Source organism: Ursus arctos, unplaced genomic scaffold, assembly GCF_023065955.2.
Source record: "Ursus arctos isolate Adak ecotype North America unplaced genomic scaffold, UrsArc2.0 scaffold_11, whole genome shotgun sequence".
In the NCBI taxonomy this organism is placed as follows: Eukaryota; Metazoa; Chordata; class Mammalia; order Carnivora; family Ursidae; genus Ursus; species Ursus arctos.
The window spans coordinates 44,541,784-44,830,141 of record NW_026622775.1 but is presented as its reverse complement, the minus strand read 5'-3'; the positions used below and the strand labels follow the sequence as shown (position 1 = coordinate 44,830,141).

General features: G+C 37.3%; 1 protein-coding gene, 1 long non-coding RNA gene and 1 other non-coding gene across 8 annotated transcripts; 2 read left to right on the top strand and 1 right to left on the bottom strand.

The window, feature by feature from the left end:
- The first annotated feature begins 22,205 nt into the window (after positions 1–22,205).
- TRNAN-GUU (transfer RNA asparagine (anticodon GUU)) lies at positions 22,206–22,278 on the top strand. The gene has a single exon. It is a non-coding gene; the product is annotated as a tRNA-Asn (tRNA).
- A 41,578-nt stretch (positions 22,279–63,856) lies between these two features.
- On the top strand, positions 63,857–263,935 carry PDGFC (platelet derived growth factor C). 6 transcript variants are annotated; one of them, XM_057310144.1, is made up of 7 exons: positions 63,857–63,979; positions 64,749–64,982; positions 178,768–178,963; positions 212,117–212,297; positions 251,408–251,615; positions 256,379–256,596; positions 262,380–263,935. In XM_057310144.1, exons 2-7 carry the CDS (start codon positions 64,865–64,867, stop codon positions 262,494–262,496), a joined length of 1,038 nt encoding a protein of 345 aa, XP_057166127.1. In that variant the 5' UTR covers positions 63,857–63,979; positions 64,749–64,864; the 3' UTR covers positions 262,497–263,935. The 6 variants fall into 6 exon arrangements, with proteins under 6 accessions (XP_057166127.1, XP_057166128.1, XP_057166125.1 ...); XM_057310145.1 differs by having other exon boundaries at positions 63,906–63,979; positions 64,754–64,982; XM_057310142.1 differs by having other exon boundaries at positions 63,917–64,096.
- LOC125280998 (uncharacterized) lies at positions 204,303–227,851 on the bottom strand. The gene is made up of 3 exons (XR_007187953.2): positions 227,658–227,851; positions 225,035–225,214; positions 204,303–208,982 (listed from the first exon to the last, which is right to left on the bottom strand). It is a non-coding gene; the product is annotated as an uncharacterized LOC125280998 (long non-coding RNA).
- Positions 263,936–288,358: the final 24,423 nt, after the last annotated feature.

Sequence of the window (288,358 nt, the reverse complement as noted above, 5' to 3'; positions counted from 1 at the left end):
ATCTTATACAAAACCCAAATTCTTTGCCCCTGCAATAGTAGATAATGACTACTTATAAGGCTGTAGTAAATAACTCAACTAATTTCGGGGGGGGGGGAGTCTATACAGCCTTCATTTTCAAGCTACAATGCAATAAACTAGAAATTAACTATAAATGACTAGAAACATACATACACATAAAGCCCTTCATTTCCAAAATTAAAAACACATTTCAAAATACAACTTGAGTAAAAGAGAAAATCAAAACTAAAAATATAACCTTTCAAAATTAATCATGAATCTCTGTATTTCAGAAGTAATGGATGTAGACCAAAGCAGTACCAAGAAGAAAATTTATAAGTATTTATTAGAACACAAGAATACTTTAAATAAATGAATTGGACATTCAATCCAAGAAGTCACATAAAAAGAACAAGGTTATTTCCTTTTAAATATAAAAGAAAACATAAAAGCAAAAGCAAAAATTAATTAAAATAAACAACAAATTTTACCAACTAAATGAAATAACTTCTGGCAAAATCTTATTTTGTCCCAAAACAAAAGATATCAGAAACATATTACATATTACTAGTAATGAGAAAAGAGACGTAAAGGAAAAAAGATAAGGGATAAATTTAGATGCCATAGATGATATTTAAGGAGATATATAACCAAAACTGACTCAAGAAGACATAGAAAACACAAAAGACCAATACCCATAGAATATATTGAAAAGCATATTGAATTTTCTATTTCAAGAGTTGACAAACTTTTTCCTCTGCAGGGTCAGATAATTAATGTTTGAGACTTTTCCAGCAATATTTCCTGTTGCAAATATTCAAATCTGCCATTGCAGTCGTAGAAAATTCCTGGGAGTGGCTGTATTTGAAAAAAACATGTGGCAAGATGGAATTGCCCCTAGGGCCCCTGTCGTATGTCAACTCAAATCATTGCTACTCTTTCCTTAGGTCCCCTCTATATTTCAGAGGAGAAGCCTGGAATTATATTTTCCAAAATCCACTTACGGCATGGTTCTGGGTTAGTCTACAAACAACAGAAACTCATGCGATATAAACAGGGGAGGGGTAGGAGAAAGCCATCGTTGTTCAGAATCAATTGCACACGGTCTGTCAGGGTTTGTTACTAGGTGGATTACATTTGCCAAATTTGGGGACTCAGTTGGCAGGCCTGTTTGGTTTTCCCATCAAGTTACATTCTATAGCTTAGACATTTCAATTTTGGCCTCCATTTTCCATCCCTTTAGTTTCTTTATTTATGTAGAACCTGGGGAAAGAAGAATGGTAACATTTGGGGAGAGAACATTATACCAACAAGTTTTTTTAAAAAAACTTATAGTGACAACACATATTGTAAATACAACATACAAAAATATTCTAAAAGACAGAAAGTTTTCAGTGCATATAAAATGAGAAAAATGCAATTTAAAAAATATTTAATTTATAAGAGTAATAAGAAAAGCAAAAAGCTTAGGAATAAAATCTAAAAAACAAGTAAGTAACACGTATATCAAGAAAACTTTAAAACCCTACCGAAGAACGTAAAGAAAGGCCAAAATAAATGAAGGACCAGACCATACTCCTAAATGGGAATTATTCAATACTATAAAGATGATGACACTTTCCAAATTAATCTGTAAAGTCAATGAAATCCTCAAGAAAACCCAAACAAGTTTGGAGGCCCGAAGGTTGTTATCCTAACACTTAGGCTCCAATCCTAAGTTTACTTTGGTGCTAGTGTGAAAAGATGGTTGAACTTAATTTTTTTTTTTTTACCCCAACATGTAGTTCATTATTCAAAGCTCACGTATTGATTAGTCCATCTTTTCCATGCTAATTTGGATCAGTGGAAATGTTTCTGGACACTTTATCCTGTTTCATTAATCTTTTATCTATAATTCAGTGGTTTCGACCAGGAGGCTGCTTTTCAAAAAGCATGTAATTACCCACTAAAGAGGACATGGTCTTGCTAGAAACCCTAAGGGTCTGTTATAATTCTTTCATTGAGACTTTCCAAAAATTCCTCATAGCACCTTTTACTACTGATATATTAAATACTGTAAGGTCTGTCAGTTTTAATACTCTAGAGTTTGTCTAGAGACCAGACGCTAGAGCGTTTTTCTGCTCAGTGCCCTACTCAAAGGTGGCCAACTCTTGTGTTACTTGATACAGAAATCAGAGCAATATTCCTAGATATGCCACGTGGTGACTCCATAACACAAATGAGCCTACATACTACAGTCCTTTCTATTTAGTGGTACAAAACACAATAATCTACCCTTTACACTGGAAAGTAAAAGATCGCTAGGCCCCTCAAAGTTATACTGATGCAGTGGGTCCCTGAATCTTTGAGGGTTTTATTTCCCACCCTTTGGAACACATAGGTCTTCTTCTTTTTATATATATTTATTTTATTTTATTTTATTTTATTTTATTTTATTTTATTTATTATTAACACATAATGTATTATTTGTTTCAGGGGTACAGGTCTGTGATTCATCAGTCTTACATAATACACAGCACTCACCACAACACATACCCTCCCCAGTGTCCAGCACCCAGCCACCCCACCCTCCTACCCTCCTTCCTTCCAGCAACCCTTGGTTTGTTTCCTGAGATTAAGAGTCTCTTATGGTTTGCCTCCCTCTCCGGTTTCATCTTGTTTCATTTTTTCTACATGGGTCTTCTTAAGGCCTCTGATCCACTAGCCACCTGTGGCTCATTCAGTCCAATTAGCATCAGGGCATCAATACAGTAGACCAATGATGTTCTGTGGGATATTCAGAGGTACAGATCCCCTTGGACTATATCATGGTAGAGTGTAAGAGAGTTAACATAGCTTTGGTATAAAACTCCGAATGTCTGTAAGTGTCTCCTCTGTTCCAAGTAAATACTAACTGTTCATAATCCTCTCTTCTGATAAGAGTGGGAAAGAACACGTTCATGAAGTCAATAGCCATATACCATGCACCTCTTATTCCAGTCTAGAGAGAGAATCACATCTGGCCCAGCTGCTACATTTTGGGCTACCACCTGGTTGACTTTGTGACAGTCCAGTCACCCTCCAGTCAGGCAACAGATGATCCAGCTCTGAAGTCGCACATCAGCATCTGCTTTTTTGAACATTCCTGGCACTAACTGCTTCAATTTGGCTTCTCTGTTGAACAGACTTTGAGATAAAGATTAGCTTGCCAGACATTTGTTAAGGAGTGGTCTTGGGAACCCAAAAACGTAAAAAAGATAGAAAGGAGAGAAGATTGGATAGCGAGAGAAGTTGATCTGTAAGGCTGTCCCAACAAGAGCCTCTGGATTCCATGGAAAGTTCTGGAGCCAGAATGGCCTTTCAGAGTTGTATATATAGATGTATACTGTTGACCCATGAATAATGTAGGGATTAGTAGCAGCAGCAGCACCACTACCACCCAACCCCTCACCCCGCCCCGGCAGTCAGAAATCTACATGTAACTTTTGACTCCGTCCAAAGTTAACTTCTAATAGCCTACTGTTGATGGAGAGCCTTACAGATAACACAGTCGATTAACACATATTTTGTATATGTATTTATTGAAAAAAAATCTGCATATAAGTGGACCTGTGTAGCTCAAACCCTTGTTGTTCAAGGATCAACTGTACTAAATTCTAATTGCTAATATTTTGTTAAAGATTTTTGCATCCACATTTACAATTGATTGGTAATGTTTCCTTCTTGTAATTTCTTTGCCAGGGTTTTAAATCAAAGGTTGGGTGCTATTTGTATAAGGCATTATTCCTTCCCCCACCCTTATCTTTTTTTTTCACTTTCTGGAAGAATTTATGTCTGAGTGGTATTAATTCTTATTTTTATTTCTTCTTTACATGTTTGGAAAGGTACACCAGGGAAATTTTCGGGGTCAGAATTTTTACTGTGAGAAGAGTTTTTTTTTTTTTTTATAATGTATTCAATTTTAACTTCTGGACTTTTAAAGAATGATATTCAGATCCTGTTTATTGAATGTATGTATCTATCAAGTTATGTGTAGAATATATGTTATGCACCATTGTGATAGAAGTTGACAGTACAATGGTGATCTTGTGAGCCTAAAGTGAGCCTGTGCTGAAGATACCAAGGTGAGATGTGCTCTTGTGGAATATATATATTCTAAAGGGGGAAAGAGACTTTTGTCAATAATAAAGCGATAAATATAGGATTTCAATTTTAATGACTTCTAAGTAGAGGTTCATGGTGCCATGAGCATTAGTAATGGGCAATCTCATCTAGGCAGATTAAAAAGATTTTGTGAGGAAACAATATTTGTAAATAATTAAATGTTTTCAACTTATCTTTATACCTTTTAATTATTCCTTTTATCTTTAAATATATTCTCTTAATGTAGCTGCTTTTCTATACAGCTACTTCTCCAGGGTGGGCTGAAAACACAACCATATCTCCTTTACAGTCTGAAATATCCGTATTAGAAAGAAAATCCAATTCTCTTCCTGAGCTTCAACCCCTCCTACTTAAGCGGGAAAGTTGAGTTTCTCATTATTGTCTTACTGCCGTTGCTTCTCCCTGCCACATGGTGTCTCTGTTGACAACTGGTCCTCCACAGTCAGCTAGGTGATGGAGTCCGTAAATCTTCAAAGGCTTCTCCTCTAGTCTCTGAGAATTGTATGGAGCAAGGATCTGCACTGTTTTGATTGATATAGTCAAGGTGCTTATGCTTATTTCTCTCAGCCATATTCAGCCATTACCCAGACTCTGCAAGGGCTGTTTCAAAAATTTTTCAGGAAATGTCTCTGCAGTTCTGAACATGCCAGAGCCTTACTTTTTACTTCTCAAAACTCAAAGGACCCCAGATGGTCTTTCTTCTCAGTTGATCTACCTGCCTTCTTAAAGATTGTTAGACTAAATGTTCTGGGCCAACACCATCTAAAACACAAATGCCTATGTAGCCCATTTCCTAGACAAAGGAGACTACCCTGTTTACTCAGAAAGAAAGAGGGATCTACTTTCAGATCTCAAACGAAATTTGTCGTTTTAAGGATTACCGAGAGAACTTTCTAGTACTTCTCTCACTAGATCAAAGAAATGGAAAAACAAACAAACACAAGTTTAATTGGGGGATATATGTATATAATAAAATGCTCTTTAATTACATACCTTTCTTTTGTTCTAGCTAACATTCACATGAAGAAAAAATAATAATTAGTTATAATCTTGTGAAAATACCTCACGTATCTAATTACAATAATCAGAGTGCCCTGGGGGCTTTTCTTCTTTATTATAAGCAACACAATTCTTTAAACCTTTCCTCAGGTTACTATTTTCTATCCCTTTATTCATTTTCTTCATTCTTCACTGATCTGTTTCAGTTTGTCCACATCTTTTAAAAAGTGCGGTGACCAAAAAGTAGCCACAATATCCTAATAAAGAGCTCATGAATGCATAATATAGCAGAAAGATTACTTCCAAATGTCCCATGAATTATTCCTTTTAATAAATTCCAGAATCATAATAGCTTGGGTTATGCATCTAGACTCCAGGTTTTTCTTTTATATTTTTGTCTGGTTGGTCCTTTCCATTTTTTTTTATTTCTATTGAATTTTATTGAGTTTTGGAAACCAATATTTTTGCTAATGTCACTTTGATTCTTATTTTGACATTTCAGAAAAATGGCAAGATTTCTAAATGCTAAGTTATTCCACATCTCAACCCCTTTATATATGCTAGATTGATTATTTAGGAATTTCTATTTACTGACTTCTAAAATAACTACTTTGTACTCCTCCCAGTATCATAACATTTATGAAGAAAAGCAAAATTTAGACAATAACTAACAATGTCTTTCTGATTCTGGGCATATCTGATTGTATTTTCTCCAGCTTTAGCAATGATGCAACAATTTTATTCAAAACAAAGACCCATTTCTATTATACTTCTTTCAACAAAGTGCTATAACTAAAAAGAATCTTTTCTTTTAGTTTTATGTGCCAAGGCATCTATGTATCTGAAAGCAAATAAGTGGATTAAATAATTTCTTCATATATTTATAGCCCCATTAATTTATGTAAGGTCACTTCTATAGCATATCATCACACAATTCCGAAAACAACGAAATTTATTGTATTTTTCCTCTATAATTCATCGAATCAAATACTCTCTAATCCATGAATCTTGAAACAGCATTCAATATCATTAAATAAACCCCATAATGAGGAATATGAGGTTCAGGCAATTTAAGAGATTTGTCCAAAATCAATTAGTGATCGAAATTGGATTAAAAACCAGTTTTTCTGATGCAAAATATAAGGTTCTTTCTCCTCCATAAACCATATTCCGAATTTGCCATTTCATAACTTTTAATGAAATGCAGAATTAAATATGACTACTATGTAGAAGTTGTACGTCTATGAACTGAGGACGAACTTAAGTATCAGAGAGTTATAGCTGTATAGCAGAAAAAGTATTTTATTAGTACTGGTTTGATGTAAACACTATTTGTAATTAGAGCTGAATGTATTTTGATAGGTATATTCAAAGAATGTAATAACGAAACATTGGCAGTTATTGCTTTCGTACTTGTGGGTTTTTGATCCATTGTATCTCAGTTCCAAATCCATCCTTCTATGCGGTTCTTTTTTTTTTTTAAAGATTTTATTTATTTATTCGACAAAGATAGAGACAGCCAGCGAGAGAGGGAACACAAGCAGGGGGAGTGGGAGAGGAAGAAGCAGGCTCATAGCGGAGGAGCCTGATGTGGGGCTCGAACCCATAACACCGGGATCACGCCCTGAGCCGAAGGCAGACGCTTAACTGCTGTGCCACCCAGGCGCCCCATCCTTCTATGCGGTTCTAAAGCTGTGGCTGGAACTCTACAGGTTACACTTCATAGACTTCTTCACCAGCAACTTCCTAGTTGTTTCTGGCAAAAAGGAGGAACTATACGGAGCTTGGAAGATGGGCAAGGAGAGGAAGGACTTCTTTATTACTGTTTGTTTGCAGTGCCGGTCACCATCGCGCCAGCAAGTGGCAGATGGTTTCAGCATTCAGCTTCTTCCGGAAGCTTCCCTTTTCCTGCTTGGAGGGCTCAGCTGCAGTTAGGAAGCGTGCGCCACTTCCCCGGGGTCTGCCTCCAGCTTCCGGTTACCCTGCCCTTCCCTTTACTCCCCAGCCCTGAGGTGGTAGCTACCTCCTGCTCTAACTCCTTGTTGGTTCCCTTTGCTTCTAAAGAGCCACCTACACGTGAGGAGCAAAATCCCTACATTAAATCCTCCTGTTTGAAAACTTCTGACACCTGACGCATAAAGTTATCCACATCAAGAAGACTTGACATCTATTTATCAATATTATAGATAGGGAATTTTGTGCTTTGAAATTCAGAATTCTCTACCATTGGAGAATTCTCTACCATTTTATCAGAGTTAGAAAGAGAAAATTGGAAGACTTGATATCTAAATGTATACCTTCCTTGGGATAAACATCACTTAAATATCTAATAATAAAAAATAACAGATCTAATGCCAGAATTAGATTTTAAAGCCAATGCGCAAACAGAAGTAAGGTTCAATCATATTATCCTTTAAAATCCCTTAATGGTTCACGAGTATATCACACGTAGTTTTGTGTAAAGTACTATATTTAAAATATTTATATAAAATGTGTATAAAGTGCACAGTATATTTTAATAGTTCTCAATGAAAAATATAAATGATTGCTTTTGTTTTTAAAAATTTACTATTGGGGCGCCTGGGTGGCACAGCGGTTAAGCGCCTGCCTTCGGCTCAGGGCGTGATCCTGGCATTATGGGATCGAGCCCCACATCAGGCTCTTCCGCTATGAGCCTGCTTCTTCCTCTCCCACTCCCCCTGCTTGTGTTCCCTCTCTCGCTGGCTGTCTCTATCTCTGTCGAATAAATAAATAAAATCTTAAAAAAAAAATAAAATAAAAAAATAAAAATTTTACTATTGAATGTTTATAGTTTATACAGTGCGACTAAGTCAGATATTTGTGGAATTGTGAGGAGATATAAAAATTAAAATGTTATTATGTTTCCTAGGAAATAGTTTTGGAATCCAAGAAGTATAAATTAGCTAGCCAAGTTTTAGTTGTCTATAAATATGACACCTTAAAAATGCTTATATAAGCATAGAAGTACTTCTGCTAATTAGAAATGATTAAATATATTTCCTGCAGCACATGTATTTTTTAAAAAATTCCTAGGAAATTTAGGAAATAGAGTGAATAAAATAAATGCTTATACTTTTTGGTTAATTTATAAACAGGATATAATATTACTCTGGAAATACTTATAAAAATCTTTATATTTTCAAAACTGTTGTTTTTAACTTTTTGCAGAAGGTAGTTCTCAATATTGATGCATTATATCATAAGGATATACAAAGAGTGTTGGATTTTTTTAAATGCAAGTTTTTATAGGTAGGAATCTTTTTATATAATCTTAAATATAATGATTAGTTTTTTTTAATATAGTTAATTTTTATGCAGGTGAATTTTCGTGATTCCTGGAAATGTAATTTTATTGATAATTTTTATAGGCAATTTTATATTCTCTTAGAATTTATATTGTTATCAGTTCTGCTCTCCATACATTTATTTGAATGTTATTCTCTATGCATTTTTTATGCATGTTATTTTATACAATTTTAGAAAAACTATTTTCTCTGACAGTATAAACAATTATGGCAAATGGCTAACTTGTTTAATTGTACAAAACAACTTGGAAAATTATAGACATATCATAACAGTATTAATTTATTATTTTCAATTACTAAAATGTATTATTATTTATTTATTTTTTTAAAGATTTTATTTATTCATTAGAGAGAGAGAGAGAGAACAAGCAGGGGAGCTGCAGGCAGAGGGAGAAGCAGGCTCCCCACTGAGAAGGAAGCCCGATGCAGAACTTGATCCCAGGACCCTGGGTTCATGACCTGAGCTGAAGGCAGATGCTTAACCAGCTGAGCCACCCAGGCATCACTATTATTTTTTTAATTAAAGTGCTTTACTATGATACTTTCACTGGTAAGACAGTAATGACTATTCTACTATAGTCCAGAAGTATGTGAATTATAATACAGCTACTGTCTTGGGCCATGAGCTGTGTGACAGCGAAGTGGATATTTGAGAGAATTATCACCAGATTGTTCAGACCGAAAAATATTTTCTCACAAATATCCAAAGTTAAAAAAAAAAAGGAGTGTTTATTTGAATCATCTTTATTGGTATTTGAAAAGTCTTTGCTGCTTTGTGTACTTTGCTTGGCATAACCTTTGAATTGAAACTCCATCTGCTTAATTAATAAGCTTAATCTTTAAGATTCACCAAGCTTCAGACTTTATTGTTTATTAAAGATCTTTCTTTCTTTCTTTCTTTCTTTCTTTCTTTCTTTCTTTCTTCCTTCCTTCCTTCCTTCCTTCCTTCCTTCCTTCCTTCCTTTCAGAGAAAGAGAGAGCACACGTGCTGAGGGGGAATCCCATCAGGCTTGATCTCACGACCCTGAGATCATGACCTGAGTTGAAACCAAGAGTTCGATGCTCAACTGACTGAGCCACCCAGGCTCCCCAAGCTTCAGACATTAAATACAGGGTTCCTGATTGAATTAGGAAGCGGTAGTTCAGCTAATAGTCTCCTCATTTATAGTTCTGGGCAAAATGAGACATAGGTAAAATTGGAGCCTGTTTCCTCACCTTCCCTTTCTAATACCTTGCTCTCCATCCAAGTCATCCCAGAGTATGGGGCAGTTCAGATGGTCCTTTTAGTACCCTGACCAAGCCTGTCATCCATAAGTAGTGCTCTAGGGTCTGGTATGATCCTTCTGTCCCATATATTCCCAGTCACATTCCTTAAAACTCAAGTAACCTGTCACAGTTGGATGTAAGCCATCTGATAAAAGAATTCATTCTGTAGAATATAAATGAAAACTACCCCAGGACTTTGCAACATAAAAACTGATGTTTGGAGATGATATGATTTGGGATAAAGTCATAGATTCCTAATGGTGAAATTTTAGTTAGTGCAGCGTGCCAACTGGGAACCAATGTGGGGAGGGGGTGACTGAGTTCTTATCATGTATACATACGCTTTTTAATATTCTGTCTTTCAGCTTTAGAAAGTAATATCAAATATAGTAAGAGGGAATAGATCTCTATGAGAGTAAGTGAGTGAAAGGAAAGGTCTCCTTGAAGGTCTACAAGCTTAAAAGTTTGAAATTTTTATTTCACTTTAGATGATTTCTTTACTAATTCAGGTATACAAATTGTAATCTTGGAACTGAGGAAGCTGAGCCAGAAGAAAAATAAATTTAATCTCACTTCAAAGAAAGACATGGACCATAGTCTTCATCACAAAATAATGTGATTATTTTTTATTTGGCCACCACAAAGTATATCGTATTTTTAACCAGTTAAAGATGGAATTTTGGCATGATTTTATAAAACTTGAGCCAGATTAGCTTATTTTATTTGGATCCCTGGTTTATCTCAAGAGTTGGAATTCAGGACCAGCCCATTTGCGAAACTTTCTAATTATCTTCAGAGCCTGAACCAAGCCCTATACATCTTTACAAGAACTGTTTATCTTAGAATCTTGGCATTTTGTAAAGAGATGAATACTCATCTTCAAGAACAAATATGTAGAACATAATTATATTCAAATGATCTACCTAAGACTCACAGTAATAATTCTTATATTTGACATGTTAATAAATTTCATCATAAAACAATTTACTATTAATGTAAAAGGTGATGAAATATACAATACGCATGAAGTGAGATTTTTCTCAGTTTCAAAGGAGGCCACAGTGAGTGGTTCTGCAACTTTGAGAACTGAATTTTTTTTTATTTTATAATAATATTAAAAATCTTTGGGTTTGTATATACAATAACGGATAGCTTAATTATTTTCTTTATTTTTAAAATTGGGTTAACCTCATTACGTTCGCAGTTACGAGTGTGAATATCTAGTTCCACTCCTGGAGAGCTGCCTTTATTAGGGCTTGGTCCTCTTATGTTGACCAAAGTATTTTCGTGATTCAAAAAAGAGGCACATCGTGATGAGCGGGACTCTGCCTGTGATTTTCTTTTGCTGCATATTCCTTTTTTTCAGAAGGTCCCAATAAAATAAAGAAGGTTCCCGAATTTAAAAGATATGTGGGTTCAAACAATTATAGCAAATGATTAACTTGTTTAATTAAACAGGACAACTTGGAAAATTATAAACATACTATAATTATCCTTATCTATAAAATAAATTTATAATGACTTAGTTGTTGTTTGTGTGTCGAATTAAAAAAAATAGTGTAGTTAGAGTACTGACTTCTACATCTCAAAAATTAAGCACATTTTAATATGATGTATTTGCAAGGAAGTTAATGTTTAAAAGCAGACAAAAAAAAAAAAAAGAAAGAAAAAAAGACCTCTTGGCGGCACTGATGTGTCCTCATATGAAACCCTGGGTATCTTGTGAAAAGTGCAAATTGTGCTTCAGTAGGTCTGGGATGGAGCCCAGGAATCTGCTTCTCTAATAAACCAGACAGCAGTGCCCGGTCCGTGGACGACACTTTGAGCAGGAGGAATACAACTGTCCGCAATGATGAAAACATTCGCTCATCTGTGCTTTCCGTTTTAAAAGACACAAGACATAATTGGCAAGTAAGCACTCAAAATGTGACAAGTGAAACTGAATTTTTTATTTTAGCTAATTTAACTGTAAATTGTCACATATGTCCAGTGACTATCCTAGTAAATGTCACTGCTCTAGACTGCCTAAGAGTTCACACGACATTCCCGGATGCTAACCTGGTGTCCGAAAACGGAAAGAAGCCAATCTGACAAAGACATAGGTGATGTTTCTGTATAATCAGCTTCTCTAATATGAGGCAAATCTTCTAAACTTGGAAACAAATGGACATTCTGAAGTACACTCTCAGAAGGAAGCGTATCTGCATTCTCACCAGGGATCACTTGGCCCCCCACACGGTGAAAATTCGTTCTGGGGCAGGGGGTGGGGGTGCAAGGATAGCATTTATGTGTGGCAATGGTTGGTGGCCCCCAAAGCTCAAGTTTACCCAACAAAATCTTATTCCTTAGTATTTAGTTTCTCTTGTTAGGAAGAACTTATATTTATTTATTTTTCTCTTTAGAGAGGCGATATGTAAAAAAGATTGAGAAACACATCTAAAATACGTATCATTCTAAACCGTACCTGAATTTGAGCCAATTAATTGAACAGGCCCCCAGATCACTCACCAAATGATATAATTTCACTCTTTTATAGAAAGTGTCATAAATGTGACACTTTTAGGGGACTGCTTTCTCTAAGTGGGACTTGATTTCTTTAATAAAACTTGCAGAGAATTTCTCACTTTGCCTTTCAGGAAACAAAAAGATGAGAGGGACAGGAAAGGTATACAGTTAGTGGGGTCATAAAAAATATGACAAGATCCGCTAACGATAAAATGGAAAGTCAGTTCCAGTCTTTGACACTTAGATGTACTTGGGAAGCTTTAAGATCAGTGCTAGATAGTCAAGAGACTTGCCTGAGACTCGGGCTTTGGTATACTTGTGTTAGGAAGTCCACAGGTTCTGCCACAAGCTCAAGCACGCAGTGGTAAGATTCTCACGTGGCAGAAACCTAAACGAGAAATAGCAATGAACTAGAATTTGAAGTCAGTGCAGGGCTGTGGCAAGCAGCAAAAGCTCTCACACATCACGAATAGGGGATGTTGAAATTTCCATTCGCTCATTGTTATCGGAGAGCTTGTTGACTGGTAATATTTTCCTAACTGTGGCCTTCAGGAGTAATTTCTGGGATGGTGAGGATGCAATTTATTCTACACAGATCACTTTCATCATGTTCTTACACACACCTGAGAGAAATGGTGGCCTACAGTGAGAGGTGTGCTAGTAAATGTTTGACAACCAGCTCTGGAAGGGGGGAAACAATCCCTGATTTATAACATTTGCAGATTCCCGTAAAATATTCCCACTCTGCGTCTGCCATGACATCCTTCATTATGCAGTTGGAAAGAGATGTACGGTATCACCAAATGCTACAGTATTTCCGCCATACAGATACAACAGACATAAATCTCCTCAAAAGAGTGAAGGCACAATTGTGACAGGTAGTAATATAATTAAAAAGTGATGCCTTTAATTTTAGTTTAATTTATTCAACTGTAAGTTTATATAAATTAATATTTGCTAATGGCTCTGCTTAACAACTGGCTCACAGAATGGCTAACACTATTTAACAATTGGCAGGTAGCAGCAGGCTGCAGCACACCACTGCCTGGGACAGGGAGGCAATGAGTTGAGGATACATTTACACTGCAGCGTCCTTAGGGTCTATGTGACTTTGTTTTTCCCAAGGAAAAGGCTATCTGTAAGATTCAGAATAGAGGCTTGACCAATCAATGCATTTACTAGGCTGGATTTTATCAGCAGTTCCCTTAATATTTTATTTATTCCAGCAAAAAAAATATGTGGTTACATCGTATTTGTATATCATGTATCTTAGTTTATTTACATTCTATATTTCTTTGGTTCTCAAAAAATTTTTGATAGAAAAGTGGCTCCAACTATTCTCTGTATCATCAAATCTACTCATAGTTATATTCAAAGTAGAATATTTGGTTTGAGTAGCACATAGAAAAAAGGTATAAAATCATATATGAGTTTTATGTCACATTTTATTATTTAAAAAGTGTATAACTCACTGATGTACCATACCATGTGTACCATAGATATTTCACTCAGATACATTTTAAACATAAATTTTATAGTATTTTTGTCTCATAGTGTGAAATTCATTTCAGTGCATATTTATTTAATGTTTACCATGTGTAAGGAAATGTGTCTTATTAAATGAAAAGGAGGAACACTAGTTATTTTGTCCCTCAGACAGGTGGGAAAACAAGGGACATATTTCAATCTGGTCTATTTTTTAAGAGCCTTGAGAACTAGAGATGTTAGGTCAGGGAGTTTTTATTTATATATTAAGACACAAAATGAAGTACAATCTGTCTTTCTACCCCCCTCACACACACCAACCACCGCTACTATTATTACCCAATAATGAGGATTTTTAATTGTACCTCTCATCGCTAGGAATAGTGGTGGTGATCCAAAGGAAAGAGCCCAGGAAGGATTATCTTGATTCAAGTTATATAGAGATGACTAAGGAGTGAGGAGAAAATGGTATAGCAAAAGAAAGGTTTTGAAGATCGGAAGAGACTTCTGAAGGGGCAGATGTCACTCTTGAGGGTCTCTGTAAAGGTAAAAAGGTAAAGATTTGAATGACCTTAGGAAATTTCCCTAGGTCTTAGGTAATTTTTAGTAAACTCCTTATTGCTCTGCATTTTTGTTTTTTTGCAATTAGATATAGTTTTCCTTGTATATGTTACCTCCCATTCATGCTTTGATGGAAAAGCCAGGAAAGGTAGAAATCTATAGTATAAGCATGTTATCTCTATCCTCCCTGATTATCATTATATCCATTGAACTCTAGGTGTGACTCTCTATTTGGATATTTGCAATTTGAAAATTTTGATTTAGGTAATTATCATTGAAAAGGATATGAACTTTATTACACTGAGTTTGAGATGCCTTAAGATCATTCTATTCTTATGAAACTTACATTCCTAATAGTTTTGAAATCTTCAAATAGCCTAATCTTCTCACTTCCCTCCTTTTATTCTCCATATAGCAATGGATTCAAAATTAGCCGGGAAAATAGTGGCAAATCTGCTGACCAAGTCACACCACACTTTAAAGCACACTTCAGCAATTTTGCTTTGTCTTTTGCCCTCGACATCTCTATATAACTTTTCTGTTCTGATAATCTATTCCAAATTTCCTGCTTACCTGCAAGATATTTCTGCAACGTATTTTCCAGCCTTTTCCATTCATTTGTTGAGCTCACAAAATCCCTGCTTTAAAATATGACATTGGTGAAAGCTATGAAGAAAACAGCTATTGTTCAGACTGGAAATGTCTGCGGCCAAGAATAGCAACGATTTCTCTGGTGCCATTTCTATCATCAGTATCTTTATTCCTGGCAATTCAACATCAGCATTTGGAGATTTTATTGAACAAAGGAAAACTGAATTAATGAGCCAACAAAAATGATCAACATCAAAGACTGGATGTCATTGGAAAATATAAGAAAAGAATGAATGTGTCCAATGATGTTAGTGCATGGCATGACTATGCTAAAGGATGTCACCTATCAACCTTTTGAATAAACAAAACATAGGTTAAGAGCTGGTATTATAATCACCTCTTCCAAGGATAGATTTGGACATGATCCCAGTGAATGTATCACCAAGGCAGAGTGGAAGATTTTCCCTAATTTCCAAGATTTTAAACCCAAAGCCATTGCATTGAATCTTCACGGTGTTCTAATACCTATTTAATGAATTCGTTTATACTAGCCGTTGTAATTCTGTATGCAAAGGATACAATAGCTCTAACTAGCACTAGCCAAAAGAAAAATGTTGAAAAATGTGTATTATAATTCTCTATTAGTCTACCTGCTTGGATTGTAACTCTAATACTGATTATGCTCTGTAGTGAGGTAAGGGGGTTGAAGACACAGGTATTTCTCAAGATTCTAGTGATAATAGGACTCAACACCAGAACTGGGATCCCCATCCAGGACAAATAGTGCAACAAAAACAGACCTGTTAGGAAGTTCTGACTAACACATATATATGCATGATCTACCAAAACAGGCATAACCAAGTGCACTTTTGAATATTTAGTCCAGTCTACACCTGAGTCAAGATACTCTAAAATGTGGTTCTGGGTGACTTTTCAACCCTGTTGAAATATTATAGCTGGATTGGTTGTCATAACCAAATTAAATAGATTGTTGAGACACTTTGGGGTTATGGCCTAAATAGGTCTATTAATACTTGCCCCAATTCTTTGTCTTACTGTGGAAGCTTGACATAATGGTGTTGCAGGAAAAAAGAAGCTTAAGGAATCAAAATAGCAAGGAATTAAATGGTGTACACAGCCATTGTATTGTATTCTAATTGTATTCTAATCCTAGTCTTAGGGCTTTTCCTATCTGAAAGAATTTGAAACAATGTATAGCTACTACAGTTTTCTGTTGGAAGAGGAGAATGTTGTCATCCTAAACTATGAAATGATGCATTTAAAAAAGATAACAATTACAACAATTACAATGTACTGAATATGCTGCGAAGCATGGAAAGTATTTTTAATTCCTCTAGTTCCATTTTAAGAGTTAAGTTTTTCTGGAGAAGAAATTCACACTTTACCGTCAAAATTTCTCTAGTGTGTCTTAAACCGTCCAGAGAATGGGTATTTTTTAATAGTTTTTTTTTTTTAAGATTTTATTTATTAATTTGTCAGAGAGGGGGAGAGAGAGAGCACGGGCAGGGGGAGCGGCAGGCAGAGGGAGAAGCAGGCTCCCAGCTGAGCAAGGAGCCCAACGCAGGACCGCATTCCAGGACCCTGGGTTCATGATTTGAGCTGAAGGCAGATGCTTAACCAACTGAGCCACCCAGGCATCCCCAGAGAATGAATATTAAAAACGAAAATCCCTGGCTCCACTCCCTGAAGATTCTGACTTGGTAGGTCTGAGATGTGCACGTGGGTGGTTTAGTTATAAATGGTGCACAGGCCACTCTGCAAATACTGCAGGTTGGCCAGCCTGGTTGTAGAATGCATGCGACTCATTTTCAGCACACCTGCCAGTCTCCCTGATAGCAGGAATTACTCTGTAATGTATGTATGTGTTAAAGAAATCACATTGGGGGGGCAGGTGCCTGGGTGGCGCAGTCGTTAAGCGTCTGCCTTCGGCTCAGGGTGTGATCCCGGCGTTATGGGATCGAGCCCCACATCAGGCTCCTCCGCTATGAGCCTGCTTCTTCCTCTCCCACTCCCCCCGCTTGTGTTCCCTCTCTCTCTGGCTGTCTCTATCTCTGTCAAATAAATAAATAAAATCTTTAAAAAAAAAGAAGAAATCACATTGGGTATGCAATTAATCTGGTTTAATATTTGATAAGTATATAGATCAGTATGAGAAAAAAGTTTGCATCTTGACCTCACCATTGATATTATTCTTTTATCTTTGTTATCAAGTTCCATTGCCCAGCACATGAAAAAAAAAAGGAAGTTTGATGAACGTCAAAATATTTTTCATTTATAATGCTTTTCTACTCAAGACATTTTTTCTCATGTCTTTTGGAAAATGCTAGAAAAAGTATATAAAGATTATGTATTTTAATAAATCAACATCTGATAATAAGGTATTTCCCCCTCCTATCAGGAAGTGTGTGTGTGTGTGTGTGTGTGTGTGTGTGTGTGTGTTAGATAGAGAGAGTGAAAAAACATGAGTAACCTTGGTTGAAACAACCAAATCATGCCTGAAGGCAATGAAGCTAGGAAAGGTTCTCAAATTCTACCACGGAACTGCATTCCCAAATAAAGGAAGACCATCAGCAAATGCTGGGTGCCACAAGGGTGGCAAATATATACTACACAACAGATCTCTATAGATCAGTAATAATAGTCACCACTTAAAGTCCTTTCTGAGTGTGGGTTTTTTAAAAGAGTTGATATTATAATACAATTTTACAAGATTCAGTTTCTAAAGATGGTGCCATGGATATGGAATGGGAGGTATTGACAAGGTAATGTAGAGGGAGGAATGGTGCTGTAATTATTAAAAATGCCTGGCTTTTGGATGTGGTTAACCTTTTGGCTAGATAACCTTGTTTATTTATTTTCTATTTATTATTCCACTTTAGCTAACTATATCCAGACACCAGATTTTTTTTCCGGGAGAAAGAGGTAGAAACTGATAATTAGACAATTTTCTTATCAATGACCAATTCTTAGATCTTGCTCTTAAAACCCAATTGTACAATATAAATTTCCTAAAACTTTGAATTAGGTAAGCCTAAGAAAGTACAACATTTTATCTGTTTACTATTTTGGATATCATGTAATTGTCTGAATTAGTGGGTATTAAATTCACGCTACTTCCCTTTTAGAATTTTAGAAACAGAGAGTCATTATGGTAATCAACCCTTAATCATTACATTGACCACTCTACAAAGTTTATTTCAGATGTATATAAGAATGTCATCTGCAATAAGCACTTAAAAAATATAAATGCATTAGACACCAGAAGACCGCCTACCGGCCTTTAGAAAAATAGCAGAGAATTTTTCCTATCTACCTCCCTCCCACCACCAGGTTCTTCCACTCACATATGCCCATGCCCCACAGGGCGCAGATGTCTTCCGTGGTCTTACCTAATCCACCTTCCGTGTGCCTCCTTTTCATTGCCCTTCCAAGGCATGGTGATCAAATTTGCCTTATTATTTTCATTATGTATTTATTAGTTGATAAATGTAACTTGCTTTTTTTCAAATTAACAACATTTGAAGACAATTGCCAACTTTACAATCAGGTCTTTTGTGATACATTAAAATATGACTTATATTTACAGTTTTAGAAATCACTTGATATTTTATAAAGTTAGATGTGGTTTTATACTTAGATAGTTTCCAGAGGAAACTATCTTTAATTCATTAATTATTTAAGCTATTGCAGAAAAGTCTTAATTTGTACTAAAAATTCTTTCTTTCTATTAAGATAGGAATTTCAATTAATATCGCTCTTGAATTTTGAAAGTCTATTTTCACTGAGTAGTTTCAAAAAGAATGTTGCTCTCCCTTGAATTTTAAAAAATGTAAGTATGTTAACTATTTCATAAGTAAACAGTTAATTTGCTTGTATATTGAGTAGATTTTTATTTATATAATTATGATTTAAATTTAAATGGAATTATTTAAGCAAATGCACAAGAGGAGAGAAAACTCTCTAATAATAAATAGCAATCAGTAAAATAATAGAGAAATACTTAATTTTCCACACAGTTCTAGGAAAAAAAACTGGTAAAACTAGTGCAGTGTGAAGCCAAGGAATTTTATAATAAAATTCATGAATAACAATGGAAGGGATATTGACATAGGTGTTGAAAAGATACACTGTAAGCCTCTGGTCTTATAAGCAGAATTAAATTTATTTTCCCATGTTAAATTTAAAACATTTTTTTCTATGTTTTGCTGTGTATGGTCATTTCTAACAGATTTTTCTCTTCCGGAGAGAATTCTGAAGACTATTTTGGAGTGTCTTTGGGCTCATGTAGGACACTACACTTAGAACTTAACACCAAACTAAAATATGTAATTAATGCAAAAGGAAAGAATTTTTAAATGGCTCAAGACTTTAGAAGACACACATTCTTTCTGTTCTAGGGCTGCTTCTGTCATGGCAGCAGGGGCAGCAGGGGGAGAAGTAAGTCCAATTCTCCTTTACTCCTGTTATAAATTATATGACTCAAGCTTCATTTGGTTTCCATGAATATGTAGACATAATATTGGCAATTCTATTTCACATCCTCTGAGTTTGAAACTGATGCAAACTCAGAATAAGCCAATATACTCACAAACCAAGTAAATTTGGGGGGAAAACGTCATAAACTCTCTATAACTCTAATTGTAATACTTTTCTTAAGAATTCTTAGGAGATCTTCTTTTTCTTTTCCTATGGCTGCACTATGAAAAATACATATATATTAGTAGATGATCTTTACTTTAAAGCAGTTTTCCTAAGTGTTGAAATGTTTGGTTCTTCCTACCTTTTGTCAGAAACACTATTCACTCAAGTCAATACGTATTTTGGCCAAAAGAGTATATTTATCACTCTTCATACAAAAACTGAAAATTAGGGGTGACTGGGTGGCTCAGTTGTTAAGCGTCTGCCTTCAGCTCAGGGCATGATTCCAGGGTCCTGGGATTGAGCCCCGCATCGGGCTCCCTGCTCTGCTGGGAGCCTACTTCTTCCTCTCCCACTCCCCCTGTCTGTGTTCCCTCTCTCGGCTTTCTGTCTCTCTGTCAAATAAACAAATAAAATCCTTAAGAACAAAAACAAAAAACCTCACAAAAACTGAAAATTACCCCTGAAGCTTCCAACTGTTTGTTTTACTGTCTTAATAAAAAGTCTTCACCCACACAGAAAGAAAAAAAATTCTTTATGTATTTACATTTTATATGTTAATTTGATAAGCTTTTAACTTTGACTTTTTATACAGAATATACATATCTCCATTCATTCAAATGGATATTTTAAATATCTAAAATCTAGGCACTGTAGACCTCTGGGAAAAATTCAAAGATGTTTCTGTGCCATTAGTGAATTTATTCAACAGTTAAATTACTACTGAACATAAATAATGGGCAAAATCTCAGAAATAGGCACTAGTACAGATATTCAATTATGATAAAGCATGACTGCTCTGCTTGCAAGAATTTTAATGTGTGAGTGAATTTTAATGTGGTGTTAATTAATGTGGGTGAATGGAAATGTGTATTTTAGAGGAGGGGGTATGATAGATTAAAGATGGCTACAAACACAAATTTTTTTCACTCTTCCTTTTGAGAAGTAAACTCTAACTGAATGGTGGCTACCCTCAGTGATTTATTATTTGATTAATAGAATGCACCAGAAGGAACATTCTGGGACTTCCAAGTTTAGACCATACACTGACTGTGGCTTCATCCCTGGCTATCTTAAAATGCTCATTCTAGGGAGCTTATTCCCTCTGAGAACCCAGCTGACATAAAGTGAGAAGCTGAGGCCACACAGAGAGGCCAAGATTGGTGTTGTGGTCAAAAACCCCAAATCAGCCAGCTTTGTGAATGAACCATCTTGGTCATCAAATTAGTAGGCCTTCCAGGTGAGCAGAGCCCCAGCTGACAACTGTCAGGGACTGTTCTAGAGATCGCAAGTCAGAAGAAGTGTATCCTATACTTTCAGGTTTTTCAGCAAGTATTTATAAATATAACTTATTCCCTTGATATTAATTAGCTCACTCTTATGAAGTAGGTACCTGGGGTCATTTACACCCACTGTATGAATTTAGATATGGTGTAGAACAGCTAACCTGGGAAATCTCAGTGGCTTAACACATAAAATGTTTATTTCTTGATGATAGTACATATCCAACATAAGTTGCTCAGTGACCCTACTAAACTAAGTTATGAAGGGATTCAAGCACCACTATCTCATACCTACATTTTCTAAGACACAAGTTCTTTCTGTTTGCTGAGGTAGGGAAAAGACTGGAGAATCACTTTAAAAAGCTCTTTTCACTCTCATGCACATGTAATTGACCCAAACTGGCCACGTGGCTCTCCCTAACTGAGAGGACCATGCAAATATAGATGAGCGAATGAAGTATGCTTGGTATTACTGACTTTCCACATTCACAGACTTGGACTGTAGTCAGGACTTTCATGAGACATTCAACTTATGTTTGAATGTTAGGTGTGGACATAGAAAAATTTGATGAAAATTTCGAAGCTTGAAAAATGAAAGAAACAAGGCAAACATGATCAAAAATAGCAATAATAATATTCAGAAGAACAATAACAAAAATAAGAAGAAATATTATTTAGGGTTTAGAATATACCAGGAATGTTCTAAGAACTTAAAATGAATCATTTTATTTAATCCTCACAACTACATTCTAAAGTAATTATTATTATCCTTATTTTATAGATGAGAAAACTGAAATACAGAGAGATTAATTGGCCCAAGTTCACACAGCTAGGTGGTAGCAGAGACAAGATTTGAATCCAGGTAGACGTTTCTAGATTTTGTTAAAATGGAAAAAAAAAGGAAAAATCCAAGGATAGCACCTGAAGTAAGCCAGACCGTTGTATTCCCAAAAGCCTATCAGAATTGCATCATTACCATATTGAAATTCTATGGACCAGAGTCTGAGTCTCAGCCTTCCAAGCTGAGAAATATCTATCAGCCAACCAGGCATGGACTTTCAGAAGTAACTTGAGACTGATACATAATCAGAATGTATACATTTATAATGAGAATTTGTATGGCTCTCATATCCCCAAGAAGTTCATGCTCTTTGTTTAGGAAAGCTATGAGGGAAATATAACTATAGCAAAGGTACTTGTTTATTAATTTATAATTAATGGTACAGTTACTAAGTAGCCTGAGCACCAGAGTTCTCAGACCTGAGCGATATTCCTCCAAAGGAAATGGATATTGAACCTGAAAGGTATTTGGTGAAAGGGAACTGGAACTAAAAGTTAGTTATGTGAATCCATTGTGTGTTGACATTAAGGAGAATAGAATGGGGGCGCCTGGCTGGCTCCGTTGGTAGAGTGTGTGACTGTTGATCTCAGGGTCATGAGTTCAAGCCCCATGTTAGGCATAGATCTTACTTAAAAATAAGAGAAGAAAAGGGAAGGAAGGAAGGAAGGAAGGAAGGAAGGAAGGAAGGAAGGAAGGAAGGAAGGAAGGAAGGGAGGAAGGGTCTCATCTCCACAGTAAGAATTGTATCTGTCAGGTATAGTCTACATTCAAACCACCACTCTCCATTCAGTCCACACTCGGGGCTTCCAAATTTTCTCGGCTCATGATATCCTTAGTGCCTCACAATTTTTTTCACAGTGCCTGTGGGACAAAGGAAATACCAAATAGTTCCTTTTGTAAAGTAGCCAGGGCCAATCAATTTAATATGTACTCATTTGTTAATAACATAGGGCCATTCGAAAAAAATAATGTGTATATGTTTAAAAAATACATATTTATATTTAATTCTTAAATAACCACAACTACGAATAGGTATGCCCCTGTTGGACACTACACAACTTTTCAAACCTTGAAATCAAATTGGACAACACCCTCATTTCCTATTCCATGTTGATTTTCATGTGGTACTTGCTTCTAATCGCAGAAACTGCTGAACACCCAACGTTTCAAGGATATGACCTCACTGAATGGAATGTAGTACTGTCTAATATTCCAGCTATGAGGTACCTAGTAGTCTGTGCAGCATCCAACAGATGGATGTCGGTTGTTGCTCTGCTTCCCTTGAACATTTGTAGTATAACACAGAGCTCCAGTGTGAATGTGGGAAGCCCTAGACAATGCTTAGACTGGCACAGTCATCATTTGCTTCTGACAATTTGTGCTAGCTTATGGGACTAATCCTCCTTGACTGGACCCATCTTTTCTTCAGTTATGTTAATATATTCTACCTGGTACATTTGTCCCAGGGCTAAAGCCTTCAGCCTCTACCACAACTACATCTCTCTTGAAACCTTGTTTCCTATTTAACTCTCTGATGACAGCTCTGTTCACCTGGATCCCAAGCTCCTAAGGAGCACCTCAATGCAGCTTGTAAGGACAAATAAGAGAAACTACTCAAAACTATTCAAGAACTTGGTATGAAAGCTGCAAGTATCATGTTGGGAAGGTCATTGATCTGAAAAGTTTTGGGGTCTGTCACTCTGCTAGTCTTAGTATTGAATATCAAGCCCAAATGAAAAGTGAGTGCCGGACTGAGACATCCCAGATCTTTACCTCTGCCACTTGGCCCTGTTTCGTGAACTCAATAACAGCAAATCTGAATAATTCGCCAGGCCAGACTGAGTTTCCACAGGTATCAAAGCATCCTCTGCTGCCCAATAGATGTTCTTTTCCTTCTTCAACCTAACAGTATGTATTTCATTTTGCTATGGCAAAAAAGAGGGAATAATATTTAAATAAGCAGTAAATAACATATTTTGGCTACCTCTGCATGCATTAATCATGTACTCAGTCATCACAGCTTCAGAGAATCCAGCTTCGAGGCAGATCACATTAGCATGTCAAAGAGACATAATTTTTACGAGGAAACTCTGAAGATTGTCCCTAACTAGTTGATATGTTCTAGGTTTCAATAATTGAAAAAGACCTTCCCCCCCTTTTTCAATGTAGTATATGCTGCCGTCACTCAGAAATAAAAGCAAGTATATAAAATCAGAGAAAAATACTGGTTCAATTCCTTTTCTCTGTGAAAATGATTCCACGGATCATAAAAATCCATTGGTCTAAAAGAGAGAAGCTGATCATCATTATCAAGTATCTCTTTTTTCAGTTCGTCTATTCTTAGCCAATTGTTGGAGGGGAGAGTGAGTATGGCTGAACAATAATACAACCTGTCTTCTAATAGGTGTGAGGAAGTTTTATGTATTAAGATTTTCTTTATTTATTAATTTTTCTTCTAACCCCTCTAATCAATAGTTTCTAATACTTGGCTTTGCAAATGTATTTTATTTATCCTTTAGGACTACTGAACATGCTGTTTGCCTAAAGCACTGGTCCAAACATTAGGCAGTTAAGTTCTCTTCTGGCTCTGGCACTAGGAAACAATAATTTTGGGAATTACAGTATTAGATTTCACCAGGATGACCTGAATAATAAACCTCCTCAAAATCCTGGTAGTTTTTGACAACAAATATTTACTTCTATTCCACATTACATGCAGGTTGATCTGCTCCAGGACTGTTCCTTGCATCTCTTATTATCCTAGGGCCCAGCTATGGGACACCCCCACCTGGATGGGATGCTCATGGGATGAAGGTCAAGGGCACAGAGAGCTGGTGAGAATTCAAATACTCCATAAAGTTTCATCTCAGATCTGTTGCAATGCGACTTCAATATTCTGTTGGCCGAAGAAAGTCCCAAAGATAAGCCCAACATCAGCAGGATGGGGAAATACATTCTTCTCAAGTGGAGAGTGAATATTTGATGACCAGTAATACAATCTACCTCAGTCTGTCATCTTGGTCACATTCATTTGTTTTTTGCACACAAAATGTACTCACCTCCATTGCAGGAAAGGGAGTCTTCCAAAAGTGGCCTCTAATCATGGCACCAAGGTTCAAATCCAACATGTCACAGTAGTGTCTATATAAGGTCTAAATATGTCTTGATGAAGTCCCAAAAGTTCTTTTTTGCTTTTGTTTCCCTTGCCTTTGGAGACGTGTCTTGAAAGAAGTTGCTGTGGCATCGACATGGATGGAACTGGAGGGGGTTATGTTAAGTGAAATAAGTCAGGCAGAGAAAGACAATTGTATAGTTTCACTCATATGTGGAACATAAAGAATAGCATGGAAGACCATGGCGGGGGGGACTGAAGAGGAAGAAATCAGAGAGGGACTCAAACCATGAGAGACTACGGACTCCGGGAAACAAACTGAGGGTTTCAAAAGGGGGGGTGGGTGGGAGGATGGGGTAGCTGGGTGCTGGGCATGCGTTGTGATGAGCACTGGATGTTATATGCAACTAATGAATCGTTGAACACTACATCAAAAACTAATGATGTACTATATGTTGGCTAACTGAACATAATAAAAAAATAATAAATTTTAAAAAGGTCTAAATGTGGCCCCTTTTGATTTTGAGACCTATGAAATAAAAAGATAAATTATCTGTACATACACACACAGAGCATAGTTGCAGGACAAAGCAGGTTAACTACAACAAACATCACCATCTGAAAAAGCAGAGTGAGAGACACAAAGTGATCATTGGTCCATAGCAATTCAGAACCCCTGCTGGCCAAATGTTGCAAGATCTCCCTATTCTTGGGGGTAGGGGATGTTTCCTGATTAGGCCCTATTTGGCTCCCTGGGAATAGCTCCCTGATCCACTTCCTCCATGGGTACTGGAACCACCATCTGGGAAGAACTTTTCCCTCATCATTTCTTTGCTCCTATCTTAAGAAGCCACAGGGGTTTATGAGATTTGGGGGGCTGAGCTGCTTTCTCAGCCAGCTCCCAGCCCACAGAATTGGTGGCCCAAGTGTGAGTTTCTATTTATTATAATCCTATGCCTTTTACATTCAGGCTGGCAGTACCATTAGTAATATAACTCTTTCAGAAATTTTGCTGACTTATGTTTTTATTCCAGGGCTGTAGCCATGTCAAAATTCCTTTTAAGCCGTGTCTCCCTCACTAGACTTAATTACAAGTGATTTATATTTATCAGCCCTCTGTGGGACCAAGTCCTTTGTCCCTTTTCCTCAGCCTTCTCCAAGTGAAAGGAGTTATTGGAGGCTACATGAATCCAATCAGAAATTAAAGAAATCTGTGATTGTTTCAGCCTTGATTGGCTTTTGCCCCCAGGCTATGTTATGAATATCAATTTCGGCTCAAAGGATTTCTCACTTTCATCTTGACTATCTAGAAATGAGAAAATATTTCATTTTCTAGTCCTCTAGTTTCCCTTTGACTCTCCGTGTTCCCTTGCCAACCACATAGATCCTTTCTCAGCTTATTCTTTCTTATATTAGTTTTATAAGCATATCTAAGGACAACCAGCTCCAAACACTAAATATCTTAAGTACCTTGTCAGCCTCCTAGGTATTTTCATTCAAAAGTTTAACTAAATATTTCCTTATTGCATAACATGGGGGCCCATTCTTCTGGACTCCCACGAATTTCCTTGCCACACACCAACCACACCCAAGCCAATGCTAGAACTATTTGTTTATTTGTTGTTACTATGGAAAATGCTTTACTTCTAAATATCAATACCTCCATTTGTCAGCTTCAAGAATATTATGCTCCATTACAAAAAAAGAAAAAGAAAAATTTCAAAATCTTAATGACTTACATTACAGATACTCAGATTGTATTCCCATTGCTTGTTGTTGGCTGTGGGTTGTGGGCTGAAGGTGTGCTTCAACCTGTGAATTGGATTTAGGTGTGCTCCACAAGTTGGTGGAAACTTGTAATGCCTTTTAAAGTACAGAATTGTCAAAATGGCCCTTCTGCCATATTCCATTAGCTAAAGCAAGTTACATGATCAGGTCCCAAATTCATGGAGTGGAGAAGTACATTTCTCTCAGTGGCAGGAGAGAAAGCTGAATATTTGTTGAAGAATAATTTAATTCACCACAGTTGCTACACTTTTATTGGCCTTACTCTGATGTGAGTCAAGGAAAGGAAAGGATGATGTCTAAGCAATCATTCTGTATAACTAATGATTCAATGTCAAAGTACCCTCCATGGTATTTACAAAACAGCTTTAATGCACTGGCTCTTATTTTGAAATCAAACTGAAACATACCTCCCTCTTGCTCTCTTCTACTGTATATACCCTGCAGTGAATGAGCATGCTCTAATGATATTTAGATCGAGTACAGCACAAGCTGTGTGTAACTTATAATTAAATTATCAGTGACAAGTGTCAGTAATTTCCTTATCTATAGCGTCAAAACATATGAAAGTGAATTTATGATCCCTTTAGATAAATTTCAATATCATTAAGTCACCAAAGGGCTGCACTGAATTATATTTAGCAAATAAGTTGGCTTCTAGTACTATCATAACATGGTCATTTGGCCTGTCAGCCAGGTTTACCCTGGCTTTCCATTTGAAAAATAAGAAAAATAAGTTTTTCTATAATACGACCAGGCATAAAGTAAAACGTCTATTACCCACTCTCCACCTTCTCCTCTCAGCATCAATAGTGGATAGGAGGTTGGAATTTTTTAGAAGTATGTGAATTTTTGACATTTATCTTACAAATAATATTTACATATGAGGGTCAAACTTAGAACAGTCATCCTGAAGCTTATGCCAAAAGGGAAGTGTGAACCATGGCAGAATGTGCTTTTCTTGTGAGGAATTTAGCTTATCCATTCTCAGCACCTTTACAAATCTCACTCAGCACCTGAGAGTCAATGCAGAATGTTAACAGATCTCTGCTGCTCTGTAATAAGCAACTGTATCAGTGTCATGAGCTTTGTACATGTGTCCTAATATTTAGCCATTCTATGACCGCTGTGTATCCACAAGTCAGATCTCCCAACTGCAGGGATAAGAGTAAGAGATTTAACGCACCTAAGGGAATTTTATACCAGCTACTGATGTCCATTTCCCACCTGTTCATTTTATAACAAGCTCAAATTTATAAGAAGGGCTCTGTATAGCTACTTTCAAGGCAAAGAGTGGGGCCATTAGTTCCAGAGTTGAGACTCTCTCCTCAGTTCTTCAGGGACAGCAGTGTCATTTCATTCAGGCATCACAGAAGTTTGACATGCACTAGGAAGTGAGCCAGAAAATACTGGAGTGAGTGAAGGATAAAGTAAACTGCATGGAATTTTAATTCTCAGAGGCATGTTCTCCACTTGAAGTCTCGTCTCGTTCATAAATTAAAGTTGAGTCTAAGACCCAAATGGGATCCAAGACCCAAATAAATGAAGTCTGGATTCTCAAGTGTAAACCTCAATTTCTTACTATTTTCCTCTACTTTTCATATGTAGTAATGAGAACTTTTGTCTAAAAACAAATGACAGAATTAAAGACCATGAAGTAAAAATTTAAGAAGAACCACTACATACCTAGGAGAATGGCTAAAATCCAAAGCACAGACATCACCAAATGTTGACATGGATGTGGACCAATAGAAACTCTCATTTGTTGCTGGTGGGAATGCAAAATGGTACAGCCACTTTGGAGGACAATTTGGCAGTTTCTTACGGAACTAATCATTCCAAAATATGATCCGGCAATTTCACCCCTCTGTGTACCTAAATGAGTTGATAACTTATGTCCACACAAAATCTGCACATGAATATTTAAAACAGATTAATTCATAATTGCTAAAATATGGAATAAATCATGATGTCCCTTCATGGGTAAATGGATAAATAAAATGTGAGACATCCATACAATGGAATATCATTTGGCAATAAAAAGAAATGAGCTATCAAGCACTGAAAAGACATGAAGAAAACTTAAATGCAAATATCTAAGTGGAAAAAAAAATCTGAAAAGATTACATACTGCATGATTCCAACCATATGACATTCTGGAAAAGGCAAAACTATGGAAACGGTGAAAAGATCAGTGGTTTCCAGGGTTTCAGAAGGAAGGAGGAAAGAAGAGATGAGTAAGTAGAGCATGGAACATATTCTAGATAATATTGTAATGGTGGCTGTGTGTCATCACCCATTTCCATGTCACAAAGAACAACCCAAAATCAACCCTAATATAAACTATGGAGTTTACTTAGTAATAATCTATCAAGATTGGTGCATCAATTATAACAAATAATTATAAACATCTTGCACAATATAACATCTTGCACACTAATGTGAGATGTTAATAATAGGAAAAATTGGGGAAGAGAGAGTTACATGCAAGCTGTCTAGATTTTCTACTCAATTTTCCTGTAAACATAAAACTGCTCAAAAAATTAAATCACATAATAAATTTAATTAATTAATTAATAATTAATTAAAGAGTTAATTAGGTTACAACATATGGCATCATGAATTAAAATGAATCAAACTGATTCCAAAACTTACACATGAAACTAATTTTATTACACATTGCTTTTCATTTATAACAATCCCAGGTATATTCAGAAAAATTGTTAAAAAGAGATAGGAATACTGACACAGTATTTGCTATGTGTTTAAAAGCTATATACTCTTAAAATATAGTTTGTTCTCTAAAGAACTGTATATTTAAAAAGTAAACATTCTCTTTTAAAATAATTCTGAAACTGAAGACATCTTAATATTTTTAATTGAAGTATAGTTGACACACAATGTTACATTAATTTCAGGTGTATAACAGTGATTTGACAAGTCATTACATTATGCTATGCTCACCACAATTGTAGCTCCCATCTGTCACCATACAATGGGTGCTATTACGATACCATTGACTATATTCCCTATGTTGTGCCTGTCATCTCTGTGACTTATTCATTCTATAACTGGAAGCCTATTCTTTCCACTCCCCTTCATCCATGAAGATCTCTTTAAATAGCTACTCTTAGACAACCTTCTGTCAATGCCTCAGCTAAAGGCACCTCTTATTTCTTGTCTAGAATACACATTCATTTATTTGTTCGACATATATTGAAAACTTACTACATGTTAGGCATTGTTGCAGATATTATAGTAAATATCCCAGAGATAGAGACAAAGAGAATAAGACCTCTGAGCTCAGGGAGCACACACAATCTAATGAGACAGAGTGGGTTTGATTCTATAATAAGCAATGTCAAAATCTCAACAACTTAGCATAATGAAGGTTAATTTCCAGTTTCTATCACAGCCTAATATGAATCAATATGTGTGTGGTAGGGAAGGGAAGGGAAGTTGTTGACCATGAGGGGGCTCTGTGCAGTGACTCAGAAATTCAGACTCTTTCTATTTAGTGGCTCCATTAACTTCAGTGTGTGATCTTAAAAATTGCCATAGAAGAGGAAAAGGAAGAGAGAATGTAGAAGACCGAGTAGGGGGTTTTATAAGCAAGCCTACTAGTTATATACATTATATGGTCCCAACCTAACTATAAGGAAGGATGGGAAATAGAATCTACTTGGCCAGGAGGAAATGAAATGGGCAGATAAAGAACATAGTGTTCTTTCTGTCACACAGACATACAACAAAATATTTCTAGTATGTTGTGGTAAGTGATATAACAGAGATATGTGTAGACAGTCATATTTTATTCGAAAGGGAGTTTCCAAAGACTTTAAATTAAAACTCACATAATTCAGCTAATTTTCCCATAAAAAATGTAAGTTAGAGGAAGTGTCTTCTTAAATACTATAACTCTCCAACAATTTTAGCACCTTTTTTACTTGAAAGTTCCTTTTTATTTTCTCAACCAATGTCCAATATTATGAAGTTTCCCCTCTTAAATTAATTAGAATGATAGGTCATGCAGTATTTAGTCTTGTTCACATTTCCCCACATCCCTATTTCGTTCCAAAGTTTGGGGACACATTTCTCAGCAAATGCAGAAATGCACCACTATAAATGACCTCCAGATGACACTGTTAGAGAATACAAAAACATCCCACATATAATATTATATGATAAGATACAACCCCTTTCCTCAAATCACCCATAGACAGTCTGAGACCCATAAACAAATTCATATAATACTGGCTAAATATGGGTGAAAAGCATCTTTTTACTAGCCAAATTGATGCCACCATGTGGCGATAATGTTAGCAAATTTAGAATTGCTTCCACCTGGTACATTTCAAGTTATGTGATCTTGATGAATATTTATTTTTTTTTCAGATTCTCAGTAACTCAAAGTGTGACTTTATTAATATTTTAACTATTTAAAATCATGTGATAAACCTTGCATAAAATGTGACCACATTTATGAGCTGGTTTTTTTCCCAAAAGCCTTATAAGTTACAGACCAATCTGTGATAGCTTTTCTCTTCTTAGCCCCTTCCAACTCTTTCCCCATGTTATCCTTGGAGAATTATAAATGAGAAGCACAATTCTCATCATGTTATTCCCTTAAGAAGATGCCTTTAATAGATCTTCACTCCACTGGCTCCACTACCTGTAAGACAAAGTCCAAACTCTACAGATTTTAAATACTATTTCATACAACACACATTTAATGAAAATCTATTAGAAGCCAAGTATTTGGGAGAAGCAAAACTTTAAAACTCTTTATAATTTTTGCAAAACACACTTTTTCGTCTGTATTTTCTACTGCTCTCCATCTTTGGCTCCAACATACCTAGCAGCTAGTCATTCCCTGACCACAAGATTTTTTCCTCATATCTCCTCGTCTTTGAATATGTTGTATCAGCCAGAGTTTAGTGTAGTAAATAGATATTTCAAGCAGAAAGGGATTTAATGCAGGAAATTAAATGCTTACAAAATGATTAGAAGGGCTGGCAGAAGGGGAATCACGGGTCTGCTACTGGAGTGATGAGTTCAAAAACACACGATGCTGGTAACTAAACCCAGGTATGATGACTCTGGCTCCTACGATTTTCTAACTGCCTTTAGATCCACCAGACGCTGGGATACTAAGTCTAGCTGCTACAACTCTCTCTCTCTCTCTCTCTTTTTTTTAAGACTTACTTATTTATTTGAGAGAGAGAGTGTGGAATGGGGGGGGAGGGTGTGGTGGTAAGAGGGGGAGGGAGAGAGAGAATCTCAAGCAGACTCCCTGAGGAGTACAGAGCCCAATGCTGGCTGAACTTCATGACTCTGAGGTCATGACCTGAGCCAAAACCAAGAGTTGGGTGCTCAACTGACTGAGCCACCCAGGTGCCCCTTCAACTATCTTTAAACTCTAACATCTCTGTGACATTATTTGCTAGTTTAAATAGCAGCAAGAAAATGACTTCTACTACAAGAGCCACATTCCAAATTTCATAAGAATGAATCTAATTAGCATAACTTAATTTCATATGAATGCATCTAATTAGCATAACCTAATTTCATTCAGACCTAGGCTCCCAGGAGATCTAGGAAACAGGTTTTAGCTCTCTCTCCCTGTAGTTCAGGAATGCACATAGAAGGAAGTAGGAAAGAATGCTGAGTCAAATCCAGAATGAACAGTATCTAATGCCTGGCTTGCATTCCACCTCCCTCCTTTGCCGACCACAATGCCCACTCCAACATCCAACTCTAGTATTTCCTTCTGCGTGATGAGATACCTGGCGGTAAGTCAGAACCATTGCATTGCTCAATTCCTCAGGGTACCATTTTCATACAAGGTGCTGTATACAAAGAATATACAGAAAGAATATGCAGGATCTAAGTCAATGGTGCCTCCTGAAATTGTTCACCACAGTAGCCCTGCTATAAATCTGACTCTTCTCTGTGTGTACAAACATAATTGTGTTGTGATGTTTTGCTTTCTGTTGACCCCACTAGACTGTATTTTCAGAAAGCAGCACCTGTATCTTACTCTTATTTGAATATTCCCCTTTTGTCATGCCCAGGTGTATAAAAGGCACCTTAAGAAATGTTTTTGAAGGAGCAAGTGAAAAAATTAGCAAGCAAACAAACATTTTAATCATAGATTTTTATGTCATTTTTGATGTCATCAGGGCAAAAAGAGACTTCTGGAAACCTTTATGTGTGTGGAGGAAATGTTTTGTGACATTTAAAATAAATAAAAGATCCTTTTTAATCACTGATTTTCAATAAGTTCAAGATGATTATTCGAAAAAATACATAGATACATAATGATTCATATTTAGGAGTAATCAACTCTAACTTGCGTGTGTGATTTTTACTGTATGTGATCTTGTATTAACTACTTAGGGATTTTTTTCCTATTAAGGGTTCAGAATTAAGCTGGAAACAAAGGGGATACTTTAGGATCATTGGTATAAGATACTTTCTCTTTAGAGTTTTGTTGTTGTTGCAAGAAACAGAAACTCATGGAAACAACATACGGGAAATTGAGTTTCTCTGTGGGAGCAAACATGGGCAGGAGCATAAACTGAAGGGAGAACAGTCAGGAGTCCAGGCAGCTCTGAGGATGAGCTATGCTCTGTCTCTCTCTCTCTTTCTCTCAGACCAGTGGCTTCCTTGCTTCTCTCTTGTGCTCTGTGCATTTATACTTTTCTCTTGCCAACTTTTCAACTTCATGAAGTAGCTCTCTTTCTACCTATTTACGCACATTTTTCTTCCTCAGAAGCTTTGGCTAGATCCTACTAGCACCTCTCATTGTCATGTCAGGGTAGTAGCTACTGCTGTCAGATTCTCTTTCCCATTGAACGTTCCATTGGTCAAAGACTTCCATTGGTCCAGCTTACTTTTCCTTGCTTGACCACATCATAGGAGTTTTTACATCTGAAAACTGTGTTTTCAGCCACTGTGAGTTGGCTTTTCTTTTAGTTGCTGCTAAAAAAACATTCTAAGTGTTCCAGGAGTGTTGGCCTATCTCAAACCAATAGGAAGATGATTTCTTCTAACTCCTCAGGCTGTCATGAGTTACTTCCTACATAAGAGTTTACCCCATTTATTTGTTCCTGATGATTTGGGATGTATAGAAGGGTTTTACTTCTACATGGTTGACAGTATCTAGGTCTTCAAACAATTTGTCGTAGCTACCAAGAACTGTGAAGGGTTTGAGATGGGACCTTGCTTGCAGGCTGTTAGACTACCACAGTTGCATAGATATCCAGAAGACACAATACTCCTGAATCAGAGTAAAGGGACTTTATTACCCACAATAATAGCAATTACCTGAGTATCATCGTTCCCTTGCACCAGTTCCACAGGCCCCAGATACCATAGGGCTGCCTGATGCCTGCACACACAGGGGGTCGTGTTACCGAAAAGGATTCTCTGGCTTAGCACACTCTAATCTTGTATAAGATTACAAGCAAATTGACACACAACCTTTGCTCAGGAGAGAGACATTATCTTTATTGTTATAGTAGACAATAAACAAACCAGCCCTCCGTCCCAGAGGGAGACATATCTCTATATTCCAAGGCTGTTTGCTATACAAATATCTGTGAAAAGATAACCTAAAACAAAAGTGGTCAGTCCCTCTGCTTGCAAGGTACTTGAAACCTTGAGAGATGAAGAGAGAATTTTCTCACATCAGTAGCTTACTCCTTCACACCCGAAAAGGAATGATTTCTCATCATAATTCATGCAACCACATGACGAGCTTAAGCACATTTTATTTTTTAATTGTTATCAACAGGGATTGCTCACTTTTTTCTTAAGTTGGTAATAAATTATAATTATAAGCTGATTTCTTTTAGATCAAAAGATTATTTTATTCATCAATAGAGAATATAAATTTGCATTGAAATCTTTCTCTTTTTTGGACAAGTTTACAATGTCTTTCGATGAATGTTAATCAATGTGTTATACGAATTTAAGTTTATATTTTGTCTTTATTCTAGGATTGTGCTAGACTTCTTGGAAATACATTAAATTAAATGAGACTAATATGTAGTACTAACTTACATGGTCCATAAAAATGAAATTTCATTCCTAAGTTGTCTTTTTCAATGCAACAATGTCTTATTTTGCTTGACACTAGGAATTATTGTCACTGATTCATATTAGCATTTTGCTATAGTTTGTTGGCCAAAATGTAGTCACTTGGCCATAACTAGCCGTGAGGAAGGGAGAATGCCCTTACTTTTTCCAAAGCTGCAATGTATCCACTGAACATTAAGGTTGTTATTACTAAGATAGTAAGTGTGGAATAGATATTGGGATACTACTAGCAATCTCCACAATAGTGCCTTTACCACATCCTCTAAGAAGCCATTGCAATTATTATCCTTTATTTCCAAGAATTTGTTCAGGTCCCGGCCCTCCAGTTTTTTCCTGGTTTCCACCCCATTACCTAACCTGGTTTTTTTCTGTTTCACAGAATTTCTGGTGATTCTTTTGGACATCTGCCTTCTTCTGATTTGGCTTCTTCCCAAGACTGCCTCTCAAATCACAGCCCCAACTTGGCTCAGCCACTTAGGCCTATAGTCAAGTGATCCGGTCCCCCAACACTAACTCAGTGAGTTACTATTCAAGTCCGAACCTAAACACTCTGACTCCCTTCCTTTCCAGGAGGAAAGATTATCCACTAGTAGTCTAAGCTTTTACACTGTTAACTACAGCCTTGGTTTTCCAAAGACTTTTCTAAATTTTTCACAGGGATAGGTTTTCACTCTTCAGAACAGTTGTTCAGTGACTACATTTCATTCATTCCCTTATTACCAAAAATTTATCGAGTACCCCCCATGTGCTGGGCATTGAAGAATAGAGGATTCTTTTTCCTCCATATTGACATGTTTTTATAAAACACACTGTCAAGATCCAGCAGCAAAAGTGGATTAATAATAGATAACTTTATCCCTACAAGAGACACTTTGCCACATAAAACAAAGGATCACTGTGTACTTTCACAAAACTTCCTGGTCTAATATTTCAATATTTCAAGACAGTTATAGCACATTTCCTTATTTATCTCCCTAAGTCTTTCAACTCCTAAGTTTCAGTTGTTGGCAGGTATACTTTGGCACTTCCCAGTGAATAATCTTATACACCTTCCAGCAGGAATAACTTCAAAGAATTAGCCTATTTACTGTTACTGATTATGCAACACATCATTTTTGACAGCTGACACTACTTCCTGGAATTATGAGAACACATTGTACTTAACTGGCAATTGGTGGAAGAAATATAAAAACAATTGCCCAAGAAAATAGTGTATGATAAATTAAGAACAACTTAAAGTATGTCTTATATCGAATGCTGTCTAAATATATTTCAATAATCTAGAGAATACAGTGTCAGAAAATATTTTTGGAAAGAATAAGGTGACTTAATATAGGCCCTTGGATTCAATAAGATCAAATTCCTGGCAATGAGGTCAAATTCTTGGCAAATCACCAAATGTGTAAATTCTGACATGAATTTCCAACCAAACATAGGGAACAGAAGATAACAAGTGGCATCTGCAAAAAGCAGTTTAAAGTTATGATCAGAAAATCTAAAAACTTAACTTGGAATTTCTTAATGCTGCTCTATGATCCAAATTTCAGAAAATTAAACAGAATATCAAAGTGTACATTATTTAGAACCTTGAAAACTCTTTTCCTCTTTTGCTTCATCATCAACACTCTTCAAATGATAATTTATACTTTTTTCAGCTACCATGTCATCATCTGTTTATTTTTGTCACTCTTACAATTTGTCATATAATAAAGCACCCAGCTGGCTCAGTTGGTAGAGTATGCAACTCTTGATCTAGGGTTCATATTGGGTGTGGAGCCTATTTAATGAATGAATGAATGAATGAATGAATGAATGAATAGTAAATAAATAAATAAAACAATTTGGCATGTAGTTTAACCATGAGTATTAGCCAGAGTAAGATAAGCTTTGCTACAAGAATAAATAAATTCCCCAACTGTAATGGATTCTCACACACACACACACACACACATGCACACAATGTATTTCTTGCCTGCAGAAAGTCTACTCAAGTCCAATGGCTCTCCAGAACAACCTCCTTCAAAAGAGTCAGAGATCTAGACTGGTTCTATATAGTGGCTCCAGAATCTCAGTGTATAGCCCCCACAATCACAGTGATTGGAAAGGAGTGAACTGGAGGATCATGCAATAGATTTTCATTGTCTCAGCCCAAAAGTTACACGTAGAAGTTATTTCTTCTCACAGTTCATTTATCATAATTAGTCATATGGTTTTGCCTATTTGCAAGAAGGCTGGGAAGTATAGTATTCTACAAATTCAGAAAGGTGATCATTGGATATTGAGAAGCTTTAGTAATGTTTACCATACCACGATTGAAACCTCACTGTTTGCTATTAAATATAACTATGCTTTCCTAATGCCTTATATTTTTAATTTTATTATAATTTTCTTCCTACATTTATTATTTCTGTTTCAACTCCCATTAAAACTCAGAATTCCTCTTTCTTTCTTTCTTTCTTTCTTTCTTTCTTTCTTTCTTTCTTTCTTTCTTTTTTTTCTTTCTTTCTTTTTTTCTTTCTTTCGCAGGCTCCACACCCAGCATGGAGCCCAACATGGGGCTTGAACTCATGAACCTTGACCAATCCTAAGATCAAGACCCAAGTTGAGATGAAGAGTTGGCTGCTTAACTGACTGAGCCACCCAGGCATCCCAAACTCCTTTTTAATCCTTGACAAGGTTGAATGCATCTTTAAAAAAGAAAAAACAAAAACAAAAACAAAACCACCTCGTTGCCTTGGCCTCCATGGTCTGCATGCGAAGGAATTCATCTAGATTCCTTTTCTGACCCCTTATCCTAAACCTACTCCCTGTGACTGGGTGTCTCTGGGTGCTGTGAAGCTGTCTGCTGTCACATTCAGAAAGGTTAGTGAGAACAGAAACCATAGCTCACTGTCTATATTAACAATGTGTTATTTGTTTCATTGTCTTCATTAACATTTTATTTTCTCTCTAGACTCTTCCCCAGATAAATGATGGGCTTGCTCATTACACAGATTTTCTGAAAGATCTGTCGTCTTTTCAATGGAAAGCATCAAAAGTCGGAACCCCAAGAGTCTTTGAATCCCTCTCCTCAAAATCCTCACATTGCTGTTTCTGGCAATCTGTCATAGATGATTCCTACCCAGCTCCACCCAGTCCTAATCAAGTCTTTGTGTTGAAAGACCCACCTTAAGCCAAACTTCCCATTGTCAATAAACTCTGACCTTACCTCTCCCCTTGTTGAGATACTACCAAAGCTCTTTGGAGGTGGTGCTCTTTCTCACGTGGTAAGTAATGAACTCAACAGTTCATTTTGGTAATATTTGGGAAGCCAGGAAACTGTTTCTTATCTGGCTTCTTCTCTTTGTTTCACTAATGCAGACTGAATATTCGTTTTAAAATGTCTTATTTTTCATAATTTTAATTTTGCTGCTGACTTCATCTATCATCATCATCATTATCATCAACATCATCATCATCATCTTTGGCTCTACACTTTGTAGCCAAGAGTCACTCTACTCCAACCTTTACCATTCACAAATCTGGCTGTCAGAACTCTAACTCAAATCTACCTTCTCAGAAAACCGCTTTTCCACGAGGACAGGGCAGAGAATTTATTTACATTTATGATACCATTTTTCTCCAAGTTATCTGTGGTGGGTTGAGTAGTGTCTCCCAAAAATGTATATTTACCTGGAACCTCACAGAATGTCACCTTATTTGGAAATAAGTTTTTCTGCAAATAGTTAAGGATCATGAGGACTGGATTAAGGTAGACACTCAGGTCCAATGTCATTATAAAAAGAGAAGAAGACACACAGAGACAAAGAAGGAAAACAAAGAAGGAGGTGATATGAAGACAGAGGCAGAGACTGGAGTGATGCACCCATAAGCCAAGGAACACCAAGGATTGCCAAGAGCCACCAGAAGCTAGGAAGGGGTCTGTAAAGAGTCCCCCTGGTCTTCAGAGGGAACATGATTCTGCTGACACCTTGATTTGGGACTTCTGACCTCCAGAACAGTGAGAGAATTTCTTTTTAGTTCATCAAGTTTGTGGTATTTTCTTAAGGCAGCCCTAGGAATCTAGTACAGATTTTTACCTAAATTAGAAACCTTGGAATTATCTTTCATTTTTTTTCTCTCTCTTATCCATTCCCACCCCTGCTTACTTCTATGGCAAAAAATTGCTGCCAAGTCCTATAAATTTTAATTCCTAGTGACATTCTCTCTTCAGTCTTTGCCTTTTATAGTCTTCTTCATAGCTCTGCCAGAATAAACCACGATATTGTTCTTATCATGTAAATAAAAATTTCAAAAACTTCCCATTATTCTCCCTTGCTTATGAGTTAAATAAAAATTCCTCAGCTTGACGTTCAAGACTCTTGAATGACCTAGCAATATTTCTAACCATTCCAATCTAGGGTCCATTCTTTTTGGTTCCTTTTCCATGAGTACTCTATACCCTGTTACAATTTTGGGGAATGCAATCTTCCCATTGAGTTGTTCTTTAGTCTTCTGACCTAAAATATTAGCTTATTGGAAACATTCCAAATAGTTTATTTTTTGCCTATAAATGGTTGTATTTTGTCTTGTAAATGTATTCATACTTGTCTTCTCCTTACCCTGTCCAACTTGAATATAATGTCTTCTCAAACAAATCTATACTTATACTGACTCTAATTTGACATGCTTATAACAGGCTTATGAATTAAGTTGGCATTTGTTGAATTAACTTGAATTTGTTAACAAGTTTGGAGTTGATAAATCCAGAGACTCTGTAAGCTTGAAAGCTTGAGGGGGTGGGGCAAACTACCAACATCAACCTCATTTAAGATACTCCCACAGAAGGACAAACATGTTTTCGATCTTAGTTTTTTTTTTGTTTTCTTTTTCTTAAGTAAGCTAAGGTTAACTTCACTGTTTATTGAGATATCCTATTAATCCTTGTAAACATGAAAAAAAAAAAAAACTTCTTAAAAAGCCGTGTGGTAGTTTTCTGGTCATTTAAGTGCTGAGTTCTATATTTATCATTATTTTCTTTAATGCAAAGGAAAACAGTATCTAGAACATGAGAAGTGTAGGCAAAAATCTGTGCTTACGTGGAAAATTCTGCATTGTTGAGATTCTAGAAGACAACCTTTGGGTTATCTGATTCCAATTCTAGGGAAACTATGAAAGTTATTTTACAACTCCATAAATTGTAGGTAACTGATAGTAATGCAAAATAATTCTTGTCTATATACACTCAAATTCTGCCCTGTCCAGCAGTTCAATTGACAATCCTCCACCATTATGGGGGGGAAAAAACAAGTTTACTTTCATTTGCACAATCACTTCAATATTCTTGATCTATAAATGTGTTTAGTCTTTGCATTTTTTTTTTTGAACCAGTTATATGTTCCTGGTTTCCTCATTGATTATGAGTTTAATGAAATCCTTAACATGTATTCATCTTTATATTTGCATGAGAGTCATGATTTTTCTCTCGTTTGAAATTAACTTTTAAAGGAAATAAGTCCCTGTTTCATTCTTCCTGGTTTTGTCATAAATTCTGGCCACCATTCTATACACAGGATATTGAATAAATGGGAAATAACAAGAGAAGGGACACCAAAATAATAAGGAAATTTCAAAATCTGCCATCCTGTGAACTTGAAATTGGGGAAATTTAGGTGGGAGAAGAGTAATTTGAGAGGGAAAGGATCATTACTCCCCCAAAACCTAAATGGCTATCATGTAGAAAAATGGCTGGTCAGGTTTTATGAGTTTTCAGAGGATAAATCTGAAACTTGGAGCGAAATTTACATGGAGCTCAAGGTTGACTTAATGTAAATCCAAGCTTGCTAATATTTAGAACTATACAGAAATGGTGTAGTCAGTTTTGAGATGTAGGGATTCTTTGTCTCCAGGGGTATTCAAGCGGAGTTCTAACAAAATCTTATAAGGATTCTTTTACTGTTATTGAAAGTATTGGCTATAGAATTGGACTAGATGTCCTGTGGAGAATTTCAACCCAGAGTTATTAATTTTGTGAATCAATTTGATCCTGGTTGTGTATGTGGATTGAAGCCCCTGGAACACTAGCACCATCCTAAACGTGCTCTCCAGTAGTTACTATCCATTGTCTTTTTGTAGTAGGATGTTAAGTGAAGGTGAGGCTTTTCCTATTGTCTGGGAGTGTGTGTTCAGGCCCCAAAGCTGAGGACAAAGTATAAGAACACTTGATGTGGGTGATTAAGATCTTCATCTGTGAAGAATGGAGTGTTTGTCAGCTTGCCAGAAATATAGAAATATATCTCTCTACCCAGCTGGGTGCTCATGAAGCTGCAGAAACTCAAGCCTTCTTTCCAAACACGGTGGCAAAGTCCTTAGAAGTGTGTGATCCCTGCGGCTTGGGGGTGAGTGGTTCATTGAGACAATGGTGATTGATTCTTCTCTGGGAGAGTCAAAGTCTAGGATTGGAGAGAAAAGATTGTGGATGCCAGGGGAGTGGCCAGTCTGTAAAGAATTTGGTGGGCAAAAGAAGTGTAATATTTCCCAAAGCCAGAGGCAATAGCCTGGAAGGTAGCCAGGTATGAGTCATAAGGAAGGAATATTACACCAGTGACTGCTCCTCTGTGAATACTGTTGGGGCAAGAGTCGAGTGGCAATTGTAAGGAAAATGTTAGCCAAAAATTCACTGCTTGAGTTAGGAAACAGTACAGTGTTGGGGAAGGGGGTGGGGAAGGGAATGGGAAGTTCTCAGGTCCAATAGGAAAGAAGCATAATTTGGGCATTTGCCATGACAGAAGACCCACATTCCAGATTGCAAGAGCAACAGTTCCTAAGGAACGTGTCCTCCTCTTCTTCTTCCTCCACCTCTCCTTATCACAGGGAGCCATCATCAGACATGAGAGAGGAGAAGGAGTACTGGGGGAGAAAGCTGGGGTAAACGTGAAGCAATCTGCCATCCCTCATGCTAAGGTGCAGAATTTCTGGCCTGGTCTGAACCGGGGCAGGGAGGAGCTTTGAGAGATTAAAATTATGACATGATTAGATTAGAGAAACATTTCAATAACTAAAACTGAGATTGTACTAACAGCCAAAAGGCACTGGAAGGCTGGGGCCTCTGCCCCATATATGGTGCAGAAGCAGGGGAAAGGAGCTCAAAATGCAAGTCCTTGGAGCTGAGGTGGAAGAACAAAGTTGTTTCTGCTTGCGCCCCATCAACTACAACTCATTTTATGAACCTGGTTCAGGTATCACAGCAAAGTTTTCTGTCTGAACATAAGCTACCTTTCTTGGTCACTCTTTGCAGGTATGTGTAGATCTGGTAATAAAATGCATCAATCTGTGACTTGAATTTCACATCAGATAACACAGAGTTCACAAATTTAAATTGTTGAAGAAATCCCTTTCATGGCCTCATAGAATACACAAGTTTTCCCTCTCTCTTGTTTCTTTTCTTTTAAAATAGAAAATGTAATAAATTTTGGATATTAGTTATTTGAGAACATTAGCTTAGCTCATATGTTACTGTATGCCTGGAGGACTTTTTTCTCCTCTTGATCATTTCCTTCACCATTGACATCCACTCTCTATCCACAACCAGCCTGGGACACAAACAAGGGGATCGGAAGGAAACACCAATATCAGAAAAGGGTTGTTGTAAACAATAATTTGAAGATGGAGGAAAGAGCAACACTTGTTTAGCATAATACTGGACAACACATTGTTAATGGTGTTCCAGACAGAGATTGACGTTTATTTTTGAAATCTGATTTTCTTTTAAATAGTCCATCTAGAAGCTAGTTGACTTTGAAATTCTCAGTTCTGACATCTCCTTCTCTTCCTCCACCCTGGGAGGACGAAGGAGGGAGAGGGGAAGGGATGGACAAAGGCCAGAAGGGTTACTTATAAAGAGATCCAGAGAACCTGAACATATGGGAAAACAGATCAAAAGAGAGACTCAGGGATGGACTTGCTATAAGTCACTAGAACAGAGCTTCCAGGTCTGGAAACTGAGCTAGGAAAAATATGGAAAGAAACTGGAGGGCTCAAAAATCTGTGGATCTTTTTGGCTTCTATATGGGCCAAAAGGTCTACCTGCTGTCCTTCTTGACCCATCTCTAATTCAGTGTCCACATTGGGATTGCAGTACAGCATCTCCTCTTATCCAGGACCCCCAGTGAGTGCCTGAAATCATGGCTAGTACCAAACCCTGTATGTGCTATGTTGTTTCCTATACATGCATACCTATGATAAAGTTCAATTTATCAGTTAGGCACAGTAAGAGATGGATAACAGTAACTAATAAATAGACAAATTATAACAACATGCTGTAATAGAAGTTATGTGAATGTGTCCTCTCTCTCAAAATATATTATTGTACTGTATTCACCCTTCTTCTTGCGATGAAGTGAGATGCTAAAATGCCTACCAAACGAGATGAAGTGAGGTGAATGACATAGACGTTGTGACATAGCATTAGGCTACTATAGACCTTCTTGATGATTTGGTCATCTGCTTCCAGACCTGGGGGTCTGCAGATAGCTGAAACCTCAAAAGTGAAATCCAGGATAAGGGGGAACTACTATATCTTTCCAAAATATCATTTGAATCAGGTCATTTGTTCTACTCCTTCTCGCCCCTAGGACAAAATCCAATTCTAGAGGAGGCATGCAAACTCTGCTCACTGCTCCCCCTTTCATGATGATATCTTCCCTTCCTTAGTCCTCAAGAGCCAATCATTCTGCATATCTTCGTTCCAATTCCCTCAGTGAGCTACATTCCCTCTGGCCTCCAGGTCTTCGCATATGATATATTTTTCTGATTAGAATTATTTCCTATCCCATATTTACTTGGATATCTCCTGTGAGTTCTGGATATCTCTGCTTAGAAGTACCTCCCTCTGGGAAAGCCACCCTGCCCCCTCCCCCTACCCATCGAGGTTAAAGTTCCTTTCTATATTCTATGGATATCAGCTCTTTTTCTCTCAGAATTTGGTGCATTATGCTAAAGTGGCTTGTACACATGCCTGTGTGTTCAGGCTGTGCTCGGGCTCTGTAAGAGCTGGGATTTTTGTCACTGGCGGATCCTTAGCACCTCGCAAATGCCTGGCACCTATTAGACAGTCCCTAGGGTGTCAGTGACGGGGTAGAATATCAAAGTTTACTAGGAGACACTTTCAACTGTCGAAACTAAAATTTCCTGTCTTCTGAAACAGAACCAGTGTTGGTTTTCCAACCCTTCTTTTCTAATTCTAGAGTTTGATTTCAATATTCTTTTGATCAGTTACAAGGACCTTCAACCATGTTCCAGCAGTTGTTCATATTTCTCTTCTTCAGAACTTCGACATTTTATTATAACAATGTAATTATGAATGTATTCCCCCATGAGACTCTCAGTCTGTAAGAAGCAACATATTTTCTTCATTTTAGTACTGGGTGACCCACATTATAAGCCTTCAATAAATGCTTGTTAATGTTTAATGGAATCTCTTACATCAAATAATCATTTCAGAGAAGTGACCCCTCTAGTGGCTAACTTACCTCAGTACATTTTTTTTTTTTTTTAATGAACTTCTACGTTATGAGCCAACTAAGCACAATATATAAAATGAGAATTAAATTTTGGTCTATCAATCTTATCATATGATATTAGAACTAAGTTGTCTTTTGTACATCTTTTTATTGATGAGAAGGGAAAGATGTGGAAAGAATTTATTACCATTTTAAAAATATGAATTCACTGCATTCTTATATTTACTGATAATATTTACTGATTAATATTCTCTTAATATATGCTTAATGAGCAATAATAATTTTTTAACAGTTAAAAAAGGTTTGTAGGGGCGCCTGGGTGGCACAGCGGTTAAGCGTCTGCCTTCGGCTCAGGGCGTGATCCCGGCGTTATGGGATCGAGCCCCACATCAGGCTCCTCCGCTGTGAGCCTGCTTCTGCCTCTCCCACTCCCCCTGCTTGTGTTCCCTCTCTCGCTGGCTGTCTCTATCTCTGTCGAATAAATAAATAAATAAATCTTTTAAAAAAAGTGTTCGTAAGTATTTGTGGTTATGTAAGTACACATTTTAAAGGAAAAAAATATTTACCATCAAAAATTTTTAAAAATTGTTTTTCCTACGTTACCATGGATCTGGTAACAGGGACTGTAATAGCTCAATGATGTACACATCCTACTTGGAATCTATTAGATTTGGGATGCATTCATAGGATTTGGCCTATTAACTTTTGACTCAATGCCATGAGCTTTCAAAAAAACGTATTTTTAATCTTCTTCTATTTGTGTGAGTGAAACCCACTGATTGTCATTTGATCAAAAACCACTCTTAGCAATTTTTGCTTTGGCTACATCAGGATCGAGGAGGGAATAAAACACCAATTTGCATACTTGTTACATGTACTTTTAAGAAATACTTTTCTAGTAGTTTCATGATATAATAACAATCACCTTTTAATTTATGTTTCTAATACAACTATATCCATAAATTAATATGGCTAATTTAGGTTTTAATAAACATATACACCAAAGTAGTTTATTATACTCAAAAGAGCTTTTGGGATATCAATCACCTATACCAGTAGGGCTAACATTACTCAAAGCATACTTTTTTTTTTATTTTAAAGATTTTATTTATTTATGTGACAGAGAGACAGCCATTGAGAGAGGGAACACAGCAGGGGAGAGGGAGAGGAAGAAGCAGGCTCCCAGCCGAGGAGCCCGATGTGGGGGTCGATCCCGGAACGCCAGGATCACGCCCTGAGCCGAAGGCAGACGCTTAACGACTGCACCACCCAGGTGCCCCTCAAAGCATACTTTTTAAAGCATCATATTTGTGTATTAGATTACATGCGTATGCATTCATTTACTTAGCAAACATTTAATGAACATCTGCCATGTGCCTCGCTTTGTAACACAACCTCTACCTCAAAAATTTGGGGATTCGAATGGGTGGTAAAAATGTATAAACAGATGATTATGACACAATGTGGTAAATGAAGAGATGGAGATGTTCACAAACTCTTTTGGGATCACAGAGGAGAGTCACCTCACTCAACATAAGGGTTTGGGAAAGTTTCTAGAGGGAGAGTATATCTGAGCTGTGACTTAATATGTAAATGGACGTGAGCCAGCAAGGAAAAAGGGGAATGAAAACTTGTAAGTAAAAGTATGAAGGTGAGAGAGAACGTGATGTGTGGGAGAAAATGCAGCAGTTTGATATTGCTGGAACCTGAAGCCAAAGCAGCAGTGCTGAGAGATGAAGAAAAACAGGCAGACAATCTGATGGTGAAGTTCATGCCACCATTTTGCAGCGATGGAAAAGAGTTGACTGATTTTAAGAAGGGAAATGACATAGTTAAATTTGGAAAGGAGTGTGAATTTGAGAAAGACAAGACCAGAAACAGTAAGATCAATTAAGAAGCAGCTGAATTAGCTCAGGCAAAGATCAGGAAGGTCTTAAATAGAACAATAATAGTAGGACTAGAATGGAGAGGATGAATTAGAGAAACATTTAAAAGACCAAACTGGAAGTATCTGAGCTATGAGGGATAGAGGAGGAACTGAGGATGATTTCTTAGACTCTGGCTTGGTCATAAACAAGATATAATAATTTATTTTACAAGTGATAGAAAACCCATTTCAAGCTGGCTTTAGAAAAACGAGACTAAATATTTTAGAAGGAGTGCTTGCTTCAGGCACAAAGCTTCAGATGATATATCATTGAGGCTTGGACTCTTTGTCCTTCCTTCTGGCCCATTTTGAGCCACACCCCTCAAGGGCATTGGCCAACCCACAGCTTCTCCAGGAGCCCCTGGGCTTCTCTGAGATACAGTAATAAAGTTTTGCCCCTGGTCCAGCATGGAACCTCCATGAATCTGCTCCAGCCCCACAGCCAATTTAGGTGCTATACAAGCTGTTAAATATTTTGAATGGCCCCTTTTGATATAGGGCTCATGGCATGTATTAATTTTATACTAGACACATGTAATAAAGAATGCTTTGTTACATAAGATGATACTGCTGATTAATCAGATTCGGTGAACTAGAATTGGCAAATACTCTGGATGCCCTAGTGAAAAACATGTGTGCCAGCCCATAAAGCTTAAGGAGATTCAGGGGCCTGGCACACTGGTGAAGTTTTAGGGATGCAGTGATCTGAATCAGGCCATGATGTTCTTTCCACGGCACTGGATATATTGTCATAGTTTCAATTCGCCTAGAAGCAAGCCCCGAAACAAGGGTTAAAGTGCAACAAATTTATTTGGAAGGTCTCAAGAAACACCAATAAGGCAACAGAGATGTTAGGCCTAATAAGGATATTTTACAAGCAAATTACCATTGTGTAAGTGGCTTACTTCCATGAAACTCTAGCAGGGAATAAGGCTTGAACTCAAGCCTCAGTGTTGGTCCACTCAAGAGGCAAAGCAACTGGATTGTTTATACGCCAGCTTCCACTAGTCATTGCTTAAGAATTGCTCCTAAGGGGGGGTTAATTCCCCAGTACCTCTGGCTTTCAAGCAGATCTGACCACCAAGAAAACACTCAGTCAAAAAGGTGCAGATGTTGGCAGTTAGAAGTTCGTCCTGGGAAGGCTGGGAGAAGGATGAGGCACCACTGAGACCTACTTGTGCCCCCGACAAGTTCACTCTGTCCTGTCACTGCTTCTTCAAGGTGGTGCCTGATCACAATTTCTGATAAAAAGAATTATAGCAGAAGGATTTGTAGAACCAGATACAGTCCTTGTTGCGTCTGTTGGGGTCAGCGATTCAATTGATATTCATCAACTATTTCCTTTACCTCCCATTCTGGATGCCTCTCACCCACAGCTATCACATCTTGTGGTCCAGTTTGCTTTCCCAGTGGAAAGACCTATGAGTCAGACCTCATCCTGGAGGGTTGGAGCCCCTGGTTACTAGGTCCTTGTCAAATAATAGTTGCTGCAATTGCCTGTTCACTGTTATTATAGGCCATCGAAGCAGCAAAAGGCACCAGAGTGTATCTTCTGAGTTCCAGACACAACCCCTCCTGCTCCATTACGGAGTAGCAATTACTCCACTTCGTGTAGGAAACTCTTTTTCTTAACTCTTAGTATGTGGGCATGAAGAGCCCCAAAAGATCAGGAGGTGGTTACACTTTTGTAGAACTCTAAATGTTCAGCCTGGTAGACTATTTCCCTTAGCCAAACACTCAGGAACCAATATCACTAATCCAACAGAGCCCCTCTTATTCCATCCTTGGTTCTAAAACCATATATTCTAGCTATTGGAGACAAAGCTCCATATAATGGCCATAGATTTAAAGTATACATGGCATCTTGAAGGTCAGAGACTCACTCCTACAAGATATCTACTTCAAACTGGCACCTTAGCTACATCTTTATGAGTCTTTTCCAATATTTCATCAGACCAAAAGCTTCTAGATTGTTCTATATATGGCAAAATCAGTGAATTCCAATATCATTTGTTCATTGTCTCACCTCATTTACCTCAGAATGGATCCCTTGGATGAAGGTGATGTTTTGTGGAATGTTAGTAAACCAGACACTGTCAGCCCTAACTAGAACTACACAAAAATCAGCAAGGAACTGTAGAATATCTACAGGACACTATCAATCACCTAAACTAATAACTGCAATACATGTACTTCTCAGGTTTGAACATTCACCTAGATAGACAATTTCAGGAGGCCAGTGTCATGTTAACACCAAATCTAGAAAGGACATTCCAAATAAAGAAAACTGCAGGCCACAGACACAAATATTTTTTCATAAATTCAAGAGATTCTCAACAAACTAAGAATAGAAGAGAACTTCCTCAATCTGACAAAAACTCATAGCTCACACCATATATAATGGTGAAAGGTCTGAATACATGTTCTCTGAGATTTGGATTAAGGCAAGAATGCACCTTCTCCTCACTTCTATTCCACATTTTACTGGATTTCTTTGTCACTGTAATAAGACAAGAATAAGAAATAAAAAGCATAGAGATTGGAAAGCATAAAACTGACTTTATTTATAGAGGAATATTATTCTCCTAGGGTTGCCACACCAAAGTACCACAAACCAGGTGCCAAAGACAGCAAAAAAATGTTCTGGAGGCAAGAAGTCCAAAATCAAGGTTCACGGTCCTTCTGAAACTTCTAGAATGAGGATTCTTTCTTGTCTGTTCCTACCTTCCAGTGGTGTTGGTCAGTCCTTGACATTCATTTCCTTTCAACTCCAGTATCTGCTTTCATCTTTACATGGTGTTCTCTCGGTGTGTCTACGTCTTTACATGGCCATTTTCTTATAGCAAATCAATTAGATTGGATTAAGTCTTCCCCTAAAGATCTCATCTTAACTTAATTAAGTCTGCAAAGACCCCATTTCCATATAAGGTCACATTGACAGTACTAGTGGTTTGGACTGTAATATATCTTTTGGGGGACACATTCTACCCATAATAAGATGATACGATGTGTACACAGAAAATCATAAGAAATTTACAAAAGACCTATTAGGATTAGTAAGTGAATTTACCTAGGTCAATAAGATCAATAATTGAAAATATTACTTTTATTTACTAGGGAATCAATTGGAAAAAGAAATAAAAAGATACAATTCAATTTATAATAATATTCAAAAAATAGGAAATATTTAGGGGAAATTTTCACAAAATAAGTACCAAATCTGTAGACTAAAAACTACCAAACATTGCTGACAGTAACTAAAGATGAATGAATAGGAGATAACTTGCTCATGGAGTGAAAGACTATTATTAACATGTCAGTTCTACCCAAATTTCGGTATAGTTTTAAAGCAATCCTAATCCAAATTCCAGCAGGATTTTGCATAGAATTTGACCAATTGATTCAGATTACCTAAAATAGTCAAAATAATTTAAAAAAGAAAGACCAAACCTAGAGGACTTACACTACTAGATTTCCAGGTTTGCTATAAAGCTACAACAGTTAAGAATAGTGTGGTATTGGCAGAAGAATAAAAATATAGATTCAAGGAACTAAATGAGGAATTTAGAACTAGACCCAGACATGCATGTCCAATCGATCGTCAACAAATATGCCAAGGCAGTCCAATGGGGAGAGTAAAATCTTGTCAACAAATGGTTTTGGAACAACTAGATATTCATACTGGGGGAAATTTTTTATTTTTTTTTTTACCTTTGTCTGTGCCCAAATGTTAACTTGATGTGAATCATAGGCCTTAATATAAAAACTTAAACTATAAAAGTTCCAGAAGAAAACATGGGGGAAAATCTTGTAAACTTGAGAAAGAAAGATTTCTTAGATAAAACATAAAATCTCTAAAAGCCCTGTAATAAAAACCCTGAAATAAAAATGATTCATCAGACTTCATCAACATTTTAAAAAATTTTCTTTTTGAAAAATATTGTTTAGCAACTAAAAAGGCTAACCACAGAATGGAAGGAAATGTTCTCAATATCTCTGACAAAAGATGTATATCTAAAATATATAAGGAACTCACAATTTAATGGACAAACAGCCCAAGGGGATAGGGGAGCACAAATTTGTTGTATTAGTTTTCTAGGGCTTTCATATCCCTAGCAAAGAGCTAAAAATACCACAGACTAGCTAAACAACAGAGACTTATTTTGTCTGTTGTGGAGATTAGAAGTCCCATATTAAGATATGGGCAGGTTTGGTTTCTTTTGAGGGCTCTCTCTTTGGCTTGCAAATGGCCATCTTCTCCGTATGTCTTCATAGGGTTTTCTCCATGTTCATCTGTCTGGAGTCTCTCAGTGCGTCCAAATTTCCTCTTCTTATAAGGACAACAGTCAGATTGGACCGGGGCCTACTCTAAAGACCTCATTTGAACTTAATCACCCCTTAAAGATCTTATCTCCAAATAGAGTTATATTATAAGGTACTGGCAGTTAGAACTTCAACATATGAATTTTGGGGGGTGGGACACAATTCAGTCCATAACACTTGTGCAGACACTTCATAAAAAAGGAGTTATAAACGGCCAATGAGAACATGAAAACTGATCAACATCATCAATTATTAGAGAGATACAAATAAAGGCTATAGTAAGCTATCACTACATAATCACTAAAAGCCTAAAATTAAAAATACTGACAATGCCAATTATGGAGCAATTGGAACTCTCACACACTGATGATGTTTCTATAAAATGGTACAAGCACTTTGAAAAACTGGCAATTTCTTAAACAAATATAGATTTACCATGCAATCTAGCAATTCCACTCAAAGGTATTTCTCCAATAAAAATGCACATATATACCTTCACAGCGAGTTTTACAAGAATGTTCCATAGTAGCTTTATTTATTATAGCAAAAAAAAAAAAAACTAGAAATTTTCACAATGTCTATCAGTAGGTGAATAAATAAGCAGTAAATAAATAAGAAGTAAATAAATAAGTATAACGACGCAATAGAATACCGTAAGCGATAAAAAGTAATAAACTGCTACTTAAAACAATGTAGATGAATTTTAGAAAATCATCATGCAAAGTTCATGAAGCCATAAACAAATGAGTACATTGTCTATGATTCCATTTATACAGAATTTTAAAGAATGCGAACTAATCCATAGGGACAAAAAGCAGGTCAGTGGTTGCCCGGGAATTGGGGTAAAAGGTAATGGAAACATTTCATATCATCAATGTATACATCTGACAAGACTCACCAAATTGTATGCTTAAAATGCATGCACTAATTGTATATAAATTATACATAGATGAATTTTTTAAAATTAAAAAGCAATCTACCATGAACTCTTCGGCTCACTCTATTCTAGCTTCTGTCATTATTTTATCATCAAAACTGCTTTTGTCAATGTCACTGAATTTCCATGTTTCAAAATTCACTAACTTCCACGTTTCCGAGTACATTATATTCATTTTCTATTTTTACTATGTTCTACCCATCAGTTACATTCCTTACCTCTGGCCACTGAATGAATTCTTTTCTCTCAGCTTTCATGACATCTCCTGTTTTTATTGCATTTCAAAGAATTGGCTCTTCTTAGTCATTTTTTCTCAATTATTCTTCTTTACCCAAAGTCTACATATCAGAGATTTTCAGGGCTTCATCTTGGGTCCTTTCCTTTTCTCAATGCACTCTCAGTTGTCTCCCAGAACCTAGCATAGTGCCTGATACTCACAGGTAATATTTGTTGAAAGAAAGGGTAAATAAAATACTGAAAATACAAACTCGGAGAGAAAGTATCTGTATTAATACAGTACTATGATTCATGATCTGGAAAGGAGTGTCTTCTTTAAGATGTTAATAATGACACTTTAATCAAGTAAATGCCACAGGATAAATTTATTTGTTTCCTCATTCTAAAAATGATTTTGGTCGGTACATTCAAATAAAATATATCCATTACATATTCCAATTTCTTTTTATGGTTTTTGTATGTTATAGATGACCAGAAACATCAAATAAGTGGCAGAGCTATGACTTGAGCTAGACCAAGCTGTCTCTAGAGCCTATGTACTGAATAACGATTTAAATATTCTTAGAGAAAAACGGAAGTTGTGGTCCATTATCCTTAAAAACTCACAACTAACGATGCATCCCTTGAGAAGACAAATAGGAAGCTCATGACCTTGAATGGTTTTTAAAATTTGATGTCTAATTCTCTACAACAATTGTAATAAAGGTGGCTGGTAGTATTTTAAATTTATGCATATGTGATGGTTGCTCTCCTTTAAAATATGTCTAATAGTTACCATAGCAACAGAGTCAGAGTCTCCTCTATGTGCCTCCTGGTGTTATCAATGTGAATAACAACACAAGATTCGATTCATAGAAAGGCAAAGAACAAGTCCATAGAAGAACATCATGAGGTAAGTTTTAATTGTATTGTTTTTAATTTACATTTAAATATAGTAAATATTAATAGTCATCATTTTATCATTATATAATTATAAAGGAAATATTTCCCTTTGTATCGAGAAAATATTCATATTAATGCAAACGTAATTTGCATATGTATAGAAGAATAGACAGAGCCATCAATCAATATCCTTTTACAGGGTCCTGGCGGGCAAACAACAGTCTTGCTACTGCAGCCCCACCAGCTCAGGCCGAAACAGAAATTGGCCACTGTCATTTGACAGCTCAAATTTATACAAAAGATGATGACCAAAGACAATATTACAATTCTAGGTTGTTAAGCACTTGAAGAATAATCTGGAAAATAGATTTTTCTAAACAAATGGAAATTTTAATTATAAGAACTTTGTCTTCCTCCCTTGAGTGCCTCCTTTTTTTCTTTTCCTTCCTCCTAAGTTTTTGCTTGTTTCTTTGTTTTAAAGATCTTAAAATCCTTTTACCCTCGTCTATACTCTGTCTCTGGCCAGGAATGTCTTTAAGGCCCAGATAGAAATGTCTTTAAGAAATAATAACTGCTCTAATGGGATATCCAGCTAAGTGAAAGTACTCTGGACTAAAGTTTTTATCCAAAGAAAAAAGGTTCTTTAAGAAGCAATTCCCTCCCTACAAGAACAAATATGAGAATATGTATTTTTTTTTCTAGTAGGAATAAAAGAACCGGATATGAATCAGAAAATGCTCAAAATGGAAAGAATCTTGAAATCAGTCAGTAAACTTTCATTTTTCCAGTTATGGAAGCTGAGGACCTGAAAAGTTAACTATTGAAATCACATATCTAACAGTGGTAGAACTTAGAATTTCTGGCTGTGAGCTGTTATCATTGTACCACGATGTCCTACAATAAATTTACATTGTGGACCAACAACTGCTGTATTTTGAAATATTTCTGAGACTTTCAAAATTAAATTACTAATGAAGACTCACTTTTAGTTTCAGAAATATATGCTGACTTTCTCCTATGAAACCTTGTGCCTGATCAATTTCATGAGGGACCTGTAAATGGAGCAGAGGTTGAAAACTCTATACCATGTCAGCTGCAAATGCATTTAAGCATATGAAATGTATCAGATGAAATCTTCCAAGGGATAAAGGAGATGTCATCATAAACAGCATTTTTATATCACAATAAATAGAAGCAATTTTTATGAGCTTGAAGAATCATCAAAGTAATTATATTTTATCCGAGCTCATTAAGGAAGTTTATTATTACTGTGGTATGAATTAAGTAATTTATTTCATGAGATAAAATTTCAGAATATATCTGTTTTTAAAGTAATATATTGGTGCCAGATAGGAGGGAAAAAAATACGAAGTGGCATGTTTGGTTCAGTCCTTGGCAATTTCTTTATTTTTTAAGATATTAACTGAAAGCTGACATCTCAGATTTCATATCAAAAGTAATTGCCAAAAGCATATGAGATAAAAAAATGAATTGTCATTTTATTAATTTACTTTATATATGAATATTCATAAAATAACAATACTTCACATCCCATTTAGCTTGGTGGCTCTTAAAACTTTCCTCTATCCAGGCAGCAGCAGTCAGTGATTATTATTTCAAAACCACATGCTTTTACAGATATATGTATTTTCAATTGTAACCTACAAACTTTAAAATTTAAAAAGAAAAAAATTTCATTTGACGTCATATTTTCAAATTATGAAGACGATACTTACATAGAAGTTATTTTCCAAATGATGACATCTTGGATATAACAGATTGGTTATTAAATAGACACAGGTTTGTGAACCATCTGTTATGTAAAATTTCTCTATCAGAAAGAATTAACTCTGTTTAAACCAGTCAGGCAATACGAATATGGGCTGTTTGCCAGGCCTTGGAAATAACCTTGTAATGTTGAAATGAATGTTATCACAGTATTTGTGAAAAGGTGGATTCTGCATTTCTTCCATTTTGGAAAATGCCTACCTGGTCTTCTTTCTAGCTCACCAAATAAAAAAAGGTAAATGAATTATTTTCACTTAGGTGTGAGCTTCAAGATTAGTACAGCTTGACTTCTGTTTTTCATAATTTAGTGCTTCCTTTTACAAGATCCCCAACTTTGACTGACAGCCAGGCAAGAAAATGAACTCCACATGGCTCCAGTCACCCTAATTATGTCAGAAGTAGCTGTTCTTCCTCTATTTTTCTTTTACAAAGATTTATCTGCATTTGGGTGTATGTGCATTTGGGTACTTCATTTTTTTGTTTATTTCACTCACCAGCTATTAAAAGATGTGTTAAACACGGAAATCTACATATATAGTGTTAGATACTGCAGTGAGAAAGCAGGGACAAGATGGTTAGCAGGATTTTTCCCCCCAAAGGAGAATGCAAAATTCCTGCTAACCAAGAGTTTATAATAAATTGCAAGGAAGGCATATCAACAAAACTAGAGAATGTAACCTTAATGTTGGACAGTGAGGTTTAGGATTTGTCTTGGAAAGTTTTTAGAAGGATGAGAGATGTATTCCTATGTTGTAGTCAGAGATGACAAAAAAGGGAGAGAAGACAGGGAAAGTCTTTTTTATTTAGTCAAAAAAATATTTGGTGTTATTTTTGTTTTTAAGACACCATTGAATATAAAATTTCACATTGAAATAATAGCAAGCTTTTGGAGAGGAAAAAAAGGGATAGTTGCTAAGTTTCTTCTGACATTGAATATAAGATATGTCAGAAATGTTAAATAGAGGGGTGCCTGGGTGGTGCAGTCGGTTAAAGTGTCCAACTCTGATTTTAGCTCAGGTCATGATGTCAGGGTCGTGAGATCAAGCCGGCGTCGGGCTCCACACTCAGCACAGAGTCTGCTTGAGTTTCTCTCTCCCTCTGCTCCTCCCCCCTTGCTCACTCTCTCTCTCTCTCTAAAACAAAATAAATAAAATCTTTTAAAAAAGGAAATGTTAAATAGAAAAAAGTTAATTTCATGATTCAGAAAATCAGTTACATAATCGATGACATGCACTGCATGTTTAAAACATGTAGGACATTGTACCAAAGGCTTTACATTTGTCTCATTTATTTCCCATGGATTTCTGAGGTAGATTCTATTATTATCTGTTTATAGAAATAGTGATCTATTAAGTGAGATTAGGTGATAACAGTGAATATTAGGTCTGGCATACATTTCCTGAAATGTAATGGCTAAGATGTTAGCTTGTATCTCCTACTTCAGCACTTAGATAATGAGTGGGAATCTATATACTGCTTCCAAATATTGGGTGAACACTATTAGAGGCAAAGTGATGGTCAAGTAGACTCCCGAGTTAGACTACTCACATTTAAAGTCCAGCTCTACCACTTTTCCACACGCACGGCCTTAGGCAAATTGCATAGCCTCTAAGCATCTTTCTTTGCTCCTCTATCAAATCTATTAAATGTACTTATCTCATATGTTCGTTGTGAGGACAAAGGAATAAATATACATGAAATTCTTAAAATAATGCCTGGCACATAGTAAGAGTTAGCTATTATTATTGGATAAGTGCAGTATGTTAAGTGTCATGCTAAAGGGGATAAAAAGAAAAGTAAAATAGAATAGAATAAGTGTTATATTGGGTTATGTATCATTGCGGAGGGAAAATAAGAAAAGAAGCAAAGACAGTAAATACCAGTACATAAATTGTGGTGTCAAGAACCACAAGACGAAAGCAGGGAGGGAAGAGCAGATCCTGCCTAGAGGAATATAGGTTTTACCCTGCAGGCAAAGGACAGAGGGACAGGTTGTGGTTTGTGTGTAAAACTTTCAGAATAGAGCATAGGATGGTAATCAGATTTGTGGGTTAAATAGATCAAGCCGGTAATCCACTGGAGGACAGTTTGAGGGAGCCTAAGAGTCGAGGAGGCAGAGAGCAGTGGGAAGGCCTTTGTGTAGGGAGTAGATAATTCCATAGGACAAGGATTACATCTGAGGTGGAAATGAATGCAAATAAAGATTGGCGTGATACACAAAATAAGGGGGAACTCCTCGAGAGCAGCAATAATGTATTTTCACTTACTTTGCAGCTTCTTGGGTGGGCAGCATGCATTCATGTTCCCCACATTAATGTTGCTGTTTTGTAAAGTCCATGATAATCTCCATGTTAGTGGTATCAGAAACGCTGTCTTCTATTTACAATTTTCACCTTCACCAACAAAATAGTAAGCCATCTCACTAAGTTCGCTTTCTCTGACTGTTGTCCTTCAGAAACTGATTTGAATACACATTTCACGCTTTCTTCATCACGGGTTGTCCACACCAGCAACACATTAATGATAATTTTATGGCAAAGTTTTATTGCTAAGAATAAGGGCAACAGGTCCTTTTTCCTTCATATGGCTTCAGAAGATTCATTTCTCATTTCTATAGCCACTGAAAAGGGCATTCAGTCTAAGACACGGTGACATTTTCATTGACTAAATGCTTAGTTCCTGTATGCTTGGAGCCCCGTCCTTCTCATGTCAGGCAAACTCAGAAGGATTTACTATTTGTTGTTGGCAATAGAATTTTAAGTCACATATTTATGACTGGGATTGTGTGGAGTTATAAAATAAACACCAAATGCTTAATATAAATGTACATTTAATAAATTTGAAATGCATTTTTTAGACACTGCACACTTAGTGTTGTGCTAGATGAGATGAGGGGCTCAGGAACATAAAGGTTTACAGGTGTCACCTCTGGAATCAGCTACCTGCGTTGACACCCTGGCTTCGATACTAATGAATGGTGGGGCCTCGGGCAAGATACAAAACCTTTCTTGGGTTCAGTTTCTCATCTTTAAAACGGGTTCTATTAATATTTACTCACAGAATTGCTGTAGTTAGTTACTTAATCAGTTGTTTAGTGAACAGTAGAGGATCCCACGGTAGAGAACTTCATTGTGAACATTTCAATAAAAGGAGTTAATAATGTGACATCAGCTTCACACGATGTAAAACAAAAGCAGGCAGGCTACTATAGTTCACAGAAGAGGTGGCAGTTGATTCCTATACCAGAAAAGATAGATTCTCGGGAATGAGAAATTTCTTTCCCTTGACAGGGCTGAGAATGTTGACAGGGGAGGTATAATGACCATGATAAGAATCTTCAAACAAATCTCGAGAGGCAGAAAGAAAAAAATATTAGGAAGTGCCTTGAATTCTTAAAACACTATTTTTTACGGACTCATAGTGTTTTAATTTGCCTCAATAAATATGAATAATAGTAGCTATAATAATTAGCTGATTCTCACATTATTCTATTTTTATGTGTGTTTAAAAAGCCATCTGTAAAAGAAAGGAAATAATTTTTTTCCACTTGCTATCCAGTGGGATAAAATGACCACCGCGAGGGTCTTTCCATAAGGTATGGTTTTCAGATACAAATGGAATTTATCTAAGGAATTAGAATTTCAGTTGAAGACTTTTGCTTGCCTGAGGGCTGAACAAGTCACTAGTTAGTTCTTGTAGCAATCTTTCTGCTTTCAATAACTCTCACTAATCTAGAAATACCTTTGTAAAATTATCAATGAAAATGCAAATTTGTCTCACCTTACAGCTTAAAAAACCCATAGACCAGGCATTTTAAATTAGAAACACATGGAGGGATACATATAGGAATTTTAGAAATAAGAGAGGCCTAGACTCTGACATCTATAGTTAATCAGAAATTGATTCTTCAAAGGGAGCACCTGGGAAAAGTGTATTTCTTCCCAGCCCCAATGTTTTAAGACAGTAGCAATCATGGGTAGGAAAGGGGGAATGATAATTCCCTTTGTCCTCAAAGACCAGGAGATGGATTTTCTGAAATGACTACCCACAGATGGTCTAGGCTGAGGCATTAGCTGGATGACTAACTTTGGCCAGGATAAGCAGGACACTCATACTAGCCCACGCTCTGGGTGGCCTTCCTCCCGAGGCCAGCTTTCTGACGCCTTAGTCACCACCACTCCTTCAAGTAACCAGTATTCACTCTGGTTCTTTGTCACTTACGCTGTTCCAGAAATATAGCTGTCTTGTGTTAGATTAGTGTTCTCAAACACATGGGAAAATTCCTCTATATATCCTATAGTATACCTCAAATTAAACATTGGGAAGACAGGCGCGCCTGGGTGGCTCAGCTGGTTAAGTGTCTGGTCTGCCTTCAGCTCAGGTCATGATCTTAGGGACCTGGGATCCAGCCCCACGTTGGGTTCCCTGCTCAGTGGGGAGTCTGCTTCTCCTTCTCCCTCTGCTCCTCCCTACCCTTCAGCTTGTGCTCACTCTTTCTCTTTCAAATAAATAAATAAAATCATAAAAAAAAAAAAAACCCACAACATATGGGAAGACAGTCATTGTGGAGAAAAACTAGAGAAGAAACATAAGAAAGCTTCAAATATGAAGTTTTTGCCCCAAATCCAGGGCCTAAATGTGTCAAAAGTGCAGGAGTAGAATGGGAAGACCTGGATCAAACTAAGTGAAAGAAGATTCAGATGATGAGAAAGGGGAGAAGGTGGTACCGGGGGGATGAGGAAAATGCCAAAGCAAATTGTGCTGATAAAAATAAAATTTGGGAATATAAAATGATGCCTTAAAATGTTGCAAGGTTTTGGGATGGAAGAGGGCAAGCACTTTTCTAACTGTAAAGATCATAAAGAGCAAATAGTAATAATCATAATAGAAAGGAGTAAGAAAAGCTCTTGAACTATCTTGAGCTTTAAAAGCCATTCAGAATACTTTTAATATTAGATTAGTTAAGCAACATTTTCTTTTTTGCTAACCACCAAAACTTTTAAAATGTTCATTAAGTAGAGTACTGAGGCTCTCCACCTTTTTTTGCAAAGGCTCATAGCCAAGGAAAGGTCTGCATTTGAAACAGTGATCACAAAGTGAAACGGTCCTTCTCCCATGACCTTTGAAATAAGAGGGTCACTATTTGAGAAAGGAGGATCTGTAACTGTGCCATGACCTCTTTACTATGATTTGTCACAATGTGGACAGCAGCCTTCATATCCTATGCATGATTTCAAGGGAGGGAAAAATGACATCTTATTGAGTGGTGGACTATGACCAAACATAGCGTTTGGTTGCTGACCACATTTTTAAGGGATGCCCCTTGCTCTCAGGATTGTTTCACATTCCACCAGTGTGACTCTATGGAACAGTGGGACATTGGCCATCTGTTCTTGGCTAATACCAATGTTATTTCCTTATTATTTACAGCTCACTTATGGCCGATCACTAATTTTCTTTACCTTGGAACCACACTTTGCATCTTTCGATGTTGCTGTCATCATACCAAATATTAAAAATTAAAACGTGGATGCCTACACATAATTTACTTAGTTTTCTTGAATTCAATAAAACTCCTGATACTTGTCTTCGTCAGTGATTTCCAAACTCTTTTTCTGCCCTTCTGGTTATCAGTAGAACGTGTCGTGTGGAACTATAATAATAACAGATTATAGAGGATTACCTTGATCGGGCAAGTTTAGGGAGAAGAACTCTTTTCATCATCTCTAGCCAGCCACCAAGACACCTTTAAATTGAGGTTAAGAAACCGTTGTTTTAGTCACGCATTATTTAAGTTGAAAAAGTTTTGCTATCACTACCTCTAATAGCTCAGAGAACCAGAGTTCTAAAATGGTAAGAGGATTGAGACAGAATCCAGTGTAAATTTCTCATGTAAAGAAAAGAGACAGAGTGGCTTTCTAGATCAAGGTTGTACTGTTTGGTCATGGCAAAGCCAGACTAAGTCCCCAATGTCCCATCTTCCAGTGAAATGATCTTTTGTTGTGGTGGTTCAAAGGTTACCAGGGCTCCTCTTCCTTTAGGGCTGTTTCTGACTACTTACTCCCTCTGAATTCTGAGTCAGACAAGCACTTCTGAGATGTTGAAAAAAATCTTTGCATACTCAACCGTGATTTCAAAAAGGAAACAGCAGCTTTACTTCAATGGGAAAAGCCACAGAGGGTCACCTAAAGGCCAATTCTTGTCACCCGTTTCCCTTGGCCACACACCTCTAACTTCCCACCTCCCAACGCTGTTCTTCCCCAGAAAAGTCAAAAGTAAAAAGAGCAGGGCCTAAGCACAACCCTCCACAGGGAGCAAGTCTTTCTCAGATTCAAAAGCTGTTACATTGGGAGGTAAAGGGCGACTGTTGTAAAGGAGAAAAATTTAATAAAAAGTGTGTTTTATAATTTTTAGGTTGGAAAAACAGAGTATTAGCATATCCTAGATCCCCAGAGATAGCAAGATCATATGTTTCTCAAGATGGGATGGTTGGAGAGAGTGGAGAGAGTGGAGAGAGCAAAGGGTGTCTCTCTACTACTTAATTTTTTTTTCCCCTGGAACTCTCTTTGTTTCTGCAGTGATCTGTGGGCATTTATTTCCTTACTATGATACCTCCAGCCCCTGGTCTCATTTACTTTTTTATTTTTTATTTTTTTAAAGATTTTATTTATTTATTTGACAGAGAGAGACAGCCAGTGAGAGAGGGAACACAGGCAGGGGGAGCAGGAGAGGAAGAAGCAGGTTCCCAGCGGAGGAGCCTGATGTGGGGCTCGATTCCAGGACCCTGGAATCAGGCCCTGAGCCAAAGGCAGAGGCTTAAGGACTGAGCCATCCAGGCGCCCCCCTTGGTCTCATTTAAATGTATATGTAAGCGTTGCTTGTTAGTCATTCTGGAAACCCAGCGGACACTTAGGTAGATCAGAGATTTTTGAACTTCAGAAAGTTATGCTCAATTATCTGCCACTAAAATGCTGAAAAGTTAAAGTTCTGAGAAAAGTTGTAAAATAATTTTGTACATATACCTCTGTGTATGTGAGTGAGTGTGTGTGTGTGTGTGTGTGTGTGTGTGTTAGGATTGAATTAGAAGAAGAGAGAGCAAGAAAACTTGCAATATTTGATTTTCTGAGACAAAAATATGTCCCCGTGGTTCTTGCCCTCCTGGGTGTTACATGACTAGCTAAATGGCCAATTTGTTTTAAATCTTATTCCACTTCAACAAAATTAATAGTGACACCCACCCTTTCTCCCTCAAATTATCATTGTTAATAACCAAGTACGTTCTATCATGTTCTTTAACAGGAATTTGTAGGTAACACTGTTCTTGCATTCAGCCTGAATGGGCACTCCTTTCTAAGGTTTAAGAAAACATGAAAACCACAAAGAATGTTTGCAATTATTTTCTCTTGGTTGGCGGAACAGATGCCTTTCCTCAAGGAAAATGCCTTAGGCCAAAACAAAGCCATATTCATTCAAAATATATTGTTTAGTAATTGTGCAGACTCTGGATTACATAAAATTTACTTTCAGTGCAAGGGTCCCACTTTTCTAGGAAAGGTTTATAAGCAAAATGGAGCAGGAAGACAGGCAGAGGATAAAGTGTTAAAAGAATCAACTATGCCAAGGGCAAGTGCAGTTCAAGAAACAACAATGCAAGTACATCTAAAGGAAACCAGGCAATGTGACCACGATTTTGTCTAGGGGTCATGCAGGAGCACCTGGCCGGCTTTATTTATAAGGTGATCGTCAAATCAATCTGTAGAATATGGATGAGGTAAAACGCAGAGGTGGAGTATTATTCCAGATCATCTGTAACTTTTCAAATACAACCTTCATGCTGAAATTCCAGGGAGAATGTAAGTGACTCCAATAAAGAAACCTGTCAGTCAGTCAGGAGTGTTTATTTATTATCCCCCTGAGCCAGGCACTGTTCTAGCCAATATGAAATGATACAAAATAAAGAGTAGTCATCACCCTTATAATCTCACGAGAGCAAATGGATTAAATCTGCAGACACACACACACACACACACACACACACACACACACCGTCTATGTGGGTGGTCAAGAAATGTCAACTATAAGGATATTTAACAGCCTCATTTAGAAAAACCCTGATTAGAAAATTAAACTTACAAAATTAGAAAAACTGGGGAGTAATTAGTTTTATTACGAATAGATTAAAACACACTCATAAAGCATGTCTTTTATATAACAAGTCTCATTATGTTATTATAATTGGGAAGGCTGCCCCTCTCCTTCACAAATCTACAAAACATTTTGGGAACATATTTATTGTGCAAATATGGATTCACACTTGTGTTGAGAAGCTGCTAAAGTACATAGAATAACTAACCTTTGTTGGCTAACCTGTAAGTTCTTTAAAGTCAAAGACCGGGCCTTGTTTAATTGCCTTGTTACCCTGCACGGTAGAAGATAGAAAAGGTAAAGAAATAAGAATAAATGAGTGGGGTAGGTGAGTAAAGACGAATTGAGCTTATTAGAATTTTAAGAGGCAAAAAAGAAGAGGACCAGGGTATTACAGAGAGGTCAAGTTGGTTGGTCTCAGTGGGTGTCCAAATACAGGAAGGGGGCTTGGCATTTTCAGCATGATTGAGAAAGGGTCAGCTCCTGGTTTGGTTCAGTAGGCGTATGTGCCTTCTCCAAGCTATCCCTGGATCCTTTTTCAGGGCAGCCGACTCAGTAAACGGCCATGCAGGGCCAGGAAGGGCAACTTCTGAAAAAGAGGCATTTGAGACTCCCCCAGTACTTCGGCATATACCTTAAGGCTATATCCTTTCTTCAAACACCCAGTGGAACACCATAAAGGGTCGAATTGTTTGCATTGCCTTATTTAACAAGAGGTCGGTCGGGTGCTATTTCTGATTTGCTGGCCAGGGGACTTGGCTGATACTAATTTAATGCAGTCCAACTAGTATGCAAGTTTCACGAGGACAGAGCCTTTTGTATTTTTACTACTACTGCCGCCCCAGCTCCTAGAACAGTGCCTGACACAGTAGGCATTCAACAAATAGTGTTTGCTAAATGAATGGATGTTGCTGTTAATGTGCTGGCCGTTTGTCTTTACTTTTGTTTTATCCATCCCGCTTCAGAGAGCTGGAAACCGAAGGGAAATTTTTGAAATCCAATTTCCCTTGTTCCTTCGGTCCAGAAACTCTGGCCAAGACTTTGGGAATGGGGATCCCCTCAGAAATTAATGACGAGTCACGACCACGGGGGCGGGGGAAGAGGGAAAGTTGCAGGAAGTTCTTCTCCACTCATTTTTGCGTTTGCAGTACCCCTCGCCACCCATCTTGCTCTTTATTTGGGGCTAGGGGCGTCCTGGGGGGAAGGAAACCAGGGGCCGCTCTGGCTGCATTCCTCGCCAGGGCCCTTTGGGTGCTGTCTGCGGCGAGTCCCGCAGCACCCCCTGTCTGTGCCAGCACCTGTTGGACCGCCAGTTGGCGGCCAGAGTCGGCGCGAGCGGACGCGGCCCGGGGCTGCCCCTCCCGGAGGCGCCGACCCTCGCCCGCCCCTGCGGTCGCCCGCGGGAGAGCGGCTCAGCCTCCCCCGCTCGCCAGCCGCGCGCTCCGCCCGGGCTCTGCCCACGGCCCCCTCCTCCCGACCGCCGGCTGGGGGAAGGTAGACAAGGGGAGGGGACAAGCCGGAGCCTAGGGCCGCCGGCCTTCCCTCTCAACCCGGTGCCGAGACGCCGCGCGGAGCCCCGAGGTTTGCGCGGAGCCCTAGGCGTGGGGGGAGGGGACGGGGAACGACCGGAGCCCCGCGGTGACCCCGAGCTGCCGAACTTCCCTTGGCTTCCTGGAGCGGGGGACGCACCCAAACAAGGTGAACTTTGGTCGCGGAAAACTCCAGCCAGGTGCCGGGATCCGCGCCGCGGCGGTCGGGACCGGGCGCAGGCTGAGCGCCGGGCTGGGGAGCGAGAGCCCCGCGGCCTCCCTCCGCCCGCGCCCGGGGCGGCCTCGGCCCGGAGCCCCCCCCCCCCCCCTCCCCCGGCCTCGCTCCGGCTCCGCGGCCCCCGGGACCCGCCGCGGCGCCCTAGCCTTGTTTCTTCCCCCTCCCCCTTCGGGGGTGGGGGTGGGGCGGGGGAGAGGGGCGCCCGGAGAGCGCATCTATTGGCAGCTTTGTTATTGATCAGAAACTGCTCGCCGCCAACTTGGCTTCGAGGCTGGCTTCGCGCGACCCTTGAGTTTTCGCCTCTGTCCTGTCCCCCGAACTGACAGGTGCTCCCAGCAACTTGCTGGTGACTTCTCGCCGCTCCCCCGGCTCCCCCGCGTCCCCACCCCCTCTTTCCTCCCTCGTCTTCACCCCCACCCCCACCACTTCGGCACAGCTCAGGATTTGTTTAAACCTTGGGAAACTGGTTCAGGTCCAGGTTTTGCTTTGATCCTTTTCAAAAACTGGAGACACAGAAGAGGGCTCTAGGAAAAAGTTTTGGATGGGATTATGTGGAAACTACCCTGCGATTCTCTGCTGCCAGAGCAGGCTCGGCGCTTCCACCCCAGTGCAGCCTTCCCCTGGCGGTGGTGAAAGAGACTCAGGAGTCGCTGCTTCCAAAGTGCCCGCCGTGAGTGAGTTCTCGCCCCAGTCAGCCAAATGCTCCTCTTCGGGCTTCTCCTGCTGACATCTGCCCTGGCCGGCCAGAGACACGGGACTCAGGCTGAGTCCAACCTGAGTAGTAAATTCCAGTACTCCAGCAACAAGGAACAGAACGGTGAGTCTTTTACCCCTTTCTCCCCTTTCTTGTTTCTCGCTGTGTGTGTTACGTTGGCATTGTGCGTTGATGTGTGATGTACACCAGCCTGCGAGGGTATAATCGTCTCTCTATCCATGCAAATGCGCGCTGCGTTCATTGGCATGGACTTTAGGAGGTTACGTGCAGTTTGCAACTTCGGGAGCTGCCACAAAGCTGTAACAGGGCAACGTGAGTGCCACTGCTGGCTCAGTTAGAGAGGACATTCTGGGAGCGATTGTGAACGTCAGTTCAAACGCACATTGCAGAACCTTTCCTTGCCAGAGTTTTAAGTTCAAGAACTGCCTCTAAAAATGAATCCAAAATGAATGAGTCTTGGCATGTTTGACTTTACTCAGATTTTCTTTTTCGTGGGGAGGGGGGTGTTGGAGGAAATGTCTCAGCCACATTAATTGAAGCACTCCGAGTGGAAAGGCATCAATTAATCAGTAAGTAGATAGGAAATATAGAGGTCAAGAGGCCGTGTGGACGTTTTAAGGGGGAGTTAAAAACTGTATTTCTCTTGCGCTCTATTTTTTTTTTTTTTAATGTGCCTTTGTACTCTGAAGTCCTTACCTTTCTGGTGTGTGTTTTTATATGTGTTGGTGAATGACTGCTATTTTGTGTGTGCTGGAAACGACTTAATCCTGCATAGGAAATGAGAATTACTTTCAGCTTTCAAGTGTACCTGAAATGTTTAGAAAACTCTCAGATGCAAGTTCCCTTGGGCTGGGATTGCACAGAGCTGGAGAAAGGCTCCTTTCATAAAGCCAGGGCAGCTTCAGGGTGTGTAATTTGCTTAGCCTCTGAACCCCATATGATTTACATCATTCAATTTCTAAACTCTTTTTCTCTTGATCTACCATTATGAAGTCATTTTCGAGAATACTTTGTAAATAGAAATTTTATACTGCACATGAAACCACAATGTTAATGTAGGCTGTCTAAAATTAGAATATTAAATACCCTGTTTACAAGTGGTGGCTCTTAATGTTATTTGAAAAGAAATGTACATGTTTTCACTGCTTTGTATGCCATCTATTACGAATGCAAGAATGCTGTCACTTTATTAGCCAGGGGAAATGAGCCCAAGCAGCATACCTAGAAAATCAGAATGTTGTGTGCTGTGTTTTTAAGTCACAGCAAACTTTTTCTTTATATATTGGGGTATTTTCAGGCTTTGACTTTGAATTTAAGCTCTCTGAAGTGTTCATCCTTAAGAAAGCACAGAAAGTTTTAAAGTACAAAGATAGATTAAATAAGGATTCCTGGGACTTTTGTAGACATTATTTGTATGCGTTGTTTGTGCAGCCATCTATCTATCAGCCAATATTAATGTAGTTGCTTCTTACAACTTGCTAATGTGATGGCACATGGCACCTGCAGGCCGCTTGAGCTGCTGATCAAAGGGCAGCCTAGGGAATCTATCTCTAATCACGGGAGCTGCAGAAGACTGGGGTAAAGTGATCAAAGGAGCCCCAGCACCGGCTGTACCCTGGCAGGAGACAGATCAGACCAACCTTTGTTCTTTTTTGTATAAAATAAATGTCCAGTTCAAAATATTGCTTCTTACCAGACCTGCTTCTCCAAAATGACAATGCACAATATTCCTGGCTTCTGTCTTCTATATTTTATTGTTCCTGTGCCATTATCATTTCTCCTACTGCGCTGTTTTCTTAAGCCTGCCCTGGCATCCTTCACCTTCCGTTTCCCTTTGCTACTTGTGCCTCTGATTGTCATTCTTTCTTGTGATGCACCTACCGTCGTCATCACTTTGTAATGGACCCCAAAGCTCTCATGTGGTCATTGGCCACTTTACTGAGTTGGTTCACACCCTCTGGAGAGGTGAGTTCATTAAGCCAGGCCACACACATTTTGTTACCATCAGAGGCTGGGCCATTTCCATTCCTAAGTTGCATGATGCTAAAAATAGCCTGGCTGTTTCCTAATCAGTGGGTAGAGGATTGGGCTATGTTTAGTTCTTGGGAGGGTTGGCAGCAGGAAGGAACTAGAGGTAGAGAACTACTCACCTTGTAGTTTTTAGCCTCAGGAGAAGTGGAACTATCCAGCACTAGGGGGCAATATAGAGCTATTTTCCTGCACATGCTCAGGTTGATTTTATGCTTCAGGGTTCCAAGATTTGAGGATAACAGGTAGGTGCCAATGATGATCCCCCTGGAATGTGAACAAATTTGCTGGAACTTCTTTTTCTTCTTCTTTTTTTGGGGGAGGGGTTAAAATATCCCATTCCCTTAGGTGGGATTTTTTTGCCCTCGTAGTGAGTTATGATTGATTTTTGATTACCCTCTTGTTATTCTCAATTTTGATGATTGCCCAATTCTGGAAGTATAAACCCTTCGGGAGATGCCCCACAGAAATGTCATTGGCCCAGTGTGTACCTTGCATCGTCTTGTGAAAGGTCTTCTAAGTGCCAAATGTCCAAATTGATCTATTTATTGTGACTATAGGCACTCATTCATGCTTTTAGAGACCTCTCCCCAATGATGCTGTCTTTTCTCCTTTCTCTGGTATTCTAAATTCCCAGGTGTTGATTCAATCAGATCCCCAGGACTGCCTCATCTCAGTAGTAACTTGGAGTCCCAAGAGGTGTTATAAATAAATAGAAATTGATTGCTATAGCCAATGCTAGATATTTGGATTTCGATCGGATCACGTGGAGGTGCTTAAAAATTCATTTTGAAGGATCTGCGTCAGGTACCCTGTTATCATTCGTTACCTGGTTTTTGACCTAATACTATATTGCAATTCTTGCCACTTTGCTGTGAGAATAGCTTTATCCTCCAATATTGCAAGTTACCTTTGTGTCCTTAATTCTTAACCTGACTTCTAACCCTGACGTCTCACATATAAACCAAGGGTCTCCAGATGTAACGTAAAGAAGGAGATAAAAGATAAGAATGCTCACTTATATAGGGTTTCTGACCTGTACTTCCCGTATGACCATGGGAAAAATGACTGATATCTGTGTGCACTCACTTAGAGGAGAATGCCTGCTATGAAACCAGTAAGTTCTGGGATGGTGCTTCTGCGTTGTAGAAGAAGGAATCCTATGCATCAAAAAACAAAAAGAAACAAAGCTTACTTAATCAATTGCATATCGCTCAAATAGACACCCAGTCGCAAAGTTGTTAGAGTAAGGCCTCATCCACTTTGTGTCATTGGTGAGTGATTTTAACTTACCCATGGAGCCAAAATGTGCTTCCGGTTCTCATTTTCTTTAACCATTTTGAGTGCAGATTTGGAATATGTCTCTGTTTGTTAGGGTTATGCTCATGAGGATCATTTGTTGTATGTGCTCTTTTCCTCAAGAACTTTCGTGGCCCGTGGGGCCATTTACTTTGGGGACAAATGGTCCTCTAGGAATGCCTTTCTGAATACATGTATCTTGTGTTTGTGGCTTCCCTGTCTCTCTCTCTTTTTTTTAATGCCAGCTTACTCCTCCTCCTCTTGCCATGTGCCTGTGCCCCACAAAGCTGTGTCCACCCCCCCTACCCTTTCAAGGGGGTAGCTTCAAAGCTCTATTTTACTGAAGATAGATAATCATAATCCTTAGAATAGTGTCCAAGAGTAGATAGGTTCTGACCTTGTGCTAAAGGGACTTCCTGCGAGTTAGTCTATAAGTTGTAGTGTGTGACCTTTGTGACATTTATTTTTGTTTTTAGAGGCCTTTTTTTTTTTTTTAAAGAAAACTTCCTCCTTGTTCTCTGCTCTGTTTGAGACTGTTGAGGAAGTTGAAGAAGCGAAGTGCCATTATGTAATGATGAATATTGTTTTTCACAATTGGTGACCAAAAAAGCCCCATTCTATTTTTTTGGTAACATTTCCCTCCTACCGACTGTTATCTTTTACAGTTAATCTGACGTATATTAAATTTACCTCCAAAAGGTGTTCAGGTCTGTAGGAAGCTTTAGGGACTAGTATATTATCTGTTAAGTAGTTTGAAATAGAGACCAGGATCTGACACTAAAGGTTCCCCAGTGGTGAGGTTTTGTAGAGCTCCATCTCAGACACAAAAATCTTAGCTTGAAAGTCTATTCTTATTTCATCCTTCCTGACACTTACTTTTTACAGATCTTCTGTGTATTCTCTTCCACTTCATGTTTTTTTCAACCTTTATAGTGCTAAAATTCTGTTTTTTTTACAAACTTGCACCCTTTTTGTAGAGACAGAATTCTAATCATAATGGGCTATATGTTAAGTAAATAAAAAATTGAATCAATGCATTCATAATGTTTGTATCCCACCCCCAAAAAATGTTTCCAAAATTGCTGAAATGTTCCCCATAGGTTTCTATTTGTGTTAATCAAAACGGTCATACAAGTCCCTTTATTTACTTAGTCTAATTTTGATGTTTCTGATTGTTTTATCTGGAAGTACCATATGTAGCCTGAATATCTCTATACGATGCTGTATAATTTCTATGTAACTCATTTATTAAACAACAGTCTCTCTGTTATTTTTCTCTACCACTACCTCCAACTGTGTTTTGGGGTTTTTTTTGTTTTTGTTTTTTGTTTTTTGTAATCTCTCTTATTTCCTAAGGACACCTCTAGTGGTTGATTTTTAGTTGGTATGCCCCAGTACTACCATACAGATTGTTAAAATATTGAAATATTCCATATGGGTTGGGAAGGAGCCAGTGCTACCCTTTTAGGACAAACTGACCATCTATGAGTCAGAAACTACAAGGTTAATATTTGACACAGCTCAGAACCTCTAGGATACTACTTCAACCCTGCTGGCCTCCTTCCTGATTGATCAGTATGCCTGCCATATTGATTGTTAGCCATCTTCACTCTTTTAGCTACTGAGCATTTCAGTCATTTTGGAATTCCAACCCTTCACTCTTCTCCTCCCTGCTGGGCAGCTGAGGCCAAGCTGAGGCTTGAAGGACCTAGAGTAAGGAAAGGATATGGCCTTTTTTTAAAGCCTCCTTCTTGCAGCTTCTTGTGTTTCTACCTTATTCGTCAAGGGTTGGGGACTGGGGAATGAGATGAAGCAGGGGACATGACACACACGGTATGGGGTTGCAAGCCTCGCTCAGTGGTTGTTGTTTCTGTGGGCAACACTGATCAGGTGCTTGTGCGTGGATAGCACCTTACCGTCTTCTAAATTAAATGGATCATCTTCTCAGTGAGGTCTTGTTCTGCCCGCTTAATCCGAATTAGCCAGCCCTCACTATCACATCAAGGTGTAAATTAACTGCATAGTACTTATGATCACTTTTTGATTTTCTTTTCGGTATTAATCACTTAAGTAATTGTAAACCTACCCCACCCACCGCCCCCAGAGTACGTAAGTTCCTGAGAGTGTGGACCTTATTCAACATGCTCTTTGTGCGAGATTTAGCACCTGGAATGAGATTATATGTAGTATGTGCTCAATAAATATTTGTTGGATGGTTCTGGATGTAGTGCCTTATTAAAAAGTAAGACTATGGTGTTGACTGTAATAGTAGGTCATCTTTGAAGGTGTCTTTTTTGGTCTTGGGACTTCCACGTTGTTTTACATTTCTCATAAGAAGATAAGCTTGTTTATTTATTGATTGTGATGTGATATGCTAATCAGAGTACTACATTACAATTTTGGTTAATATACCATGTTACCAAATAAGAAGGTACCAAGCAAGTGGGTAGGTTTCCTAGAACTGGTGCTAGTTACTTTCTTAAAAGTGCCATTGCAGTGCATACCTCTGTGTTTCCCGAAGATGGGGTGTTGTGCAGTGTGGACCAAGGATCTGAAGAATGGTAAATTTTGAATGGCTGAGATGCCTCCAAAAGCAGCATGCTTTCCATCTTCTGCTTGTGGCTCACAGATGCACAGTGTAGACATCAGCAATAAATACGGTGCGTGGAATGTTAGGACTGGAAGGATCCCGAGAACCTGTCCTCACCGATGTGTAAAGTGAGACCCAAAGGGCTAAAGTGACTTTGTCTAGGTCACTGTTGAGTACAACCGTATTAAACTGCTAATGTGGTCATGTATTTTTCCTTACATAAAGAACCAACTGGGCAAATGGAATTCTAGTTTTAACATTCTGATGCTTCGTATGAAACCCATTCTTTATTATTTTAGAGGGTTGCATGCTTTGTGGGTTGTAAAGGAAGATGGGATAGCCTTGATCCTGAAACATAACTTACAGGAATACTGAGGAAAACAATCTGAAAATAATCACATTAATTAAATAGAACAGATAATCTGGCTAATATATATTATAGTATTTCTGTTGGGGTAGAAATCTGATAGTTTGGGAAATAACTTGAGATACCACCTTTAGAATTATTACTATTACGTGTCCAGACTTTATTTTAAGCAAGTGTACTAGGTCCATAGACAGATGATGTTTATTCCATTAGTTTGGTTTATTGATGTTGATGAAGAGGATGGTTGACGTAGGAACGCTTGGTTCCACAAGGGAGGTTTTTTTTAAAACAATAATTTTAAACATTTCACTTAGCAGGATGTCTCACTGGTAAAAGTACCATAGGAATGAATAAATGAGCATGGCTTGGTGGGCTCTAGAAAGCACAACCTATTATTCTTTTGAATGGATTTAATGAGTGACTTTAAATTTTTTTTTTTTTAAAGATTTTTTATTTATTTATTTGACAGAGAAAGACAGCCAGTGAGAGAGGGAACACAAGCCGGGGGAGTGGGAGAGGAAGAAGCAGGCTTCCCAGCGGAGCAGGGAGCCTGATGCGAGGCTTGATCCCAGGACCCTGGGATCACGCCCTGGGCCGAAGGCAGACACTGAGCCACCCAGAGGCCCTGAGTGACTTTAATTTTTATTTACATTTTAATATATAGGATATTCCTTTCAGAAGTTCAAATTTCTCTCAAAAGTCAAGAACATCAGGAAGTAAATTCATAGCTGTGGATTTGAATGGCTTGCCTAAAATAGGATTAAATGACCAAAATTTTATTTGTGAACTTTCTAAATGTGAGAACAAAAGGAGCTAAAAATTATAAAGAGGAGTTATACTAATTACATTTATCGTTAAAGTCAAGTTATTAAGCGTGATTTTTTTGGGTAGCATTAGCTTATTTTGCCTTTTACTTCATGAGAGCACATACTAAATGGAGCTTAGCCAATTCTGTTACCTGACTTCACATTAGACTTCATATGCCATCTCCAAGCAGTTATTTCCAGTCCCCTGGTGACTGCGCAGCCTCTTTCCTGTTCATTTGACTTTTGCCTAAGCCAAACCTTGTTTTTGTCAGGCTGGCTTCACTAATTTTGCTTTCTTGTGAAACTATGATTTTTTTTTTTTTAACTTGGCTTTTACCCTATTGGATAGTAGTTGAGCCATTTCTCAATCAAATGAGCTGTGTTTTGGGTTGTAGCAGGGAGTGGGGGATGGAGGGTCTGTCTTTCTGAGGGAAACCAACATCACCAAACAGCTCGAGGCACATTGATGGTGAATGCAAGGATATCCATTTGCACTGCTGCTCTGTGTCCTGATAAGACACCAGTAAGCCAGTAAGAGCTCTCAGGAGAGACACAGGAAGGGCAGTATTTGGATGCATTCTTTGTGGGTGGGTAGACGGGTCTAAAGATCTCACGGTGGGTCTCTGGTTTTGTAATGCTTAATAATGACACCTTCTGAGTGCCTGTTAGTTGCCACACTTGTGCTCAGTGTTTGCAGACAGTTTAGAGCTTATCTTTATAACCTCCCCATAAGGTATGAGGAAAAACACCAGGGCTTCACTAGCTAAGTAGCTTAGCCAAGATCTCAGAGCTGGTCAATGTTTGGACCTAGGTCTGACTCCAGGCCAGGACTCAGAGTCACATGCTTCTTCCTTCATGAGTTAAATGGTCTAATGTTTTATTAGAACATTGCTTTTATTCAGCAAATATTTATAAGCATCTGCTCCTGGCTAAGCTCTGCACTAGGTGCTGGATACACAAAGACTAAGATGCAGTTCTGTCCTTGAGAAGCTCTGTCCAAGAACGATGACGGATCCTCCCTTTTCTCATGGTCTGGCCGTGCCGTGCTCAAAGTGCTATGGGAGCACGGGGTGCTTTATTGCACTTCAAAAATCTTCTGTTGATTGACTAAGTGGTTGATCCTGCTTGGAAGAGAAGTGCAAGGAGGAAAGTTCCCACGGGGCAGGTGACCTATTTTGAAGTGGGTCTGGGAGAGGAAAAGAGAACATTCTAGGCCGAGGGAACAGCCTGCACAAAAGAAGACAGGCATGAAAAGGCATATCCCGTGGGAGACAAGAAGAGTCTAGTGTTGAGTAGGAGTAGAGGCAAGAAAATAGTGGAAAGGTGTCCCAGATGGGTATATTCAAAGGCCCTGATGCTGTTCGCAGTGTGCTTTGTGCAGAGTTTGCACTTAACGAACAGAATAAAAGAGAAGGTTGTCTCCCTGTTTCAGAGCTGGTGAAAACCCTTCATTTTCAGTTATTTTCGAAGCAGGCATGTGGTAGCGGAGTTCTGCTTTGGAGTGTGTAGTTGACTGCTTCTTGTTGCAATTTTGTCCCGGTCATTAGGCGTGTTTGGCCGTTCTGAACTGGTGAGAAGGGCAGGCTGTACAGCCTCAGTTACACTCAAATAAGCTAACCCTGTGTCTACACTGCTCTCTGTTGCCTCCTTTATGTAAACAAAGAGCTATTTTCACACTTCATTCACAAAATGGACGGCATGCGGAATGAGGCTGGGTGAGGGATCAGGGGACTGTGGTACAAGGAAGGCAGCCTCCAGCACACTGAGTTAGTGCAATGAAGCTCTTACGTGGCAAGAAGCAAAGGAAACAGCCTTAACACTCTTAAGGGAAAGGCTTTCAAGTTTTGTGGAAAATTAATTCCTAGGAGGTTACTCTACATTGAGTAACTACAGCATTTCTCTGGTGAGGCTCATTCTGGTCCCTTGTAGACAGTGCTAGAAATATTTTGTGGTATTTAAGGACTTGAAAAGAATGGGTTTTCTTGGTGGATGTGCTTTCTAGATGCCATGCCACTTTTTTTGAAGCTATGCTTTTTGCATTCGAGGAAAGCCTTGTTGGTGAGTGGCTACTATTTTAGGCTTTTCAATGTTTGCAAGATGGAGATAGGCTTCCGTGCTTAAATATGCCCAGCTGGCTATTGCACCTGCCTTTTGAGTCGCTACAGAGATCAGAAACCATTAACAACAGGAGTTGGACTTACGTGGTACTTATCTCATGTTGTTTCTGGCAGTTATTTTTGCTGGGTATTTATAAGGACATCTGTCTTTTAAAGAGTCTTATTACTTATCCTTTTTTTTTTTTTCCACCAAGGAATAAATCACAGCTTGTTTCCCATACTGCCACACACATTCATAGTCTGAGGTGATTAGAAATGCAAATTAAGAGTGATTAAAGCATTATAATTTCTTTTCCTATGGCATCAGACGATGTTGAAAATCAGCGTACTAAGAAGGAACATTTGCTTAAAATGTGATTAAGATGTGAGCAGAGAGAAGAAAGAAATATTCAGTTCCTTACTGGAAATTTCTTACTGGGTTTGGGAATAAGGGGAACCTGCAGTATTCATTTCTGATTTATCATCCTTTAAACCGGAGACATAACACATAGGGTGCACATTGTTTAAGAACACAGGAAAACACAGTAGCTTCTGACGTTTTCAAATTGCTCTATGGAAATACATACTAAAGACTCCTTCTTACTAGAGTGTGATTTACCATCGGATTACCCAAAGGACAGATCAAATTCAGCTGTATTCCTTGTAGTGATTCTTGGATATGGAAACACTATAAAAACAAGGAAAGAAAATCGGATAGTGTCAGTATGAAAAGCATTGATCTGCACATCCCGAGTCAGAGGTGGGATGTGCTGGATACTGGTCTCCTCCACTGGAACTGTGTTTATGTTGTAGGTAACCAAAGGTCCTGGCTTCCTATTAAAGAAGTAGCAGTGTCTCTGTAAGTATGCATTTTGTTCCTGACTTTGCTTTTATTTATAAACAAAAGTACACTCTATTTCTGGGGTCGACATGAAAGTGAATTGCCTCTACAAAAGATGGGACTGGCCCTCAGAGTTCTCTTAGAGTTCGAGATGCAGTTTTACGTATATTGGAGAGCTGTATGATGGGCTCAACTGTATCTTTACTTTGTGTTAGTCGCTGCAGTCAAAAATGTTTGTTTCTAGAAAAATCAACAGTCTAAAAATAGCAGGTGTTTCCCAGGTCACAACCTGGCTCAGATAGCGAGAGATACTGACAGAGTCTAGCTACCTAACTGATAAATGCTAAACCTTGAAACAGTAGTTTTAATCTGTTTTCTTGTGAATATTAGCAGGCTTGAGGTTTATAAGCAAGAAGAAGAATGCAAAATTAGCAATCAAATGATCTCTATGTTTATTTTTTTAGAAAAGGTTTTCTTTCATGGTATAAAATTTATCTTTAATTTGTGCTGATAACTTTTAATAGGCATCAGTCGGGTACCCCATTAAACTAACAGCTTTAAAATGGTTTCCTTTTAGAACTAACATTTACATCCTAGGAAATCAATTAGAGTGTATGGACTTCACATTTCCCCTGCAATCTTCATTTACAAGCATTTCTGAATGACCAACCTACCATAGCAAAACAGTCAGAGGTGCAAATCTTCTGGAAGACGTGCAAATGCCACACTTTTAGTTGGAAAAATGGAAAAAAATAGAACTTACTTAATATATCTGTCAAGCATTTAAAACTGCAGAAAGCACAGGAAATACTTCTGGTGTATGGGAATGTGTGGTGTTTCCAAACTACAAACATTGTTTTGAAAATTTCTCCGGTAGTGGTGAATTATATGAGACCATATCCATCTAAAGGGGAGCTTGTTTAACTGGCTTGTGGTTCTGGGGCTCATTCAAACACTCTTAAACAAAATAAAGGGAATGGATGTAATAACTTCTTTATGGAAAGGTCGTAAAAAGGTACAGGGCCGTGTAAACAAATTGGGTCATTTACTAGATGTTTTAAGTGATAGATTTGCAATCCAAATTCAGGGGTGTGTATTAGGTTTTATAGACCGTGACTGTATTCTACTCTAAAAATGAGATTTCAAGCTTATTTTTTGTTTGTTTACATGTTTGTTTTTCTTTAGTGCACAGGAAACCCATGATTGCCATATTATACTGTAGTTTGAAAACATAAGATTTTGAGCACTTGCATTTATGAGTTTGTTCAACTCTGGAAAATGGTTAGACACCCATGCGTGAAAAGTTGAGTTGACCTGTTTTTTTGGTAGCACTGGGTTCTGTTCAAGGAAAATAAGATGATTGAAATTGAAATTTTCCTTCTGGGCTCAGACATGTCTAAACTAATTGTAAAATAATTTTTCTGGCTTACAAGAGTAGACTCATAAGTACGACTATGTAAAGTAGAAATCCAACAACAGTTATGATTTACAGTGACTGTAACTCTGCCAGTCTTATGATAAAACCGCTATTATAACCAACCTCCTGTGACATTCATTTGTCTTACTTGAGATGTAGGTTAAAAAAAAAAAAAAGTCCTCCCCAAGTTGTCTCACTTAGGGAGCCACTTTATTACCTTAGGATATTAATTTACCTTCTCTGAAATGGGTACGAGGGTTGCTCCAGAACAGTCCGCCAAAGGGAGGGGAGGGTGGGAACGCAAGCCTGCGTGGTGCTGTGCGTTGGTGGTGATGACCGGTGGCGGTGGAAATTGAAGTGAGGAAGGGAAGCGACATAATTTCTACGTTGATACCATAACGTTTATTCATTCTGTAACTTCTCTCAATCGGGGTTGGCTCCCTTGGCCTTAAAGGAAGTAGATTGTGTAAGAAACCTCAGTAAAACTCAATGAGCCTTTCTAAGTTTTGAAAACTGATGGCATCATACCATACTGGCAACTCTTAAGTGTTACTGCTGGAAGTTTGGCAGCGGAAATAACTGCTCCAGCTTCACAAGCTTTCAAAAACAAGGGACAATGGTGGATATTATAGTTGCTGTGTAATTTGTGACTTGCTATTTCCTTTTTTTTTCCCTTTAATGAGTAACTTAGGGCTAGATGGCCTGAGTCTACGAAAACCTAAGCTCTGCCTTTCAGCTGGATTCTGTGTGACCTTAAAAACAACAGCTCACATCTTTTTGCCTTAGTTACCCATGCACCCCTTTTGTACAGCACACAGTTCTGCGTGGTTATATGCCACCTAAATAAAAACGAAGCACACGGAGGTGACCACCACACAGTGACTCCAGGACCTGCGTGGCACCGTGAGGCACGGTGGGAGATGTGACGCTGAATCGGACTCAGTCTCTGCCTTTAAGTAGTTTATAGCCAAGTGGGGAGAGAAGAGCTGAAGTAGAGGATAAAATACAGTGCTTGGTGGGAATGGGGGCAAAAGCAAAGTTATTTACAGCAGAGCCCTTAGGAAAATTGTCTGGGGAGACTTCCGTTTTGAGCAAAAGTGCCTGGAACGACGAGTGACCTGTGTTGCATGCAGAATCGAGGGCACCGTGGAGTGCATCGTAGGAGGTGGGAGCCTGCTGTAAATAGGAACGAGGAAGGGAGTCTGGGAAATCCATGCAGTGAGTCCAATGTGATTTGTTCTGAGACCTCAGAAATAGATTCAGTGGGCAGGTGATTAGAAACAAGCGACCCAAAAGGAGGGACACTGATGTATTACCCAGGCTGGACTAACTAGGAGAGGATTCTGCGCCATTCAGTGTAAGTGCCCTTGGCCTTCCCACCCAGCGATTCAGGCAGCCACATTATAGATGAAATCTGAGGCCTCGTGGTGTGCAGCAGGCAGAGACAGAGTGAAGGTTGCTGAAAAGTGAGCAATACAGTTAGGAGGAAAAGGAAATCCCACATTTGTGGCCCAGAGCCATGAGGCAGGTAGTAAAGAGAGGGGGAAGCAAGTGAGAGAAATGACAGAAAAGAGAGAGGGGGGAAAAAAAGAAAAAAAAATAGAAGAATCTTAAGGCAGATGGAGGAGGGTGCCAAGGAAGGAGAGAGAAAAGTCAAAGAAATTGGCCTACAGGGTAAAATATAGTAGAGTTTCAAGATAGCTGGGATCGATGAGTAAACAGCTTCTGATTTTTCAATGTTGACCGAAAACAACAACAAGAACGACAAACCCCTTCAGTGTAATGGGGGGTATGGACGTGGGAGGAAGAATTGTGTGGGACTAAAGTGAAGAAGTGAGATGTAAAGTTTTTAAGGCTTTTGGGTAAGTTTTAGTTACGCAGGAAGCAGGTGAAGAAGTGGCTCCAGAATGGAGAGAAAGAAAGAGGAAAGAAGCAGGATTGTTTTCTTGTTTGATGGGTTCAAGCGAGATCCAGAGAGAACAAAAATTTAAATGTGTAACAAAAGATAAGACTTCTGGGCTGGAAATGTCCTTCAGTTGCTGAAGGAACACAGGAGAAATGGCAGCAGAGCGTTAGACAGCGTGTCCCATTATTGCCTAAAGAACTCAAGTGTCTCTGGCAGAGAAGGAGAAATTAAATTTTGGAGGAAGTGAGCCTTGAGACAAATTTTGACCAAGTGGGAAATTGACAGAAGACGCAGGAAAAAGAGTAGCTGTGGCTCCTTGCCAGTGGGGTGGAGAAGCCCCTATCAGGACGTTCTAGTCCTGCCTAACGTCTCAAGTAGAAGTGTCAGTAACACGAGAGGCAAAATAACAGGAGTAGATGTTTTTGCTGGGTCAGTCCACCTAGAAGATGACGGGATGGTAAGTTCTGGGATATGGAGATGGAGGAAAGACTGGGGCCCGGAGGCAGAGATTTACGTGTGCACTAACCAACAGTAGTGATGGGGAAGGGAGTGACACGTAGAAGAATGTGTGTTAAAAAGACACACCTAAACCAGAGTTAGTAGGGACTTTTAACCTGTTCCAGAGCTGCAGAGATGTCAAAAACAACCATGGACATTCAAGTTAAATGATCACATTAATGCCCCTTACTTTATCTTTCTGGTGCTGATGCCCTTAAAGTGTGCCCTGAAAAATCATAAAAAGTGGGGGCAAACCTCTGCATGCCTTGGGGGGTCTCTGCTGTGGAAGCTCTAGCACCTGTTGCAAGCACTACACGGGGTGCTTTGTTTTGTTTTGTTTTGTTTTTAAAAGCTATTAAAGCCACCTATAAAATTGTTGGAGGTGGGTTCAAGTTACAGCTATTGTTTGCTCAAGAGAAGAATATACCTCAGCAGGTGTGTTCCACTCTCCCCAAAGAGGCTGTGTTCTGAGAACATTTGCAGGGTAAGGATTGTGTGTGCTCCTATCCCAGGGAATCTTATTTTCCTATAATCATTGGCGACGTGTACTTGGAACTGGCTTGTTGAATAACCATGACTATTGGGCCTTGATCAAAACACTGTATTTTTTTGCTCCTGAATTTTATTGAGCAGAGGAAATTGTCCCCTATCCCAGGATGGACATTTCTGCAAGACATGGTTTTTCAACTCACTCTTAAGAGATACTGAGTTCTAGAATGGTTTCAAATGGAAACACCCTATGATTTAGAAATAAGATAGTCTCGTCCTTTGGAAATTTAAACACCAAACGTGACAGCTTTGGACCTCTTCATTATCTTCGCAGACCGGCCGCTGAGTGGAGCCTGTCGGAGAGGAGCTGGGGTGGGAGCAGCAGGAGCCTGGATGTGTCTGAGGGATTCAGCATTCATAGAGCAGCTCCTGGCCATTTCCTTTGAAAATCTTACTGTCACTTTGGTGTCGCGGTACCTACCCTGTTGGCCCCGTGGTGCCATTCTAGCATCCAGTTACCCATCTGTCTCAAGGACTCCTGTCTCATAGCTGGGCTTGCTTTCAGAGCTCCAAGTCTGAGAATGCGACTTCAAATGCATCGTCTTTGTTCTGCTTAAATCACGTGCCTTCACAAACATTTAAAATGTGTAATACAGAACATGAAACAAGCACAGAATTATCGTCAAGCTAATGAATGAAAACATTTCTATTTTTGAATGAAGTAATTATCTTTATGTTTGTAATTTCTACATTCTCACAGTCATCACCCCAGGTCAGGTGCGGATGACCTAAACTGTGAAAAACATGTCCTTATTGTTCCTTAGAAGGCTTTTCCCACGCCTTCCCACCCCTGATGGATCATGCATTCGAGGCTGACGCAGAATAATCACCCTAGAGTAGAGCTCTCCCTGTGTTTACTCAGTGCTTCTCAAACTTCACCTGGGGACCTTATTAAAATGCAGATTCTGATTTCGTGGTTGTTGCTGGGGCCAGAGAATTTGTGTTTTAGCAAGCTCCTAGGTGCTGTTGCTGCTGTTGCTGGGCTGAGGACCAGACTTGGAGTAACAAGGGCCTGCTTGGGTGTTCTCAAGTCTGCTATGATCTCACCTCAATCTTTCCAGTAAAAAGATTGCACAAAGCTGATCTCTCCTCACCGCAGAGATGACTCCATGCCTCTGCCCTTGCAACTCTTTTAACCAAGAAGTCAGTTCTGTCCAATAAACATCATGTGCCTTGTGTTCTAGTTACCATGGCACATCCTGAAAACAGATAAACAAAATGTAGTTTTTTGAGTACTTGATGTCGACAATCAATGTGGCTTTTCATACACTAGAGATGTGCTTAGAATGCCAAAGGAACCCAGAGATGTTCCCTTTCGTGGTCATGAAAGGCTTCTCATGAGGCCATCACTTGAGTTGGGTCTGGAAGGATAAGGAGAGTTCCCTAGAAAGGAAGAGGGTTCTAAGCAGAAGGCATAGACTTGTTAGAAAGCACAAAGTCTATTGAAAAATCAGCTCTATTTGGTGGGGAATAAGACTGAGAAAATTATTCAATGATTGTGAAGGACCCTGACGCACTAAGGAGAGTGTCTAGACGTCACGTTACAGGTCCTCAGGAGAAGGCTACCTGCTTTCTGCACTAGCTCCTTAATGTCGTAGCCTGTCTTTTCCTCCGTTCTCGTAATCTTATACCGTAACAGATCAGTAACTGTCCATTGAATGATCTGATTTGGGTTTTATTTATTTATTTTTTTGCTTTTAAAAAAAAGGAAAAGGTGCATCAGGATGATTGTAAAATACAGAGAAGCTAGAGGCAAGGCCACCGGTTTGAAGGCATTGGCAATAGTTTGGCTCTCAAATGATGAGTCCATGGACCAGTTAGTGCGTGTGGGGAGATTGGAAGGGTAACCACCACCTTCCCTCACTCTGCATGTTCAAAGCCTACGTGTATTTCAAGGTCAGCCTGACTGGCGCCTCCTCCATGAAGCCTTCACGTTTCTCTCAGTCTGGACGTCTACCTGTCTAAACTCCCAGAATGTTGCAGAATTTACCGCCCTCTACCTTACATTCTAGTTCTGTATGTGTCTTTTCTCTCCTAATTTTCAAGTGTCAGAGAGTAAACTGTTGACTAATCTTTAGCTCAGTGTCCCATGAGGTGGTAGGACTTTTAAGTGAAGTGAAAACAGCCCACTTAGACCCAACACAGCCAGTTCTGTTGTAGTGTTGACATCTGGTCTCATAGGTCATCACTGATAGGCTCTAAAGAAGTCATATGCTTTATTTCACAACCAAGGGGTATAACTGATGTCTGGCTTCATTTTGAGGAACTAAAAGGGGATACACTGGAAGGCCTCTTCATCTTTCTGCTTAGACTGAGTAAAATGAATGTACAAAGAACCTTATTAGCAAAATTATAGTGATGACTGTTTAGAATGTTATTTCCTCAACAAGAAAAAGAAATGTATCATTTCCAGGAAAATCATTTTTAAACAGGGAACTTTGTGATTAACGTTTATTGGAATCAGTTTAAGAAAAAGCATGACTTTCAAAAGTCCATTTTCAATAGCTTCAACTAATTTTTGTTTTGAATTATTTCCTCCTTCTTTACTTTCTAGTGAATGTGAGATTTCTCCTCATGTGCTTTCTTATTTTCAGTTTGGTTTTCCTTTTTTTGCTTTGGGGTTTCGAGATTGACAACTGTGATTTATCCCCTGAAAGGCCAAAATCTTGAAAAAGTCATTATTTCCAAAAATCACTCGAAGAATGTATTTTTTTTCCCTTGGAAATAAAGTCGATTTTCTCAGCTCTGATCATATGAGATTATGGGCAAGTTAGTCCTTAGTTCTGGCATGTGGACAAAACAGAAGCAGCCCCTGGAGAGAGAGAGTTCAAAATTCATGGCAGTAAGCACATGTTCAGTATGCCAATATTTATGGTGTCACAACCAAATTAAAACCATACCCTCTGCTATTTACATAAGGACGGTACCCAGACTGCACAGGGCTGTGCCCACGGTTCTCAGTAGACTTAAGGCGAGAGAGTTGTTCAGGACTCTTGGAGACCAGACTATTTATTTTCACATTCATTTTATTTGTCTTTGTGAGGGAGAATGAATTGTCTTCACTTATATTCGTTTCGAAGTCATGCAGAATTAGCAGAGGTGAGGACTGGCTTTGTGCTTCCGTTCGCTGTGAATTCAGGCAGCTGCCTCCTGATATCCTTCGTTCTCGAGCTGGGGGAGTGAGATGTATTGGTTACTGACAATGAGCACTGATTGCTTCTTAAATAGATGGGTAATTCTCAATCTCTCATTTCTAGTGTCTTACTCATGCTATTAGACAACCGGGGTTTCACCCATTTGGGAAAAAACAGACACACATACTTTTGGTAAGAAGACATATTTTATGTCTTTTTATGGCAACTTTTAAAGTAGTACCATCTGGCAAGATTTTTAAGAACTATAAAGTTTCAGAAGCATTGTTGAGTACACATCTCACTTCTCTACTTCTACAAGACAAAGATATCTAGAAATTTAGATTATAACACGTGATGTACTTGTACAGCGATGTAAGGGACAAAGATAATACAAAAGCTACAGTGGGGAGCAGGTTTGGGAGGAGGTAGGGAATCACATTTGCTGGTAGAGATGACATTTGAGTGTGAATACATTCTTTTTTTTTTTTTTAAGATTTTATTTATTTATTTGTCAGAAAGAGAGAAAGAGAGAGAGAGAGCGCGTGCGCAGAGGCAGGAAGAGAAGCAAGCTCCCCACTGAGCAAGGAGCCCGACTTGGAATTTGATCCCAGGACCCTGGGATCATGACCTGAGCCAAAGGCAGAGGCTTAACCTACTGAGCCACCCAGGTGTCCCAGAGTGTGAATGCATTCTTAATGACCCTTTTGAATGTCCTAGATTCTTCCCACATTCCTTCTGATTCTCCTTTAGTTGAGACTCTAATCTAGGAAACAATCTGGACAGGAACCCAGTTGCTGGGATGTCTTAAGTAGATTGGCTGTTTGGCTTTTTGGGAGATGGTCATATAACCATCAAGCCATCAAGCGGAAGTTTTTCACAACTGGTGACTGCAAGTGGCAATCTTTTGTGCAAGGGGGGGGGAGCCTTTCTCAATTATAAGATAAAATAATTTTTTTTATGAGTAACTCTCATGTAAGCAAATGAAACTTGACTATGTAAATCTTTCTTTTACTATGGGATAGAATCCACGATATTTAAGAAGTTACTTCATTTTTTGAGTTCAGTAATTTAAACATTGTGCTTAGACTCTTTTTTGATACTCCAAACATTTATCATTAAGATTTTCTTTGGTGTTTCCTTAAAAAGACAAAATTCACCATGTTTTCTTTGCAAGCGACTGTCTTAAACATACACAAAACAGAAAACAAACTTTACTATTTTTTTCAGACTACTTATTCAGTTGTTTTTATGCCCACAAATTTTTAAATGATCACAGATTTTTCACTAATCTTTTCATGTATTGTTTTGCTACTGGAAAAAAAAATGTTTAAATCCTCTGTGTGTTTAAATCCGGGATTTAATTAGATTAGTAAAAATACCAAGGAGATTTCTTTGGTTGTATCTTAGAAAGTTGAGGAAGATCACTGGCTTTTGCAGTTCATTAGTGGGTCAATTTATTGAATATTTAGTGTTAGGTATCACATTTATCAGATAGTGCCTTAAGCATTGGGGAAAACTGGCCTGTGCTGTTTACATTCTCATCTTGCTGCCAGAATTGATTTTTCCATTTTATATGTGACTTAGGTCCTTGTACTGCAGTAGATGCCAGGTTAAAGAATACTTTCTATCTTACAACATGATTGGATTGTTGCAATGCTATTGATAATTTTGGTGAATAACAAAAAATACACTTTCATTTAAATGCTCTTGAAAATTTCTATGTGATTCTCTACACAGTAATGAATATTAATATCAACATCGGTGATAACGGACAGTAAGTATTACATTTCCTAAGACACGTGGCAGTGCCATTGTATGTTTGGGTGTAATAACTAACCTATAATTTAAGCTAACTCCATCATTATATTGTGACTTGAGATTCTTTGTTTCTGACTGTTACATGATTCCTCTTCTATTTTATGGAAAATACCTTGTTTATTTAAGTGCAAGGAGGATGTTGGCAAAATGAGCTATTTAGTAAAAGCTCTAGGAATAGTTTTAATTATTGGAAACACCCAGTATTTTAAAATCCAGCAGATTCGTCCTTTTGCCTAAATATATAATGTCTATGTTATAAATAGGACATTTTTTGTTTCATTTCAGTATACATATTAAACCAGGTTACACAGCAAATAAGCTAATGTGGCCAATCGTTGTCATTTTACTATTTTTCGGGAAGGAAGTCTGAAGCAGAAGAATATTCCTGGGGGAAGGATTTGGTGGTGGTGGTGGTGGTGGTGGTTGCTTTTTTCTACTAATTTAGACATTTCACTGGCAGTCTCTTTGCCCCTAAAATTTATACTTGAAATGGCCTGGAGATTTTAAATGTGGGGCATTTCAGGGGCCTGAGTACATTTGTGGATTTAAGAATGGTTTGCTTTGCTCGTTGGTGCAGTGAGTCTGCAGTAGAAAGCAAGGATTTTAATCTTTCCAATCAGATGGAGTGTGGATCTCCAGGCTCAGATTTTGGGTATATTGAGAAAGACCTTTCTCTGGCTAGGTTAGTATCACAAAACTAAGGCTGGCTCTGGTGTAGATCAGGGGTTGCCGTCTTTTCATTATTGTGTACCATTTGAATTGTATTTGCTAGGTTAGTATCATGACGTTCAACGTGTTCAACATGAAAACCACTCAACAGTCCTGGTTAACTTATGCACATTTGTTATAATGACATATCAGTTGATATTTTTATTTTGACATTTTTGCCAGTTTTTATCAATTTCTAAATTTTGCATTTCATTAAATTTAAAGTCATTTAGCAGTCCAACAACTATCCACGTTTCCAAGATCGATGTATTTGTGAATGTAAGCAGGATTTTTCCAACTCAGCACTGCTTTTCAAATTTCTTCTAGAATTGTAGGGGAGAGGGAAAAAAGCAAAAAAAAAAAACAAAAAACAAAAAAAAACAAAAAAAAAAACAAAAGCAAAAACAAAGCAGTAGACTTTTCCTCTGCCCTTTTAGGTTCTGCTATGTGTGAATTAAACTGAAAAAAGATAGATTAATAAGAGAAAAGGCATGCAGATTTTGTTAATATTTTAAATTTTATGTGCACAAGGGCTTTACAGAAAGGAATGAAAAACCTGAAGTAGCAATTAAACTCGGGGGCTTGTATACCATTTTAGCAAAGAGCTTTAAATTGTGGGAAAATTTATTGGCTGGGAAATATATGGGCAGGGACGCCTGGCGGGCTCAGTCCGTGGAGCATGTGACTCTTGATCTTGGGGTTGTAAATTTGAACTTGCCATTGAGTGTAGCGATTGCTTAAAAATAAAATCTTAAAAAAAAGAAATTTATGGGGGAAACTAATGGGAGATAAGGGTTATTTTAGTCAGGTCTGTTTATGCAGACTCATCTCTTTGTCTCCGATGATAAGGGTACCTCTCCTCATCCTTGTACTGGAAAGTGCGGGGGTGGGGGGGTGGGGAGGAGTTTATGCCACCTTTACAAAAGGAAATTTATGCTCTGCTTTTAGGCAGATAAGGAGAGGGCAGAGAACTTTTCCTGCATTAGTTGATTCTCAGTTGCTTTAGGCTCAAAATAACCCTTCTGCCAAAGAGGCGTATTTTGGGATGGCATATTCTGTATCCCTTTGTAACCGTGGGATACAACACCACTTTTTCTAGCAGCATATAGTGGCCTAGGAAAAGGGACACAGGGGTGCTGATGGTGGGTGGCGATGCTGGTGCTCTTGTACCTCTGAGAAGAGTTACTTTTATTTTCTGATTGGCTCCAAAAGTTGCTTTTATTTTCTGATCCACTCCTTCTTTTCCTGCAGGTAAAGCCGGAAGTTACAAACAATATAGCTTCTCCTATAGACTGGATCTATACCATCTCAGATATTTCCTCAAACATGGTGGGGAGGAGGGGCAAGGAGAAGCAGTTCTATATCCTCTTTTGTGGCATTCTTGATTTCCGTAGAAAATCAGAGGTCATTCTAGTAATACCCCGTTAGGAAATATGAAGTGTTATGACTCACTTTATTTTGGCTTTGCACAGTATAGAAAATTTCTTGGCTAGGAAGGAATTCCTTTTCAGACTGCCAGTCCTCCCCAACAATTCTGAATAGGTAGTTCTCTCTTTGCACATTCTTCTGGGTTTAACTGCTCTGTAACCTCCTAACCCCTCATTAATAATTTCCTGAGGCTGGTTTGTTATAAAGAAACATTGCAGCAGCGCAGACAGTGTGTGAGTGTGAGTGTGTGTGTGCGTGCGTGCACACGTGTGTGTGTGCATGTGTGTGTGTGATTACTCCTTAATGACCAACTCAAATGGTATTAATGCTCTGAAGGAAGAAACAAGTGAGCATTAGATTCTTTCCCATTAGTGTGCATATTAATCAAGGAGATCACACCCTTAGGCAGGAGGTAATGAGTGCTTTTTAACTTCTCTTCATTATTCAAATTAAATGGCTCATTTTCTATATTGTACACACATTTAAATGGCTTGAGCATTTAAAGGCATAATCATGAATCTTTCAAAGGCTTCTTAATATTAGGATACCAGAGAATACATGTGTCTCTTTTTGGTTCTTAACAAGAACAAGAAATCACCAAAGAACTGAGCGTGTTCAGAGATGGGCATTTGGCCTTCAGTCTTCTCCACTGTAATCTGTTCTCACCTTTCTCATATTTCAGCTACACATATCATCAGTGAATTTAACACTGGCCCCGGGGTGGCCAGGCGACCAATAAACTCCCATGAGAAATGCTGTGAATTATACAAAGTTTTTGTACTCAAGGGACCCAGGGTGGTGATCAAAATGCTGTCTCCTCCTGGGAAAATGCTCACCCTATACTGAGAAGTGAAAAAGCAGGGTGGAAATAGCATTTTAAATGTTTTTATGTATGCCCACAGAAACGTTTCCATGTATGTAGAAAGACTAAAATGAGGTATGCTAAAATGTTACTAGTATTTTATCTACAGCTGCTGTCGGGGAGCCACAGGGGTGTTGATACTTTGCTTCCTAAAATACATTTAGGCTTTGCTAAATTTTCTGTAATTATCTTCTATCATTGCTATCCTAGAAACAAAGCTGTGCAGTTTTTAAGTCTAATTTGAACAGTGAGGAAGGGGGGCAAATACAAACAATAGGTTTTTCTTCTATTCTAAAGGAAAGCACCTAAACTGCAAGACTTGTTTTTAGAAACCCAGGAGATGGCATTCCGAAAGGTGGCCCTTTGGGGTTAAGATTTAAAGTTGGCTCTTCGTTTTATCCCAGAGGCTAGCTGTGGATACAGTCAAAGCACTAAGGCTGTTGCGGCTGTCGGTGAGGAGAGCCATCTCGACAATTATCTATGTTGTTTTTGGCACTTCGCAAGAAATGTTGTTTTCACAAGACCTAAGAGTTTTGTCTGGGAAGAAAGAAGATAGCTGCCAACATTTGGCACCATATGGGGTTTTCTTCTTTTTTCTTTCCTTTTTTTCCCTCTAAAGCTTAGTGTGTAGTCTGTACATCCTGCTCTTAAGCCTTAAAGATCAAGAAAATATTACGGGTTTTTTTTTTTTTTTTGGTACACTTGTTGGAAACATCTGGAACATGCCATTAGGTTGCACACCACAGGCTTTGTTTATAGACAAGGGTGTGATATAAACCATGAATAAAAAAATCAAACCCTGCCTTCCTTTTCAGCTGCATTCTGTAGCGCACTGTGATCCGAGGTCTGTATGGACCATACAGACTCCTGCTAGTCACATGTGGTGAGCCTGGTGGATTGAGAAACCATACATGACTTGCCTTTCTAAGTACAGTGTATCCTTTAGACATACCAGCACCTGGTCCCTTATTGAAAGCAGGCAGCTTCTGCCAGTACTGCATTCACCCTGGGACTGCATGCTTGTATGCTTTGCAGTATTTCAGCTCATCTGTTCTGTGACTGCCTTTTAGCAAATCAAGAACAAAAATTATTTCAGGGACGCCTGGGTGATTCAGTCGGCTGAGAATCCAACTCTTGATTTCAGCTCAGGTCATGATCTTGGGGTGAATGAGATGGAGCTCTGCGTTGGGCCCCATGCTCATGGGGAGTCTGCTTGAGATTCTCACTTTCCCTCTCTCTCTCCCTCAGCTCCTCCTGTGCCCTCCCCCCACCCCGCCCCAACACGTGCCCTCGTGCTCTCTCTTTCTCAAATAAATAAATAAATATTAGGAAAAAATTATTTCAAATTCCAGGTGTAGAGCAGGTAGGAAATTCTCTAAGGAATACTATTTTGTTTTTGGAAGAAATACCGTAACTCTATTTCTGACACTAAACTTTTAGTTAAGGGAATGGAAAAAAAGACCAATAGTGAAGACTGTTTTTTATGCCTGTGATTGAAATTATACCTCGACTGAGGCTCTCATTTTGGGATATCACCCCTCATCAGTTCATCTCAAATATAAGGAATGAAATAAGTAATGAATAAAAGAACCAAATAAACAAAAAACACAAAGTAACAAAACAACAGAAATGTTTTGTTTCCTGAATCTCATTTTTTTTTTTTCCAGACTGCTCTTAGCCTTCATCTCAGCGCCTTCATTTTGATGGTTAATTATTATGGTTATGTCTTAAGTGAAAACTTCTGTCTGCAGAGTCTGGAACCCCTCAAAGTGCATTGACCTCGGAGACTAGGGCCATTTCAAGGGAGAACTCTAAATTAAAAGGGAGTTTTGAGTAGGGAAGTATATTTGGAGCTCTGAGTAGAGAAGGAAGTGCCGAAGCAACGCTCTGGCTCTGTATAAACTGTGGAGGGTAGGGGGTACATCCGTGGTGGAAGGTTCCGGGCGGGGTGGGGGCCGGGGGTGTCACAGCTGTGTATCTATACAGATCCATAATAGGAGATCGCTGGTCAGGGGCTTGTGTGCATTCCTGCTATTTTTCCTCCCCATTGGTCTTCTGTCCTGCTTACTTCCTAGTGGCAAGAATCCGAAGAGATCCGCGGGCGATTCCTTTTGTCCATTCTGCTGACCTCCTTTCCTTATGCAGTTTAAGATTCCTGATGATGACTCATTACCACTGTGCTACTAGGGAGGCTGAGCCGGCTGGTGCACATGCGCGTTTCTGCGTCCAGCCTTCTCAGCTTTGGAACTGACATAATTATGGCCCTCTATCCTCCTCATTTGAAACATTGTTTCAAGCATTCTGAAATAAACCTGAAGATATATTTTTAATACTTTTGTTCTGGAAATTTTCAGGGCTCACAGAGTCTTTAAAAGTACGGGGAACAGGCCCTGGGAGCAATTTAAGTGTGGTCTCATGGAGCCCTCCTTGCGTTGTTTTCTCAGAGGTGAAGTCATTTTCTTAGTCATGGAGGTCTTGGCAGCAGGGCTAGAAGACAAGCATAGCCCTCAGTTCTGGGCTCCGTTGGTCTCATCCTGACATGCCTGCAGTTCAGGTTGTCTTGATGATAAATAGGTGAACTCCTGAGAAAAGGCAGGAGCTCTTCCCTCAGTGCCTTGGCAAGTTCTGAGCTCACTTGTTGCTCAGAAAAGGGATTTGTTGCTTTAAAGAAATACCGTGCTCACTAAATGAAGGAATAATCCCAAGGTCATTTATCAAAACAGTTAAAAACTTTGCTCTGGCATACTCAGTTTATAATGTTCATTGATAAGCAAATGAAATCATCTTGGGTGAAATATTGTATAGTATACTTTAAAATGGGTTGGTCCCTCTTTCTGATTCATACATTTTGTATTTCTGGGTGGTTTATTTACCATATGCTGTGAAACCAGAGCTATTATTTTTGCTTCAATTTGAGAACATATCCAGTATTCCAGATTGTAGATCAGGAGACATTTCAGCATTTCACTTGAAATTTCTTGATTTGTGAAATTTTTTTCTGTATATCTTCTCTGTCAGAGGTGAATAATATTAAGCAGTACTTTTTGTAGCACTCACAGTACCCCTTTTTGCATATTCTGTAGGCTGTTTTAATAAGTAGGATGTAACCGGGGCACCTGGGTGGCACAGCGGTTAAGCGTCTGCCTTTGGCTCAGGGCGTGATCCCGGCGTTATAGGATCGAGCCCCACATCAGGCTCCTCAGCTATGAGCCTGCTTCTTCCTCTCCCACTCCCCCTGCTTGTGTTCCCTCTCTCGTTGGCTGCCTCTATCTCTGTTGAATAAATAAATAAAATCTTTAAAAAAAAATAAGTAGGATGTAACCGACTTTATCCATTTTTTCATAAATATAATAAATGCACCATAGTTTATAAGAAGAAATAGCAAAGCATCCAACAGGAATGATAAATATTACCAACCAAATAAGAGAGGAAGGCAGAATATAAATTCTGATTTCTTAGTGTTCAGCAGTTGATTTGGGTGAGATGTGGCTAGCTTGTGGCAGTGGAGGGCTGGAATCCTTCTGATAAGAGCCGAGGGGTTTCAGGAGGTCATATCGAACTCATGAGTGGTTATCATAACAGAGAATGGGACAGTATTGGATTTTTCAGGTTAGAATTGAAACTCAACTGCTGAGTCTGTATGGTCATTAAAATTCCCAAGGTGCTTTTTGCAAGATTATGAGTTGTTCGGCATCCTCCTGGCCAGATGAGTAATTGCTCTGTCAGTCGGCCCCTGCAATTTTATTTGTACAAGGTCATTGCAACCACTCCTTGAACTGTACTGTTACAGTGAGGGAGAATGCCCTCTTAAGGGAGATGGGGCAGTCTCTTTAATTAACAAACTCATAAATTTATCAGGTTTTTAACCCCCTCCTTTGAGAAAAGAGATAACAATTGTTTAGTTTCTATAAATTGGGTTTTTTTTTCTTTCTTCTTTTAAATCTCTGGTTTTTTATTTAGATTTTTGTGCAGGAGAAATCATACTGCTGTCTTATGTTTTCCCTATGGAGATTATATGCATTATATATATATGTGTATATATATGTATATATCCATATTTGTATACATACATATATACATATATGTATGTATACATGCACTTATACGCATATACGTATACATATGTGTATACATACATATATATACATATATATAATGTGTGTATATATATATGTGTATATATATACACATATAATCTCCATAGGGAAAACATAAGACAGCAATATTTTATATATATATATATATATAATATACACACACGTATGTCTACTAGGAAATGTCTAGACTATTTATTTGTCTAGGGGTAAATAGGGTCCCCCTATTCATTTATTCTTTCTTTTCTTTAAAGATTTTATTTATTTATTTGAGAGAGAGAGAACGAGCAGGGAAGGGGCAGAGGGAAGAGCAGACACCTCCCCCGTCCCCAGGGAGCCCAACACGGGGCTCCATCCGAGGACTCTGGGATCGTGACTGGAGCCGAAGGCAGCCGCTTAACTGACTGAGCCACCCAGGAGCCCCTCATTTATTATTTCAACAAATACTTACTGACCATTCATTACGTATGCAAGCCGAATACTATACACAGGGGATGCCGCAATGAACAGGACGTGCAAAGCCTCTGACCTCGTGGGGTTTACATTCTAGTGAGGAAAGGAAGATGACAAATAGCACACATCAATCAAGTGTTGGTACGTCAGAACATGATCAGTGCTGTGTGTAAGGAGATGAGGAATGCGTGAGGTTACAGAATATTGTTGCAGTTTAAAGTAACTCGGGGGGGGGGGTTTCCACTGAGGTGACTGGTTTTGTTTGTTTGTTTTGAGGTGGTTGACGTCTTTATTGCTTTGGAGGTGGGGGGCAGGTGCTCAGGAGCTCTTGGTGCGGCAGGCCCCTATCCTCTTCACGGTCCCAGGCTTCTGGCTGTGGGGAATGGCGCAGATCTGGGGGGTACTTGTGCTTGCGGATCACGTGCCTGATGCTGCCGGGGTGGCTGGGGCCTTCTTGTTGATGGTGGTCCGCACGGAGGAGGTGGCGTCTTCAGCGGGGCGGCTCGCTGCCTCAGGAGCACCACTACACTTCCGCCGTGGGGCTCTGGCGCCACCACCACGGTCTTGGGTGAATCCGCTCCGTGTAGCCGAAGGAGTTTGGAGCCCTCTGGTAATGGGCCTCGGTGCTTATGCCCCCTTGTTCCTCTTGATCCGGAAGCGGAAGCAGTTCCGCGCGACCCTCCATTGCGGCGCCTGGAGTTGGAAAAAGCCATGGAGCTGAGGAGATGGGCGAGAAGACCTTCCAGGCAGAACCAGTGGGAGCGGCAAGGCCCTTAGAGAGCAGTGTGGCCGGAAAGACCGGGAACAGCGGGGTAGCTCGAGTGAGGTGAGCGGATGAGCGATGCATTTTATAGGGATGATTATTTCTGCTTGCTTGGGGTTAGTCTGTAGGGGACGAAGGGAAGAAATGCCATCATGGAGGCTTAGACCAGCATGAAGTAGGTAAGTGGTCCAATTTGGTATATGTTCTGTAGTTAGAATTGCGGGCGGACTGGAAATCAGGAATTGTGAATGAATTGTAAGGAGCAAGCCCCGAACTGTCACCTGTAGGTGGACAGGCATCTTGGTCTTTGGCCTGTTTATGTCTTTAAAGTCTTCAGGCTACTGTTAACCGTTCTAACTAGGCACCTGCAGACATCTGAATTGATTGTGACAGGGAAAGACTGTAAAAGACACAAGTTGGTGGTGGATTTTATTGTTCACTTTTAATATGATAAGCGATCTATATGTGTGAGTTTAAGATCAATAAAAGAGAAGGAAACAAATGTTGTATTGATTCGGAACAATATTACCAACTGCTTAGCTAAGTGGAAGAATGGCTTTTTTTTTTTTTTTTGTAGAACAAAGGCAGGTTATACTACAAGAAGAAATTCCATTTAATAGTAAATATTGTTAACACTTACTAAGTGCTTACTCTATGCCAGACATGCATTAACATATGCTTTACATACATTGATTCCTTTAATCCTCACCAAAAAAATCTATGAGGGCAATTACTGGTATTATTCCCAGTTGAAGGAGAATGTAAGTCATTTGGCCAAGGTCAAGTGGCTGATCGGGGGTTCCAACAAAGACTGTCTGGTTCCAGGGTGCATGCCCTTAATCATTACATTATACTGCTTCCAACAGCTGCTTTAATTTGTTAGAACTACAGCTCTAATTTGGTTAGATGCTAAGCAGACTTGCTCAGCTTATGGTCACTTCTTAAATATAGAGAAGTCAATGAGGTCTCTGAATACCCTGGAGTTTTTGTCTTGCCAATGCCACATATTTATTTCATAAGGGAAACTCTAGATGTTTGGGATAAAAAAGAATCCATAGAGGATGAAAAGGCAGAGTGTGAAAATACAATTTACTGAAGTCTGGAACTGAGTTTAATCCTGGTTTACCTACCTGTTAGTTACAGTATCTTAACTTAGTCACTCAACCTTTCTGAGCACCTAAGTCTCCAATTTGTAGAATTTTGAAACGAAGAGCTCCCTCACAGGGGAACATTAATGAAACTCCAAGCAAAATGTCTGGTCCACTTAATACATTTTACTTTCTTCACCCATCTCTCCCACCAGTTAGGCTGAAAATGCACATAGGAGTTTCTAAAAATATATCGGATAGGATGAAAAAAGAAAAGGCTTAATGTAGGGAGGCCAGCAAAATGATACGATGTGGTTCCGTAAGAGAACATTAAAGAAATAATCTGTGTGCATTGAGTTAGATCAGTGCTTGTCAGACTTGAATGTTCACTCGAACCTTCCGGGATCTTGCTTCGGCAAGCTTGCGCTGGGGCCTGAGAGTGTGTGTTTCTAACATGTTCACGTGATGCTGATGCTGCTTGTCTGAGGATCGCACTTTGACCAGCAAGATTTATCAGACTAGATTTACGAAGCACGTTGGGAAGTTAAAGTGACTAACATTCGAGTCGATACCAGTGAGACTGTTTTCTCGAGCTTCTCCGAGATGAAGTGAGCTGTGTCATAAGGTGTATTTCAGTCACTGCTGATCAGTACTATTGATACATCCAATACTCCGGAGGGAGCCAGACTTGCATTGTATCTTACCCATTGGTGCCAGTCAACCTTAAAAAGAAGTGGGTAGAGCATTTAAGCATTAGTGGTTAGAAAGGTTCCTGGAGGAAGTTATTGAGTCTCTGGACTTTGAGACCGCTTAGCACAGATGTTTTAGGGGGAATTCACTCACTGCAAAGATAATCAGGATGACCGCGAATGTTCACTTTAGCCTTGTGATGAGTTTTTATGTCAAATACTTCGAGTGATAATCTGAGATCTATATGGTGTGTGTCTAACCCATGTTACTAAATGGAAATATCGGAATTTTCTAAGAGTTTTTTAAAAGGAAACCATTGGCTATATTCACAGTCATGTTCACTTGTTTGTTTTATAATCATAATATTGTAGTTATTCTCTCTCTCTCTCTCTCTCACACACACACACACACACACACACACACACACACATATGCATACCAGGTATTGTGTACCTACATTATGCTGTTCCTTTAATTTATTTTACCAGCATTTTTTTGGACCTGAAATGGTCATGATAATTTGTGCACCTCCTGTTTCTCAGTTTTCAAACTTTTGCCTTCTAAATTACCAAGAAATGTAAACAGATAGGGCATTGTTATCGACCATAAATACATTCTTCTTTATTCCTCAGCTTTCAAACAGCTGTAATGTTACTAGAAAAAAGTGCCTATTTATGGAAATGTGTTTTCTCTCCTCCTGCTGAAACTTAAAGGCTTATTTTAAAGTATTTCTAGAGCTGCCACCTGTTAAATGATAGTGATCTTACGCTTTGTAGATATTTTTATCATGAAAGAAGATAAGCTAGAAAAATAAAGTACATTCGGTGTTGGAAAATGTCGTAGACTTTTTGAATCTTGTTTCCATTGAGCCCGTGGACCCTCCTATTCTGGCCAGCCTTCAGGACTGCCTGTGAGCACAAAGGAATGGCATGTATTTATACTTGTGTAAATAAGATCCTGTATACTTTCCACTGAGAACATGCAGGCAGCCCTTTTATGGTCAACAAGGGGTTTTCCCTCTGGCCTTTAGGCAGACCACAGGGCTAGGTGCTCAAGCATGTATTTTTGATATCATACAGACGAATGATTTCATAGCTGGTTCCCTTTCATAAAGTCTTAGAAATGATTTTGTTATACTTGCCTTTACTCATTAATAAGAAATAATTTCTTCATGACTTATTAAGAAACCTCAACTTCTGTTCAATTTTTAGTTTCCTTTAAGGAATATATGGTATTGTATTTTATCACTTAAGCAGTTTCAAAATTTGGTTTTGATGAAGAGTCCCATGCCTTCACTTATCCAAAAAATTATTAACCAATCTGAAAGTTGAAAGAAGGATAATGGATGAGTAGTTTTAGAAAACATCATTGAGGGACACCTGGGTGGCTCAGTTAGTTAAGCATCTGACTCTTGATTTTGGCTCAGGTCATGATCTCAGGGTTGTGAGATAGAGCCCCATGTGGGTCTTTGTACTGAAGGTGGAGCTTAAGATTCTCTCTCTCCCACTGCCTCTCCCTCACTCCACTCCTGCGCCTGTGCGCTCTCTCAAAAAAATAAATAAATAAAAATAAAACTTAAAAAAAACTTAAGTAAAAAAAGAGAACATCAATGAGCAAACACATATTTGATGTTTTGTTTTGTTTTTGTTTTTCAAGATTTTATTTTTAAGTAATCTCCACACCCAACATTGGACTCCAACTTAGAACCCCAAGATTAAGAGTTGAACACCCCTCTGATTGAGGCAGCCAAGTGCCCCTATTTTGTTTTGATTTGACAGTATTTTTTAATATCAAATAATATTAACATTGAGCATAATTACATTTAAAAAAATTTTTTATTATGTTAAGTTAATCACCATACAGCACATCATTAGTTTTTGATATAGTGTTCCATGGTTCATTGTTTGCGTATAACACGCAGTGCACCATGCAATATGTGCCCTCCTTACTACCCATCACCGGCCTATCCCAATCTCCCACCCCCCTCCCCTCTGAAGCCCTCAGTTTGTTTCCCAGACTCTGGGAAACATAATTACATTTTAAACTGATTAATTCTAGAAGATGATAGAGCTAATGATAAGCTACCCTCTTTCCCTCAGCACAAGTATTCCTGTGAAAGATGGTTGGATGTCCGGCTTTGAATCCCAGATTTTCTCTAGAACTACAGAGTAGGGTCTGTTGAGAGACACTAATTTTTCATGGCTGTTGGCCCTCATCCATTTTCTCATTTGTAAGAGAACAACTTCATTTTTCATTATTTTCTAGACGTTATTCAACTACTTGGATAACGTTTTAAGTAGCACTGTTTATAAACTTGTCTTTTACTCATCTCAGAGACCTCTGTCCATCCGTTCAGATCTCGGCTCATTAATCACTACATTAGTATAGCCCTCCCTGTAAATTCACTATTCAGTATTTGTTGAGAACCAACTATGTGTTAGGCCGTTTGTCCTCAATCTTCTTGGTCTCAAGATTCTTTCATACTTGTGAAGACAATTGAAGATGCCAAAGAGCTGTCGTTTGTGTGGATCATATCTATTAATACTTATCATATTAGAAATTAAAACTGAGAAAGTATAAACACATTTATTCATTTAGAAATAGCAAATTCATTTAGAAGTAGCAACATATTAACATTAACATGATTTATGAAAAAAATAATTGTGTTTTCCAGAGTAAAAACAATTAATAAGAAGAGTGGCATTGTTTCACATTTTTTGAAAATCTCTTTAGTGTCTGGTGTGTTGGAAGAGAGATAAATTCTCATATCTGTTTCTGTGCTCACTCTACTGTGATATCACATATTAAGTAATCTCAGTAAAACTTGACTGCATACTTATGGGAAAAAAGCTTTGATCTCACAGACCCCCGCAAAGGTCTTGTGGACAGGCTCCCAGAGGTTCCTAGAGCACACTTTGAGAACCTCTGGTCTGGGGTGGGGGGGCGGTATAGACCAGTATACATAGAGATAACAGTTCTGGCCTTTGTGGACCTCGAGTTTATTCTCATAGTACTGAGCACTTTTCCTTCTTAATTTTTTTACTACAGTGAACTCTCCTAAGGGCAGAGATTCTTTGTTTCTGTTTCTTACTCAGTGGTTTATTTTTCTGGTTTACATTATTAAACATTTTTTGAATGGGTAAAATCAACTGTTCATAATGTGGAATATGTTTTTTAATCCTGTGTTTAGGTCATTCACTTTGCTAGCATAGACATGATATGATTCCAAAATCTTAAGGAAGACCAGCTTAAGTCTCCCTGGATTAAATGTGTACTTTTTGAACTTTTTCAGGGTACCTGGGAATATATACTGCAGTATTTAGGATGGAAAGGCTATCTTCAAACTAGAAAATAATTGATTTGATGCAATAAGGAGATGGTTTCTGTTGCAGTTCAGTGACTGCAGATCAATAATTTGACTCTTTAAATGTGCATTTTTAGTTCTTTACATTGTTCGCCATTATAAAGGCCTTTCATATGTGAAGTAACTACCTGAATTGTTAATTGTTCTAGATATAATGAGGAAATGAGAAAATCAGTTCTTTTTCTATGCATGTGATGTTATGTAGGGAACAGTGCTTCTAGAAAGTACTGTTGCAGAGCAACTGCAATTGTTCACCAGTTTCCAGTCAGCTACTTTCTTTCCGGTAAGCCACTAACAGCTTTATATGTTGTAAATCTTAGTAGCGGTTCCATCTTTATTCTGTTTTCTGTCAACATGAAACTGGGATCAGTGTTAACAGAATTATATCATATGGGTCATATCTAAGAAGTAAAGTTTGTAGTGGAAGGATCAGAGTTAGTGATAAAATTATTACATAATAAGTGCCTAGAATTAATCTTTCTTAGAAGGGTGTGTTAATTCCATTTCTTCTGAAGATATGTTGGTGTAATATATTTTTGAAAGGCATTTTATTTTAAAAAGCTACAATTTAAATATACAATGATAACACATTTTCTTCATTTATTTCATTTGGTTCATAAGACAACTCTGAAGTGAATTACTCATTGCCATTTAAATGAAAAATATCTTTTCTTATACATGAGGTTTGTACAGACTCATCTTTTCAAGTCCTCTTTTATGAGCCTAATTTTATTTTTTAGGTTTATGAAAGAAGATCCAGTAAGTGAGAATAAGACCTTGCTGATTATAGGATTTCCTTTCATGTAGGGTTGAACTTGCTTGTTATTTCTTGTTTCTATATATGACTCATTGAGTTCTTTTTCTAATGAATTCACATTGTTCATGATGTCATGATATTACAAGTTTATGCACATGTTGTTTGTTGTATAAATTAAGACAATATTTGAAACCAGAAAACAAATGTAACTTTAAGGGGTAATATAGTAACTACAGTGAAGAATGAAGTAGTGTGTGTGACTTGGTGTGTCTTTGAGCCTAAATAATGATATATAAATTAAATATCAAATGATCTTTAATTAATTAATTATGTAGGCCTAGATTTTATTCATGAAGGTTGAAAGAGAGGTCATTATATGGTTTGGGTAAATTTGTGGGCAGTACTGAATCACAAATCCCAGATCTTGAGGGGGTACATTCTGTATTGGTTTTGACATTTATTTAATAGAAAATCTAACATTTGATAGCAATGCAGTCATTACCTCAAATCAAATTTGATTTAAAAATTTAAAACCCGTTATATCTATTTTAGTGTCTAGAATATTTTTCTAAGTAGCAAAAAGTATCATCAAATAAACTATACCTATGTTAATAGTTTCTTTATATCATTTATAATTTCCAGATTTTTTCTTTTGAATAAAAATGTCTAAAATGTACTTGCAATAACTTTTAATACTTTGTTACATAGCTTTTATAACTTTTTCTACATATTAACATTTATGCATTTCAAATTACTTTTTACAAAAATGACACCTCGTATCTATGTTTTTTTTCTAGTTCAAGTATAGTTGACACACAGTGTTACATTCATTTCAGGTGTACAACATTGTGATTTGGCAAGTTTATGTGTTACGGTATGCTCACCACAAGTGTAGCCACCAGCTGTCACTGTATAGCACTATTACAGTACCATTGACTATATGCCCTTAACCTTTTATCCCTTTAACTTATTCATTCTGCTTTCTGTAAGTGGAAGCCTGTATCTCCCACTGCCCTTCACTCATATTGCCCATCTCCCCCCTCCTCTGTACTCCCTGGTCACCATCAGTTTGTTCTCTACATTTATGGGTCTGTTTCTTTTTGTTTATTCATTTTTTTCTAGATCCACATATAAGTGAAATCATTTGGTATTTGTAGTTATCTATCTAACTTATTTCACTTAGCATAATACCCTCTAGGTCCATCTATCTTGTCACAAATGGCAAGACCTCATCCTTTTTATGGCTGAGTCGTACTCCATTGTATGGAGATATATATATATATACCACAGCGTCTTTATTCATCTGTCCATGGACACTTCTGGCAATGGGTTAATATCCAAAATATATAAAGAACTTATATAACTTTACAACAAAAAAATAAATAATCCAATTAAAAAATGGGCAGAGGACCTGAATAGACATTTTTCCAAAGAAGACATACAGATGGCCAACAGACACATGAAAAGATGCTCAACCTCAATAATCATTAGGGAAATGCAAATCAGAACCACAATGAGATATCACTTTACACCTGTCAGAATGACTGGAATTAAAGACAAGAAATTGGCAAGGATATGGAGAAAAAGAAACCCTTGTGCTCTGTTGGTGGGAATGTGCAGCCACTGTGGAAACAGTATGGAGATACCTCAAAAAATTAAAAATAGAAATACCGTATGATCCAGTAATTCCACTACAGGTGTTTACCCAAAGAAATGAAAACACTTATTTAATAATATATATAAAATATTAATTAACACCCTTATGTTTATTGCAGCATTATTTACAATAGCCAAGATATGGAAGCATATCCATGTCCATCCTTCTGGGTGTCCATTAATAGATGAATGGATATGTTATTTTTAACCTGCTTTTTTCAGTCTAAAAAATATGTCTTTTTGTATAAATACTTGCTTGTAATTATCAGTAATTCTTAAAATCTTTTGTGTTATAATTCATTGATATTCTACAGAAATCTGTGAAACATCTTTTCCCCATAAAAATGCATATAGAAGAAATTTTTATATAAAGTTGTAGGCATCTCAGGGTCATAAATCTCTGATTCAGAAACATTGATCATACCATTCTTAACTGCTTCATAGGATTTCTACCAGTGGAATATGGTTTAAGAAATTCCATATTGTTGGATTTTAAGATTATTTTAAATTTTACCTTTTTTAAAAAATTTGACTTTTTTTAAATTTTGTAATTTTTATTTTGTTATATTAGTCACCATACAGTACATCCCCAGTTTTTGATGCAATGTTCCATGATTCATTATTTGCAAAAAAATTTGGCTCTTATATGCTAGTATACAATGAATACTTTGGTTATTCTTTAGACATATATATTTTTTCTATTTATTTCATTAGAATGATTTCCTAGAAAGTTGAATTATTCAATCAAAATTTTGCTTTTTTCAATATGTTCGATATTTATTACCCTATTGCTTTAAAAAATTTATAAAAATGTCTTTTCATAAGAACTGTGTAAGAGTACCATTGTACTTCGGTATAATGCCTCTAATATTTGCCAATCTGATATGCAAATGTAATATATTAATTTATAATTAGTAAACATAGCATATTTATAATTAGTAAACATAGCATATTAATATTAATTGCAGTATTAAGGTTTAGAAGAATTTTCAGGTCCTGGTTTTGTTACCACGTAGTGGATTGTAAAATTCCTTGGTCCATGTCTCCTCAAAAGAAAGAATTCATCTGAGAGAGTCGGTACAGAGTTAAGGCAGAAAAAGGTTTTATTTAGCCAAGTGAAAGTACACTACAGAGAAGTAGGAGCTGGCCGGCACTGGGGTGGGTAGCAGCCCACTGAGTTCTACATTGTGGGTTTTGTGTTTTTGTTTTTGTTTTTTTTAATGGGAGCCTATTTTGTCTTCTTCTTCCCATTTTGTCATTATTAAACCACCCTCTGGAGGTGCTCTGGTTTCCTCCCTCCAACCTTTTATGCCTGTTCCTGTTTGCCCTCTTCCCGTGATTGCCTATGGGATATCCACAGTAGGGGGAAAGGCAAAACCGTAGTGAAAATGATTTTATGTTGTTGTAACAGCCTTGAGGTTACTAGCTAACAAGGTTTTCCTTGTTGTGCGCATGCTCCAAAGTTGAACAAGTCCCTGCTGCCTGTATCATTTGCTTACCAGGTTGTGCTAAACCACACAAGGAATTGGACTAAGGGGGTAGGGTGGTCTCTGGGCAGAGACTGGGTGGTCCCTGGCAGTCCCATCTGCCATCCTCCTTTCTCTCCTCCTGCTCCTGTCTATGTAACTGCCTACTCTCACAGTTTTATGGCTATTATATTTCTTCATTATTCTCTAGAATATTAGGTGACTTTTTTTCCCCACCAGGAATAAAATTGCTAAGAAAGAAATGTGACTTTCCATAAATATTAGAGATTGTGGGGTCATAGAAAATTCAGAAAATTAGTCAGAGATTTCATATACTTTAAAAGGTATTTTGCCCACCATGTTCCAATGGGTGATTATGCCTTTCTTATTTGAAACTATCTAAGTGATTTCTTGGATTCTTCTCTTTAGATTTTATTGTAGTGATATGGAGAAGAAATAGCTCATATTAGGTTTGTGATGGAAAGGCTGTAGCACTTTATCCGGCTCCACGCAGAATCTTACACACACTAATTCCTGAGAAACAAGAATCAAAACTTTAAATGATGATATCTCCAAGAATTGCATCCTTGACTCTCTTCTTTTACTATAATCTTTTCTTGGGAAATTCTCTTCCATGATTGTGGCTTCAGTAACCATATATTTATGGAGAATTTTCAGACCTGTATTTTCTGCATACACCTTGCTTTTGTCATTTAGACCCACATATCCAAATGATTGCTGTTCATAACTACTTGGATGTTTCCTTAATACCTCAATTTCAATGTATTCAGAAGTGCTTTTAGCTCTCATGCTTAATTCTTCTCAAAAATTATATCATATAGGAATGTCTTAGTCTATTTGTGCTTCTGTAACAAAAGTACCATAGCCTGGGGGGCTTACACAGCCATTTATTTCTCCCAGTTTTGGAGGCTGTTAAGTGCAAGATCAGACACCCGCAAGATTATGTACCTGGTGAGAGACTGCTTCCTTTCCTAGACCGCTGCCTCTTCACCGTGACCTTACAGGGTAGAACGGGCATGGGAACTCTCATAGGGCACTAATTCTGTCTATAAGGGCTCCACCCTCATACCCTAGGTCCCACCTCCTGATAAAATCACATTGGAGTTTAGTTTTCAATATATGAATTTTGGGGGGAAACAAACATTCAGTCTGTAATAAAAGGAATAATAACACTTTCCACCAGATTGTTTAAACAGGAAATCTGAATTCCTCATTCCCATCTCTATCCTTGTATTTAAATGCTTTCCAGGATCTCGTTTCTACTTCCTAGCTATGTCTTAAATATTGCTTTCCATCACCGCTCACCTCTGCTGCAGTTTGAGTTTTAGACAACATCATAGTCTCCTGGGTTATGCATTGGTCTCTAATTTGCCATTCTCCTTCCATTCACGTAGTTCATTCCATATGTCTTTTACACTGCTGTCAGAAAGGGAAGTCTCATAAAATTCCTCTGTCATTGGGGGTCCCTTCCCTCCTCTGTGCCAACCTCAGTGCTTGAGTTTGGCCAAGAAAGAATTCAGAGCCAGACTCTCAAGTAAGCATGAGTTTAATAGCAGTGAAAGGGAAAGTACACTTCCAAGATGGGGGAGTGGACGTGCCCAGAGGTGGCAACTGCACTGGGGTTAGGGATGTCTTCTCTTTTTATGTTTGCATACGGTATGGGTCATAGCTAGGGCAGTCTCCTGCCAGGTTGTCTCCAGTCATCTAAAGGATTCCTCCAACCAGTGGAAGGGGAAGTTTTTGGCCCTGTATGGTGCTTGTCAGAACTGTCATGGCAGCCATCCCCCCACCCCCGCGGGGTGTGTGTGTGTGTGTGTGTGTGTGTGTAAACCGCAATGTAAATGTATTCTAATGTAACTATAGTTTACTGTAGAGCAGCAGTTATAGGGAAGGGCCCATGCATGCTCCCCAGGGCTTTTTCCAGCTGTTTATGTTCTAGGGGTGGTTGGCGGTTTCTTGATTTTTATCTTTATAATGGTCATAAAGTTCCATTCCCTGTTCATATCTAACTAACTTGTCTATTCTATCATTTCCAACAGCTCCCCTTTGCTTTTTGATAAAATCCGAGTTTCTTAGCTTGGCTTTCAAATCTTTTAATCTAGTCTTTCAAAGTCTTCCACCCTCAACCCCTCGTTTTACTTCATGGTCCTACCACATGAAACAAACTGCAGACTTGGAACATCATGCCTTCCATGATGCCATCACAGCTCTGCACGTGCTCTGCCATCTTCCTGGTACATCTTTGTCATTGTGATGGCTTTAATTCTGATGCCAAAATGGAGCTAACACTTCCATAACTGGGTCTCTAAGGCCTAATCTGTTTTACCCACCAAGTCAGAATGGTGGGCCTTTAGAATGGGTTTGGAAGGAGATACCCACTGTGGCAGGAAGGGTCCTGACAGGAAACAGATGGAAACTTAATAATGAAGAAACTTTAAAAATAACAACATACCCATTATGTGTTAACCTAAATAACATAATTTTATTAAAAAAATAATCCTGTTTTTCAAAGAACTTTATTTATAATGGTGGAATTGTTTGTTTGTTAGTTTGTTTATTTATTTATTTATTTCAGAGAGAGAGTGAGATCTCAGGACCCTGAGATCATGACCTGAGCCAAAATCAAGTGTCGGTCGCATAACCGACTAAGCCACCCAAGCGCCCCTATTTTATACTTTTGCAAATTTCCTTAATGTCTCATATAATGGAAGGCAGCTGGATGTTCATTTCATTTTTTCTAAAGATTTTATTCCTTTATTTTTTTGAGGGGGTGGGGTGGGAAGACCAGAGGCAGAAGGACAGGCAGACTCCACACTGAACACATAGCCTGACATGGGGCTCGATCTCACAACCCTGAGATCATGACCTGAGTTGAAACCAAGAGTTGAACACTTAACCAGCTGAGCCCCCCAGGCGCCCTGCTGGATGTTTATTTCTGCTTCTGCATTCAGTCTGTTGTGATATCATGTCACGTTGGCATTGACAAACGTCACTGTACCCTCAAGAGAGAATGAGCATGCAAGAGGAAAAATGTAGTAATTTTGATCTCGTGGACCTCTTGGAAGGGCTTTGGGGATACCAAGGGTTCCCTGAGTCATACTTGGAGTCATTAAGGACAGGGGTTTGGAGGAGGATGTCACCTGTCTAGAGAATAAATGCACTCCAGGACTTGAGTGAGACAGGGAGTAAAGGAAATAAATGACTCAACCTTTCTCTCCTTTTGTCCTCTGAATTTCAGCCAGTGTTTACTGTTGACCAAACCCAGCTTAATGCTGGAGGACAAGGGAACCTGGTCTGGTAGACTGTCAAGGTCAAAGCCCTGAGGTCACAGAAGGAGGCACAGAAGAAGTCAGAGAATGGTGCAGAATGATGAAGGGAACAGCAGACACATTCTCTGCCTTTCTTTGTTTATTGTACCAAAGGATGAAATAAAGAGCAAAAAGCTGCGGGCTGGCATTGGTAGATCAAGGAGAAAAGATGGAAGCTGGTTTTGTGGTTGTTGTTGTTTTGGATACAGTAAGCACAGTAAGTCATTTGTTAAACCAGTTAAGAGTATTAGTTCCTATGAGCATGCGGTGATTAAAATGAAAACGCAAAAAAAACCCACAAAAAACAAAAAACCCACAACAAACCAGAGTATTATTAGTTCCTTCCCCTTTCTTGGAAAGGAGTGATTCAGGGTGGGGGGTGGAGGTTGTGGGAAGAATGAGACCTGAAGTATGTTGGAAATTGTCTTCCAAAGGTTCTCATGTTCCCAAGTTCTGACTTATTCTTGAGTGCAGTCAAGGCTTGAAGTTCAGATACTCAAGGGAAACAGTTCATCTCCTGAACAAGCTAAAGACAGATACTTTTGAAACAGCCTATGAAGATGATGGGCATGTATGGATTTAGCTAATAAGGTGTATCTCACTGTGATAGGAAGGCATATAGCTAACAGATAAGCTGGGCGTTTTTGGTTTTTGGTATTATTTGACTCCAGCCAAAAAAAAAAAAAAAGAGTGCTAAGTTATATTTTAATATTAATCTCCAATGACCTGATGTTTATGTTTTTTACATAATAGGAAAAGGATAGGTACTGATTGGTAATTACGCCTTGCTGATTGTATTTCCATTCTAGCAATTGTGAGCTTGTATTTTAAAGTTTTACAAAGCGAGTGCCTGACATTTGAATTCCTTTAAGAGCAAAGACTTGTGTTTTTTAATAGTGTATTGCTGTTGTTTAACATAAATCCAGCATATACAGTTAGTTCTTGTTCCTCATGATAGTTACGTTCTATAAAGTCATTATAAACATGGAATTAGTGAATGAGTGGATATGGAGCCCTTGCTTCTGGGGGAAATACAGGAGGGTCAGATTTCTTTGAGCCCTTAGTCACATTTTTATCAACTGATAAATAGATGAACTTGTATGTATTTCTGTTTCGAGACACCTTATTTAACGTATATTGTTGAATCAGTAACACTGAATTCATGGCCAACAGCGCTGTAACTCATGCCTGAATGAAGCTTATCTAATAATGCACATTATATCCTTTTTGTGCTTAGGGACATTAGACAGCACTTCAGGGTATGCTTGGGTCCTTTTTAAACAGTGAAATCACCAACAGAAAGGACGAAAACGCGAAAAACCCGGCACCAAATGCACTGTGGAAAGGACACTTTTTTTATAGTGGCGAGAGCTGACACCAGAAGGCAGAGCATTGCCTTGTTCAACATAAGCTGGCAATGTGTGCCTTGGATGACTGCAAGTTTTTACAGCTCTGCACATGCGCTTGTCCACGGATGACCACAAAAGTGCTGCATATTGATCTTGGGGTTACAAATGACTTTTAGCCAGTAGGCAAATTAGCAAATATGGAATCCATGCAAGATGAGAATCGACTACAGTAGGTTTTAATATTTTATTAAATACATGAGTAACATTCCGTTTTCTGAGAAGGATGGGGACTTATATCTAGTGATATCTACCGTGGGCCAGCATTTCATTTGCTTTCTTTCATTTAGGTCTTTAAGCAAACCCATGAGTTAGCAAACTTTCTGGTACATATGAGGCAGCTCGGACTCAAGAGAAGTTATGGAACTTTCCCGGGGACGTACAGTGGGGTATGGAGTGGCAGGCCTGTCTGAGTCTAAGCTGATAATTATGATCAAATATTAACTCCTTCCACACTTTCTTCTTCACTCTTCGAGTGCAAATATAGTGTGCCATTTCTGGGTTCACTTCCTTTAATGAGATAAAGTAAATATTATGCTTGCCTGGATATCTGAAAGCTAAACCTAAGTGCATTCATTTATAATTTTTTTTTAAATGTTGCCCTTAGAAATGTAAATTGTAGGAAATGTGAAGTCCAAGTTAACACAGACTTCTGCTCAAAACAGACTCTTCGGCATATTAAAAGCTCCTAATAATAGATTAAATTAGCATTACATTAGTAAGTAAATATACCCCTCTCACTTCTTTTATTTATACATTTTCTAAAACTTTGAGCTATTTTTAAACCAACTTATATACTATATTTGTCATGACCTGCTATTGTAAGTGCTTTTTAAATGTTGCTATAATATACTTTTTATGAAGAATGTATGGACCAACTTTCAGGGGAAAGAAGGTTCTTTAAAAAAAACAAAAACAAAAACAAATCAAAGCACACTGTATTACCTGAGAATTTTGTGTTCAACAGATACAGTTAAAAAAAAAAAAACAACTCCTATAAATGTAATGTTTAAAATACATACGAAGATAAGTTCCACTGTAAGTATAAACCATAATTCTGAATAAACTTCTCCACTTTAGTTTAAGGGGATGGTTAGCATAGTGAATGTCTGGGTGGTCCAAGATCTCATGGGAGTGGAGCCGTCTAGGGAGTAAAGGCCAGTAGCTTCATTTCTATATTAACAGCCTTACATTTGGACATTGTCGTGGCCTTCATTGTCCCAGCTCTAATAAGCAGTTAAGGTGTGATGTGCTTCAAGATTACCTTGAGACATTTTTCCTGGATAGCAATGAAAGAGAATCACTACTGACCTTCCTCCCCCACAGCCAGCCAGCCCTGCGATTGTCAAGTGTCCTAAGGCATATGCACTAACCAAAGAGGTTAACGTGCTCCGAGGCAACTTTAGCCCTCGTGGATCTCTGCCTATAATTTAAGTGTTCTCACTAGAAATGTAATACTCTTTGTCCTGTAGCTTAGAAGCACCCTTAACAATCTTTTTATTGTCACTGTGAGGTTATCTTTTCAGAAGCCCTGCATTGCTCTTGGGAAGATAATCCAAAAATGTTTTAATAACAGGAAATATTTGCCATTTTACCCAGAATACAAAAGAGTTCATGTGTACTGGGGAGCTGAGTCATACATCTGGTTTCAAGTTCTAAAGGTCAGAATTCTGAGGCTGTCACATCCTTTGTTTTCACAATTCTTGTCAATTTTGTCTATTCAGAACAACTTCACTGCATTCCACACTTAGCACCCTCTTCCCCATTGGTAGCAGGGAAAGAAAGTTAAAGTACAGTTAAGGGATTACTGGGCAGGGGAATTAGAACCAGTAATAAGGTGATAAGTGAAAAGAAGTGAGGCCGAATTTCATGTATAATAAAAATATAAACCCAGATTCTTAATTGTGGTCTTTATTACAAGAAGTCTCAGCTTTATAATGGGATTTCACTTTTGTTTACAATTCTATGACTATTGTGGTAATGTCTTATTTAAATAAAATTTCTTTTAAGGTAGATGTAAACAATTTACATGGTACATTGCCTCTCCCCTCCCCCCACCCCGTCTAACAATATGATTTCCCATTCTATAGGTCCTTCATGATCAAGCTCAAATGTTTTATGGCAACTTCATGCATCCAGTTTAGATATCTTAAGTACAGCTCTTCGGAAATCCTGTCAGTTCCCTAAATTTGATGATTCTGCCACAATTTTGTACATACTCTTTCTTCTCAGTGCCTGAAATTCTTTTTCCACTTGTCTGCCTGAACAAGTCATACAGCAATAGGGGTAAATTATATGGAATATTTTTAGTTAAATCTGCTTTTGCACAAGAGTCTTTCTTAAAATGAAACTTTTCTTCAAGTGCTATTTTGAGAAATAAGTACATCCAGTATATGTTAAGTTGGCCAGTATTCACACAAATGGCCAGTATTACCGGTGAGGTAAAAATTCAAGAGTGCTTTCGGGAGGTTGGAAACGTGAATCTAATGACAAATGAATTCAGTTAGTAACCAAGTTCATTTAGTTTCAATCTAAAATCAAATGACAACCCATTTGGTGTTCTCGCATCTGGCACGTTACCATCTGTGAACCCAGAGTTTTTTCAACATTTCTACTTGTGTGGGCCTTCTGAACAAGGCTGTGCACTTCTCAGGACACTGCAAGTTCGGGCCTGTCAACACAGATATCTTGAAAGGGCCACTGGAAAGTGGGAGAGGTTACTTGATGTGAAATCAAGTTTTTAAAAATGTTATCTGCCATTCCTAATGTCCATAAATTGCTGCAGCAGAATAAATAACCAGGGAATATTTTCTATTCTGCTCTGCATAAAGGATGAGCGTTAGCTTCCCCCCCTTTTTTTTCTTTCTTTCTTCCTCTTCTTTTTTTTTTTTTTAAGCTGACCCAAGTCAACCTTTATTGAACAGTAAATCATTCATTGTAGGAGGGGAGGTGGGGGAAGAGGAAAGATCGTGTCTCTTTGGATAATTCTTTTGTATGTTTATGCTTTCCAGAAGGCTGGAAGAATCAGAATTATATGTGCAGATGCCATGAGGCAAAATCAGTTTTATTTTCTTAGCTGGAGGATAGTTCTATACTGATCTCTTTTGCAATGAAAAATTCATCTTATTTACTGTAAAATTATTTTTGTAAGATGCTACTTACTTTTTCCTCCTTGATTTACTTTTTCTTCTCTCTCCTCCCTCAACTGGGATCTTACCGAGATAGCTTGGGACATAGAACATATAATATTTTCATACTTTCTAAGTTTCGAACAGGCAATGATAAACTTTCTTTGGAAGTACACAGATATTTACGTATTAGATTAGGACATTATTTACATTTTTATTTTTATTCGGTCATTTTACAAAGCGTTGACTGACTTACATGTGTTAGCTTCTTGCTGGTTGCCATTTTGCACATTTTTTTTGAACTAGGATTTTCCAAATTTGAGGGTCTGTGATGCTGTCTGTACAGGAGAGTCACTGCTTTCTGATCTGTTGCTTCTGGCTGACACTCCTAAATTTCCCCTCATGGATTCATTTATTGCAATTGTTGCTACTCATTCTTTATTTATGATAGAGGTCCTGCCCATTTTTGCGTTTATCATTTCTTTGCCTTGTTGCGTTTTCATCTTATTTTGTTTAGCTCTCGTGTACACGTAATCATGTATTGTTAGCATGACAATCCTCTTGAGAACCTCCATAGAGATAAACACTTGGTCCTTCAGTAATTATAAACTTTATTCTTATGACAAGCAAATGAGAAAAAGTGGAATGTCTTGTTAGCAGTGTTTTTCAGAAAGTCCTTTATGGCTAAATTATGTTTTTTAGGAGCTGTGTATGAATAAGTTTTTAAAAGCCACCATAAAAGGACGTTTCTTAAAGAATGGCGAAAAAGACACTGAACTGATAGGTTTAAAATGAAGGCTATCTAATGTGATTCTTATTCTGGGGGTTGTGAGATCGAGCCCCTGGCATAGAGATTACTTTTAAAAAAATGAATGCTATCTAAAGAAATGAGTTTAGAGCATGGAACCGGGTGAAATATCTCTTTGCAGCCTGTGAATTTGCCCATCCCTTCCACTGGCCATTTGTGGCTCAGTTGTCCTTCCCACCAACATGTCCCCTGGTTCTGATTACTCTTCTGAGCCTGTGTTTCTTCTCCTCCTTATCCAGCCCCGGTGTTTTTCTTTTCCTTTATACTGACTAGTTTATAATGCATGAGTTTTCAGCTTTTAAAGGTAAAGTTGGATAGATGGAAAGGGTGCTATTAAATGATTAAATAAGGAAAAATATAACCAAAATGGACAATGGAAGTGAGAAGTGAATTTCTAAGTGCAAAATGCTTGCTCGTGGTACATTAGTACAATGGAAAACAGCATTCTATAAAATTGAAGTGAAATGAACTTAGGGCTTTAAAAATTTTTTCTTAAATCCAACCAAATATATGTTTGGCACCATGGAAATGACTTATTTCCTTACATGAAATACTTCAGTGAACTATTTAATAAATCTGGTATTCTAGAAATATTCACCACCTATCCCATTCATGTATTTTATCATCTAGCAAATTGAACTATTTCATGAACTCCAGAATTATCCTCCCTCCAATGTCTCATCTCTGTGCTTTTGTTCTTTAAGTCTCTCACTCTTGAAATGCATCCACTGCTAAAGTGTTTACAGGGCAAGTTCTACAAATCTGAAAGGGCCTTAAGCCTCAGCTTAAACGCTATTTTCCACTCAAAACCTTTTATGATTTTGCCAGGTGGAAATAATCTCTTTCTCTTGAGTTTCTATGGTTCTTTCTCTGTATCTCTTTTAGAACAATTACACAGTCAGTCTTTAGTCTGTAAGGGTTTGTAGACCCTGAACCCTTAAAAATGAGGATTAATATATGATATATTTTAAATTTCTTGCAGTTCTCAGCATAAGGCCCTAAGTGTATTTTAAATTCAATGAATATTGAATGAGTGAATGAATGAATGAATGAATGAGTTGGCTGTGACTACTGAGGCCTAGTTTACTGTGATACAATAAAAGGTTATTGACAGGTGTATTATTTGCAATGTAAAAGTCTTTGGCACCCATTTCTTCTTTATGTATATGACTGCCCCTAATCTAATCTCTTGCCTTCCAGTGCTGTCTATATGCTGATGATTTCCTTACATCTGTCTCTGGTTCTGATGTTTCTCTGATTCCAAACTTGTGTATTTATCTATCTGCAGATATCTGATAGGCTTCTTAACTTTAATCTAGCTCAAAGAAACCTCACTTTTTCTCACAAATATACTTCTCACCTAGTCTTCTTCCTCGTTGGTAAAAGGGACCACTGCCCCTCCCATACACAGACTTGTTAATGAAGAAAGTATGAAGGATTCTTTTTTTTTTTTTTTAAGATTTTATTCATTCATTTGAGAGAAAGAGAGAGCACAAGCAGGGGAAGTGGGGGAGGGAGAGGGAGAAGCAGACTCCCCACTGAGCAGGGAGCCTGATGCGGGACTCGATCCCAGGACCCTGGAATCATGACCTGAGCTGCAGGCAGAGGTTTCACTGACTGAGCCGCCCGGCACTCGAGGATTCTTGACCCCACCCCTCCCCACTTTTTTTTGAACATCCAGCTCATCAGCAGGTCAGCTTTCTTCCTATCTCCAGCCGCTGTGGCGGTGTCCTACATTTCTTGTATCCACTCCCAATCCCACTCTTCATTTCCACCTAAGTAATCTTCTAAAAATGCAGGTAAGATCCTGCCAAACCTGTGCTTCCCACCTTTGTCTTCCCAGCGTGATTAGAATAAACTCCAGGAATTTTATTGTGGCTTCAGAACCCTTGGAAATCTGGCCTTTATCTGCTTTTCTGACCTGAGTTTACCTGTGTCCCTCTTTGCTCCATACATTCTCTCCAGCTGACCTTTCGTAAGGATGCCGAGCTTGATCTTGTTCTGGCAATTTCTTCTGATGAAACCTCTTACCCCAGATCCTTTTCTCCATTTAGATGCCAGCATCTGAGCCGCCTCTGCCAGGAGGCTTCCTGCAGGCCCACCCATGTGCTCTGCTTTTGCCCCTCAGGAGTAGCACCTGCCTTTCGGTGTCCGAGTGCTGTCTTTTCCCAAGCGAGCCTCCCTTTACTGCCCCGAAGGATGCAAGCACTGGGGAATCTATTCTCTTTCCCCCATCAGTTCTCAAACAAGGACTGATAGGATTTGGTGTATAAGTCCCCTAGCTCCACCCTCCCTCCCCCACTCAGGTGGGAAACTCAGAAGCATATGTTGTGTTCACCGGGTCCCAAAGTTTATGCAGTGGGATTAAAGGAAGCTGTTCACAGTGTAGCTGGTAAAGAGCCCTGTAATGCCTGTTTGATCTCCTTGTCTCAGTTCCCCCTTGCTACTGATGTTTCTCCACCCCCTCCCCCAACTAAACTTTTTGCACCTAAATCCTTTCCCAAGGTCTGCTTCTGAGGGAATCAGAACTCAGACACCTTCCGTGACCACCAACAGACTCACCTTGTCTCTGTCACATCACACCATTTCAATTCTCTGCATAACGCATATCACTATATCACTATTTGATCGTATTTTTCTTGTTACTTAGGGTAAGGTTTATTTAATTTTTTTTCCCTTCCTGCTGGAGTTTAAGGACTAGCAGGACTTTTTGTTTGTTTTCTTTTTTTTTAATACAACTGTGTGTATGGAAGGGACAGTGGTCCCTTTTACTAAGAAGAAAGAAGATCGGGGAGAAGTCTATTTGTGGAAAAAATGAAGAGTTTGTTTAGTTGTGTTAAAATGAAGGTGTCTATCAGATATCTATAGATAAGTTAAGTATAAAAGTTTGGAATCAGGGGCGTCTGGGTAGATCAGTTGGTTAAGCACCAACACTTGGTTTCTGCTCAGGTCACAATCCCAGGATCCTGGGATCGAGCCCCGAGTCAGGCTCGTGCTCAGCGGGGAGTCTGCTTGAGGATTTCTGTCCCTCTCTCTCTGACCCTTCCCCCCTCTCTCTAACATAAATGAATAAATCTTAAAAAAAAAAAAAAGAAGTTGGGCGTCAGAGAAAGATCAGAACTAGTTATATACCCACTTCAGTGTACCTAGCCACTAAAAGAATGCCTCATGTATCATAAGTACTCAGGCAATGACTGGTGAAGACGTGGGTACTGATTTTACTCCGAAAGAAAGGACCCGAATTAAGGAATGCAAATCATAGGTACAAACTGTTCAGCCGTTCATGAACAGATACTTGACTGCACGCTAATGAAGTTTTGAACTTTTGTATTGACCAGCTTTTGCAGAGAGAAAAAAAAAAAGGCTATTCATTTGGCCAACATTTACTGAGTAGCTTTTCAGTGCGTGTGAGGTTAGGCTGCTTGGCTGTGGTGAAGTATGAAGCGGATCCTTGAAAGAATAATATTTCACGTGCTGTAACTAGGCTTGGGGGTTACAGCCTTTCTTTTTAGGAATAGGCACCTGCATTTACGCACTGCACCTCTTTTCTTTCATTTTCCCTGCTCCACTGCCCAGCTGTCAGCGTGCCCCATTGGTCTCTCCAGCCCCTCACATCCAGGTTTGCTGCTTCTCTGTCCTGAATCTTTCTCTGGACCTTAAGGTGCAGAATGCCAACAACCTTTTTTTTTTCTCAGTTCTTTGTCCTCTGTTTTTTGCACGTATTAGTAAACGATGAATAAATATTTGCTGACTGAGTCGATGTTATGTCTGTTGGAGTGTGGGTTTGTGTCACATTGTCCTTTTTCAAGAACTAATGTAGGGGCGCCTGGGTGGCGCAGTCGTTAAGCGTCTGCCTCCGGCTCAGGGCATGATCCCAGCATTCTGGGATCGAGCCCCACATCAGGCTCCTCCGCTAGGAGCCTGCTTCTTCCTCTCCCACTCCCCCTGCTTGTGTTCCCTCTCTCACTGGCTGTTTCTGTCAAATAAATAAAATAAAATCTTAAAAAAAAAAGAACTAATATAGGTGATCTTAAAAGAATTAGCAATTGTTGGTCATTCTAGTGACATTGAATGGAATTCAAAAAAAGAATCTTTGCCTTTTTATTTCATTTAAAAAGATGGCTTGAAGAAAATGGCTTTTGAGTTTTCTTGGAAACTACTTCTTTGTTTACTTACAAATTAATGGCTTTCTGTAGCATTTCCCTTTAGTGCTGGTAATTAAAAGTATTTAAAAATAATTAGTAACCACATCCAGTCCAGAGTTTCAAAGTCTCTTCACTGGATAAAATTGAATAGTTATTTTCTTTTTATTGTTTTTGAGCTTGTTTTCTTAGCTATTTTTGTTGTTGTTTGTTTTTGTTTTTGATTTTTCAAGCTCACAGAGCATTGAGTTTGATTCATAGGTTTAAAATAGTTGTCATTTAATTCTAGCTAGTATATAACTAGTTCTAGCCTTTTTTAATAGTACACTGTAATTGTGGGAGAACGTGAGCTACAGATAGGTATAATGAAAAATTATGTTTTTTTATGAATATAAGTTAATTTTCCCCATAAACTTTTATTTTCTATAAGGAAGAAATTAATTACTCTGTAATTCTTTTAGTCACATGACTTATTTCTAAAAACAACAAAATGCACATATTTTGTGACATTTTATTTGTTTTTTTAGAAAGAGAGAGAGAGTGCAGGCATAAGCCAGCAGGTGGGTCCGGAGGGGCTGAAGCAGAGGGAGAGAGTCCTAAGCAGACTCCTCACTGAGTGCAAAGTCTGACAGGGAGCAGGGAGGGCTTGCTCTCCTGACCCAGAGATCATGACCCTGAAATCATGACTTGAGTTGAAATCAAGAGTTGGATGCTTACCAGGCTGAGCCACCCACGTGCCCTGATTTTGGGACATTTTAAACAAAGGTTTTACAAAGTCAAAACAGATAGCAATGGTCTCTGGAATTTTCTGCCTGGAATTTCCATCACTACAATCTGTAAGCCATTCTTAGGTGCTTTGTTATGTAAACCTAGGAAATTGCGAACCACATTTGACATTTCATCATTAGCAAATGCCATTCTTCAGGACTAACTTTAACTTAACCCTTATTAAGAAAAATAAAATGGGTAGGCTTTGCTATTGGAGACGTTTCCAGTTATACTTTTTATACATTTATGGTGTACATTATTTGTTACTTTTGTCAAACATTACTGGCATGGGTTAATATGATCTTTCTGTACTTTTTTTTATTATGAGTACCATCTGATTATAACTTAATAGCAACAAATATAATAACAATAAAACTGATTGACGGTATTATAATAATTTATTACACCTTTAGTGAACATTTGTATTTCCTTGATTCTGAGAGGCTCAATTTTTATAATTTTCCATTTGCTAAAGTTGTACTATGCCTTATAATTGGAATACATTTAATGTCCTCTTTCTTTTTTCTCCAAAGCTGTGATGTGTCTTAAAGTCAGTGACATCTTAGGCATATTAATTATATATAAAGAGTAACCCTTTTAAAGTGTGACACATAATGATTTCAATCATATATATTTGAGATGGAAAAGACCTTAAGGTATCAGATGGTTCACTAATGCACAATTATTTATTTTACTGTTAAGGTAGCTGAAGTCCAGAAAAATTAAAAGAAGTACTGAAGATCAAACAGCTAATACATTTATGAGTGTAATAAGGGGACTTCAGTAATAATGTTTATTATCTAATCCTTTAGAAATAATATGTTATTTTAACTATCTTTCTAGGTTAGTGGGACAGTAGGAGATAATATCATTTCTTTTATACCACCTTCTATTAATGAGTGCTAAGACTAGAGCTATGGCCTAATTGTGTTGTTCAACTCAATGGCCAGTATGCACATGTGTTTATGCAAATTTAAATGAGTTAAAATGAAATAAAATTTAAATTAAATTAAAAATTCATTTCCTCAATTGCTGTAGTCACTTTCAAGTCTATAATCACAAATGGCTACTGCCTATATTATTAGAGAGTGGGATAGAGATATCCCAGAAATTTCTTTTGGACAATGCTGGCTAACTGAACAGAAATCTATGGTGGGATGATATCTTTAGGTCATCATCTTTGAAGCTTAAAAGCCATCTGGGAGAAATGAGTTTTTATTAAGACATAATGTGAATGGGGCACCTGACTCAGTCAGTAGAGCATGTATATGACTCTTGATCTCAAGAGTCATGAGTTCAAGCCCCATGTTGGGGGTAGAGTTTACTTAAAAAAAAAAAAAAAAGGCAATGTGAATGAATCTCTATCCATATCCTGGGAAACTTGTCTTTGTTTATTCATTTTAACTTTGGTAGCACAATCTTTTTAACACCTTGAGGGGGTCATTAGAAAGGATTCTTTATTTGTGGGAGATTGCTTCTCTTATGAGACATTTTCACTGTCTTATATACTTAACTTCAGAAGGTTGTATTTGCCTAGATGCATGGCTAGAGAGGCCTAGAAGCCTCTACCTGCCCTGAATCTCCTTTCTATGCATTTTCTGCAATAGCCTTTCCTTCCAGAAGGGGCTTGGAATCCCTAACATATTAAGACCTGTCACTACATTAGAAATCAAAAGACACTATTTCCAGATGGCTGCTTGTAACATTTACTCTAAGACTGAAAAGAGGAGGTAGCCTTCTGTAGCAATTTTCTGGAGAATAAAGAATTAATGTAGTATTAACTGTGTCTTCAAAGTTGTGCTCATAGTAGGTGCTCAATAGATGCTTGAAAATGAAGAGATCGAAGGAGAGAATTAGATGACTTACGGAGTCTCCTTTAATGTTGATGTTGGATGATTCCATAGTTGAACCACAGCTCTGGTAATAGTGACACCCTGGTTTGTTAGCCCATTTCATAGCAATTTATTGTACTTCTGTTGTATGCTGGCCACCCTTAGGCGAGAAGGGCATGCAGTGTTCAGCTACGCAGTTGATTCCTACATTGCTGAGGCGGACTGTACTGTCCTTGCTTTCCTACTCTCAGTCCTGTGCAGTGAACATCTCCTCCTCATTTCTTGGGAGTATCAGTACTGTACTTGCTTCCTCATGGGCTTTAATTCAATCTGAGGCTATTAAAATTTTTTTCCTCAGTATTCTAATATTCCACTTGCCCTTTGAACTCTCACTCCTGTGTTAGCTCGTATTTGTCTTTTACTGAGGTTTCATTCAGTATGTCAACGTTTCAGCAAACGTTTCTACCTGCCTTCTCATTTAGTTGTCTTCCTCTGGGCTTATCCCTTTCTTAGGTCCTCTCACTCACTCTTTAATACCTTTAATTCTTAAATTTTTTTTTGAGAGTCTACCACGTGCCTGGCATTGTTCTTGGCCCTAGGAATGGAAAAGTAAGTGACAAAGGTTGAATCCTTTCTAGAATTTGCATTGTAGTGTGGGAGAAAGATCATAAACAAAAGGACACCACGCGCAGACACACCACACGGACATACGTGCACGTGCATGCATGTGCGCACACTACACACACACGCAAGAAAGAAAATGAAAAATATGTCTTTAGATAATAATAGCTGCTTTGAGTAAAATAAAACAAGATGAAAGAGAGGAGAGGAGTACATAGGGTAAGGAGAGGCAGTGGGACGATGGGTTTAGACATTATGGGCAGGGGAGGGTCACATCTGGCTGGAGACATCGGTGGTGAAAAGCAGCTATACCCAAACAAAAGACAAGAGGTTCTAGGCAGAGAGAACTGGAAGTGTAGAGACCCTGCATAGGGACCAGCCGGGCCTGTTAAAGGAGCAGCAAGGAGGCTGCATGGCTATAGGGGATCCAGTGACAGACAAATCAATCTGGAAGGTTGGCAAAGGGCCACATCGTGTAGAGCAGCTTCGTGACTCTGATAAGGAGTTTGGGTTGTAAGCTAGCAGTGATAAGACACCTCTGGAAGGTTTTACTGGGAAATATGATGATCTGACTTATTTTTTTTGAAAAAGTCATCTGGCTTCTGTGTGAAGAATAGACAGTGGATGGGCAGGAGCAAAACCAGAGAGTAGAGCGGGCAGGTAGGAAACCACTGAGTAATTGAGGTAGGAAAAGGTGGCGCCTGTACAAAGACAGTAGGGGTGCGTGGAATTGCTTGGCATTTTTCTCACTTCCAGAATGACTGTGATGTGTCCTTCTCATGCTCTCATGCATTCTTCCTTGTTCTTCTTTCTTGACCCATCTTCCCAGTGCTCGCCTTCTTCTCAGGTGTTTCCATTGGCCCATGAGCATCACGCCCTCCCCAATGCCGTTCTAAAGGACTCTGGTTTTTTCCCCTTTGTCCTCTTCTATAGATGTTCCCTCCATCTCCTTCTATTAAGTGGCTCACTTGTGGTGCAACTCCTTCTCCCACATCTCTGCATGAAAACATGGAGCCATAGTCATTAGTCTCCAAGGACACGTCCTACTTTATTCACAATCCTGAGCCTTTTGAGATTTGTGCCGTTTCATCAAACATGGCATACATATGATGTCATTCATCATAATGACAATCACACGTATATTATTTATCTGCTACTTCTTTATTTTTGTAGTATATTGAAATTTCTAGAAGAATGAACCTGGGTACATTTTGTTCAATGTTGCGTTGTCAATGCCTATTATATTATTTAGGTATGTTAGTTACTAAATGACTAATGAATGGATTTTTCTAGATCGGAGGTGGGGGTGAAACAAAAGATTCTGTCCTTCAAAATTCAGTACCTGTGGACAGTATTTAGCTGAATGCATACTTTGCCCAAGAACTGAACCAGAAACCAGAAACACACACACACACACACACACACACACACACACACACCACCCTCAAAACAGTGAATCTGTGGGAGATAGGTACAACAACCCTGTGGGTGCCTCTCCTTTGAGCCCCTTATAATATATTTTGTAATATCCCTCACTGTAGTGATTGTCCTATTTTAGCATCTCACTAGGCGGAAGCCCCCTGAGGGCCGGACCTGGGCCATGTCTGACACAGTGGTCTCCACACCTAGGATTACCAGAGTTAGCAGTTTATTGCACCAGTTGGCAATTGTAACAATCACCTTGCTGGGAGTATAAAGATTGTGTGTGTGTGTGTGTGTGTGTGTGTGTGTGTGTGTGTGTGAAGTGTGAAGAGAGTTGCTGGGGAGAGCAGAATGTTGAATTGACAGCTTATGTGTCAGAGAAGAATTAGAAACACGAACCAAGGCAACTCAAATCAGTAGAAGTAGTTATCTGGATTTCTTTTAATAACAGAGTTCCCTAACAGGCTTATGAGTGGTAAGTTGAGAGGAGAGTATTTTTCTTAAATCCCTTTTTTTTTTTTTTTTTGGTAATAAGTTTCCAAAAATGAATAGTAGAGAGAAAAGAATATTAGAATAAGAATCAGGAGAATTGTCAGTAAAGAGCAGTAAGACATTGGCAGGTGCTTTTTTGGAAATCACTTTCCTCTTTGATAAAATGGAGGGACTGAACTAGATGAACTCTGAAGACTCTTCCAGCTCCAATATTTCCTGATCTTTCATCACAGAGGTCAGATTAGTTTACATTGCCATTTTAAGTTTAAAAATTCGGGCATCACACTGGAAACATCTTTCTGTCCCTTGGCTTGATCACCAAGGGAAAAAAATTTCTGGTTCAGTGTTTGTCTCTTCTACTTTCTTTTCTTTTTCTTTCCTTCCTCTTTCCTTTCTCTTTCCTCTCCTCCCCTCTCCTCTCCTCCCCTCCCCTCCCCTCCCCTCCCCTCCCCTCCCTTCCCCTCCCCTCCCCTCCCCTCCCCTCCCCTCTCCTCTCCTCTCCTCTCCTCTCCTCTCCTCTCCTCTCCTTTCTCCCTCTAACTCCTTCTTTCCTTCCTTCTCTTTTCTTTCCTCCTTCCTCCCTTTTGGCTTCCTTCCTTCCTTTCCTCTTGCTCCTCCCTCCCTCCTCTTCTTTTTCAAAATTCATACTTACCCACCAAATTCTCCAGACTTCTGGGATTACATTCCCTTTACACCCAAACATAACCCTATCCCATTTATTATGGGCAGTTCAGCATCGTTCTCAGTATTTTTGAGGTCAGGGTCGAGGACATATCCTCTGAGTATCTGTTGTTCTGAATACATGCTTGCAGCTTGATTGCATTCTTGATCACCGCTCCTCTCCTTGCCATCGTGCCTTCTGTAGCTTTGCTGCGCATCTGGGACAGCCCCGCTCTCCTTTACTAGCGCAAAGTTGTTATGTGTTACAGACTTTAATTGCAGCCTTGGGGATAAGTAAAGAAGGCAGACTCAGCACGGTAAAAGAAGAAAACAACTTAAAATTGCTTAGGAATTTTAAAATTTCTGCTCTTCACATGGTGATTATCTTATTGCTTGTCTCGTTCCGTAGGCCCAGCTTCCAAGTATGTTCTGGGTGTTTGAGGGACCCAGTCTCTATTTTCATGCATCTTCTACCTCACTTCTGTCTCCCCAGGTTACACATTTTTGTTATTTTATTATGCAGAGAAGTTTAACTCTCATTCTCTAACCACTGGACTCCAACATACCTTGGCACGTACAACTGTTCGTTATATTTTCCCAAACAAAAGAACCCTTTACCAGACCATACACTTTTAGAACCAGGGAAAAGTAGGAATAGATTTGCAGTTACAGTTTCATTTAAGTTGGGTCAGAGCAAATTCTTAGGCAGAACTGTTCCCGACTCACAGGACAACTACAAGGGTGTGTGTGCGTGCGTGCGTGTGTAAGTTTTCCCTTCCTTTTTAATCTTTCCTAAGACAGAATTTACTTATACTACTAAAATACAGATACTTTCTCAGATGATTTGATTTTTCTTTTAACTGGGGAAGTCTGCTGATTTAAGCTAATTTAACAATTATTTTGAAGCTAAAGACATTTTTCTTGAGCTAGTGACGAAGTTTGGAGAGCATGTAGAATTGGGAGCCAGACTCTTCTGTATTCAATCTCCCATCTACCTCTTTTAGTTACTTGATCTACATCCTCAATATTTTCATCTGTAGAAACAGTGATAATGCTATCTGCTTCACAAAATTGTTACAGGAACTGAATGAGACCATGTTTAGGTAGAGGCCTACTTTCCTATGTAACATATTGCCTAGATACATTAAAATTTTAAAACAGAGAAGTTGATCATAGGCTTATATATTCGTAAGAACAGTTATGATTTTGAAGAGCGAAGATAATTTGAAATTTCAGTAAAGTTTCATGCAGGTAACTGTGTCCAAATTAATACTTCCTGATCACTCTTCAGATGGCTACAGCAAGTCATGGGACTGTAATGGCTTTCAGGTGGACATGGCTTCTCTGTGCGCACTATCCACTGAGGGCTAATGACACCTCCTGGGGAGCCTTCTCTCTGGTCCCCAGCTTCTCCTCATCCTCTGTGCTTCCTGCTCAGGACAGAGGCCAGGGAGGTGGCTGCTTGAGGGTGATCTGCAATCTGTTAAGCAGGATCCCAGGGACTATGTGTGAGGAAACGGAACCAGACAATCAGTGGGGCTGGTTCCTTCTCTGGCATGGCTCTCTCTCTTCAGTTGGGGTTTTAGAAAACTTCTACATAAGCTCTTTGGATTGGTCCATTTTCCATACCAGCAATTTCTCTACTCAGATTAAAATGATGAAATGTGGGGGTGATTTAAGAAAGTGAGCGATTACCTCTGGGTAGAAAGAAGCACGTGTACTTTTCTCTATTGAATTGTTAGCTTTTCTTTTTAAATCGGTAATGAGATAAGTGAGAAAATATGATTTGTAAAGCAGGACTGCTTTAAAAGATAATGCTTTGCTTTACTTTTTTCAGATGTCCGGACATTTAAAAGAAAAAGATTAAACTGTATACTTTACTCCTTCAAAAGCTTCCATTATCACTATGAGAAACAAACTGAGGGTTACAGAGGGGAGGGGGGTGGGGAATGGGATAGGCCGGTGATGGGTAGTAAGGAGGGCACATATTGCATGGTGCACTGGGTGTTATACACAACTAATGAATCATCGAGCCTTACATCGAAAACCGGGGATGTACTGTATGGTGACTAACATAATATAATAAAAAATCATTATAAAAAAAAAAAAAACCTTCCATTATCTATATCAGATGGGTTGTGTATTTGGAAACAAGTGAACATTTTTATAGGTTTGAAAGAAGGCAGTTAATAAATGCCATTGGAAACATGTTCATACTTGTGAAGTCACTGTAAAATCACTTTCCTTTTTGGCCATACCTTTATTACCATATAAGTTAAACGGTCCAATACCAAAACAAGTTTTAAAATGTACATTCGAAGAAATTTTCTTTTAGCAAGTTTGGTAATGTCTTTTTTGATAACTTTATGAATTTTACTTCTCAAGGATGTTCAGTTTAACAAATTAGCTTAGAAATGCTCAATAATTATCTACGGGACATGATCTATAGAAACAACCTTTCTGATTCCTATTTTCTTCTTTATTTTTCCTAAATGGAACATGTATGCTCCCTATTTATTGTATATCTTTAATATTAAAATGATTATAATTTCTTCTTTTTTAAAAGATTTTATTTATTTGAGAGAGAGAGCATGAGTTGGGAAGAGAGAGAGAAGCAGACTCCTTTTTGAGCAAGGAGCCCGACCCAGGGCTCAATCCCTGGGCCCCAGGATCATGACCTGAGTCGAAGGCAGACACTTAACCGACTGAGCCACCCAGGCGCCCCATGATTATAATTTCTTGGAGTAGGGCAATCCTGTCAGGACCCCTCTCACTCTTGAGAACTTTTTTTGTATCTTCACTTAATAAGCTTTTACCACTTTACTCACACACACAAAAAAAATTCTTGGAGTAAATTTCTCAAGAATAGTTATTTCTAAGGAGAAACATAACTTTAAGAATAACCAAATTTTAAAATGCTTCTAAGACAAAAAAAAAATAAAATGTATTAAATTATGACTTAAAATTGATGTGGCAGAAGAGTGTGATTTCTTTAGCAATGTCAACTTTGTAAACTAGATCAGTACCAAAAAAAGTAAATGCCCTTAAGCCGGCATCTAAAATTTAAAAAGCTTTTTTTTCCCCCTCTCATTAATGGACTTTCATTAGATGGGAAACAAAATAAAACTCTTCCAAATGTTGGAACATGGTTTGAAGTGTGGATCTATTTGAGAATCTAATGAAAACAAAAAAGTATTATTTACAGTACATGCAGAATTTTTTTAATATTCTGAAATTTTGAAAAGCTGAAAACTCCATATACAAGCAAAATATTCCATTGAATATAACTCATATCAATTAGGTGAGTTAAAGATGAATTAACTTAATTTGTTAAAGAGTTTCCCAAATGAGTATTTCGAAGGACCTATTTTACACCTCCACTTAGGAGATGTTTTATATCTATTTTTTCAATATGTAAGTGAAAGAGCAGACTCAAGGCTTGAGATAGAACTGTTTACCTCGAGTTTGAATTTTAGCATTGTTGTTACACAAGTGTGATGGCATTAAGATGATTCAAAGTGGTTTTCACATTCTGTTTACTGGAACCTCTTCTGCTGTGCCGATGTTTCAGCCCAGGTGTGGAGAGAGAATTTGACAGCTTTCTTTTGTGTCTATAATTGTTTTATTGTGTAGTAAGAGTGAGGCCTTTGTGTGCCAGGGTGTTATAGTAACTCTGGGGAGAGACTTGAGAGCAGGCCTCCTTCAGCTTCGTCAGTCCGCAGCCCACTGAGTCTCAACCTTGATGAAGGTCAGATTGGCTAATTAGATACTTTCTTGGGAAAGGACAGTATTTTCAGAGCTTGTTGATCCAATATTTTATGAAATGATGATAAGAATAATTGATCATTTTTAAAAAAGTGAACCAAAATGATGGCAACCCCATATTAATGCCAAATTAACTAGTTAAAATTTATGAAGTCGCACAACTGTGAATATATGAAAACCATTGAATTGGATGGTTGCAAATTAGATCTTAATAAAGCTGTTCCAAAAAATAAATTATTGGCTCTTGAGCTCTAGATGGCCTGTGGCTTAGCTGGGGGATGGAAGTAGGAACTGGACTTGGGGCATGTTTGATATGTAAATGCTAGTAGATGCCCAGTGTATCTGTGCAGTCTTTCAGGATCTCCTTTACTCTTTGGAGAAGAGGGGTACAAAGGAGACTAGCTTTTAAGAGGCCGATTTTTTTAACCTAAACTTTTCCTTCAGGTTTTTTTGTTGGTGGGTCATGGGAGGTAACTTCCCAGCTATAAGCCTGCAACTAAGCATGGATGTGGGTTGTGTCTCAAAAGACTATAATCATAAAAATGAAGGGAAAATACCTCTTAAAGTTTTTTTTCTTTGACCCCTCCAGCTCTTTTAGTAGCATTCTTTTTATTTTAGTCTATAATTTAAGAAAAAAATTACGTGTAAACTAGGTGGCATCCTACTGGGTAGAGCGCTAAAACTCTGAATACCTCCAATGTAGAGAAAAATTTAAACCTATGATACTGACAGTGACATACTTCTTGAGTTTGCCCCCTTTCCCCTTAAGATTATGACTGACTTCTTTTATTAAAAATCCTTTTCCTGTGTAATCTCATTGGAGTAGAGAAGTGAAGCCAATTTAATTCATGGTAGGCTGTGACAGTGCTGCTCTTCATCAGAATTTAGGGATACTTTTTTGACCTCTCCTTAGACACACATGTCTCCATATAATTTCCTTACCTACCTGAAAGGAAGGAAGGAAGGCGGGAAGAAGGGACGGAGGGAGGCACATTAAGGAGGGCAGAGGGGCATTTTCTAAGGACACGTGCCTTAAGTGCAGTAATCACTTCCAATCAACGAAAGGCTAATATTAACAAACATCTGAACGTTTGAGTATCTATTCTATACGAGGGACTGAGTTCCCAGTTGTAGCAGATTTTATGCTGAAAAACATAGGATGCCTGGCCTTGAAGGAGTTTACCAGTTCATTTCTCAGATGGCAAATTTCGACAAATGAAATGTATGAAGAGTCCAGGTATTTTCAGTTTTGATGAGATCCTTAAGATTTCCCTTGTTCACTTTGATTTTTCCATCTAGCTTGCTAAGAAGTGGGTATCCGGTTCTTGTACTAGAATCTCTTTTCCTGACCTGCAGGAAAAAAATCAATTTCCAATTTCTATACTAAATTCTATTTATTTATTTATTTAGCCTAAATCCTTATTAAAAAACTCTCCTTATTCTCTCAAATCCAGACTCTATAATCCAGTCTTCTTTTTTTATATTAAAACTTTGATCCAGAATCATTTAATGTCTGCCAGAGAATACAGGTATTTGTTGCTTAACTATAATTAGTTAATTCTCCAGTCACCATACCATCATATATAATTCATAAACATATCTAACGATAGGAAACAGAACTTTTACTTACCAATGCATAGTGCATTAATTATGTGGGCATATTTTTATATTTCATGTCTTACCACTTCACTGTTTAGATGTCCGTTTAGGGTAATTGCACATGTATGGTGCTTAAGGAATTAATTCTGGAATGAGACAAAATTGGATTCATTTCTTATCTCTGTCACTTTGTAGTGATGGACTGCATGTTTGCGTCCCCCCAAATTCATATGTTGAAGTCCTAACTCCCCGTGTGATGGCATTAGGAGGTGCGGGAGTATTGGAGGGAATGTAAAATGCTACAGGCACTCTGGGGAACAGTGCGGCAGCTTCTTATAAAACTGAACATGGACTTACCATGTGACCCAGAGATTGCACCCTTGGGCTCTTATTCCAGATAAATGAAAGCTATGTTCTCACAAAAATAATCTGTAAGTGAATTTTCATAGCTTTATTGATAAGTTAGATGGATCCTAAGGGTATTATGCTGAATGAAAAAGCCAGTTTTAAAAGGATGAATGATGTACGATTCAATTTATGTAATATTCTCTAAATGATCAAACTATAGAGATAGACACTGATTTGTGGTTGTCAAAGACAGGCTGGAGGTGGGGAAATAGCAGAGTGACATGAGGAAATTCCTTTGTGGCGCTGGAAAACCTGACTGCGGGGGTGGTTAGAAGAATCAATACATGGGATCAAATGATACAGATTTAAAACACACACACACACACACACACACACACACACACACACACAAATGAGTACACGGGGAGAACTGAATAAAGTCTGTAGTCCAGTTAACAGTGTTGTTCCATGCAGTGTCCTGGTTTTGAGGTTTTACTAGACTTCCGTAAGATGTCACCATTGAGGGAAGGGGCGTGAGTGAAGGGTTGAAAGGACAGTGGGACCTATTTTTCAACTTTATGAGTTTGTAATCCTTTCAAAATATTCAAAAGGGAAAAATTACAAAATAAAACTATTAGTTTCCTGGGGCTGTGGTAACAGAGTACCACGAAGGAGAGGCTTAAAATAGCAGTTTATTCTCTCACAGTTCAGAAGGCCAGAAGTCTGAAATCAAGATGTTGGCAGGTTCGTCCCTTCTGCAGGCTCCCGACATACCTCTCTCCTAGCTTCTGGTGGCTCTGGCTGTCCTTTGGTGGTGTTTGTCTTGTAGATTCAATCACTCCAGTCTACCTTTGTCTTCCCATGGCTTTCCCCTGGATTTCTACTTGTCAAATCTCTTTTCTCCTGTGAGAACACTGATCATTGGACTTAGGGCCCATTTTCAATACAGGGTGATCTTTATTGAGGTTCTTCACCAGAGAATCTACAAAGACATTATTTCCATAAAAGGTCACATTCACAGGAACAGGGATTTAGGACTTGGAGTTATCTTTTTGTGGGAGGATTATTGAATCCACTACAACAACCAAGAACAAAGAAAAAGAAAATCACCCATTATTTCGTTATCCACAGACTGTTTTAATTTTAGAATATATTTCCATATGGATATTTATGGAGGAATACGCATGTGTGTGTAGATGAAATCATCTTATATCCAATATTTTATATCTTTCTTTCTTATTTAGCTTTGTACCGTGAATGTTTTTCCAGGTCAGCAGTAGTTCATTGAATGACATGTAATTATCAATATACAAATAATTGTGAATTACACTGTGCCAAATATGTTTGAACCTCTGGCTCGCTTGTTTGATCTTTTTCCTTATAATTTTCTTTTATGGTCGTACCAGTTGCAATGCTAAGAGCAAGTTCTGCACGTTTCAACTTTGAAGATGTGTAGTAGATGAACTTCTGACAATGCTGTTTGTATATAACAGGAATTTTCACCTCATTTTAGGAATTTCTTTTTTTATAACAGCTTTATTGAGCTGTAATTCAATATACTGTGAAAGTGTAAAATTCAGTGGTTTTTATTGTATTCAAAGAGTTGTGTAACTATCACCACAAAGAACTTTAGAATATTTTCAACCTCAAGAAGAAATCGTTACACTTTAGCTGTTTTCTTCTTATCTCCTCATCCCCCATCCCTAAGCAAAGACCGATAATATTTTCTGTCTCTAGAGATTTGCCAATTCTGGACATTTTATATCAATTGACGCCTATATATATATATATCATTACAAAAATGAATTTTATATATATAAAGTATAAAATGCATACCTACATATATATAAAATTGGTTTTTTCAAGGTGCATCTATTTGGCAGCATGTTTTTGTACTTCATCATTTTTATGACCAAATAACATTCCATTATATAGATGTATCATGTTGTGTTTAACCATTCCTGGATAGCTGGATTGTTTCCAGCTTGTGGTTATTATGAATAATGCTGTATTAGTCTGATTGTTACCTAAGGCTATTGAAACTGTAATTTCAAGCACAGGTCCCTTTGTGAGATAACTGGCATGGGTGGGGGAGAATTAAGTATATGGTGGATAGAAGTCCACACGAAATTTCTGGATGGGAAAGAGGTCATTCAAAGGATTGGGATTTGCCAAAACAGAAGTAGGATATCATCACAGTATAACTAAAATTTGTTATTTTGCTTAATGTTCTTGTGGTGACAATGTCTCAGTTTTTGTGCTTTTTATCACTTAAAATAAGGAAGAATGCCATAATTTTGTGCTTCTAATTAAAAGTGTTTCTATCATGCTGTTTAGCATCTGGCATCATTTATATAAATATTTTAATTCTAAATTAGCATTTCTAGATTGAAATAAAATCATTATATTTACATGAATGAAGAGAATTAAGAAAGTTAAAATGTTTAGTAAATTGCCTTTAATGAGATATTATATATTTCACCAACTACTCAAGGTAATTAGAATAATATCATGATGAAAACAGTATAAATGCACTGTAAATCTTTTAATATTTTATTACTAATCTGTTAATATTTTATTACTGCCTGAAAGCTAGGCTTTCTTATTGTGAAATGAGATATAAGGAAATGAAGTATTCAGACATTGAGATTGATTAAAAGATACAAAGCAAGAAGAAAACAAAGTCTTCATTTTATCTGTGTTAGAGTTCAAAACCCCCAAACCTTTATGTTCCGCTTCTCTGGATACAGATTCCCAAAGGAAGCTTTAGACATCTGTAGATTTTCTTTTGTTTGGATTTTTGGCTTGCGTTTAATATTATATAATTTCCCTCAGAAACAAATGTGTAGGATTTTTTTTTTATACTTTTTTATTTTTTTATTTTAGAGAGAAAGAGAGTGCATGGGGGCGGGGGGAGGCAGAGGGAGAGGGAATCTCAAGCAGACTCTGTGCTGAGCACAAAGCCCTACATGGGGCTCGATCTCCGGACCCTAAGATCATGACCTGAGCTGTAATCGAGTCAGATGTTCAGTCGACTGTGTCAATGAGGCACCCCAGCAAATGTGTAGTTTATGATTAGAATTAAGAAGCTAGTTTAAGAAAATCTGGTGGGGGCACCTGGCTGGCTTGGTCAGTTAAGCATCTGCCTTCGGTTCAGGTCATGATCTCAGGGTCCTCAGATCGAGTCCCGCATCAGGCTCCCTGCTCAGCCGGGAGTCTGCTTTTCTCTCTGCCCCTTGCCCCCACTCGTGCTCGCTCTCTCTCTCTCAAATAAATAAAATCTTAAAAAAAAAAAAAGAAAATCTGGTGAAAAAGTCAACATGTGTAAAAAGATAAAATGGTTTTATTTTTCACATTATGAAAACATTAAAGATGTGTTACTTAAGAAATCATGCATCTTTTTAATCTCTTTAAAATGTCTTTAAAAATGTATTGTTAATCTTTTTGGTCCATGCTTATTTTTAAGTCTTTGTAGTAGTAAATTCTCATACTGTAGGGTGGTAGGCTCCAAACATGCATATGCTCTAAGCAATATAAATACAGGTAATAAACAATACGAATGTTTTTTTATTGGGCAAAAGTACTTTTTTTTTTCCTTCAGTAAAGACTTAATTTCTGTCATGACACATGTTTGGCTACATCCACATCAGTTTTTGGTGCACAGAGTAGTGGATGCAACAGGAGTGATAACCCAGGTGGCTTCATTTACTTGGGCTGCCATAACAAGATACCAATGACTGGGTGGCTTAAAACACTACAAATTTATTTCTCACATTTCTGGAGGCTGGGAATTCCAAGGTCAAGGTTGCAGTAGATTGGTTCTCTGGTGAGAGCTCTCTTTCTGGTTTGCAGACAGCTGCCTTCTCACTGTGTCCTCACATGGCCCAGTAAGAAAGAGCCCTGATCTCCCTACCTCTTGTAAGGATTCGAATGGCGTCCTTGTAACAAACATAGCATAAGAATGTTAAGATGTTAAAAATAGGGAAACAAGGTTTAGGGTTTATGGCTACTCTGTACTATCTTCACAATTTTTCTATTAATCTAAAACTTTCCTAAAATAAAAAAAAAAGTTTATTTCAAAATTACATGTAATTAAGGACAAAAATCCCAGTTGCCAAATTTAACTGAGCTACAAGGGAGCTTACTCTGTCTCCCCCTCCCTTAGACTATCTCAAAACAATGCAGAGGAAAGTCAGAAATCCACGTCTGCAAAGAGGAAATTATAAGAGTATTATGAATCAGAAGTCTATTTCCACTTTAATTATATCCCCAAACTTCAAAGATAAACTTTTGTCCATGCTCAGAATTTTTTAAAAGTACATCATAAATCTTTCTCTCTTTTTTTGAACTGTCCCCCTAAGCTACCTTCCAAGAATTCGTAATTAACAACAGTGAAAATCCAGGAAGTCAACTCTCATTATTCATCTGTCTACTCATAAGATTATAGTTTTACATTCCTTTGTATACATGTTCTACAAGTGATTGTAAAAAATACAGTAAATCAAAGGGAGAAAGTGATTGTGCCCACTTTACATTGCACAAGAGTAGACGAAACCACCCTTCACCAGGAGCCATAAACATTGCAGAATTTTAAGCAAAGAAATAGAAATTGAATTTCAATTACCATCTTCAACAACAGATATAATTTTGATGAAAAGAAAGGGCAGAAAAAGTTTAAATATACCATTTTCAAAATTTAGGACATTAAGAAATCTAAGCAAGCAATATTTTTAAGTGATTTGTAGTGTTAGGGTAAAATGAGCATAGGAAATATTTTGTTTGTTTTTAAAATTTCAACCCTATGGGGCGCCTGGGTGGCTCAAGCATTAAGCATCTGCCTTCCACTCAGGTCATGATCCCAGAGTCCTGGGATCCAGCCCCACATCAGGCTCCCTGCTCAGCGGGAGGCCTGCCTCTCCCTCTCCCACTCCCCCTGCTTGTGTTCCCTCTCCCGTTGTCTCTCTCTCTGTCAAATAAATAAATAAAATCTTAAAAAAAAAAAAATCCGACCTTATGGCTGCAGAAGCGCCAGCATGAAGTGTTTGTGTATGTGAAAAGTGTGTATGTGTATATATAGATATATATATATATATATCTATATATACACACACACACACACACACACACATACACACACACATCTGCATAGCGGACCTATAAACAACTAAGGTACATGTTTGGGGTGGTATATCTGTAGTGTATAAATGTGAGACAGTGTATGGCAATTATGTTTCTTTATTCCATCTCAGAGATAGAATGTGCTTTTTGCATGCCCCTTGGGTAATACAGAAACCTTTTCTAATGTAATTAAAATAAAGCTGAGCTCTTTAAACTCGAAATTGATTTACTTTGGTATCTGAGCAAATAGTATTTCTCTGGGAATGAATCCGAGATTGGATGCAACTATGTCTAAACGGTTGATGGAAGAGGAGAGGGGAAAGCTAGAGAGATATTTTCTACTCTGAGTTGAACCACTTGATAGTTTAGAAGATCTCTTTTATAAGAATTTGGGGTGGACATTTAGTATTTTAGATGGATTAAGAAGTTTAGGCTGGGGTATGAATCCTGATTCTGGTACCTAAGTGTCCGTGTTATTTGGGTAAATTTTACTAATCTCTTGAGCACAGTTTCAGTTTACAATCTGTAAATTGTGGGCAACTGTTTTGTCTATGAGAAACAAGCATGTGATTTAGTGAATTGCTGTAGCAAGGTGTGTTTTACACATGAGCAGAATTCAAGGGTGATACTGAAGCCACTCAGGGTTTTAGTGAGGATTCAATGAAATCATCAATATAAAAAATCTATAACAATGTCTGGTATGTCCTAGACACTCATTATAAGATCATCATTATCCAAGTGCTCTAAATTGCCATACTTTTATTTGCTAAAAAATTATGTAAATTTTGTAAAGTTTGAGGGTTTCATTTGAAATCAGTGTTTATTTCCAGTTCTAAACCTATTCCAAGATTTTGCCAGCTCCAGCATCTCGATCCTTTTATATTTCACATATGTCCAAAAGAGGCCCAGAATCTGGTTTTGACTGCCCCATGGTTGCGAGATACTAGTGTTGCTAAAATATGGGAATCTAAACAAGGCTGATTTTTTCTCCCAATGTTCCATTTGCTCTAAAGGTAATTTTCTTTTTAAGAGATGTCTGTAGGTAATTTTCTTCTTACTTGATGCTTTTATTCAGCAAATACTTATTGGGTACCTGTTATGCCAGTAATTCTGCAGTAAATGACCCAGATGAAGTCTCTGCTCTCCTGGAACTTACATTCCAGTGGGGATAGGCAACCAATAGACATATGAGTGTAGATATGTCAAGAGGTGAGGCATTCTAAGAGGAAAAATAAAGCCAGGGGAACAGATTAGAGAGATAGGTATGCTGGTTGGCAGGTGCTGTTTTTAGTAGGCAGGGAGGGCCTCGTGGAGGAGCTACATTTGAGCTTCTGGTTGGAGTCATTAGTTGGAACAGCTGTAAAGCACATGAACACAGATGAAATTGTCTTAAAGCTTGCTCATATCCTCCAAAGTTTATGCCACATAAAAATCTTAAGAGATAATTAATTCTTATTTGGATCTTATAAATGATGAAACTAGTGTTTTGAGAGATGGATAAATAGTGGCTATTTTTTACTAAGGAAAGGACAAGTGTTTAATATGCAAGGGAACCAATAAGTACAGGACACTTTCAATGTGCTGTTTTATTTAATGTTCACAGTGGTTTAAGAAGGTATAATTAGCCCTGTTTTAGCCCTGTTTTAGAAGTGATAAAGGCTCAGTAAAGTTAGTAATTTGCCTAAGTCACTATTAATGACTGATGGAAAAAGGATTTCGGCATGATCTCTTTCCTTTCCATGAGCTTTCACCCATTACACATGATAAATTAGGAGCGCTGCAGGAATGAAAATCTCGGTCAGTTGATAAGGAACTCAGTTCTTTGTTCAAGTAAAGACGAATGATCCTCTCCTAGCCCCCCATTCCATTTTAATCCCAATTTAATCCAGTTTTACTTATAAATTAAATGTTGTCATTTCACTGCAACAGTATGACCAATAAAGTTCATTTACATTTACCAATTCAATTATTACACTTTTTGCAGTGATTTTAAGTTTTTAGGTTACCTGGTTTTGGATTAGTAGCAAGACATGAGTGAGTCAGGGTTCTCAAAGACTGTTGCCACTTTGAACATTAGATCACTCTAGTGGGATTAAAATTGGCTTAAAAGAACTTGCATCAACTTTGCTTCTGGAGTCTGGCTTTCCTTCTTCTTCCTGCCAAACCTGTGTAATTGTTTATTTTCTCTACCTAGATTTTGCTATGTTTTTTAGTTAAGCTTGAAATCATGTCAAGAGATCCCACTGAGTTATTTGTCTTACAAAAATGGATTATCCAGTCTGTTTGCTGGTATTTGGTAAGGCACATCATTTGTACACTTGGCTTTATTTCTACTTCTGTAATTTGACAACTGTATTGTCTTGAATTACCATGTCTATTTCATTAGTTTTATCAGTCAGACTCATTCTTTTGTTTTTGAGTCACTTTCATTCTTAATGTCTGTTTCTGAACTTACTATGTGTTATTTTTTAGTTTTTAAATTTTGGATATATTTTTCTGTGTTCATAGGTGAAAACTGTCATGTTTACTTGCTATTGTGTATTATTTGTAATAAGTATAGATATAGAAGTAGTACTTCAGTTTACTCTCTGGGAACATAGATTCTTGTGACAAACTCTTCTATCACCTTTGGTTAGTTTGGTGTGGTCTTCTAATTGTTTTCATTGGTAATGTACTCAGCCATTAAGACTTAAATGTGCATACATATACACACGTGATATGGCTCATTAATGCATCATTTTATCATAGAAAGTTGATGTTTAATTTGTTCAATAAATTACTATATTTCATAGTCAAATTCCCTCTATTATTTTGTAGGTTTAATAGTTCATCTCTCTAAAAACTTCAAGATTTCTTTAAGTAACTGCCCTTTCACACTGTATCATATACACAGAGATATGATACATGTACATCTGTGTCATTGTTGCTTTGTTGTTCTCTTTTTTCGCTATTAGTGCGAGGACTTTAGGATGTGTTTGAAACCACTTTGTTAGTCTAATAACTGAAGCATTATAGGGACTCTGTAAATTAATCTTCAGAAACTAAAGACACTTTATTCATTCAATAAATAATTGTTGAATGCCTCTTTTTAATCCTTATAGTTGAAAGATAGATAAGTTTGAAGGAAGCCAAACAGGAAAAAATATTGTGTGCTAATATGCTAATAATGCTAATGCTGGAAGAGTGTTTGAGGTAAAGAGATGAAATGAGCCAAGGCAAGGTGTCAGCGCACCTGTCAATGTCAGATACCACAGGTGGTTGGTTTGCCTGGTATATGGAACGTAAATAGATTGTTAACCACCGACAAGCCCAACAAGGGGAAGTGAATGGTAACTTTGTACAGAATAATATACAGCAGTTAAAATAAATAAGCGAGAGTCCTTTTTACGTGGATAAACCTCAAGAACATAACATTGAATTTAAGAAAATTAATGGCAGCGATCCTTATGGTTTGATAGAATTTATGTAAAGTATGGAAACATGTAAAGGCAAACTTATGTTCATGAATATATACATATTGGGGATAGTATAAAACATGCAGAAAATGGTTAAAACCAAATTTAAGATAAAAGTTCTCGCTCAGGAGGCAAGGAGAATGGGCATTTGAAAGGGAACACAGGGTCTTCACCTTTCAATAACTGATTTCTTTTAAAAATTCTGAAGTAGGGACACCTGGGTGGCTCAGTCGGTTAAGAGTCTGCCTTTGACTCAGGTCATGATCTCAGGGTCCTGGGATCTAACCCCACACTGGCCTCTCTGATCAGTGGGGAACCTGCTTATCCCTCTCCCTCTGCCACTCCCCTGCTTGTGCTCTCTGTCTCTCTGACCAAAAAAAAAAAAAAAAAAAAAAAAAAAAATTCTGAAGCAAATTTGGTGTAGAATATTAAGATTTGTTAAAGCTGAATGGTAGATACTAATTTTTCAATATAGTATTTTCTGAACTTTTAGTTTTGTTTGAGATATCTTATGACAAAAATCATGAATATATTTTATGACAAGATATGGTAGTAGACAGTTAAAAAACAAGAAGTTGAAGAAGCAGTCAGGAGTTAGATTATTAGGTGTCTTATGTGGCGTGCTGAATTTTTGGACATCCTGTACGAGCGTATCTACTATTATGGTCTTCGTTACTCATCTTTTTGTTGATGACTCTGAAATCATTGAGCGCGACTCAACCCAGCCTATTCCTGTACATGTCAGATTTCTATATCCTACTGCCCTTGTCCTGGTATCACGATGAATATAGCATATCCAAAATTAGACATCTTTTACTTTATTCTGTCTGTTATTCTTGTATCTCCCTCACCACCAATACATAATTGTTCACATATTCCTACCTATTTCTTCCTTCCATAGATTTAAAGTATGGGATCTCTTTCCACCTTTGCCACCTTAATTAACTGAGTCTGGGCCCTCAGTTCTTCTTTCCCCACTTGCCCCAGTGTCCTTGCTGTCCTCCCTTTCTTAGGCTTAAATTTTTTCTTTTAAATTTTTTTAGGGACAGAGGTGGGGAAGGGGCAGAGAGAGGGGGAGAGAGAGTATCCCAAGCAGGCTCCATGCCCAGTACGGAGCCCAGTGTGGGGCTCAATCCCATGACCCTGAGTTCATGACCTGAGCTGAAATCAAGAGTTGGATGTTTAACTGACTGAGCTACCCAGGTGTCGAGGCTTACTCACTTAATATAAGTCCTTCACATACTTTGTGGAGAGATCCACCGAAAGGAAATCTGACCATTATGTGTGCTTGCTTGAGAACCCTTTCATGACTTCCTACTATCCCCAAGAACATTTTATATGTTCCAAGGATCTCCCAGTATCAAAGCCACCTGTGGTCCTTGTTAAAAATGCAAATTCCCTTCTCAGAGACTCTGATCTGATGAATCAGAACCTCTAGGAATGTGTCCCAGATAAGTTTTTATAAGAAACACCCCGGATAATTTATGTGCATAATACATTTTGAGAATCATCAGTCTATTAGAAAAAATACAAGCTTTCTAACTAGGTATGAAAAGCTCATTTTTCACCCTTCAGTCTCATCTGTTTTCATTCTCTGCCCTCTACACTCACCTCCCTGGCCTCTTCTTTAGTTAGTTCATTCTTTTTTTTTTTTTTTTTTTAAAGATTTTGTTTTTATTTATTCGACAGAGATAGAGACAGCCAGCGAGAGAGGGATCACAAGCAGGGGGAGTGGGAGAGGAAGAAGCAGGCTCATAGAGGAGGAGCCTGATGTGGGGCTCGATCCCATAACGCCGGGATCACGCCCTGAGCCGAAGGCAGACGCTTAACCTCTGTGCCACCCAGGCGCCCCTTTAGTTAGTTCATTCTTGCTTATTTTTTAAGACAAAATACAGTAGCTTCTCTTCTCAAAGTCTTACCTGTTACCCTCCCCCAATGTCTCATGTTTATCTCCGTCAGTCCGCCTATCCTAGTTTCTCACCTCCTCCCTTCCTTTAAATAATGATGGTTCTGAGACTAGGAGATTCTAGTTTACATAACATATAACAGGGTATTTGGCAGAAGGTAGGCCTTCAAAAAAGATTGTTAAATAAATCACATTGCTCTTTCATTGACAGGGTACCAACTATGAAATTTGAGCCTGCGTTTTAGATAGGTCACTCAAGAGTTATATGAAAAAGAGACCAAAACTGGGGGTGAATTCTAGTAAGAATTTATAAAAGTAAATGTTCAGAAGATCAAGATTGAAGATGAACATTAGATGAAAGTAGAGATGTTTGACATTGGAGAGCAGTACCAAGTGGATGGGGAGGATGAGGCTGTAAGTTTTACACATATTTGGTTCGGGTGTTCTGTTTATTCCTTTAATATGATCAGTATTTATTTAGAGATACAAAGTCATCATCCTAAGTCTAGAAATGAACTGTTTGGAAGATAGCAGCCAAGTTGGGGTAGTTGAGGTAATGGGATTAGATTATCATTTCGAGTAAGGAATACAAAGCATAAGATGTAATTTACAGAGAATACCAGTACTGAAAGAGACAGTGGGAATAAGGACTTGAGAGAAGGAGTAACCAGATAGTAGGAGTAGCAGAACAGTAGAGGTGTTATGGAGAGAGGAAGCTGTCAGCTGTGTGAAATGCTGCAGAAAGGTCAAGTGAACCGAGGATTGAAACTTACCTTTTGGATTTTGCACTTAGGATGTCAGTAGGCACCATAAGTAAAGCCGTGTTGATGGGGCGGTGGGAGTGGAAGCCATTGGGTTAATAAATGGATGGCTATGAAGTTACGTTGACAGTGAGAATCAATTACATGTTCAAGAAACTTTAAACGAGGGCAGTAGGACAGTAAGGCAGATAATACAGTAAATAATTCTGTAGTTTACTGGTTTGGTTTTGTTGGGTTTTAAGTAGGAGAGAAGTAATTTGAGCAAGTGTAAATGCCAAAGAGAAAGAATTCCTAGAAAAAGAAAAGTTCCTTGAGAACCGGGAAGGATTGGATATCATTGATATGAGGAGGAATGGGCAGGTAGATTATACCCTGAGCATGAACAGGGGAACTTTAACTTGATCAGGGGAACAAATGCCTCTTCCTCTGGCATGAGAAGGAAAGAGAAACACCAACTGCAGTTGGAGTGAAGAAGTGGAAAAGAGAGAGCAAGGAGTATAGGATCTGGAAGGTTTGTGTGTACCAAATTCATTTATCTTGCCCTCAGTTCCAGGTTTAGATAACTTTCAATGGTGTATTCAGCTTGTTTATTAGTCAGCTTGTTTATTAAGATACCAGAAAGCTTCATTTCATCTCAGGCAGAGTAACAGCTTTATGGTATGAAGCTTATAATTTTGAGAGACTTATTCACTATGTGAGAATCACTTTATTTTTGAGTCAAATGCCTACCTCGATAAAACCTAAAATAAATTAATCTCACTGCCTCTAAATCTCCAAATAAGTTTCTCTCTTACTTCCTATTTTCCATAGAGGTCTGTACATTGAAAGATTTTTTTATTACTGCGGAGGGGTATTGACTGACTTTCTTATTGTAGATATTAAATTATACTTCTTATAAAGTGAGTGAGATCATTTCTGCCAAAAGTGATGCTGTCATTTTAGCAGACGGTCGATAGGCACATTGTTAGTATCTTCTCGGCTCAATTTCAAATCTTAATGGAATATCTGTCATCCAAAAAAAAAAAAAATCCATTTCCAGATATGGTGCTTGGTGGTACTTAAAGCTTACACGGTTTTCTCATGAAATATCTTTCAGTGGCCGTTCTTGTTTTCCTGATCTTCATGTACCTGAATGGTTGAATAACTTTCTACTTTCTACCTGCTTTGGTTGCTATAGTAACCACTGTTCACATAGCACAGAGGAATCTGCATGATTTTCTCTTTATTTTCACCTCTCAATGCACACTTGATGTGTTATATGTATGACTTTTCTAAATATTTAACTGAAATTTTGATTTGTTCATATGCAGTATTATATCACTGTTAATTAAATTTTGCTGGTTTAAAATTGTGATACTAGTTTGTCTGGCTCTGTTGTAAGTAGAGGGCCAGAGGGATCCATGTCAGGAGCATTTCTCTTTATGGTACCGACCTATGTGACCAGGTTTCTTGTTTGTAAAATGAAGAAATCACATCTCAGAGTTTTCTTGGAGAAATGAGAATGTGTGAAAGCATCCAGCACTCTTCCAGTCATAGATGAGATACTCATAAATCTTGATTGAGAGTGGTTGATCCTCAAGAACTTAAGACAATTACGATTTTTAAATCTAATTTTTAGACATTATAACGTTATTAAATATTTTTTAATTATGTCAATAAAGATTAAATTATGTCCTGTATGTATTTGATTAAAAGGTACATTATGTTAGATGTATTAATTGTTTTGATTAATATTTAACCAGAATTTTGTAATCCTGATATTGAATTTTCATTATTATGCATTTTCTTTGTAATTTATAGTTGAAATGCTTTAATCATTTCTAATCTTACCTAATTTTTGTGGAGATTTGGCTGAGTTATCTCCTTTTGACTCACTCAATGACTGTGGATTAATTATTATTATAGCGACATTAATGTTTGATGTATTGGTCATGTTTGTTTTCCTAGTAAGTCAACATTTTCAGCTCTTCTGTTACTTTACTAACTTTTCTGTTTCGATATTTTATTCTTCCCTGGTTACTTGCTTTTCTGCGTGACTTGTTTTAGAAATCTCACAATTGTGTGTAAAACCACATAGGCATTTTGCATATGTATCGTACTATATGTACGTAGGCATGCGGACTTATACATGGATTTTACATCTCTTTGAGGAGTACAGGTAGAACTTTTATGACACCCATGCTTTTTTCTATGGATTTGTTATCCTAAGTTAGACATAAAAGCATTTAAATTTTTGTATATTTTATAGTACTTTTGTACTAACAGTTTTTGTTTTTTGTTCTTTTTTTAAAGAAAAAGATTTTGAGAACAAGCTGGTTTGGTCTTCGTCTAAAATGAGTGAAGAGCCTATTGCTTGGTTTTTGTTAATTTTTCTGTTAACTTCTCTGTTAACTTTCATGGTCTCTGTCTTCTGGGTGATTAACCATAGAGTCCTTTTAATTTCCTATTTGGTGGAATGCCAGTTACCCTGCAACCTCATGCTGTCTATTCTATCTTCTGTTTAGCATATTTCCCCTTTACAACCTGCCTCTGAACTAGAGAATGGATCCATTTTGAAAGCAAGATTTTGGAGGTTGTATTATCACCATACATTTGTTCAGATTAATTGATTAGTTTCTAATTTTTTAAATGTATGTTTAAACCCCTATTGTACACATTTCAGTAGTGATGATGGTCCAGGCCTGCTGGAGCAGATTATTAATAATGAACAGAACTATAACATACTGTTGGAACGGTCTGTGACATGGTTATGCAGACACTTCACACCTAGGCTTTAGTGTGAATTTAGAGGAGAACTAGATGATTAAATTGCCCATTTAGGAAGTTAGAGTGGCAATCTAAGTCATGAGATTTTATGTTATATATTTAGACTGTAATTAGGCTACTTCTTCTTCTAAAGATTTTAAAAATGGTCTCCAATTAAAAAGTCAAGATTATTAAAGTAAAATATAGTTAATCAAAATTGTAAAGGGGGCGTTAATACACCAAAAAATTGTTGCTAATATACTTAGAGTGATGAAGGAATAAATTTGGGCATGAATGTCCTTTTAGGTGTGGAATAATGGATATGAATAAATGATTAATTAGTTCACCATTTATTTTTTGAGCACCTGTTATTTATCAGGCACCTTAGAAGATGTTAGGAATAAAAAATGAATGATACAAGAAAAAAAGAATGATACAAAGTTGTGAACTTCAAGGAGCGCACAATCTAAGGGAAGGCTTCAAAGGCTAGTTTAATGAGACAAAAAAATTACGAAAGAGAAAGAAGTTATGTAACCTTTGGTACGTTTTATGTGGATTACTTTAAAACATATTGCTTATATGTATTTTTATTTACATTTTCTATCTAAGACGTCAAAACACTTTGAATTTCTAAATTATATTTGTTTTGCTTGCCCCTTGATTTTCTTAGTGTACCTCACTGCTGGTTAACCAAGTGTAGAAACCAACAGACCATTGAGAGCAGTAATTGTCCCCACTGTTGCTTCATCAAGAATATTTTTTTTTTTTTAATGCTGAGGAGTGATTTCATAAATAGGTCTAGTAGAGCTCCTTTTATCTGTTGTATTTTGAGGAGCCTTCTCGCCATTAAATCACAGGACTGAGGTTGAAAACATTTATTGCTACTGCTATATGTAACGAACAGAATAGCTCTGTTCGTGTGAAGAGAACTAGACTCTCTTCATATCTTAACCCTTTTTTTCCCACCAGAATTCTTTTGCAGACTTGCAACATATTTCAAAAGAATTACGACAGAGACTGTTAATCTATTTTCAAATGGACAATATTGCAATACAAAATACTGAGAAAAGATGTTACAAGGTCCTTTTAAGACTTCTGCGTGGCTGTGAACCTAAGAATCTGTGTGGTGGAGCGGGTGGTTAGGACGTGATCAGGCATGTGCCAGGTATCTATAGAGTCATTCCAAGGCATTCAGAGAAGGGCAAGTCCTCTGAACACCCCAGCACGTACATAGCTGTGAGAGCCCAGAGCCCTGCGCTAGAGGACTGGCACAGGGAGTAAACAGCTTGACTGACAATACTGTGGCCCTGTGTGCCTGTGAGTTCAATTTATGGCATTTGTGGCATCATCTGATGCAAAATTATGAATTCAGCTGAAATCCTTTGGCTAAGTAGTTCATTTATGGAATTCATTTATAATTTTGGTCCAACTTTCCCCACCATAATAGTCCCTTGAGATTTTTATTTCCTTTTCTGGACTTCAAGTTTACTATTCTTCAAGGATTAGGACACTATTCTGTTATGATTGTGCTTCATTTTTGTATGAGAGTTGTGGTGAGAGAAATGACGGTGCCATCAAAGAAAATTTAAAAGTCATCAAAAAATCAACACAACAAAAATTAGAAATAAACTGTAAGAACTATTTGTGGGGAGACCATTAATTCTGCATGACATGTGTTTTAGTTTAGCAGGACTTCAAAGCTGAGTTGAGGAACACGTCACTTTGGTTAATTGTGCCTCAACTGGAGTATAATCTACTCAAAGAAAATGACTGTCATTATTGTCACAATATCCGCCACTCTTGATGCATCAGTGGGATTTGGGTGCTTTTACTGGCGCTTTGCATATATTTTATCATTTGTTTTGTGAGCCTGGTATTATTTTCCGCATTTGATAGACAAAGAACTCCAAGAGTAGGAAATTTAAACGTTCCAGGTTCTTTGGCTGGTAGAGCTGTCATTTGAGTATAGTCTTGACTGCGTTCAGAGCTTGTGAAAGACTTCTCAATCCACACATAATGCTAAGTAATTGCCGGTTTGATAGACAATGAGCAAGTGCTTCATGTCTAGGTGAAATAGAACCTTCTATTCATCACGGTAGTGGTGTTTAGAGTAAGAATACTCGTTTGTGTTTGTGTTCAAATTTTCCAGTTATAAAAGTCTTTAATGTACATTGATGTTGATGGAAAATTCGTTTTTAGTGGGAAACAATCAAACTTTAATTAGAGCTTTTCCTCTTGTATAAATGAATGGTGAATTATTCAGCCATAAAGCTAGGTACCTTTAGTCAACACCAAATCTTAGGACACATGTGCTAAAGAAGGGGAAAGGTTTATATTGTTAGCCTGAATCTGCACTTATGTTTAACTGAACACTATAAAAGTTTGCTGAAAGGTTAATCTGAGGTCATTTCAATTTGTCTTTGGTTACTGGCCAGGTGGAAATCACTATTCCTAAAGGAATAGTGACTCTGAGGTTAATATCATGACTCTGAGAGTAATGTCTGCAGCCTTGCCAATCCTCAGTGAGAATGTAATGTATATGCATAGGTATTTACCAAATGAATATTTATGGGGATACAGAAAAATTTAAACATTGAAATAATGTGTTTATGTAATAGATTTATAAAAGGTATTCATATTATATTTATATTTGACATTGGGTTTAAATTTATATTTGCTATTGGGTTGCTTTGCCAATATTTACATGCAGCATTGTACAGTTGATTAAGATTTTTTTCTTTTTTTTTGGTATATTAGCCTTTTAGTCAATGCATTTACTGAGCGTCTGTTGACTCGGTAAGTCACGACAGCTGAGTGATCTTGCTCCCGTTTCAAGGAGATCTCAGTTGAGTGACAAAGACAGGGAAATAAACCAACGAAAGTGGGTTCGTGGGCTTTGGAAGGATGAGAAGGAATGAGCCTTAACCCTCAGGTCAGAACATATGCAGTGGTGGGGGCCAGGGAGCTGCTTAGGGAAGACTTTTCAGAAAAGCCGAGACCCAGCCCTGGAAGGTGAAGAGGAATGAATTAGGTGAGAGGCAGCAGCATTGTGTCAGATGCTAAGGCAATACTGTGTGAGGTTAGGAGGTATGCAGTAATTTGACGCAAATGGAATGACGGGTACCGGAAGTGGGTCACCACTTTCAGACTAGCAGAACCTCAGAGCCCAGGAAGAACATGCTGTTCTTTGCAGCAGTCATACCCTCTGCTTTCCTGGCCTTTCCACTCTTAGGGGAGGATCCAGGCTCCTCTTCCTTTGTGATCAGGTTCCCGGCTGCTTGTCTTTGCTCTGCGGCATGGGTCACCACTTGTAACTGACACCCCCCTTCCTGTATGCTTCAGTCCCCTCACTTGACACGAATAGCTGGGCCCAGGGCATTCCAGGCACTCACAAAACTGAGAGCACACAGCATGTATTAACTCAGACTCCCTGCTTAGACAAACATATGTAAATAAGTAAAAATAATAACCAGTGAATCAATCAAATACCTAGAAAACCCACACGCCTACTTCCAGACACCATATACTTTTTTCCCCTTATGAGCCAATACTTGAACCATTCAACACTTTAAAAATAGCTATATGTATACAGCTTTATTAGACCTTTATAAATGAAGCTGGCAAGGCTACTGTTTAGATATATATATGAACTAGATTCTATTCAGAGAAAGGCAAGCTAGCTGTTGCTGAAAATTGGGCACACTCCAAGAATAAAGAAAAAACAATATCTGTGAGCGACAGATCTCCTTTTAGTTTTGAAGTTTACTGTACTAAGCTAGTCCATTTATGTTCTGTGGAGTTGCATGGCCTGGAGCTCTGTTGGCCTAAGAGTTTATGCCATTGAACTAAAGGTTCAAGTTTTACATGTGAACTCCAAGGTGCAACATTGGCATACTAGCCTTCTGGACAGGTGATGATGAATATTAAAGGCAGGGTGGCCATTAAGAAGAGCATTGACCTTTAAAGTTACACAAGTTAGTCTCCCAGTTTTAGCACTTGGGTAAGTTACTTAACTCTACTAAGCCTCAGTATTCTTGAATATTCAATGGCAGTAGTACCTGTTTTTTTCTCAATAACCCTGGGACACTATGAGGATGAGATGACATCTTACATATATGCATGTCTTACAAAGTATAAAATGCAATATAAATTAGACTGGATGTATACTATGAAATATGATGTTTAGGGAAACTGCTAGATCTGTAGGTGAGATTTTGTAGTCACAAATGGGTATTTGAGTAGATGAAAAGATGAGGGGAAAAAATAATAACCATGAACACAGTTAAGAAATCATGGCTGAGAGGAGGATAGTCCTCTGTCTGGGCAAGCTAACTAGATTTCTGAAGATAATAGCTTTGAATGAAAAATGAGAGGTTTGCCATCATCCGCAATAATGAGTGTCTGAATCCTTCCTCACACAGTAGTAGACACACAATGTGTTTGTTCTCTCAGAGTTCTGAGGGCAGCTCACAAAAGAATCATTACACACCATGTAGTCCAACATTGGACTACCCCCAAGAGAGTGAATAAATCAAAACACTTAACAGATTGACTTTGAAGAAACTCATTTATTTTTTCAAGCATGTAGTTCTTGGATGAACAGTTCTCTTCTCTACTTATCTGAGTTGTGCATACCCTTTTTCTCCCAACGTACTGTGAATACTTCATGTAGGAGGCTACCCAAGACTTGCACACAAATTAGTAGACCAATAATACATAGACTGTGTTGTGGGGGGAGGGCATGGAAGAAAATGAGTGAAATACTAGGAAAGAATGATGTGAATTGCAAACAAAACAAAAGGAAAAGATGAAACAAGATTGCAGTTTGTGAGAGGAAACGAAAACAACAGGTAAAGGAAATCAATAAGAAAGTTAGGCAGAATCTGCAGGAAAGGGACTTCTGAGGAAAGATTTCTGGGTGTGGACCAAGAAGAAAAAGCATCACGTGTTGGGGGATACTCTTTAGGGAATATTTTGATTTCAAACCTAATTTTATGTCTTATCATCAGAAAAGATGAACTTAAAATCAGAAAATATTTTCTTTCCTTAAAGGCTCTCTTGAACTAAATTAAATTATAAATATTTAGATATTTAAATTAAATTATAAATATTTAGATTGTTTTTAATTTAAATTTATATTTAAATTTTAAATATTTACATGTGTAAACATGTACACAAAGCTGAATTCTATTTATTTATTTATTTATTTTAAAAACATGTTTTGTTTTGTTTTTTTAAGTAGGCTCCATGCCCAACATGGGCCTTGAACTCATGATCCTGAGATCAAGAGTCACATACTTTACCGACTGAGCCAGCCAGGCGCCCCTAAAAGTTGAATTCTAGAAACAATGTTTGCGTGGTGGCCAGTTGGCTAATTGCAAGCTTCAATGACTTATCACAAATTATTATTATTTTTTTGTTTTTTTAAATATTTTTCTCCAAATACCAGGATGAATATCATGTTTCTGTTAAAGTCATAATGAAGAGACAATATAGAACTGGGGTAATAGAGCAGGGCTGTATTTTCATTACATACCTCCCGTGATGAAAACCAAGTATTGCTGTGGACCAGCTGGGGGCCTCTCCGTGGTCCCCCGCTCTGGTTTGACATGTTTTTAAGCTACCATAAGCTCTTAAGGCCGTTAGATCTGTGTACATGTATACATTAACACCACGTTTGAATTTCCTGTTGATATTTACTGAGAAGAGACTTAAAAAAGGGTATTATTTAGAAGAGAAATTCCTGTTAGAAAGCTTCGGCAGCTCTTACAGGGGTGGATTGTCAATTTTCCGCTTTTCCTCTGCTAGTTTAATCTTGACACTCATTTGTCTATTCTGTTATCAGCATGAACTCTTTAATTTTCTTGAACAATTGATTTATTCTTTTTGTTTGTTTTTTGAAGAATGTCATTACTTTTGTGACACTGTCAGTTAACCCATTCTAAGAAACAGTTAAAATAAGTGATTGCGGACAGAATATTAATGCTCATGTTGAGTGATGACGTACATTACCTGTTCTTATTCCTGAAAAAGAAATAAGGAGATTACAAATGAAGAATGACACAGTAGTATTTAAACAAGTAGTTCATTATGTTCTCTACCTTATTTGTTATTAAATAGCAGTGCTAGAGGAAATCTTGCTGTCAAGTTAACAGTTAGACTTTTAAATAAATAATGGGCATATTTCCATTCCTAATCAGATTTTCATACCTACGCTAAACCATGATGCTACTCAGTGTTTATGGTGATCTTCTTCCTCACATTTAATGAATATGTGATCTAATGAATGTTTGAATACAGAAGTATGTTTTTTAAGAGTAGGTCATATGGCTTTGTTTTAGGATACATTGTATAGTATATAAACCTACAAAAATTCTAATATAGTGTCATCACTTGGGATACCTCTAGTTGCAGATACTAGAATACTCAACTGATGGCTTAAATACTCAGTTTATTGTCTCGTCTAACAAGAGGCCTAGAGTTAGGGCATTTTCAGGCTTACTTAATTCAAGGGCTCAGTGACATCATCACTGGGTTTTTTTAAACCTTTTTTTGTTTATCATCTTTAGTCAGTAGACTTTAGTTAGACCTTAGACTTGTCCCGGCATCACCTCCCCTCAGAGCTGAGTCCAGACACAGAAAAGAGAAGCTCCTCCATGACTATGTCTGAGTGCAGCTTCCCTTTCATTGGCCGGAATTGGGTCTCATTACTCTGTCTAGAACAGTCACTAGCCAAGGGGCAGTGAGACCACTAATAGTTGTATTAGTTCATTTGTGATTCACTGCTGGGCTGGGGAGGTAATCAGTCTCCCTTGAAGGACCTGGTCACTTTGAGGAGGAGGAGGAACAAAATCAAGATTCTGTTAACAGAGTGTAGTGAGTGTAGGTTGGCAGTTGGGTTATTAACAGAGTTTGTGTCTGCCAAATACGAATTCATAAGATTTTATATAATCTGCTAAATAAGAAAAACAACTATTTTTTAACACAGAGTTTTAAAAAAGGTTTCAACTAACTGTTAAGTCTTTTAGGGACAATCATTCAGGATGAAGTAGCAGTTAACCTTTTGGTCTTCTATGAATACTCATCGTAACAGAGTTTGGCATTTCATGACAGCCAAGTGAAGTCTCTAAAAACCTGTACCCTCATATATTCTTACATCAACAGTTATGATGTAGGAGTTTTATCTTATTAATGGTTTTGTGAATAGTTTTATGTAGACAACTTTGCTGCGTTACTCTTGATTTATCTTATATGATCTCCCCCTGCTTCTCATCCCCATCTTAGTACCTGTTCCATGTCTATCCACCACCTCCAAGTCTCATGTCCTGCTAAACCTGCCATAGCTTGACTTTTGCAATGCAAAATTTTAATAATTTAGCAAGCTTTCTGGGGAATACTTGCCAACCCAGGAGCTGTGAACTGTAATGCAAGATTCAGTATATTAGTCCAAGTGTGTTAAGTTACCTAAGAGGAATTTCCAAAATTATTTTGCTATGTTGGAAGCTGAAAATAAGGAATTTAGAGACCTGAATCTTATTACACAAAATGAAATGGCAGCAATTTGGCAATAAAGGATGAAATTTATATTTTTATATGATATTAATATTTAAATTGTGAGAATTTTAAAACGATAAAGACATGTACTGCTTTTGAAGGGTTCACAAATATCCTAAGCCACATTCAGTAAATTTCAAGGAATTGTTTTGGTCTGAAAAATGTTGAAACTACATTTTCGTTGGTTTGCTAATTAAACGTAATCCCACTCATTTGGTTTAGGACATACGTGTAATGCAGAATTTCATTGGATGCTATTAAAATAGAAGACACAAGATCAAATAAGCACACATGCATGCATGAGTCCATTTTTCTGCTTGTATTCTATTTCCGCTAAGGTTAGGATGCTCGTTTTGAAATATTTAACTCAAGAAATATTATTATTATGGTGTCCCCAAATATGCAACAGCTGAAGCACCAATGCTAGGAATATTATGAAAATATCTTTCATTTAAAGGTTTGCAATACATATATCTAGACTGGAAACATTCTTTTTATGAGAGGTTTTTGCCTGAGCCAAGCCTGAACTCCCAGCATGTTGAGGCCTACAGATCCCGTCATTCTTTTCCAAGAAGACATTGATAAGATTCTACATTTGTAGAATCCATTAGGTGATTTAGTGTGTTTTATGACACCAAGGTAATAATTTTGTACAAGTACATATGTAAGATCACTTTCACATAAAATATTTGCTGCAGAGAATTTAGGTTCCCTGTTTGCTAAGCCTTGGCATGCCTGCATTTGAGGTTTGGATCAGATAAGCATCTCTTTAGCCTCTAACATGAAAGTGCTTGTCAAACTCAGCACGATTTTTCAGAGTTAAATCTGGGGGCTCTTTCTCATTTTTTGAGAGAATTGGAGCTTTTAAATTAACCCTAAGTAGACATTATTATGTCCCTTCGACAGAACAAAGCCATCTGTCATAGTCGTTTTCTAAATACAAACACAAACTTACTTGCTGTAGATGACAGACCTCTGATATTAAAAATTACATCCATAAAGATATACGTATATATTTAAATCAGCTTGCAGAAACAAATATTTAGGCCCAGTAAAAATAATAGCATATGCATTTATATATTCCTAACTGTATATGCACTTCAATTATTATTACAGTCTTTGATGTCATAACCTATTCTTATTACATGGAAAAGGGGGAAACAAACGTGAAAACTCTTCAAACTTCACAAATGTTAAATACATGTTATTTTAGTTGATTTTATCTAATTAATCTAAAGCAAGTAAATATGACATTGTGGTAGATCTATATTTCAATGTTAAAAAAAAAAACAGCCATGAGAACTAGGGATTATTCACTGAACTCTGAAGCTAATTCATTTGCAGTTGTTTATAGAGATAAAAAGTTTTGATCTGTATTCCTTTATGGATGCCAAGACTAAATTTTGAATAGAGCCAAGAACTTAAAAGTTGAAAGAATGGGACTAAAAATGAAAAAAAAAAAAGAAAGAAAACACAAAAATTAAACAACTACCTATGCAAGCAATAACTATTACATAGGTTATCGTATAAAATTAGAAAAAGAAATTAAAGGGCAAAAGTGAGGAATTTACTAGCATAATGATTGACTGTATCTATTATCTTATGGAAATAAAAATGAAATCTGAAATAGATTGGGTGCCATGTTACAGTATGTTTATCATTGTTGAAACCTGTTTGTAAAAGAGGGTGGAAAACTTGATGCATCATGGAATAAACTCACATATTCATTAATCTGTTTATTCAATAAAATACCTTTCATTGAACTAGTTTTCTAATGTGTATATGGTATGGCTGTCTTTGATATTAACAAATTGAATTTCACAATGTGTTTTTAATTAAACACTAAAATTTCTCTTTTCATGGTTGTAAATAATTAGCAAGTCAGTAGACAAATATTTAGATTAAAACAATAAGAAGATATTTATGTGGACAAATAAAAATAGAAACAAATAGAAATTTCTGATTATTTTTATTTCTGTAATCTTTTCTGTAGGAAGTGTTGAATAGGCAATATCTAGTGGTTATTTGACTTCTTTTAATACAGAGACTCCTTTCGCTGGTTCTAATTAGTTTTATTGTTGACTATTTAAAGTATTACATGTTAGAAAGAGAAATGGCCAGAAACTCACGTCTGTGTTAGATTTTTCTTTAGTCTGGTAAAATCTGACTGCCTCCCTGGCTAGGTTGTGTGTGATCTGTTAGCAGCAGGACACTTCAGGAAAAAGGCACATTCTTTATTACCAGCCCACCGAGTTTCTGAGTGATGACTTAGAAACCAGAGAAAGTCTTTCCCACAAGCCTAGCTTAATGCCTGGATATGGGGGTCTGTTTCTTGTCTCTTTTACCTTGGGATCAGCCATGAACTCCGCCTTACAGATTATCATTATAGCTGAGAGAGAAGGAAGTCAGATGAGAAGATAGGAAGTGCCTTTCACAAATGAAAGCTACCCTTGCAGTGTTTACCTTCCCATAGGTTCCCTCTTGATCTTGTTTAGTTTTCCTTCTTGGAGGCCATCTCCAGGTAAGACAGAAGGGAAGGGATCTTTAGGGACCCTCAGAAGAATACATGTCTTTAATTCTTCTGCTGAGAGTCAGAGTGGATTAATTCTAAGTGGCCTATGAAGATGGAGATCCTTAACTTCCCCCTGAAGATTGGTTGGGTACTCTTTGCCAGAGGTGAGCCTTATCTTGTGGGTGTGCTTGGATGCAGGTCAGATACTCAGAGCAAGGGGTGAAGGCCAGTTGAGAAGCAGCACAGAATTTGTACTTTGCAGATTACTGGAGGCTTTGAAGGAGCGATGTTTATTTCAGGAAAGGAAAAACAGTGTGTTATTGTTAAAAATCAAAACAGTGAAAATCTGCATATTCTATTTCGTAGCTAGAAAATGTCCATAAATCATGTTTTTGAATACTGGAATTTCGAGTAAAATGCCCCATTGTTTGTATAAAGGCTTAAACAGAAATCTGATCAGCAGCTTTTTATTCCATTTTATTCGTGTATTGTGTTTGCTAGTGACACCCTATTGTTTGTATTTTTTGCCCTTTTGGGGTATTCCTTTTTGTTATCTTTGTCACTGTTAAGGTTTTTACTAAAGACAAGGATTCAAGAAAGTAAGCAACTGAACAGAGGCAACAAGGAATTGGAATCTAAAACTCTTTGCTTTCTCAATCTGCACTGCCTTTGCTGGAAAGGATTGGATGATAGATTTCATATCTTGGTAGATCATTTTGCGATTTATAAATGTAAAAATAAGTCTTTCAGAATATCTTGTAGAGATAACAAAAATTAGTAAGTTAACTCTCCATCAACCAGCAGGGACAGACCTTTCCTTATTGTGATATCTAAAGAGAGAATGATTTAAAGATTAAATTTTGGGGGCCCCTGGGTGGTGCAGTTGTTAAGCGTCTGCCTTCGGCTCAGGGCGTGATCCCAGCGTTCTGGGATCGAGTCCCACATCAGGCTCCTCTGCTGAGAGTCTGCTTCTTCCTCTTCCACTCTCCCTGCCTGTGTTCCCTCTCTCGCTGGCTGTCTGTCAAATAAATAAATAAAATATTTAAAAAAAAAAAAGATTAAATTTTGTTGTGATTTTCAAAGTAAACTTCCAGAGCTCATCAAGACTTTTCAATGAAGAGCAATAAGGAAGCCTCCAAAAGGAAGAAGAATGGGAAAAGAGGGAACTAATTTTTAAGGATATACTATACATAGAACACCCCTATAAAGAGACTGATATTATCTATATTTAACAGATGAATTATCTGGGACATAGAGAATTAAATTAGTCATGATCACATAATTAGCAAATGGTTGGGAGGGTTCAAAATCAGACACATTTCCATTATTTAGGACCTATAAGGTGTCAAGTTGCTTGTTAATCCTTAGAAATGCAAAGATTAATTAGACATAGGAATGCTTTGTAGGAATCCCTTGTAGTGGTAAAGTCACTGTTCTTTAATTCTAAAGTTCTAGCTCTGTTTTCTATAGAATATATGTGCTGGAGATGGGATGCATAGACTATGTAAAGATTCTATCCCAGTTAGAAGGAATGGAAGCTGAAAAGTTTTTGAATGCTAGACCAGTGATTTTGGGTTATTTCATTCTGCACTGGGAAGCCATAAATGGTTTTGAGCAAAGGAATTACAATATTTAAACTGATTTGCTAATTACATGTTTAAAAATCATTGTTATATTGAAATTTATTGGTAGTAAAATTCAGTCTGCCATATTTCAGTTGTATCTTACTTTCCTCAATGATATCATGACCCCTAAGCACAAAATGATTGGATTAGACTGGACTCGACAGCCCCTTGCTCACACTGTCCCTAAGGATCTTAGTTTTACCTCCTCCCCTTTCACAGAGAGTCATTTATCTATTCTACCCATCCACCCAGTGGCGAATTTCACAAGTATTTATTAAGTGCTTTCCACATGCAAGGTCCTGAGATGAGTGCTGGAATATGATGGTGAATAAGACAAACTGAGTCTTGTACCTAGGGAATGTACCTTCTAATTGGGTAGACAAACAGGAAACAACTAATTAATCTAATTGCATTTATTATATGCACTATGAATGACAAGTATAGGATGCGGAGAGAGCATGTTAATGGGGAGCCTGTCCTAACATAGTAAATGAGAGAAAGTCACCATGAGCAAATGACATTTGTACTGAGAAATAAAGGGTGCGTAGAATAAACCAAGCAAAAAAAAAAAAAAAAAAAAAAAAAGATATGGATTATGACAGTGGGGTTGGTTGGGGATACCCAAAGAGGATGATCTTAGAAAAGAAAACTGCATATTCCATTTTATTCCACTTTTGCCTCTTCTGAATTCTTTAGCACTTTAGTGTTCTTACCAGACATTTAGATTTTATTAAATAAAAATCTGAAGTAGTGTGTTACCCTTTGCCATATTATTTCATGATTATACATACATTCCCAGATTATATTGGAATCTGTATTTTAACAACCACAATGCCTTGAACAGTGCTTTACATATAGTATTTGTTCAGCTGTTATCTGATGTACTAATAGTTTTTGCAAAATGTGGGATGGAACTAAGAAGGAAGAAAGAATTTTTATAAAAATAACCTACGTGCATCACTTATGCCATTATAATTTCATAATTTACCTAGAATGATTTAGTTATGGTCACTTGAAGGTGCCCCTTCAAATTTGTCATCAATATTTTTTACATTAAAAGAGAATAATGTTGAAAATGAAACCATGTCTTACATACCTAGAAAGCTAAATCATTATTAGGTGATATTGAAATTATTAACTTGAGATGTTTTGATAAATGGGCCAGGCTTTTTTAGATTACATATTGTTTTTGATTGTTCAAAAGCAGACTACAGATATATTTGATTTGTTAATTGAATGTCTGTTTCTTAGCTTGTATCCTATGAGAGGGGAGGGTATTGTGCTTAGGAACTGTGCTAGCATTTTTTGTTTTGAGGGTGTTTCAACAAATGAAAATAAGCTATTAACAGTGAGAAACACTTCAAAGTTTTATAGCTTTAATAAAGATAATATTAACAGATAATATGAAAAATAACCTATATTTTTATACTTGAAGCATTCACTACTACAAAAGTCTTGCTAGAAATTCTGTATTATGAAGAAAAGACTGATGTTATAATCTCATATTTAAAGAAGAGTTAAGCAGAGAAATAAGAAATCTTGGCAATGAAGATTCTTAGCAATATGCACAGTGATTAAATTTTTATAGTCTTCTTCAGTCTTTTTCCTGTTAACACAGTATATAAACCCTGCCTTCACAGTCACGTGTCATTCTCTGTGATTCGGTTTTCTCATCTGTATGACGGAAGATTAAATGATCCCTATTCCAAAGCTGTGTTGGGGAGACTAGAAGAATAAATAATCTGATGTTTACTTCAGGATTTTTCCCCATATTTTTATGATTCAAAATTTTGTGAGAAAATGGTAAGGAATAGATTTTCATCTCGGGGTTAATGGTCCCTCAGCATTTCATTTGTAATATAAAACAGTTTTCAAATTCTTTCTTAAAGTTTTCTGTGCTAAATAAATCACTTTTGAGATATATTTTCTCTTCTGATTTGTCAGGATAATATTACCTTTGCTTGTACCACAGTATTTTTTTTATAGTCTCCATATATTTATTTTTCCATTTACCTTGTTTGAATGAAGACACATCTGGTGAGACCTGGTTTTCATTGGCAGATAGAATGCATGGACTTCTTTCAATGGCTCATCGTCGTCTCGAATGAGAGTCATATTCTCTCTTCAGTTCTGAAACTAGAGGGAAGGTTGATATGCTCAGACCCAGCACTTTCCCGTGACGTGAGGTATATTCAATCTTTATTGCCTCAGATTCTGTTACTTTGATCCAAAGGAGGACATGATAAATGTCTATAAATCCCGCCATGTGCAGTTAACGGGGGGGGGGGGAGGGGGGGTGTTCCCGAAGGCACGCTGCTCACAGCAGTCTGCCTTCTCGCCTGCAATTCTAGGGCCTGCCGGCTCTCTTGCCTACTTGCACTATCAATCATTTTTGCTTTGCTTTCTGGTAATCGCAATATCTGACTGGCCGTGCATATAAAAGCCTAGGAAGACTCATAAGATGACTCTGGCCATTTTAAAAATAAGTTATCAAATAGGGGAATGTTTATTTAGTCTGGCATAAATTCAGTGTTTTTGACTGAGGGTCAGGTGAAGGGGAAGGTGCAGTATCTTTCTTCCCTTTTTTTTCAGATGGACTGCATTTTTTTTGTTCCTTGAGCTAAATCATAGGTAAGCTGCTGATTTAGTCTTCATTTCACCTCCTTTGACTTTATCCTTGGTGGCAATTCTCCCCAGATTGTGTAAAATCTGTTTCGTGAGGTTCAGTTTTCAGTTGTATTTCAGTTTGTATCATTTTCCAGGGTTTGTCTTAGAAACCACTTCAAAGTCACTGTTATGTTGGAGTCTTCAAAGCTGTATATTTAATAAATCTTTTAAATATTCAAATAAATATTGACGTACAGCTATGGTCTATAATATTTTACTTTGAAAATTCTTTGAAGATGGCCATCTTTATGTTATATACTAATTTTCCTTCCTTGTTTATTATAGTTAAGACAGTTTATTAACTATATAATACAGGGGTATGCTTTGTTGTCATATTTTGTGAATATCTCATAATCTAATGTCTCCCATCACAGCTAACCATTCAAAGGGCTGATAGGCTGTTGATTTTAACATGGAAGGTGCTTCATGTCTAGTATTTGGCCATGCCATACCCTGGTCAGTCCTATAAATGTCTGGAGAGCCACTATTGCAAATGATGATATATGCATATGTAATAATAAACACCAAATTTGTTATACAGTTGTAATTCATGGATAATCCTGGGCTTTGAGGGTTTTGACCAGGAGTGACTCATTGCAGACAATTTAGTAAGTCATGAAAGATCTTTACAGCACTAGGACTTCAGTATCTTTGAATTACTCCTTGACATAGAGGTCTGTCTTTTACTGAAAGCCGATGTCTTTCTTTTTTTTTTTAATCAAGTGACAAGAGCTATCCATCATATGCTTTCTGTAAATGTATATTAAGAGCATAATAAGTCCAAAGAATGTTTGAGGCCCATGGTGTAAAATGACAAACACACCAGTCTTGGTTCCATCTTCATGATCTGATAGCCTTTATCTCAAACTTGACCACACTTTCACAAAATTTTACAAAATCATGGTTACCTGTGCCACTATTCAATAAGTATTTTTTCTTATGTTGAGAAACTTTTTTCTTAAAGTTTTTTTTACTGATTTTTTACTTTTTATACTTTTTTTATTATGTTCAATTAGCCAGCATATAGTACATCATTAGTTTTTGATGTAGTGTTCAGCGATTCATTAGTTGCATATAACATCCAGTGCTCATCACCACATGTGCCCTCCTTAATACCCACCAACTGGTTACCCCATCCCCCACCCCCTCCCCTCTGTAACCCTCAGTTGAAAGAAGCTCTAAGAAATGTCCATGAAAGCAAAATATAATTTTTATATATGTAATATCTACTAAAGTGAATTATCAATTATTAAGATAAAGAACAAGTCCTTTTTATGTACTAACCAAAATCATATTAAGAACCACTAGCTAGTGGGGTGCCTGGGCGTCTCAGTCAGTTGAGCCTCTGATTCTTGATTTTGGCATGGGTCCTGATCTCAGGGTCATTGAGATGGAGCCCCGCATCAGTCTCCACACTCAGCGGGGAGTCTGCTTGGGATTCTATCTCTCCTTCTCCCTTTGCCCATTCCCCCACGCTTGTACTCTCTTTTCCTCTCTCTCTCTCTCAATAAAATAAATAAATCTTAAAAAAAAAAAACCAAAACACTATACCACACTTTTGGAAGCAGTGACCAGAGCAAGGATTCTGAACTGGACAGCCTGGAAGGGGCTGGCTGGCATCCTCACTTTGGGAGAGGGGGATGACGTGAGGAGATGAGTGCTGTGGTCAAACTGTTTGTCCTCAATCTGTCCCTAGGAAGTAACTACTGATGGGTAAAAAGCCATTGGAAAATACTAACCTTGGAAGGGAAGCATTCATAATAAATAGTAAATGTTTTGTGTAGTTTTGTACATTTCGTTATGCATTATATATACTTTCAGTGTAAGACTTTTTAACAGAAGGCTAAGAGTACAGATGAACTTTGTAATTCATAGCAATCCTCAAATGCATGTGTACTTAAATGCTCATTGTGTGCGAAGCATTTTTTTTTATCAAGGATCAAATCATTTGAAATTTTATATCCAGTGGCATTAACATGGAATGTTGAAAGGAAACCATAATAAGATTTATTTTGTGGCCTTAACTGATTTTCAGTCTCGTTAAGAGATAAAACTTAAACATATCCTTCAAGCTTTAAAGCTTAAACTGCAAAATGTGTGACTCTGACAGATGTGCCTCAGGAGTTCAGATGGGATGAGATCATTGTGTGCTATAGGTCTAGGGGCTTTGTTCATGAAGTCAGACTCTGGCCAGCCCTTTGAAGCCTTGAGTCAACAGGGTATTCCAATTGGAGGGCATTAAAGCGATACCACCAATAATGTTTGGTAATGTATGTGCTAGAAAAAACAATCCTTAATCAGTTTTTTTGGATTTGAAGATCTAATCTTGTTTGCATTTCTTCCAAGCCTTAGACTCATTGCTCTAGTTACCCAGAAAGTCACACCTGTGGCATATTGTATTCCATAAGGGTTTGTTGATGTGTGTATACAAATAAATTTCAGTATATTATTATACATAATATAAGCACGGTAAAGGTAACTATTGTGTTAAAGTGGTCCAGTTATAACCAGAGTGGACAAAACGATTACGTTTAATCTGCAATGATAAATTCAGAGTTTTAGTGATCTTATATTATGTGTAGTTTTTCTTAAGTGGTTTATTTTTGTAATCTTAGGATTTTTTTGTTATTCTTTAATTTACTAGTTTTTTTTCTTTTTAAAAGTGCCATTGAATTATTAAGAACTAAAAAATTGCAGACTTATTAGAAAACCTATTTGAGAAATAGCCTTCAGAGTTATATAATAGACAGTAGTACAAAATTATAAGTGTGGAATCATTATATCCTTGGGTGTCAACTTTATCTTTCCATATACAACACACGAGCAGGATTTCAATGTTTATTTACAATAATCCTTAAGTATTACAGGCTAGCCTAGAAGTTTCATAAATCATCTATAGAATCCACTTAATTTGGAATAATATGTTTAAAGTAGTTTTTATTTAAGCTCCTGTCTAAAATACTTCGGCAGTATATTCTTAAGCAGCATATTTTCCTTAAAAAATGATTTTCCTGGAACCTGTTTTAATTCGTTTTCATTTGAATTTAGTATTGTAAACACAGATTATATTAATCCATAAGCAAAAACATAAGCGAAAACTGAGCAAAGATGATTGAAAGCTTTAAAAATAGCTGAAGGTCTATTTAAAATAGCTGAAGGATGAGTTCTCTTATCCATGGCCCATTTAAAAAGTAAATATCTTCATTCATTTTATTATATTTTTTTATTATACTTGCATCATTCCTTATCTTTGGTCAAATTTGTAAATCAGAAACTCAGAATGACACATTAACTTTTGGTTACACTCACTGGGTACCTGTGATTGCTTGTTTGTTTTGTTGATTTCCTGTCTTTGCCAGGAAAATAGTTTTAAATTGAATCCTTTTTAGACATGTTCACCTATAAATTGCCTGGATTTGTTCCAGTTCCTTTTTTCTTAGTGCTAATATTTGCAAGGAATTTCTTACACCACTTCCCATCATAAGCTGATTAAAACCCCTATGTTGGCATCTACTTAAGAGAAGTTGCAGCTGCCTACAAACTGAGCAGTTAATAGGAAGGATGGTGGCCTTTTTCTTCCCACATTGGTGTTCTTTGCACCATCCATTATACACTAAGAAAAGCTCCTGCTTGCAATCATTCTGTTTGCCTATTGGATTTTCCCTCCGTATTTACTTTTAGTATTTTGAATCACTCAGCAGTCAGTGTTCTCTGTTATCTTTTCGCCATTACTTTTTCCTTTGTACAGTTTCTCTAATGAAATTTTCCAACATTTTTACAAAGCACAGCTTTTTTGTCATATAATGATAGCAAGGTATAATATACACATAGATTGCAGCATAATTGGGTTAAATTTTGGAATACTGTGAAACATGTACTGATGAGAAAAGTTACTTAGTTACCTTTACGAAATGGCTCTGTATTAAAAGGATTTCTTAATCTGGGTGGTATTTAAATATCAACTGCATGGGGATTGAGCATTCTTTTTTTTTTTTTTTTTTTTTTAAAGATTTTATTTATTTGACAGAGATAGAGACAGCCAGCGAGAGAGGGAACACAAGCAGGGGGAGTGGGAGAGGAAGAAGCAGGCTCATAGCGGAAGAGCCTGATGTGGGGCTCGAACCCAGATCGCCGGGATCACGCCCTGAGCTGAAGGCAAACGCTTAACCGCTGTGCCACCCAGGCGCCCCTGAGCATTCTTTTGAAGCACTCACTCATTCCATATATCATTTTAAAAAAGAAGTTTGGATTAATAAACCTTGTGGAAACAACTTTGCAACATCAATGTATTTATAGATGAAGAGGATAAAAGCCATTTAAATGTAACAAGGATAACACCTTCAGGAAGATTATAGAGAGGAGTTAATTTCACAGAGATGGCATACTCAAAAGGAAACTTTCTTAGAAGTAGAGGAAAATAATATGAGCTCATCTTTTCATTCAAGATTTAAGACAAAAACATTTTCTTAAGTTCACTTCAGCCTTGTGGTTTTAAAACACTATGAAATATTCTCTGTCTTGAAACACTTCAAACTTTAGTTCTAATGAGATTCCCTTGGGTAAGATAAATAAATAAGAGGGAGGGGAGGAAAAAGAAAATCCTATTACAGTAAAAGAAGAGGAAAAAAAAATGCTGGTTAATGTGTAATTAATGTGTAGAAGGAAGTGAAGGAAAGAAGAAATAGGAAGAGGCATGAAACGGGGAAGTAAGTCAATCAGTTTTGTTTAGTAGACTCTCCTAATTTATCTTAGGCTCCTGGCTAGGATTCTAGTCCTTTTAGTGACTAGATGGATGACAGGATTACAAAATCATGAACAGTTAAGACAAACAGTCTGACTATTGTATAGTTACACTTAAGCCATAGCATTTGATCGATATGAATATATTAATTTGACAAATGTATACTGCACACCTCCTTTTGGAAACACACTATTTGAGTTGTTGGGAATGCAGCAACAAACTATACATGCAAGATTTTTGGGTCCAAGGAGCTTATCTTTGGAAAGGAGAGAAGGGCAATAAAGCAAACATGTGTTAGGTAAGATGATTTCAGAGAGTTTTAAGTACTAAGGGGAAACATAAAGTGATGTGATGAAGAGCCCTGTGGCAAATAAAATGAAAAAAACTATCCTATTCCTGACTACAAAATTGCTACCTTTTCATTCATCTTAAAAAAAAAAAAAGAAAAAAGAAAAGATGTGGAAGATCTTTGTGAAGGTGGTTAAATAAATCTACTGAAACAGAAGCTGGGGAATTCCTAAAGGCTCTGGCTTAAACTGGGGTGGTGTCTCGGTGAGAGGTAGGAGAAACAAGATTTAGAACATTTTAACATCTGATGTTTTTGAGGAATTGATATCTTTTTCCACAGGGCATTTGTTATGTTCCATACCTTTTGTTTTGGCTTTGGATGTTGTTACAAATCTGATGCTGTCATTTTCCAGTTGACAGGGGCACAGTGGGGTTGCTATTGCTCATTGATTGTTATGGGCAGTTTTATTGTCGTTTCCTTTCTTTTCAGTAGCTATCTTTGTAATTGTTCAAATAGTCTTAAAAAGAAAAAAAACCCATAAAATGTAAATAAATGGACAGAGGAATATCATGTTCACTGGTAGGGGAATTTCATATTACAGTTATGTAAACTGTTCCCCAAATAATTTTATAAATTAAACATAATTTCAATGAAATTCTGTAAGAATTTCATGGAACTTTATCTGCTAATCTGAAAACTGATGTAGAAAAACAAAGGCCATGAGTTTTGCCAACACGTTAAAACTTATTATAAAGACATAGAAATTAAATGGTGTTTTTGTAAAAGAATAGGCAAATAATACAATGAAAAAGAATAAAAAGATCAGAAATTTATTCACATTTATGTACAGTAATTTGATATATGAAACAAAGAATGGGGAAAGTCTGAACTATGTAATATGTGATGTTTAGAGCATTGGCCCTCCATATGTGAAAATATAAACAAGTAAACATGGCTCACACCATAAAGAATTTTTTTGAGCATTCAGGAATGAAATATAAAAGAATATCCTTTGACATTATAAGGTGTAGTTTCTTAAATAAGACACAGAAGACTCATAATTTGGCTATTGTGTATGTGACAAAAACCATACCAGAGTTAAAAAAAAAAAGTCAGAACCAACCTTCCTTTCCTTGGTCTAATAAAAGCAGGCATGGATAGGCATATTTGGTGAAATATGTCTCCTTCCTAAGTTTATTCCTTAAGGAGTATGAGATTATCAGTGTTCATTTTAATATAGAATATATTTCACTTCAAGATATATCTGAGTAGTACACAGATACATTGTTGCTTGAAGATGACAAAACTCTATTGGGTCAAAGTGCTAGAAAACTGAACTTTTATTAAAATAAAAAGATTGCTGTGTGAGCAGATTGAGTAGTCCGTATTGAAGACTGCTGCAAGAACAATAGTAACTAATATGTATTGGGCTTTAACCATGTTCTGGACCATATTTTGTTTAAAATTCATCTCAGTATATCAAATTGACCACATAAAATGTCATAAAAGTTAAAGTCAAAATGATGATATTTGGAGTCTAACTGGCTGGTGACATGGTAATTCCGTGAATAGGAATGCAAAAATAATGTAGAAGAGGGACTAGCCCTCATAAATGATCGTGAGTTTGAAGTAGGATATATTGGCTTAAAGAGCCAATGAGACACTGGGAATGTGATTGACATGGAAGAGAGTTCTGAGCTATTGCTATAGATTCAAAGAGCATATGCTTATCAGAGGTATTTATTTAAATTCAGAAAGTACTTGAGGTCACCAAAAATTTGAGAGTATGGAAAGAAGACTGAGGATAAAATCTTGGACAAGAACCTACTCCAGGTATAAAGGAGGCAGGGCTACAGAATCTAAGATAGATAAGGTAGGATAGGAAATAGAAAGTGGTGCTAGATAACATATTAAAAATGAAGCAATCATGGGGCACCTGGTTGGCTCAGTCGGTTGAGTGTGGGACTCTTGATTTCGGCTCAGGTTGTGATCTTGGGGTCATGAGATCAAGCCCATTATCAGGCTCCATGTTGTGAGTGTGGGGCCTGCTTAAGATTCTCTCTCTTACTCTCTCCACCCCTACCCACCTGAGCACACATGTACCTGCTCGCTCTCTCTCTCCTTCCTAAAAAAAAAAAAAAAAAAAATAGAATCCATATAAAGATGAAAAGATTAATTCATAGCTGTCTTATCTTCCGATTGGTGGTTGGTGGTTTATTGATAGAAAACAGTTTTAAAATCAGTCTCTGGAAACATGTGTATTGCTTACCTTTGTATTGAAAAAAGAGTTTGCTTCTAATTTTGTGAGAGATATTTTTACATGTCCTTTTCCCCCACCTTGGGTGTTTTTGTTCATTGTAAAACATTATTAGACTGTCCTCTATCAGATGCGCTGACCCATCCTTTGCATTTTCAGTGCTCGTGACAGATAATCCTCAAATAGCAATGTTTGCACAGGCATCATTTTCAGAGCCATTTATTTTTGCAGTGCTAAAATTTTATTTGACTTTAAGGTGACATATGAAAGATTTAGTTTCTAGCTGAACAATTAGTTGTACTTTAGATTTAAAAAGTACATCATTTGAAGTTTCAAAATGTTTCCCTTTCTTTTTAGTGACAGGTATGACTGTCACGAAAACCTGTAGATGTATGCTGTTGATTGTATTTAATATACCCCTCTTTTTGTCACAAAATACTTAATTTTCTCACATGATATTACTTTTTGTCAGTAAATCAAATGATTTGATCTTTTTTGCTTGAATCTAACGTTCACTTTTTTTTTTTTTTTTTAACACTTGCATGGATTCTTAGCACTCCCATTGATTGCTTTGGGTTTATGGTTTTAATTTTAGGAACTCTGTTTAATATAGAGAAAGTATTAAAACTAGCTATAATCTCATGCTTATGAACATCAGGAGAGACAAATCATTTAAAATATGAACCTCATGAGGTTATGTTGAATATTTTTCAGTTCTCTAAACCTCCTCTAGATGACTTGCTGCTTTTCTTAAGGTAACAGCAGGGAATGGGAGAATTGATAGATAACTTCCCCTGAATTAAGTACACTTGATGTTGGCCATGATGTTAACATAGTAGCTTTCTACCACCTGCACTACCACCAACCACCACCATCTCCTGAAGCAAAAAGACACGAAAAGATTGTGAATATGGAGATTTATTACATTTTTTTAAAAGTCACTTAGTTCAAGAGGTAGAAGGACCACCTAGCAGCATTGTTGAGAGCTTTGTAGTTCAAGTAAGTAACACTTGTATCTGTGACGATGAGCCAGGACTTCTGCAACTGCCTGGCCCCAGGCTTTCTGCCCTTATCTCAGCAAACAGTGAGTGAATACTTATTGACCTCATTATTTGGCATAGTTCTGAAATCTAATTCTCCTTAGAACGTGTTTGTACATGATTTACTAAAGATTTCAGCTTAATACACTTGCTAAAATATTTTATTCTTGACTAAAAGGTTAACTTTGAGTAAATAATTTTATTTAATTGCAATTTCACCCCTTTTTAGGACTTTTATGATATTGGACCTTTTACACTATAGTCTACTATTATACTATACTTTTTCTGGAGAGAGGGTACATGAAAAAATACGAAGGAAATCACAGTTAATGACTGTCTTTTCTATCCCACTTATACCCTTCAATAACAAATAGAGACGTGATGATGATTCCTGTGTATAACATGACCCTGTATCCAATGACAATTTAAAAGGTACCCACTGTATGCTGTTTTACCATAAATTCCCTGTACTATACCCGCTGAAGGACTAAAGAAGAGAACCTACTTGTTATACAATTTTTTTTTGAAGAATTTATTTATTTATTTGACAGAGAGAGAGAGAAAGAGCACAAGCAGGGAGAGTGGCAGGCAGAGGGAGAACCAGGCTCCCTGTTGAGCAAGGAGCCCGATGCAGGACTCAATCCCAGAACCCTGGGATCATGACCTGAGCTGAAGGCAGATGCTTCACTGACTGAGTCACCCAGTCACCCCTATAAAATTGTTAAGAAAAAATTGTTTTAGTTAATATAGTTGAGTGAAATTTTTAATTACCTATATAGAACTTATACATATATATACTATTTCTATATGTATAGTATATATAACTGCCATCTTTTAAACTTTCTTTACTCTCCTTTATGAACTAGAAGGTCTGGTGGAGAATTTCAATTATATTGTTCTAACAGTTTTTTAAGATCCAAAAATAACAACATGTACAATCTTTGTGTTACTGCTTTTCAACCTGACCTAACAGGTTTTTTTGCTGTTAAAAAGAAAAAAAAATAGTAGAGGGAAATTTCTAATGTTGTCTTAAGTATCGTCTGAAAATGAATCACTATTAATCCAGTCACAAAAGAACTTGGATCAAATGAGATATATTTTATGCTGTTTGACCCACCTACATGGCTTAGAAGAACCACCACCTCTTTAAAAATACATGAACTCCTGCTACTACTCATCAGGGGTACTGTTGATGGTAGCATTGAAAGAAAACAGCTTTGGGTGCCTGGGTGGTTCAGTTGATTAAGCATCTACCTTCTGCTCAGGTCATGATCCCAGGGTCCTGGGTTGGAGCCCCACATCGGGCTCCCTGCTCATCGGGGAGTCTGCTTCTCCCTCTGCCTGCCGTTCCCCCTGCTTGTGTTCTCTCTCTCTCAAATAAATAAATAAAATCTTGAAAGAAAGAAAGAAAGAAAGAAAGAAAGAAAGAAAGAAAGAAAGAAAGAAAGAAAGAAAGAAAGAAAACAGCTTTGTCATCAGAGCATCTTCCCTGGTGGGACCCACATTTGTTATTTTGTTGTTGGTGTTGTCGCTATGTTCATGATGTCTTGGTCCGGTTAGAGGTTTTCTCCTTGGTGGAATGGTAATGATCAAGTCTTTTGCAGAGCATTACTGTGAGGTAGTTCATGTGAGTGCCTAAAAGTTTCCAACCCACTATTAGTGCTCAAACATTAGCAACTGCTCTTATCATTTGCTCTTAAAAACTGTTATAGTAAATAAATTCTTCTTGTTGAAATGTACAAGTGCAGTGAACTTATCTGCTGTATTCTTTTATGTATACATTTCTTGATAACAGATCTCTAAAATTTCCTTAGGACAGATAGTACATTTTTAGTGAATGTAAAGAATTCTTCCTTTTTTTTTTAAAGATTTATTTATTTATTTATTCAACAGAGATAGAGCCAGCCAGAGAGAGAGGGAACACAAGCAGGGGGAGTGGGAGAGGAAGAAGCAGGCTCATAGCGGAGGAGCCTGATGTGGGGCTCGATCCCACAATGCCGGGATCACGCCCAGAGCCGAAGGCAGACGCTTAACCGCTGTGCCACCCAGGCGCCCCTTCCTTTGTTTTTAAATGACATATTTTAGATACATTTTTCCAGAAAATATTTTAAATACTTTTATACAGGTGCATTGGAAGTCTATGAAATGTTGTCATTATTTTTATGTAAAAAACATACAATACCTATTATATGTACATATATCTGTATTTTTTTTTCCAGCTCACTCCAAAACTCAAGTTAGTGCTTCAGAATGCATTTCTTTTTTAATGCTTGATTGCTAAATCAGTTATTCTTTTACACTGATACTGTTTTACCAAAATGGCACTGTTAGCCTGCCTGATTCTGGAATGAAGAACTCATTGTTTGTTTTGCTTTATAATGGGCAGGTTATTTTGGGAGAAAGTGTTCTTAACCTTGATTTCATAGATAAAAGGGTGCATACATAGTTTTTAGGGGCTGGATGAATACACTGAAATTGTATGCTATCGTGTGAAAACTATGAGAGTATGTCTTTAGATATATAATTTTCTGGTTTGAGCACCCATATCTTTCATCAGATTCTCAAAACTTTCTCAAGTCATTGGTTTAAAAGGATAAAAAAAAATAGTTCTTGTTTTTAAATACTTGGTTCAGAAGTTTAACATACTTGAGGAATTCTGAAGCCTAGTTTTATAATTGGAGCAATTATAAAGGAACAGAGGATTATAGACATTATTTAGCAAATCATGTCAAGGTTTGTTTTTGTCTCAAAAACTTCCTACATTATTATATTCTTCTGTCCAGATCATCCCACTGGCATGCTCTTTACCATAATGGTTCTACTGTATTCTTCCACCATACCATAATACTTACATTCAATTCTAAATATTATTACCCTTGATACCTGTCATCTGGCACAGAAAAATTAAAGCATAAGGCTAACTAAAACAAATTTTGATACTGGAATTTTGGTAAGGAAGGGAATCGTGAAGAGAAAAATCTCACATTTTTTGTTGCTTAGTGTATACGTGTGTTTCCAAAGTCTAGCCAAGAGAATGGAGATGTTATTTTTTAAACAGATACTTAACTTTTGATTTCAGAAAGGAAAATCATATTTTCCTTGAATATGATGCTCTTTAGATGAAATCTCGCTGTTGGAAGTTTTATTTCAGAGATCATGGCAAAGCAATTCCAAATACGAATTTAACATAACTTTATTCCATGGAAATCTATCTGATGACCTGGCAACAGCTGCTGGTGTCTGTTCAGATCAATTTTTCTTAAGCCAGCAATCTTCAGAAAATAATGATAGGCCGGTAATCAAGCCATATCTCATCCTTTTGATCTACGAAATTTTCTTTCTAAATAGATTTGCAGGTGAACCAGGGGCCCTATTCCAAGGCAGTTCAGCCAGCAACAAATATTTATTGTATATTATGTGTGAGTCACCATGTTATACTTTGAGTGTTGCAATATACCAGTAAAAAGCAATGGAAACCAAGCAAAACAGAAATGTAGGCAAAATCCATGATCTTTTAGAGTTCAATTAAATTACAAGCAGATACTTTAAAAACCAGATAATCAAGTAAGTAAATGAATATATATGTGAGACTCGCATTCATTGTGAAGGATAAGCAGTCTTTATTTTTTAGTACAGTTTCATTTTCCATTATTTTTAACCCTAATCATTAAACATAAATTTTTTTAAGATTTTATTTGTCAGAGAGAGACAGAGCACAAGCAGAAACAGTGGCAGGCAGAGGGAGAAGCAGCCTCCCTGCTGAGCAGGGAGCTCAATGTAAGACTCGATCCCAGGACCCTGGGATCATGACCTGAGTGGAAGGCAGATGCTTACCTGACTGAGCCACCCAGGCGCCCCTAAACATATTTTAAACGATCTCTTATCTTTTCTGTTTTAATGTGGAGTTTATCATTTTAAAGGAGTACCAAATTCTGGAAGAAAATTTATAATTGGTAGTAGAATTAATGTCACCCTATTGTTCTGAGCAATGGAATGGAGCCAGAATCCAGCAAATCAGTAATAATTGGTCAAACTGTCTCCTGCTTCATTGGTAATATTAGAAACACCTCACAAGCCATTAAAAAGTAGTTAAACAGAAATGGTTTTAGGATTGCTGTTTTTGTTTTAACCTACCTTAAAATTAAGTACTGTAAATATAATAATATTACCAAGTTTATGAAAACAAAAAAAAAGTTCTACTCAGTGGGCTAAGTTGAATAAGGATTCTAATAGGAAAACCTATACTTAAGAATTAATCACATAGATGTCCAGGTTGAAAGATTTTCTGAAGTCTTATGGTAGAGTGGAAAGAGAATAGGATTTAGACTCAAAAGCTCTGGATTGAAGGTTAATGTCATTTTTCACTGGGGTGGCCATATGTTCATGTTTTCTGGGGACCATCATGGTTTCTGTCTGTTGTCCTGACATAATTAATACCACCCTCTTTTATTCTTAAAGCTGTTTTGGCTTGGACAAGAAATTATATGGTCAACCTACTATGCCAACCAACACTGTGTTCACAGTAATGAAGTTTGCATAATACATTTGGTTTTCAAGGTTGTGTGACAGCCCAAAAAAAAAAAAAAATATATATATATATATATATATATGTAAAAGAAAGTGTTTTATAATCTGAAAATCATTATAAAAACAAAGAGTTGTATAAATATTACTTTATTCATTTGGGCTGAGTGATTATGGTGACTATATAAAAGTGAGTAGTTTTATTTTAATCAGTCATTCTTGAACAAATTGGTGTTACTTTTGTTCGAGTAGTTGTGTAATACCCTATTTTCCCAAAGTGTGTTATGTTGAAATAAAGTCACAAACCATGACTACCAGGAGTATTGAAACCTAGACTTTACTGCGATAAGGATTAGGGATATATTCTATTTAATTAAAATTTTGATGGATTTACTAAACCGAATGAGAAAAGTGGAACCAATTATTTTGTAATATCACTAATATTCAATTCAGTTTTGAATGTTCTTCCAGTCTGTTTCTGTATCATCCTCAGGATGTATCTATGTGTCCTCTAGGATCTTTGGAAAATGTTATTAATTTTACTATTTTTATAAGCCATTATTAGTAATCACAAATTTTAATGTTTATCCCTTTGAATTTGATCTTAAGTACACAATTTCTCCAAGAAATTTCGTGAAGCGCTTCTCCTGAACCCCGTTTTATTCGAGATGATCCATTTAACCTCTGTAAAATGTCTGTATCTTAGCCTTTGAATTTTTGCCTGGGAAGCTGTTAGATGTCTTGTATTAATTTGAAGCAAAATAACACATAATAGTATTTATCAATAGCAAGTGAGTTTTCAACCACTTCAAGGTCTCCTTTATCAATAGTAGGAAGAAACTCATTCTCCCTAAATCTGAGAAGCCATTAACTGAACATCAGGAGGACTACAGAAACTTGGCAAGCCAAGAGTCAGCTCACCATATGGAACTTTAAAAAATATAGCTTCTGAAACAAGATTTTTGGGGCTAATAATTACTTCTTCACAGGGTTGTTAAAAACTTTAAATAGATAATGTGTGTGAAAGCATCTGGCTAGTAACTTGTAAGCTACTGTTGAGTCGTATTCAATAGATATTTGAGGAGTAAATGAGCAAGCTCTGGGAAGAATGAAGAGTCAAGGGAATATATCCTACAAAATAATGCTCTTTCTTTTATTTTTTTCTATGCCAGCCAAGACCCTCTCCCTTAAAGATTGATACAAATGACCATGAATAAAAGTTCATTTGACTGACTCACATAATAATTTTTACAAGCTTTATGTGTCTTTTCAATCATTCAAATTTTTTTACTTCCAAAATCTGATTGAAGATTCTGAACCACCTAGATTAGGATGCGAGGTCACCAAAAGACTCAATTTTACTATCTCCATCTACTGGCAGGGAGGAACTATACCCAAGCATCTGGACTGGCATAGAAAAGAGGAGAAAGAACATTTAAAAGGTAAGCAAAACATATATTTCTATTTACTCTGAATTTTTAAACTTTTCTTATTGTGTACTCTAACGTACTCTCACATAATTAAGGTTGATATAGTGAACCATATTAAAGAAGAGGATTAGTCTTACCTGATTTTTCAACATGAACTAGCACAGATTTGAATGCCTTCCATAATGGGAGTCTTTTCTGTCTTTGACTTGTAAATTTTACCTAGTCGTTCCAATGGTCCTGTGTTGTTTTTGTATTCCTAATGATCTTCAGACTGTAGTGTGCTTACTAAAATGTCTCTATTCTCATTTCTGTATTCTCTGAAAGGTTAAAGAATAATTTCCCCTGGCATTTTATTTTGACTGTTGTGGTATAGAGAGAGTAGAAATGTGTTTGTCAAAGTGTAATGGATGATTCTTGTGTTTCTTAGACTTTTTTTTTTCCATCCTTTATTAATAAGTATTTTCTTTTGGCAGAAAGTACTTAATGAAAAGTTTCTTGTTAGTGAGTAAAAGTTTTAATATATATTTATATCAGGTTTTTGTTATGTTTTGTTTTGTTGGTATATTGCTTCCTCACCAGAAATCTTTTGTTTTGGTTGACTTGGTTTTTGTTGGTTGACTTTAACAAGAATGCAACATTGCAATTGAATTTTCAAGTATGATAACTGCTGTAAAATAGTTGATAGTCTTTGTAGTTGTACAGAAATAGATGTGTGTAAATTTAGATCATGTATTTTAAATGATTAGTTGTTTTTAAGGCTTGTGATATGCACGTCTTTCTTAAAAAGCCCTGTCTCAACTTGAGAATAAGACTAAGTGCCATTTGTCAAGATAATTAGTACTGTTATACTTGCTGCAGTTAAATTCTTTTTTTTTTTTCTGTTCCTTTTCTCCTGCTCTTTTGACCCCTGAGCATTTATTTCCGTATCTTTACTCTATTTTGGGGGACAGTGTTCCATTTCTGTCAGAAGAGGAATGGATGGATTCATAGGGAACATGGGTGGAGAATTTTCAACATCAAAATTGGGTTTCATGAACAAGAATTTTCAAGGAAATGCTATGTTCAAACAGGTCTGTTTACTTGTTGGGAGGTCATGAATGCAGCTGGTCCATTTGCTGGCTGGGGGATTACACTCATATAAACAGTGCAAATACCATAAAGAAGGACTCTCAAATCTTGTGGCATCTGACGGTGTCCAATCTGACAGATATATCCTCAAAGTCTTCACTGAGATCAGAAGATAGGGAAATAGGTATTTTTGACTACAGTTGAAGAAAGTAGAGATAATGAAGTGTTGAAGAATAATCACTCCTCACAAACGAAACTTCTGCTAGACTCTTTAAAGTCCAGTTCAGTCCCTATTTTAAATAAAAGTGTGTATTTTGAATCTGTTCTAACCTAAGTTCAGCGTCTCTTTTTAGACCTTTTCCCTCAGGATCTTTGGTTTAATTTTGAAACTATTGTCATAAAGCTAGCCGTTGCTAAAGAGTGCTGTTAATGGGCATATTCAAGCCAATTAAAAACATCTTTGCTTTGAGAAGTAAAATTTAGGCAACCTATTTTCCCACAAAAGTGATGTGTTTATTTTTTACTTATGGCTTTCATTTCTTTTAAAAGCCTCACGTTTATATTTTATTTATATTTTAATGTTACTTCAAGATAGACAAGAGTTGTTGACGTGGTGTGGGGTGAGACAGTGGTGTTTTCCAGCAGGGCAGAAAGACTAGAACATTCATGAGCACAGTTTGTTTAATTAGCCTTCAAAGGGGCAGTCATGTCCCAGTATAGTTGCTCTTCATTTATTCTTGATGTCGTTATGTGGAATTATTGCTGAAACCAAAGATCTTGCTACAAATATTAACTTATAAATCTCAAATATTGTTTATGGAAACACAAACACTATTACTTATCGGCAACATTTAATAACATTTAAAACATACGATAGGAGGACATGATTTGTAAAGAAGTGATTGAATTTATTATTTTTACTGTCTTCCGTATTATTCATAAGAGTATCATAGGCTTATGGCTTATACATTATATGCATTCACCTGTGACCGTGAAATGCTAGTATTAAGTGGGAAGCAGCAGTCTCATTTTTCAGCATAAATGATTGCTGAATATATGAAGACTGAAATAAATCTATTCCTATTTTATTGTTTCTTAGGAATCATTTATTTTGCTTAATTGAAAGCTTAACCTAAAAGAGAATTTTAAAGATATTTTAAATATTCACTAAAGGCATAAACTAATGGCCTTACCTGCATGTTTTCTGTGAAAGAGTAAGTTTGTATTGATTACCTTTTCATTATTATTTTCATTGATGAATTTTAAACATCTTCCTATCAGAATGTAAGTACTGTATCTAACCATTGTGTGTTCACAAGGAAATAGGTAGCTACTTCCAAATTTGAAATTGATGGTAAACTACAATCTGAATGTCGTAAATTCTATGTCCAGTGCAGACAGAAAATGGACATATGTTGAGTCTTCAAAACAGATGAGGTTCTTTAGTGAACATATTTTCTCTTAAGTAAGATTGTTTGTTTGTTATGTATTATGAATTTGTGCTTAATCACACTAGCCAGTTTTTGTCATAATAATATTATTTCATATAAATGTATTCAGTTTAAAATATTTCAGAACTTCTAATATTTTATATAAACTTTCTACATTGAATAATAGTTTTAATTCAACGAGAGAGTTGATTAAGTATTTAAAAATGCAATCAATAGCAAATCTTTAAAGGGAATGTTTATTTTGTAATGTGACTTACTCCTAATTTATTTCTATTTTACATTCTGGTTTTGGCCTTTGGGGGGTATCTAAAATAATGCACAATTTAACACAGGATAAAAAATAACACCATTGCCTAAACATGGTTCACTATAATGGGGTGTGTATACAACCATATTCATTACTAATTGGTGTGCAATAAAAGCTTTACAGAGACTCTGTGTTTATATATACTTGGCTATTTATCCCCTGACATAATAGGTAAGAAGATTATTGCCAGTTTATCTTTCATAATTGAGCCTTCATTTGAAAATGTTGTATCCCATTGTGTAAAATCAAAATAGGTTATTTTTACCCTTACCTTAAGGCTAGAATACCATGCTGTCAAATCTTTACCATTCTATATCTCATGCCTCAGTACCAGAAGAATTTTATAGACCTTACTGGCTGTGTTCTTTATGATGTTAAATCAGATATTTTAGAGTATGAAAAGGGAACACTAATAATAATCACCCCAGGATCACAGGACTAAATGAAGGACATCCCAGGCAAATTCAGACATGTTCACTATATAATGATTTTGGCTGCAAATGTAAAATACACACACACACACACACACACACACACACACACACACACAAAACTCTAATTGGCTTAAGTAATACAAGCAATTTATTTAGTCATGTAGCTGAGAAGCCCAGACATGGGATGAACTTATTGTGTTGTTTGAGCTGGGATCTAGCTCCATTTTTTGTACTATCGTTTATCTGCCTAGTTCTGTGCATTGACTTTTTCATCAGACTGGATTCTATTACAAGCTTTATGGCTACAGTAGTTCTGGATCTCACTTCTTTACCCAAAATGATCTCATTCTCAACTGTTGAAGAAAAGCCATTGGATTCTCTCTGGTTGGCCCATTAAAATCGTCCATGAGTGAGGGGAATGGGCTTATATTGGTTTTCCAGGCATACTTCTGGGTAGGGTCAATCCAGCCCTTCTTTTCCAGTGGCTGCTTCAGAGTAGTGATGGGGATGTTGGGGATATGCTCACATATTAACTTTTTCTCATTGCATGTGGAAGATATGCTTTGAACTTCCTGAACAAAGACCCCCCATTTCTTACTATCACTTGTAGTTAGATAGGTGGCTAATGTGTGAATTCTTGTGTGTCTCAGTAAATGCAAAATATTTAAACCTTTTTTTAAAGATAGTGTCAGGTCAAGGAAATGGCAAAATTTCTACAAAGCTGTTTTTTTTTTTCTCTTAGTGAACCTGTAGAATGAAATCAAAAATTTGAAATCTCCACCTAAACATCATTGTTTCTTGCTCAATTAATTTGATCTTTGCAAAGATTAGAATCTTTGTACACATGAACAATTTTGCATTATCTTACATAGCAATCTCCTATTCACTGACATCAGAAAAACTTGATACCTGATAATAAATTTTCCCTCATTGTATTTTAACTAGGCAGAATATTTTGGACAAAGTTTCTGCTTCACATACATACTGATTTACAGTTATCAAGGTGATTAATTTATATGGTTATCATTTCGTGTAAACTTTAAAACAGCTTATGATTATCTTAAGTTTATAAAAGGTAAAGTCTGATATCAAGTGTCTTGCGTAAAATAACAACTTTTATCATAAGTTTATTCATATTTCAGGGTTAAGATAAAATAATGATTATAATTATGGAATTCTTGGAGTGTGGTAAAATTATGAAACATGTTTTACTTTCTTAAAATAAGCAAGCATGTTAAGAAAATGACAAATCTCAATAATGAGTACTCTGTGACCTATCATCTTCAGCTGAAATATATATGTAGGTTATAATAGATGGACTTTGAGTAAGATATCAAATATGAATTAAGGGGTCTTAATTAGAAGGAGTATAAATTGTAAAATCTTCTTATCCTTATCATGTGCAGTCACTAGGATCTTAGGCATGGAGAGTGAAACATCGAAATAATATGTAAAATTGTCTTCTGACATGTTCTTGCTGTAGGATATTATATATATATATATATATATATATATATATATATATATATATATGTATATACTATCAATATGTATGAGGTAATGCCATGAGCAAGGCACAGAGCTATACAGGTGGTTAGCTTCTGGACTTAGGGTAAAATGCCTTTACAGTTTAGGAATGGAAGTAAGGAAGGTAAACCCATACATTATCATTAAAATATGCAGTCCTAAAGGAATGTACAATGGGAATCAAAGATGGAATTCTTTCTTTCTTTCTTTCTTTCTTTCTTTCAATTCAATTTAATTAACATATATTGTATTACTAGTTTCAGAGGTAGAATTTAGTGATTCATCAATTGCATGTAACACCCAGTTCTCATTCCATCGGTTGCCCTCCTTAATGCCCATCACCCAGCTACTCCATCCCCCCACCCCCCTCCCCTCCAGCAACCCTCAGTTTGTTTCCTAGAGTTAAGTTTCTTATGGTGTGTCTCCCTCTCTGTTTTCATCAAAGATGGAATTCTAAAAGAGGAAACATCTGAGAAGTGGGTTTTGGTAGCTGAATATTAGATACTGTATACCTAGTTTAGGAATGATATTAACATACAGTCCTAGAAGTTGTCACATTAAGAGGACAAGGCTTTGTTTTGTTTGTGATATCCCAAGTACCTGGAACAGAACAGGAAACATAGTAGGTTTCCAATATGTAAGTTTTGACTATTCGGTTCCTTGAGGAATAAAGTGATCATCTTCTGGGATAAATTCAAGAACCTCACTTGAGCGTATCTTAAATAATTATATTTGTTTTATGGTTTACTTAATATTAACAATCCCTTATTTTCTTTTCCTTAGTGAAAATGTATTGTAATTTGTAAACAGTTTGAGGTAGACAGTGCTATTGATTGTCTTTATTTTATTTTGCTATTGTCCTAAAGGTATGGGAATGAGAAGATTGAGCCTATCTAGTATACTGTTGTATTTTAGTGCAATATGGTATAGTATTGTACTTTAGTATGAATAGTCAGAATTCTAAATATGAAACATAAACAGGGTACTTCTATACAGATTGGAATTTATGGGGAGAGGTTTGTTTGCACTATGGAGCTCAAGTTCATCTTCTTTCTACAGCATCAAGTAGGATTAGGATGAGATTATTCTGGATTTTCTAGGCAAAAAGGTGCCAGTTCATGGAGTCAGTAAAACTGTGTTCATGTGGGTGTGTTTGTGTATCATGTGATTTTGACTATCATTAAAATTGAAATTTGTTAATTGAGAGTTAATGAGAGCGATAGCAAAGATAACTATATAAACAAACTAATAAAATAATATAAACAAGGATTATTATAGGCAACAAGAAGAAGGAATGAGACCAATGAATATGTATATTTAACAAGTAAGGATTTGAAAATAGAAATTTTTTTTAAAAAGCATAATTTCAAAATAATGTATATTTGGAAATAAACACATCAGAAATCGCACAGGCTGTCTGTGAAGTCTGTCAGTTTACAGGTGACATGTCGCTACTGTCTTGCCCATGTGAAACAGGAACCAGAGTTCTTTAGAACTCTAACCAATTTTGGAGACATTCCTTTTTTACCTAATTCTTAATCCAAGGGTGCTTGGTGGCTCAGTCAGTTAAGCATCTAAATCTTGATCTCAGCTCAGGTCTTGATCTCAGGGTGACTGAGTTCAAGCCTCACACTGGGCTCTATGCTGGGTATGGAGCCTACTTACCAAAAAGAAAAAAAGAAAAAGAAGACCTAGAAAGTAGAATGATTTCACTAAAACATTGTATGTAATTCTTAATCCTACAGCTCTTTTCTGCAACAGTCGACCTAAAACAATATGGAGAAAGGATATGGATTTATCTTTTTTTATGAGTTACATATTATCTAGAAACCTCTTTTTTAGTATTCTTTTTATTAATAATATATTATCAAGTATTATAATGTTTATTTTAATTGTTTTTATTTTTAAGTAATCTCTACACTCTGTTGGGGGCTTAAACCTATAACCCCGATCAAGAGTTGCATGCTCAGGGCGCCTGGGTGGCTCAGTTGTTAAGCATCTACCTTTGGCTCAGGGCGTGATCCCAGGGTCCTGGGATCGGGCCCCGCATCAGGCTTCCTGCTCCGCTGGAGCCTGCTTCTTCCTCTCCCACTCCCCCTGCTTGTGATCCCTCTCTCGCTGACTGTCTCTCTGTGTCAAATAAATAAATAAATAAAATATTAAAAAAAAAAAAAGAGTTGCATGCTCTACCAACTGCGTCAGCCAGGAGCCCCTCAAGTACTATAATTTTTATTGCTTGCTATTTCTCTTATTCCTACCTTCTTTCAGTCATAGTAAATGTATCTTTAAAGGGACTGATACTATGAGATGCATAGCAAATATTATGAAATTGCTTTGACTTAATGATAAACTAATCAAATAATATAGATATGATTCTATGTAATTGAATTATATGTATAGTCAATCTTACAGTATTTACATTATTATTTTTACCAAGGTATAATTGATATATAACATTATATTAGTTCCAGGTACACAGCATCATGATTTGATACCTATTTACATTGCAAAACGATCACCACAATAAGTCTAGTTAGCATCTGTCATCATACATAGTTGAAATTTGTGTGTGTCTTCAACAGAAACTTACTAGATATACTCTCTCAGCAAATTTGAAATATGCAGTACAGTATTAGTAACTGTAGTCATCGTGTTGTATATTACATTACATCCCCATGATTTATTTTGTAACTGGAAATTTGTGCCTTTTGGCCCCCTTTACCCATTTCACCCACCCTGGCGATCACCAGGCTCTTCTCTGTATCCATGAGCTCTTTTTTTTTTTTAAGATTCCACATGTGAGATCATAGAGTATTTGTCTTTCTCTGTATGACTTATTTTTGTATAATGCCCTCAAGGTCTATCCATGTTGGTCCAAGTGACATTTTCCCTTTTTATGGCTGAATAATATTCCATTGTATATATAAAGCACATTTCCTTTGTCCCTTCACCCATTGATGGACACTTAGGTTATTTCCCTGTCTTGGCTGTTGTAAATAATGCTGCTGTGAACAGGAGGGGTGCAGATATCTTTTTGAGTTAGTGTTTTTATTAGTATTTACATTATTAATCTCCCTTTTCCTTTTTTTTTTTTCTTCTATTTTTGGTTCATTTTAGTTTTCAGTACTTCTTCCTTAAGAGGGTCTGGGCAACATAATGTAAAAAGGCATATAATTATAATTTTTTAAGTCCATGTTTAGATATATTTTCATTTCTCATGCTAAATTCACCATCTAAGATGAACCAAGATTTATTCTTCTTTAGAATACATGGCTAAGAGCATGGTATAATATTTTAGTAATTTGACTACAAACATGTGTTTTATTTCCTTGCTATTTTTCTCTGAGTATACTGTCCACTGGACATAGGAAAAGTATATGTTCAATAAAACCGTTACAAAATATATACTTGTCTCTTCCTCAAAATACCAGTAAAGTTATATGTTTAGAACTATGATATTTTAAACAACAAAACTATAAATGTAGTCCCTTAATTTGGTACAACTTAATGTTTGTTGCTTCTTTTTTTTCTGATTATAGGCCTAGTTGTTTGAGATTTACATAAAACTTTGACAGTCATGTGTAAATCATATGTGTTTGGTGGCAAACCTCACTGCATTTAAAGACGAATTTTGGGGAGCAGCAATTTAACTTAAAAGGAAATTTACGATTCTTTTACCACAAAGAAGACCTAGATGTTTGGTCTTTAAATTATGTTTAATTATAGTTTAATGGAATTGTGGATTATAAAGGGAAAAAAAGATGTAAACAAAATTTAAGTATATACATTTTAGCAATGAGCTTTTTTGACTGGTTATAAAAATAGAATTCAGATCTTTTAGTAGGTATGTAGTTTTCTAGGTTGTATACGAAAAAATAAACAGTGCTATATTTGTAGAGTGCCTTGGATTATGTAAGGCATTTTTTTAGACAAAATGGGGCAAGTAATAAATTTTAATAAACCTAATTGGAAAAATTAATTCATTAAAAAATATTAGTTGCCAAATGAGAAGGACTTTTGATATAAACTGCTGCTATAAACACCTTTGAAATATGCAGGTTATTGGAAGAAAATTTAGAGGGTGGAGAATATCCCAATTTTAAAGGAAATCTTTGAAAACAGGTAATTAACTTAATGTAACAGTAAATTTTCATCATTTTTAAAAGATAAATTGTCAGTATAGAGGAAAATTCATCTAACTTGATAGATCCTTCTGTGTTCCTTGGAAATATACTTGTGCTAAATTATATGCATCAAAGAAGTATTGATTATTTCATATAAGTTAATATGGCCAATAGCAGTATTAAATATTAGCATCCACTGAGAGGGAACGTGTTTCTGAATAGGTTACTTGTGGCTGAGGACAAATTCAGGCACTGAGAAGAATGGCAACATTAAATTGTCTAATATAAAAATTCTATAGCAGTTAATGCACATTTACTAATATGATGATATTGCTCATAATGTGTACTATATATATTCACTGAAACTTATATTTTTCTTTACTCTGTCTTCCTGATTATAAGTTAGATCATATAAAATAATACTTACCAGATTGATGAAATAGCCAAGGTTAAGAGAATGAAAAAGCTGCTTTAAGAATCATAACTACAACTTATTAAAATTATTTTGGGTTTTTTTAACAGAAAAACAGGTTATTCTTTAACCTAAATAACCTTCTAACTAATACATGACCCTTGGTATTCAGTCTTTTAAATTCTAGAAGCTTCTTAGAGCAGCGTTCTTTTTTCAAGATTTTATTTATTTATTTATTTGAGAGAAAGAGAGAGTGAGAGCAAGCATGGGAGCAGAGGGAGAGGGACAAGCAGACCCCTACTGAGCATGGAGCCCCACGTGGGGCTCGATCTCATGACCCTGAGATCAGACCTGAGCCAAAATCAAGAGTCAGAGGCTCAACCAACTGAGCCACCCAGTGCCCCTAGAGCAGTATTCTTAAATGGCATTTTATCAATGGGAAATAATGTGATTTGAGTAACAAATACTCAATGAGAAGTTGCTGCAATTGCTGAAGTTGCAGCTGATGAATGGGGGAAAATTCACTATTTGTTTTTTTAACAATAGAGTTATATGCAAAGTTTCCTTTTATTTTAGTGTGACTCATCTTTTATTTGTTCTTGGAGATTCATGTGTTAAGTCAGCTTTATTGTGATTTTAGGAATCTGTGAGTTGGTAGTTTGGCGTTCCGGTAATTAAGAAGACTAATACGTTATGCTCTTTTGAGTATAAATGGACACAGGTTTTTACTCAATAATGTTAAAATAATCATTTTTTTCTGTGTGAGTTCTGAAAAGAGTGGCACTTGGTTTATATCTTATGAGGCATACGCAATAGTTGGGTTAAAATATGGACGATTAAAAAAACAAACAAACAAACAAACAAACAAACATTTATTTTGAAGCCTGTAGTTTTTTAGATGTCTGTGCTAAATGTATGTCTCTTCCTATATTTTTGCTTTAGGAGTACAAGATCCCCAGCATGAGAGAATTATTACTGTGTCTACTAATGGAAGTATTCACAGCCCAAGATTTCCTCATACTTACCCAAGAAATATGGTCTTGGTATGGAGACTGGTAGCAGCAGAGGAAAATGTATGGATACAACTTACATTTGATGAAAGATTTGGGCTTGAAGACCCAGAAGATGACATATGCAAGTAAGTTATCATACTTGAAATTCAAACAGAGTGTAACTGTTGTATAAAGTCTTTCAAGTTGCTTCATTTTAATAATGTGATTTTAAATGGCATCTTTTGTTCTGTTTTTCTGATGATCCAAGAAATTTGCAACCTTATTTAAGCTATGTTTCTTTTAAAGTCAGAAGACACGTACTGTACGTATGCATTCATCAGCTTTATCTACTTCTGAAAATATTTCAAGGTACCTTATGGCACAAAGTACATAGAGAATAAAATGATTTGAGATAAGGGATAGAGAAAGAAAAGCCAAATAAAGGAACATAGTTGTGCCAGAAAACCTAAGTTATGATCAGTGCCAAAAATGTTACATTTGAGCTTCCTGATAGCCAAGTCAATAAAATAAACAATAAGTATTTAAAAGAAAAAGCAGTATTCATGGGTACATACTACCTAGGTACACATATGGATGCTGTCCTTCACACACACACACACACACAGGATTAAAGAAATTTGGATACTTCATCACAAGGAAAAAATGCAATTCTGAAAGCAGAATTAGTTTAGGATAACATTATGGTTTGCCAGGTAGAAATCCATCATAATTCTTCCAGAAGCATTCGTGAACCAAAGTCAGCTGGAGTATTTCATCCACGCAAAAGACCACCTACTGTATGTCATACAAATATTACTCTTTAAATCCTATGTGAATACACTTGTCAAGGTTGGGTGGTCTTATTGAAGACTTTCCACTTCAATGGCATTTGTATATCATGAAAATATTTTACTTGAGCTTCTTTGTCGGGTTGTTTTCTCTTTGATATACAAGTTAAAAGAGAATTTTCACTTTATGGTATATTACAGATAAATATTTCAATACAGATGAAATAAACTTTGTACTTGCTGTCATCACAGTTTGTATCTTTAACATTTGTATAATGACTTTTTTTTTCACATTTCTTCTTTCCGTGACTACGCATTTCATGTTATTTTTTCCCCCTTACATCTGTAATCTTTGACTTTGAGAACTGGAAGCTATCCTAGCTGTCTCTAGAGACTGTGTCATTCAACCCTTCATTTTATATGTAAGGACATGGATCAGAGAACTAAAGTAGTGGCCCTAGATCTCATTCATATTTTATAACCTAAACAAATGTGACAATCCACTTTTCCCTAATACCCATGTAGACGGTTTTTCACCATGCTATTTTGCACCTCCTGTATTTTTTTCCTATGCAATATTCCATAATCTTGCTAAAACTTAGGAAGGCTTTAAGATTTTGCGCTCCTTGCGAAGCAGCACGTTAGCCTACCGCAGTTCCCTGCATGCTGATCAAAGACAGGAGTCTCCTGGGTCGGAGACATCAACAGCAGTAGCCCAAGTATTAGCCCTTCTTGTGCCTCTTGCCCTGGTTCCTGTTTCAGCAGGTCGATTCCAAGAGGGCCACCGAACACCTGCACATCTAGTGGGTTGTGTTACAGGAGAGGCATTATATGTATGTGCGTATGCTTACAGAGTTATATGTATATGTATTTAATGTGTATTAGTAATGAAATAAGAAAAATTAAAAGATCATCCAACATGCCTCACTTAACTTGTGACTGAGCTTCACTCAGCATTAGACTTGATTCAAGAAAAGTGACGCTTCCAGTATTTCTGAACCTCCTCCCCTTTATTCCTCCCTGATCACATCTTCTTCTTGCCCTTGCAAATTGTCTTGAGTTTTTTTACTCCCATCTCCTGTTTGACCACATGTACATTACCCTATAAAAAGTAAGTTGGTTATTTTTTGGCTGTTTTGAAATATAGACCAGTGCAATAATAATGTGTGTGAACTGAACAATACGATGTCTTACATTCAGTTCATGTCAGTGCAGATAGCTTAGATCACTTATTTTCCTTGATGCGTAGTATTCTATCGTAGAAAGAGTCAACTTTTTTTGTATGTTCTACTTGATGAATGTTTGGCTTGTTCTCCTAGTTCAAAAGTACAAAAAAATTTTTTGAGTCTATATCTAAGAATCATATTGCTGTTTTAACACATTTATCTTTTCAACCTTATTAGGTAGAGTTAAATTAATTTTAAGAGTGACCAATTTACACTTATATCAACAACATGCAAAAATTTCTATTGTACCACATTCTGAGCAACCTTTTGGTTGTCATTCTTTTAATTTTTGGTAGTATGGTAGGTGTAAAATTGTACCTTGGTATTAATTTTTATTTGTATTCCCTGATGACTAATGAGGTTGAGAAATTTTCATATTATCACTGGCTAATATTTCCTTTTCTGTGAAATGTCTGCTCATGTCTTTTGCCCAGTTTTTATTAAGAGTGTTTGACTATTTAAATTTTGCTTTTCATATTTAAGTCTTTGATTCATCTGTATTATTTTTGTCCATGGTGTGAGGTTTTTCATTAGTGTCTTAGCATCACGTGATGTGCAAAGCCGGCTAATTCGTAATCAGACTTCTGCATAGGATTTGGTCTGTTCCAGGCCGCTCTTCTGTTCCTTTGCCAAGTTGTGTCCTTCCGTGTTCCAAAATGATGATGTCGTAATTACATAGCATGTCGAAGCTATGTGATAGGGCAGTCTCCCCCTCACTTTCTTCTCCTTTTGGAGCATCCTGGCTATTTTTATTTTTCAGAAATAGGTTGTCAATTTCCTTGAAAACTCCTGCTGTGATTTTTATTGCGATAGCATTGGATGTATATAGATCATTTTGAAGAAAATTGACATCTTAATAGAAATAACTTTCATCTTGGAGAACTTTATGTTTCTCCTTTTATTGGGGTCTTCTTTATTGGCTATACATTTTCAAATGTTCTTTTCAGAGATGTTATGCATAATTATTTAGATTTATTTCTATATTCTTTATAGATTTGCTAAAATCCCTTCTTGAAAAGTACATTTCTAATTGTATATCGCTGGCATATAGAAATGTAATCAGTTTTTTAGTACTGATCTTATATCTGGCAAACTTGCCATAAGCTCTTTTATTTATTTTAATAAGCTGTTCTGGGAATTATTTTGGATTTATGCGAAAATCGTATGATTTGGGAAAAGATTTCTTTCTTCCTTTTAGTTCTTTTACTCTTCCTTTTCCATCTCTTATTAAGCTGTTGATTGTATTAGTAGGTATCCCTGTCTTCTTTCTGATTTTAGAGTTTGCTTTTAAAAAATATATATACTTTGAAATTTGGAATAACTTTAGATTTTACAGAATATTGCAAAGATAGTACAGAGCATTTACATATACTCTCAACCGAGGTTCCTCCAGTGTTAGCGTCTTACATAATCGTGTTACATTTGCATAACTAAAAACTTGATTTGCTTGCAATACTATTAACTACAGACTTGATTCAGAAGTCAACAGTTTTCCCACTTTATGTCCTTTACCTGTTTTCGGATTCTTTCCAGGATAAGCCTGCTGCATTTAGTGCTCAGTCTCCTCCAATCTGTGACAGGCTCTCTCTTTCCTTCTATTTCATGACCTTGACAGTGTTGAAGAGTACTCGTCAGGCATTTTGTAGAATGGCTCTCAATTTAGGTTTTTCAGATCTTTTCTCATGATCACACTGAAGGGTTTTGGGGAAGGATTCCAAATAGATGATAGGCCCTTCTCCTCAGATCGTATTGGAAGGTACATCCTATCCACCTCACCTGTCACTGATGATGTTAACCTTGATTACTAAGGGTGAGTTGCTCTTCTGGTAGGAAAATACCCTTTCATTAGCTACTAATTGGAGGCATGTAACTAAGTCCAGCCCACATTCAAGGAGAGAATGATTAAGTTCCACCTGCCAGGGGCACCTGGGTGGCTCAGTTGGTTAAAGCGTCTGCATTCCGTCTCAGGGTCCTAGGATTGAGCCCTGTGCTGGGCTCCCTGCTCAGTGGGGAGCTTGCTTCTTCCTCTGCCTCCTCCCTGCTTGTTCTCTATCTCAAATAAATAAATAAAATCTTAAAAAAAATAGAAAAGAAAGTTCTACCTCCTGGAAGGAGGATATATATATATAGATAGATAGATAGATATAGATATAGATATAGATATATAAAATTGGGAATTTTTCAGTAAAGAAAATCTGTGCCTTCTCTTTCCTTCCTTCCCTTCCTCCTTCCTTCCTTCCTTCCTCTTTGCTTCCATCATTTATATCAATATAGACTCATGGATATTTATTTTATTCTTTGTGTTGTAATCCAGTGCTATCATTATTTACTTTGTAGTTGAAATTGTTCCATATTTGGCCTGTGGGGGTAAAGGGTTTGCTGGAATATACAAATATTGAGTATGATGATTAATGGAGTTTTTTTTTTTTCTTTATTATTTCAAGTACTTCCTTTTTTATTTGCTAAGAGGTATTTTTCCCCTTTGGGAAAATTTTTTTATTCTTTAATTTCTGCATTTAAAAATAAATTACAGACGCCATGACAGTTTATACTTCACCATAAATTACCTAAGAACAAGGGCATTTCCTATGTAATTTCAATACCTCTTTCACATGCAAGAAATTTAATATTAATATGAAACTATTACCTAATATATAGTTTCTCCTGATCCCAAAATGTTAACACTTCTTTATTTTCTTTTTTCTTACTATGTTTTGATTCAGTAGCAAATAATTGATTACCTATTGCATTTGTTTATTATAACTCTTCCCTTGCCTTTTCCTGGCTTTTATGACATTGATATTTTTTAACAGTCAAGGCCATTTGCTCTGCAGAATCTCCTAGTGTCAATTTATCTGAGTATGTCTTCATAATTACATCCTGCTTAAATATTTTGGCCAGAATGTTCTCTAGGTGATGGGCCCTTCTGATTGCTCATAATATCAGGTTATTGTGTTATCAGTGCTGTGAGTTTGATTTCTCAATCCTGTTTCACATTCATCCTACCAATTTTGATAATGTGGTATTTTTATTTTTGTCCATTTGAAGATTTTTATAACATCCATTGTTTGTTTCTTTTAAGCTATAGTCATATAGAAGCATATTGTTCATTTTCCAAAAAAAGTATAAGGTTTTTAAATGTATTTTTTATTGTAGATTTCTGAATTCACTTTATTTTGGGTAAAAAAATATATATGGCCTATTTGTGATTGTTTAAAATTTAAGATTTGGCTTTATTTGCTTCAGATTTTTATGTTTTCCAAATGTACTTGAAAAGAGGATATGTTCTTCAGTTGTGGGGTGCAAGTCTATGTATGTCCATTATATCAATTTGTACAGTTGTGCTCATCATGGCATCCGGATCTTTCCTGATTTTTTTTGATGTATCAATTACTGAGAGAGAGGTGTTAAATTCTCCTAACAGAGGATAAATACACTTGTCAGTTTCACCTTATAGGCCTATCATTTTTTGCTTTATATGTTATTACTTTTTTATGTTTTAATTTTTTTTCTAAGATTTTATTTATTTGACACAGAGAGAGAGAGCACACTAGCAGGGGGAGGGGCAGAGGGAGAGGGAGAACCAGACTCCCCACTGAGCAGGGACACCCCCCCCCCCCCGCCAATGTGGGACTCAATGCAGGGCTCAATCCCAGGACCCCGGGATCCTGACCTCAGCCAAAGTCAGATGCTTAACCCACTGAGCCACCCAGGCACCGTTCTCTATATGTTTTTAAATTATATTAATTGGTGCACATAAGTTCAGAGATCTAACCTCATTTAATCCTTAGTAATGTTTCGTTTTTGCTTCAAAGTATACTATGCCTTGGGGCGCCTAGGTAGCGCAGTTGGTTAAGTGACCGACTCTTCATTTCAGCTCAGGTCCTGACTGTGGGGTCATGAGATCCAGCCCTGCATGGGGCTCCATGTTCAGTGAGGAGTCCACTTGGAATTCTCTCTCCCTGTGCCCCTCCCCCCACTAAACTAAATAAATAAATCTTTAAAAAGAAGTATGTTATGCCTCATATTAATAAAGCTATATCAGGTAATTGTTCTTTCCATTCTTTTACTTTCAACTTTCCTACGTCCTTCATTGTGCATGTTAGCATATATGTCTATGTGTGTTTTGGTTTTCTTTTATGAAAGGAACATGAGTAGCATTAAGAAATTCAGTAAAAAAACTTTGTATTCTACTTAGGAATTTAATCTAGTATATTGAATCTTATTATGCATGTAATTTTGGATTCAGTGTTACCATTTATTTTGTACACGTCATTTGTACTCATTTTTCTGTGTCTTCAGTTTCCTTTCTTGCATTCTTTTAGTTTGTCTTCTCGTCCCTTTTTTCCTTTCTGTGGATTTAGAAAGTATACATCAGTTGTCGTTTTAAAATGGCTGCCTTAGAAATGCCTACTTGACCTAATATCTAAAGCTAGTCAGTGTTTACCTCCATCCCCAAAATATAAAATTCCCTGAGAACATGTTAACTGCTGTGGAATGCTCACTCTCCAGATAGCACCGCACTTGGTTGATAAGACAGAGCTGTGTTTACTGCTTACCATGATGATGGAGAAGGCCACCTCAACAGATTTAATAGTGTTTGGGGAGGTAAAGCAAAACCAGATTTTGTGGAGAATTTGAAGTTTGGTTTCAAATGGATCTTTATGGAGATTTGATTAGGTTTGGGAAAGGCTTATGAGATAATAGTTTAGAATCTGTTGCTATAAGACAAAGATTTTCAGGTGGTGAGTTCAGTTCTGGGTAGTGAACTGTTGCTGTTTTTAGCTGAAGGAGTTAATGGCTCTTTAGGGCAGTTCCTGTAATGAACAGTAAACCACATTGCCTGGGCAATAAAGACAATAAAATAGTAATGTCTTGTTACTGTAAACAGTTAACTGGGTGGGGTAGATGATTTCATTCTTATTGTCCAAGCTGGTTTGGTTCTCACTGCAGCTGCCCCCACTTCCGATTGGTATGTGGTATAGTTACTGAGGATTTTAGTTTTGTATTTTTTAACTTCACAAGTAAGACATTGTTTTATTATTTTGTATAAGCAGCGTTGTTTTGGCTGTACCCATGTGTCTGCTTTCGGTGCTAGCCATGTCTTCCTGCATTTCAGAACTTTTTTTTGTAGAATTATTTTACTTCTTCCTTAAGTACAGTCTTTAAAAGTCTCTTAAGTGAAAGCCTGTTGGCAGTAAATACTCAGTTCTTCTGTACTTGAAATTTCTTTATTTCACTTTCATTCTTAGAAGTTAGTCAGACTGGATATAGAATTTGAAGTTGTGTGTTTATTTTTTTCTCAATAGCTTGAAGATACCATTCCACCGTCTTGTGGCTCTTGAGCAGTCAAGTCATCCGATTGCGGACGTAGCCTTATGGTCCACCGCTGGGTGGTACATTTTACAGAGGGAGACGTGCATAGCAGGGGTGAGAGGGAAGGGATGGGATTAGGATCCAGCCCCAGGCCTCTTGTCCTGTACCACCTGTGGCTCATTAAGCACAAACCCCTGCTCTTGTACACCAGGACCCAGCAGATCCTCACAGGATTCCGAAGCATATTTACCTCGCTGAAATCTCGATTCCTTCTATTTATCTGTCTTCCAAAGAATTCTGTTATTTTCTTGACAGCTCAATATTACATTAAAAACAGTTGTTTTCTTTCAATCATTTGTTCAGCAATTTTAGTTTTAGTATACCAAGAGGAGTTTCTCTGCCTCATTTTGTCCACCATATGACTGAAATGTAGACTACTGCAGGCAGAATAAAGTTTTTCCTTAACAAGGCTTGGTACTCTCAAGTTCAATTTTTTTTTTTTTAATGGCAACATTAACTCTTTTCCATTACAGTGCTGTAGAACTAATAATAATTGTGTCCCCACCCAAGTGCATTTTAAGAATTTAAACTGTCCCATTTTAAATATTTTCTCAAGTGTGAAAACGCAGAAGAGTCTAGAAAATCGGAATCACTATTTTTAAGTCTATCTTTAAAAGAGGACAGACTCAGTTGCGATGTTTGACTTTTTCCCCATAGCACTACTGGCTTTGCAAATTTTCTTTTATAAAGAAACGATAAGAGTGAGCTGTGTTTTTATGCTATTTCAGATTGATATTATTACAAATCAGATGCAAATTAGATTTTTATTGCTTTAACAACCTGACAGGATATGCAGGCAGTATGATGGAGGGTATCCCCTGGAATAAGGAAGGGGAAGATGAAGAGTGTGTGTGTGTGTGTGTGTGTGTGTGCGCGTGCGCGTGTGTGTGTGTGTGTGTGTGAGAGATTTGCTGTAAAAGATGCCTAAATATTCAGTGTTGTCTGTGTGTGTGGCTCTTAACGTTAATGACATATGGTGTACCTAGGAGGACTCATTTCTAATGAAAACTTCTTTCTCTTACTTCCTTTTGTTTGTTCTTCTAAAGCAAATAATCTACTCATTACATATAAGATTTTACAAAGAGATGGACCGTAACAGACAGCATTTGAAAAAAGATAGGTTAATCAGTCTGCCCAATTTAAAATAGTTCCTCTTCACCAAACGACTAAGTTTCTTTTGGACGAAATATTATAGCCCATTAAAATTTGGAAAAATTTTAATGACAGAAATGCCAAATATGCTAAATGAAGTAAACACGTTCTTTTTTTTAATTATTTAGAATTTAAGATGATCAAAGTTGTTAGCTTTTAAAAAAAAAGATTTATTTATTTGAGAGAGAGTGTGTGTGCATGCAGGGGGAGGGGAAGACAGAGAAGGAGAGAGAGAAAATCTCCAGCAGACTCCCGGCTGAGCACGGAGCCATTAGCAGGGCTCCATTCCAGGACCCTGAGATTGGGACCTGAGCCGAAATCAAGAGTCAGACGCCACCCAGGCGCCCCAAAATTGTTAGTTTCTTTAATTAAGAAAATATTTTGTGTGTCGTCCTCTCTTCCTGCTATTTATGATAAAATCAATGTGATATTATTTGCTCGTTTATGTATTCTTAACGTTCAAGGAGCGCTTCTTGAGCGCTGTGGGAGGTAATAGGGGGATGCAGTGATTAGGAGATGGCTCATGCCCCCAGGGAGCTCACAGTCTGGGTAAAGAGACAGACAAATAAATAGGCCATTAAAATAAAATGCCACCAACTCCACAATGGTAAACACAGAGTATAGTCATTACTGTAACTGGTTATGTTTGGATTGCTGTGTTGACCGTGTTCTAGTTTGTACCCTAACTGTGTATCTTACCAGCAACAATCTATAAATAAATGCTATTAATTTATAATGGAGAAATTGGGATGCGGGAGTTAACTCTGCCCTGCAGACCTCAAAAACTCAAATACTCGTTTTTTTGTGTTTCACTCTAGTAGATATAACTTTCCAAGACAGTATAGATTCTTTATGTCAATTTTACAATGCCAGCGCAAGCTGTGAATGATAAAATTTTAAGGAGCCAATTGTTTTATGGAAGCTATGTAAAAATATTTGTTAGTTCCATGGCCGTACAGCTAAAGTTAAAGGAAGGCAATTTGATTTACTCGGTTGATGATGACTTGAGAGACCAGTAAGTACGTCATAAGAATTTTATTTTCCAAGCAAAATGTGTTCATGAACCCCTTAAGAGGATTGAGAAAAGACAAAGGCACCAGGAGTTCCTAGGGCCATAAGCGATCCTAAGTTTTAGTGCTTAGGTTTCCGACGGTGTCACATGAATCTCCTTACCTACATAATTCCCAGCCTGAGTTTGCAGACCTGGGCCTGAGTATAAGCAGCTGGGTGTTGAGCTATAGCGCAGAACTGCGTTCCTGTTCGTGATGGCAAGAAAAAGAGAGGTGCAACCAAAAGGTCAGGTACACTATGGGAACCCTACTATAAGAGCAGATAAGGTTTGCTTGGTGATACAGATGTTGGTTTGGCCACTTTCTGCAAGATGTCTACCGCAACCACTGGCAAGGGGAAGGGAAACCAGATTGACTTCGAGCATTCGTTAGTCCTCCCCAGGACTTACTCTAGGGGCCCATCTAGGCCAAAGCACATGGAGGTTGGTTACCTAAGTAAATCACTTCTTTTTTAAGGAGCAAGGGGAGGGTGCATCGGAGGGAGCCATGTAGGCGAACAATAGTGTCTGCTGTTGTCTTAACTACAAAGTGACGTAAACGTGCAAGCAGAGACAGATTAGTTATAAACCAAAGAAGTATGGGACTACAGCGTGTATGAGGCCTTGAAGCATGGGTAAGACTTCATTGGCTGACAAATGCCTAAAAGTAATAAGTAAAAGCCAATTAGAATAAAATAATCGGCGTAGTAAAGAGGAATGAGCACTCTACGTAGAGTCAGACTGGAGGTGGCAAAAGCCTGGAATAATTTGTAAGCCATGAGTTTGTCTGGAGCTTGAGAGAAGGTGGAGGTGTGGTGAGGGGAGGCTGTACTGTGGTAGGTTCAAACTGCGGGGAATTTTGAAGAGTAAGCTGATGGATTTGTACTTTCTTTCTTCCTTTCTTACGGTGTCAGAAGCCAAGGGGTATGTTGCAGATCTACATCGTACACTGGTCTATGTTTCAGGAAGAGAATACTGATGCGAGAACGTGACGACAACTGGAATCATTAGGAGGAATTTTGTTATTTCTCATACACAAAACTTTACAGTTTACCTGTTCTATCAGACCTGCATTTTGCCTAATTATTTTCTCATTGATCTGATCACAGAAAGCGTATGTTCCTCTCTTATCATTCCTCTAACCGCCTTCACCGTTAGAGCTCTGTGTGGGTGGGGAGGGTGGGTGGGTGTGTGCCCAAGCACACATGTGCAAAGAAAATCTATAGATACCCCAATGCTTCTTATTTCAAAGATAACCTTTTTGGCTCCAGGGCACAAGTTTTTGGAGGAAAAAAAATGACCAATTTCAACATTGCCGACATTGGAAATATTCATATTAAATGCAACCACGGAAAAATTTAGAATGTTAAATGGTCGTTTTATTATAGAGAAGAGATAGGTGGCTTTCCTCTTCTCTCCAGTGGTTGAGCCAAGTTTACATGGGTTCTGAGAAGAACAGATGATACATACCAATATCACACCATGTCTAAGCACAATATTACAATTCTGTGACAGGTGTGCCATAATAAAATGTAAGTTTCCGTAATAGGTAGTGGTGTAAGTCGAAAGATAGCGGGGTTCATTCATGGAAGTAGAACTTAAAGACTCTTTTAGTTTCAAGTAACCACAAATAAGTAACCAGCTTAAAAAGGAAATATTTGGATTATGTTACTGAACATTTCAGGGATGGGCTTTCTCCAGGTTCTGAATGATGCCATCAACTGTCTCTTTTTCTCTGCCTCTAAAGACTAGCTCCCTGCAATTAACTTCATTTTCTATCTGTCTGTCTTCATAAAATGGAAAGAAAGCCACAGACGTGCCAAGATTTTAGCGCTTTCCATCTTTGAAGAATGCAGCACTTTTCCTAGAAAAGCTCTCAGAAGAGTTTTGATCGGCTTGGTCGAAACCAAGTATCTATCCCTGGACCAGTTAATGCAGAGGGATCTAGGAGCATGTGTTACTGTGCTTGGCAAGATTTGGGTTACGTGCCCATCCCAAAGCCAATTGATGGACCGTGATTGGTGGAGAAATGGTCCCTGAAAGCAAAACTATTTCTTTTTTTCCACCAGAAAGAGGAAGAGGTACTGGTGGTAGAAAAATAACAGTCACCACTATCAGTGTGAAGAACCACAAGGAGTTGAAGTGCAGCTTTCAAATTTACACTTCCTGTTTTTCCTACCTGCACTTCTGGCCAAAGAGTCAGATTCTCTTCAGAGTGAAGATTTTGCCAGTGCCCTTTCCAGCAACTCTTTTGAGTACAGTTAGCTCAATGCCATAATTTATAGTTCTGCTATCCTTTGACCTCTGTAGCGATTACTTTTGTAACTTAAAAAAAAAAAAAATCATTCCCAAGAGGGCTTAAAATGAAGGGTGGGGACGTGACCAAGTCTGAGATCAAGGGACTCTGCCCTTAGCTAATGAGATGTTTTGGTTTTATGTTTTGAAATGTTCAAAATCAGCATTTCAAGTAGAGAAAGAATGTATCCTGCAACTCCCAAACTCATGTCTGGCTCACCCAGTGTCTTGTCTCTCACTAGCCCTTTACCTTTTTTTTTTTTTCTGCATCTTCTCCTCTCCTCTCCTACTTCCCTAAACCTCCCTCTCATCTTTGTCTTCCTTTTCCACCTTCTCTGCTTTGTCATTGCCCAGATACCACATTCTTCCATTGATTTAGAAAGAGTTTTGGAGTTTACACTCTGAGGATTTCAGAATATTGGAATGCCATTGTGTGGGCTGGTTTTTACTTTTAATTGCAGTCTTGCTGCCATTGGGGTAATGGTGAGAGTTCTTGTTTGAGTCATCATATGGCACCGTGCCTTAAACAAGGACAACTTCTAGAACCAATGGAATACCCATTTTACTAGCCTGCCTAGCTAATTATCTATCTATACAATCTTACCCAAGAGAAAAAATAAGCAAGGACAATAGAGCACCAGTCATCAATAATGGACTTCTACATGTGCAAATCTTAAATATATTGTTAAAATTCTGTGCTCGCCTTTCTTTTCTCAGCTATTCCATGTTTTATGCAGGTGTACCTCCAATACTAAGTTATTAACATTATTTCGCTATGTGAACTTTCAAATAACACACATTCTTCAATTCATCTGGCCCTCTCTCTTGGAGAATTAGAATGTGTTCAGATCCCAGCTCTCTTTGTGGAACAGCCGACCTTCTAAAGAATCCAATCTTTAAATAGGCTGTCTCCTCTGGGTTTTATAATACAGGCAGGTGCTGACTTAGGATTTATTTTTAATTATTCGATGAAATTGTTTCTAATCATTATTTGATTTCCCCTTTGAAGTTTTTTCCAGAGTGACTCCAAAACGTCTAACTTGTACAAAAGGATTATTGTTTTGCTATGTAATTAACAAAGTTTAGACTAACATATTTAACAAAATCTTTCCAAGTTAAGCTTAAAAGGTTTCATTGTATCTGATTCACATGTGAGGGTACAGAATAAAAGACCACCTTGGCAATGTTTTTCATACCTATACCTCTGTTTTCAGTAGAAGGAATGATACAACTATAATATCCTATTCTGAGTTTACCGCAGGTTAGGCAACATAATCATGAGTCCCAGTAGACTGATGCAGTATTGGTCATAATGGATGCTTGGCCCCGGGCTTAAGAAAATTGGCAAGACCTCTGTGTAGTCACAGATGCTCACTCAAAGGTGGGCAAGGAGGAAGGAGGACACTAAGATTCCTGCCCCCATGGAGTGAACTTTGCCTTCGTGAATGTCCATTCAGAGGAGATAGGAGGTGATCTGGTGAGATGCTTATCTCTATGTAGATATGGAAATATGCCATTGCCCAGAGTAAGATATACCTTCTTGGACTTCTATCAACAGATCTCTTCATTTTACTGGTACATACAGAGGTGTATGTTTTTATTCCATTATTAAAATCCTAGAGAAGACCACAAACAAAGGAGATTTGTTCTCAGAAACTTAGTTTTTTTGGGTAGGGTAAATTGGCATGTTATTTATATAAGAGAGTTTAATCTACTAGGAAGAACACTACCGTGAAATACCTGACATGTTTCAGATTCAGCTCTGACATTTGCCACTGGCCATACGGCCTTGGTAACTTAACTTACCCTTTTTAATAATTGTATTCATAAATTATTATCAAAATCGAAGATTGGGTTCCAGATGAAGATTCAGGTCATTTCCAACACTGAAAGATTTGTTTCCCTAGAATATTCACAAGTATATGGGGATACTAACATTTGTTTTACCTTTATCCAAACAGGTAATGGTTTTATAAAAGTTCTTAGAAAATTTAAAGTTAGTATAATATTATAACTTTTCTGTTTCTATGAAAAAAATCACTTCAGATTTTTCACACTGTTCATTTATATATGATCCTTTGAATTAAAACTCAGATTTTAATTTGACATTGATTTTACGGGAAATTCTTACAGTTCCGATAAACTCCATATTGTAATCACTTTAGTAAAAACAATGATCTGGAAATGCCACTACTTTAATGTGGTCCTGAAGAGTCTTTTGTCATCCCATACCTTTTCTAAGTGAGTAATGTCACAGATTACCTGCGTACTGCCCAGCCCCATTCCATCCCGTCTTTGAGAAGAATCTTCTTCCTTTGAATTAAATTTAATATGAGAAAAAATTTTACTGCTTTGAAGTCTATCAGGTGCCTAGTTGTTTCTTTCGTCATTTTTAAACTTTTCACTGAATAACTCAAGACCATGAAGAATTCCTAAATATAATGGAACCAAGAAGTTTTTGATTCACTATGCTGCTGATAGCTACGAAGTAGTGAAGGACTTATCCATTATACACAATACATTTAAAACTTCACTGCCCAAAGATTTTTCTTCTTCCAGAAAAGTTATTCCCCATAGCTGTTTCAAGCCCTTGAAAAATGTTTGAAAAAATTTTCAAATCTCAAGTATGCTTTGCTCCCTGTCTGCTGAGACACACAGATCGTTTCCCCATATGGCAGCTGATTTAACCCCCCTACTCCTTTCTCACCAGAAACCCCACGCACTAACTTCAAAAACATCATCTACTTCTTGACCTTTCTATCTGTAGCTCTCCATCTCAGTCCGTCAGTTTGAATAAGCAAGCTAGTTCATGATATCAAAATATTTGTGTAAATGGAACCAGTCATAATTTATTGCTTCTAAAATTATTTCATGGGATTGTGGTAGGCACTGTTTTTGCTGAGGCATTGAGGTTAATCTCAGTGGAAATGAGGCCTGCACCGCATGTTATCCTAGGGTGTTTTGAGAAAAAAATCTCTCTAATCACAGTTTACTTACTATTTGTCTAGATTAAGAACTTCCAAATAAGTGTTGATAATAGTTGGACATCACGCTGCCAATGATGACGCTCCTCTTCTGAGCTTAGCAAAATTCAGAGACTTGTTTATATTTCTCAAGAACTTTTAATAAGAGGGATTTCTTAGAAGAGAAAAGGGAAGGTTCAGAGATCTACTCAAGGTTTTCCATGTAGCATGTGAAGAAGGGAAAAAGAGGAAAAAAAGGGAAGAAAGAAAGAAGAGAGGAAGGAAAGAAGGAAAAAAGCAAAGAAAGAAGGGAAGAGGACCAGAAAGCTGCAGGCTACATGCAGATGCGTTCTTTTTTTTTTTTTTTAAGATTTTTTTACTTATTTATGTGACAGAGAGACAGCCAGCGAGAGAGGGAACACAGCAGGGGGAGTGGAGAGGAAGAAGCAGGCTCCCAGTGGAGGAACCCAATGTGGGACTCGATCCCGGAACGCCGGGATCACGCCCTGAGCCGAAGGCAGACGCTTAACGACTGCGCTACCCCGGCGCCCCGATGCATTCCTTTTCTTATGCTCTCAATTACCAAGGCAGGTAGAGAACCCCAACAGACAGGTACAGTGGAATAAATGCTGCCATTTATTGAGCACCTACTGTTTGCCAGGCCCTGAACTAGATTAGTTACTCCATGAACTCTAATCTTTCGACACTCCTGTTTATGGTAGGTATCATCCCCGTTTTACAAAGGAAATTAGGCGGGGCACCCGGGTGGCTCCTTTGGTCAAGTTTCCAACTCTTGGTTTAGGTTCAAGTCCTGGTATCAGGATCCTGAGATCAAGCCCTGCATTGAGCCCCACATTGGGCTCCACGCTCAGTGCCCAGTGTCAAGTCTGTTTGGGATTCTTTCCCTCTCCCTCTGTGCCTCCCCTCGCTCATGTTCACTCACTCCCTCAAATAAAATAAAATCTAAAACAACAACAACAACAGCAAAACAAAAAAAACAGGCTACAGGCTGAGAGAAGATACAAAAGTTGTCCGAATATGTAGAGCCAGTAAGTAGGAAAGCTAGTATTCACATATTTGCTCCAAGGCGCACTTTTCTATAGAAATAGAATTTTCACTGTCTCTATTAGCTGTTATATTATTTGCTAGACAAGAAGAACATCATTATCTGTCTTTCCTGTTCATCATAAAACTAAATAAAAATAACACCTAGTAAAAGAGTACAGATTGTTAGTTAATGCAGTCATGATCACATGAACAATTTATTTCTTATTTGATGATTTTGGTAATAAAGTGGTTACTGGTTTACAACACATAATGCCATCCCAGAACTGTTTGCTGGTAATAGGAATTTATGGTCATCAATCTTTTACAATTGGTGCAAAGTTCAAGTTTAATTATGTTCCAGTTGCCTGCACTGCGGTTAGGTGATAAGAGTTTACTGTCCTGTAATCAGAGATCTAATCCGTGCTTATTGAATCCCCACCAAGTGTAAGGACGTCTGAGTGGCAGAGACGTTACCTTCGGGGAACGTCTAAACTAGCCGGAGATACCTATGCTTAAAAGAAACAAGGTAACATGAGATTAAACCCTAAATTGTGATGAATACAATATATATACTGAGTGTAGAAGCCCGAACAGAAATGAACAGTCTGGTAGAAGGTCAGCAAGGTGGCCACTGAAGAGCCACCAAAAGTTGACATTTTCCTTCGTGAACTCACCACTAGAATGTGGCCTGTCGCCAAGATGACAAAATCTGATCCATACATGGAGTTATGTTGAACAGGGATCAGTTTCTCAATGACAGTCTTACGTGAACCACTCTCTCAAAATGTCAATCGATAATCCACAGTTAAATGTATTACATTTAAATGAAAAATACAACGCTCAAGATTCTGATTTGATGGAGAGGGAAACAAATAGCCACTGACGGTTTTGGATGTGGTATATTTGGTTTGCTTGCCAGTGTGTGTTTTATGAAAGTGGCATGAGACATTAAGTCCTGCTGTTAAGGTAGAGAAGCCTCACGGTGGCTGGAGAAATGGTGTGTAGAAGGAGGAGGAAGAGTATGGGTTAGAGAGGCTTTAGGGGAGGCTACCAGAATAATCGGGATTTGTTAATGGGGGCCTAAAATAATGAGATTTCAGTATGAAGAGAGGAAATAGACAAAACTATTTTGAAATAGACAAAAATATTTGAACTAACAGTTTACAGGATAGTCTGTGTGTGGAAAGGAGGAGGGGGGTTATACTACTTTATAATTCATTTATCCCCTCTTCAAGAAAGGAGGTGGGGACAGTTAGAGGGAAAAACGCCTCTTCAGTCCTGTTTTTACTTCCTTGAAAGAGGTAAACTGTTAAGTCAGAGAGAATGATTAATAAAAATAATGTTTGAGTTTACTTGAGAGGATATAATTAATACTATTTTCCAGTCCTTGATTCAGTACAGTAACCACCCCTGAGGATGAGGTGTATGTGTCCTCAGTTATCCGAGCTTCCCATGGGATCTGAAAATGTCCCTAATTGGAGACAGATTTGAAAAAAAAAAAAAGTAAGGGGCGCCTGGGTGGCTCAGTTGATTAAGCAGCTGACGCTGGATTTAGGCTCAGGTCCTGATCTCAGCGTCCTGGGATCCAGCTGTGCGTCCAGGCTCTGCACTCAGTGGGGCATCTGTGAGTCTGCTTCTGCTTGGGATTCTCTCTCTCTTTTCCCTCTTACCCTACCCCCATGTGCGCGCATGCTCTCTCTCAAATAAATAAATAAATCTTTTTAAAAAAGGGAACAGTAAGATAATAAATTATAGAGTTGATCTGTGAATAGCCAGAATTAGAGAAAAAAGGAAAAAAATCTTCAAGAGTGTAAATATTAGTTATATAAGAATATTTTAACACCACATGTGTAATCATGACTATTTGGTAGCCTGCTCTGTCTGCACATATGTGTATATAAAATATGTATGTTAGCAAATTATGTATCCACAAACTCCATCCATCCATTCATCCAAGAGTCATTTAGTCCCTGCTATACATGGACCAAATACTGTGCTAAATATTGGGAATAGAGACATTATTAGATTGGGCCCCTGGCTTTCAGAAAGCATCGACAAAGAAGGGGGCAAGCATGCAAAAAATATAATTCGAAATAATGGGTGTGGTGGTGTGGGCCATGCCATGAAAATATTGCAGGACTCACAAAAAGCTTCTCTGAGGAGGTCATGCTTTGCTGAAATCTGAAGGATAAGTGAAAATTTGCCAACCGAATTGATGGAGATAATGTTATTGGTAGCAAGAGGCATAATCAATCAGCTTTTGAAATATTGAGCATTTTAGAACAAAGGATCCCATGCTCAATATTTGAAAAATTGCCATTAAGCAATTTCTAAGAATATCCAATGAAATGTCCTGCCGTATGTGCTTGGAACCCATTAGTCATAACTTGGTGATATAAAGTACGTTCTTGACCTATGACAGGAATATTATTGCTGGAGTTGCTGTACTAAGAAATGTGATCACATTTGCCATCTGGTGAAATAGCTGTCTCGCCCAGGTTGAGGTTCACAAATGACTAAAGCCCTGAGTAGCCCACAATTACTCAGTTGCCCAAAGGCCTGCAAGTAGAATGGACAGTTGTCTGTGTTTCATCAGATCCCTGAAGCTGGGGGTGGGGGCAGGGAGGAGAGGCATTACTGCTTTCTCTTCTGTTTTCCTTTGTAGTTTGAAGTACTTCAGTTCTACTGTCAACCAAATTTAGTGGGTGTCATGCACTAGGTGGACTCCGGGGACAGGATGACTTACAAAAAAAAAAAAAGAAAAGAAAATTGCCATCCCTGCCTTCAAAGGGCTTATATTCTAAGTTTATCTTTAGAATTGTCCTATGCTATACAATATTTTAAAGACATTTAAATGTGTATTTCACATTTAAATGAAAATATGAACAGCTTTGTAATGTGAAGCCAGAGTACATAAATTGCGGTAAGTGGCTACTTGTTGGACCTCAATTTTGCCTATGTGTGTGAGAATTAACACAGCTTTTCAGGTACATTTCTGAACTAATAAGGTTTAGTTTCTCTTTGATTCTATAAAATTACTAAAGTGGTATTAATGGGAGATTTCTCGCTCTGCCAAATTATTTGGCACTTGAACTTTATTTTTACTACTTGTTTGTTTGTCTATAAAATTAAGAAGTGAAATGCAGGATTGATTCTTGGCATTTTCAGGAAGGGGAATTGAAGCTCAGTGGAATAAATAGGTAGATAAAAATGTCTGAATAAAGGAATAAAAGTGATGAGATAATACCAAAAGGGGGGGGGGGAAGCTATCCTACTTCTTCTGTCAGAGTGAGAACTCTAAGGGAAAACATCTGGGCAAAAGAGGAAATGAAGTGAGTGATACATTTGAAACTGTTAAAAACTGCTGAGTTTTCTGGTAGCAGGGGAACCTGTTAAAAGCTACGGTAGGAATCCTGGATATTCAAGCACCTTGAGGGGGTAATTTTAACAGGACAAGGAAAGAAATAAATACAGAGCACAGGGAAAAATTTTAGAAGTGAGAAGAGGAAAATAAAACAAACCTAAGTCCAAAAAAACCCTGCCTAGGGATATTGCCCAGGAAGGTGGATTTAGCCAAGTGGGCACTAAGCCTAGTATTTCTTATTTCCCTTTTCATGCTGCAAAATATGAAGTAATCTCCTTAGCAGGACTTATTACAGTGATCAAATCACCTAACAATCTGAAATGTTTCCTTTCATATGAAGATCTTGATTTGTTTTGTTTTGTTTTGTTTCTTAAGGACAGTCTTTTTTTTTTTCAGGTTTTTGTTTTGTTTTGTTTTTTGGGTTTTTGGGTTTTTTTTTTTTTGCCTCAATCTATAATCAAGTTCTGTGGAAAATATAATTCCATATATCCATAAATCTTTTATCTTTGGAAATGAAAGTGATGACCCTAGAAAAACATGAAAGTCAAAAAGTTTTCATACTTTTAACATGTAGTATGAATAGCATCACTTGTTTCTCTAATTCTGAAATTCTAAATTCCCCTTGAAAGAGGTTAAATTATTTTTCTTTTGTCAAGATTTGAAGTCTCAGAAAATGTAATTAATGTCTACATGTCACTAGATTTTCATTAAATAGTTTATTTTAGGCTCCACAGAATCTTGTTCTTTAGTGAAGATTGATTATTTCAAAACTGCTAAGTGAATTTTCTACAAAAAAAAATATTTATACCGGCTTTACCTAATTCTGCCTCTGGAGTCTACATATATTTTTATGTTTTAAGAAAGTATTTCAAGAGATGGATTGCATGTATTGATAATAGACATTGTTAAAATAAATACATACTTACTTGGGGATAATATAAAAATCAAAGTAATATAAGTAGGGGCGCCTGGGTGACTCACCCATTAAGTATATGCCTTCGGCTCAGGTCATGATACCAGGGTCCTGGGATCGTGCCCTGCGTCAGTCTCCTGCTTGCCAGGGAGTCTGCTTGTCCCTTTCTCTCTGCCCTGCTCCTGCTCTCTGTCTCTGTCTCTCTCTCTCAAATAAATAAGTAAAATCTTAAAAAAAAAAAAGTGATACAAGTAGAATTTTACCTCTTCTAACCTTACTGTAAATATTTATACCCCAGACACAGACACACATATGTCTGTGTGCATATGTATGTGTGTGTGCGTCACCCCCCCATATGTGTAAATAGACACACACATAACATATGTACATATAGTCTATACTGTGGGGTAAAGGTTGAAAAAGTAAACAAAACAGCAGTAAACATTCTGTTAGTTGTTCGAAACATTGTCGTAACTTAAATTAGCTCAGGTACATAAACTAGAAAGTTTAGAAATCTTAATAGGATTTATATTAGGTAATGAAAATGTGTTCCATTTATTAAGCATTTTCTTAATGCTGGACTCCATTCTATTGTTCCTTCTTGGCACTACTCCGATTGGTACTCTGTCTGATAAGGAATAAGGGATATATTTCTTATCAGAAGAGTCAGATGGAGCCTGTATCAAATGAATTCTGAAATGTACTTTTATGTTCTAAAGGCTGACCTTCTGAGGTGTGATTTGTGCTGTGCAGTAAATAAGAAAAAGGATTTGCCCTGTGGGACAGCACTTGTAGTCTATGGTAACTGCAGTCCTCCCTCATTTACCAGTGGGTACTTTGGAAGAGTTCTATAAAAGTGACATAATTAGGGAAAGGTATTATAACATTTCCATTGGAGGCAGTCACTTTCCTTAATGGGATTTGAGCTTCCCATGGTCAGAGGGCAGACCTTGCCCAATACAGGATTCCACTGGGTAGTGCATACCTCTCAACACTTCTACTAGAAAATGTTTTTTTCTCATTTCATAATACATTGGTATTTATAAGTTGGTTTCCATGGATATTGCCTGTAGACAGTTGTGATATTTGGTGATAACAGTTCTGTATAGATCTTGGAAAAAAATAAAATTTTGCAGAAAATGTTGTAGTGGGTAACATTCTAATAACATGTTCTATGTATAATTGCATATTTTTTGAGATACTACACACACGAAAAGAAATGTGATTAGGTTCTTAGGGGGGAAAAAGCCAAGATTTTTTAAAAAATGACCTCCTGTACTACCTGGTTTGTTCCTTTATTCTGCCGAAGAGGAACCTGAAGTCTAGAGCCATTTTTTATTGAATGCTTATTTCCTTAAAATAATCAGTACATTAATCTGTATTGAAATGCTTTGCTCCTCTGTTTACATTTATTAAAGTACAAGTCTGTGGATCTGTTCTTAGATGTCAAATGTTGAATAATGAATTTTGCTGGAATGCCTAAAATTTGTTTTAAATTCTGAGAACATTTTTTTCACATGCTTTGATGATAAATCATCTCATTGAAAATAAATATTCAAGGGGTGCCTGGGTGGCTCAGTTGGTTGGGCGTCTGCCTTCGGCTCAGGTCGTGATCCTGGGGTCCTGGGATCAAGCCCTGTATTAGGCTTCCTGCTCGGCAGGGAGCCTACTTCTGCCTCTCCTTCTCCCTCTGCTGCTCCCCTGCTTGTGCTCTCTCTGTGTCTGTTTCTCTGTCAAATAAATAAAAATAAATAAATAAAATCTTAAATAAATAAATAAATAAATATAAATAATTAGTCAATAAGTATAAATGCTCAAAATAAATCCTTAGAAGGTTTTCTTTTTAAACACTCATATTCAGGCACTGTACCTGAAATTCTCTAATACCTAAAAGGACAGATATTTTTATCTCACGTTGATAAAACACACTCATTTTATCATTTTCACAGACATCATCACCAAAAAGTAAATTTACGTATCTAAACATACAAGCCTAAATGCCTTCGGCTGCTGATCAGCCATTTAAATATTTTCTTTTAAAATCAGGCCTGAAATCACAATAATGCTTTGATAAGCATAATATGAATCCTGTCCAAATTTTATTATAAAAATACTTAAATATTTCTCTTAGACTTAGATAAATCCGTATCTAGAGTACTTTGGTATTTGCACTTGATAACAATGATACAGTATAGATAAAAACTGAAAGAACCAAGCTTTAAAGATGTCTTGATTAATGATGTCTTGGCCTTTTATAAATACATTTAGGCAATGAAATTCATCTAGTCAAAGCACATGCCGAAGGAGCAGCCTGTAGGTAGTGGTACTTGTGGGAACAATGCCTGGAGTTGTCTAGGTGTTAGGTAGAGAAGAGAGTACATTCATAGCCCTTCCTTCCTTCTTATCCTAAATTTTGATGCCCTTAAAGTAATTCTTTCAATGTACATTCGCATTTCAATATTCCTAAATATCCGAAGCTCAGTTGGGATGCTTTGGAGGAGGTCTCACTTTTTTTTCCTAGTTTTCTCCCTACCTCTACCAGCACTCTGTGCCTTTATTCTTACCCTGTTTACTGAAAGTAGAAGGGAAAATGACAAGATGGTAATCCATCAGAGAAAAATTTTGCTTTAGTCTAAATAGAATATTAATTTCACTTCTTAAATTTAGTTTCTCAAGTTTCTTTCAATACTTTAGTTGTTCAGTTGTTGACGCGTGACGCATGGCATAAACGTGTATGGTTGATCATTCCTATGAACTGTTATTAAATTATTACTAATTTAGTATTGATTCACTCAGTATGTGTTTAATAAACAGCCACACACACATCAGAGCATCACACTAGGTAGGCCGAAATGTTAATGAGATTTTTTTTTTTTAACTAATTGCAAGATAGTAGTAAAGAGAACTAGAAGTAGTCTTTAAGGTCGGGAAGAACACGAATATTATACTTTGCCTTGGGAGCAGTCTCTGAATTAACATGGATTAGCCACCTAAATCTTGGCATTATTTAAGTAGTAGTACAAGGATATGAGGTGATGTCTCTGTAAAAATGCATGACTACATGCAGGTAATAATTGAGTGAGGATAAGTAACCATATATTTCAATGGCTGATCAGTCTTGAAAAAAATTCTGAGCAAATAGGTGAGTGCTTTTGATGTATTATGTCACTCAATCCTCCCAACAGTCATAACATTGATACTATTGTTGTGCTTATTTTATAGAGTATAAAATGCTGACACAAAATTTAAGTGTTCAGGGGCGCCTGGGTGGCTTAGTCCTTAAGCGTCTGCCTTCGGCTCAGGGTGTGATCCCAGGGTCCTGGGATCGAGCCCCACATCAGGCTCCTCTGCTGGGAGCCTGCTTCTTCCTCTCCCACTCCCCCTGCCTGTGTTCCCTCTCTCGCTGGCTGTCTCTCTGTCAAATAAATAAATAAAATCTTTAAAAAAAAAATTTTAAGTGTTCAATATTTTCACAATCTATTGATGAATCTGTCTCTTTTATTACAATGAAAGAGCAACTGTTAATAATAATAGCAAATATATATTGCTTATATATGGTTTTGCAGATAAGAGTCGAGAATGTTACTTCCACAGAGAAGAATGGCAAAGGGAACTGGTTCTGGGGTCTGCCATGAGTCAAAGTAGGGATCCATGCAACTTAGCACTGTATGAGGGTCTGTGGGTCTCTTCTTCCACAGGGTAGAGTCTTCCGTTGTTTGCATATATGGCTGCAATGATAGTATTTATTAACCACACACACACACAAACTGACCACTTACTGAGCAGTTTGTTAGGCACTTTTGTAAACACTTTATATACATTCTCTCATTTGATTCTCACCCACAGTCTTAAGAGTTAATGAATAGTTTCCACATTTTAAGGAGGAGGATCTGGAGAGTTTAAATCCGAATTCTTAACGGTGGATTATGAATACTGACATTGAGCTGACAGTAAGTTTCTCTTGTATTGTTTAACTGCATAGGGACAGTATGGTATAATGGTTAAAAATATAGGCTCTGAAGTCTGGAGCCAGGTTCCTATGCCAATTCCACTAGTCTTAGCTATAATGGCTTTTGCCCTGTTGTATTACCTCTCTGTACCTGAATTTCCCCATTTATAATATGGGTATAATAATGGTAGCTGTGGTTAGGGTTGTATTGGAAGATTGAATGAGTTAATATTTATAAGGTATCTCCTACATAACATGGACTACATAAAATTTGCTTTATTGCGGTGATTTTGTTTTATACAAATATTTCAGAAGTCTTGTTTCTTAAACATGATAGTAAAGTCATGCCTTTTTGTCATTTAGTATATAATGTACATTTCCTCATAGTGTTTATAATTTATTATTAAATTTATTACTATGCATTGGTATAATTTTACTGTGAAAAACATTTCCCCCTATGCGGTTTCTGGTATTTGCCGTTATAAAGAAAAATTAATGATATTTGTATATTGATCCTATATTTAGTCACTTTACTAAAGTCTCTTCTTGTTCTGAATGGTTTTTAAAAGCCAAAAACTTTGGAATCATCTTGGACACCTGTTTTTCCTCATACACTACACCAACTCATATCAAATTTACCTTCAAAATACATACAGCATGTAACCATACTTTACCTTTACCTCTCCTACCATACTGCAAACCACTCCATCCCATACCTGATTATTCCCAAGCTTTTCCAGTATCAGTGCTTTACCCCATAGTCTGTTCTCTAGAGAATCTAGTATCAACTAAGGATCATTTTTCTCTTCTCTTTTGTTATGACATTTATTTCTTTTCTCTCTTAGATAAATAGCTACACCCTCCCCTCAAAAAAAAAAAATCTGAAAACAGTGGTGAGAATTGCCAACCCTGTCTTTATTCTAGCTTTAATGAGAATGATTTTAATTTTATTTAATGTAAAACTTTCAGTTAGTTTCTGTTAACTAATTTCAACCATGATTTGAAAGTTTCCTGCTATTCACATTTTACTCATTTTTTAATCTCACTAGTTGATTTTATCATGTTTTTTCAGCATTTATTAATATGATCCTGCAGTTCTTCTCCTTTTAATATTCTAAGGGGTCAATTTTACATTCACCTTCATGTTCATGAATTAAATCCATAATTGTCATGAAGTAGTCTATCTTTTAATCCACTGTTGGATGATATATGATGAACTTCTATTTGGTGCTTTTGCATTTTCCTCTATTTATAAGTAAAATTGGTCATGATTTTAATGTTTGATTTTGCCATTTGAAAGAACTTTGATACAAGAGTTTTTCATTTATTAGAGATTTTAATTTTTATTTAATTTTCCAGCTTTATTGAGATGGAATTGGCATATAACATTGTGTAAGTTTAGGATGTACAGTGTTGATTTGATACACTTACATATTGCAATATGATTACCACCACAAAGTTAGCTAACATCTTCATCATGACACTTACTTCCATTTCTTTTGTGTGATGAGAACATTTAAGATCTAATCCCTTAGCAACTTTAAAGTATATAATTTAGCATTGTAAACTGTATCCACAAAATTTAGGCTAGTTTATTTTATTTTTAATTTAGGTAGGTATTTGCCATTTTCATTTTTTTACAAGTGGTCATGTAACATTGGAATTATAAGTTTCCTTAAAGTCAAATAGAACTCTCCTATAAACCCCATACCATTTCATCTTTTATTGACAAATGTTTGAATTCTTTTCAGTTTCTTCTAGAGCTATTAGTTCACTTTTTATACTTCAGTCAATTTTGATAATTTACGTTTTCCTGGTAAGTCATCCATTTCATTTAGCTTTTCAGGTTTCTTTGGCATAAAGTTACATAAAACATACCTAGAGATTTTAAATACATTTTTATCTGTGATTATATCTTCTTTTTCACTCTTAATTACGTAAATTCTTGATTGTCTTTTCTCTCTCTCCTTCCCTTCTTACTCCCCCTGTCTCTTTCTCCTTTTTGAGAACCAGCTTTTGGTTTTCACTCTAAATTCTAATTTTGGTTTTGAATATGTCTCCTATAGTTTCTATCTTCATCAGCTTTCACCTTATATTTTGTTTTTGCTTAATTTTTCCACCCTTATAGATTCGTGAGTTCTATATTTGCAGTGTTTTCATTTAGTAATAAGATAAATTTAACCTATTAATTTCCTACCATATACGATTCCACCATGTACAAATATCCATTTCTCATAGGTAGAACTATCAAATTTTAGTGAAAATTATTTAACATCGATATGTTGTCAGCCATCTGAAACATGCTTGGTGGTTTAACTTCCCCATTTTCTATGTAGGTTTCAAACTATCAGTAAAGAATTTAGAGTAGCTAAAAATAAATGCAGCAGTACCCCCCTTGTCCGCTGTTTCAGTTAGCCATGGTCATTTGAGGTCTGGAAGCAGATGATCCTCCTTCTGCTGTATCATCAGAAGGTCAATAGTACAAGTAGTCACACTGCTTCTCAGCGCCTGTGTCACTCACCTCACCTCATTTCATCACGTAGGCATTTTATCATCTCACATTATCACAAGACTGGTGAGTACAGTACAATGAGATATTTTGAGAGAGAGAGAAGGAAAGACCACATTCACATAGCTTTTATCACAGTATATTATTACAGTTGTTCTATTTTGTTATTAGTTATCATTGTTAATCTCTTACTGTGCCTAATTTATAAATTAAACTTCGTCACAGGTACATATGTGTAGGGAAAAACAGTATATATGGGGTTTGGTACTGTTTGAGGTTTCAGGCATCCACTGATGATCTTGGACCATATCCCTTGCAGAAAAGGGGGACTGCTTTATTACCAAATTAATTTAAACAAATATCTGTTCCCAGGATATTCCCAAATTACCAAGTTGACTGATCAGTTTTATTGGAATGGTGCTTAATGTTTCTCTAGCCATTGAGTAAAACTTTTTAGCCAATTTGAACAAAGACACAAATTCTCTACAGTTAGGCCTCAAAATAAAGCAAACATAATTATGTATGCATATTTCAAATACGTTACACAGTGCAGCTTAGAACTTCTGGAGTTAGCCTGTGTTCTAGAGTTCAGCTACCAGTGTGGAAGCCTTGGCTCTGTATGTAACTGCTATGTGACCTTGGCCAGGAGCTTAGCTTTTCTGTATTTTATAATCTATAAAATGGACACAGTAACAGCATCAGTTTTTTGTGATTTTTTTAAGGATTAAATGAGTTGTAGTATAAAAAGCAGTTGATAAATGTATTTATTATTTTATTATTTAAATTATTGTTGTTATTATTATTATTATTTTCAATATGTTAAAGTGTATTTAACATTTTGGTGTCCAAAATAGGGATCTAAAACTTCTGTTCTGTATATGAGTGGTATTCTCCTAAACTGAAGTGTAATCCAATAAGCACTGTAGAATAAAAGGCATCTTACTTATTTTATTACCTTCCCCAACAAACTTAGGCTCCAGGTGACACTCGCAGAGCTAGGTCTTTTAAGATCCACATTTATTTGCTGGCAGGGTTTCACACTACCGTCAGGTTCGGTAATTCATGAGGTGGATTTAATTGACAGAGTTTTAGTTAGTTTGAACTAGAAACAACCTGTTTTGCAGGGTTGGTTTATTTTTGTTGAAGGAAGCTGGGTGTCTGACAATGATGTTTACCAGTGAATTTATTTCTTTGGTATACTCCTTACAATTCTTGGGAGTAAGAAGGCAGTCCTCATGCCCTCATAGTTTTTAAATTCCCACATGAGAATGAAAATTTTGTCTACAATACCAGACTTGTTTGTTAAACATAAAAGAACATAAATCCTCCATGGGTCCCCAGGGGTATGTTAGAGAAAGGGAGTGATCATTATAAACCACTTAGCGCTGTGTGCTCTGTATCATGTTGCCGTGAGAAAGTGATGTTTGATTGGCTCATAAAATAGGTTTAGTAAATCCTTTAAATACTGATGTGAGCAGTTGTGCATGTTGGAAATTAATACCTGAGAGTGTATTATAAGGATTACCATGTCTCCAGAACAGTCACCTGGGCATGCATAGATTTCTGCGTGTAAGGAAGATTATGTTTTGTGATTTCACTTTTATGTGTCAAATGTTGCTTGGTTTTATCGTTTCCTTTGCATTTGACTGAGGCCTGCAGACATCTTTCATCATTGTTTTCTCTCTTCTTGATGTTTTGAGCAATGCTATGGGATATAAACCAACCAACTTCCACAATGAATTCCAGCTGCAAACGTTTTATCAGAAAAAAGAAAAACTTCAAATTATTAGGGAAGGAAGCTGGATTTAATGCATTAGTCTTTTTCCAACCACATTCTATATATTCTCAAACAATTTAAAGGAAATAAGGAATTAAGTGTCAGTGATTTTTGTTTTCAATTTTTCTGTTTTGAAGATTAGATAGCAATAATGAGGCATGGAAATACTTTACAGGTAGATCTTCACTGGGTCTATTTTACATGATTTTGAATATAATTTAAGTTTGAAAAAATTGCTACTTTTTAACCATATCCTTTAGCAAGGGGATTTACTGTTTTAATGAAGAGGGCAAACAGCCTCAGTAAAAAGTGATGTTAGTGATAATTTTCAGTTCCATAGACATCTAAACAATTGTTGAGTATGACCATTAAAATTGATGGTGGAATAATTGTGTGAAATTTAGAATTATATTGTTATAGGACACCACTTCTGAAAAAAATCTTAGAAGTTTACTGTGAAGGAATTAGTAGCATATGTTAGATTCTGCTGTTTTATAGGCAAAGAACAGAGTACTTTTTTAGATGTCCATTTCATTTAACCTTCATGGAATGCAAAACTATGTAGATTTGTAAAGCACTGTGGTAAATGTGTGCGTCAGACTTGTATGAGGATGTAAGAATTAATTGCCAGCTGTCTAGCTGCAAATCCAGAAATTGTTATAAAGATTAGCGGATTTTTTTTTTTTTAATGGCATCAAGTTCAATAGAAAATCTTCATGAAAAAAGTAATAATATGCTTCTATCTCTTATTTTCAGGACAGTGATTTTTGTATCAGGGTGTAAATTAAAGCCAAGGTTAGGACTTAGTTGTTCCTTAAGAATCTCTTAACATTTATAATCCAGATATTTTTGGGTGGCTAAAAACTCCTTTTAAATACTTCTAAAGAGCTTCCAAATTAGATAAGTACATAACAGTGTTTATTTTTTAACAAATGAAAAGTATGTAATAGTAAAAATACTTAAAAATTTGTAGTTTTCTTGCATATGATCTTCTTTTGTCTTAAAAATGTTTCTATTTGAGAGATAATAGTTATTTTGAAAATGGACTGAAGTAAATTTTTGACACTTTGTGTTCAGTCCAACCAGTTTATTGAAATGACTCCATAACTGCCAAGCCTGAGGGATGCCTTTTGGTTTCCGTCGTCATTGAGCTTTCTTTGGTATTCGGCACTGTGGGCGCTGTCCACTGCTTCTGCTTCTGGTGCCCATTTCCCTTCCCTCTTAGCTCTGTTCTGTGGCATCACTCACAGTGGCTTTCCTCACCTTCCCCCAGCTGCTCCTTTTCAGGATGTTTTTGTTACAGGCTCTTTTCTTTCTGCCCACACTTGTAATGTTCTTGTTTCCCGGCATCCCTCAAACGTGTGGTGATTCTGTTCTCTGCCAGTGTTACTCCCTCATTGAGACATCCGTAGCCATGCTTCATCTGCTCTAAGAGTGGCAAACTCAGATGCCTATGTGGGCAGGTGCTGTAAATAGATGACCATCTGGGTATTAAAGCAACAACAGCAACAGCAGCAGCCACAGCAACATAGAGAGTAGAAGGGGATCTTTAAAAACTTAGGAAGAACATGTCCCATCTCAAGCTCTTTCCACTTGGTCCCAGCCTCAGTTGCTAAGAAGGAATGAAGGTCCAGTGTTCATTGTTTCATTCACCAAGTACTGATACGTGCTTCCTGTGTTCCCGGCACGTAGGCGTTAGGGATAAGGCAGGAAATTGAAGATACTGCCCCTTCTGGAGCTGACACCGGTTCCGGAGATCTAAGTAGTCATACCAGAGCTAATGATAATTAGTGTTACCAGATATTCAAATTTAATTTTTAAAAAAAGCCAGAAATCCAGACTTTTCTGTGAAATTCCACTTTTTTAGAATGTTAGCTTAAATTTTGAAAAGAAACATGGAGCCTATTAAAACCGCGCTTACCTGTTTGCAACCTTGGCCTACACAATATTCTAACATCTGACTCGGAAGTACCAAAGGCCTTCCCACCTACACCTACTTTCATCTATGTCTTTGTTTCCCACCCTCTATTCACAGCCCACCGTGCCCGGCCCCCCCTTTCTGCTTTTGCATCTTATATATTGTACTTCTCACTACAGTGCGTTTGCATTTCCCCTCTCTTCACCCCGGGTCAGTCAGGACTCACTGACAGCCCAAATGTTCCTTTGTAAGCTGACCTTAATCTCACTGTATTGAATTACTCTGACTCTGCCAGTATTCCACAGTATTTCCTACATACTCTCATTAGAGCACTCACCAAAGTGTTTTATGGGCCCTGGGCCCAAAGAAGCTATAGTTTCATCTTTGTATCCTAAGAATCTAGCAAAACACTTTGCACCAAGTCAGCGCTTCAGAAATGCTTACAGAATGATTGAGCAGGTCTGAAATCTGGCTCTCTTCAAACTCACAATGGTGGTAACCTACATTATATAGGTTTAGGTAAAAAACCTCCCAAGCACAGAACAAACAGATACTCTGTGAATAAAAGCTTTGTTTCACATGTAAACAATCTTGAAGTAAAAATTATCCTTTCATATGAAATGGTAGTTATCCACTTTTGTACCGAATATATCTGAAATAGCTACTTAGGTCTGTTCTATCCAACTCCTCTGACCCCTGAGTGCACCCCTTTTCGGTCCCACCACACACATACACCGAACTCCTAGAATGGTGATGCTGGTTGACATACAAATTTGTCATTGATGACCCCAGACTCGCCATGTGGTATAATGGATATTCTCCCGTTTGTGTTTGAGTTTTCTTATTTATTGTTTTCAGACTCCAAAGATTATATTAAAAGTTCATGTGGAGGTGGGAGTGAGGGCTGCAGGATGGAGATGAAGGACAGCTTGATTGAATGGCAGCCGTGTGCCAACAGTGTTTTAGGTACCACCCAGCTATCCTGGCTCAAAACATCCCTGTGAACTAAGTAGCGTTGTCGTCAATGTAAGACCAAGGAAATTGAGGCTGAAACAGGTTAAGTTACATGTCATAAGAGAGTTCTGGATACTTCTTCAGGATGAAGATGAATAAGTAGAATTGGCCTGTTATATACTTTGTATATAATTTTCACCAGTTTTTTCTTCTGTAAATTCAATACTGCACAAAATATATTATTTTTAGTTGTCGCGCATCTACTGAATTTAGATTTTTGAAAAACTCTACCAGTGATTTTCAACCATGTCAGACCTACCTTTTAAGAAAAGTTTTGCAGTATCCTCTTTAGTATTCTGAAATGAGTTTAGGGAAGTGATCATCTGTTTATGTGCACAGTTGTTTAAAATATAAATACAATTGCATGTGTGCTATAGAAACCAAAAATAGCAAAGTAAGTTCTGTGAAAATAATGGCTTTAAATACATAAGGACACATGCACAGTTACACTAGGAAAATAAAAGTGGTCAGATGCTTGCATCTTTTAAGTAGACTCATTGTGAATATGATGACCATTATAGATACAGGTATTGAATATGTATACTTTTAATTGTTTTAATTGTTGTGCAGATAGTATAAGCAATGTTCCTGTTCATGATATGTTTCTCCGAACTAGTAATTCTTGGTAAAGTTCCAAAACATGGAAAACTTTCTTCAACTTATTTAATAGCTGAATTTCTGGAAAATTTGGTTTTAACTAAAACTGCAAAACACATTTATGTTTATATGTGAGATAATTGTTAGTTTCCAGACTTGATGAGCTATATCAGAAATTTCGCCTACGTGAATGTCCAGTGAACTATTTGAAAGGTGTGGAGAACATGGGGCAGATACTCACTTCCGGGACTTCCCATTGTTGAACACCACTGGACCTTGCCTATTACATGTCATAATGCCCTCCTCACCCCTGGTTTCAATATAGCCAAAAATTTCTGAAATGTTTTCTTAAGAGACAATACTGCTCTTGATGAGTAACACTGATCTAAGCCTTCCAAACCAAATTAACATTTGTTGGCAAAATATTATGTATTCCTTATGTTTAAGATACAGTGTGTAGTGCAGTGTAAACTCAAAGTATGTAAAAATCAGTTCCTTTCTTCAAGGATTTAACAGACTAAGAAAATGGATCACTTGTTGGGGTTCCTGAGTGGCTCAGGCAGTTAAGTGTCTGCCTTTGGCTCAGGTCATGATCTCAGGGTCCTGGGATCGAGTCCCACATCCGGCTCCCGGCTCAGAGGGAAATCTGCTTCTCTCTCTCCCTCTGCCTCTCCTCCCACTGGTATGTGCTCTTCCCCCCCCCCCCCATACTCGCTCTCCCTCTCTCTCTCAAATAAATAAAACCTTTAAAAAAAATGGATCACTTGCATATAGAGTGAATATTGAAAATATGTGTTTATCAAAAAGAGAAGGATGACAGTAAGCTGAGAACACCCAGAAAGTTCTCTCATAGGCAGACTGGTACAAAGTGAGATTTGAAGGATGTGTATGTAATGATGTGGCTCTAGAAAAGCTTGCACCAGAGATGAGGAAAGGGAGCCAGGGAGTCTGACTAGGGCTAAAGCGTTACCGTCAGAAAGTAATGGGCAATGATAATAGCAATTAAGATTCAAGTAAAACTATCATGTCCAAATGGAAATTAAATTGAATAATTCACAAATTGAATGTCAGATATGGTTGCTGCATACAAAATATTTAAGTGTTGAGATGACTGTTCAGTGAATTTGAAGTTCATTAACAGTAAAACTGGAAGGCTTAGAAGACTCCTTTTTCTTTAATGGAGAATGCATTTTCGGTTGTATCTCTTCTTTGGAATATTTTATTATGTTTACCCAGTTAAACTTGGAATGGACTCCTGGCTATGGTCCATAGATAGATTCATTGTATCCATGATCATGGAATGTGAATTGCTAAAATAGCAGATCATATGACTTTATGTCTCTTTTGTCTTTGTGTCTTGTAGGTATGATTTCGTAGAAGTTGAAGAACCCAGTGATGGAACGATATTAGGGCGTTGGTGTGGTTCTGGTACTGTGCCAGGAAAACAGATTTCTAAAGGAAATCAAATCAGGATAAGATTTGTATCTGATGAATATTTTCCTTCTGAACCAGGGTTCTGCATCCACTACAACATTGTCGTGCCAGTAAGTACCACTTAGAGGTCCCCTTATTTAATTGGGTTAGTTATTCGTTTACTTAAAAAAAAAAAAGGATCGGGAAAACAAAAAACAAAAACCTTTCCCTAGCCTAATTTTTTTTATCCATAAGCATCACTGTGGCATCACAAATAACTTAAATTTCCGATTGCTGTTGGTCATTAGCTGGGTTGAATTACCTTTTCAGTGCAGTGAGATAACTTGTTCTTTACAACATTTAGGAGATTGCATCATACCTATTCCCCCTCAACTCACTGTCTGATATTTCAGTGTTTATGGGAAGTTACATATGTAGATAGTATTTTCTTTTGGAAAAAACTAGAAAAATCTGTGTATTTATTACGCTTACCATTTAGATCACCATCAAAATTTGGACTGTATAATGCCTTCCTGAATTTCAGGTTTGAATCATATTAGATAATAAAATGCAATTTTAGTTTTCTAGCCTTTCTGGAGACCTTTCTTATATGATACCCTCTTGCATTTTGCTGTTACTGTCACTTTAAAGATGTAAATTTTGAAGCTTAACACGGGATTATGATGGTTCTAATTTTCAAATTCATTTATATACTTGGAATAAATACATTGGAGAACTAGAAACCCAGCATTATTTGACATTAATGACATTTTAGCTAGATTCATGTCTGTAATTGCCCTCGAAGCCCATGTTCTTAATTTGATATTGTACTGTTTCCCCCCCAATTAAGGTGGCATCATTCTTATCCTATACCCACCAAAAGTTTATTTTTTGTAATGTGTTGTTTATGAATACATACATAACATTCTCTTTTATTGAGAAAGGTAAACTTACTATTCCTTTTAAAATCAATGTTTTCGTAAAATATATTTTAAAAAGAGGATCTCTCAATTTTCCTACTTACTTAATACTTACCCTGCTTAAATGATATTTTTAGCTCTTTTGTTTCAAAAAAGAAGTTTTGAAATTCTCACTGGAATTTAAGAAATCTACTTTGCCTAATTATAATTGTTGCTATAATTTTAGTTATATTCTGATTGCTTGTACCCTTTATATTATGCCAGCAGGCACACTGGGCAACCAAAAAAGGAAATTTCTCCTTAACGTTACAATATGAATATGATAAAGTTTAATATGGATTCCGTATTTCCTAATTGGCTTCATGAATCGCAAGCTTGCTATGTGCTTTGTTCTTATACCCAGAAAGAGCGCAGGTGTCAATGCATGTAACCCACATTGTCATGGTCCCAGTGTACCTGCCGGTTTGCTAAATCCTCTGTCAAAATCATTGAAGATATCATTTTCTATCATTTCTATTTCTGTGTTATTTTAAATGGTGATATTATTTATTGATCATATTTAAAAAGCATACTAGGTGACATCTTCATCTTTGTAGGAGTACTTCAGAATTACTATATGCAATGTGAGAAAAATCGAATAAGGGTTTTCAGTATTTTTGGCATGATGCAACAAATAGATACAAATGTTTAAAATAATACATAAAATAAAGGATATTTATCCCAAATCTATGACAAAAGTAAACTTGAAACTGGGAAGATATTTATATTTCAAATAAACTGTTCTTTTCATATTATATTCATTTAAATATGTATAACTAGCAATCTACTATCATGGTACAGAATAAGACATGAAAGCTAAAATATATGTATATATGCCGACACCAAGTGTTGTCTTTTCCTAATTTTAGGAGTGCATGGGTTAGTTAGTTGGATAACCCAGGAGTTGTATGGATTAAATAAAATACGTAAAGATAAAAGCACAGGAAATTTATAGTGTTTTACTTAGTTCTGGGTACACTGTAGGTTCTTAATAAATACTTGAACGCTGAGTTGATCATACCATTCACTCACTCACTCCAGCTTAACTAACAGAAGATTGACTGACACCTGTATTTTTATTGGTGAGAGTGTAACAGGTTCCTGAGCCTTGAAATGAGATAAAGCATCATAACGGTCTGCAGAAGTACCACTCATCCTCTTGACTCAGAAGGGCTCTGCCACCTGGGTTTGACCTGCTTCTACAGATTTACCGTGGTTAAGATCAGAAACTGCATCTGAGAGACGTTAGAAGAAAGATGGATCACCGGTTACATCATTAAAATTAAATTCAATGCATTTTTCAGTAGTTGCTGAATTCCCTTGATAAATTGCAAATGTGGGCTTTGGTAGGCTACGAATTAACAGTCTCCTGGCATCAATAAAGCCACATTTTGCATGGCACCTGAATTGACCTGTCGTGGGCTGCCGAAAATGGTGATATGTAGAGATACGACATAGGAGGTCTTATATTAATTTGCCTCATGCTTAGGAAAACAGCAGCCATTGGACTGCAAGAAACAAGAAAACATGACGGCATGGTCCTGCGTTGCCTAATAAGTGTGTTTTGGTGATCTTAATTTTGCCAGTTTGTTCTCCAGGGTGATTATTGATACATGATTTTTATAATCTCACAAGCTTTGGTTCTGTTGGGTTTAAATTTATTTTGGCAATTTATATCCGCCTTTTCTTCATCTATCCTTTGTCTTGGTTCCACGTTTCTGTCTCTTCTCCCACACAGCCACACTCCTACTCTCAGTCATTCCCGCAGAAGGCTGAGATTTGGTTAGTAAAAATTTGACAAGTGATTTTGCTGTTAAGCCTTCCAGAATGTTTTGAATTATCATTGTGTATTGCTAAATGACATCCCTCCCTCCATGCCTCTCCTCCCCACCACATTATTACCAGCAGAGCACCAATCCATCAATCTTATCTGTGTATCAATGAATGAAAGCCTAAGGGAAGAAAGTTTGCCTTTTCAAGAAGAGACTTAAAAGTTCTTGTGGCATTTGCTCAAGGGCATGTGCCCCTCCAACCCCCGGATCATCTCTGATGCTTTTTTTTTTTTCTTTTTGCCAAGGATGAACTTCATAATTAGCACACCCCAGCTTCCCAGAGGCATTGGTCTCATTGACTGCAAACCCACCACTGCAAAATAGGACCTTGGCGATCACTGGCCACAATGGTTTCTTAATTTTGTGATGATAAAAATGATGTGAATCACAAGTCCTTAATGGACTATTAACTTCGTGAACTGAGGTTTGCTACTGAGTGCCTAGCACAATCCCAAACACACTGCAGCTGCTCACTGGTGTCTCACGGAAATTCAGCCAGTTCCCCTCAGAGTTGTCTAAACCCATGTGTGCTGCACTAACTTCTCATTTACTATATGTTACCTTTGTTACTGTTGTATAATATTGCTGATTCATAATCTTGAGTACTGGCAAATCACAGTAACGACACCAGATATTCTCCTGGTCATGATATAGTAGAACCGGTTTCTCTCTCTCTCTCATTTTGATGGGGAGTGGAACATCGGGAGCAAAGACATTGGTGCATACGTACAACATTATAACCATTAATGCGTATAATCATGCTTACCTGCTTTTTTATAATTAACTTACTATTTTGCATCTATCCACACACCAACAGAAACTTTGAGTTTAATCGGTTTTTTTCTGGGACAGTTATGGAGAAAGTTTATTTTAATATTCTTCATAGTTTCAAGTAAGGGAGATCACTTTGCAGCCTACTTTCGGAGCATGAATGGATATGTTTGATTCGAGCCAATCTTTATGTGTGGTTGATTCTATACCAACCTTAGTATAAAATCTTAGCGGTAGTTGTTTTAATACATTAGTTAAAATTTTCAGAAACGGTGTTGCCATACATGTTGCCATTAAAAACTAAGTACCCCTTTGTCAGATGATTTACCCACTCTTTTCCCTTGACTAATGAATGAGATTGCGTTTAGGTAAAATAAGATTATTTATTAGTTTGAATAAAGTGATGTTGATTTAGTATTTAAAGATTTTACATATTCTTTTATATGTAGTTATAGTGTTCTTTGTAATACTGAGATTTTAGTATCATTTTCTTGATTCCTGGCTATCTTAGAGTAAAACATAAATAAAATTTATCTTTCCACTTTTATTATTTTAAGTTGATAATATAGGCTGAATTTTACTTTAGAAAAAACTTCAGCATGAGGTGTTTACCTGAAATTATAGCTAGTTGTTTAGATCTTTAAAAAAAAAAAAAAAAAAAAAAAAAGTACTGGATGGTAGTATATAAATTTAAAATGTAGCATTTCAATGCTATTTTCAAGAATTATTTATGGAAATAATATACTCCCCAATTATGCCCTATTAATAAGTAATGAAAAATAAATCCATGCAAATGGATGCCAAATAATATATATTCAGCTTTTATGATTGTGCATAAGGAGTTAATAGTGTCTTTGATTTTTTTTTTTTTTTTTTTTTTTGCTTCATGCTAAAAAAAAAGAGGGCCTGGTAGATTAGCAGTGAGAGATTGTTTGGGAAGAAATGAAGCAAAACTGAAATAAAACAGTGCAAGCTTGTTTCTGTTTGGAGGCCACACACATTGAGAGCCCAGCACACATTTCGGATCTCTTACAAAGAAAAGAAAATTTCTTGTTTAATTTTGGAGTAATTTATAATAGATTATGTATGTTTTACTCTGTGTGCTGTAGCATAAGCACCATTATTTAAAAATGTTTAAAAAACCTACAAAGGCTGAAAAATAGCATCTTTTCTTTTAGCATCAAAAGAACTTACTAAAAGTTTACTTGTAAAAAAAAAAAGCCTTAATATAAAAATATTGGATACTTTTATCAATTACTTCAAAAATTACCTATTTTTTAAATAAAATATACAAATCCAAATATGAATTTTTTTAGCGATTTTATTCTTTACCTATAAAACTGTTTCCTCTTGAGTATAATATTGTTTGTAATATATATGTCTTAAAATAGTTATGAGATTTGAGGATTTTTTTCTCTCTCTCCAATCTGGTTAAAATTTTAAAGGATGATTAAAATACCATGGATTTCTTTTAAAACAGTATCGTTGAATAGTATATCTTTTCAGGAGTTTTAATCTAAGCTTTCGATCAGAAGTAACAGCATAATATTTTCAGCAATTCATTTACTCTCATTTTTCGATTAATAAATGGATCGGTTTAGATTAAGGGAAATAGATATTAGAGCTACCATACTAATTGACTTCATATATTTTTATCTTCTTGCCTGAAAAAGAGTGCGGGGTGATGAATGAACTGAAGGCTCCTTTAACTCACAACAATCTGTGAAACTCATCTTTTAAGTTGCTCTAAATTTTTCCTATTATTTCCTTGCTATTTTCTTTTTTTCACTGATTAGCAACAGTTGTTTGGATCTCACATTTTTTTAAATCTTTTTAGTAAAATTATACCCAGAGATGAAATAATGCTAGAGAATGGCATGCAAGTATTGTAGCCACTTTATAATCCCAACTATGGGTTTTCCTTAATAGTGATTTTGTAAATGACTTGTCCAGAGTTAAGTCAGTGCCTGGCCAGCGTGCACTATAGAAGGGTGTATGGTTTCTGTGGGGAAGGCTTTAGAAGGACACTTGATGCCTGAGGTGCCATTAAGGAATGCATGACTGATTGCCAAAGTAGTTATTAATTATGCGGGATACAGAGAACAAAGCAGCTCAGTGAATATTGAAGTTGGAGGAAGAAAGGAGGAGGGGGATATTTTTCCGTCCCTTCTGGCATGTGCCAGTAGGTTATTTCACTGTTAATATCATGTAAAGAAAAGTCTTAACTGAAGGCCAAATTTGCTTTTATGTTCAGGTTAAGAAAAATTCCAAGTAATTCTCAAACAAGGTATCAAATTCATTTTCTTAAGGAAAAAAAAAGCAGCTACCTGGAATAAAAATCCTTAGAGCAGTATCGTAACCCTAGTCCCATAGGAAACAAATTCAGTGTTAGAATGTCAAGATTTTTAAAAATTGCAAATCTTCATAACAAATTGCACTGCATTCCTGTATTATCTTATTAAATTGATTTTAATGAGTGAAAAATTTAGGTTATAAACCTTTAAAATAAATTTTTATTTACCTTAAGAGAGAATTAAGAGAAAAAAATTGTTCTTTGAATGTTTTGTAGTATTTAGAGAACAAAAGAAGTTATTTCAAGTACTTCATGTCTATACTGTAGTCTGAAACACTTTTTGAATGATTAGGTTTTATTAAAATATACAATGTAATTGTATATTTATGCAGGGAGTCTAGAGATGACAGTATTTTATTACATCAAAGAAATTACACAATTGCTACAGAGACTAAGCTTTTACTTGGCTAAGAACTGTTTAATGTATTTTTCTACCAACTTCTACCCCGCGGACACAGTGCTCTCTTTCATGTAAAGATCATGGTCTCTCTTCCATTTCTCCTGATTCTTTTTGTTCCAGTTAATTCCTAGCTATCTAAGAAAGAATTTCACAGATGGTATGATTTGTAGTTAGAAAGAAAAAGGCGGTTGGTGCTACTGCAGGAATGGTAAACGGCAGACAAACCACTTCACATTGAAGTACAAGGAGTTATAAATAAGAATTTGGGAAAGCTTGAAGTTTGATTGACTCATATTTTATATCTAAAGCCATAAGGATTTAAAAGCTTAGAGTTAATATGGCCCTAAACCTGATGGAATTATTCTCTAGTAGTTTGTTGCAATTGAAAATGATAAAATAAATACTTTTGTCTTCAGTATCCCCATCCCTCCTCCTGTTAGGTCTTTCAACAGGCATTGAAGAATATTTGAGGAAATATTTTGTTGTGAGAAAGTTAAAAAAATGTATATGGCATTGCCCTGGATCTCTGAGAACTTACCTTATTTTGAGGGCAAAAAAATACACACCTATACACTTATGTAAATACACTACATGAATAAGCATAATATAAGTGGTTTGGAAAGATTTGAAGAAAAAGAGACAATTGGTGAGAGCAGAGGGATATTAAAACTCCTAGGTTAAAGGAAAAGACAAGCAATCAAGCAAAAACCCTGGAAGTGACTTAGTGTAGACTTGATATCAAATATATTATTAAAAAATCCCTGAAGAGTTTATTAAAAATCATATCATCAGATGTCAGAGATTATGATTCTCTGTATCTGGAGTGGTGCCCACTTATCTGCATTTTCATTAAACATGCTTGGAGATTCAGATACAAGATGTTCTCATGTTGAATTTGTGGGTGAGAAATTGCTCTAAACTATAAACTGAGCAAATGCAGAGAGTTTTACTACAAGATGTTGGGGAATTACTTTTCATTTTCAAACAAACATGAATTGTTTTTGGAACAAATTGGAAATTCTGCATGAATATTTTATTACTAACATACCCATGTGTTCTCTGTTTTTCAGGATTGCAAAAAAAGTGGTCCTTTCTCACAGCATTGGATGGCTAGATTTTGATTTGTTAATACTTGCAGTTATTGTACTGACTTTTCTAGCTCTGTATTGAAGCTTATCAGTTTTGTCAACTGTCAGTATCTCTTACCCATGCAACGAGAATAAATGACATTCTGCCTTCTGCTCTCGTTCCACACTAAGCTTGTCTGAGAATTCACATATGGCATAGCTCCAGCTCTGAGGCACAGTTCTAGACTAGATATTCATTTGTTCTGCAGTAGAAGACACTATTATTAGTACAGTAAGACAGTCTCAACCATCCAGAAATATTCTTTCAATCTCCTCATCTACATTTTTACATGTTATTTTAATTTTTGTCTGAGTTACAGTTGCGCATAGTTTTAAAAGGCAAATACTTCTCTTAAGCTTGTTACAAAATAGCAGTTGCCCCCACTTTCCTCTGTGCAAACAATTTTCCTGTACCTTGGAGGCAAGCGCTTCCAGTTCTTTGAAGGGATTCTTTTAGAATTGACCGCTCTACCTTCCGGTAACATGCTTTTGTTGCCGCTTCTTCATTCTTTGGCTTTAAGAATTATCTATCATCTTCATTGACTTTACTCTCCGGAAGGTGAGGTGTTCACTTTCTTCCACCGTCCTGCATTTACCACACGTGCAGACACATCCCACCGCTGCCTCCTCTGGTCTATCCTGATTCTATCAAGATCCAGATCTACACTGTGTGTGTTATGGTGGCCATGGAACCATGGTTCACAGCTGAGCCATGAAGTATACAATGACTGCATTTCCTTTCCTGCCTTGTTTTATTTCGTTTTCCCTAGAGTTGTGTTATTTTTTGGTTTGCGTAGCTTTCTATGTATTTATCACTGATTCCACCCCAAACTGTGCCTCAGATTGTATGAATCCCCTCTCAAATACAGTCAGACACATTAGTGTTTTCTAATAATGTCATCGACCAGAAGAAATCTCTGCTGACACAATCTGGTCAACTTCAACTTAGACTGATTACCGTTTAGACCTGCCAAACAGCTGTCATCCTTGGGGTACCCTCCCCTATCCCCACCCCATTGTTACCCTGAATATTCATTCCCTTTGCCATTTTCTTGCATTAGAGCCCTTGTTTGCAAGATCTTTTGTCTTCTCTCTTGTTTACTTCCTGTTTGAGAAAAGAGTAAAACCCCCATGAATTTGCTGAGAAAAAGGAGCATCAGAGATAAAATTTTGTGGGCTCGAATAACTGAAAATTCCTTGATTTAACCCTCAACCCTAAATGAATACTTGGCTAAGTCTAGAATTCTAGTTGGCCACTTAAAAACTAACTGGACATTCTGTGCCTGCGGATGGGCTTGCTAACTAAGGTCTTCACTGTATTGTGAGCTGGGTCAATTCCTTTGAAAGCCCCCTGATTCCCCTAATCTCTTTTCTAAGGGTATAATCCTGGCTGCCAGTTCTCTGAAATGAGAGCTGAGTGGATTAAGACTGAGAGTCCCAGCATTAAGTGTAAACACATTTCCTCAACCCCCTCCATACCCCCATATTCAGAATAATATCACTGCTCCCAACTCTGCTTGGGTTCCCCAGTCCATAAATCCTCAATTTTATTCTGTCCAGGGAACAAATTTGAGCAGGGAATAAATCTGTCTTCTGCCACGGTGGGGGAACAGATTTGGAGTGTTGAACACCTTCATGATTTTCCACCAGTCTTCCTGTTTTTAGCTCCACAGTCCTTTCCACTTCCATACGTACCTGATGCCACCAGATCCCAGAGCTTTTTGATTGCTCTTTCATGCAGGTCAGGTTGCTTCCCGATTTTCCCCTGCTAAATTTTGGTCCACCAATTCAATGACTGCACCTCTACCTACCTTTCAGTTTCCATCACTGTTGACTCCTTGCTCATTTTCTTTGGCCTTAAAGAATTATGCACTTAAAGAAATACCTTCAGAATCAATCATTTTAGGGGAGAACAGAGCTAAAATCACCATCCTTTTTCCCCCCTCTGTTCATATAGCAATGTCCTTATCAAACACTAAGCTTGTATTTGATCAACAAAATACTTGGAAACTCTGTACAATATATTGAGGGCACAGTATGTGCCACGTGCTATGCTCTGTCATTGACTTTAGGGAACAACGCCATTGTTTTTCCATGTCAGACAAAATATGCTCTCATAGCAGTTGCTTTGCATGATTATGCTAATATCACACTTCCTTTTTTAATGTTAGGGAGGCATAGATAAGACTTGATATTGGTTAGCTATTTAACATATCCTGAACTCTGTTTTAATATTAGTAGTATATCCAGGAGTATCCACTAGCATACCAGTCATGGTTCATACATTTTACATGTTAGTTATAACCGAACAGTTTATCATATGATTCTTACCTTAAGAAAATGCTATTCTCATAAATAGTCTTCAAATATTTATCTGTTTGAGTAATGCTATTCATGTATTTGAATGCTTTGAACATTAAAACTAGAGCTTTAAAAATTTTACTCATCTCTTTAAAATGACATAATTGTTATTTATTTAAGATTACTTTGCAATCATATGAATCTGATTTTATGTACAATATAACCATCAATTTTTATATCTTTTTAGAACAAAACTAAAAGGTAAATGCATATATACTTTTGAAGAGGTTAATTTTTGAAAGTGAAGTGTATTGTAAACATTTTTTGGAAAGGAAGTACTTGATGATACCAACTTGGAAACAGTTGACTTAGGCAGAAGAAAATGATGAACATATATATTGAAAGAAGTACTAGGCTTAGTGGGTGCTTTTATATCATCTAATTCCCATAATGCGATGTTATCACCATTTTGCAGATTAAAACTCAGAGAATGTCACATATGTAGAAGTGAAGATATTAAATAGGGCTTTCCCAATTCTATGTAAAGCCAGGCTGCCTCTGGACTGGTTTGGGAAATACACTAGGAAGATCATTGATGAAGGGAAAGCAAATGTAAGATTTTTCTCACCATCTTTGCTTTCTTATTAAAACAACTAAGTAGGGGCGCATGGGTGGTTTAGTTGGTTAAGCATCCAACTGTTTGTTTTGGTTCAGGTCATCATATCAGGGTCATGAGATCGAGCCCTGCATCAGGGTCCACTTTGGGCGTGGAGCCGCTTAAGATTCTCTCTCTGCCCTTCCTCCCACCTCACTCTGCTATGCGCTTTCTCTCTCTCTCTAAAAAATATAAATACAATTCAAAAAAATAAAAACCCTTAAGTATTATTTCTGTTGATTGTGATGTCATGGATACTTTAGAGCCTTGAGAAGTTGGTAAACTAAATTAGAATTTACCTTTTTTTTTGGTAAACAATAGTGGTAATGAATATTGAGGATTAAATTTTACTTTCAGCCCACAGTTACCTTTAAAATGCAAACAAGACATAGCTCCTTTAAAAGTTACTTTCAAAGTAAACACATTAAAAAAAAAAAAGGTAAAAATGCACATGCAGTCAGTATTTCCCTGATTATATTTCACTTATCAGTCAAATTTCATCAGTATTGAAAAACGGCACAATTACTTGTAAGTATCCTCGAAGTCTTTTCAGCTCCAAAGAATTTTTCAGAATTGTGTCATTAAGGAAACTTTGAAGGCTAAATTTTTTTCAAGGAAATTAGAAAGTAAAATTGGAAAACGAGCATACCAAGGAAAACGAGACTGAATTGGAAGTCTTTTATCAAGCACGTGCTAAATGTGGCACAGCAGAATATAGAAGGCCTGTGGCATTTTGAGCTGAAAATTAGGCAGTTTGTGCACAGTTACTGAAATACGGTAAGCATTTGATAATCTTTAAAATGAATGGAAGAGGAAACACAAATCTTAAGGGCTAACATACAAGGGGAATGCCCTGTCACAGGTGTTTGCAGGGTGAAGCCTGTAGGCCATCAAGGCCCCAGTGAACTGAGGGAGGAAATTCCGCAATCAGGATGTCTTTGTGTCAGTGCCCCGGGGCAGAGGTCTTGTATCTGCCTAGGTGTTTCCAGTCTAGTTAAGTCAAGTCAGCTTTTGTTGAAGTGTGAATAAGATCTGCTATGGAAATACCTGCCCGGTACCTTTCCTTGTGTTTCTCCACTGCAAGTAGTTATTCAGAAGAAGGATTAAGGCTGTCATCTGTTGCCTTAAAGGACTATATGAATTATCTTAAGTACTTCCAAAGCAGGTTTGCTTAAGAAAGCCCAGGTTTATGTTAAAAACTTTTACCCCCTTTGGAGGAATAATAGGAAAAGGCATTGATGTGACAATTATCTAAGACTCTAAGATAAAATCTGAGAAAGGAACTGGAAATAGGTGTGGATAGCTCCCAGTCAGCCTAGGCAGTGTCTACTGCCTCCTCTGAAATTGTGCTTTTAAATTTCGTAGCACTGCTAAAGAGGAAATGCCTTTTTTTCCAGAGGAATAACATTCTGATAGGGTTTAAAAAAAAAAAAAAGGCACTTTCCTGCCGGGTGTAAGTTAATGAAATAGCATTAAGTGTAATTAGTTGTTTTAGGAAAAGACATGTGAAAGACAGTGAATTGTTAGAGAGACACTGCCTGCCAAAACTTGACTCCAGTACCTGAGCGAGGCGGTATGAAAATATGACACATCCTTTGGAACAGATTCTTCAGAAGTCATCTCAACATTCTGACACAAATATTTTCCTTTCTTTTTGGAATATGATGAGTGATGCTTTGTGGCATTCTCGTTCCATTACTGATAAAAATGATAAAAGAAAAGAACTCCCAAATCCACCCAGGCATATAGCGTTTTGTTTTAAAGACAGGGGATCCCTCTCAGACTTGGGTCTTCTGCAGGGTCCTGAGTTCTCTCCGAATTTCATGTTGACAGGCTGCTTCGTCATTGTTTGGAACTCCCAAAAGTTGTAATATTTTATGACTGCATGGCGAGAGGGGTATGTTGGACTAAAGTTTGTCGTTGTAATAACACTGAATGGGGAAGGTGTTTATTCCTACTGCATATTTAAATGGCTTTCCCGAATGTGGGGCTCATGCTTTTCATTTATCCACAGTTTATGTTTTCTCTTCCAGTAGGATTTCTGATTACATAAAAGGGCTTCACTGTTTCCTGTGGTTTGCCACAGTCTTTATTTGGCATGAACGGCAGGGCATAATTCCATGTCACTGAGCAATTTAAGGATCTTGATTCTTTAAAAGGACATATAGTCTTTTGGTAAGATCTTGGACTTTCTGCCGTGGGGCCTTTGCATTTGGTTTTCACTCCTTTATTTTGCAAGGTTGTGGCAAGATGCAATTTCGCTTACGTCAGGATTCAGCCATTTGACTTGGCAATATAGCTAATTTTGTATTTTAACTAAGTTTGTGTGAAGCTGGGAAATAAAAAGCAACCTACCTAAAAAATGATAATAGTATACACCATTTCGTGAACATCTGCTATTGTGTTGGGTTCTTAGTGTATGGCATCTCATTTGTTCAATATAATAACTGAGAAATTATTCACATCTTACCTAGAAGAGGTATGCTCAGGGGGCGCCTGGGTAGCGCAGTGGTTAAGTATCTGCCTTCGGCTCAGGGCGTGATCCCAGCGTTCTGGGTTCGAGCCCCACATCAGGCTCCTCCACTAAGAGCCTGCTTCTTCCTCTCCCACTCCGCCTGCTTGTGTTCCCGCTCTCGCTGGCTGTCTCTCTCTGTCAAAATAAATAAATAAAATCTTTAAAAAAAAACAAAAAAGAAGAGGTATGCTCAGAGAAGGAATGCAACTTGCCTACAGTTCAGAACAAAGAATTGTACAAATAATTATAGTCGAATCAAGAATTTTCAATCATAGCATAGAATATCTCCTAGTCGACTTCTGTTCAATAAGAACTTTTTTAGCATTTTATTTTGAGATCTTTGTAAATTGATGTTCATTTGTAAAAAAGATCATCTATACCTTTCACCTCATTTTCCTCAGTGGTAGTGACATCTTGCATAACTATATGTAGTACAATGTCACAACCCAGAAAGTGACCTTGATACAATCCACCAACCTCAAAAAGAAATTTTTGAATAAATAAAAATACACAATGCCATAGGACATGTTAAATGAAAGTGTTATATGAAAAGATTTCATAAATAAAAATTGGGAGGATATTTGATTAGTACAGACTTTTTTAAAAATGGCTTAAGAATACTAAGAACATACATTTTTGTATCACACAATGGCTTCAGCATACCAACTTAGGTCAGGAGGGAAATTTTTCTAAACTAGGTAATCTCATAATCTTCATCTAAAATTCTGTGTGGTGCAAAACCATTTTTGCAGCTTAGAGTAGAACATCTATCATAGATTAAAGATTACAAAATCAAAAATAATTCCACAAATCACTCTTCTTGATGTGGGATTCAAAGTGAATGTGTGAAACATAAATAGTCACTATAAATAAATCCATGAATAAGGCTTTGCTGCCTCTGAGACAGAGATTAATGAAGTTTTAGGATGCTAAGAGCTCAAGATATAATCTATAGCTTTAAACCGATGTCAAGATTAAGAATTGATTGCTTAAAAGCCCTTTATTTCTCGAGAATAGATTGATGACTTTAGTGCTACTAAATCTTCTCTCATGCAAAATTTATATAATTTGGTTTCAACAGGTACGGTGTGTGTGTGTAGGGGGGGATTTACATAGTAAATGTAACTATAATATGTAAAAGTTAAGCTATTTCAAAAGCAAAAGATAGTAATGTGTGTGATATTTTCAAGATATTTTTAAATTTTGGAATTCAAGAGAAGCCAGCTCATGGACTCATGGGAGCTGATAGCCGGCCTATTAGTTGACTAGAATGGTTCAGACGGAGAATCATGAAAATGATACACGTATTTTGTAAGCATTTGATTTTAATTTCACCATTCTTCCTTTAGGGCCAAGACCTTTACTTTAAGTAGGAATATGCTGATTGGAGTCCTATTTCTTCCACAAATCATGGCCATCATGCCTTAATCATGACTTTCAGTTTGGGTTTCTTTATGTAAAAATGAGACCCCAAAAATACCGTTTAAAGCAATCTAAGTGCAGAATTCCTTTAGGATTTTATGAAGCTTTCCCCTCGTATATTTTACATTTGTCTCTCTCATACCTGCTTGACCGGCAGTTGTTGGTTTTTTATAGTAACTTATTTTATATGCAGTCCTTCCTAAGCATTCGTCTAAGTCTTCAAAGAGGCAACAACTTATATTTGATTGGATTCATAATATTCAAATAAGGATAATTACAAAAACAAGTACTACTGATATAAATGGCTCGGGGAACAAATACAACTGTCTGTTGGTAAGTGTAAAATCGACCGGGGAAAGCCTAAAGTTTGCTGATAGCATTCAAAGATCGATAGGTATCATCGATCAGCATGCTTTGCACTCATAGGAGAGTTAGCTGATGCCGATACTGCCAGATAGTGTATCACTGGAATATTGTAAATAAAAAATACTGTAACTATATAAATTATATATGTGTGTGTGTGTGTGTGTGTGTATGTGTGCGTGTGTGTGTGTGTGTGTGTGTGTATAAAAATACAATTTAAAATATGTGTGGCCCTATTGGTAACTGGTAACTGTGCCTTGGTATGGATATCAAAACGGCTAATACATGCGGTGGCCCAGTGTAGACATTTAATGCATTTTTATCCTCATCTCTAATTCTTCCTGAGGAGATTTAGCGTCATTATTTTTCAAGCTATAGAGGACAGCGTGGCAACCTGGAAGTCACTTAGAGTTTGAAGGAGTGTTTTCTAGTAGTGAGCTATCCTTTACGTGGAATCCAGGTGAAGATGTATGAAGAGATATTTTTATCTTATTGAAAAAGCAAAATAGCCTACAGAAAATATTAGAGATTCACAAAGTAATGGAGGAGCAAGGTTCTCTTTTTCTGCCTTTTCTCCCTCCCTTCCTGCCTCCCTTGCTCCCTTCCTTCCTTTCCCCCTTCCCTCCTTCCCTCTTTCTTTCTTTTTTCCAAAGTGCTCCCCTATCCTAAACTAATTCTCGACTTCTGTTGTTTTCAAAGTCAGTTTTCAAGAATTTTGTCTATACTTTACCACTCTGTGTTTACTTGGGAAGATGTCGTGCTTCTTTGTTTTTTTAATTTTTCTCTAAGTTACCTTGATTTCTCAGTTCAGGCCGGGTCTTCTGCTTTCTAATAGATGGCATGTGTCTCTAATGTCGGGTGTGCTCGGCTTTGACCGTCTCCTTATCCTGGTGGACTCCGAGCTATAAGCAGCCACACCGCTTCGGTTTCTCCAGCAGGTCAGCCTCCCCATGACTGTCAACAGATCAAGCTGAACAAACACAGTTTAAAGTGAGCTCTGGTTTATTTTCCTTACAAGCCATCAGGATCCACATAAACACGTAGTCAGGAATGCTTGGCTATAACAACGTTTTGTGATACGAATTGTATCATCTGTATTAGCGGTAGTGTTTACTCCTCTGCGTTCTCGGGCATGACTTGGCACCTTGCACTGACCTTGACCAAGATTCTTAACTGAGGAGAGGAGTTGTGTTCTTGTGACCTTGAGTGCCACAGATCTGGCTCGAATTCTCACTCTTCCACTCATCTACCTTCATTACCTTGGGAAAGTTTTCCTACCCACAGAATGTGAATGATGAAAGTTTCCGCCTTATATAGCATTGTTGTGAGATTATTAGCTTAGAGTTTGGCATGCAGTAGTCAACAAATATGTGTTGCCTTTATTTTAAAGGTCATATGTTATGACTGTAAGCCACTGTCTCCCTAAATCGGTATTTGTTAAACTTTCTGGCCAAGACCGCACCATAAGAAAATATTTTGAAGTGTGATCATGCATGCATGAGCACGCACACACACACTCACACACACTCCCGTTTTAAAATATGATACGTAGGGATATGTACGTGTTATGAAATACTTAACTTTAGTAAATGAAATTAGTGTTATGTTTTCTTTTCCATTTCTTTTTTTTTTTTTTAAGAATCCTAGTCACCGTGTATTAAATTGATTTTACAACTCACTAAATGTGTTACAGCTTGGATTTGAAAAATGTGATCTAGATTGTAAAAGATGTATCATTTATAAATAAAAGAATACACCTTTTGGGGCGCCTGGGTGGCACAGCGGTTGGGCGTCCGCCTTCGGCTCAGGGCGTGATCCCAGCGTTATGGGATCGAGCCCCACATCGGGCTCCTCTGCTATGAGCCTGCTTCTTCCTCTCCCACTCCCCCTGCTTGTGTTCCCTCTCTCGCTTGGCTGTCTCTATCTCTGTCGAATAAATAAATAAAATCTTTAAAAAAAAAAAAAGAATACACCTTTTGGGCATTTTACTTGCCTTTTTGGAAAAATACCATATTCTACTAAAATGTAAGGATTCATTCTTACAGTCCCCAAAATTGATACTAAAAAAATTTTTCCATTATAACCTGTAAGACCTAAAATAGATTTTAGAAAATCAAGATTCAGGGCCTCCCATCTATGTTGCCTTATTCAAAACTTACTCCTTTTTAGGAACTTGTCCTCAATGATCACTTTTCAGAATGGTACTGTTACTTTAATGATGATAGGAACTATTTATTAGAAGGCCTGTTTGCATTCTCTGAAATTAAATGGACCATGTGTGTGCAATAATACACTGTTGGTTTAATTTGCTTTCACACTTAGTTTTGAAAAACTCATCAGTCTTTTAGTGTGAGGATCAACTAATGGTTTTTGAACCAACAGTCCAGAGTCTGCTTGTCCCCAGTAACTATTCGCCAGTGGCCAGGAACACAGGCAAAAGTGATTGCTTGCTTCATGCCCTCCGACTATCTTTTTGTTTTCAGTGAAACCGAAGAAGAGGCTAGAGCTACTATGTATGGGTAGCTGTCCCGTGGTAGTACTTATGAAATGTGGGAGTGTGAAATTCGTTCTCTGTGCTCTCCATGGTATAATTGGAAACACAGATTAAAGGTTTTGGAAAGCACAGTTTTTCATTGTTTAGACAGGTCTCTAGGCTTCCTGAACAATGCACACTACATGAAATGGGGCCGTTAGTGCTATTTACTCTTTATGTATGAATGGCATTTCTGCCTGAAGATAAAGCATTTTTGGTAAAAATAACCTGTCACTCAAATTGAGACGTTTTGCTTGGGAGATACCGTGGTTTCAAAACACTTCTCTGCTCATGCATGCTCCCCTGGTTCCCTGCTCTTCTTAAGCTTTCGGATCTTGACATGTTTGCTTTTGTTTTTAAAAATCTGCTCTGTGATTTTTACCTTTGTATTGCATCTATGTAAAGTTACCACTACTAATATGTTTTACTACTTAAGAACAATTTCTTAGGGATATTCGTAATGCTAAATGTTTGTCGTGGAGTGTGACTTTGACATTTTAATTCAATTCCTAATTGGCAATTGGCTCAAGGATCCCACAAATACACTATCATTTTATTCATATTATAAACAAATGGTATTAATACAATTGTATTTTCCTTCTTATATTCGGATTGTGGCTTCAATAAAATCTGTCTTTTTTAAATTTTTTATCCATTTGTAAATCATACAGGTATTAATACCTGTTTAATCATTTTCCTACTCACCTCCCCATCCCCAGTGCTATACTTTTGAGAACATTAAGAATTTCAGTCTGTTGTTACATTTGTTTTAAGCAGAGACAAAGACTAGGCTTTTTCTTGACCCTTGGGATTGAGAGAAAATATTTACAGATGTTAACCGTGGTGAAACTACTTTTCATATATCCCTTTTGATCTCTATGAATAATAAACGGGAGGGTTTCATTAGCCATATCAAAGTTTCCAGGCCTTCCTAGAATAGATTTGAAAGTTGATGGCCAAATGGAGATTAGTTTTTAAGCCCATCATAGACAGGGTGTTACATTGTTGCTACCATTCCTACATGTATTAGGCAGTGAGTCCATGCTTTTAATTTATTTTGAGACTTACCTTTGTATTGCATTTTTGTAAGGTTACCGCTACTAACATATTTTATTATTTTTAGAACAATTTTGTTGGGGTATACATAATGCTAAATAAAGCTAAATAATTAATATGTAGAACTTTGTTTTTAAGACTTATTAACTGCTATAAAATCTGTTTTTACACTACTTTAACAGATTTTTCTTCAGTTAACATGTGAATCAATTCTTTAGAATTCAAGTCTTATTTTAAACAACTTTTTTATTCATGTTGTTACACTTTTCACAGTATTTTCTCTCTTTTGCTTCTTGATTTCATAAAGCTGTTGTTATTATATTCTTTGATAAAAAAGAAAATTTGGAACACCTGGGTAGCTCATTGGGTTAAGCGTCTGCCTTCGGCTCAGGTCATGATCCCAGGGTCCCGGGATAGAGTCCCACGTCGGGCTCCTTGCTCAGCGGGGAGCCTGCTTCTCCCTCTCCCTCTGCTCCCCCTGCTTCTGTTCTCTCTCTTTGTCAAATAAATAAATAAAATCTAGAAAGAGAGAAAGAAAGAAGAAAGACAGAAAGAAAGACAGACAGAAAGACAGAAAGAAAGAAAGAAAGAAAGAAAGAAAGAAAGAAAGAAAGAAAGAAAGAAAGAAAGAAAAAGGCAATTCGTAGGGGCACCTGGCTGGCTTAGTCAGTGGAGCACATGACTCTTGATCTTGGGGTTGTGAGTTTGAGCTCCATATTGGATGTAGAGATTACTTAAAAAAGAAAATACATGTTTGAATTAGCTTGGATGTATGAAAGGCATGTCAAACTTGATGTGCTCATTTTTAAATTTTTAGGTTCCAGAAAAATCTGTCATAAAATGAACATAAACATTAATGATTATACTTTTTTTACAGGGATGCCTGCAGTTCTTACCCTTCTTGTCATGCCAGACTTTTATTGACTGTTGTATTCTCACTTCTTAGCAAAGCACCTGGCACATAGTAAGCACTCCAAAATGTTAATGAATTTAAAGTAAATGAATGAGTGATAAATAATATCTTTCACGAGGGCTCTGCTGGCACATGTTCTGTGATAACCAATAGCACAGTCATAAGTAGCACTGGCTGCAAAAATGCCTGCCTCTGGATTCTTTTGTGGTAAACCAGAGTCCTAGAGCCTGAAGCTGGGGAACAGCAGCCCTGTGCCCAATATGGATGTTAATCCTGGGAAAACCCTTAGTGGTTTACCTTAGAAATCATTGCCACCATCAAGATGTGAAATTGATGCTTACATAGGAACTAAAATTTTAAAGTGAGACAGGAAAAAAATGCAGCTCATATAAAGTAATAAAAAATGTCCAAGTTCCCAGCATTAACACTGTGAATTAATTGCAGTACCCATTTCTTTGTGTAACATCATGATATCTATACCTAGGTTTATATCATGCCTTTCAAATTACACAATACTTTCACATGCATTAACACGTTTATTTTAATAGGTAACTGTGATTTTTAAAAATCTCAATGAACAACTGATGCAAATTCCTGTGTTTACTCCTTGAAGTTAATATTTTTATTTAGAAAATTCAGGGTGTTGGGGCGCCTGGGTGGCACAGCGGTTAAGCGTCTGCCTTTGGCTCAGGGCGTGATCCCGGCGTTACGGGATCGAGCCCCACATCAGTCTCCTCTGCTGTGAGCCTGCTTCTTCCTCTCGCACTCCCCCTGCTTGTGTTCCCTCTCTCGCTGGCTGTCTCTATCTCTGTCAAATAAATAAATAAAATCTTTAAAAAAAAAAAAAAAGAAAGAAAATTCAGGGTGGGTAGGATTTGCAAAGCACAAAGCAGCTGATCTGGTGGCCAGTTTACGCTGCAGATTCTCTTTGTATTATTAATGTTTGAACATTTGGACTCTATCCTACCAAATTCATAGAGTTTCAAGATTGGAAGACACCTTTAAATTAGTTTTGCATATCTTCCATCTGATTCACAATCCCTTTGCTTCCCAAACAAAATGACTTTGTGACTTTGGCCCAAAACTCATGAATTCATTATCTTTTAGCTGTTGAGGCCCCTCCATTTTTAACCAATACTGTTTTTAGAAATTTCTTTCTTGTATTAAGCAAAAAAATTTCTTCTCTTAACTCCCTCTTACTGGTCCTAATCTTTCCTTTGAAACTGCATGCAGTGATTTTAATGACTTTCTCCATTACTTGTAATGCATGACCACTTATTACCTTATAAAATGTATTTATGCACATCGTCTTATTAGAGCTTCAGAACAACCCAGTAAATTAGGTAGCTTATTTATTTTTAACTTTGTCTTATAAGTATTCTAAAACATAGAGAAAATAAGTGATTTGCCAGTGACCACAGCCACAAATACTAAATAATGGATCCGGGTCCGTGCCCAGATCTTCTGATTCAAAATTCCATGTTTTTTCCCCATGATACAGTGTTGTCTCAAAATATCCCTTCCAGTTTTAAGTGATGTCCCATAATCTTTTACTACCTCAGACTATACTCAGCTTCTCCAGTTTCTCAGCCATCCCATAAGCGGCCTAATTTTCAGTAAGAACAGCGTTCATGGGTTTGACCGGGCGTGTGCCTGCACGCATGTACCTAGATGCCCATGCGGGGCTTGGACCACATTCGTAGCCTTCCACTGGTTATCTACGTAGAGTATTTTGCAGTTATAGCCAGTCATTGCTCCACCATTCCACATAGATACTTTTGGTTTATCTGAGTCTCTTGTCTTATGTAAAATTTTATAGAAATATTTTCAAAACCAGATGCGTACATCACTTAGCATTTCAGAGTGCACAGTTGTCAAGTGAAGAATTAAGGGCCTCATCCTCATTTTGCACATGGCTGTTTAGTGAAATCAGAAAAACAATTCTCGGGGCACCTGGGGGGCTCAGTCGGTTAAGTTAAGCATCTGCCTTTGGCTCAGGTCAGGATCCCAGGGTCCTGGAATGGAGCCCTGCATCAGTCTTCCTGCTCAGCAGGGAATCTGCTTCTCCCTCTTCCTCTGCCCCCACCCACCTCGTGTGTGCTCTCTCTCTGTCAAATAAAAAAATAAAATCTTAAAAAAAAAAAAAAAAGTTAAGAGAAAAGAAAAGAAAAACGGTTCTCTGGGCTCTGTTAAAGATTCATAAGTTTTCCTGTCTGCACTCTGTGTTTGGTTAAAGGGAAAACCTCGCATCTTACCAGCTTCATTGACTTTGGCTAGCATGGGAAATAAATGCTTTCAGGTTGGAGCGGTAAAACTCAGAAAAACACGATTATTTCCAAAGTTCACTGAGAAGCTGCTTTACGCAGTTGGTACAGGATTATACCATGCTCTGAATATCAAAGAAAGAGGTTAGCTCGGTGTCAACAATTATATAATTCTATACTTTAAACCCCAAAACAAAACTCACCACTTCCTAGATTGGGAACAGCGGTGGCACAGCCTGAAACCACAGTTGATCCGAGCATCTAAAAACCACAGTTTCGCTGGTCCTAGTATATAATTATTTCCATATATTCTGCATAAAATCAGCAGCAGCCAGAAATTATTTCCACATCAGTGAATAGGAAGGACATTTAGAAAGATGAATTATTTTAAAGTCACCATTTGTGAGAAACAGAAAATAAAAGTGGCATCAGGTTCACTGCAGACTTAAATCAGTGTCATTAAAATTGATTTGTCAATTTTAGAAGCTACACTGCTTACGCTGAACGTTGCAAGTTTTCGTGAAGTTAATACTTTTAACCAAATGCTTTTCTTTTAGGCTAATCGGTCAGAAAGGTGATTAAAATTAGAATTTGAATTTCAGCATTTTTTTTCACATGGAATAAGAAGAAACATACTGAATTCACTGTGATGACTAAATAACCCAAGTGCTTGATTCAAGTGGGGATTTGGGGGTCTGGCTGGGTTTCTGATATTTAAATTTACCTTTTTCATAACAGACTTTTTGTACCAGTTTGTCTTTAAAAATCTCTAAAACTAGATTAGTATAGACTCTTTTTGAATCTCCTCTAGTCAGGCTCTTACGGGGCCTCAGCAACGACATTCTGGAAGTCCTCATTAATCTCAGGACACATGGGAGGTTCTCGTGATTCGCTGTGGACATGCTTCCTTGAACTCTTGTCTTCTTTTGTGTTCAGGGTTGGCTCTGAGCTTTTCTCTGCCCCCATCACTACAGTGTTTGCCTACTGTGACTCCTTGTTTGTGGGTCTCCTCCCCTGAGCATTTTGGCAAGCGCTCCTGATTTAAGAAACTTCTGGAAATACCGAACCACGGAGTTACACCCCCACACCATGAACGGTGTCCACAAATGAAATTCTGTTGTCATTCTAACTGAAATTACTTTTCATTTCTATTCAAATGTTCAGTAGTGCTGATGGACAATCATCCTACAGTTTCTCTGCCCATCCTCTCTCCCACTCGCCACAACTGCCATTTTAGAGTTTATTGTCTCTTCAGACCTCTAGTATCATCTCTCCCATCCTCACTCTCAGATGATAATTTTGCTTCCTGTTTCATAAGAATACAGGCAATCAGAAGAGGACTTTCACCAGCTCTCCCCATGCTCTTTACCCATCTATCTCATCTGTACCTTGACACCTGGCCTTCCTGTGACCTTGGGTGAACTTTGGAGAACTGGGGTGTCTGCCTCATTGCATCCCTTCCATATCCTGTTGTCTCCTTCTCTTCAAGGGGTGCATCTGCATGCTTCTCCCTCTCTCTTTCCCCCTTTCTTTCTTTTCCGTGCACATGCACACACGTACCGTCTTTTTGACTTCCTATTGGTTCATTCCCCTCAGCATACAAACATGCTACTCTTTCTCTCGTCTTGTAAGCAGTATGTCATTCCTGATCCGACATCCCCATCCAGCTACAGAGCTGTTTCCTGGTCTCCCTGTCAGCAGCTCCTCAGAACAGTTCTTTGTTTGCTCTCTCCAATTGCTCTCTTTTTATTCTCTCCTAACTCATACTCAGCAAGTTTTTGCCCCCACCATTCTACCAAAGTTGCACCTGTTAAGGTCTCCTAGGAACACATATTGCCAAATCCAGTGGAAAGTCTCTGTCCACCTTTTCTCAGACCTGTCATCAGCATGTGACCCAGCCGATCCTCATTTTCTTCTGCTGGACACTTTTTCACCTGGTTCTCAGCTCACCACACTCTCCATTTTCTCCCGCCTCACTGACTGCTCCTTCTCAGTCCCCTTTACTGGTGTCTGCTCCTCCCTCTGACCTGGGGTTATGGGAGCATCCATAGGGCCCTCCCTTTTGAATTAAGACCACTTCATCCAGACTGGGAAACCATGGTACTTACCTCTTCCTCACCAACACCCACTCATTTGGTGAAATCACCCAATCTCGTGGCTTTTGTTCTGTCTGTAGACCACTGGCTCCCAAATTTATGTAGCCAGCCCCAACATCTAACCTCAAATCTCTTGAATATACAGCTGCCTCTTCAACCTTTCCGTTTGGATTATTAGAACTACCTCCTAAGTGCCTCACTATTTCCGCTTTCGCCTTCCTGCAGTCTCTTTTCAGCACAGCAGTCGGATCCTCTACAAACGTAAGTCGGGTAATGTCACGCCATTGCTTGAAACTCTCCAATGGCTCTGTTCTAGGGTTACCAAAATTAGCCCATAAAAACAGAAGATGCCCAGTTAAATTTTCATTTCGGCTAAATAACAAACATGTAACTTTTGGGTCACACTTACACTAAAAAATCATTTGTTGTTTATCGGAAATTCAGATGTAACTGGGCATCCTATATTTTATCTGGTGACTCTACCTCTAGCTCTCCCAGAGAAAATTCTTAATCCTGACAGTGACCTGCAAGGTCCTTTATTATCTGGCCCCCTGCTATCTCTAAGCTGTAATCTAGCCACAGTGTCCTTTCCCTGCTGATCCTTGAATAGAACAGACATACTTCCTGCCTCCGATTACTTGCCCTGCCGCCCTGTGCATTAGGATGATAGTCCTCAGATAGCCACGTGACTTATACTCTACCCTCCTTTATTCTTCAATGTCACCTTCTCCCTAGAACCATCTCTGTCTCTCTTATCCCCTCCCAACTTTACTTTTCTTCTACAATACATCTCACCATCCAATGTTCTGTTTGTTTCATTCATTGTACTTATGATCTGTTTCTCTCCAGTAGAATATATGCTTCCTAAAGGCATATATATTTATGTATTTTGTTCGTTGCTGTATCCTCAGCATCTGGCATAGTGTCTGACCCATATTAGGTACTCAGTATGTCAAATAATTGAATGAATCTCTATGTCATGCGAATGACCCTTGGGTAATTAACCTATTCGTAACGGATGTACCTGTTTATCTGTAGGGTAACAGTTATAGTTTCACAAGTTTTATCCCCTTAATATCTTGTATAAGTCAGCTGAAACAATGAGGATTTTTTAGAAAGTGAGATGGGGTGAGGAGAATAAAGATCACTTCAGAGCATCAGGTATTTAGGGCAAAGGGTGACAAGGTGGAGGGGCAAGGTAAAGAGCAAGACAAAGGAAAAAACATGGAAAGATACCCATAAACTGACCTTGAACGTTGTATCGCCTGAGTATTCTAGCCCTCCCAATCCATGCATTAGATTCCTCATACAGAAAATGGTTGTTATTTTAATAATCTATTTAGTTGATTCTGGTTGGTAGGATTTTACCTTCTTTAAATATGAGAATGTTACACTTTTTAGAATCACAGCTCAATTTCACGTGTACTGACAAAGCTGTCCAATAATCTCTTTACTTAATGCTGGCTGCTCCCTTTCAAGACTTAGGCGGCCAGTAGGTGCCGTGCATGTCAGTGTGACATCTGAAGAGTCTATTTTTAGATGTTTTTTAACCTTAAATTAGGGAACAATGAACGAGAGATGGTAAGCTGGTTGCTCTTCCGTCTCTTTGCACAATGCAAATGCAAGAATGTAAATTGTCTTGTTCGCGTTTTAGTTTAGCTCGCAGGTAATTTTTATCACTAAGCTGTTAGGGCTCATTTCTACGGTGTTCCAATGTACAGTAAAATTACTGACAATATAATAATCGTCATTGTATATACATACGTACATGATAATCATTTATTAAACAATCTTCCCATTATGAACATTTAAGTTTTTACTTCATTTTATTTTTACTCTTCTCTATTAATAATGCTACAATGAATAGCCCTAAATTGTACCTCTGATTATTTTCTTAGGGTAAAATTCTAAATAGGAAATTATAAGATCTTAGGAAAAGGGCATTTTTAAAGCTTGTGGAAAATACTGTTACATTACCTTTCAGAAATGCTGTGACATTTTACTCTTCCATGCAGTTTATCAGGATGATAGTCATGCCCTGTCTTTACCTGCACTGGATATTAACCCTCCTCTGTGTTCAAATTTCCTGTCTTGTTTTCTTCATCAGGCTGCTTCTTTACTGATTGCAAATGCACGCAGATTTCTCCCCTTATTATATTAAGCCTTTTTGGAATCTTTCTTCCCAAAAACCCATTCATCTGGCTCCTTTTTTTTCTCACCGCATGCTTAATGAAGTTAATGTTCTAGTCACTTTCTCCATTTACGCTCCTTTTTCTCTACGCCTCTTTCTTCCTTATCTACTTCAGTGAAGCTTCTCTCTTCCTGAGTGTGTAAAAGACCACCTATTTAATAACTACCGTGGCTTATTTGTATCCCTCTTCCTTCTTGATCTTTCCATCACTTTGATGTTGCTATCCATCTCCACATCTCAAAACTGTCCTCCCCTTTGGCTGCAGAATGGCCAATGCCTCCAGGGCCTGCAGGGTCTCTCCTGGCCCCTTTGGCTGCTCTATTTCAGGCACCGGTGTGGGCTCCTGTGCTTTAGCCCGGCATCCGAATACTGGGAATCCCAGTTACCTCTCTTTGATTAGCTTCTCTTCTCATTTTGTTTGTTCTCTTATTCCGTGGCTCGAACTAACATTATATGTGTCAGTGACTGTAAATCTCTATCCCTAGCCAGTCCTTAGTATTCCATGGCATGGAAGTATTTGCAGTTGTCCATTAGACGTCCCCATGCCATTACTCCACAGCTCCCCTACTTCAAATGACCCAACACAAACCTTTTTCCTTCTTTCATCCTTCCCTATTTTGTCCATGCTGGTTATCTGTGTCTCTCAGCTCATTCTCTCAAGCTAGAAATATATAATAGCTTTCTGGATTCCTCTTTTCCTTACTCCCTATTCCACCAGCTACCAGTCTCTGTGGATTCTACCACAGTCATAGACTTTGACACCCTTCCCTTCATTTCTTTTCCTCAACAGTTCTCATCAGATTATAAAGCATACTTTTTTAAAAAATATATACTTCATTCATATTTTTTCTGCCAGGGATCAGAGTTATCCAGGAGATGTAAGAAAGTTATCCTCTTCTCTGAAATATGTTCTGGGCAAGCAGGAGAGAGATGTGCAATAATTTCAGTTCAGTATCCTGGGAAATGTGGCAGAGGATGAGGAAAAAGGCAACCAGCTTAGCAGCAGGGGTACAGAGAGAGAAAAGCGTGGCTAGTGAAAGCCTCCTGGAGGAGTTGAATCTTTATTCATCAGTCACCATTAGCCAAATGAGGAAGGGAGAAAGGTAATTCCTGACAAAGGGAAACAGCATGGACAGAGGTTCCGATTTCCAAGCATTGTTTATGGCTTCCACCAGAGTCTTCACACCCTTTCCCCCCAATCTAGAACACCTACTCACAGAGAAGAGCAGTAGAAAACCAAAAATATAAACTTGATTGTATCCCACCTTCCTTAAAATTGTTTTGGATTCTCCTGCTGCTGGGTGATTAGATCCAAATTCCATAGCTTGTCGCACACAGAGGCTTCCTAATCAATCATAGACCCTCTCTTGCCTCCACAGCCTCCCCCCTGGCATCTGCTTCTCCCCCCCCACCCTCCCCACCCCAGTGACAGTGCTTCAGCTCTGCTCTTCCTCGGCCTTTTAACCCAGCACCATTGCTTCTCCCAGCTCAGGCTCATTGTAAATACCGGAAGTGCTTCCTTCTAAGCTGTGTAAGTCCTTTCTTACTCTCTGAGCTCTAGATGAACTTTAACCTCTTCTTTGTAACCTCCCCTTAATTTTTCCAGTGGAATGAAGTGGTCTCATGGCACTTAGTCTTCAAGCCCTGTGGGAGTCCTTACCCAGGGGACACTGGCTTATCCATCAAGGAGTAAGAACCGCACAACGGCGATCAAGCTTCATCACCTCAGTGCCAGCACATGAGAGTCATATAACAGTTTGTGAGACGATCTCGCTTTTATCTGCCCCCAGTTTCAAAGTCATATCTCGCTTACATCAACAGAATATACCAACTTTCCTGGTGTGTTTGGGGATAATGACAGCAACTCTTCACAAGAATATTCTATGCTCTTTTTGGCCTTGAGTGATTCCTTTAGATGTGTCCGGAATTCTGGCCTTGTAACACAGTTTCGTTTTGGTGTAGTGACCAATGCGAAAGGGCATCAGGAAAGAACATAAAACTGTTTACGCTTTCCTTTTTTGGAGGTGTTCAGATTTGGGGATGAGCACTGAAGACTTAATGGCATAATAGGAATGTCACAGAGTGATTAAAAAGGTGAAAGGAAGTGATCTAGCGCTTGATAAGATAATTGTCATCCATATTTGCCTCCGTCTGTGAAGTGAGCACTTTTTGCTGAATAGTTACTTTAAAGGAGTTTGTTTTAATACAATCCTACACACTGTAGTTAACAGTCACACAGTAGGCCTGACTAGTGAAATCCTGCATTTTTGGTGGGGTTTTATTTGTTTAATTTCACGTAAAGAGTTTATAGGCAAGGAAGAAGGATTCAGAAGACTGAAATTAGAGATGTGAGCTAAGGATATTAATATATATATATATTTTAAGTTCCTCAGCATAGAGCTGTTCGTGGCCATAAACATACCTAGACTTGCATTTCCTGAACTCGCTCTTGTGAAATGCCTGTTTCTCCCCTGAGAAGAGCTACTGAATATAAATCTGCTTAAACAGAGAAAGAAGTTTGAACAAGGATTTCCCCTCTGGGGCAGGACAAGCTCTGATTTGCCATGTCAGTGTTCTAAGAATGTTGGGTGGGGATATCAGTGAACATTGACTAAATAGGTAATGTCACTCCATACAGCACAAACCAACATAAATCATGAACTAAATTTTTTAAAAATAATTGTTTATCTCGACTAAAGTTGATGTAATGTGATTAATGGAATATACAATAAAAATATGCATGGTAATTCCTAATATGTATAATGCTCACATATTTATTAATATTTTAAATCGTACTGTTTTACTTAGTCCTTAAAACAATTTTCTAAGGGAGGTGATAGTGTCTCTGCTTTGAACACTTATCCCTACAGACACACACATAGTTAAGATGTTCACCATGTAATTTATAGGAACACCCAGTTTTCTTTGCCTGGTGGGCATGGCTGTCCTCCTCTGAAGAGAACACAATTTGCATCATCTGCAGTCTGTAGGACAATTACTGAGTGCTTTCTGACCAGATAGAATGTACTCCGTGGCAGGATAAGTAGCAACTTTCAGAAAGCATAATGGGTTAAGAGAGGTTTGTAAAATCCATACAAACTACTTCCATCAGGTTTTACTGTTAAGGAATCAGTAGAATGTTTAAAGTAGAAGCCATAATTGAAAAATGTAAAGTTGAAAAGCAGATACGTATTTCTAGAAAAATTTAAATAATAAAAATATAATGTCTCCCATTTGTGGTAGAACGTGTAAAGCTCTATTATGTAATTCAGTTGACAAGGCCAGTTAAATTATTGTTCATGGTAACTTGGATTATAAAATGGTAGCAGTGGAGGGGTGCCTGGGTGGCTCAGTAGTTAAGCGTCTGCCTTCGGCTCAGGGCGTGATCCCAGGGTACTGGGATCGAGCCCCGCATCAGGCTTCTTTCTCAGCGGGAAGCCTGCTTTTCCCTCTCCCACTCCCCTTGCTTGTGTTCCCTCTCTCGTGTGCTCTCTGTCAAATAAATAAAGAAAATCTTTTTTTAAAAAATAAATAATAAAATGGTAGCAGTGGAGGTGGTGAAAAGGGGTCAGATTCTACACATAGGCAAAATGTAGAACCAAGATAATTTGATGTGGGATGTGGGAAAGGAGCGGCACAAAAGATGACTCCAGATGATGGAGTTGCCATTTGCTGTGATAGCGAAAAAGTGCAGGTTAGAAATAGGGATTTGATGATAGTCAGCATGTAAATCACACATAATGCTTTGAAACTATGTGAGATCACTGAAGGAAAGAATGTACATGAAATAGAAGCAGTCCAAGCAATGAGCCTTGGAACACTCCAGCATGTGGAGGCTAGGTGATCGAGAAGAACCAGCAAACAGAGCTAAGGAGAAGCATCTGTTGGGGTAGGAAGAAAACTTGCAAAGCTCCTTGTAAATTAGGATGAAGACTGAAAAAATGGACCAGTGGATTCAAGCTGGTGAGTGGAGTGGGTGGGGGGTCATTGATGACCTTTCTACTTTACATACCTGTGAACTACTTCCATTAGACTATCTTATTCCCTGCCCCCACCTCCCCCCCCACACACACAGCCATCTCCTTAGGGATTTGTTTTATCACTATCTCCAATTTCAGCTACTTGCTCCCACTCTTCTTACCATGTCAAGAGATTTTATTTTTTTTAATTTTTTTGAAGATTTTATTTATTAGCATGAGTGGAGGGGAGCCGCACGGGGAAAGGGAGAAGCAGGCAATAGGCTCCCCTGAGCAGGAAGCCCAACTCGGGGCTCGATCCCAGGACCCTGAGATCATGACCTGAGCCAAAGGCAGATGCTTCACCCACTGAGCCATGCAGGCGTCCCAGAGTGTGAATGCATTCTTCATGACCAAGTGATCAAGATAATTCTGTGCCATTGTTTCTTACTCAAGAAAGTCTTCCACCTGTACAAAATTCAAATGAAGTTGAGGGGTTTATTTCATTATTAAATTTATTGAACACATAATTGAAAATATCTACCAATATAAAGCATCATTTCTCAGCTAGATCTTCACAAAGCATCCTGAAAATTTCCCTTATTGGCTATTGAATGATACATTGAATGCTGAACTTACAAGAGAAAATTTCTGTAAGAAAGAGTCTTAGGGATTTGGGGTGGAGGTGGACATTAGTTCAAGTATTGCAGCGAAGGTGTGTTTTTCTTCTAACAGTTCTTAGTTTACATTCTCTTTCATTTGGAATTCCTTACTTGATCATTTCTCAGGTACTGTAACAAAGCAAATTTACAGGCATCCAATGTAATAAGATTAGGAAAAAATTCATGTGATGCTTTGTTGTCAAACACTTGCAGCTGCTAGATGTTGTTTCAGCTTTTTATGGGCCGTCACATTTTTTGATTCGGAGGAATAATTTTTAAACTCTTAGTAGGAAAAAAAAAACCCTTAATTTTGGCTTTCCACAGATGCCACTGTGGAAAATGTGCTTGAGAGTATGTTATTTAGTTGTCCCATGGGATTCTAGTTTTCAATATAAATTATTACTTCTAATCCACACTTTCACCTAGGAAGTGGAAAACCCGCGTGTAGACTCTGATTCACCAGCCCTCAATCAGCCTGCCCCCTGGTAACGGGTTGGCTCCTGGGAGACCTTCCCATCTAAGGCATTGGCATCAGGGTGAAGTTTTTTCATTGGGGTGCCTGCGGGCCACAAACGCTTTAGGTGAGGAGGATTTGAGGGTAACAGTGTCATAATGTGCCAATTTAGTCAGATGGTGGTAATTCTCAAGTTTCATGCTGATAGGAATCTGGCCAATAGCAATTATTTCATCCACTAATTTAGTAAGAAGCCGTGCTTATGAACATAAACATGACTTTCTTTAAGGCAACACTTTTGGCAAAGCTAGTGCTCTACTTCTTCCATGGGCAGGCCGTGCTGCTGCTCAGGGTTTGCCTGCAACCTGGAAGCCCTGGGCATTTGCAGGTTAATTTCAGATTTAAGCCTTGAAATCACTGCTTTTAAGTTCTGGCTGATAAACGTTTCTCGCTCTTCATTCTGGCCTGTCACTACGCTTGCTTGTATAAATATGTCAAGTTTTATTTCAGTTAAGAACCTCTCAATATTAAGACTTCATATGAATACAATCGGCCACCTTCCCTAGGATTTCTCACTTAAATATATAATCTGCATTACCCACAGAGTATTAAAACATCTGTTCTCCAGTAGGAATGCAGGCATTTGCTTTTCTTTGCTGGCTTAAAAATAATTTAAAAACATAACCAAGATAGCTTTCTGGATGAATTCAGATAAGAACAAGGGGAAGGACAAAGAAGCATGTTTAAATGAATTGTTCCAGGGCATTCTTGTGTCTTTAGAGAACCTCCCGTCAGTTGTTCCTGGCAGGCATTTTTGTCTGCATGCCCTGTCTGCTTCCTAAGCTCTTTAAAAAGTCAGACCTATATACATTATTATCAGCTCCACATTCTATAAATGAGATCGAGGGAACCCTGAAGAAGTGATGTAACAAGACTGAACCTTTTTTTTTTTCTTCTCTTTCAACACCTGGATTATTATTTTATTTGTTTTGCATGACTGCAACAGTCATAAAACCTATTCGCTTTCCTAACCATTCTGTTAGGTATGAATGAAGTGAAAGGCTCCTTATCAGTTTGAAATGTACTGTATGCAGTTGACTAAGAAAGCTGCAGCATAAATCTTTGTAGGCCCTAAAAGTTTTGCAGTGGTTGCTATGCTACTCAGAGTAAACATTTGTATGTGTGTGTTTGTCCAGGGAAGATTCATTGTAAATGTTGTATTTTTAAAATTGCACTTGCTACAAAAATCCTAATAAAAAGACAAGCTATGGTTTTTTAGAGATACGTAACTATTTATTGTGAAATGATAAGCAACTTGGATGGTACTATTCCAAACAGAGAGTCAGCTTTTCTTTTTCTAAAAAAGGAAAAGATGATAATAAATGCATAAAATATTTAGAGTAGCCATAATAAAATACGAAAACACTAAAATGTTGATTTTTCAAAAGTTAGCACTGGAGAAGTCAAGAAGAGAACTCATTCTTGCAGCTAAACTTGCTGTGTTGAGCTGGTACCTCAGATGGCCATTACTTGGTCTGAACACAGGGGCTACCAGTTATTTTTCAACAATAAAAGCAGAAATATATTTGTTTTTCAGTTATTCCTTCATATTAAATTCGCTTTTCATGGTCCTCGCTCGCCAGGATTTGTGTGATACTGTTTTGTTACTTCTCTGATCCACAGGAGCAAATTCCCAATGTCTCAAAACAATTCTTTGTTTTGGCAAAGAATAAATCACTCTTACAATAGGGAGGGAGATATCTCTCCTATAATAGGGAATACTTGGCTTATAAAGGTTAAACTTCACCAGGACAAGTATTTTGGTCTGTTTTGTTTCCAGTGCCCACCTCGCAAGCTTTTGAATAAATGTGAAGTGATTTAATGGGTATAGTATAAAATTCATCTTTGTTGGCTGCTCTAATGGATCATGAGAAGTTGATGATGACACACCACGCGCCAGTTTGCTAGGGCCGCTCTTACAAAATACCACAGATTGGTGGCTTACGCAACAGAACTTATTTTCTCAGAGTTCTTGAGGCTAGAAGTTCCTGATCAAGGTATCAACAGGATTCGTTTCCTCTGAGGTCTTTCTCTTTGCCTTGTAGATGGCTCTCTTCTCCCTGTGGCCTTCATGTGGTCTTTCTTCTGTGCATGTCCGTAGGCAAATTTCCTCTTCTAAGGACCAGCCCTATTGGATTAGGCCCCTCCCAGATGACCTAATTTTAACTTAATTACCTCTTTAAAGGCCCCATCTCTGTACACAGTCTCGTGCTGAGGTACTAAAGGGTACCTCATTCAATTCAGCATATGAATTTTAAAGGGATACAGTTCAGCTCACAACATGGCATGTATCTATATGTATTTGAAAACATGCTAATACCAATTCTCTAGACACGAACCTGGTTTCTTCTGATTTTTAGAGTCACACAGCTTCCATTCATAAGCTAGATATGTATGCCTTTCTAGGGACATTTGGATTCTTAATAAGCAGGGTAAACTTGTATGCACTCTCAGGGCAGGAAAAAAAAATCAGTGTCAAATTTTGTTAGTTGTAGCATGGGGCAGTGTCTTCCAAAATTTACTGATAATCTAAGGCAACAAGGAAAATTTAAAGAAAAAAAAATAGAGTTCCACCCCATCACATACTTATTAAGGAGTATATTTTGTTTTTGAAGGTTTCCAAAATTTTGCTGAATCTGTATTGGACTTTTTTTTCTTCTTTTTTCTTCTTCTTTTTTTTACAATCAAGATATAATTGACATATAACATTGTGTGAGCTTAAGTTGTACAATGGGTAAATTTCATACGTTTATCTTTGTGCTATGATTACCACCAAACATTAGCTAACACCTCTGTCACATCACAGAGTGGTTTTGTTTTTGTAGTGAGAACATTTAAGGTCTCTTAACGTCTTTGAAGTTTGTAATACAGTGTTGTTGACTATGATCGCAGTGTTACATATTCTCCAGCACTTACTAATTTTTAACTGCAAATTTGTACCCTTTCACCAATATCTCCCCAACATGTCCACCCACCCCCCCAACCCCTGGTAACCACTATTCTATTCTCTGTTTCTACAAGTTCAGCTTTTTTAGATTCTGTAAGTGAAATCATACAATACTTGTCTTTCTCTGACTTACTTCACATAGTATAATGCCCTCAAGTTCCATCCTCAAGTTGTCATAAATGTAAGAATTTCCTTCTTTCTCATGGCTGACTAATACTCCATTGTAAATATACACCACATTTTCATTATCCATTCATCCATTGGTGAATACTTAGGTTGTTTCCATATCTTGGCTATTGTGAATAACGCTGCAGTAAACATAGGGTAAATATATTTTGATATCCTGTTTTCATTCCTTTGGATGTATATCCAGGAATGGGATTGCTGGATGATATGGTAGTTCTCTTTTTAATTTTGTACAGAACCTCCATACTGTTTTCCATAATGGCTGAACAAATTTACATTCCCACAGCAGTGCCTAAGGATTTTTTGAAAATAACACCAAAAGCACAAGGAACAAAAGCAAAAATTTTCAAGTGGGACTATATTAAAATAAAAAGCTTCTGCACATCAAAGAAACAGTCAACCAAATGAAAAGGCAACATGTGGAATGGGACAGAACATTTGCAAACCATATATCACATAAGGGGTTCATATCCAAAATATATCAAGAACTCATACAACTCAATTACCAAAACCAAACAATCTGATTTTTTTAAAATAGGCAGAGAATCTCAATAGACATTTTTTTTTTCAAAGCAGGCATCCAAATGGCTAACAGTACATGAAAAGATGCCTAACATTACTAGTCATCAGGGAAATGCAAATCAAAACCACAATGAGATATCACCTCACACCTGTTAGAATGGCTGTCATCAAGAGGACAGGAGATGAGTGTTGGCAAGGATGTGGAGAAAATGAACCCTCTCGTTTCTGACAATTATACCGAATTCTTAAATTAAAACCTGGAAAGAAACTTAGAGGTGACTGAGTTTAGCAGCTGTTGCTTTACAGAGGAGGAAACTGAGGCTCGGAGGGCTTATAGTATCTGCCCAAATGCTCTTCCCTAAATGTGAGCAGCTCCAGGATTAGAGTCTAGACTCACTGGCTCTTGATAGGGCTCTTCTCTCACATCATTTTTTCATTCAGAATGACTTTCACCAAGAAATTTAAAAGACCTCGTTTTGTGTAGGACCCTTCTTGAGGGTCACATGGCACTGACATTTTGGAAAGGCATTGTTTGACAGGACACTTCACTGCAAAGAGATTTCAGATCTCCTTCTGCTCTTTCACCATCTATCCCTCCAAGTAACATACCTGAACATCTACGCTGGGACTAGACAATCACCAGGTTGTCACTGCTACCCTGCACGTAATGGCAGGAAAGCTTTTCTCTGGCTCACTAAGGGTGTTGATTTAGTTTACATTACAGGACACCAAGAAACTGTGCCTTCCATTACTGACCATTATCATCCGCTAAATAGTCTTAGGGCAACCCATAACTTAAGTAATAAGTATCTCTTTTCGTGATGGATGGAAGAGAGAGGAAGTGGAGAATGTGCAGCTCCAATTCAATTCAAGGCACTTAGCCCAACATAAGTATTTCTAAATACAAAAGATATTGTTAGAATTCTTTAGACACTAAATCTTGGAGAAAAGGCTATGACTTAGACTAAAAAGAGTAGTTTTTGGTTAGAGGAAAAACTAAAACTTAAAAAATCAGAGGACATTTTTTTCCTCTGTTTTTTTCCATCACTCCCCCTTTTCTCTGAGAATCCCTTTAGACGGCTTAGAAAAGCAGAACTACAAAAGTGAACAACTTGGTTGTTCCTTGAATCGGTGGGTGTGGTTAAGAGTCATGAGAAGGCCCTTAACGAAAGCACTGCTTCCTCTGTTCTGTCCAAAGATTGATTCTTAGAATCCAGGGGAAGAAGTTGATCATCCCCTCCTGTTTTGGGGTAGGGACAGCTGTGTGTGTGTCTTAAAAAGTTATCTTATTTTAATTTAAATATTTAGAAACTTGGAAGTTTATGACATTGACCAGTACATACATGCAGTCATGTATGCGAAGTGGTGTTCTCTCAATCTTTGTCATTTCAGGGGATCGGTATTCTAATACTTCATAGAACCCAAGGTGTGCGTATTTTGTTTGTTCAATATCACAGGCTTATTTTGTTTTGCTTTCTTTTGTATAAATACTTCGTACTTTTATCTAAGCAGTGTTGATATCAGTTGGAACTTTTCATTGCTTCAAAAGTAACACTCTATGCAGAGAGTCTCAAATAAACGTGGAAACAAAATAAGCCAACCCATGCTTGGGTTATGGTCTAATTGAAAATAGCTTAAATAACAATTTTATATCATACCTAAAATATACATCTGCACTCTGACATTTTAATGAAGAATATATTTTTGTTTTAGCTTTCTGTATTTACTTTCGGTGTGCAGATCATGACACATTTGATTTGTTTTATATCGTCATAGTCATGAGTAATAACTCAGTTATTCTTTGAGTATTACCAACCCTTAATTTTCACTTTACATAAACATACATTTTAGCTTATCTTTTAAAAATTTGCAAAACATTTGCATTAACCTTTTCACATTATAAATTTAATCAGTATTACCAAATTGGTTGAATTAAGAGTGCAAGCTTTTGTTAGATAATTGTTTATTTATATCCATAATATAGTTATTAACTGTAATGGTACTCTCTATCAAAGCAATATTGCATTTCTTGGACAACTAAAAAAATACTGAAAGTAAATAGAAATGTATTACATTTGGTTTCTACTCTCAAAAGTTGGATAGAATAATTGAAAACATCTTAGTGCTAATAACATTTTAGTCAGACTCTTGATATTATTGAAATTAGATCTTTAAAATAAGAATTAAATCAGTGTTGACCCAAGACTACCACATTCATTTCTGCTGATTGTGTGGTATAAAAATGCCCCCTTCTGTGGGCAGAGAGGGCTCTGCACCCATAAAGCTATGAGCCCCAGCAGGGGTATGCCTACCCCAGAGAACAGTGGTCCTTTTTTTTTTTTTTTTTTTGGTCCACTTTCTAATTTACAGAGCAGCTTCTGCTTTTCAAACCATGTGCCCAGGGGATAGCCCAGAAAGGGGATCTTTTTCAAATTGACACAATTGAGATATATGGCCAATGATGGCCCTGTTATTAATGAAATTTTCATGGATGAATCGTGTTTCAAGAGAGACCATTATAAATGGTAAAGATTTACTGTGTGGATCACAGGAGGGAGGGTTTCACATATGGGGGAAGGGGAGCAGCATTTAGCATGGGTAGAGGTACAAAGTCTGCGATGAATATGACATGTGCAGTAGTTAGTGAAGAGACTGGATTGATTGGAACAAAATGTTCATGTCTTTGATGAGTAGAGGATTAGATGGGAAAGGTGAGCAGAGGTCAGATTGTGAGGATGCTGAGTGCAGGGTAAGGAATTTGGATTTTATCCTCCAGATGAGAAATCACTCTAGGCATTTGTTCAAATTCATCACATGATCAGTGATAACTTATTTTAGGTAGATTAACCCAGGGTTATGCGGCAGAGAATAAAGGGAATAAGCAAAGACTGAAGGCAGGTCAACAAAGTTAGCAGCTGCTATAAATAGTACGTTGTTTCCAGTTTCTGGTCCAGGGTGTCCAAGTAATCAGGATGAAAAGGAAGAGCTTACATGATGGTTACTTAAATTATTATAACAAATGTTATAACTTTTACTGGATCTCTCAAAGGAACCTATATTTATTATAAAAATGTTAAAATTATGGACATGTATGTTGTATATATTTATGTATCTTGAATCAAGGCATATTTATATAGCTTGGGGATTTTTTTTTTTTTGTCGTTTACTATCGTAGACGTTTCTTTTATTAATGAAAATTCTTAGAGGACCTAATTTTTAATGACTGTACATCATTTCAGTTTGAGTACAGTACAAGTAACTATTCCAATATTATAAATGTAGATTTGTCATCAACTTTCTGTTATTGTAAATACTACTGTAATAAACATCAGTTGACATAAATGTCTTATTCCATGCTCTTCCTCTCCCCTCCTCTGCAAAAATAATAATAATAAATAAAAGTAATAAATAATAAAAAAATAAGTTGGGCATTTGATCATGTATTTATTTCGCCTATTTTGATTTCAGTTCTGATCTACCACTCCCTACCTTTAGTCCGCTTTTTAAAAGTCGGTGGTTGTGGGGGCAGGTTTGTTCTTGAACTTTAACTGAAATTATTGCCTCATTTGTTGCTTCCCATTTAAAATGATGTATTTTAATCCATTGCTTTATAGCTGGGCATTTAGATTATTTTGAATTTTTCTCGATTTCAAACAACACTGTGATGAATATCATTGCACGTATTTCCATGTGCACAAATAAAAAGATGTAAACCTCAAAAGCGAATTACAAAGACATGGATCCTGTAAATCTTTTATTCGAATATCCTGTGTACATCCATTAAATCAACTGAAGTGGTTGTACCAATTTTTATACTCACTTCTGCAGGCGGAACAGAGAAATTCCAATTTACCCACATCCTTGGCAATCCTTTCTTTTAAATCCTTGCCAATCTCATGTACATGAAATAGTATCTCCTTTTTTGTATGTAAAATAATACCTCACTTTGTTTTGCATTTCTCTGATAACAAATGAATTTTAGCATGCTTTTATGTGTCGTTTGGCCATTCAAGCCTCTTGTCTGGAATTTGCCCATTCTCTGCTGAGTTGTTGGGCTTTTTTGGTATATGCTAGACACTAATCCTGTGACCGTTATGTCATTTATCAGGCCATTCTCCCAGTGACTGTCTTTTAATACTGTTTAAAAAAAAAAAAAAAAAAGGCATGGGCAAATGTATCAAAGTTATTTTTTATGGTTTGGGTGTTCTCTATCTTGACTAACAAGTTCTTCTCCAATGTGAAAGGCTTTTTGCCTATGTTTTCTAATTCTTCGTGGGTTAATTACTTTATATTAAGTTTTTAATTTGTCTGGCACTCATTTGCATAACTACCTGGTGATTTTCCAGATTCAGGAAAATGGAAAGTGAAAAACAAAAGAAAAATTGGGTAAATGGTATTACAATTTCCATTGTAAGTCCCTAATTGAACCACAGAGACGTTTTCCTTTTTATTTAAGCAACAGATACCCACATCCGCCATGGCTTGTGATAATGAAGGTTAACATCTCTCTCATTGACTGCACAGAGATCTATTGGAATTCATCTAGATGAAGTCTTTGCAAAGCAATTACTTCTAATTTGGGTTGAATACCATTTCACTTCCCTTGCATTTTCAGCCTCAGTTTACCTTACTCCATGCCTAAGTCCAGAAGAAATACATTGTCATTTTTAAAACAGTTAACATAAGATTCATTTTACTTTCAGCAATTCACAGAGGCCGTGAGCCCTTCCGTGTTACCCCCTTCAGCTTTGCCACTGGATCTGCTTAATAATGCTGTCACTGCGTTTAGTACCTTGGAAGATCTCATTCGGTATCTTGAACCAGACAGATGGCAGTTGGACTTGGAAGATCTATATAGGCCAACTTGGCAACTTCTTGGCAAGGCTTTTGTTTTTGGAAGAAAATCCAGAGGTAAGTTCTCTCTTCAGATTAGAACCTCGTTTAATTTTTTTAGCAATTTTAGTGTTCTGGATTCTTCCACCATAGCTTCTAAGGAGTTGAGTTTAAAATCCTTCCATGATATATGTAAATAACCCATTTTTGTAACAGTTGAGAATATTTACACATTAAATAAAAATGCCTACAAAGAGAAGCAATTATAATTCATGGGGTTTGAAAGATTAAACGGAACACTTTTGCTGAAAATTCTTGCCATTTCTTTAATTCAAAAATATCATTTTGGTGAAGTCCTCTATTATGTTTCATGAGACTCATTGCTTATTCAAATCTAATATTTGGGGTATATTGATTTAGAGATGAGAGGGAGATTATTTTAGCTGCTAAACCAGATTTGGGCCTTAGAAAAGGGACAGAAATAAAAATCATTACCTACCATGACCCCATGGGTCAGGGTTATATTAATTTCAATCTCTTAAGCCTACAAACTTCTATAAATAATGTGGAAAATAACAGTGGTTCATCACAAAATAGAACTAGGAGTTTCCAAGATAGGATTCAAAGCAAGAAAAAAATGACCGAAGGGAACCCACACCATCATAATTGTTCTGTCTATAAATTTGCCTCCGAAATGATCGTTTGACCCTATGAGTGCATCTCTGTTCAAGAATGAAAGTGTTGATAATTAAACTTAATTTCACATGGTCAAGAAATTGGAAATAACGTTAACCGAGTCGTCCCTAAGGTTAGCTAATTTTCCTTGTAACATTAGGATTGGAAAGTATCCATATCAGACGCAAATGAAACAGTAATAGAAATAACTGGCTAATCATAATGCACTCAAAAAATGTGTTTCAGGCTCTCAGAAACATTGACATCTACCCAGGGTCTCTCTAGAGAATGGAATGAGTCTGGAGAATTTATATGGAAGGAACAGTGTTTAGTTAGTTTGAGCAATTCACAAGGACAGATTGCACCAGACTTGTTCTTCTAAATCTTGTCAGAAAGAAACCGGATTCCTGCCCTTTCCTGCTAGTAGTTGCAGCCCTTCTGGATCAAGAGCTTTAATCTCAGCAGGTCATGTCCAGACTTGCCCAACCGTGGTATTTTGCTATGCCAACAGACGTGGTTTCCTCTCAGCAATATTTGAAATCGGTGTTCAGGTACATGGGCAGCCGAATCCTGTCCAAATGCTGAAAGCTGTTGCATATTTATAAGATTTGATCTTGATGAATAACTTGATGAATAACTTACGAACACTTCCCTTCCCTCCCACTTAGGAACAGGAAAATGAAGATCTGCAAGGCTAGCTGAAACACTTGTGAATAGAGCCTTTGTTAGATTTGAAGTAGATTATCATGTTGATCTGGAAAAAGCAAAGGGAGTAAACCAGGTTCTAAACTCAGATCCTTTTTTTGACAGCTGATCTCAGGACTCCAGCCTCATCATCTCCCTTCTAGGCCTCTATGCCCGCACCTCTCCACCTGGTGCTCAGTGAAGATTTGGCCAGAGGCTAGCATGTATTTAAAAGCATCCAGCACTGAACCAGATCTTTCAAATATTCATTTAGCACTTTCCAAATTGAAGCCCTTGCAGTTTGCCAAAACTATTAACTTTTTAAGCGTCCAGTAAGTGTGAGAAAAGCAGTGTATATTTTTGGAACTCTACATAAACTAAAATGCAGGTGTGGGATAACATCTATATAGACAAAACCAACTCCCCTCCCAAGAGTCTTTCTACAAAGGAACAAGGAGTGAAACGTTTAAAAGCTTCTAATTAGACATCGAAATTGATTTTCCACAGAATAAACATATCACAGTGTTACCACATTCGTCTTAGAAAGACCACCCTCAGATTGCATTACAGTAATAGAATATCCTTGGGCTGAATATCTTAAAAGAAGGAGCAACTAACAAAGTGTATCCATGATTTTTTTTCAGTCAGTATTAGCTTTTTTAGTAAAACTTGCAATACTGGTGAATCTGAACAAGAAAATCTGCATTAAGAAAAATGACTTTAATGGTGTCACACTCAAAATCTTCATTCTTTAGAAAGACCAACTAACACGTGTGTTGTCTTAGGAAGTACTGACAGAAAGGAAATAAAGAACCCAAACACTGATTTTCATTTTTCAAATATTTTACGGTGGGAAACCTCCATAAGACTAGAGTTGAGTTATATATATAAAAAAAAAATGTGTTGGACATGATCTTTCTTTCTCTTTTTTGATCTTTTTCTTTTGGGGTTTTTTGTTTTGTTTGTTTTTTTTTTTTCATTTTTCTTGCCCACAAGTTCTGCGCAATGGTTGGAGAATTTGTGACATCAAATTATAGTCACATGACTTATTTTAATGACGCTTAGATGAGTTTGAAGCCTTAGGGGTAGGAAGCTTACATTTCAAATAAGATATGCCAAATTGAAAATCCCTAATTGTATTTGTAGTGTGCACTGTGTCAAGGTTTTTCAGTGTTTTTGTTTTTGTTTTCCTTTTCTTCCTCTGGCTTAGGGTTTTCATTCATACCTGCTACTGCAGAAAAAGAAAACACCTTATTTTCTAAGTCAGGCTTACCCAGCACTTAAAAAGGGCTTTTGACTGTTGTGTCAAACATGATAAATGAGTGGAAGCTAAGTTGCAAGTGTGTTTAAATTTTCACATTGTAGCAGGTATCGTAACTCAGCTCACTGGGGAAATCTATCTAACCTTTTATTGTGGTTAAGTAAACATTTTAAAGTGAACATATACAGTCTCATTTTCTAGTTCCATGAAATAGTGTGTTTCAAACTGAGGTAGATGAATAGCCTTTGAAGCTGAGAGCTTCATTCACATTCTAAAGAGGTATACATCTTAAATAAGCATTGAAAATCTTGGCAACTGGCTTTTGTATTGTATGTATGTGCATGTTTTCGACTTTCTAAACCCTTCTTGCCTAGATATCCACTTCTAGAGAAAAGATTCAGAGACACTCATATGCAGCTTTAACAATGAAAGAGCAGTATGTACATATACTATTAGTTCAGCCAAATGAAATCAGGTGAAATATGTGACATCACTCAACTCAATTATCTCATTACTTTTATTAGAGATAAGTTGGCCTTTTATGGCTCTCAAAAGAATGAACTCATTTCCTCTTAAATATTTAAAAGCTTTCCCTTCACAGGATCATTTTTCAGATGAAAGGGAAATCTTTAAATACTCAGAACAGTGATTTTCTATTGAGTTGGAAAAAAAATAATTTTTTAGCTAAATAAAATGTTGAAATGAACCTGTAGAATTAGCCTTTCTTTGGCGCTTCCCTATACTTGACCAAGGTTTTGGTCACCCGTATAGTTGGCATGTGCTTATAATTTACAATTGCATGTGCATGATTTATCATATATTTCCTGAAAATGCTTACATTGGCTTCCTTTCACATTTTAGAAAAAACCTGATCACATGTACAAGTAAATATAGAATTGTAAAACAAGCAACAAGAAAACAAGCATGTGATTCTTAATCACCTTGTCATTTTAAAATTATTTTCAAATATTGACACTTAATTTTTAGAACTGCAGTACACAGTGCTTATTATTACTTGAAGCCATCTTTAACCAGAAAATTGGTTTCTTTTTTTCAATTCTTGTTTATAATGTTTCTAATATTAGTGAAAAGGTATTTGGCCAGATTTATTCTATTTAGATAATATTCCAAATTTTAATAATTTTTTGAAGAAAAAATTCTGATGAATTGTATGTTATCCAAAACTCTTCAATTTTATTGGAATTGCTATTATTTGAACATTTCTAGGGAAAAAAAGGCAAAGTAATAAAGCAGAAATTCAAATTCGAGGATATAATAATTAAGTACTCTTCATGTTTTATATTAATTCATATTAAATATGACGTGCTCTTTTGATATAAATTAACTGAGGCAAGTATCATTTTATAGTTAAAAACAGTGATTCTTTGAGAATTTACTACAACAATCTGATGAAAGGATATTTTTGTTTGGTCTTCACAAGTAGGTATTCTTTTAAAGAATAAAACATCACATAGTTAACCAGCTTGCTAAAAGAATAGAGACAATTGTTATAAATTAGACATCTCTCCCCTCCTCTAGAAGGGGAAGAATAGAAATCTGAAGGAGCCTAGTTAAACTGAATTTCAAACATTGTGAATTACTCAGTGTACCGGAAGCAGGGGTTTTCAGCAACCTCAACCCTTTTAAAATGTGTCATTTTTTTCACTCATGGTCTACTCAGCTGTCCTCAAAAATTCATTTCCTTCATGCCCTTTTTGCATTTTCTGAGTCTCATTGCCAGAAAAATTATATAAAGTCCTGGCAGCAAGTTTCTGTAAATTGTTCTTCGTTAATTGCATGAGCTTCTAATCCTTCTAAAAATTGCATTTGTTTTTTAATCCAAGCATTCATCATTTTACATTCTATTCTTCCCGCCAATGCTCTCCTTGTTTACTTTTTTATGAGGGTTAAAAGGTGTAGCCCTCTTTTTCTCTACAAAGTTTCCTATTTATAGCTCTCAACTGTTTTGCTGGCTCTGTTCTTAATATTGCACAATGGCATCTCTTCAATGGTCAGTAAGTCATAATGAAGCTTTGTGGACTATGAAATGAAAGTCCAACTCACGAGCTACGGAGCCCCCCAACCTCCTTAAAGTAAGAAGGGACCTTGTTGGGCATATTGTTGGTGAAATAGAGTCCTCTCTGAAAAGATCTTGATGAAATAAATTCAGGCTCAGGGCATGAGCATGTTATTTTTCTTTGCTTTCTTTTATGCCCTGCAGTGGTGGACCTGAACCTTCTAAAGGAGGAGGTAAGACTGTACAGCTGCACGCCCCGTAACTTCTCGGTGTCCATAAGGGAAGAGCTAAAGAGAACCGATACCATTTTCTGGCCAGGTTGTCTCCTGGTTAAACGCTGTGGTGGAAACTGTGCTTGCTGTCTCCACAACTGCAATGAGTGTCAGTGTGTCCCGAGCAAAGTCACTAAAAAATATCATGAGGTAGGTAGACCCTTTTCTTCTCGGGTTCCTTTGTGTCTTAAGAAAAATAACAAAACCGTGTATCTGGAATGAATTTTTGTTTGGAGAAGAGACGTAGCCTTCGTGGAAACAGAATAAATAAGGTTTACAAAATAGTGCATGTTTTCATTTTTTAAAATTAGGACCTTTGGCTTGAAAACCCAGGCATTAAAGATTTAGAAAGTTTGTCCTGTGATTGTACAACATGGGTGGTCAGTGACGTGTTCATCTGTCTTACAGAAAAACAAACGTGTTCTGCAGGGGGAGAAATGGGTGAAGCTTTTCAACGTTACACTTTTCAAAATATGAAGGGAAGATATTTTAAAGACAGACTTATCTCTGTTGGAGAAAGGAGATCTTTGATATTTATTTTTCCATTTGGGACAATACGGGAACATAAATCCCAAGAAGACGTATTCATAATTATACCAATCTTCCTATTATTCATGTCACCCCAAAGAGCACGTTAAACCTTTTATGGATTCCTTTCATCTCTTTATACTACGGAATTAAGGAAAATATAAATACTAAATGTTAGTAATTATTGTTTTTCAGAGCCTTGCGAACCTTAGAACTTACTCCAAATTTTCATTCGTGCTAGAATATCCCCAGTTATGCCCACCCTTTCTCCAGGAGCAACATGTAGCATTCATTCATCAGGAAGCAAAACATTCTTGATGAGGCAACCTTAATTTTTACGAAATGTTTATATCATACCACGCCGAAATCGGCCCTTCTAACTGCATGTCGGTAAAACTTCATTTCATTACTTTGTATTTTTTCCACTAACCCAAAGAATAATACAGAATAAATAAGTGCTTAATAAATAAAATGATTTTTTCATGGGCGTAAGGACATCAGTAAAACTCACCTGTTACCTAATCTGAAGCTTCCCGGTGCCATCAAGTGCACTTTTTATGACACAGCTGACCCACCCTGCACTGATATTGTGTTGGCAGCTGATAAAGTGGAATCCAGAAGCCCTGGATGCCAATAGCCCAGGGACCCTGTTTCCATGCTAGATCTACCACTAACTTGTAACCATTAGCAAGATAATTAACCTCTGTTGAAATAAATGTAAAATACGATAACCTCTCAGGTTTTTCCCAGCTGTGTTATTCCCTGGCAATCAGTAGATTGCCATTTTTGGAAAGTCACATCCCAAACTGCTGTCTGTGATAAAAAAAAAAAAAGAAAAAAGAAAAAGAAAAAAAAGGACTGTTTACCACCATTACTCATGTTCTACTCTCATTTCTGCATCCCATGCCTCTCAAGATCCTTGTGCTGGGAGCAGTCTCCACTCCCCTTTCTGGAAGGAGATAATCTTGAGCTCCCTGGCTCAGGTTGCTCCAGCCAGGCTATGCTCAGAGGCCAGCCTTCCCTCTACTCTGTGAACCGGGAATCTGAGAGTCAAGAAAAAACCCTTAATATGGCAGTTCCAAGCAGACGCAATAAAATGCCTTAAAATCAAGGCAGGTGTTAGAATTGATTGGTGACTATGAAAGGCTGTGATGAGAACAGGAATTAAGCTAGAATGATCTTTCCTCACCTAAAATCATCTAATTGTGTGCTTTCTAAAGCACATCCCTATTAAATACAGTGTATTTGGGGACCCCGATTTAGCCAACAACTCTTGGAGTTATAGCCACCATCCTGAGAGCTATAAAACCCAGACTAGTCATAGTAGCTTTTTTAAGGAAGCTTGTCAGATGCTGAGCCTACATCATGCTTTTGGTCAGCTAACTCAGTCCTCAGGTCAAGTGCACCCTCGTCTGTCCTATACTCACAGATTTCTTTTCAAATAACATTGGCTTTTGGGTTGTTAAGAAAGTTGCCACAGAGTATGTGGCTTCTATTTTAGCATCTCAGAGAAAACTCTTGTGTGAGGAAAGACTATGGGCAGTGCTTGTAAACTCACTGGCCTTCTTCCAGAATGACGTCACTCCATTATTCTTTAGTCTTTGGGTGCGGTGGTTACGTATGTTTAACCTTACGTACGCACATGCGAGTATGGGTGTTTATCTAATTGTGTGACCACCTCGTACGAGTTTCCCACAAATAGCTCTAAGGCATGTGTGTGTGGAAATACAATACTCCACAGTTCTCACAAATACCTCCAGTAACAATCATGTCTTAATTTTTTATAATGCTTTGTGGGAATCATTAATTTTTCTGTGATAGGTTTTTGTTAACAAATTACCTTGTGAAAAAAAGGGCTTATTTGTTTGGTGTAACTGATCATTTCTGAGGCCTACATTTGTCTCAGTCCTGTGTTTTGGAAGTAAGTTCTGAGTTTAGTACTGCTATTCCTAAAGAAGTGAAAGTATTTGGGGCACCTGAGTGGCTCAGTCAGTTAAGCGTCTGCGTTAGGCTCAGGTCATGATTACAGTTATTCCCTGTTTTGGTTCCTTTACCATTTTCAGTGGCTTCAGCCATTGTACAGAAAATAAGTTTAGAAAATTAAAAGGCTCGTAATATATAGGATGATATTATTGCTACAAGTTTTGATACTGTAGCGTAATCTACGACTACTAAGATTCTTACTGCTTTTGTATCGATTACCAGATACTATTTATTGGAAGATACTATTTATTGGATACTATTTATTTTTGCCCCCCCCCCCCAATTTCTTTAATGATTTTTCTATCTTCCAGGTAGGATTTTTCAGAAAGCAAGACAAGAGCCCTACATATGTATGAACTTAGGTGTTACCTCTTCCTTGAAACACTTCCTACTTTCCTGCCCGTCCCAGCATAACCCGTCCGTCTGCTGGGCACGTGTAGAACTTTAGAGAGATCTCCATTAGAGAATTTTTGCTCTTTCATAATTATTTGTTTTTATTTGTTTTTACCAACTTGAGAACTAAGAACAAAGATCACATTGCAGTGTAATACTTAAGAAAACAGACTCCGAAGCCAGACATCCAGCTCTTTGACTTTGAGCAAATGACTTCACCTTCTGTGCCTCCCATTTCCTCGTGTGTGAAGTGAACACCTCACGCTCATACCTTATTGTGAGGATTCAAGGAGCTGACCAAACACTTAGAATCAGCTCCGGTACATTTCAAGCCCTTAATACATGTTAGCTGTTCTCTTAACTCATCTTCATTCCTCCCCACCCCGTGACTTTGATGATGGCAAATGATCAATAAAGATTTAATGAATTTTGCCCAGAGGTAGGACAAGTATTCCCTTTCAGGCAAAAATATCTATAAGATACTCCGACCATAGAATTGTATTTGTTCTTTTTTCCATCCTCAATTAGCCTAATGATTTTCACCTTGTTTATATCTTTATATACTTTTTTTTTTTTGGTAACATGAAGTATGGCCTTATTCTTTTTGCATAGATCTGTTTTGGGTAAAAAGTATATAATTCAGTGGCCTTTCTCTAGTCATGAGTCCCATCCCCCACGGTTCTGTGGCACCTATAACTTGATGGCACTTTGCACAGTGTAGGCAGTGGCACATGTTCGTCTATTTCTTGATGGTTCTTTCTGCACCTGATCTACTCTCTTCCACAGCCTCTGATTTTAGCTTTTCCCTGAATTACTTTTTCATGGGTTTGTAATTTTAGCTTGAACCTCTCTTTCAAAATTGTGTGAGATGTGCTTCTGCCTTCTTTCTTTGACGCTGTCATAAACTGTGTCCTGAAAACTGTCTTCTTTCATATTATCTGAGACCTGTTGGTCATTTTCCAAGTCTGTCTTTCTCTTCCAAAGTCAAAACAAAACTTTGGAAAGGAATTAAGAAGGAAAGCACTAATTAAGCTGCCTTCCATGTATTAGAATTTCTTATCTAAGATGTAATATCACTAGAACATTATGAGATTCTTCTGCTAATTGTAAATCTCCACAAATGTCAGTAGAGGAAGACTGGGGGTGGGGGTGCGGTCATGGGTGGGGGTGCTTTTATTTGGTGACCGCATCTTGACATAAGCACGTCGAGAGGAAAGGACGATTGTAAGATCGTAGCCTCCCATGGCTGCCTGGTAGGACTGTATACAGTAGCTTCTCTAGCCCTTACCTTTTATAGTCATTTTTCCTCTACTAACTGGGAAAATGTATACAAGTGAAGATAGGAATTAAAGACGTTGGCTAGGCCAGTATTGCAGTTTATCTGGCCACTCAGACGCATTCCAGAAACAATGTTGAACAGAAGTTTGATAAGGTATACCAGCAGTATCTTAAGAGTAGTTCATTTTGATGCCGCCTCAAGTTGTTCAAAATGGTAAGTCATGGACTGACACCTAAGGTAGTATTCAATAGTTTCATGTTAAAATAATATAGTCTTAGTAATTTTTATTCTAGAACTGTGAATGTAATAGAAAATCTGCTTTAAAAGTTTCCTATTTCTCATAACTATTCCAAGACTTTGCAGTTTATCTCTCTAGGAAGAAAGTTACCAAATAAGTAGAATATATGGCTAATAATATATTCTGAGTCTTTATAAAATTATTATCGATCACTCTAACTTTAATAATTCATCTTTGGCCAAAGTACAAATACTGGTTATGTCCCTATTCTCTCTAAAGCTTCTGTTCACTCATGTGCAAAATAGGGGTAATAATTATAAATTACTTCATAGAATTCTTGTGAGTTAAAGTATGTAAAAACATTATTACAGTGCCTGGCACCCAGTAAGCATTCAAAAAATGTTAGCTGATTAACCTTTGATATGACCACATACTCCAAATGAGGTATACACTCTCTACTTTTCTCTTTTAAATCTTCAAATGGAACAGTCATAAGACTTGACTTGTGCCTTTTTGGATTAACGAACATTTCCAGGAAGGGTATCTTTTAGAAGTTGCTCCATGAAGTTATCTTTGTCTTACCCAGACAGCAGAGAAACTAGACCACTTCGTATTATTATGTGCTCTGGTCTTTGTTCATAATCCGAACAAACACAGTTCCTGAAACATTATTGTTTCTATTATAAGAAACACAAATCCGCACTGAATAGGGAGTTCTTATCAAATACTTCAGATAATCTTTTATAGAATGCATAGCTGTGTCCTCCTGTCACAGTGTTAAAAAGAAATACCTTTAGTATCGGTGTCTATTTTGCTGTATGTTTTTATTAAAAAGCCAGACTGCACATGAACTTCATTTAATAGAGGCATCATTGTTACTATCGCTCAACCGCCGGATACTGCACAAGTATCCAGCTGCACAGAGTTAGCTGTGACGGAGGCTGATGTCTATGAAGTACATCTAATCCGTCTCATCAAGTTTATAGAGGACTTGAAGCGTAGCCAAGAAAATTAACGAGTGGCATCATTGAGCAAACTCAGCTGTAGCGTGATCGCGTTTCCTTCCTCGGTACTGTAGTACTTGCATCACTTCAAGTACGAATATTTGTTACATGTGTGAAAAAATGAATGAGTGAAAGAAACCAACAAACGGAAAAAGGAGTGGGCAGTAGGGGTTTCAGAATACTCAGTCGAGGTGAACTTCTCTGCCAGTTTGTCAGGGGAGTAAAATAAAAAGCGCGCAGTGAGACTTTCAATGGAAGGACTGCTCTATACGCAGAGACAGCATCCTTCCAAGTGGCTGATATTAAAACATATATGATGATCATTTAGGATCTCTCCGAGGGGTAGGGGAGTGTGTTCATGATGCCTTCACTAGGAAAAAGTCAAAATTTCGTCAGTCTTCCTTGGGCCCCAAGAGTCTTTGCTGGAATTTTACTTGTCCGTGGAATCAAAAGTTACAGATGTTGGTTGATTTTAACAACGGCTTGCTTATATGTTGTTCCCTTTCAGGTCCTTCAGTTGAGACCAAAGAGTGGGGTCCGGGGATTGCATAAATCTCTCACAGACGTGGCCCTGGAGCACCACGAGGAGTGTGACTGTGTGTGCAGAGGGCACACGGGAGGATAACCTCATGCATCAGCGCGCGCGGCCTCTCCCAGAACAGTGCGGCTCCGTGGCTGATCTGTTCTAGAACTTGCTCATTATCTCCATCCGTAATCTCAGTTGTTTGCTTCAGGGACCTTTCATCTGCAGGATTGGCAGAGTGTTCTAAAAGAGGAGACACCGAACGGAATTAGAAGTTGTGCAACAGCTCTTTTGAGAGGAGGCCCAAAAGACGGGAGAAAAGTCTTTGGGCGTGGAGAGAAACGAAATGTTGTCCATCACTAGCTAGTTACAGAGTTCCCATGCCCTTCCTCAGCTAGCTGTGCTGTGTGTATCCACGGTCTCCCTACGGCTTAGGCTAATGTCAGTACAGGAAAAAACTGTGTGCAGATAAGCACCTGATTCTGTTGCCTTGCTTAACTCTCAAGCTCCATGTGCTGGGCCTAAAATCACAGAAATCTGGAATTGTTTCCTTAGATTCACATATATAAACCAGAGTGTTCTATGTTCTACAAACTTGGTTCTTAAAAAGGAACTGTGTCGCTATGAATCAGACTTGTGTCATGCTGGTAGGAAAGACTGGATTTTCCATATTCCTTACTAAAATTTCTACCGTTTAGAAGAAGAGAACTACATTCATGGTTTGGAAGAGACAAACCTGAAAAGAAGAGTGGCCTTATCTTCACTTTATCTATAAGTTGGTTTATTTGTTTTATTGTGTACATTTTTATATTCTCCTTTTGACATTATAACTGTTTGCTTTTCTAATCTTGTTAAATATATCTATTTTTACCAAAGGTATTTAATATTCTTTTTTATGACAACCTAGATCGACTATTTTTAGTGTGGTAAATTTTTCTAAACAGAATTGTTATAGCCAGAGGAACAAAGATGACATAAAATATTGTTGCTCTGACAAAAAATACATGTATTTCATTCTCATACGGTGCTAGAGTTTAGATTAACCTGCATTTTAAAATACTGAAGTGGGAAATCAATAGAATTTGATAAGTCACAAAGACTTTTTGAAAATAAATGATCATGTCTTCTGCCCCTATTATTGGAGATGCAAATAAACAAGCAACATACATTCAGATCCAGTCGTGACTAAACCCTAGCCCTTCTTTTGGGAAGTGTGAGCCTAGCTCAGAAGAAAAAAGCACCTTGAAAAGAGACTGGACAGCTTCCTGACTAAGCGTGCTCTGCTGTCCTGTAGGAACACATCCTATTTATTGTGATGTTCTGGTTTTATTATCTTTAAACTCTGTTCCATACCCTTGTATAAATACGTGGATATTTTTATGTACAGAAGTATATCCTTTAACCAGTTCACTTATTGTACTCTTTGGCAATTGAAATGAAAATCAGTAAAATACTTTGCTTGTACAATGCTTAATATTGTGCCTAGGTTATGTGGTGACTATTTGAATTAAAAATGTACTGAATCACCAAAAAAAAAAAAATGTGGCTATTTTGGGGAGAAATGGAGTGTGTGTGTGTGTGTGTGTGTGTGCGCGCGTGCAAGATTTGTCTCTTGAATTCCAAGACAGTGAAAGTAATCAAGCTTCACGTTAACCATGATTTCCATTATCCAAAGGCCTGTATCCATTCAAAAGACAGGTAGAAAAGCGCTGAGGTGTCCCTGTCTCTTGTCTCTGGTGTTTTGGAGCCGTTTTCTTTATCTCACTGATCTCTGGTAAATTAAATTGCACCTGACTTGAAAGTTTTATGTGATATATGAAATACTTAGCGATCGATTGTATGGCAGTATGAAACTGAAAAAAAGAACCTTGTAACTTCCCGCTGTCTTCATTCGCAGTGGTCGATGTTAGGTGGGATGAGCGTGAGTTGGTTTGGCACACAGACTACACGTACCTTAGCTGGCACCCTACCTAAGGGGCGGATCCTCACCCTCCGGTACGGATTTCCATGCAGGGCTTGTGTCTTATCTCCGCCCTTCTCCCTGGTCCAGAGGGCTAGGGCCCAGGGCTCTGCTGTCTTCAGACTCCTCCTCTAGGTCTGGGCAGTCCTCTTTCTGGGTACTTTTCCACCCAGCGGTCCTACCCTGTGCCCAACCACGTGGAGACCAAATAAATAAAATGAACATACACCTGTTGTCTTATTGACTTAGCTTTTCATGGTTCTGTCCCAGCCCTGGAGAGGCCTACTAGGTGTAGCTCCACTCTGCTCCACTGAAAATGGGTCTCTGCCTCGGCAGTTCACAGCTCACACAAGCATAGCAGCGCTGGAGTAAATCTGACAGTAAATGACCTGTGTAACTGTGTAAGATCCAGCGCCTCCAACCATTGAGTGGAACACCTTCTTTCCCTCTTATTTTTGAATATTTATTTCTTGTTTACTTATAAAATATTAAAAACCAAAACAAATTGCTCTATAAAGGTAGTCCCACAGGCTGTTGCCAGTGAGTGGGAAGAATGTGAGGGCTAACTGCTTTATGCTTAGTCACTCATAGACCTTACTGTGTATTTGACTTAAAAAAAAAAAAAAATCAGCCCAGGTTTTAATGGCACATGTGACCATCATATTTCAGAATTCCAGAAAAATATTGTCTGTATTGACCACCACTGTGGTCAATGTTTTTAATGTGATATCTTTGATTCGTGCCCTTTGTCCCTTGAGATGGACTGTTTTGCTACCTTGTGGTTTTTATTAAAATAAAAGAACAATCCTTAATTGGCACAAAGCAGGCTTTCATGTCTAGTTTTCATTTTCTAGATCTCATTCCCGTTCTCATCTAGCAATAAGTGTATGCATTTTGGAAAGGTACAAATGACAAAGTAATGAGAATTTATGCTGTGAAAACACCCTGGCTTGATTTTGTTTTCCTCAGCACATCCCTCTCTCCAGGTGCATTCACTTAAGCTTGTGCTCGGGTTTAAGGAAAGGCAGAAAATACAAGTCTCACTTAATATCATATATTTAACATAATGAAATACCCTTATCTCTAAAAAGATTCTGACATTTTAATCTATTTTAATTATATGTTATAAATGCATTTGAAGGTACAATCACTATCCTTTACGTTCATAGGAAGGAGTAGAAAATTGAAAATATAATTGATCTCTTGTTTTACATCCTATTTTTCCTTTATGCTTCGTATGCAATCAGTCAGCAAGTCCCACTGGCTTTACCTTTCCAAAAATCTGTTGTGTTTGCGTCTCCCTCTCCATTTCTGCAGCTGTTGCCCCAATTTAGAGCCACATTCTGCTGCCCACTCTCCTTTCCCCAGTTTTCTGGCCCCCGGTCTCACTCACCTCTGATCTGCCCTTCGTGCCACAGAAGGGCGGGAGTTGGTGGGGGGGGCTTCCAACAAATCTGATTACGTCACTGGGGTGGAAAATTTATAATTGAACTTTGTGAGATTAAATTGTAATTCTCTGCATGGCACTCAGAATTTATTAGAATCTTATTGTTTCTGCTCATTTTGCACCATCAAGCCTAACATACAGCTCCAGTGAATGAATACACCTAACAGTTTCATGAAAATATCAGTACTTGCCCACGTCTGGGTGCCGGTTCACGCTGTGCTCTCTTTGAAGCATCGTTCCTGTGCTTACCTATCTCATTAGCTTCTTCTCAAATCTCAGCTCAAATGCCACTCCTCAGCAAAGCTTTTCTTCCTTGACTCCCACTAGAATTCAGCCATTTCCCCTATGCTCCCAGGAATATTGCAGTTATAAATATTGTCCTATTGATTATAATTACCTGCCCTCTTTTCATTTCGCAGGCTTCTAGTCTAACAAATACATGATTTTTTAAAAAATATAGCAGTGAATATGACATCAGGACCCCTGAAGATTCCAAATATCTCTTACAGATGAAAGAGTTAGTAAATAGGAGCTGGATACTTTTTAGTTGTAATCAATCCAGTCTACCGGTTATGTTGGGGCACCTGTCACCATAATTACGGCGTGCAGACAAGAAAGTTCTTTGTCACTTAAAGTGACAATGATTTTCTTCTTTATTTTTTTTTTTTAAGATTTTATTTATTTATTTAACAGAGATAGAGACAGCCAGAGAGAGAGGGAACACAAGCAGGGGGAGTGGGAGAGGAAGAAGCAGGCTCATAGCAGAGGAGCCTGATGTGGGGCTCGAACCCATAACGCCGGGATCACGGCCTGAGCTGAAGGCAGATGCTTAATGACTGCGCCACCCAGGCACCCCATGATTTTCTTCTTTAGCAGCACTTTGACACTACGTGTTTGGTTTCCCAGGTAATGAGTTTTCTACCGACCGTATCTCAGTTATCACTTCTATTCAGGTTAAGGACATTTAATAATTCATTTATGTGTTATTCATATTTTGGAGACATTCTATAGTATGATTAATTTTTGTGAGTCAGAATTTAAAAGCCTTTAGTATGTGAAATACAGACATCAGCAATTGATGATTCATAATCTCTATCTCATTTACCTCCTTTGACTCATTTTGCATCATCAAACCCCATGTACAATTCTGGTGAATACTCACAGTTTCCCGTAAACACCAATATTCCTGCATATGCTCGCACAGGCTGTGTTCTCTTTTTGAAGCACTGTTCCTGCATTTACCTCTTTTAATAACTCCCTCTCCTATCTGTCAAAATGAAATTACATGCTTTTGTACTCGACCTCAGAAAGCATTTGCACAGCCACCTATACCAAATCCAATTTCTTTCGTAACTGCCAAACCCGTACAGTGAATCTTGCTCAGGTGAACTTTAAGGAAGAGATTTAGTATTTGGGCAGAAGTTTATTTTAAGATTAATAACTATCATTTTTAAAATTTACCTGTGTAATCCCAACCAGTTTTTTTTACAGAAAGTGAAAATCTGATCCTAAAATTCATTTGGAAATGCAAGGCACCCAAAATAGTGAGAAAATCTGGAAAAACAACCACATAGTTGGAGGACTCACACTTCCTGATTTCAAAATTTACTATAAAGCTATAAGAATGCAGTGGTAAATTTAATAAGTTTAGATTTACAGAGCAATGGAATGGAATTGAGAGTCCAGAAACAAAATCTTCACATCTGTGGTTAATTGATTTTGACAAGGATGTCAAGATAATTCAATGGTGAAAGAGTATTCTTTTCAACAAATGTGCTAGGACAACTGGATATCCACATGTAAAATAATGAATTTGGACTTTACCTCACACCATATAGAAAAAGTTAACTCAAAATGAATCAAAGATCTAAATGTAAGAGACAAAACCATGAAATTCAGACATATAGGAAAAAAATTTGACGATCTTAGATCAGGCAGTCGTTTCTCAGATATAACACCAAAAGCACACACAACAAAAGAAGAAATAAAGTGAACATCATCAAAATTAAAACTTTTGTGCTTTAAAGGACACAATAAAAATAAAAGATAACCTACATAGTAAGAGAAAATTATTGCAATTCATATATCTGACTAAGGGCTTTCTCTAGAATATATAAAGAACTCTTAAAACTCAACAATAAGAAGGTGATTAACTCAATTGAAAAATGAGCAAAGGACTTGAATACACATTTCGAAAGAAAGAAAGAAAGAAAGAAAGAAAGAAAGAAGAGAAGAGAAAGAAAGAACAAGAAAGAAAAGAAAGAAAGAAAAGAAAAGAAAGAAAGAAAAGAAAAGAAAAGCATACAAATGGCCATAAGCACATAAAAAGATAGCCAAGGTCATTAGGGAAATGCAAATGAAAACCACAATAAAATAATAAATACAGCAACTTCCAGGATGGCTAGAATTAAAAAGATGATAATAATCAGTGTTGGCGAGGATGTGGAGAAATTAGAATCTTTATAAATTGCTGGTGGGATTATAAAATGTGGCCATGCAGGAAACAGTTATGCAGATCTTTAAAGGGTTAAACATAGAATGAACACATGAATCAGTATTCCACCCCTAGGCATATACTCAAGAGAACTGGAAATCCTGCGAACAAAATACATAAGAATATTTTTCATAATAGTCAAAAAATAGAAACCACCAAACAATAAATGGATAAACATGCGGTATATTCATACAATTGAATATTATTAGGCAATAGAATGGAATAAAGTACTGATACCTGCTATAATATGAGTGAACCCTGAAAACACAATGCTAAGTAAAAGAAGCCATTTAAAAAGGCCACATAATATATAATTCCATTTATATGAAACGTTCAGGATAGACAATCCTTAGAGAAGGATAGTATATTAGTATTTGTCAGGTGCTGGAGGAAAGGGATATGGGCTACTACAAATGGACACAGGGTTTCTTTTTGGAGTGATAAAAAGATTCTGAAATCAGATAGTGGTGATTGGTTGTCAGATTATCTAAAAACCACTAAATTCTACACTTTGAAGGGTGGATTTTTGTCATTTGAATTATATCTCAATAAAGCTATTTCTTAAAAATTATAGATGCTGGGGCGCCTGGGTGCCTCAGTCAGTTGAGCCTCTGACTTTTGATTTCGGCTTGGGTCGTGATCTCAGTGTTGTTGAGATGGACCCCTACATCGATCTCCGCACTCCTCGGGCAGTCGGCTTGCGATTCTCTCTCTCCCTCTCCCTCTGCCCCTCCCACAGCTCACTTGCGCCCTCTCTTTCTCTCTCTCAAATAAATAAATCTTTAAAAAGTATAGATGCATACACTGAAATATTTTAGAAATATCCCCCAGATAAAAAGAACAAACAAGGAATCAGTTGAAAACGAAACAAAACAAACAGAAAAACAAAAAACAAATCATCTAAAATTCTGTCACCCTAGTGCAAATCTCTTCTATCTACGCACATAGGTATGTACACAAACGAATGGGTGGTGTGATACATGGACTCAGTTCCGTCCCCTTTAGTCGTACTCAACATTGACACCTTCGCCTTGGCTTAATGGTAGTGGGCGTGTATTTTCCCATTTGAATTTGGTCTTTGCAGTTTGTCTTGCTCTAACCAACAGGATAAAAGTGCCTGTGACCCATGCTAAGGCTCAAATGTTCTTGCATGGCTGGGTTTGCTTCTCTTTGACTCCTGCCATCACCACAAGAAGAATATGCTCCAGAGAGCTCACTGGTCTAAAAGACGCCTGGTGCAGATTTAAACCCAACCAGTGTGGTGGAGTCGAGCCCTGCTGCGTCCAGGCAACCCACAAGTGCCCGGGTGACACATGCATGGTTCTTATTGTAAGTCACAGTGATTTTGAGGGTGTTTGGTATGCAACATTATTTGGAGATAGTTGACTAATAGATACATATTATTTCATTTAAATGAGGTCATACATGCTATGTTTTAGTAAAACCATCATATATACCTTCACTTGAAACTATGAACAACAAAAAAAAAGGAAATAGAACAAAAAAACATATACTTTGGAAAATGTTCCATCAACACAAACTGTTTCTTTTTTTTAAGGTTTTATTTATTTACTTGAGGGGGATGGCACGGCTGAGGGAGAAGCAGACTCCCCACTGAGCAGGGAGCTCGATGCGGGGCTCGATCCCATGACCCTAGGATCACGTCCTGAGCCAAAGGCAGATGCTTAACTGACTGAGCCACCCAGGTGCCCCAATACAAAATGTTTCTAAACAGTCTTGCTAAAGCTATGAAAAAAAAATGTGACTGAAAACATCAAAAGCACGGGACCATTTGCTAAGCACTAGCTTTTTTTTCAATCATCCGATAATATCCTGTTAAGAAAGAAGATATAAGCTGATAGTTTATCCCACCTCTTCAATAACCATGCTCATTTGTGTTAATTATATTGTTTGCTTTGTGTTTTAATAAACATTTAATTAATATAAAATTAAATAATAATGTTTTATATTTATATTTTAATAAACTCTTTTATATCATGAAGTACTTCAGAAAATTTTCATCAGTTTTTCAGGTTATTGTTCTTTCCAAACTTTGTTCCTTCTCTCTTTCTCTTCCCCCCCTCTCTTCCCACTCCTTCCTCTCCTTCCTCCCTCTCTACCTTCTCTCCTCCTTTCCTTCCTTCCCTCCTTCCTCTATTTTTTAAACATAAGATTTTTTGTATAATTTCCATGCTTTTAACTTTTTTCTGATCCTTTACATAATGCATAGCATGTGTCCAGACTACTGTTTACTCTGATGTGGCAAGAGTGAATTCCTGATTCCATTTTTACTTTTCTAAAATTGTTTGCCAAACGGAACCACAGTTTGAGGATCAAATAATATATTCTATTTAGTTTTGTTTCTTTTGGAGGAAGGAGCTTGCGAGCACTCGGAATGTGCAACCTTTGAAGGAAGAGTTCTGCTCAGCTCTCTCTCAAAGTGTCTTCCCTGAGATTCACTCTGGCGGCAGCCTGTATCCATTCTTCTTGGAGTGGGACAGGGGGCAGATAAAATAGGTTTCAGATCTTATTCATTACTCAGTGTGAAGACCCTGAGGCTATACTTTCATCTGAGGCCATCAGTCTCTACTTTTCCATTTCCATGTTTCATCTAAATCTCCCCAGAAACGATTTCCCCTTGCCCTTCACTCACAGCAGAGAAAAGAGAACACTACCTCTTCTGACTGCTCCTCTTCAAAGTTAGCCTTTTTCCTGAGGATGCCAGATCCGGATTTCAGAAAGAGGCATTAGACTGGGAATTACCCTAAGCCTCACCATAAAGCTGCTCTTTTATTCTTAAACTCTCATCCTCTGAAGTTTATAGTATGAAGAATGTCTCTCATTGGATGCTGTTAGCAAATGAATTTTTTGTTGGACTTTTGTCTGCAATCAGACTCTCTTTCACTGTTATTATTCTGATGTTAGATAATATTTCAATATGGCAAATTTGTTATGATTCCAGCAATAATTTAATTTTTCCTTAAATCTTTGTTCTTTGTTACTGAAATAAGCTAATTCCATTTTTCTAATTAATAACTAAATATTGTGTGACTCCATGAAAGCTTTTGTATTTTGTATTTAAATCTTGTTACAGATTTAATTTAAAAAGGTATTAACGCTACTCAGTACTAGGTGGGTTGTGGATATTCTGCCCATTTGCAGAGAAGACGAAGATTGCACCCTATTCTCTTTTGTTGTGAGATAAGTTCTTCCACAAAACTCGGGGAAAGTACGATACTTTTCCAAGCTGAATTTAAAACAGTTTTGTATGAGTACTTTTTATCTCCCATTTAGGAAAAACAAATTCAAATTATTATAAATTTTGTAATTGTTTTAACTCCATTTAATAAGTAAACATTTTACTAAGAAGTACAAAATTTAGTTCTTTTAAAAGAGCTTAGGATTAAGCCCTTAACTGATAGCTCTGATATAAGTCAAATATATGACATTTCACTAAATACTATTTGAGTTTTATGTTAACCAAAAGAGATCCTACCAAAAAATTATTAGTTTTAATAGTTATTTAAGTTTCTGCTGTATTTAATGATATACAACCAGCTTCAATGACATCCCCAGATAGAAAGATAGATATAAAATATCTTTTGTACAAAATAACTTAGTTTCTTGTAGAATTACATGTCTATATATATAATAATAATAATAAGCAATAGATAAATTTTGAGAAGAAATCTCCTCCAAAATCTTGAAAATAAGATGTCTTCCTATTTATTGTTCCATATTTAACTTGAACAAGTAATAACATTAATATCTCCTAATCCAGATGCGATTTTTTTAAAGATAGTACCTATGGTAGTGATTATCTTCCAAATTTCCAGACTGGCATTCTTAATTTCAGGTAAGTATGCACGGGTCAACAGTTACAGGTCACATATATCAGGAAGGAAATCTATTACAAGGAGAATAAGAATTACATGAATAATTCATTGGCTGGAGTTTGATTTGCTTTGTTTTCAGTCCTAAAGCTGTGATCTGAAAACGTGATGTGCCAGTATTTGAACAGAAGGCTCAGGGAAGAAGCTGAGTGCGCTCTTTCCAGCGGAGTTTATCAATACCCTAGTGCCTGAGAGGCTACTGTACTTTACCACTGTGAGAACTGCCCATTAGCAAAAAGGAGAAAATGAAAAGGCTTCAACTGAGCAATTCTATGTGGACTGTCTTTGGAAGTCTTCTGGAAGCCACAATAATTTAATCAATACATTTTGATCGACCATCAGGCATTTTGATAGCAGAGTGTGAATGATTTGCTCAGGGAAAAGCTTAACCTTGTTACATAAGGCTTATCTAGTTTGACAATACATTGTATCATCATCGTTGTGGAATAAAGGCATACAAATTGTTAACGAGGCATAAGTCTTGTTGCAGTCTTGACTGGCACGGTAATAAATCACAGTGATTTGTTTTTAAACTGTTTTTTTATCCAAAGATACTTAACTACTTTGCAATGATTATTTTTGTGGAAAGTTTTCATCTTAATCTTTGCAGCCGGAGATGGAGTCAGGAAGCGAGAATGTGACAGGACTGAGTAATTTGCTCGGCATCGCACACTGGCATGTAAAAACATTTGAAGAAAATCCTGAGGTTCATATTTGGTTTCCATTCATGGGAAAGGCGAACTATTCTGCACGCACATGCATCTGCTTTTAAAATTAGCCTGTGAATAAACAAAGCCTATGTTCTTTCCATAAAGCAAGCTCCATTTTTCTTCTAGGACTGTATTAAAAGTGTTACCCAATATCTATTCAAAAGACCTAAACCATAGGTGCCCAGCAAAAATCCTGGAATCAAAGCAGGTCATGAAATGTTCTACCCTCGATCCCCAGACTATTGCTACTTCCATCAGGTATGATGATGGGTAGATAAAGTCACGAATATGCCAACTTGTCACCCCGTCCTTACAGCTGATCAACTTTTAGTCCAAAGATACTTAAATACTTTGACAAGGAACGGCTTGAACCTTTCAGTCCAGCCCTCAAGCTTCATAGGCAGCCATCAGTCCCACACTGAACCCATAGAAATAAATTCATCAATAACCCCAATAACCAGCCTAACTCACATCGAGTAATTTCTCAATGAATTTTAAATAAATAAATGTAGAAGTCAGTATCCAAATTACTTTTCTAAGATCTCTCAAGTCCTCATTGGGTCACTGAGATGATTTTGCAGCTATTGACCCGTGTGTAAGCTATGATTAAGTACCTGGACAGGGCCCTGATATTATAGATGCAAATTCCTAATAGGTCTCAGAAGCCCCAAGGAAAAAAAGCCACTGAATTTCCTTTCTGTTTGCTTAACAAGTTGACGATAAAACTGGTCCCTAGAATTAATATTTATATGTAATTGCTCTAGCTTATGAACATAGAAGATATTTAGAGTAAAAAAAAAAAATGGCCTTTGAGGTCATCAATTCTTTAATGCATTGACCGGTTTTACAGCATAACGTGTGTTACATATAAACCTCAATTTTTTTTCTTCATCTGTTAAATCAGTGAGTAGTTTAAACGAAAGCATCTTTGAGATTTCTCCCAGCACTTACATTTAAAGCTTTGTTTGAAAACATTCACGGAGAGGGAAAACAGGACTCGTTGGTTCAGAATTCTCTTGAGCAGTTCACACAGCAAATCTGCCTCCCTAGAACTCCTGTGCGTGAGTCCGGGATCTGACCTGTGAAATAACTAAAATCATCTCCTTCAAGTATTGGAAAACAACTTACAGATTCCCCTTATGTGTTACCTTCTGCAAGTAAAGCATACCAAACTTCGTATGACACGGCGGGATCATTGTGTTCACTACTTGTCTTCAAATGGCATCACAAATCACACGAATGGAGACTAGGGGCTCCTTTGATCTGGATGTGGTGTTCCTATGAAAGCGGCCCGTGTTCGCATTAGCCGGTCTAGCACTTTGCAGTACAGTGGAGTTCCTGGACTGCTGGGATCGGCATCACCTGGAGCTTGTTAGATACGCAGCATTTGGGGCCCCACAATAGACCTCTAACTTAGAACTTGTATTTCAGCAAGCCTCCCAATGATTCATGTCCACATTAGAGTCTGAGGAGCACTGACATGGTAGAGGTTTCTAAGTGTTGGTGCTCATTGAGCTCCTTGTCAACCGCAAACCACAGGCTATTTTACAAGTCAGGACTCTGAGACTCTGGGCTGATGCAGCCGCTTCTGAGAAAGAAAGGTATGTGATACTGTATCGCTGCTGGTGAATATCTTGATGGTACCAGCCACGCTTTTCCTTGAAACTCCCCCTTTCCTTGTTTCCCAGGTCGCCTTTATTCTTGTCCACGATCTGAGCATTGCATTTCAGCATCTCCTGGGCTGATTTTTTTCTGCTCACTCTTCCTTCTTTATAGGTTTTTCCTGACTCAACCCCTGCATTTCCATGACTTCAGCTGCCGTCCATATGCTGGTCGTTCTACACTCCGTACCTCCGGCCTCGCTCTTCCGAGCTCCAGTTCAGTTCAGCTGGACCATCCACCTGAAAGTTCTACAAGTACCACCTAAATGGAATTCACCTTGACTATTCTCTCTTCTCACATTCTCTTCTCTTCTTTTGTTTCGGCTAGTCAATCTACCAAGTGATGAACTTGCAAAGCATGCTAAGCCCTTCCCTCTCCAACCACACCGTACACCTAGCCACCACCTAGCGCTGTCAAGCTCATTGTTGAATCGACCCGCTCTGTACCCACTGTCACTGCCCCAGCTCAGACCACCATCGTCTTTCAAGCTTTATCATCAATTTCTTAATAGATTTTTTTCCCTCTTGTCCAATGTTACTCTCTCTGCACAACCTTTGCTTCTTGTCCAACTCCCTTCCTGCCAAACACACCAAGAACCTTTTATTTGGAGATCTATGACATAGACCCCTCCTTCCTCAAACATCTCCTATGTCACATCAGGCAATAAAGTTAATACAGCTTTACAATGATAGTATGTAGTGGACTCATCTGTTGCAAGAGGCCACACAGCGGCAAGTGGGATGTTGTACCTGGAGATCATCTTTTACCAGCACTACAGTTGTTAAGTTGTATTTTAGTTCCAGAGAAAGCAGTCCCTACAAATCAGAGCCCGTGGGAACCCAGCTAGCAGCCTATGCACGTGGAAAATAAAGTGCAACGGATGCTTCAGTGTAAGGTGAGTTTGACTTATGGAACCGCAGGAAGAGTCTCGTGGATTAAGTTGCCAGATGTATGTCAGTGATAATTACTGAGAAAGAAAACAGAACCCTCTTTGGCGATATTCTGGGAGAGATGACAGACTGCAACGGAAGCTTAAGCACATAACCTCTGGTCAATTTGGACTCACCTCCAACATTGCGACCACCTAATTTTCATGTGTTAGGACACAGAGGCCCTCTTCTCCCCACCTCCCCAAACCCTATGAAAGTAACCCTCACCACGTGCTTAGAGAAAAAACCATGTGGCTCAGGCAACATAGTCCAGGTTTAGAATAGAATTGAATAGGAAAAGAATTCTGATATGACGTCTTTGACTTAGAATTTGGTTTCATATTTGTTTCAAAAAGTATACACGCATCCCTCAAGCCATTTAAACCCCAAATGTACATGTGATATTTCATTTTCAACATATGAAACATATGCGACAAGGGTAAGAATAAGCTGTTGATAAAGCCTACTGCTGAAATTTCAGAGGAGTGTTGATAAGGTTTTTATATTTATAAATATTTATATTTATATAATATATATATTATTATAATAATATAATATATAATAAATATAATATAATATTTATAAAATATTTTCCCTAATGTTAACTCTTGGCATCACTCTTTCCCATTTTTTTTTATAAATTTGGTTTCATAATGTTAATCCTTTCCCCCACCCCTTTGCTATTAATATTGTATGATGAAAACTTTCCTCAGGTCATTAAAGTTTTATAATTTAATGGAATGGTTTTGTAATATTCCAAAGCGTGGATATACCATTATTGTATCTTCTCCTGTAAAAATTTTGTTTCTAATTTTTTGTTATTAGGTGCACATCTTTAAATCTACTGATAAACTGATTCCTATGATAAGTATGATGGTGGTTGGCTAATATTCTAAATCCATTATGAATAAATTACAATGAAACATATGGTTGTTATTTACTGGTAGTAGTGATACAAATAATGCAGGTTGTTTTTGGAAGGGAAGGTATCTTTTGTTTCATTGAGTGTTTTCTTAGTCCAAGCTATATTTTTCATGGACAGAAACCTTTTTTAATACCTTGAATCATGCACTGTATCAGGTTAGTACCAAGGAGGCAATCAAATAAAGTTGATCTCTTTTGAAGATCTTCTTTGCACAAATATTCCATTTACATTGGAAGTTAATTTTTAAAAATACATTTCTAGTAAGTGCATGATCCACATTTCCTTGTATGCAGGATGTTACTTCAGTTAAATGAATGTCTTTTTGTCTCTTAGAAATTGCTTCACTTTAATTCTGGAGCCCATTAAAGCTTCCGGCTTATTCTTTTGTCTGCTTAGCTTGATAATTTTCATGATCATTTTAATAAAATTCAGTTAATTAAATTATCTGGCAATATAGATCGTCTTTGCCATATAGTTGTAATTACATACTTGTCATCAATACAGGAGCAAAACTACATGTATTTTCCCTAAAGTTTATTGGAGAGTTTTATTTCCTTCTTTTATGTCGTATAAGGAATCGATTCTGTATTTCTGCAGCTTTTGTAGCAATGGGTAGACTTAATCTAGGCAGTAATGCTAAAGACCCACAAGGTAAACTTAAAAGAGCTATCGCAGCTTAACAGAGAGCTGTAAAACCTCAAAGAGAACAAGAAAAATGATGGTTTAAACCACAATGAGAAACAGGTGCTGGCTGTGAAAAATGCCCTTAAAAATCTTGACGATTTGACATTCACAGGTTTTTGTTTTCTTAATGCCGAGGTAATCTCAGTGTTTTGTACAAGCAACCGTGAGAAATAAAAACTGCTTTACGACCTTGCAGATTTACTAGCATTCCATTTATAGAACCTGAGCCTGTGTGCACACGCACACACACATATACACACATGTACACACACACATTCTCACACGTACACACAGCATGCACATCCAAGTGCACCAGACCAAACTGCGCATCATGTGAAGTTTTGAAAGAAGAGATTTAATATAGAAAATTGTTTTCTGGGGCGCCTGGGTGGCACAGCGGTTAAGCGTCTGCCTTCGGCTCAGGGTGTGATCCCAGCGTTACGGGATCGAGCCCCACATCAGGCTCCTCCGCTATGAGCCTGCTTCTTCCTCTCCCACTCCCCCTGCTTGTGTTCCCTCTCTCGCTGGCTGTCTCTCTCTGTCAAATAAATAAATAAATAAAATCTTAAAAAAAAAAAAGAAAATTGTTTTCTGAAAGTGCTGAATAGATTTCGGAGCTGCGTCTGATACTTCATGGGTACTTGATATTTGTTGTTGGCTGGTTGAATAAATAATTGAATAAATAAATGAAAATGCTAGCATAAAACAAGAATATAAAAAGACTTTAAAATTGTATATGCCCACAGTAAATAAATTCGATGCTTTAAAATACTTACCTTTTTAAAAAAGGAGGCAGGCAGGAGGAAACTTCTGGAGCTGATGGATATGTTTATTACCTTAATTGTGGCAGTGGTTACTGGTATAAGCATATACTCGAACCCATCAAATTACCATGTACATTAAATGTGTGCGGTTCTTTGTATGTCAATTATACTTCAAAAAAGCTGTTAACGATAAAATCTTAAATACTCTAAGTACGTTTAATGCTCTAAGAAATTTGTGTTTAATGTTTCTTTGACAAAACCCTCTAGAATCTGTGCTTTATATTAAGTAACTCAGTTTTGCCTTGGATCAAACACACAGATTAGATCCAGTTTTTAAGATATGCTTTGCATAAAAGATTAATCTATCTGCCATTTTTCATGCTGTTTTGTCCCACTTTGTCCCATACATAATTTCCTTTCCTGTGATGTGTCCAGACCCTGCCTTAAATAAAACTCGCAAGCACATTCTGATTCTAAGACCTAAAAGAGCAATTTTAAATGTTTTGAACCCATTAGCTACTTTTCTGTTTCCCAATGCTATCATATAAGGAGGGACACTTTCTAATTAGGAAAAAATTGATGGTTTTTTTCCCCATTATAGCAGTTCATTATTGTACATTACCATAGGGAGTGAAATTAGTAATATTGTATTTCTAAGAGAATTTCCTTTTCTCCTTTGTACCTAAATGAGAAGTAGGATTGCTTCATCTCCCTTGACAAAAATTTGGAAACCAGAAATGCCTCTGTTAAATAGTTTTCAACTCTGAAATCTACATTTCATATATTAAGCTACCTTCATAAAGCACTTTCATGAACAAATTGAGTTCTCTGTCTCACTCACCTCTATCCGATGGCTAACGATTTCCATAAAACTGATTTCTAGCATCGGCCTATACGGTACTATCTCGTGGCTGTGTATTTCTGAGAATATATTTCTTGTAGTAATTTCTGCACCCAAGAAGATATTTCTTTTTTTTTTTTTTTAAGATTGGTTTATTTATTTTAGAGAGGAGAGAGAAAGAAAGAGCAGGGGGGAGGGGCTGGGGGAGAGGGAGAGAGATAATTTCCAGCAGGCTCCCCTTCCCCGCTGAGTTCTGAGTGCCACTTAGGGCTTGATCTCATGACCCTGAGATCATGACCTGAGCCGAAACAAAGAGTTGGACACTCATCCGACTGAGCCACCCAGGTGCCCTCAAAGAAGATATTTCTGGTAACACTACTTAGAGCCATTGTGAAAGACAGTAAAGCATAATGGTTTATAAGTAGGACTTTAGGGTAAAAGAGAACAGGGTTCAAATCCCAGCGACGCTAGTTATCAGTCATGTCACCTGAGGGAGGTCACTGAACCTCTCCGTCTGAGAGTCCTCAACTAAAAGAAGAAAAGAGATAGCAACAATATCCACCTTTTCAATTATTTTAAGGATTAAATGAGAAAATCCACAAGGGTCACTTAATCTCGTGCTTAGAATGCTGTATGCACACAGTAAATGTGAGTTCTTTGTATTTTTATTATTAATTGGATTAAAATTTCTATATCTATTTTGCTACCTGACTTTGTAATCATCCTTCAAATTCTGGTTTCTTGTGTCTGCTTACTTAACTGCTTGCTCTCCTCATTGTGAACTGTGAGCATTACTGAGCTCTTGGGTCCTGGTGTATATACTGCTGATGCCTCTTCTCTTCACATTCTTAGAAGGGATTTCTTCTGCTCACAAATGGTGAGCTACCAGCACAGGCTCTCTGCCCCTATCTGCAGCTCTCCATGGTTGATAGGATGGTGTAAGTTCAACATAACTGAGTCATCATTTTAGGATTTTTTTAGAGGATTTTATCTAATCTTGACACCAAGATTTGGCATTCAAAGTAGCCAAAGAGCCTTGGGGTCATGTCAGAGGAAGACAAGAGAAGGGGGTGATTTGAAGGGAGAAATGAGGCCTGCTGGCTTAGGAGATATAGGTATAAGCATATTTGTTGAGAGGGGAGCTGAGTCCTTAAGGGATCTCGGGAATAATTTTAAGACGACTGAATGGGTAGAGGAAGTCTGTCTATGGGCTCACAGAGGGGGAGAGGGAGTTGTGAGAGGCTACAAAGCACAGAGATTAGTAATATTACCAGGCACTCAAGGCTTGGCTTCCCTGAGAATCTTTATAGTCTCAGAACTCATTTGAAAAATCACTGCTTTTAACATTATATCTTATGACTTTTCTGATATTGAAACATAGAAGGTTCCTGGAACAGAGAAGTTCTTTAACTAGGATACATAAATGAAAATGTCAAAAAGGCTTATTTCCAAAAATAAGAAGGAGTCAAACAGAAAAAAGCACTATAAATATTTTTAGGTGATAATTAGGTGTTTTAACTTGCCCGATGGTTCACTCTTCCATGATGCAACAGTACGCGATTTACGGGACCTCCTTTTCCCTTTCGCACGTTCCATGGCAGTCAATTGTTTTCAGGATGTATCTTTATTAGATTAAAAGTTTCTTGAAAAGAATTACTAGGTCTTATTTCCAGGGTGCAGTCCCCAGGGCCTGAAACATAACGGTTAATAAATACTGAAACAAAACAAACCCTGAAATCATACTTCGAGTTTTAGGTGGGGGTTTTCCCCTCTTTTTTCCCAATAATTCTACATTTCTCAGTGCTCATCAAGAGAAGAGTACCCTTAACCCCCTTTTATCTATTTCACTTATTCCCTGCCTCCCCCAAATCTCCCCTCTGGCAACCACCAGTCTGTTCTCTAAGAGTCTGGGTTTTTTTTGTCTCTCCTTTCCTTTGTTTTTCCTTTGTTTTATTTCTTGAATTCCACACATGAATGAAATCATTTGGTATTTGTCTGTTTCTGAGGGACTTCTTTCACCTAGCATTCTACCCTCGCGGTTCATCCATGTTGTTACGAATGGCAAGATTTCATTCTTTTATACGGCTGAGTAACATTCCATTGTGTATAGACCACATCTTCTTTATCCATTCATTTATCAATCGACATAGGTTGACTATTGTAACTAATATTGCAATAAACATAGAGGTGCATATATCTTTTCAAATTAGTGTTTTAATTTTCTTTGAGTAAATACCCAGTAGTGGAATTACTGGATTTTATGGTATTTCTATTTTTAATGTTTTGTGGAAACTACATACTGTTTTCCGCGATGGCCACACCAATTTGCATTCCTCCAGTGTACAAGGGTTCCTTTTCTTCCACATCTTCACCAACACTTGTGTTTTTGATTCTAGCCATTTTGATAGGTGTCAGGTGATATATCACTGTGTTTTGATTTGCATTTCCCTGATGATGAGTGATATGGAGCACCTTTTTATGTGTCTCTTGGCCATCTGTATATCTTCCTTGGGAAAATGTCTATTCAGGTCCTCTGCCCATTTTTAATTGGATTATTTGGGAGGTTTTTTGTTTTGTTCTTTTTTTTTTTTTTTGGAGTTGAGTTGCACTATGTTCTTTATATATTTTGTTACTAACCCTTTATTGGATATGTCATTTGCAAATATTTTTTCCCATTCAATAGGTTGCCTTTTTCTTTTGTTGATCATTTCCTTTGCTCGGCAAAAGCTTTTTATTTTGATGTCGCAATAGTTTAATTTTGCTTTTGTAACCCTTGCCAGAGGAGACATATCTAGAAAAATATTTCTATGGCTGATGTCAAAGAAATTACTATCTATGTTTTTGTCTAGGAGTTGTATGGTTTCAGGGCTCACATTCAGGTCTTTAATCCATTTTGAGTTCATTTTTGCGTATGGTATAAGAAACTGGCCCAGTTTTATTCTTTTGCTTGTAGCTGTCCAGTTTTCCCACACTATTTATTGAAGAGACTGTATTTTCCTCATCATATATTCTCAGATCCTTTGCCATAGATTAATTGACCATAAATCACATGGGTTTATTTCTGGACTCTCTATTCTGTTCTGTTGATCTATATGTCTGTTTTTGTGCCAGTGCCATACTGTTTTGATGACTAGACTTTGTAATATCACTTAACATCCGGGATTCTGAAACGTCCAGGTTTGTTCTTCCTTTTCAAGTCTGGATCTCAAATAGTAACACCTTAGCAGCTTATAATGGCGTAAGTCTACAATCTCTTTTTGGAAATACTCTGAGTCCAGTATTTTTTAAATTCAGAATATTTTAGATATTAAGAAGGCAAAACGGTGGAACACATTCTGGATATTGCATAATATCCTCATTGGCACCTGGGGCAACACCCCAGGATCAAACACGTTAAGATTTCAGGAGCAAACTATATGATTAAGTCTAAATATGTACATACATACATACTACAAATAATATGTCAGTTCAGGTTATGTGTGTCTACCCACTAAGCTAAGTTCCAGTCAGGTTTTATGGTCAGGTGAATGTAAAACTGCCTCTGGGTTTCAGACATCTTTGGATTTAGCAACTGTAGATAACGGCTTACAGACTTAGCTTAACTTCTTCGCATCACTCCTTCTGGTTTTTCAAATCTTTTTTTTCCACAATTAGTGTTTCTCAATTATAGTAGATCCAGTGCTTCTTTTTGAACGTAAATAACTTATAATATTCTCTTTATACTCCTGAAATAAAGCACAGAAGTAATACAATGTATCTAAGGGAAGAGGTTTTAAAGAAATTAAAGTCCTAATATACAAAATGGAAAGAAAAGAAATGCATAAGAATTAATATATGTAACAACAGGTAAATGTTTAGAATCTAACCCAGGGAGAAATACAACGAAGTGGTCCAATATTTGTATGTGTGCTTGGAATCACTATGATTGTGCCAGCTGCAAAGAGTGATTTATCAGCTAGGCCCAGATCCAGAGTAGGGTTCCCAAGGGCATGACTTACAAATGCTAAACAACCCTTGGAAAATTATATATATACACACACACACACATATATATACACATATATATACATATATATGTATATATACACATATATGTATGTATATATAAAATTTATATATTTATATAATATAATATAAACTTGTATATAACATATATTAATATAATATAAATTTATATTTATACGTATTATATATAAGTGTATTATTATATATGTATATTATATAATGTATGTATATATTATATATAATGTATATTATAATTATATATTATAAATGTATATTATATTATATATTAAATATGTATATAATATTTATAAATTTGGTGATAGCGGTTTTCCTGTAAAATTTGGTATTTCATAAATCAGTTAAAAAGAACTTGGCAATTGTATGTAAAATGTAAAATGTAAAATGTTCTAAGGCCAGATAATCATAAGCCGCGGGGCAGGATACTGGAAACTTCGCGGCATGGGAGCCGGGTTGCACCCTGCCGGACCGCTCTGTCCGTCACACCACCAGACAGCTCTCATCCCTGGCTCTTCGCACTAATGTCAGCGGCGCTCCACTAATCATGTTGACAACAAAAGCTGCCCCCACACATTTGCCAAATGCCCTCCGCCTCCCATGAGAACCACTGACCCATCTCATCCTCGAGACCACCCAGTCAACTGATCTTACTCTCGCTTTGTGGATGAAGCCACCGAGGAACAGAGAGACGGATCAGACGGCTGTTACTGACTCTCAAAGCAGGACTCTGCCGGACAGACATTCTCACTTCTAGTTCAGCTATCTCGCCCCTGTCCTGGCCAATACTTACGAGTCCATAATCTTACTTGTTCCTGCCCATTCTCACAAGCTTGTGAGCTAACTCTGCTGGCTGGTGCTTTCTGTCCTCTTCCTGCAAGCAGTTCAGGTCTCAGGCTTTTTAGGTGCAGGAGGAGCTGGCTCTGACTGTTGGTTACAAGGGAAGCAAGAATTATTTGCATTTTTAGGTGTCATTCTATTCTTGCGGCTCTGCTGCATTCTGTTAAAAATAAATGACCTAGCAATTACCTTGCCACCTAAAAACAAAACAGAACAAAAAGCCAGGTCTATCAACAGGAGACTGAGTGTTTGTATTAATTATCTGTTCCAGTATGACAGATCATCTCTAACCTGCAGTATCTTAAAACAATGGACATTTTTTATTTCAATAAGTTTCTGGGGGTCAGGAATCCGGGAGAGTCTCAGCTGGGGAGTATGGCTTAGGATCTCCTCGTGAGATTTCAGTCAGGATATAGGCTACGGCCATATCATCTCCAGTAAGCAGGCCTGGATGATTCTCTTCCAAGTTGATTCCTATGGTTGTTGGCAAAACCTCAGGTCCCCACCACGTGGACCTCTCTTGATTATGACGTGATAGCTGGTTTTCTCAGAACAAATCATCTGAGAGAGAGAAAGAGCAAGAGAGAGCGGGAATACAGGAAGTCATTTTTGCCTTTTATGCCCTCGTCTCCAAGTCACAAACCATCTCTTCTGCCTTATTATTGTATTTGTTAGAACAGAGTCACCAATTCCAGCCCACACTCAGGTGAGAGTAATTAAAATGTATTTCTTGGAAGAAGGATTAGCAGCGATTGTGGAGTTTGTTTTTTTGTTTTTTGTTTTTTAAACCAACAGAGTGATCATTCCAGTTTTGAGAATCTTGTCTGGTATTTTGTTTCAGTAGGGAAACAGTTCCACTCTCGATGCCCCACCCAGAATCCCTCAGTCCCTTTCCCTAGTTTTGTGCGCCCATCCTCCAGCTTCCATTTCACGGCTAAAGGTGTGCCTTATTTAGAGGTTTGCACTTGGCCACTGAAATGCTTCACACATATGGAAAGCCAGAATAGCAGGTGAAGTCTCTCCATGTCCGAAGAACACACACACAGACACACACACACACACGCACACTCTACAGCCAGTGGCTGACTGGGATAAAGGTAACAAAGCCCAGCTGCTGAGGCAGAGAATAACCTCTAAGATGTACTTTCCTTTCCACCATGCCTCTGAGATCAGGCTAAATCTGGGACTTCAGCTGCAATAACACTTGGCTTGGCTCTTTCCTCTTCCCCATTCTGCTTCCCTCTATCCTGGACTAACTTCTCCTGAGAGATCTTCTTTCATAAATTACTTGCAAGGATTCAGGGTTTGCTTCTGATCCGCGAAGAGAACATATAATATTTTCTTTGCCTAGAGCTTTGCAAACATTTTAAATTCTCTATTTGTGTTATGGATGGTATTTTAGTCAAAGCTGTATTGTTTGCAAAAAAAAAAAAGGAAAGAAACAGATTCAAGCTAGCTCAAGTGAAGAGTTATTTAGTTCTATGATTTCACAGATATTTGTTGGAAAGATATTTAATATTAGCCTAGAATCACAGGGACGTAACATGAAAAGAGACTTTACCTGTCTCAGGGTCATGTGACCTCTCCCATCACTGTCTTTCTTGGTGGAGCTATTCCATTGTTCTCTTTTCTCAAATGACTTTTTAGCTTGTTTTTCTTAAACATGGTTTGATGTAGCTGTTCGATGCTTCCTCCATTTTCATGGACCATCATCAGTTCCTATTTCTTGTTTCGTTTCATGTTTCAAATTAAGCAAAATAAAAATTCAAAAAAAAATCTTGGCTGAGGCTAGATACCCGTTCCCCCAGGCCAACCTGAGTGCGCTGGTTCTGTGGTCTGCCACCCACTCAGAAGTCAGTTGCTTGTGCATTCCCAGCTCTGCAGGGGAGATGTGGACAGGACTGACCTCTTAGAAGATCATGTCCAGTGAGATCTCTTTGAGTGGGGGAAGAACGAAACTGAGGCCAGTAATGTTAGTGATAGGTCTGCTAGAAATTGGGAAAATAGTTCATGAAATCCGAATTATTTTTGTATTGTATTTTAAAAGTCATGACACATATATACCAGCTAACCTTAAGTGAAGTTCTCTAAATTTAGGGGCCGGAGGTAGTAGTCATGCAAGATGCCCAAAGTCATCTTATACACTCATCGTACTATAAGAACACACTGAGTTAAAGCCATGTAAGTCAAGCGTGTTTTACTGATCCAAGATGAAAAGGATCTCTAATGTAAAAAAGTCTCCTTCAAGACATACCAATGCCTATGTTTGCTCCCGTGAAAATGGAAAGCAACATGTTTGTTTAAAATACTTTATAATTCCCTTTACCCCCATTTTAAGATGGCACCAAGAAGTAAGTGCAGCATTCCTTCTGGTACAAAAGCCATGAACAAGACTCACTATATAAATATTTTGGTCTGTGGCACCAGCATTAACGTATCACGGCTATAAAAACAACACTCAATCATAGTGCCAGAGTTTGGGCACTCTCTTAAGTGGTAGCTGAGGTTTAAATGATTGTAAACACAAAAGGATTCCCTTGAATGCTGTCTAGAAAGGTAGAGCTTCAATGGACTCACCTTCTTCATTCTCCTTACTGGGGAGTTAAAAAAGAGAAGCAAGTAAATGAAACACTTCCATACACATGCAACATGCTGCACACACATTTGGAGTGGCCAGACCTACATTTATTCTGAGATCTCGCAGAAGCTGTGTGTCAGTCGAAGTTCTTCCTTGCAAACCACAGAATCCTTCCTGACTAGTGTAAAAAAAAAAAAAAAAAAAGAATGGAGTGAAAGAATATTACTTTGTTCGCTAACCCTCTGCAAGGGCCAATGATTCATTCTCTATTCTCTGCTGTCATCTTCTCTCTCTGCAGTTAGTCTGTCGAGGCTGTTACCTATTAACAACAAGAAAAGTGTATTTCAGTTATTAACTATGATACTTCTTTTAATTGAATTTGTGCTGTTAGAGCAACTGTTGAATGCAAAATCCAAGGGGAAACTATTCAAAGTATCCCCTCTGCAAACAAGCTGCTTTATTTTACTCATTTATTTTTGCCACGTAGTTTTCAGATAGGTACCAGAGAACTGCTATCTTAAACATTGTGTAACTTCCAAATTGTTATATGTTTTACTGGACTAATTTAAAATGAATATTTCCAACATACTGCAATTCTTGTGACATTTTCTATTTTCCATGAACATTGTAATATTTCTTTTGTCTTATGAGATGAAACATAAAAATGAAAAATGTGGAAAAATAAAAATAAAATTTTATCTACTTCAGTGATAACTCATTGTCAATTTTGAATTTCTCTTTTTTAATCCTTCTTTTTTCCTTCCTTCCTTCCTTCCTTCCTTCTTCCTTCCTTCCTTCCTTCCTTCCTTCCTTCCTTCCTTCCTTCCACAGCCAATTAGTTCTGATTAGGCTTGTCTTATCTACCTTTGCATGTAAAAAAAGCTTTCTATTTTGAAATAATTACACATTCTCAGGAAGTAGCAAAAATAGTAAAGTCAGGTTCCCTATACACCTCACCCAGTTTCTCTCAATGGTTGATCTTACATTATTGTAGTTTGACATGAAATCAGGAAATTGGCATTGGCACAATGTGTGTATGTGGTTGGATGTGATTTTATCATATGTGGAGATTTATGTAACCACTGTTGCAGTCAAGATAGAGAACTATTCCATCACCTAAGATCTCCCTCATGCTATTCTTTTACAGTAACCCTAGTACCTCCTCTCCATCATCTCTCTAACCCCTGGCAACAACAATCTGTTCTCCATCTCTATAATTTTGACATTTGGAGTTTTATGGTGTCTTGGAGTGCATTTCTTTGTATAGCTTTTTTAGTGGTTGCTGTAGGGTTTTTTGGCTCAACTTATCAGTGTCTATTGGTTTCAACATTTTACTAGTTAAGGGTAGAAATTTACCTGTCTTTATGTCCCTTTACTTCCCCTTTTTATAATAAATTGTCTTAAGTATTCCTTCTACATACATTGAGAATCACATTAGATAGTGTGATAATTTTTGTTTCAGCCATCAAATATAATTTAGAAAACTCAAGAGAAGAGAAACTTCTGGTAGGTACCCATATTTTCACCTTTTCCATTGTTCTTTCTTTCTTCCTGATGTTCCAAGATTCTTTCTTCCATCATTTTATTTCTGGTTAGAGAATTTCCTTAAGGCGCTCTTTTTGTGTAGGTATGCTGGTAATGGTTTAAGTTTTAGTCCTTGGTTTTCCTTTATCTGAGGAAGGAGCCTTCCTTCACTTATGAGGGATATTTTCACTGAATATAGAATTCTGCATGAACAGTTCTTTTCTTTCGGCTCTTGAAAAATACTGCACCACTTTTTTTCTGGTTTCCATGCACCCACATGAGAAATCTGCTATCATTCCATTGTTTTTTGCCCTGTATGTAATGTGTCATTTCTCTCTGACTACTTTTAAGACTTTTTTCTTCGTTTTTAAGTTTTCAGAAGTTTGACTATGATGTGTCTTGATATGGATTTCTCTGAATTTACCTTGTTTGGTGTTTGCTCAGTTTCTTGAATCTGCAGGCTTATGTCTTTTGTCAAATTTGGAAAATTTCCAGCCATTTTTTATTTGAGTAACTTTTAGCTCTATCCTCTTTCTCCTCTGCTTCTGGGACTCAGATGGCATAAAAGTTAAATGTTTTGTTATATTCTCCTGTGTCCTTGTTTGTTTGTTTATTTCTTAATCCATTTGATTTCTTAGTTGCTCAGATTGGGTAATTTCTATTGTTTTATTGAGGGTTTTTATTTGAGGTTTT

Bases quoted from the DNA above. Each gene is read 5' to 3' on its own strand.
- PDGFC (XM_057310144.1), top strand. From the start codon at position 64,865: ATGCTCCTCTTCGGGCTTCTCCTGCTGACATCTGCCCTGGCCGGCCAG. The intron at 178,964-212,116 runs GTAAGTTATCAT...TGTGTCTTGTAG, and splicing joins CCAGAAGATGACATATGCAA to GTATGATTTCGTAGAAGTTG. The intron at 251,616-256,378 runs GTAAGTTCTCTC...TATGCCCTGCAG, and splicing joins TTTTGGAAGAAAATCCAGAG to TGGTGGACCTGAACCTTCTA.